General features: G+C 44.8%; 3 protein-coding genes across 7 annotated transcripts; 2 read left to right on the forward strand and 1 right to left on the reverse strand.

Annotated features, from left to right (window-relative positions):
• Positions 1-6,157: 6,157 nt before the first annotated feature.
• LOC147900613 (pentatricopeptide repeat-containing protein At3g13880-like) lies at positions 6,158-9,067 on the forward strand. The gene has a single exon (XM_087375687.1). It carries the CDS (start codon positions 6,158-6,160, stop codon positions 9,065-9,067), a length of 2,910 nt encoding a protein of 969 aa, XP_087231813.1.
• Positions 9,068-13,833: 4,766 nt separating this feature from the next.
• Positions 13,834-169,576, reverse strand: LOC147900614 (uncharacterized). Of its 4 annotated transcripts, XM_087376236.1 has the most exons (16): positions 169,332-169,576; positions 155,722-155,813; positions 152,468-152,573; positions 152,266-152,361; positions 135,375-135,425; positions 100,626-100,744; positions 71,099-71,179; positions 70,932-71,002; positions 70,665-70,768; positions 70,519-70,583; positions 15,614-15,659; positions 15,431-15,496; positions 14,737-14,779; positions 14,597-14,652; positions 14,449-14,506; positions 13,834-14,360 (listed from the first exon to the last, which is right to left on the reverse strand). In XM_087376236.1, exons 1-16 carry the CDS (start codon positions 169,560-169,562, stop codon positions 14,305-14,307), a joined length of 1,341 nt encoding a protein of 446 aa, XP_087232362.1. In that variant the 5' UTR covers positions 169,563-169,576; the 3' UTR covers positions 13,834-14,304. The 4 variants fall into 4 exon arrangements, 3 of the variants coding, with proteins under 3 accessions (XP_087232362.1, XP_087232364.1, XP_087232363.1); XM_087376238.1 differs by lacking the exon at positions 152,266-152,361; XM_087376237.1 differs by lacking the exon at positions 14,449-14,506.
• Positions 169,577-199,812: 30,236 nt separating this feature from the next.
• Positions 199,813-202,223, forward strand: LOC147900615 (uncharacterized). Of its 2 annotated transcripts, none has more exons than XM_087376235.1 (3): positions 199,813-201,840; positions 201,990-202,045; positions 202,118-202,223. In XM_087376235.1, the coding sequence occupies exon 1, from the start codon at positions 199,853-199,855 to the stop codon at positions 201,608-201,610; it is 1,758 nt and encodes a 585-aa protein (XP_087232361.1). In that variant the 5' UTR covers positions 199,813-199,852; the 3' UTR covers positions 201,611-201,840; positions 201,990-202,045; positions 202,118-202,223. The 2 variants fall into 2 exon arrangements, with proteins under 2 accessions (XP_087232361.1, XP_087232360.1); XM_087376234.1 differs by having other exon boundaries at positions 202,142-202,223.
• The last annotated feature ends 77,734 nt before the right edge of the window (positions 202,224-279,957 follow it).

Consider the following 279,957-nt stretch of genomic DNA (forward strand, 5'->3'; position numbering starts at 1 on the left):
GAAACTGGTAAGACTTTTTTATTCGAAGTCCATATGACAAAACAAATGATTGAAGAAGGGTCTTACACACGAATGCCTGATTGAAGTATTGGCTGATGCGCAGCTTATCTTATAAAAGTCCTCTTACGAGGGTCTCTTCTTATAAAGAGATGTTCTTCCATCATAGTGCAGATTCTCTTGCTTAGATCATGATGCTTGAATACGAAGTGAGAGTAACCGTATTACATGTTTGGAAACATGTAAAGCACTCATTTTCCTCTCGGATATGGACTCGTGGATTGTTGGAGGTGACTTCAACAACTAGAGTTTGAGGAGGACAAGCGTCGGGTTGATTCTTAATCCAAGATGCCGGCTTCGAAAAAAAGCACCTGGGAGCAGTTCATTTTCTCGATTTGCGGTCGGGACCCTTGGAGGGAACCGGAGTTCTCTAGGTCTCCTGGCAGTCAGTTTCTCCTTTGGACAATGATGGCAGGATGGTCTACTTGAGAGACTAGACAGATTCTATGTCATAGATTGGGCCATGCATAGGGATGGAGCCACTGGTATTCTAGTAGGGACTACCCTCTCGGATCACTCCCCTATCGCTCTTCACCTAGAGAAACCCCGTCATGGCCTACCGCAAAGAGGGGTCAGCATTCTAGATGCTTTGCTCCTGGAGGAGGTACAACAGAGCATTATAGCTATTTGGCATCAGCCTAAGTCCCCCCCGCAGGGAGGTTGGGCCATGTGGGTGGCTGAGGCAATTAAACGAAGCAGTGAGGAGCTTCGCACCCATGCTATGCACCGCCGTCATAGTCTTCAAGAGAGAGAGAGAGGGATTTGCGGTAGGACTTGGCCTCCATCGAGCGTCTTTGGGAGGAGGATTCAGAGTCGCTTGGAGTGCGCTTGCTTGGAGCTTCAAGATATTGAGGTGAGACGGGCTGAGTACTCCTACCACTCCTCTAGATCTCGGTGGGTATAGCAGGGTGACAAGATGACCAGGCAGTTCTTTCAGGCCATTGGCCCTAGATCAGCTGCTGGCACACAGTTGCAGAGATTGATAGACTCTAGTGTGCAGATGCACTCAGATCCGAAGGAGATCTTAGAGTTGACCTCAGATTTCTATCGACGCTTTGTTCCAGGCCGAGGAGGAGTTCCCATAGATTTTGGCAGCCCAGGATTCAGTTTGGGCACACGTTCCCAAGGTGGTCTCCCAAAGTGTGAGCAGTCAGTTAGATGCTCCTTTTCTCGATGTGGAGCCCTTCGAGCTCTTCCATCCCAGAAGTGCCCTGGGGAGGATAAGCTGTCCCCCGACTTTCTTTAGGTGCTTCTAGGAGTGCATTGATACCCCCCTCCGCTTGGATTTTTAGGAGATCTTCGACTTGGGCTCTCTCCCTTCAGCCCTAATCGTTTGACTTGAGACAGTGGAGACCGATCATTCTCCTTAACACTGCGTACAAGATCTTGGCCAAGGTCTTGAGCTTGTGGCTTTGTCCTCACCTAGTGGACATCATCCATGACACACAAACAGGTTTTTTCCAGGAGAGTAGCATCTTGGACAACATCTTTACCTTCTGGGAGGCACTAGATTGGGCCAGAGAGGAGTCTCAGCCTCTCACGATTTTGCTTTTGGATTTCGAGAAGGTTGATGATAGAGTGGAGTGGTCTTTCTTGGAGGGCACCATGCAAAGGCTTGGCTTCTCGAATCACTGGATTAGGGGCTTCTCAGCCCTCTATACACATGGCTTGAGCCAGATACTTATTGGTGGGTACATGGGGGAGGCCTTTTTGCTTTCCCGCTCGGTTCGACAGGGATGCCCCCTTGACCCTTTCTTATTCCTCTTTGTGGCCGATGCCCTAGCGTATTTTCTGAGGTCTCAGTTGGTGGGACTCACGAGGATGAAGCTCCCAATTTAGTAGGAGGAGAATCTTTTGGAAGCAGAGATTGTAGATGACACAACCCTTTTTGTAGAGGGCTCAGCTCGGACCTTGGATGCTGTTAGGGAGGCCTTGGGACTATATTGTCTAGCTTCAAGCTCCAGTATCAACTGGACCAAATCAATCGTCTTTCTCTAATCGATAGAGGAGGTACAAGAGATCCAGGATTAGGGCTCAACACTAGGCTTCCGGTGGATTCCGCGGGGGCAGACAGAGAGATACCTTGGCTACCAGATTGGCATTGGTATTTTAGCAAAGCAACAGATCTCCCTGGTCCTAGAGATAGTTCTGTACAAGCTTTTGTATTGGAGCTCGATCAAACTGTCTCTTGCAGGAAGGGCCTTGGTGGCTAACCAGGTCCTCCTTCCTACCGCATGGTACATAGCCTCGTACTGGTGTTTTCACAGGGGATGCATGGGATAGTTGAGGCGCTTGGTGCACAATTTCATGTGGGCAGGATCGGATGGCACATGTAACACCCAAGCCAGGGTAGCCTAGTAGACAGTGATCCTGCCCCAGGCCCAGGGAGAATTGGGTATCATTGATATGGAGATGCAGAGTAGAGCCTTGTTGGGCAAGTTGGTAGTGAGGGGCATCCCTGTAGGTATAGAGCCTTGTAATATTCTTCTGCAGCACGGTCTCCTTTAAAACACCCCCTGTACGGGTGGTTAGTGGCAATAGTCACAATATGGCTCTTCTCGGAGTCCCCCCTTACAGGAAAGGGCTCTCCCTAGATGCAGAGTCTCTTTAGAGTTTGGCAATGATTGGCAGGGGGTCTTATCTGGGCTAGTCCTCAATTTTCGCAGAAGTTTGGACGACAGCCTTTGATCTGGCACCCGGAGATCGAGGATCAGGATGGTCGCATGCTGGGACAAAGGTTACACATTGATTAAGCATAATGGGACAACGGCCCAACTCGATCTTTTAGGACATGGGGGAGACTCCCAACTGATGCAAAGGTACGATTAGAGACCCTCTCACATCTTCAAGGTGCGGGGCCCGAGGATAGCAGAGATTGAGGCAGCTATCCCAAAGTCTTGGTGAGTGGGCCTTCAGAGTTTCACACCAGCACAATGGCTGGGTCAGTTCTCACCGATAGCGGTACCTCTTCCGATTCAGCTATGCCCCCTCCCTCCCATTCTCAATCGAGAGCCCGGTTCTACGGTGTGGGTCTAGGTGGACTCTTGCAGTCTCTAATAGATGGAGTTCCGGAGATGAATGTAGCCTTGGATCAGTTAGGGTGGCAGAGGCTCAGAGTAGTGGGCCATCTGGGCAAAGAGTGGTCGATTGACCCCTCGCATCTCAGATCTGCTGGACGCAGCTCACTGGCACTTATGGTTATGGGAGGGTCGTTCCCTCAGTGAGGTACTGTGGGACTTAGGTGAGTAGTTCTAGCCATCCATAGTAGGCCACTCAGAGAGAGTGCAAGAGGTGCCCTTCCTCTCTTATAATACATGCATAGGATGCCACTTGTGCAGTTGGAGGCGATAACCTGGACTCTATCGAGAGAGGCATTAGGCAGCGTAGCAGGTACCTTGGGAGGTGAGATCCATGTTCTAGACACATCTCTACTTCAGCAGTCTCCGACCGCGGAAGATCTACTTTTTCTGGATGATAGCGCATGGAGGTCTTTCTGTTGGCCCTTGGTTGGAGCAGATGCGGGTGGATGGTAGCTACCATAGATGCACGATTGGGTCTTTGCAGACGATCCCCCACTACCTTTGGAGCTGCCCAGCAGCACATAGAATATCGAGGAGCACTTCGGATCGTGGCGAGGCTTCAGGGCACGTAGAGGGACTTCACGTGGGTCATGACTGCTTGGTTGTCAAAGGGTGGCCATGCCTTTCCCATTGACATGGTCTCTCCAATGTATAGGATTGAAGGCTTGTGCATTCATAGCATTGAGTTTCATGAGGCGACCCCTCCTACTAGTCATCAACCTCTTCCTTCGACGGAGGATAGCGTGTGGGAGACAGTAGCCAACATCAGAGCATGGAACATCTGGGTTGCTCGCTGCAACTGGGTTATGGACCAGCACCATGTTCCACCGTCAGCCACCTTGGTAGCCATCTGGCAGGACATCATCTTCACGCTTCGTGCCATTTGGGAGCAAGGCTCTCCAATGTCTCGAGCTACCGTTGCACGGTGGGAACATTTCTGCAAGGCTTGGCCTGCAAGTGTTTTCTAGAACATCACCCCAAGAGGGATCAGATGGTTGTATAGTCTGCCACCCTGGTTGTTAGCCCCTATTACAGAGAATCCCTAAGTAGTGAGCTGGGATCTCTGGCAACAGGATTGTCTTTCTGAGAGCTAGCATTTATTTTTCGTTGATTTTCACGATTGGCACCTTTATGGTATTTGCCAACTTGTATGATCATTTTTTTACAAGCATAAATAGAAGTTCTTTTCTTTGGAATATATATATTTTTATTTATTTATTTATTATAAAGGGGAACACTAAATAGGGTCAAGTCATGTACTAATAAGTTCCTCATCTAGGTTGGTAGACAAAGTTGGCCATCTGGCCAACTTAGTCAAGTGGTTGGTGGTTTACAAACCTCAAGCCAGGGGTATATTATAGATCTAGTTAGATAGCAAATAGGGATGTGAGGGGGCAATCTTGGGAGAGACTTGGCCTCCCACATCTCTAAATAACCTCCTGTTGAACATTACAGATAGTCAATAGAAATCCTCCCTTGAGCCACTAAAGCCCCCATAGAAATAATAACTACCAATAGCTAGACCTAGGCCTAGACCTAGACCTAGATCAAATAGGAAAGGAACCAGATAAGACCTGAACTGGACATATAACTGGACATAAATCTAGACCGATAATGGATCTAGATACAAGATTGTGACTGGATCTAGATTGAGACCCAAATATAAAATAAGACTCCAACCATTATATGATAATGAGAGATTATATCTGAGTTTCATCTATAACACTTGCACAAGAGTGTCTTTGATCTTCATATATGATCGTTTTGTAGGTCCTGTGAGTGCTGCTGCACTTCCCTTAGATACAACTACCCAAAACATTAGATTTTCCTCCAAAAGTTTAGTACTCAATATTTTCACATCATACAATAAACAATAGTAGTTGCATTGGAAATCCTTGTTACATAGTCAATTGGTGAACAATTATGTAGTCAAATACAACATGCCATTCAACTCCTAGGTAAACATCAAAATTAATGATGACAGTCATTAGGGGAGATATGGAGTTAAAAGGCCTCATAAGGAGAATCTTAAGGAATGAGTAATCTCCTTAATTTCAAGGGAAAAATGAATGGTAAGATCAAATATATCAAAGGGATTTTGCAAGTCATGAAGGCATCCGCATGAATTTTAAATTATTCGACTACTATTGGACGACCAAGATGCATCAAGAATAATTCAAATGAAGATTAACAAAAGGGCAAACTTCATCATGTGATTTTTGATCTCTATCAATGAACATTTACAACAAAAAGCAAATGGAAAAGGAGGCAATGTACCTCTACCTAGTGAATGTTTACTAGGCTTTTGCTAAGAGTTTGTTAAAGCAAGAGGGGAAGATCCCTCATAAGGGAGTATAAATAGGCAAAGACTCTCAATGATAACTTAAGGAGGCAAGTTCAAGGAGCCACTTATGCAAATGTATAAGGTTGTCTTTACTCTGCCACCCCACCCGTCTACATAATTAGTTTATGAAGGCTAGTGGGTAGTAAGGCATACACAATGCCATGCTTCAACAGACAAGCCTTTTCATCTACGTGCCAGAAGGTCGTGGGTTCAAGCGCTGCCAATTCCCCACGTGAGGGCTTGGGCAAGGGGTCTTGCACACCCAAGTTTGCATGGACGATGGAATTCTTGCATTTAATATTTTGGGTGCTTGGACGAGCACCGATCAGGTCTAAGAGTGGAGACGATCACTGTTGTGAAATGACAACAAAGACTCGAAATGGATGTTTTTCTTGTCCTTTTGCCAATTACACGTGACTTTATGGAAGGCGAAAGATTCCTTTCTTTCATAATTAAAAGTTTTGTTCCTTAAGATGATTTTTAAAAAAAGTTTTTTATTTACTTTAAAAAAAAGCGTGTTCGAGGAGCGAATCATCTTTCTTGATATATTAGAAAACTTGGCCTAATAGGGGGGCCTGTAGAGAAAGCTCATTTGGGACGTGGGCAGTGGAGACGAGGGTGTGCGCACATCCAACTCCATCATCATCTAATCACAACCTACCACGCGCGGGGTCTCATGTTGGCATCCTCACAAATTTCTACAGGGCTCCAGGCGGAGCCCTTGCGTTATTACGACAGCTCTTTTGGATCCTCTGCGGCTTTTAGAGCTTTCAGTGAATCAGCAGACAATGGATCGTTTAGTAACTCAATCGAGATTATTAACGGTAAGGGCCAGCAAGAAATCCGTAGCTCAACCGACGTAAATTTCCTGCAGAGATGCATGAACAAGAAGAACGATGTGGTCGCAGGACGGGAATCATATTCTGCTGATTTGAGAACTGCTTCGTTTGAGAATTTACTGGAAGCAAAAGAAGTATTTTGTAACGTGTCTGAACCAGATGTATTTTTATGGAGTGCCATTATTTCAGCACATGTCAAACTTGGACACAATGAGAAAGCTCTGGAATTGTACTTTGAAATGGAAAGGTCAGGTGGGGAACCGAATGGGCCAATTTTTGTTGCAGTACTCAACGCATGTTCGAGCGTAGCAGCCTCAGATCAGGGCAAGCGGATTCATACTAATATTATTGGAACTGGCTATGATTCGGACATGTTTGTGTGTAACACCCTCGTTGACATGTATGTCAAATGTGGAAGCCTCCATGACGCTCAAATGGTGTTTGACCGCTTATCCAAGCAAGATGTTGTGACATGGAATGCTTTGATTGGGGGGTACACTGAGCGTGGGCATGGTCAGAAGGCTGTTCAACTTTTCAAGCAAATGCAACAGATGGGCACAGAACCAGACCGAATCACTTTGGTTTTGATCTTGAAAGCATGTTCCAGCATAATAGCCATAGAGCAGGGCAGGCAAGTACATGCCATCACCATTAAAATTGGGTGCCCGATGGGTTTACACGTTGGCAACTCGCTAATTGACTTCTATGCCAAATGTGGGAGCCTCAACGATGCATGCATGGTGTTTGACAGATTACCCAAGCGAGATGTTGTGACTTGGAGTACATTAATTGCAGGATATGTCTTGCATGGGCGTGGTGAGGAGGCTCTTCAACTTTTTGAGCAAATGCAACTGGACGGCATTGAGCCAAACCGAATTACTTTTGTTTCCATTCTGAAAGCGTGTTCACATACAGCAAGCCTAGACCAGGGCAGGCAGCTTCATACCCACATTATTGAAGGTGGATTTGAGATGGGCTTATTTGTTGGCAACACCCTCATCGACATGTACGCTAAATGTGGGAGCCTTGAAAATGCACATATGGTGTTTAACCGATTGCCTAAGCAAGACAATGTCACATGGAGTGTCTTGATTGCAGGATATGCCAATAATGGATCAAGCGAGGAAGCACTACAACTCTTCAAGCAAATGCAAGAGGATGGAATGGAAGCAAACCTGGTGACCTTTGTTTCTATCCTGAAAGCGTGTTCTTATGGAGGATTTCTGGAGCAGGGCAGGCACATTCATGTTCAAATCATTGAAACTGGGCTGGAGTCAGATTTGTTTATTGGCGCCAGTCTTATTGACATGTACAGTAAATGTACGAGCCTTGAGGATGCACGTTTCCTGTTCGACAGATTGCCCAGTCAAGATGTTGTGACATGGAGTGCATTGATTGCAGGGTACATCCACCTGGGACATGGTCAGGAGGCGCTGCAACTGTTTGAGCAAATGGAATTAGAGGGCATGCATCCAGAACCAGTGACACTTACATGCATCCTGAAAGCATGTTGTATCACAGGAGCCCTGGACCAGGGACAGAGAATTCATGCCCAAATTATCAGAAGGGGGTTTGAGTCAGATGTGTTGGTTGGCAATAGCCTTATTGACATGTACACTGGATGCGGGAGCTTAAAATATGCATCTTTGGTATTTCAGAGATTACCACTGCGAGATGTGGCCACATGGAGTACATTGATTACAGCATACACCCGGCATGAGAGTAGCCATGAAGCTCTCCATTTTTTTGACCAAATGCAAAAGGAAGGCATCAAACCCAACCGTGTCACTTTTCTTTGCATGCTGAAAGCATGTTCCAGCATGGCGGCATTAAATCAGGGGTGGAGAATACATGAACACATCATCGAAAGAGGGCTTGAGTTAAATTTGTCAGTGGGCAACACCCTTATTGATATGTATGCCAACTGTGGGAGCTTCCAGGATGCCTTCATGGTGTTTGGAAGACTGCCCAAACGAGATATTGTAACCTGGAATGCCATGATAGCCAGTTGTGCCCAGCATAATAACTGTTTGTCAGCCTTCCAGTACTTTGAAGGCATACAACAAACAGGCTTGAAACCAGATTGTGTGACATATATTTGTCTTCTCTTAGCGTGCAGTCGTGGTGGCTTGATAGATGAAGGTCGTCTACATTTCAAGTCAATGAGAGAGGACCATGGAATTGTACCAACTTTGGAACACTACAACATTATGCTTGACCTCCTTGCCCATGCAAAATCCTGGAATGAGGCAGCAGATTTACTGGAAAGTATCCCGTTCCAAAGTAATATTGTTGGGTGGATTTCTTTACTCAGTTCATGCAGAACACACACCAATGTGGATTTAGGAAAAATATGTTTTGCCCATCTTGTTACCATAGATCACAGCAATGCTGCAGGGTATGTGCTTATGTCACACATCTATGCTCATGCTGGCATGTGTAAGGATGCAGAAAAGCTTGAAGCGCTCAGGAAATATGCAAATTTGTGGAAGAAGCCAGCCAAGGCCTTTGTAGAGGTTGACAACCATGTCCATGATTTTATTGTGGGAGATAAATCACATCCACAAAGTAAGGATATATATGCAAAGCTTAAAGCATTAGACATACAACTGAGGGCTCAAGGATATCATCCTCACTCAAATTTGATTTTGGATTCAGTATCAAATGTGCGGGAATCTACCTCCTGTGGACATTGTGAGAAATTGGCAGTAGCTTTTGGGCTCCACCCAGCACAACTATACGAGTAGCAAAAAACCTTCGAATGTGTGCACACTGCCATATTGCTACTAAGATAATATCAAAGATTGAAAAACGAGAGATTATAGTGGTAGATGCATACTGCCTGCATCATTTTCTCAATGGTTCATGTAGTTGTAAAGATTATTGTTAAATATTCTATAAATGCTTTCATTTTAAGCAAATGAAAAACAATACAACCCTCAGAGTTCTTCACTAGATCTTCAAATCATTGATACAACCTCTTATTGGTTAATACCTCCCAGAAATAGTTGAGTAGCAGTGCCAGTTATCTTGCTATGTTAAGTGATAAAGAGAAAACAACAGTTTTCCCAAGAGGGCCTAGATGACCATAAGAGCATGGACACACTACAGACATCATTTCCACAGGGAATTAATGGAAGAAAACCGAGGCAACCAAAAAACAAACATAGGAGAAATACTAGGGACAACTCAAGCATACTAAAAGTTGACGGTGACTAGTTGCTAGGGCTAGCTATAACCAGGCACTTTTAAAATTCTACTTTTAAAAAAAGATGGCAAGTGGAAGGTTGAAATTTTACTGTCTATACACCTTTCAACACAAGATATAGAAGACTTTGAAAAAATGATATTATCACCGGAGTGGGAACTAGATCCTCCACCTACTCTCAATGTGGATAAGATGGATGGACGACAATCCAAACATATTCCATGCCAAAGAATCCTGCAACTCAATTTAGTATTGCTACCACAATAGGACTCGAGGGAAGAAATCCAAGAGGAGCATGCCACCCAATGCCTTTATAAGTGATATAAATAGTGTGCCTCTTCAAGAATCACAAGCCAACAATGTTGACAACTCCACGGCTCTAGGGTCACAACCCCCCGAGGTAGTCGATAGAGTGAGCAGGAGAAAGCAAGCAAGCCCAAAAAAGAGAGCGACAATTTGTTGAAGCGGTATGAAAATCAAGCAAGCAAAGAAAGAATCTAAGTGTCCCATAAAATAATTGCTTAAAATAGAGTATACTTGTCAGGGCCCTGTGAGGTTTATTTCTTGATGCCAATAGGATGTCTCGAGTAAAGGCTCTTCAAACCAAACATGTGCACATCTTCGTATCGCTGCCCAATCTTCCAGGTGGAATCGTACCATCATGAGAGTTTCCATGTGCTAAAGAGCAGTCCTATCTATCCTTATATGTGTCGTGATGCTTCTAATTGAGACACAGAGCTAACTTTTTTATTGCAGTCACATGTTTTTATAAGTCTCCTGTTGGTCAACCCTAGGACTACAGATGTAAGAAATAATGTAGTATCATCAGTGAGCTAGGGAGCAGATAGAGGCTGGATAGTAGAGACCAATATCTGAGAATTGTGAGATCCATTGAGGCTTCTGTGAGAGTGGTGCAATGCGTAAGCAACCAGAAATAGAAGAAAGAAAGTGACACAATAGAGGCAATGATAACTGTATTACTGCTTCAGGGTTGACATGGCATTTTCAGCCTCAACCCTGGTTATTTGCTAGCTCTTTTTTAGCTTTGATTTCTCTCATGCATTTATTGGCATGATGTACTCCCGCATTGAGCTTGCTCCTGCAGTTTTCTTTCATACTTACTAGAAGTACTTTTTTGCCCCCAAAAAAAAAACTGTATTGCTACAGGAATCATGCTCAGCCCTGAGGGGAAATGTCAGTGAGAAAGAGTACAATGGCTGCTCCAGAAGATGGATTAACACATGCGAGAGGGGGAGCCTTAAATAGGCCTCACCCCTGGAGAACTGGCTGACCAGACTGGCCTATGTATACACAGTAATTGGATAAGTATTGTATTGAAAAAGCCTTCATGTTTAACATTGAGCATTTTAAACCCATTCTTTCATACAGAGTACTAGCCTTATCTGATCACCCATAGAATATTTTTAAAAGAGACTGTTAAATGTTTGTGATAAGAGATTTACCAATACTACCAAACCCTAAAATTATGTGCTTTGTGCTTACGTATAGTGCTTCTAGAATGGGATATATCGCTATGACGTTTTCATTGATTTGATTTTATTATTTTAGGATACTTGATATCGATACAGAGCTAAGTCGAGAGAGAGACACCAGTCTGGTTGGCTGATCTGACCATAGGGTCGGGTCTAGAGGGGTTGACCGTAGCCTGGATCCTCGAAGCAGAATGGCACCTTGAATGGCAAAGAAGGTACCCCCCCATGCTTTGATTTCCCATAGTAGTCTGCATTGAGTTCCAAATGGAGTAATATGGACTGTGGAACACACCATGCCCAATATCCTTGCAGTTAACAGATCACATATAGGAACCTTGAACAATGAACTCCAGAACACACCAGCTCCGTAGTCTTTGCAACCTCCAGCAATGAACTCCTGAACATATTTGGTCCATAACTGTACAAGATTACCTTTCTTTCAGACTTTCAACTGATAGGAGCTGCAATCAGCCTTCTCTCCCACCCACACGCCCAATCTGGTTATGACACGTGGGGGAAGTCTTCTTTACTGCTAGAAACTGGTGCTAGCCACCGTTCCTGGGCAGTCTTTGCTGCTACTGCAGTGGAACTTCCTGACGAGTCAGTAGAGGATTCAGATGACGTGTCTGGGTCCTTAGATTTATCCTTGGACCTACAGTCTTTCGCCAGGTCCCTCTCTTCCTGCACTTGTAGCACCTGCTCCTTGTTTTCTTGTGGGACAACAGAACCATCTCCTCCTCGAGCAAAAGGGAGCATAGTTAATCGAAATCCAACTGATGCGTTGTGATCTGGCACCGCAATGCTTGAGAGACCATATCATATTCGGAGGGGGAGCTTGGTGAGGATGAGCGCTGCCAACTGAAGTGATGTTAGAGCAACACCCATGGATAAAAGCTGGTCATGGATGACCTTAGCCTTCACAAGGAAGGGCTGCATTGTGCTCCTTTGGGGAACTTGAGATTGTAAAGCTGTCCCTGAAGAGGGACAGCTCACATAGCTGAGTCCCTCGCATAGAGATCCTCCAATTTGGACCAGACCTCATATGCATTGGTCAGTGTCTGGACAGCCAGAGAGACCTCCTGTGTGATCGTGCATACCAACACTGAGTGTGTCTTTGAGTCGCGATCTTCCGAATCCTCCAACTCCAGGAGAAAGGCGTTCTGCTGATCTTGTGTCCACTTCTTTCATTCGTAGGGTGTTTGGGTTTCCTTTCGAAACCCTGAATCAGCTCCCAGATCCCCTTGTGAATGAACCAGACCTTGAGTTGTAACCTCCAATGAGCATAATTTGCTCCGCTGAGCTTGTCGTTTCTGCTGTTTTCGCCTCAGATCTCTATGGAAATTTCCGGCCCTGTAAGTTGCTATCACTTCGGGCTGGCTGCTCCAAAACAAGCGCCTGCTTTCTCCTGCCTCCAAGTCACCTAGCTGCAGACTGCTGGCCATGATAAGGTTGACCACCTTTGCTGCACTAGCCTTGGGCAGGATGCCACGTACAACCTTCTGCTGTCCACAAGGATTCCGACCTCTGATCCCTTTCGAAACCCTGAATCAGCTCCCAGATCCCCTTGTGAATGAACCAGACCTTGAATTGTAACCTCCAATGAGCATAATTTGCTCCGCTGAGCTTGTCGTTTCTGCTGTTTTCGCCTCAGATCTCTATGGAAATTGCCGGCCCTGTTAAGTTGCTATCACTTCGGGCTGGCTGCTCCAAAACAAGCGCCTGCTTTCTCCTGCCTCCAAGTCACCTAGCTGCAGGCTGCTGGCCATGATAAGGTTGGCCACCTTTGCTGCACTAGCCTTGGGCAGGATGCCACGTACAACCTTCTGCTGTCCACAAGGATTCCGACCTCTGATCTGGAGCCTTGCTGTCGTACGGCGATGAACACGTTACTTCTGTACACACCTCAATGTGCTTTGGAAGAGCAGGCTGCTCCAAACAGATTCACAAGGCTCAGAACAGTCCCGCAGATCTCCATCACAAATGCCTGAGGGTGTGTCAGCTCCTTGTGCTCCCGGTCCTTAGTTGACCTCAACGTCTGATACCATGTGAGAGTGGTGCAGAGATTGATTATATTCCAGAGAAGATTATTGGATTCACGGAAAAATTATCAGGATTTAAGTCACGGTAGAATACTCCATCAAATGGAAGGGTTTACTAGATGATAAGTCAACCTGGCAGCGTGAAAGTATGGTGCAGGAGTTCCCCTACTTAATGAGCTGATTATGAGCCTTCTATATGCAAACCGGGCTACAGCATGCATAAGTGTAGAGTATTGGCTTTCTAGTGACTGTCTCTACAGCAGAAATACCTATCACCCACGGACCATTTGCAGCAAACTTACATCAGCAGCGATGTTGCAGCATACAATTCTGTTCACAGGCCGAGATAGCATCTTCCTGCTTGGTTGTAATTGTTGTGTCCACTTTGAGGAAAAATTTGTATAAGCATCGAGGGATAGTTTGGTGAGGGCCTTTTTCCACCTATCATTTCGTTATGTTAGTAAACTTACCATAATTATTTCAATTATTTTAAGGATGGGAACAAGAAGACCTCAACCTACAAAATGCTCTTTTTTATGGTATCTCCTTAAAAATGCAGATAGCAATCTTTTACCTTGGACTTTACATTAGATTACTCTTTCCATCTTGGGTAATTGATTTTTTTTTAATATCATATATCTAGTTGGCAGAAAAGAAAAAGCGAGGTTTGTGTTGAGCTAGATGGACTTAGCTCATGATATTAGTTGCAAACATATATGCTCAAATGAGTCTAGATCTTTCTCAATCATATAAATCAGTCAAATTTTGCTAGGGTATACAAGTAAATTAGCCTATCTTGGATTCAGTTCATTGATTGACAGTAATATAGAATTGAAAGAATCTATCTTACAAGCAGCTGTACGTCCAGCTTACTATTTTATGATAAAAAATGAGCTTAACACGCTCAGATTCTATGACTTGTCATGGGCTAGAGGGCTCTTAGCCTGGAAAAGAATGTGATTCTTGCAATAAGCATCCCTGTAGGGATGTCTCCTCATAATTCTGGCACTCACATTAGAATATGGAACTCCAAGAAAAATGCCCAGAGAAGGTAGCTCATTAAGCACATTCACCACTAACAAAAGAGCCAGCATGCACCAGTTGCCACTACTTATTAAATCCAAAACGTTATACTGACCCTAATGCAATTCAACATCCAGGGTATATCAACAGGAACCAGAATCAGACACCTGTGCCATCCCAAAGCAAAGAACTTTTAACCAATAATGAGAATTTGGCTAAGGTCAGGTTTTTGGAGGTGGCCTGATGATGACAATTGGTGTCTGCTCGTCTGCATTTCCTGAAGATGAGAGCACAAACTAGATTTAATGTCTCAAAGCTATTAAAGCTGACTGACTGACTGGAGAAGCATTTCAAACCTTGCTTACCTGAAGGATTTGTAATGAGTGCCTCTTTCAAGTACATACGATCTACTTTTTCAGATGCCTACAATCATTCAAAATTGTCACCAAGCTTACAAAATTTTACATTATTATGTGATATACAAGATTTCTGAGGTAGGAAGGATTGACTCACAGCTAGGATGTCAACTCGCTTCAAATCATTCACATCCACAATCGCTACTCCAATACCTTTGAGAGATTCCTTGGTCAGGTAAGTATCTATTTCCAATCACATAAAAATAAATAAAATCGTGTTTGAAAGGTTTAAAATACCTGTTTTTTGTTGGAGGGAATCAGCAACTGCCTGGGCTTGCAGCTTGACATAACAAGCAATCGAACATCAATAGGTATCTCTGAATTTTAACAAATGTGCTTTACAGATTTAAGATGATCAATTTGGAAACATGCATCCTGAGCTCTAAGTGATCGATTATTAACTTATCATGTAAAGACTTCAAACATCATTCTTGCAGGTTCAACTGATTGCTGTTACATTTCTTTGAAGTTTAAAAGTTTCTCTTAGTTGACTTAGTACTTTTTTAAAGGCCCATAAGGGAATGTTGGTTTTGTAATAAAAGGTCCCAAACTTGTCCCAAATACTACATGGTCGATGGAGACTAGATCAGTAAGTATTAATGAAGGGTTTGACGCTTATTAGGCTATTAAATGTATGACATGAGGTATCTAAATGTATGAAAAGGGGCACCACTAATTAATGCCCCCCTGCTTCTTATTTTTCCTGTATTTGCACCCCTTTTTACACTTTCCTCTCCTCCTTTTCTCCCCTCTCCCCTCCTCCCTTTTAACCCCTCTCCTCCACCCCTTTCACTGATGAGTGAATGGTTTTCTTTTGTCTTTTGATTAAGAAACTTGATATTGTCTCCTAAAGGGGATTTTTCTCTATGTAAATATTCAAATCTTTTCTTGCAATGAGCAAAGGGGACTTTGAACATGGAAAGCCATATACCGGTCCAAGAGTGATGAACTGGTCATAAGGTGGAAGTGTTCCTGTGACATCATCGATTAGTCGAGCCTTCCATAAGGGCAAGTAACACGAGGAAATACCAATGTCAGTTATAAATCTTCTTTTGTATCAATAGGGGCACAAAAAAAATTAAGTAAAAGAGAAAAAATCAGTATGAACATATACCTGCTCACCTGCTAACCGATAGAACATACCTCGAACACCTACAAGTCTGGAAGGTGGATGACAGACCTGATTTATTTGATAAAATCTCTCTCTCTCTCTCTCTCTCTCTCTCTCTCTACGCACGTACATGCAGATGGTTTGAGAGCATGGGGTTCCACATACACAAGTTACCTCCCTTACAATATCGCATTGAGGCCCCCTCCATCCCAGTCACCTACCACGAGGTCAACCGGGTCATCCAAGAGGATCTTTACAGTTACACACATTCAGGACCTGGCTGGCATCGTGCAAGCTCACTGTGAAGCTTAGTTTTTACAAAGGCCATTGCTTGCGGATTTCAGCAGAGGGTTGATCCAGCTCCCCCACTCCTTGATGATATCTATTGGGCAGTCATCGCACCGACTCCGCATTGATCGTGGACGTGTAGAGGGTATACATAGAGAGGGTCGCATTGCACCCTGCGATCATCAGAGGAGCCCTGTATACTATGAGATTTGAGGTCACTATCACTGCCTCTTTAGGAATGGTTTCGGACCTCTATCGAGTCTCTTCTCCTACCCACATCAGAGATGCTTGGCGGCCTTCATCCATGAGGCTGTCTAAGACAGGGAGTGTCTGCTAAAAGCAAATAGGTGAGATCCAAATATATAGCCAGACTACACTCAAAGCATGATCACTGAGTTTTTCCTGCTAGGCAGCACCAATCAGTAGGACTCTTAGAGATGGCGGATGCAACTATCCGAGCCAGAGCTACATCAGACTCGCTAGTGGACTGAGACACAGATCACATTAGGGGACCTTCCCTCCATTCTCACCAAGCCGGAGACATGACCGATAGGAGTGACAATGGCGCTTGTTCACTGCAAGGCCCTAGCCAGGAGAACACAGCAAACCACACGTGCCGACAGCCACCAATGCTCCATCATAGGTTTCATGCCATTAGAACATCCTCCAAATCAGCGACCCCCTCTTAGGGTTGACGTCTCCGCCAGCTCATATCCTCTGCATGAGCTCGGAGAGTCTCTCTCCATGTATCGTGTCATTATGATCATGATTATGAGTTTTCTTCTGTATTCATCATGGGTGTTGATGCCCGCTTAGTGGCTCCACCCCTCAGCTCATTGTATCAGATTCTTTTAGTCTCATAGCCCCTTTGGTCTTCCGAAGACTTCTAATAAACTCTCTCTCCCTCCCTCTCTCTCTCTCTCTCTCTCTCTCTCTCTCCAAGGCACCACTTGAAATGTCCCGATGTAGGCACCACCTGAAATGTCCTCTATGCCAGCCCCACCACTTGTCACTCTCCAGGACAAAGGGGGGTTTGAGAGGAGGAGGAGCTAGCTAACATGAGGACAATGTGGATCAGCGAGGAGAGACACAACGACACTGCCGAGTGAGGGATGAGGAGACCACACACAACACGGGGAGTGACCTAAGCATGCATGATCGAGGTCCAATCCATCTCAGCGCTCCTCAGAGGAGACCGCTAGAGACGAGGTGACACTCTTGACATATCCCATTGGGTGAAGAGGTCGAGGAGACCACCTCCTCCACCATAGCGAGAGAGAAGCTCGATAGATGCAGATCCAGGATAGCCCACCAGAGAATGGCACCGGGTTTCAGATTTTGAGTTTTTCCAGTTTTCAATTTTCTGAGTTTTTGAGTTAGCTTTAGCATAGCACTCAGCAAGGGCACGCTACGCACTTTTCTTCAGCCCACAGAGACTTGTATGAGTTTCTTCTTTTGATGTACTTTGTCCCATAGACCCACAAGGTCTTCCAAGGATGTTAATCTCTCTCTCTCTCTCTCTCTCTCTCTCTCTTTCTCTCTCTCTCTCTCTCACACACACACACACACACATTCTACCGTGACCACTTCTTGAGAGTATCAGAGGATGGGATGATTATGAGTTCCCAATATCTAGAGGACAAACAAGTCTCACACGATTACCATTGGACAGATATGGGTCTCATCTCATTAGCTGAAGATCAAGGGAGGAAGAGCCCTAGGCCTACCTACAGAGGCAGATTATGCACGTTGGCAGGGGTGGAGACAAAGGAGCATTTGCTATGTACTTGCTCAATTTACTATGAGATCCAAGGACGGTACCACTTTCTCTTTCAAGAGGGGCACGGTTTTGGGGATATGAGATATCTTCGCAGCTCACAGGAGGGCCACCATTGCACCTGGCTATGTATTTTGATTTTGAGATTGAGTACTGTTTTTTGAGCTTTGAGTTTAGCACAACACTCAGCAAGGGCCTTGGCGAGCCCTTTGCTGATTGTACGTTGTCTCATAGGCCCGCGAGGCCTTCTCAGGACGGTAATACATCTCTCTCTCTCTCTCTCTCTCTCTCTCTCTCTCTCTTTCCTACTATGATTTTGTACTAGTTGTACTAGGGATTTTTTTGCATTCTTATCATTTAGCACTCAACAAGGGCCTTAGTGTGCCCTTTGCTTCAGCCCACACTGGCTTGTATGGGTTACATATATCTTGTATCTTGTCTCATAGACCCGCTAGGTCTCCTGAAGACGTTAATACAACTCTCTCTCTCTCTCTCTCTCTCTCTCTCCCTCTCCCTCCCGCTCAGCCCCCTCTCCCCTCACCCGCTCAGCCCCCTCTCCCCTCACCCGCTCAGCCCCCTCTCCCCTCACCGCTCAGCCCCCTCCCTCACCCGTTCAGCCGCCTCCCTCACCTGCTCAGCCCCCCCTCTCCCCTCACCGCTCAGCCCCCTCTCCCCGCTCAGTCCCCCCTCCCTCACCCGCTCAGCCTCTCCCTCCCTCACCCGCTCAGCCTCTCTGCCTCAGCCCGCCCCTCACCCGCTCAGCCCCTCCCCCTCCGCCTCAGCCTCTCTCTCTCTCTCCGCCCCTCTGTCTCAGCCTTATCCCCCCAGCCCGCCCGCACAGTCCCTCTCAGCCCCGCAAGCCCACTCCCTCCCTACGCAAGCTTCTGTTGGAAGGGAAGGGGGTTTAAGGAAAGTCTTAAACTCCTCTCCCCCCCCCGCGTGAATAGACCTACAGCAAGTGTCCTTAAAAGTGCAGGAAACAGAAAACAGAGTAAAAAGGGGCAAAAAGAGGCAGTTTTGAGAGCAGAGAATTCAGCAGCTCCACCATGGCCCTCAGAGGCAGTTTTGAGCAGAGAATTCAGCACTTCCAAGAGTAAGGAGATGCCACAAACAAGGAGCTCCACCATGGCCCTCCAAGGAGCAAAAGATAAAAGCATAGGCAGCAGTACAAGAGCCGAAGAGGCAAGTTCTTCTTTACCCTTAACATCTCCTTCCCCACCACCTCCAACGACCTCCCTTGCCTCCACCCCAACCCTTTCCTACCCACCTACTTTACTCAATCCTCCTGTGGCTCCGACCCCATCTCCTTTACTTCCATCTCCCCCATCACTTCCGGTTACCTCCCTTGCCTCAATCCCAACCCTTTCCTACCCACCTCCTCTACTCAATCCTCCTCCTCCCCCTCCTTCAGCTTCACCTCCTCCTCTTGCTCCCGTTCATTCCTCCCTAGCCCTTTCCCTTGCTTATTCCTCCCCTCTCCTAGTCCCTACCCATCCTCTTCCTTCCTCTTCCTCCCCTCCCCTAGTCCCTACCCATCCTCTTCCTTCCTCTTCCTCCCCTCCCCTAGTTCCTACCCATCCTCTTCCTTCCTCTTCCTCCCCTTCCCTATTCCCTACCCAGCCTCTTCCCTCCTCTTCTTCCCCTCCCCTAGTCCCTACCCAGCTTCTTCCCACCTCTCCCCACCGACCCTCCCTTTCAGCCCCTTCCTCCCCTAGTGTAGGCTCTTCTTCGGTCCCTGACTCCCTACCTCCTTCTACCGGATCTCTCTCTTCAAGACCTCCATTTTCTGCACCCCTCCTTTACTCACCTTCTTACCCTCTTACCCCCTCATCCTTGTACCCCCTCTCCCCTTCACCCTCCACAGCGGAAGCAGTCCTGGCAGATAATCTGCACTTGAGAGATTTAGTTATGCAGTGCATGGAGACTTGCAGACTTCAGGGCGCTGCGATTCAGTCTCTCACAGCACAGATACACACACTGACTGATCAGCTATCGACAGTTGAGAGTCATAGACCTGATCAGGACTCCCATATTCGCCAACTTCATACCAGAGATATTGATCGGGACATCCAGTTACGGACACATGCTGAGCGCATAGTGCAGCTGGAGGCACGCATTCAGGAGCATGTTGTGGCATGCGATGATCGCCTCCAGCAGCTGCATGTAGCTCCTCCAGCTAGTGCAGCAGTTCAGGAGAGGTTGGCCACACTGCAGACAGAGGTACAGAAGACCTCAGAGTGGGTGGACGTTGTGCGTAGAGCCCCACAGGCCCAGCAGACCACAGTCTCTGAGACTATTGCCGAGAGTCAGCGGCGAGCTCAGAAGGCCCTCAACATCCACATCCGCGGAGTTGAGCGATCAGATACGAGATCAGCCATGGATCAGGCGACAGATTTCATATCTGGGACACTCGGAGTTCAGGATCATGGCATAGTAGCCGCATATCGAGTGGGCCGGGATCCAGCACGGCACCAGCCACTTATCATCAGATTCAGAGATGCTGAGGCCCGTCTCGCAGTATTACGAAGGAGATCCAGATTGAGGGACCATCCACAGATTCACATGGATGAGGACCTTACAGCTCTTCAGTGGGAGGAGCATAGACGTCTCATTGCACAGAGGGATGTTGCCCGTCGTGAGGGCAAGTGGGCCGTGATCAGAGAGGGCAGACTTTTGATAGGAGCTATGCGATCTAGACCAGCTGGAGCCCACAGTTGACGACACGAGGCCTCTGGGACACGTAGCCTGCCAGATAGCTTGAGTTTCGTAGTTTGGAACTGTAATGGTTCCCTCACAGCTCAGCCTGGCAACTTACAAGAGGCCTTTTTTGATCAGGACATCGTCTTCTTTACAAAGACCCATGAGAGCCCAGAGAGAGGCTTGCCGCAGGTGACAGGGTATGCCTGGGAGTCTGTCTTTCGACAGCAGACTAGACGATCAGGAGGAGTCAGAGGATCTGGCGGTGTGGCAATTCTTTATAGAGAGCATCTCATATCGATACTCACAGTCATGAGGAGAGACCATCGGGCCAGATATCTTTGGGTACGGATCAGGAGACCCCCCCTGAGAGACTTGTTTATTGCAGTATGCTACTTTCCCCCGAGACAGTCTCGTTATGCCTCAGATGGACCAGGATAGTCACCTTTTGAGGATTTGTCAGCTGATGTATTGGAGTACTCACGCCGCGGAGAGGTCATCCTTTTAGGAGACTTCAACGCGAGGACATCAGACAGACAGGCAGAGATTTTGGACTTTACTGAGGATCCAGTCTTAGTTCCAGCTGCCCCAGATGAGAGTTTTCCACGCTTATCTTCAGATAGAGGGGTAGAGGTGACAGATCAGGGACATCGCCTATTGGAGCTTCTCTCATCGCACGGCATGGTCATTTATAATGGACTTCGACAGTGGCCGCATTCATCCACAGCCACATGTTTTCCCTTCGCGGGTGGTGGTACGAGCGTCATTGATTACGTCTTGGGTCCCCCGACTTTAATCCCTTTTGTACATAACCTCACAGTCGACCCTTTTATGCCTTCAGCCGATCATGCACGTCTGCACTTTATTCTTACCCAGATTCCTCATGCCCCCCCTTCTAGACATCATGAGCGTCAGCCATACTATGAGGTTCATTTTGACCACCAGTTTGATGATATTTATAGCCAGCACCTGAGTGGTCTTCTCCGTCCGCACCTTCTCGATGCCCTACCCTCCACACAGGATCGGTGGGACCTTGTACATACCTCCATCATCTCGGCAGCCCACAAGTCCTTCCCCGTCACTTGCCACACATCCAGTCCTCCACCAGTCGGTCTTGTGCCTTGTAATGGATGGTATGATGAGGAGTGTAAAGAACTCCGCAGGAAGCTTCGCCTTGAGACACAGGAGAAGTCTCCCCTCCTCATTGAGACCAAGAAGAGTTACAAGCGTTTGGTGCGACGCAAAAAGTGCCAATTTCTAGCCCGGAATGAGGAGGAGCTGAGAAGTTTACTTTTCAGCTGTGATTCCAAGGAATTCTGGAAGAAATTCCTTCGCTTGAAATCTCAAACTCCTCTTACAGACCCGCAGGTTTGGTTTGCCTATACTTCCACTTTATATGATATTCCAGACCAGCCACAGATCGACTTATCCCATGTGCCTAGACCCACCTCCTCTGCCTTATTCTCATCCAATAGTGTCCGAGCAGCAGCTCATCGTTTGAAGACTGGGAGAGCTAAGGACCATGATGGATTGCAAGCAGAGTATGTAATCCATGGGATTGATGCCTTAGCTACAGTCCTCTCCCGTCTTTTTAACGAGTCCATTTGTACAGGTCTTCCACCTAGTTGGCTAGAAAATACTATAGTACCCATACACAAGTCGGGGGATCCTTTGGAGGCGTCGAACTACAGGACCATTATGATTGGCCATGTCATGGCCAAGATTTATGCGACCATTCTAGAAGGACATATAAATGACCATGCCGAGGCGACAGGCATAAGAGCTAGAGGGCAGGTAGGATTTCGTGCAGAGCACTCGACTCTAGATCATATCTTCACACTCAGGGCTTTGATTGAGGAGGCGAAGTCACGTAAGCAACGGCTCTATTGTTGCTTCGTGGACTTCAGAAAGGCATTTGACACTGTGCCGCGTTTCAGACTCTTCCAGCGACTTCGTGACTTGGGATTCAATGGGGAGATTCAATGGGCGATCATGGCCTTGTATGAGAGAGTCACAGGTAGAGTCAGGACACGGGCGGGGCTGTCGGGGGAAGTACGCAGTACGATAGGGGTGAAGCAGGGGTGTCCTTTGTCTCCGACACTCTTTGGTCTCTATATCGATGAGTTAGAGATGTACATACAGACGATGGGTGGTACAAGTTCTTTACTGGCAGGATCCACGATACCGATTCTCCTCTATGCAGATGACGTGGTTCTTATTTCTTCCTCCCAGCAGGGTTTACAGGCACATCTCCATGCACTCCACAGCTTTTGTCAGGACAGAGGGTTGTCTGTAAACCTTGGGAAGACCAAAGTCATGGTCTTCAACACGTCATACTAGGTTTATAGGAGAGGCGAGTTTTCTTTCACATTTGATGGGCAGGAGGTGGAGCTAGTCAGGGAGTATACATATTTGGGTGCCACATTTAGAGGTCCAGTCTTCACCATGACGCATGCAGCACGAGATAGGATCAATAGAGGGTATGCCGCCTTGGCTCTTCTCGAGAGGCAGTGTGCACAGTCACATTTTCAGCATCCCGACACGAAGTCCTTACTTTTCGATACGCTGGTGAGACCTGCAGTCATGTATGCTAGCCCCTTTTGGGCAGGAGATCTCAGTGTTGCAGATTAGAGACGAGTAGAGAGGTTACAGATAATCATGTTCTCCAGATTGATCAGAGCGAAGCCCACGGTACCGCATCAGATTACGTTCGCAGAGTTCGGAGCTACACCCCTAGCGCTAGATGCAGCATTTCAGTCAGTTACATACTTGCATAGGATCAGGGCGCTCGGAGACTCAGCAGCAGGCAGAGCACGATTACCGTGGCTAGCACTGACATCCTCGCAGATGTTAGCGGAGAGAGGTCATACTTTTTGTTGGTACCACACACTCTCCACATGGCTCACCTCGCTGGGCTTGGATATGGATAGGCTGCCACCATTTCGATACAGCATAGATGCCCCTCGCCTCCCTCTCACTCGACATGAGCTCAGCCAGGTTATCAGGGCAGATTTGTTGCAGCTACACACGTTTCGCACTTGGGTTCATCCCACGGAGCTTCCTACGAAGATGGCCACATATCGTGACCATTTTCTCAGGATTTCAGAGGATGGCTTCATCATATCCCCAGGATATATCGGCGTTCATATGTCGCACTCACTCAGGATTGCCTTGGGCCAGCTCAGGGTATCTTCCCACAGATTAGACGTTGAGGCCGGCAGGATGCGTCGTACAGCTACCGGACATAGACCCAGGCGAGAGACTAGGATATGCCCTTGTTGCACTATGGGGGAGGTGGAGACTGAGGAGCACTTTGTTTGCAGATGCCCTTTATATTATGAGATCCGTGGCAGATTTCACTGTTTATTTGGGCACGGATTTGGACCTCTCTCTCGGATTATGGAGTATGAGGATCAGTATTGCTTAGCGTTGTTCATCAGGGAGATCACCAGATACAGAGAGAGATTCCTCAGAGAGCACCGTCGCATCCCTGCCAGAGACCTGGTTATTCATGAGGAGCAGGACGAGGCGCAGGACCATGAGCACAGAGATAGCCCATCTTGCCAGAGAGCACCGATGGTTCCACCCCGAGGATGTACATATGACATGATCCGGCAGCACCGCAGGATGATCTTACACAGAGGCCGTACCCGTCGCTTTATTTCTAGACGACGGAGGATGATGGCAGATTTTCGGAGGAGATTGCTCCATGGAGACTTGGCACCGCCAGCAGCCCATTTGACACTTGCCCAGATCTTCACACTCATGGCAGGAGGCATGGTCGATGGCCATGACTTCCATCATTTCTTTGGATCACAGACCCCTTAGGAAAGACGATGTTCCTCATATTTCATATTTTACATTTTGTATCTAGGCATTTATGGTATTCATTTTGTATCTAGGATTTTTGTAGCCATTTTTGGCATCTTAGCGGTATTACGATGAGGCCACCTAGTTGGCGCATCGTTGATGATGTATTTTCCTTTCGGATGATTTTGTGTCCCATAGGCCATGTATGGCCTTCCGTGGACCTTTAATAAAATTTCTTTCTTTCTTTCTTTCTCTCTCTCTCCTACTATGTTTTTGTACTAGTTGTACTAGGGGGTTATTTTGCATTCTTATCATTTAGCACTCAGCAAGGGCCTTAGTGTGCCCTTTGCTTCACTCCACAATGGCTTGTATGGGTTACATATATCTTGTATCTTGTCTCATAGACCCGCGAGGTCTCCTGAAGACGTTAATACAACTCTCTCTCTCTCTCTCTCTCTCTCTCTCTCTCTCTCTCTCCATACACACGTGCACAAGTGGATGTGTTGTGCATGTGTTCAACAAGGAACAAGCATTAGGTTATGATAGAACTACTTCAATCTAAGCATATAAATGAAGGCGTAATACCAATTATAGCCATATAGATCACATGTACAAGATCAATAAAAAAAGTAGACATAAAGAACTAAGTTATATTGAGCATCGGGCCTCTTCCTTGGCCATATGGAGAGGACCTGTGGAAACTCTAATCACCTCCATGGATCATAAATCTCTCTCTCCCATCTTCTCTCACCCATCCTACTTGCTGGAACCTTCGGGGATTATATACATCCAACTTGGCAAGCCTTTATTCCACTATTGTGGAGTGGTCTTTGTCCTATGGGATGTTTGATGTCTCCTCATTTGGGGTTCCACCAGCCTAGTCTAAATCACAACACCCACCAAATTTGATACTTATCTAGTAGGTGGTCCTGTTGTTGCTTATCGGTAGCAACGTCGAGCCTTCCCTTTTGATCTAACTCCTAAAGGCATTGTGGCTCCTCCATGAAACTCCTTTCTCGAAGCCTCCACTCCAAAAGGCAAACTTCACATACATCTAAAAACAGGCCACTCAATATGCTATCAATGCTAAAACTTTATCGTCATCGTGGCTATAGGAGCGATTATCTCATAGCGGTCAACACCATCTTCTCAGCAAAGCCTTTAGCAACGATCTTCCTCAACAAAACCTCTAGCAACGAGCCATGCCTTGTCCTATTGCCACACTTATATTTAGCCTTGTAAACCCACTTCTATTTTGACAACACATCAACCAAATCCAACTGCCATTCTTCAAAATGGAATCAAACTCTTCCTCTGTAGTTGCATTCCTTTTTGGATTCGTTTGCTTCCTCCTCAACTTCACTGGTCTAGGCCAAGGTGTATTTCTATTTGGCACCATATATAGCCCAAGAATTGCTCTCATGGCTTGCACATGTCTATATCTTCTCATTTTTTTGACCTGGTGTCGTGTACAATCTCAACTCCTTAGTATTACAAGGTCTTCAATATCATTTTGGTTCCTTTAATATCTGAATCTTCTTCAGATTGGCTGCTTGTTCTTGTCTTTGATTGCCAATTTTGGATGCCTTCAGGGGCGCATCAACCACAACTACCACCTTTGATCCTCTCGCTCTTGAAAAGTAGCATCTCTTTCCGTTAGCCCAACTACGAAAGAATCGAGTTCTGGGGCCAAGTCCTCTCTCACTCGAATGCCAAAGTTGGGCAAGGCATGTAACGAAGGAAATGGGCCTAATGCCACGACACATACTTTTTTTTTTTTTGTGAGAAGAAATCTTTATTTCTATAGAATAATTACATTCATAGCTGCTTCAAAAGCGAAGTAGCTACTACTCAAGAAAAGATCTCAGTATAGGCTGTATACACATCCTGATCAATCAAACGAGTCTGAAAATAATCGTAGAATGATTGTTGCAGAGATCGTTTGAAAAAAAGGAAGGATGAAAATAGTGGATCACCAAAGACTCTATGATTTCTATCCATCCATAAAGTCCATAGGGTCCAATATCGCACCCATACGAAAAATATATCAAAACCCTGTCTCTGGGGATGAAATCCAAACAACCAGAAAAATCTGCCAAAAGTAACAGTAGGAAATCGCTGTCGAAGCCTCTGTCTGATGCCACGACACACACACACACATGCGCACGCACATACATATACATACATACATACATACATATATATATATGTGTGTGTGTGTGTGTGTGTGTGTGTGTGTGTGTGTGTGAGGTATGTAGTGTGTGTGTGTGTGTGTGTGTGTGTGTGTTAATTTTCAAACTGACCTCTCTCACTTGATGCATACTCTGAATGATTTTGGCATAGCTGCTGGACTGCATATTAACTTTCAGAAATCCAATCTTTTAGCATTGAGAGAAGCTGATTGGCATGCACTTCTCTGGCCTGGCCACATCCTCCCTTCCCACACTCTTGTGAGGCATCTAGGATATCCCATTGGCTGGAATATTACCCCTCAACAACAGCTCAAATGGGTGCTTCAAAAGATCAATAAGAAGCTGGAATACTGGCATTTGTCCACTTGGCCTCTACATGTTTGACTTCGGATAGTACAGTCTATCATTATGGCATATGTGCAATTTTATTTGCCTCTTCTTCCCTGGTCTTTTAAGCATTTGGCTTCCTATATGTCCCAGGCTATGGAGATATTTTGGAAAAGCAAATCTCACAAAAAGGCATTGCGACTTCGTCCCATGCAGGCTGTTTGCTCTCCTAAGACTCATGGGGGACTGAATATTCTCAATCTTCAGTTTCATATGCTGGCAAGAAAGAGCACTATGATTGCTGATTTTTTTCAGCAAAAACTTTCAGGGGAAAATTCCTGGTTGTCCTGTCTCTACTGCTTTTATTCATGATTGGAAGAGAATTCTCTCTTACGCTAAATGGACAGGTGCTTCTTCCAATCATGGTAATTATTTTCGCTTGGAAAGTATCCATTGGAGCAAGGTGTTTGAATCGCCTCTCGCTTTACAGGAGCCTATCAAAGCATATAATCTTATGAAACTGGGCATAAGATTTGTTGGAGATGTTGTGGATCATCATGGTTATGTGCTTTCATTCCCACAAGCTTGCAGGACATTCCCCTTGGGTCTGCATCATCGGCCCATTTGGAGAATACTTACAACTATGTTGCAGCCATTTGTTCCTGTTCCTCCACTGTTTGTACAGGACAGATTGCTGGACTGGAATCTGACTTCCTTATCTCCTGCTACCTGTTCGCTCTCAATGCATAATCTGGCCTCCTCGATGGTCTACAGATTTCTTCTTCCACCTCCATGGATTGATAAGCATGCCAACAATCTTTGGAATTTGGATAGGCCTCTATCTTGGTGGCAATCACGACTCAAGAAAATTTGGAAAGCCAAATTGCCATTGAAACAAAGGCTTTTCTTTTGGAGATGTATAGTGGGAGCCTTCTCCATTGGGGTGAAACTGGCAGCACGCCGCATTGCTTCCTCTTCCTGCCCCCGTTGTTCTTATCACCGTGAGACAGTTCCCCATTTGTTATGGTCTTGTCAGCACTCTCGAATATTGATCACTCATGTCTCACTTGCTGCGGCTTCGGTTTCCCTCTATCAGATTTGGGAAACTCTTCTGGATGTTTGGATGCTTCTCATCCCAGATGTCTCCATTCCTCCTTTTCTTTCACTGGACTCGTTTTTGGGTACTCTGGACTATTTGGACACAGAGATTGCATTCTAGGATGGGACAACAGTTTCCTCAGGCATATGTTTTCTTCAGAATGTCCCTCAAGCAATCTTTACATGATAGCTATGCTACGAGGGACTTGGATGCGACTAGCCTTGAAGTGTTTTCTGACTGTTTTTGAGTTCTTCCATTAGGCTCTCTTTGGAGTCTAATATCATGTACATTGATCTCATGTTAATAATATAGTTACTAGTTTCACCAAAAAAAAAAAGTGTGTGTGTGTGTGTGTGTGTATCCTGGTGTGTGTGTGTGTGTGTCAGATCGTCGTTGAGAGAGAGGTGCTGCTGTTCACCCTTGCCAAAGCCCCCGTGCAGTCGTCCTTGCTGACCGTACAATCGTACGGCCGCCGTACGAAAAATACGTTTTTCCGTACAGCCGTACGACCACCTACGCCAACCTCTGTGCAGCTTTGCACGTAGCTCCCGCCTCTCTCCATCGCTGTTTTTTTTCTTTTTGCCTACAGCTTTTCTTCCGTACGTCCGTACATTTCCCCTTGTGTCTCCGTACATTTTTGCTTTCTCCCGTACAGCCACGCCCGTACAGTCTGTCCTTTCCCGTACAGCATCTTCCGGACAGCTCCGCTCCTCTTTTCCGTACAGCCCTGACCGTACCATCGTACAGCCAGGTTTTGTCCGTACAGACCAGTTCCTCTCCGTACAGTCTCGAGTTTTAGCTCTCGTGCTTCTCTGTACCCTCCTGTGACTTGCTTGTTTCTGATTCTCTACTCCTCCGTACAGTCCCTCTTCCCTTGGTCTTCCTTCAACCATGGCTTCAGGTTCGGATGTTAGTACATATGCTCGCAAAGAAAGAACTGCAGAAGCTAAGCGTCGCTCTTCTCAGCCTGCAGCACAAGATGATGAACTTACTATGGAAGCTCAATATGTGTTTGATACCCTCAAGGATGACTTTCAGCAGTCACGACAGGAATGGGGCAAACCAGTTCCAGAGATCACGTACAAATTGAAATTGCCCTCCCTCGTGAATCCTCTCAGGAAATTATCTCAAACTGCGGTTATTATTTTCTTTCCAGGAAGAATCCCAACAGCTAGTGATGTCGCACAGTGGATTAAGTCCATCCTTGGAGGATGTTTTGTAGAGGGAGTATATTTTGCATCTAGAGGCTTTTATGAGGTGCATTTATCGGATGCTTCATACAAGCAGAGGTTACTTGAGCTTTCTCCTCTCTTTTATGGGAAGCAGATGGTTCATGCTATGCCTTGGTCCCCAAACAAGGATTATCAAAGTCTCATACGACATCATTGTCCTGTATGGATTGAGGTTGTTAATTTCCCAGACTATATGCATGAAGAATTGCCTGGCCTGGCTGCTACTTTGGGACAGGTCATTTGTCCTCCACGCCCTATGGGAAACCGCAACAGGTTTTGCATTCTCTGGGACACGGATTCACCTACCCCTCCTATTGCAGTGGAAGTTGAGGAAGTGCAATTGGGAAAAAAGTATTTTGAACTAAAATGGGGAGTGTTTGCAGGAGCTTGTTTTGCCTGCCACAAGTTTGGGCACCTAGCCTCTGAATGCCCAATGGTTCTACATCAGCCCCCTCCCAATGCATTACCTCCCCAGACTCAGGAAAAAAATGAGAATTTGCAAGCTAAGACAGCAAATAGAACTGGAACAAAGAATGCCAAACCAATCAATCAAGTGCAATCATTTGCTGGGAAAGGAAAAGAAAAAGAGAAGATGAAGGAATCTGTGGGAACAGATAGGGATGGCTTTCAACAGCCCAAGAAGGTGGTTGTATTGAAGCAACGCCCCTTTCAATCTCGTCAATGGGATGCCTCTTCTCCCACACCAGAACAAGCTTCCACTTCAGCTCCTGTCCTTCGAAATTGGGTGGGGGTTTTAAAGAAGGGCATCCCCATATGTGATTCTGAAGAAGGGGACAATGTTATATCTTTCATGGACCATGAAGGCATGCAGCCCATGCAGGCAGAGGCTTTGCCTCTCTGATATCTTGTTTTCATATTTATACCTTTCTGTATATATCTCTTTCATGCATCAAACACTTAAGTGCTTTACATACAATGTACAGAGCCTCTGCGATGTCTCAAAGTGGAGGCTTTTCTGGAATTATGTACATAAAATGCAGCCAGATGTTGTTTGTTTGCAAGAGCATAATCAGCACTCTAAGGCTGGGCATCATGATTACTTTGGCGGTTATGACATATATTATGCTGGTACCACTACCTACTCAGGTGTATGCATAATGGTCAGACATGAGCTGGAGCCTCAGTTGGCCTCCAATGACAGCAGTGGCAGATGGATGGTCATACAATGTAATGTCAATGGTGATATTCTTGAGTTTGCATCAGTTTATGCCTCCCAGACCTCTGCCATGAGGGCTTCTTTATGGGATTCTTTAAGCAAATATCCATGGAAATCTAATGCATTTATCTGTGGAGATTTTAACAATTCTCCTCTGCCGAGAGGTAACACCACTTCAAGATCTCATATGCTATCATCGAAAAGGCAGAAATGGGATAGCATGCTTCTTTCTGTGCAGGCTGAAGATTTATGGCTGCTGCTCCAAGGGTCAGTGCCTGGATATACTTTTTATCATAATGCATTTACTACGTACTGGGCAAGGCTTGATAGATGGTATTTGTTTTACCCACAACAATATGCAGATTTTAGCCCTCATCTCCTCATAGATTTCTCATTGGGCTTGTCAGATCATGCCCCATTATGGATGAATCTGCAACTTGGTATGCCACTGGATGATTTGCCACCTCTTTCTAGTAGATTACTGCATGTAAATCAGGCTTATCTCCGACATCAATATTTCCAGCAAATGATCAGACTTGCAATTCATCCCTTGCCTTTGCATGCCCAGGAGGACATGGATTATGCTTGGGACAGTTTCGTCTCTCGTATACAGAATGTCATTAGGGAGTATGGAAACTGGCATATGACTAAATGGAGGAAAGAGGTTAAATGGGCAAAAAGGACAGCACAACAATTGACTGAATTTTCACATTTCAGACCTCTCTCTGAATCAGAAAATGATTCCCTTTCACATGCTCGGATCAAACTGAATGATAATGATCAGAGGAAATTGCACAAATGGCAGATTTGAGCAAGAATGAAGCCTCTCATGGATAAGGGCTGCTCATCAAAAGCCTTCTTCCAGGGCCTGCATGCTACTCAAAAGAAAAACTCATGTCTAAGGGTAAGGAAGATAGATGGCTCTTGGACGCACTCTTTCTCTGATCTCCAAGATGAATGCCAAAATTATTTCCAGCAATTGTTCTCTGCTCCTGGTTCCCCATCAAATCAAGTGACTGATGCAAGGATTGAATTTCTTCAATATGTTTCTGAGATAGTGGAACTAGATGATGCACTTACATTGGAGAGACCTTTTACTGACACAGAACTTGATAATGCATTGTCCCACCTCAGCAAACACACGTCCCCTGGTTGGGATGGTCTTACGGTGGAATTTTATATTTCTTTTTGGGATGATCTGAAAGATGTCCTTTTGCAAATGATCAATGTTGCCTGGCAAGAAAATCACTTGCTGCCCCTTTGGAAGCATGGCATAATCAAACTTGTGCCCAAAAAACATCTGTGTGATCATATGTCAGATTGGAGGCCTATTACTTTGATGCCTGTAGCTTACAAACTCATTGCCAAAATGATTGTGTATAGGCTTCACGGGATATTAAATGCGGGCCTTCATCCTCATCAGTATGGATTTGTGCCGCGAAGACAAATCCATGACAATATCTCAAATGCATTGACTGCAATTGAATATGCTAAGTACTCGCATCAAGATGTGCTCATATTGCAGCTAGACATTCCTAAGGCATTTGACACTGTTCAATGGGATTTTATCTCTCAAATCATGACAAAGTTGGGCTTTGGTCCCAAGATAGCGAATGCCGTTTATTGGCTTTATTCTGGCTCTACTTCTCAGTGCATTCTTGGGGGTCATCTATCTTGGTCATGGACATTGGGGAGATCAGTTAGACAGGGCTGCCCTCTTAGTGCTCTCTTCTATGCTATTGCTACCCATCCCCTCTTGATGTATCTTGATCATCTTACAAACACAGGACAGATCACTGGTCTTAAAATCCCTGGGGCTGCATCTTTTTTGGCACAAGCATACTGATGATTCCTGCTTTATGCCACAAAATTCTCCCCGGGAAGTTCACATGCTTATGACCACCCTATCATTGTATGGATTAGCGGCGGGATTGCATGTCAATTTTAACAAATCTAAATTGCTTCCTCTGAAACAATGTGACTGGCATTCTATTCTCTCGCCAGGTCAGGTGGTGCATTCCAAAGATGTAGTCAGGCATTTGGGATATCCTATAGGATGGCATATCACCAGGAAGCAGCAGCTAAAATGGATCTTCCAAAGACTTCAACATAAATTGGAATTTTGGAAAATTTCTACCTGGCCACTTCATGTCAGGCTCAGAATAGTACAGTCCATTGTAATGTCCTATGTTCAGTTCTTTTTGCCTTTGTTACATTGGTCCCCCAGAGATATTTCAGCTTTTATGTCTCAAGCTATGGAGCTGTTATGGAGGACAAAAAATGCTGTGAAAGCATTGAGACTGATGAAGATGGAAATGGTGTGCTCTCCTAGGATGCATGGTGGACTTAATGTTCTCAATATAAGATATCATGTACTTGCAAGGAAAGCGACTATGCTCCATACTTTTTTCCGTCAACAACAGCCATGGACTTGTATGATAGCATCCATGTGTGTCAACATGAGGACATCGGCATATGGCCATTGGACTACTGATCATTGGGAGGTTGTCATTGGGAGATTTGTAGGGAAGATACCTGGCTGTCCTTTCTCTACTGCTCTGATACTTGACTGGAAACAAGTACTTTCTAAGGTCAAATGGGCTCCCGATAACTGCTCGGGGACAAACTCGATGAGGAAAGAAAGTATTCATTGGAGTGCCATCTTTGACATTCCACTTCATTACAGGAACCTGTTCGGGCATATAATCTCCATGGATTCAGCAATATCCTAATACTCTGTGGCATATCAGGAAGCCCCTTTCATGGTGGCGGAAGAATCTCCGGATATTATGGAAGTGTAAAATGCCTTTGAAACAAAGACTTTTTCTTTGGAGATGCATGACCGGCACTTTGTCAGTGGGAATCACACTTGCCAAACGTCACATTGCACCATCCACATGTTTACGATGTCGAGCTCCTTCAGAGATTGTCCCTCATTTGTTTTGGCACTGCCCGTGTTCTAGGAACCTCCTTGGAAGAATTTCAGATCATCTTCGACTCCGTTTCCCGAGCCACAGATTTGGGAAACATTTTTGGTTATTTGGAAGATATATGAGGTCCTTGTCACATTATTCACTATTTCTCTCATGGGTCAGATTTTGGGCTCTTTGGACAATCTAGAATGAGCATAATTTGGCATACTTGGGTCGCTAGATTCATAAGTCATATGAATCTTTCCGAGCCTCATTGCGGCAATCCTTATATGATGCCTGCCATGAGGGTGACATCCATGCTTCTTGCATAGAGCTTTTCTTTTTATGTTTCTGATCTTTGGGATACTCTCTATTTTGGAGACTTCCCATCTTGTAAATTTATGAGAATATAAATACAGTGGATTTTACTATTAAAAAGAAAGTGTGTGTGTGTGTGTGTGTGTGCGCGCGCGCGTGCGTGCGCATGTGTGTGTGTACCGACTATTGTCCTGGGCCCTAGTAGCGTGTTGTGTGCCTACTTTGAGCAATTTCTATTCAGCAAATTTGAATCGAGTGAAGCATAGAAATATGTATGTATGTATGTGTACACGTGCGTGTGTGTGTGTGTCTGTGTCTGTGTGTGTGGTGTGTGTGTGTGTGTGTGTGTGAGGTGTACCAAAGGAAAGCAACCTTCAACTGATGGCTGGCAAAGCCCAAGAAAAGTTATTTCTACTCGAAGAATTCCACCCCCCCGCACTTGGAATGGTGCATCTTCTAGCGGAAATACCCCAGAGATAAATACAGGAATTGGGATTACATGGGCTGCAGTAACAGCCAGCAGAACACTCTTCCCTGAAGAAGAGGTTGCTGCTTTGCTGTCTACTTCTCAGGCGGCTACTTCTTCTCAGGGGCGAGGCCTCGACCCTGAGATAGAAATGCAAGGCTGACCTCATAAATTTAGCTGCTGTACATAGTTGTTACATTACTATAAATACCTGTATATATGACTGCTCACATCAAATGTTTTACACTCAATGTCCAGGGCATGTGTGACAGTAGGAAATGGAAATCTGTGTGGCTGTACATCAACAGATTTCAGCCTGACATAGTGGCATTACAAGAGCACAACCAACATATTTATGCAGGCAAGACAGGACTACTGTGGATATGATATTTTCTATGCTGGGGAGCACTCTTTCTCAGGGGTTGTCCTTCTGATCAAACATGAGCTTCAACCAGTCATTGCATTAAATGACAACAAAGGCAGATGGCTTGTTCTCCAATGCATTATTAGAGGAGAGGTGTTTGAATTTGCTTCAGTTTATGCACCTCAGTCCTCTAGAGAAAGAACCGCAATTTGGGATGCCATGCAACAATATCCGTGGAGATATCATGCCTACATATGTGGGGATTTCAATAATGCTCCACAACAGGGAGACAACACTTCCAGACATGATCATATGTTATCTCCTGAAAGGCATGCATGGTCTCAACTACTTTTGCATTTGGATCTGGTTGACCTTTGGAAGGAATTGCAGCCTTTGTCACCGGGCTACACTTTTCAACATAATGCTCTTTCCGCTTATCAGGCACGTCTGGATCGATGGTATAGTGTCGCTCCCCAACAAAATGGGGATTTCACATGCAAAATGTGGATTGACTATGCCTTTGTGCATTCAGACCATGCACCGCTATGGCTGCGGTTATCTTTTCATAATATGCCAGATGATAGATTGCCACAAAGGAGACATCTAATCATAAACAATAGTTATTTGCAACATGCTGATTTCAAGGCAATGGAGGTCTTAATATCATTGATATCCAGGTGCACATCCTTGCTCACAAAGGGAAAATGCTGATGCAGTTTATGCACGGTGATCAGCCTTGGGCTGTTATGATTCACTCTCTGTTACAACAAATCAATACTTCTGCCTTTGGTCACTGGCAACCCACTCAGTGGGACTTCTTACTTGGTTGCTTTGATGGTACATTGCATGGTTGCCCTTTGGTCTCCGGTTTGCTTCTTGATTGGAAGCACGTCCTTTCTCACTTGGAATGGCATGGCCGTGATTCTCTTATAGGAAATTCCTTGAGGGCTGAAAGCATTCACTGGCCAAAAGCTTTTCAGCCTCCGCTGGCTTTACAGGAACCTAGACGCTCCTATTTTATTACTTTCAAAGGAATTATATCTGTTGCGGATGTCATTCATGATGATGGAACCATTTTACCTTTTTCTCTCGCAGCCACACGGTATGGCTTGGGATCTCATTATTGTCCTCTACGGCAAAAAATTACTTGTATGCTTTCACCTTTTGTCCCAATTCCTCCTTTGGAACTTCGGGTTAGGCTGGAGGATTGGATTTTGACTTCCCAAGAGTCCTCCTTTCATCCTTTGAGGCTATCTCAAATTACAATGCCTACATATAAAATCATTTTGCCTCAACCTTGGGTTTCAGATAAGGTTAATTCTATTTGGTGAATGCATCGGCCAGCTCAGTGGTGGAGAAAGAGACTAATGCAATTTTTGGCATATAAAGTTCCTCTTCGGCAACACGTCTTTTTTTGGAGAGTTCTCTGGGGGTTTTTCCATCTGGCCAACTGCTGGCACATAGACACATTGCTCCTGATGTATGTCACACATGTTTGGCTTCTCAGGAGACTGTGCTTCATTTGTTTTGGTTTTGCCCGTCCTCCCGTGAGTTTCTGGATTTTCTTCGACAGCAGTTGAGAACGAGATTCCCGACTCCTGCTTTTGGAAAATTCTTCTGGCTCTTTGGTCTTCATCTGCGCACTCAGGAGTTTGATCTTTTCTCTGTTTGGGTTCGTTATTAGGCACTTTGGACTTTGTGGATAAACAGGAATTGTAAAGTCTTTGGTGGTCATCCAACATTTTCTTTGTTTGCTTTCTTCAAGTATTCTCTGCAGCAATCTTTTTTTGATTGCTTGCAGACTCGCTACATCGATCATGATGTATATTTAGCATAAACAGAGATTTTCAGCTGATGTAATTTCTAGCTCCTCGCTTTGAGGTGGCTTTTTTTGTAATATAAACAATCATGGCTTTCACTAAAAAAAAGAGAGAGTGTGTATGTGTGTGTGTGTGTACACAATTGCATACATGTACATATACATACATAGATACATGCATATATATATGCGTACATGTGTGTGTGTGTGTGTGTGTGTGTGTGTGTGGTCTGTGAATTCTCCCCGACAAGTTCACATGCTTATGACCACACTATCATTGTATGGATTGGCAGCGGGATTGCATGTCAATTTTGACAAATCTAAATTGCTTCCCCTGAAACAATGTGACTGGCATTCTATTCTCTGGCCAGGTCAGGTGGTGCATTCCAAAGATGTAGTCAGGCATTTGGGATATCCTATAGGATGGCATATCACTAGGAAGCAGCAGTTAAAATGGATCTTCCAAAGACTTCAACATAAACTGGAATATTGGAAAATTTCTACATGGCCACTCCATGTCAGGCTCAGAATAGTACAGTCCATTGTAATGTCCTATGTCCAGTTCTTTTTGCCTTTGCTGCATTGGTCCCCCAGAGATATTTCAGCCTTTATGTCTCAAGCTATGGAGATGTTATGGAGGACAAAAACAGCTGTGAAAGCATTGAGACTGATGAAGATGCAAATGGTGTGCTCTCCTAGGATGCATGGTGGACTTAATGTTCTCAATATAAGATATCATGTACTTGCAAGGAAGGCGACTATGCTCCATACTTTTTTCCGTTAACAACAGCCATGGACTTGTATGATAGCATCCATGTGTGTCAACATGAGGACATCTGCTTATGGTCATTGGACTATTGATCACTGGGAGGTTGTCATTGGGAGATTTGTAGGAAAGATACCTGGCTGTCCTTTCTCTACTGCTCTGATACTTGACTGGAAAAAAGTACTTTCTAAGGTCAAATGGGCTCCCGATAATTGCTCGGGGACAAACTCAATGAGAAAAGAAAGTATTCATTGGAGTGCCATCTTCCGGCATATAATCTCATGAAATTGGGAATTAGATACATAAATGATGTGGTAGATGATCAGGGCTATGTCTTATCTTTTCCTCAGGCCACTGCTTCCTATGCATTGGGAATGCATCATAGGTCGATATGGAAGAAAATTGCTGATTTGTTCATCGTCTTCTACCTGTTCCTCCTGTGGCTGACACAGACAGGCTTATGGATTGGCAATTGCAACCCTCTGCTACATGCTCTCGTCCTGTTCCTCTGCTTGCCTTGACCTCCATTAAAGCCTACAGGCTTCTTCAGCCTGCTCCATGGATTCAGCAATATGCTAATACTCTGTGGCATATCAGGAAGCCCCTCTCATGGTGGCGGAAGAATCTCCTGATATTATGGAAGTGTAAAATGACTTTGAAACAAAGACTTTCTCTTTGGAGATGCATGACCGGCACATTGTCAGTGGGAATCACACTTGCCAAACGTCACATTGCACCATCCACATGTTTACGATGTCAGGCTCCTTCATAGACTGTCCCTCATTTGCTTTGGCACTGCCCGTGTTCTAGGAACCTCCTCAGGAGAATTTCAGATCATCTTCGGCTCCGTTTCCCGAGTCACAAATTTGGGACACATTTTTTGTTATTTGGCAGATTTATGAGGTCTTTGTCTCAATACTCACTATTTCTCTCATGGGTGAGATATTGGGCTCTTTGGACAATCTGGAGTGAGCATAATTTGGCATACTTGGGTCGGCAGATTCACAAGTCATATGAATCTTTCCGAGCCTCATTGCGGCAATCCTTATATGATGCCAGCCATGAGGGTGATATACATGCTTCTTGCATAGAGCTTTTCTTTTTATGTTTCTGATGTTTGGGATACTCTCCATTTTGGAGACTCCCATATTGTAAATTTATAAGAATATAAATATACTGCACTGGATTTTACTAAAAAAAAAAGTGTGTGTGGTCTGTGTGTGTGTGTGTTGGTGTGTGTGTGGTGAGTTTCTGGTGAGAGGAGGAGACCAGCTTGCAGCCAACATCCTACGTGCCCCTTCTTGCTCCTTTTCTTGATTCCCGCACCAGCCGTCGTGCTCCCACGCTGTGGGTGATTGTCCGAATGTTTTCGCGCCAGCTAGTCCGTACTGTCATGGAAAAAAATTTTGGCCCAGCCGTCTGTACATCCGTCCGTACTGCCAAGGGAAAATTTTTTTGGTCAACCGTCCGTACATTCGTACGGAATTACGTACTATCAAAAATTCAATACAAAATCCGTACTGCCAGAATTTTTCCGTGCAAATTTCTGTACAAAAATCCGTACAGATTCCGTACTGTCAGATTTTTCTGTATAGAAATCCGTACTTTTCGTACAGTCACGTCCATACAGTCAGTTCTTGTCAGTCCGTGCTGTCTGTAGAAAGAGTTCTCAGCCTCTCTCTGTTTTCCTTTTGTCTTTCCCTTTCAGCTTCTCCTTGTTACTCCTTTCTTTTTCCCATGGAAACTGTCAAGACCTACGTGCACAAGAAGCAGAAAAAGAACTCGGGTCAAGATGACTCGATGCATGCTTCTCTTGAGGCTCAACTGGTTTTTGATGTTATGCATGAGGGCTTTGAAGACACACGCCGGGATTGGAAGGACTCTGCTCCCACTGTTGGGCTCATGGTGGAGGTGGACGAAATCGTTGATCCCGTGCGTGAATACGCCAAGCATGCTATTATTATTTTTTTCCCAAGACGCATGCCTGTTGCAGCAGATGTGAAAAATCGGCTCACCAGGACTTTGGGTGGTTTTGTTCGAAAAGTGCATTATGCTGCTTGGGGGTTTTTTGAGGTTATTATGACAGATGAATTGCACAGATAGGTGCTCCTTGAACACTCCCCTTTGTTTTATGGGCAGCAGAGGGTGCATGTTTTGCCCTGGTCGCCCACCAAGGATTATCAGGCTTTAATTCGCGATCGCTGTCCGCTATGGGTAGAAGTGGTTGACTTCCCTCAGTGCTTGGCTTCTCTCTTACCCAAAATTGCAGCATTGTTGGGTAAGGTGGTGTGCCCTCCGCGGCCAAATGGGAACTCCAACCGATTTTGCATTTTGTGGGATACTGATCATCCCACTCCTAACTCCTATTCTGTTACGGTGAATCAGGTGGATATGGGCAGTGCTTTTTACAAGCTCAAGTGGGGCCTGTTTGCAGGTGCATGTTTTGAATGTAAGAAGTTTGGCCACATAGCTTCTCAGTGCCCTCTTGTTATGCACAAAAGGCCTTTGGAAAATATGCCTTCTCAGATGCCTACTAAAGAAATGATGGGTCAGCCCGTTTTCAAACAGAAGGGTGTCAAGCCTCTTACTCCAACTCAGGAAAAAGGCAAGACACCTGTTGTGTCCAATGGGAATGCCTCTCCCTCTATGCCTTCCACCTCTCAGCCCAAAGGGAAAGACAAAACTTTGCAGGAGGTTTCGCAGACTCCCAGGAAAATTGTCGTTGCTAAACGACCTTTACCTTCTCGCACTTGGAATGGTGCATCCTCGACTGGTCGTACTCTTGAAGAAAATTCAAGAGTGGGTGTTACATGGGCAGCTGTGACACCCAGTCAGACTCTCTTTCCCGAAGAAGATATTGTTGGTTTGCTGTCCACTTCTCAACCAGTTGTGATACCTCAGGGCCGGGGTCCGCCGGATCTTGAGGTTGATATGCAGGCCTGATTTTAGTTCTCTCTCTGCTAAACATAATCTATAAATATGCTGTCAAAACTTATATGTTTGACACTTAATGTACAAGGTTTGTGTGATGCTTCTAAATGGAAGACAGTCTGGTGGTATCTCAATCACTTACAGCCAGATGTGGTAGCTTTGCAGGAACATAATCAGCATGTGTATGCTGGACAGCATGGTCATTTTCACGGTTATGAGATTTTCTATGCTGGACAGCATTCCAGTGGTCTTTCTGATCAGGCATGATCTTCATCCCTCTGTGGCCTTCAATGATTCACAAGGCAGATGGATGGTTATGCAATGCATTGTACGGGGTGATATCTTTGAATTTGCATCTCTCTATGCTCCTCAATCCTCCCGTCATCGAGGGATTTGGGAAGATATGCAGAGGTATCCATGGAGGCAGTACGCTTTTCTTTGTGGTGACTTCAACAATGCTCCTCAACCAGGGGATAATACATCTGGCCATACACATATGTTGGCCTCTGAGAGACAAAGCTGGTCTAAATTGTTGCTTGATTTCAATTTTGCTGATCTTTGGACAGCATCTTATCCATTGCTGCCTGGGTTTACTTTCCAACACAATGCTCAATCTACATACAAAGCTAGATTGGACAGGTGGTACAGAGTTGATCCTCAGCACTCTGATACTTTTACTACTACCTTGTCAGTTGATTATGCATTTGTGCATTTTGATCATGCACCTCTATGTTTAAGGATTTCTTTGCATGACATGCCGGATGATAGGCTTCCACACAGAAGGCTCCTCATGGTTAACAATAGCTATTTGGATCATGATCATTTTAAGGCCATGGTGTATGATGCGTGTCAACCTCTTTCACTTCAAAGATACTGATTATGTCTGGAATGTATTTGTGGCTCGTATGCAATCAATTATTCGCGATTATGGCAAAAATTATCTCAAAACATTGAGGGATATGGTTGCTCGGGCAAAATCTACCTGTCAGCAGTATTTGACTGAACTCAGTCATTTTTGTCTTTGTCTCTTGAAGAAAGCACATCTTTATGCCAAGCTAGACATTGCTTGCAAAGCATAGAAAAATTGCCAAATGGGAGACGCGAGCTCGTCAGCGAGCTTTCTTGGATAAAGGTTGCTTGTCAAAGGGTTTTTTTTAAGAGCTTACACCATAAGCGACAAGCAACCGATATTTGTCGTACTCTGCTTTCTGATGGACATTGGACTTGCTCTCGAGCTCAACTTGCTGCAGCTTGTGTCCATCATTTTTCTAGGCAGTTTGGACAGGCTGATCCTCTTTCTCCGGCAGTACTGGCAGCTCAGACTCAATTACTGCAGCATGTTTTCCCTATTGTTTCGCATGCACCTTGAATGCCCTTTCACTGAAACAGAATTGACCACTGCTGTCCGATCATGTGGTAAATGGAAATCTCTGGGATGGGATGGTCTTACAGTGGAATTTTTTATTAAATATTGGGATCTTCTCAAGCCCATTTTGCTGCGTATGATCAACCATGCCTAGGAACAGCAACATATGCTAGTTTCTTGGAAAAAAGGGCTAGTAAAGCTTCTTCCCAAAAAGCAGATTTGTGAATCATTCGCTGGCTAGAGACCCATTACTCTTATGCCTGTCATTTATAAAATCATCACCAAAATGGTGGTTGATCGTATTAAAGGATATTTGCATGATGGTTTACATCCTGCATAATATGGTTTTGTTCCTCGCAGGCATATCACTGATAATATCGCAAATGCTTATGTTGGAATTGAGTATGCCAAGTACACAGAGCAGGATGTTCTTTTACTGCAAGTTGATATTACCAAGGCTTTTGATACTGTTCAATGGGACTTCATCTCTCAGACAATGCATGCTTTGGGATTTGGGCAGAAATTGCAGCATATCATATACTGGCTTTATAGTGACAGTCAAGCTGCTTACATTCTTTCTAGGGATATCTCTGAAGCATGGACTCTTCGTTGTTCGATGCGTCAAGGCTGTCCACTTAGTGCGCTCCTGTATGCTATAGCCACGCACCCCATGGTTCAGTATATGGATCATTTCGTAGCTACGGATAAGCTACATGGTTTGGAAATTCATGACGGTAAACCATTGCTTGCTCAAGCTTATGCAGATGATTCTTTTTTCACTCCCCACAATACAGAGCAGGATCTTTCTGAGCTAATGCAAGCTCTTTCTTTATATGGTTTAGCTACTGGGCTTCATGTAAATTTTCAGAAATCAAAATTGTTGCCTTTGCAGGCTCTCTGGCATATAACCGCTGCTGAAAATCCTCTGAAAAGCTGCTAGGAGGGGCTGATGGAATGGCACTCTCTTTTATGGCCTGGAAAAATCATCCCACCAACTCAATTAGTTCGTCATCTTGGCTATCCTTTGAGTTGGACACTTTCTCCTCGTCAACAATCTGATTGGATTCTCGCAGCTCTCAAGAAAAAGCTCGAGTACTGAAAATTGCAACTTGGCCTCTCCATGTTCGTCTTCGAATTGTGCAATCTATTCTGATGACGTATATTCAATTCTACTTGCCTCTTATTATGTTCAGGAAGGCTGATCTTGCCTCTTTTATGTATGAGGTTCTGGAAATCTTCTGGTGTTCTCACCATGGCAAAAAAAGCTTGCGTTTGCTTCAAGTACAGCAGCTTTGTTCTCCAAAGATGCATGGAGGTCTTAATATTCTCAATATCCATCTGCACATTCTTGCCCATAAGGGGAAACTCATGCTGCAGTTTTTGCAAGATTCTCAACCATGGGCTGCCATGATTTATCATTTACTCTTGCATGTTGAACCTCCAGCTTTTGGTCATTGGCAACTTTCCTAGTGGGAGTTTCTTTTTGGTTCTGTGACTGGCAAAATCCCTGGCTGTCCTTTGGTTTCCCATTTGTTAATGGATTGGAAACATATCCTTTGAACTTTCCCACTTGGATTGGCATGGCAGTGATTCCTTGCAGGGCAACGCTTTCAGAGCTGAAAGTATACATTGGTCTAGAGTGTTCGCCCTTCCTTTGGCTTTGCAAGAGCCTCGACGTTCGTATTTTCTGAGTCTCAAGGGGATTCGTTTGGTTCAGAATGTTGTTGATGATGCTGGATTTCCCCTTACTTTTCCTTTGGCCGCTGCCAAATTTGGCCTTGGAATGCATTATCATCCACTTTGGCATAAGATTACTTTGATGCTCCAACCTTTTCAACCGATTCCTCCATTGCATCTACAGGATCGTCTTCAAGACTGGACACTTTCTTCTGTCGGCTTGTCATGCCGTCCTGTGCAGTTTGCACATATTACTGTCTCTTCTCTTTATAAAGTTCTACTTCCTCCACCATTTATCTCGCAAAAGGCAAATCAGCTTTGGCATCTAAATCGTCCTATGAAAAGGTGGCGGAAATGTTTGAGACAGATTTGGCATTCTAAATTTCCTCTCCGTCAGCAGATTTTCTTGTGGAGAGTTTTGTTGGGTGTTCTTCCTCATGGACAGCTTTTGGCACGACGACATATTGCTTCCTCTATTTGTCGCAGATGTCTGGCTCCGAGAGAGACTATGCCTCGTCTCTTTTGGCATTGTCCTTCCTCTTGTGCTTTCTTGGACTTCCTTGGGCAGATTTTGAGAGCTCAGTTTCCTCATATTGCTTTTGGCAAGTTCTTCTGGCTTTCTGGTGTACATCCACCCAAACAGGAGTTTGATTTCTTTTTTGTTTGGGTTCAGTACTGGGCACTCTGGACTCTCTGGAAGGATCGCAATCATAGGGTCTTTGGTGATCCTGTTTTTTCCAATTTCTCTTTCTTCAGACACTCTTTGCAGCAATCGCTTTTTGATTGCTTGTAATCTCGTGTCTTTGATCATGATGTATATTTGTCCTATAGTGAGATTTTCTCTTGATGTATAATAGCTCTCCCTTTCGGGGATAGCTTTTTTTGTAATATAATAACTCAAAGATTCCACACAAAAAAAAAAAGTATGTGTGGTCTAAGTGTATCTCTATGATGGTGATGAATAGTTTGCTATGACAACATTGTTGCAAGAATTGGTCTGTCGTTCCATCCTTGTTACCCTTTTCCCTTGCTCTTTGCCTAGTAGTGAATGTCTTGTCATCGTCATTGCCCTTGCCTGTCTTCATCTATACTTCTTCAAGGATCAAGGATCAAGGCCGCAGGCTCCTTAGAAATGGCCGCAGGCTCCTTAGAAATGGTTGGGCTGCTCTCCAACTAGTACATAGTATCTTAACAATGATACTAACTCGTAAGCATATGTGTGCGCGCGCGCATGTGTGTTTGTGTTTGTATTGGCTGATCTCTCCTTTCGAGACAGTCTTTCTGTAATATAAAGTTACATGGATTTCACTATATATAAGAGAGAGAGAGAGAGAGAGAGAGAGAGAGAGAGCAACGCCATAGCTGGGCAAGGTCCCCTAATCAGCCCACCATGCCTTGGAAGATTTTTCCCTTGCGCACTCTAAGCTGAAGGCTCAGATTCCCTGTTTTTTGGCTTGTTGGTACCCCAATGGGCTGCCTTTCTGTCCCTTTTCTTCCGACTCTGTCTGGTGTGTGTGTGTGTGTGTGGTGGGTGTGTGTGTAGGAGACAAGAAGAGAGAGAAAGAAAGTTTATTAACAGTATTTGGAAGACCAAAGGGTCTATGAGACTAAAAAAGACCTCATACAATGAGCTGAGGGGTGAAGCCTCTAAACAGGCATCAACACCCATGATGAACATAAGAGAAAAACCATTATCATAGCGATACCAATAAATAGAGAGAGAGAACTCTCTGAACTCATGGAGAGGGTGAGGGCTGGTGGCACTATGATGACAGGCTTCAGAGTGGGCCATGCAGAGTGGCCAGAATCTTGCCATTCTACTATTGGATTTTGAAAAAGCTTATGACAGAGTAGATTGGAGTTTTTTGGAGGGCACCCTTCTACGCTTTGGATTCACTGATGTTTGGATCAAAGGTGTTTCCTCTTTGTACAGATCAGCCCATAGCCAGGTACTTATTGGTGGGGTAAGGGGTGAGAGATTGCAGATTTCGAGATCAGTCCGTCAGGGATGCCCCCTTGCTCCTTTCCTTTTTTTGTTCGTGGCCGAAGCTATGAGTATCTATGTTAGATCTCAAGCTGACATCTTTGGGCTGAGACTTCCCATCAGAAGAGAAGAGGAGCTACTTGACAGTGAGTTGGCTGACGACACAGCGATTTATTTGGATGCCTCTCCACAGACGCTCACTTCTTTCAGGACAGCATTGGATTTATTTTGCTTGGCGGCAGGGGCGCAGATAAATTGGCATAAATCCAATGGCTTTTGGATCAGTGATGAGGACACTCCAGTTTGGGGGCTTGACATAGGGTTCACTTGGGTTCAGAGGGGTGTGCCTATCAGGTATTTGGGCTGCCAGGTCGGCTTGGGTATTTCTACCACGCAGCAGTTTGCTCCCGTGTTGGAGAGCATCAGAAGGAAGCTTCTCTTTTGGAGCTCAGCCAAGCTGGATCTTGCCTCTAGAGTTGTGGTGGTCAACCAGGTCCTCTTGGCCACAGCCTGGTTTATATGTTCATGTTGGTGCCGTTCTAGGGACTGCATCATTCAGCTCAGAAGACCGATCAGGAACTTTCTCTGGAGTGGGCTTGATGGCACAGCAGATGCCTTAGCCAGGGTGGCTTGGGAGACCCTCATCCTCCCTACACAGGATGGGGGTCTCAATATTATTGATCCAGATTTACAGTGCAGAGCTTTACTTTGCAAGATGGTGGTGCGAGGACTTATGCCAGGACAGGAACCGTGGAAGGACTTTCTTATCAGCAGCATACAGAGGTGCACACCTTCCTCAGGAGGAGACTGGATGAGCAGTGTTAGATGGATCTTCACCACAGCACACCTCAGGTCACCTTCGTCCCCTCTCATGGTTGCCATTCTGAAAGCTTGGGCCAGTTTCAGAAGCTCTCGTCGGAGGATTCCTCCTTCCTCCCGGGAAGAGATTGATAGGCAGCCGATCATGTGGAACGACAGTATTTTAGGTGATCTTGGCAGGCCACTGGGTGCCTCACTCTACATGCAGTGGGCCAGGTGGGAGAGGGGACCTGCTTCTTCTTTGGGATCTTGGAAAGCTTTCCGTAGGCTTCCAGAGGAAACCAAATCAAGGTTGACAGGACATCTCAGAGGGAGTGCAGGGAGGATCTTGCAGATTGAGGCAGCCCTTCCAAAGGCTTGGATAGACACAGATGATATGCCACTCACTTCCTCCACTTGGGCAGGTACTTTCTCGAGAGGCGGGGTTCCGCTTCAGGTCTTAGCTTTCCAAGATGCACAGGGGGATGCTTTGGTTTTTAGTGTCCAGGATGGTGGCAGATTGCTCAGGTCCACAGAGGACATCTTGCTTGAGTCTGCTTTTCAGCCTATCAGGGTTGTAGGTCTTTTGATGCAGGGATCAGATTCAGAGTGGTTCTTAGACCCTGACCCCCAGCTACTCTCCACCGGGTCTTGGAGGCTCTGGCTCTATGGAGGAGTTCCCATCAGGTATTTACAGTGGGACCCCGGAGAGTGGGAGTGGATTGACGCGGGGCATCGAGAGAAGAGCATCCCCTTCTTTCGTTACACGGTCAGTAATGCCAGGAGATTTCAGCTCAGTAGTAGAGGTTGGAGACCCTCCAGAGTTCCTCATTGGGAGACTTTTGGTATTACTGCGGATCAGCAGAGGTACTTCTGGAGGAGGCTCTGAAAATCCCACAGGAATAGAAAGATCACTATCTTCTTTTGGCTTTCTATCCATGGAGGGATTGCAGTGAACCTTTGGAGGTCCAGATTCGGAGCCGACCCTACTTGCCCTCGTTGCCTTTCTGCTTCGGAGTCTATTCAGCATTGCTTATGGGATTGCAGACAGGCGAGATTGATTTGGATGGGGATAGCCAGGATCTTCAGTCACTTTGCCCATTCCCCACTTTTTATGACTTGGGGCTCGGTGGCTTGGCTTTCTCTTACAGGACCTCAGGTTTTCTATGAGGGAGTTGACTCCTCTCGGGCCATTTCGGTTCGACGTCATCGGGTTGAGTTCTGTTCTTTGGATGTGGTACCACACCGTCCTTTTACAGCTGTACATGCCTCTATGGATACTTCTTGGGAGATTCTAGCGAGAATAGCAGCCTGGCATATCTGGAGAGCCACATGCACAGAGGCTATGGAGGGTACTCAGGTTCATCCCTCGCACACATTGGCTAGTATCTGGACAGACATCGTACACACTCTGATGGCCGTATGGACGGGTATGCAGGGGGACTCCCGTGCAGCCTCAGCTAGGAGGGCTTCTTTCTTCAGGGAATGGAAGGATTCTCCTTTCTTCTCTCAATCTACTACAGGGTTGAGATGGCACTTTCAGCCTCAGCCTTGGCTTCTTTCCACCTCACTCTGAGGTGTTTTTTTATTTATCCTCATGATTTCATGATGTATTCCGCTTTGAGCTTGCTCTCGCGGGTTTTTGTTCTTACTTAATAGAAGTCTTTTTCATGGGAAAAAAAAAAAAAATGAGTGTTCTAGGTGGTCTAGGTATGGTTTTATAGGCTAGTGAGTCCTAGACATGCCACGTGTCATATTGGGAGATATCCCATAGACATTGTGACTTTCTAGAGTCTAGTGGCACACTATATAGTGTTGTACTTGTCTATTGTCTAAAATATCAGTCAACATCAAGCTCTTTGGTACCATGTGAGTACTTGTCCATTGCTTTCATTTTCTTTCCATTTCATTTCCATTATGCTTGTTATCTTTCCTTTCCATTCCAAGTGTTATCTTGCTTCTCTCCCTACCACTATGATCTTTCATGTGGATCAGAGCCATGTTCCTAGCCCTGCTCTCTCTTTCCCTTTCCCTTCCAAGAGGTTGAGGTGAGGGAGGCCAATGAAGCTACTATACCTCCTCCTCCTTGGAAGGCTGCCCTCTTCTCTCCTTCCTTGAGGCCGCCCATAGAGGCTTGCCCATAGCCCGTGGTTGGAGTAGATGCGAGTGGAGGGGCAATGTCACGACTGCTCTACGGGAGTTCTGGAGACAACCCCTCACTGCTTTTGAGCTGTCGTAGCGTAGTGAAGATCCGGATGGGAGACCGCAAGATTATGACTCGCATGGGTTGCTCGTTGTAGTCTGGTAATAGGTGAGCATCCGATTCCACCCTCGGCTACCTTGGTCGCCATCTGGCAGGATATCATCTACACCTTGCACTCCATCTGGGAGCATGGGACCCGGGCTCTAGGGCGACTGTCGCGAGGCACGCATGTTTCTACAAGGCTTGGCTTGCAGGAGTTTTCTACATATTTGCTCTGCGAGGGATTCACTGGTTGTATAGTAAAGGCACTAGAACACAAGTTAGAGTACGCACCCCATAGGGTATGTTAGAGGAGTTTTGGTGTGATGGAGGTGCCCCTATCGACTACACTCTTTGGGCTCTACATTGACAAGCTGGCTTCTTTTATAGATGCACTTAGAGGGCGGGCTCGGCATTGGTAGAGACACTTGTCACTATTCTACTCTATGCCAATGATGTGGTCCTAATCTCAAACACACCAGCTAATATACAAAGCACCTTGGTAGCTCTAAGGCCCTTTGTGATTGTCAATATTGTCACATCTTACCGATCCCGAGGATGGATATTCATAAGACTCTCCTTCAGCATGAAACTAGCAGCCAAAGCCAAACAGACCAAAGGACATTCTTCACTAGCTAGATTGGAGAGAGTGTTTTCAATTGCGATTATGTATATCTAAACTGTTCTTTTTTACTCCTAAGTCACAATGACAGCACTGTACGGAAGGGATTTCTCAGGGGTGTAGGGATGGGATGGGCTCATTTTGAGAAGTGATGCTCTCACATATGATTCATGGGAAGAGCTGAGCTACACTCCACGTGATATCATACTCATAGAGTTCGCAGCATGATCCCTACACGCAAAAGGGAACAGAGACAGATCTTAGACATGCTCTAGAGACATCATGAATCCAGCCTGGGCTTTGGTCAACAAGTCCACTCATACCTTTGATCGTACATAGCTGATCTTGGGCTGGGTCCGCCTACTCCAAAATGCCCAGCCATCTCGTAGCGGGCTACTTGTGAGAGCAGCCGAGGTGACTGGAGGACAAAGACAGATCTCAAACATGTTCCAAAAGCACCGTAGGCCTCGGGGTCCCTAGCCTCTCTCTCTCTCTCTCTCTCTCTCTCTCTCATAGCCGAGCCACCATAGTGACGGGTTTCGGATTCTGAGTTCCAAGAAAGGATTTACAAAATCTGCCCCATAGGGGAGGAAGAGAATGAGCATTGCGTACTCCCAAAAGGGTAGAGCTCACACACACATCAGAGAATGTTATGGGGACAGCAAAAATAACTTGAAAAATCTGCCAACAAAAAAACTAGCAAGTTACATAAAAGATGTCTTAGAACACAACAATAAGGTACTAGGGCTAGCCCACAAGCTAGTTCATCAGGTACTCACTACATAGCAGGTTTAGTAATTTATTACTTTCACTGACATAAGGGATCACTATTAGTTAATAGTGATCGCCAATTCCATAGATTCTGAAGAGTCTCACGCAGACTTTAATAGAATCATATCATATCCTCTCTTTCCAATTGGTTCACCCGACTGGGCCTCGACTTAGACCGGTTGCCTCCTTTTCAGTACAGCCTCGACGCTCCACCATCTCCCCTCTCCCCCACTGACCAAGAGGTCAACCGGCTCATTCGAGCGGATCTGCTCCAACTCCACACCTGGCGGACATGGTTTCTTCACTCCGAGCTTCCTGTGAAGCTCGACTTCTACCGCCGACACTGCCTCCAGATCTCACAGGAGGGCTTCATCACACCTCCGGGTTACACACAGCTTCATCTACCACATGCGCTCCGGATCTCCCTCGGTCAGTTTAGGGTCTCGTCACACCGATTACGCATCGAGAGCAGAGGGTATCCCACGAGAGGACCGCCTTTGCCCACTTTGCGACTTGCAGGAGATCGAGTCGGAGGAGCACTTTGCTTTCAGATGTCCTATCTATTATGCCATTCGAGGCCGGTACCACTGCCTCTTCCGCGATGGATTCGGCTCCCTCCCACACATGCTGCAGTTCCCGGATCAGCGATGCCTAGCCGCTTTCTTACATGAGATGACTCACCACCGAGATACCTCTCTCCGAGCACAACGACACGAGCAGCGCACACAGCGTGAGGACACCCAGCGGCCTATCACTGACTTCTTCTAGTCACAGGATACCTCTTCTCAGTCTAGCCGACGACGCGGACGTGAGCGAGAGCCAGAGCCACGACAGCTGCGCCAGCGCACAGACTCACACATCCAGGTCCATGACATCTCGTCTCTGCTCTCTGCCCGCCCCACCGGGGTTACCGTTGCCCTCATCCACAGGGCCACCCGCCGCCCTCCGACGACTGAGCTCGACTAGGCCGCATGACGTCAGAGGCCAATCATCTATCGCAGGGTTTTTTCTGACCTCCCATTTGACGGCCCCTCTATGATTGGTCTCTAACGATCACCACCTGCACATGTATACTGTATCTCCCCCCTCTGCCCCATTTTTGGTGCCCCCCCCTTCTTTTCTGTATCATCTGGAGGTAGACACATATTTTTTGTATCAGGACTAGACACGCAGTCCTTCATAACCTCTTTTTTGTTGAAACGGTTGGCTGGCCCGTTTTGAGACCGCCACCGTTATGCTCATTGTATCAGTTATCTTTAGTCTCATAGACCTTCACGGTCTCCCGAAGACTTTAATAAACTTGATGGAAAATAAAAGAGCAATGGGACAAGCTGGTTTCAGACCAAAACACTGTACAGTGGATCACCTAGTCACTCTTCGAGTTTTGATGGAGGAAAGCCGCCTCAAGGGGAAGCCACTCTTCTGTTGTTTCATTGACTTTAAGAAGGCATTTGATACAGTGCCTAGGGATGTGCTATGGGAGAGAATGGAATGCATAGGGGTGCCCGAGGAAATAAGGTTTGCTGTCTTTAGACTTTATGAGAAAGTAAAATGTCAACTAAAATGTAAGGATGGGATGTCACAAGAGTTCTATAGTAATATGGGGGTAAAACAAGGATGTCCGCTCTCACCCACTTTGTTCGGCCTATGCATTGATAGACTTGAGGAGTTGGTGAATGAAGAAGCATGTAAAGATGAGTTATACAGCCCTCATCTAGCAGATCTCGTGATTTGGTTGCTTCTTTACGCAGATGATGTGGTTGTTTTCACTGATAGTGAAAGTAAGATGCAAAAAATGATGGATATCTTCAGCATATTTTGTGCAGAGAGTGGGATGGCTATTAATGTCAACAAAACTAAACTCATGATAGTAAAGACTATACAGCCAAGCAGCCCCCTCCAAATCTTATATAAAGGACAACCCATTGAGACAGTGCACTCATTCAAATACTTGGGTATTGAAATCCCCGCCAATAATAGATGGAACAGCTGTGTGCAACGGAGACTTGATGCATGATGGGCAAAATACTTCCAATTTGAAAATGAGTGCAACAATAGCAATACGAGAAGGTGGCAAGTACGAAATATGATCTTTGGGGCATATGTGATACAGACAGTACTCTACGGAGTAGAGGTATGGGGTGGGAGTATATCTCCATCAACGTGGAATGAGATAGAGAAAATGCAAAAGTCTTTCATTAGGAGGCACCTGGGCATCAAGGCTACTACACCATACTCTTTGTTACTCCTAGAGACAGGATGTATACCCATAGAGCTACATGCTCTGAAGAGAGTACTCAGATACATCACAAAGGTCAAGTGCATGGATAATGAAAGGCTACCAAAGAGAGCATGGAATGAAAGTCAGAAGCTTCAAAAGACAAACAAGGGCAAGATTTTGACATCCGGATGGGCACAGGACCTAAAAAAATGGTTCAAGAAGTGGGAAGTAGAAGAGTATTTAAACTACTCTTCAGAGGAGATTGATGAAGAGGCTTTTCATTATGACCTGCTGAATGCACTACACAGGAAATGGCAAACAGCAGAAAACAAAGATAAATTTGAGTACTATCGCACATATATCAACCCCGAATATTGGTCAATTTATACAGGAAGGGAGACAACAACGCAGAAGTACATATGTACACCTATAGCAGTGCATAAACGGAGGGCTTTAGCCTCACTTCGCACCCGATCACAGCAGCTGCAAATAGAAACAGGGGGATGGAAAAAGATGCCAAGGGAGAGTAGAATATGCCAACTATGTGATCAAGGTATGGTTGAAACAGAAGAACACATGGTAATGATATGCCCTCACTATACACACATTAGGGAAGAGTTCAATCACCTCCTTGAGGGACATAACAAACTGGCTGATTTGCTGCATAAAGGGTCACCTTCAGCTTTAGGAACATTTGTGTATAAGCTCTTCAAGCATAGGAATCCACCTGAATCCTAGAAGGTGGTTTCTCTTTCCACCCTCCCATCTTCGGGAGGAGCTTTCATGTACTTGTGATATTGTATTGCTCAGGTCCCATAGGCCGGTTTTGGTCTTCAGAGGACGATAATATATTCTTCTTCTTCTTCTTCTTCTTCTCTCTCTCTCTCTCTCTCTCTCTCTCTCACACACACACACACACATATAAGAGAGGAGGCCTTTTTGGCCGCCCCATTATCGGATACCATGAACATATTTTGTTCCTACAAGATCATGTGAGAGAGCTAAGGACACAATTGGCAGATGCTATAGCTAGAATCCAGGTTCTTGAAGGACCTAGTAAGCAAGGAGGTAATTGACGAGGTTGTAAATTCTTGCAAGGCTTCCTCACCTACCCCCCAGCCATAGTTGCAATGAAACGCGTTTTTTATTTTTCTAAACGTTTTCAAACGTTGCCAACGTTTGGAAATAAAAAACACGTTTTTTTTGCAGTGGTTTTTGGGGCACAAGGCCCTAAGGTCAATTTTTTGCCCTATTTTTTATCAAAACAGTCAAAGGAGCTGTCGCCATAACGCTTTGTTGGAAAACGCGTTCCCGGGCTCACTTCTAAGTGTATGAACATATTAAATTGCTGAAATGTTTTCCTCTACGTTCCTCAGTGTTCTGGGTGCCATTAGTGCATGAAATCATGCATTTTGGGTCTCAGGAATGTATACTTATATAGTAGGCATATAATTTTTGGTAAAACAGGCACCTGGGGAAAATTTTGAATCGAAACACGTTTGGAAAAATTTCCAAACGTTTCCAAACGTCTGGTAACTATGCCCCTAGCTAGTCTCCACAGGTAAGGATTTGGTTCAAACTGAAATGCAGACAGCCAAGCAGGAGCTCATTGTGGAATTTGGAGCAAAGGCAAACAAAGCTGATATTCAAGAAGAGATTACAGAACATGAAGCTAGACGGGATAATGCATTAAAAATCAGAATTGGGGCACTCCCAGATGGATGGTACAATGACAGTGATACCTTAGCACATGCTAAAGCAGCCATGCCTAACATTCACTGGATAGACGACAAGCCCGATAACTCTGAAGATGATGGTGAAGCTACAACGCTCCGTATTAGTCATCATAAAGGTCATGTTGTTATTACATTTAACTCATGAGATTTAAGACACAAGGTCCTACAACAATCCTACAAGCTGAATGTGACTAAGCTATAGATAGCTAAGGAACTTAACAGGAGCTCAACTGAAGGATAAAGCAATGGAATTAGATAAGGTTAAGGCTGCCAGGAAGGATGGAAAGTGGGCACCATACCATGGAGGAATAGCACTCATTAAGGAATTTAAATTAAAACCAATAGACTCTCAGTCTTAAAATGATGTATGGTCGATTATATATGTTTTTTTTTCAGGATATAATTTAGATACTCTTACTACCTGGAGTTGCTTTATGCACTCTTTGGATTTGCCATATGCCCTCCCTAAGCTGTTGTATTAGATGATTTTTCTATTGTCCCATAGACTTTTTGGTCTCCCATGGACATGAATAGACTCCCTCTCTCTCTCCCCCCCCCCCGCCCCAAGGAGTTGTGTTTCGCACTCCTTGGGAGCTGCACTGTACCCTTCCTAAGTAGATGTACTAGATGGTTTTTTGCTGTCCCATAGAGCAGTTGGCCTCCCATGGACATTAATAGACCCAGGCTGCCAAGGCACGACTCACACGAGGCTAGAGCGCTCTAGCCCGACTAGAGAGACAATGCTTCTAGGCACACTTCCAGGATCCTCCGACGAAGAGCTGGCTCTTCGACACTCTAGTACGGCCGACCGCCATGTATGCAGCGCCCTTCTAGGCGAGTGACATTCCAACAGTAGATTGGAGGAAGTTTGTGAGGCTACAGGTCTCAATGGAATCTAGGATGATACAGAGTAAGCCCTCAGTTCCACATGAGATCATACAGGCAGAGTTTGCCATGACGCCACTATATGTCGATGCTATCTTCCACACAGTGACTTTCATTCACAAGGTATGGGCTCTGCCTCATCGAAGACTACCGAGGGTAGCTTTGGAATCATCCTGACGCCTAGCAGGTGAGGGAACAGCCTGTTGGGGTAAAGGCACATTGCCTACCCTTATATTAAAGAATTAAAGTTAGGACACCTATGACTGTCTTAAGACAGTCATAGGGTAAACCTAATCCTAATAAAACTTAAGTGAGTTTGTGGTGTGGCTCACTCATCACTTCACACCCGCACTATTGTGTCTCTCTCTCACTCTCACTCTCTTGCTCCCTTTCCACCTCACTTCCCCTCCACAACTGGTATCAGAGCCTCCTCTCCCTATCCTACTCTCCCTACTCCACTCCCTAGCCTAACCCCTGTCTACCTGGCCCGCCGTACGGACGTACGTCGTCCGTACATCCGTACGGACGGTCGTCGCAGGGCTGTAGGCAGAAAAGGGCTTTGAGCAACGGCGCGGGCGCATCGAGCAGGCGGCACAGCGAGCAGGCAGGGCCAGGCGGCGCATCGAGCAGGCTGCGCCAGGCAGCGCAGCGAGCAGGCAGGGCCAGGCGGCGCATCGCGCAAGGCAGAGCAGTGAAGCCGCTTGCCATTTCGCAGGGGGTAGCGTAGGCGCAGGCGCAAGCTCGCGCACCGTACATCTGCTTCTTCTGTACGGCGCCGTACAGCCGTACGGTGGCCGTACGTCCGTACAGCTGTACGGACGACGCCGCCACAACCACAGGCAATTACACAGTTTTTTTTTTCTCGATCTGTGTGCAGCAGGGAGGTACATATCCTTGGGATCTGTGTCCAAAGATTTTTTTTTGGGGGAAGCGTGCTGCTGTAAGGACACAAGTACAGCAGGACAGCCGGAGCTTCTATGCTTTTACTGAGTGAAATTCTCAGTTTTGGGTGAAATTATCAAAGGGCTTTTGCCTAGATGTGTTTGCAGTCTATGCCTTGAGGCAGTGTGTAGCCAGGGAGCACACATTTGCTTTATTTCCGCAGTGCATTTAGTGACATTTGTTGCAGGTCACATTCTTTGTACACACTCTGAAAATCTCAGTTGAGCCACGCTTGGTCAGGGCGCATCGAGTTTACTCGGTCCCTAACTGCCCATCGTTGACAGTGCTCAAAAGATTTTCTTCTGGGTGTTTGTACTTTGTGGTTTGTGTTGTTACTGAGTACACAGAGGCAGTCTATGCTTTGCACATTGTCAGGTACAAGAGTCAGAGAGATTTTCATATTGCATGCTACCTCATTGTTGAGGTGTTCTCCACTTGATTCAGGTGTCAGATCAAGGGGCTTTTGCCCAGACTTTGTTTGATTGCACTTGGGTTATCGACAGAGATCTTCAGATGCATTTTCTCCCCTTGGTATAAGGGTGATTGCTTGGGATTTATCCCATTTCCTGTTGCAGGTTTTGTGTGACAGGCTGAAGAGTCATTTACTGTTTTTGGGGTGTCAGTCAAGTATTTTCTGCAATTTGAGACAGTGACATACCTCATCTGAGGTGGGAGAAGTGATCAGTACAGTCAGTACAGCAGTGTTTACAGCAGTCTGAAATGGTTTTGTCAGATAAGTATGCACTGTTAAGCTCTTGTTGAGCAGCAGCAGAAGTGATCAGTACAGTCAGTACAGCAGTGTTTACAGCAGTCTGAAATGGTTTTGTCAGATAAGTATGCACTGTTAAGCTCTTGTTGAGCAGCAGCAGCAGTCTGAAATCACTGTTTTATGCCTTCTTGGAGCTCAGAACAGTTTGTCAGAAGGTACAGTATTTGCAGGGACATTTACTGTTTTGCTGCAGATTTTATGCCTTCTTGGAGCTCAGAACAGTTTGTCAGAAGGTACAGTATTTGCAGGGACATTTACTGTTTTGCTGCAGATTTTACTGACAGTAAAAACAGCACCTTTGAGAGTGCTTCTGGCTCTTGAATAGAGCAGGCTTTTTCTGAGAAATCAGAACCTTTTTTATTCAGTTTTTTTTTACTTCCAGGGAGTCAGGTACTTTCCTCATCTGATATGGCATCAGGAGGAGGTGATTCTTCAATTCTAAACATAAAGAAACTGGAAGGAGCACATAACTATGCATTATGGGCAGAACAGTGCTTGAATGTTCTTCTGTTAAAGAAGATTGCTAAGCCCATAAGGGTAAAGGGTGTCAAGCCATCTGATATGGCAGCTGATGATTGGGAAGAGCTTGATCTGTCTGCGAGGGCAGCTATCATGCTCACAATTTCAGACACTCTTGTGTTCAATGTACAGCTGAAAAGACCTCTTATGATCTATGGCAAAGACTAGAAGAACTGTATGCCCAAAAGAGCTCAGCCAGTAAGGTTTATTGGCTGAAGAAGCTGGTCGATCTTCGCATGAAGGAAGGTACAGCTATGACCTCACACTTGAGTGAGTTCAATGCTATCTTTACACAGCTGATTGCACAGGGGTTGAACCTTGATGAGGAGTTCAAGGCTACTTTCTTGTTGTGTACTCTTCCTGAGAGTTGGGACACTTTCAAGACCACCCTGTCAAACTCAAATGCCACTCTTATTTATGCTGATGTAGAGAGCTCTCTCCTTATGGAGGAGATGAGCAGGAAGAATAATGCGGGCAGCAAGTCTTCAAATGCTTTGCAGGTACAGGATAGAGGCAGGACTCAGCAGAAGGGGAGATCTGCTAGTAAGTCCAAATCCCGCAGTCAGTCCCGTGGCAAAAAGGACATTGAATGCTTTTATTGTGGCAAGAAGGGACATGTGAAGTCGAAGTGCTTCAAGTTCATACGGGATCAGAAAGCCAAGAAGGCTGAAACACAAGATGCAGGAAATGCAAGCAAAGGCAAAGGCAAGGCCAAGATAGTTGAATTGGATGCAGTGAATGTTGCAGCAGAGGACAGTGACAGTGACATACATGATGTTTTATGCTCTTCTGCTGTAATAGCACATGCTTTGGTTATTGATGGCCATGACATGCACACCTGGCTCTTGGATTCAGGTGCCTCTTTTCATGTTACACCTCATAGGGAGTGGTTTACCTCCTACACAGGTACTCATGGAGTTGTTCATCTTGGGAACAACTATGCATGTCAGATTGCAGGGATTGGCAGTATACAGGTAGTACTTCCTGATGGACAGTCATTTATGCTTGATGGTGTTCGCCATGTGCCGGAAATCAAGAAAAATCTGATTAGCACTGGCTTATTGGATGACAATGGTTACCACACCACATTTGGAGATTCCAAATGGGTGATTACTGATGGCCATACTGTAGTGGCTGAGGGTTTTAAGAGTGATACCTTGTACCCTCTTTATGTTTCCAGTGTGGGTAATCATGTTGTTGCCATAACCGAGCTGCCAAAGGTTTCATTGTGGCATAGCCGGTTGGGACACATGTCTGTTAAGGGAATGCAAGAACTGTCACGTTTGGGTTATCTGCCGCCTCTCTCTTTTTCAGATTTGCCTACTTGTGATCATTGTATTTTTGGCAAGCATTCTGTGACTCCTCATAAGAGGAGAACTCCCCAGAATAGAGCACCACTTGATCTAGTGCACACTGATTTGTGTGAGATGCCACAGTTATCACTAGGGGGTGCCAAATATTTTATTACTTTCATTGATGATGCCACACGTAAGGTGTGGGTCTATTTCTTGAAGCATAAGGGAGATGCCCTAAATGCTTTCAAGAGGTTTGTCGCTCAGGTTGAAAATCGGACAGGTCGTAGGCTGAAATGCCTCAGATCCGATAATGGGGGTGAGTATGTGTCACATGCTTTTGTGCAGTTTTGCCAAGCTAAGGGCATCAAACAGGAACTCACAGCCCCTCATAATGCATCTCAAAATGGTGCAAGTGAGCGGATGAATCGAACTGTTCAGGAGAAGGTTCGATGTATGTTGTCTTATGCTGCATTACCCCATGGCTTTTGGGCAGAAGCCGTGCAAACAGCAATTCACATTATTAACAGGTCACCAAATAAGGCTTTGGAGTTGAAAGTGCCAGAGGAGGTGTGGTCTGGCAAGCCACCCTCATATAAGCACTTACGGGTATTTGGCTGCGAGTGCTTTGCTCATGTACGCAAAGATCTACGCACCAAGCTGGATCCAAAGTCTATCAGATGCATCTTTATGGGATATGGTGATGAAGGTGAAATGGGGTACAGGTTATGGGATCCCGTTAAACGGAAGATTATACGCAGCAATGATGTCATCTTTAAAGAAGATAGTGTACACAAGGAACCCGTGCAACCTGTGGAATACAGGAGGGTTATTTATGATGATGTTGGACAGCAAAGAATGCCCATTTATATGCAGCAGCAGCCTGCTGCAGATCACCCTGTTCAAGAGGGTATACAGGCTGAAAATCAGCCAGATAATTTTGCCAATGATGCACCACTGGATGTGCCAACTGATGGGGCTGTAGAACAGCCAGATACAATGGTACAGCCACCTGTTATGCATGAAGAACAGGCTGGACAGCAGCCTAATCCGGAACAGTTTGTTAGGAGGAGCACCCGTGCACAACGGCCTCCTGTCAGGTTTGTTCCAGGAGCCAATAATGTGGCTGATTTTATCATGCTAACAGATTGTGGTGAGCCTTCCAGCTTCAAGGAAGCTATGGGAAGAACAGAGAAAAAGAAGTGGGAGAAAGCCATGCAGTCAGAAATGGACTCTCTACTTCAGAATGATACATGGGACTTGGTGCAGTTACCTGCAGGCAGAAAAGTTTTGCCATGCAAGTGGGTTTACGAAGTCAAAGTGGATTCAAATGCTTTACCTCGGTATAAGGCCCGATTGGTTGCCAAGGGATTTCAGCAGGAGAAGGGCATTGATTTTGATGAGATTTTTTCCCCTGTAGTCAAGATGACTACTTTGAGAGCAGTGTTGGCTCTTGTTGCTCATGCTGACATGGATTTATGTCAGATGGATGTGAAGACAGCTTTTCTTCACGGAGATCTCCATGATGAGATCTATATGAGTCAGCCAGAGGGATATGCTGTTAAAGGGAAAGAGCAGCTTGTGTGTAAGCTCAAAAGGAGCTTGTATGGACTCAAGCAGGCACCAAGAGAATGGTACAAGAAGTTTGATGCATTCATGCAGTCCCAAGGGTATCATAGGTGTGAGACCGATCATTGCTTGTACACCAAACGGGCAAAGGATGGCAGTTTGATGCTACTCATTCTATATGTGGATGACATGCTTATTGCCAGTAAATCTCAGCATGAGATTAGTGCTTTGAAGAAACAACTGCATAAGTCTTTTGACATGAAAGACTTGGGTGATGCAAATCATATTCTTGGCATGCGTATTACTCGTGACAGGTCCAAGGGACTTTTGTTTCTGTCACAGAAAGAGTACATTGACAAAGTACTGCAGAGGTTTAAAATGGAGGGGGGGAAGTCCATTAGTACCCCGTTGCCTCCACATTTAAAACTCAGCAGTAAGGACAGCCCCAGATCAGATGATGATAAGGCTGAAATGGCCAAGGTTCCGTATGCATCTGCAGTTGGATCTTTGATGTATGCCATGGTTGCCACTCGTCCGGATATTGCTTTTGCGGTGGGAGTTATCAGCAGGTATATGGCAAATCCAGGCAAGCGGCATTGGGAAGCAGTGAAAGGTGTCTTGAGGTATCTCAAAGGTACCAAAGACTTGTGCATATGCTATGGTAGGCAGGATGCTTTGGTGCATGGTTTTACAGATTCAGACTATGCAGGGAATGCAGATAACCGGAAGTCTACTACCGGTTATATTTTTACATTTGCAGGAGGTGCTATATCATGGGTGTCTCGGTTGCAGAAATGCGTTGCACTATCAACCACAGAAGCTGAATATGTTGCAGCCACTGAGGCTTGCAAGGAAGCAATATGGCTTACTCGGCTGGTGGGAGATTTGGGCATTACAGGAGATATGCCAGTTCTGCATTGTGATAGTCAGAGTGCTATCATGTTGGCAAAGAATCCGGTCTTTCATCAGAAGACCAAGCACATAGAAGTGAAATATCATTTTATCAGGGAGGTACTGGAAGACAAGCGTCTTGAGCTTGTGAAAGTACATACTGATGATAATCCTGCAGATTTGCTCACTAAGAGCTTGCCTACAGAGCGGTTTGCACATTGCCGCCACATCATGGGATTAGGATGAGACCATTCTTACTTTATGGTCTTGTATACAGTAACTGTATATTGCTGTATTTTTATTCTTTTCTCCCTTTTAGGCACATTGGCCTTTAGGTGGGAGGTTGTTGGGGTAAAGGCACATTGCCTACCCTTATATTAAAGAATTAAAGTTAGGACACCTATGACTGTCTTAAGACAGTCATAGGGTAAACCTAATCCTAATAAAACTTAAGTGAGTTTGTGGTGTGGCTCACTCATCACTTCACACCCGCACTATTGTGTCTCTCTCTCACTCTTACTCTCTTGCTCCCTTTCCACCTCACTTCCCCTCCACACAGCCACCTATTATGCACGCACAGACACATGGCTGACTAGCTATGGCATTCAGATGGACAGACTACCCCCATTTTAGTATAGCATGGATGCCCCTCCTGAGCGACTTCCGTGCGATGAGATTAACCGTCTCATACGGTTAGACCTCCTCCACCTCACCACATCCCAGACTTGGTTGAGGGACCAGCCGCTCCCCACCAAGATGCAATTCTATCGTGATCACTTCCTTAGAGTCTCTCATGACGGTTTCATTATCCGACCTCCTTATCTAGAGGACAGAGGAGTCTCACATGCACTCCGAATTGCCATTGGCCAGATGCGAGTTTCCTCCCATCAGCTTAGGATTGAGGCGGGCCGAGCTACAGGTCTACCCAAAGAACACAGGATCTTCACACTATGCGACATGGATACCGTTGAGACTGAGGAGCACTTCCTATGTAGCTGCCCGGTTTACTATGAGATACGAGAGCGATATCACTGTCTTTATCAGGAGAGGACCAGCTTCGGCCCGCTCTCTCGGTTGATACACTTCTAGGACCAAGTCTGTGTAGGGTTGTACTTGATCGAGATACGCCAACACCGAGAGGCACTACTAAGACAGGCCAGAGCACTATCAGCACCGGACAGACTATAGGATACAGAGCCGGACCCAGCTCAGAGACAGGTTACAAGACTTCTATGCCTTCGAGACGGCTCATGGGCACAGTGGAGTTGAGGATGAGGAGATTGTCGACATGAGAGCAGCCTGGATCAGCAGTCGGTCACACCAGACTCTTCGGACTACTAGAGCGCACACCATTGAGGTTCGTCCCATCACAGCACTACTTGTAGGGGACCGCCAGAGCTAGAGACGAGGGATCACGATCGACATAGCCCAACGGGTACTGAGATCGAAGCAACTGCGACCACCACCTAGACGCGAGACAGCCCGACAGTTACAGATACGCGACATCTTCATGGCCGAGCAGAGAGACCTGACCTGACTTGATCTGGACACTCTGACTATTGATTCAGATTCTGATTTTCTCTATTCTATTCTATTTAGACAGTAGATTAGTACTTGGCAGGGGCTTTAGCTCACCCCCTTGCCCCAGCCCACAGAGGCTTGTATGAGATCTTTTTTATGTTGTATCACTCGATCCCATAGACCCCCGCGAGTTCTTCCGAGGGCGTTAATCTCTCTCTCTCTCTCTCTCTCTCTCTCTCTCTCTCTCTCTCCCCCCCTCCTCTCCTCTATCCCCCCCTCCTCTCCTCTCCCTCCTCTCCCTCTCGCAGCCCCTCACCCCCTCGCAGCCCCTCACCCCCCCTCGCAGCTCCCCTCTCCTCATCGCAGCAGCCCCTCTCCCCCTCGCAGCCCCTCACCCCCCCTCGCAGCTCCCCTCTCCCCCTCGCAGCCCCTCACCCCCCCCTCGCAGCTCCCCTCTCCCCCTCGCAGCCCCTCGCAGCTCACCCCTCCTCCCCCTCGCAGCCCCCTCTCTCCCTCGCAGCCCCCCTCTCCCCCTCGCAGCCCCTCGCAGCTCACCCCTCCCCCCCCTCGCAGCCCCTCACCCCCCCCTCGCAGCTCCCCTCTCCCCCTCGCAGCTCACCCCTCCCCCCCCCGCAGCCCCCCTAGCAGCTCACCCCTCCCCCCCTCGCAGCCCCTCACCCCCCCCTCGCAGCTCACCCCTCCCCCCTCGCAGCCCCTCGCACCCTCGCAGCCCCCCCTCGTAGCCCCTCCCCCCCCTCGCAGCTCCTCGCCCCCCCCTCACAGCTCCTCCCCCCCCCCCCCTCACAGCTCCTCCCCCTCGCAGCGGCTCACCCCGCTCAGACCCTCCCCCTCGCAGCTCAGCCGCTCAGGCCCCCCACCCCGCTCGCCCGCTCATCACGCATTGGCAGCACTCGCCATCTCCTGCTTCTCAATGCCGCCGGTTTCCCGTTTCCCGTAATTAAACATGGCCGACGTCATCGAGCATACTACAGAAGGAGCAACAGCAGCAACATCAATGGCCTCCACGACCGACATGCTGCACTATAGTAGAAGAGGACTTGCATCCTCTTCAAAGGACAGAGCAGTACCCGCACTTGCCGCACTCCCAGTCGCAGGTACACCGGTTTCAGCTCCACTATCTCATCTTCCGCCCAGCGCAGTGCCCGCACTTGCCGCACTCCCAGTCACAGGTACACCGGTTTCAGCCCCATTATCTCATCTTCCACCCATAGCCACCTTGTACCCGCAGTTTTTTTCACCCCTCCCCTCTCAGGTCCCTTCTTCTCCTACCCCTTCTCCAACTTTAGCCTTCCCCTCCTCTCCATCCTCGGTACCCGCTTTCTCTCCCCCTCTCCAGCCTTCTCCCTCATCCCCGCTACCCACCTTACCGGTTTCCCCCCTTTCCCCCCTTTCTCCCTCTCTTTCTCCTTCCATGCCTTGCACTGTTTGTCCTTGCCAACACATCCTACCAGAGCTTCAGCACTTTCAGACCCACCTCCGAGATGCCCTTCAGATGCTTCACAGGAAGGACGAGACTATTGCTCTACTTACAGCTCAGGTTGCATCTCTTACTGATCGAGTGACACAGCAGGACCGGGAGATCTTGTCTATTAGAACAGATCTTCAGGTCTTACAGGCGACCCATAGGACTCTTGCTGGAGAGATTCATGGACACACAGAGCGAGTGCAACAGATCGAGACTCGCGTTCAGCACATAGACACATCTCCCACCACAGCAGTAGCAGCGGTTGAGGAGCGTTTGACCTCCCTTCAGACAGAGGTCCAGAGGGCCACAGAGTGGGTGGATGTCGTCCGCCGTCAGCCATCACAGCCTCAGAGATCGACTGTATCAGCTACATTGGCCGAGTCACAGCAGAGGGCCACAAAGGCCCTCAACATTCGCATTCGTGGTATCTTGCCCTCGGAGACAGAGTCCACGATGACACAGGCTGTGACCTTTGTCTCTCAGACATTGGGAGTACAGGATCATGGCATAGTAGGAGCATATAGAGTCGGGAGAGATCGTACTAGAGAGCAGCCCCTCATTATCAGATTCAGAGATGCCCAGGCACGTCTAGCTGCCCTCAGGAGGAGAGGGACACTCAGAGACCACCCACAGATTTCCATGGACGAGGATCTGACTCAGATACAGGTTGAGGAGCGCAAGGCGCTCATGCCTCAGAGAGACGCAGCCCGAGCTCAGGGCAAGTGGGCAGTGATCAGGGATGGCAGACTCATCACAGGCACCTTGAGGCGTGCTCCCACAGTGCCTAGGGATGACAGACCAGCAGATATGGCCCCACCTCCACCTCCTGCTCCGACCGCCTGACGGGACAGGGCTCATGGGACACACCACCTGTCAGATAGTCTACGCATCGCTGTATGGAACTGCAATGGTTCTTTTACAGCACAGCCAGGCAATCTACGGGGGGCTTTCTTTGGGAGAGATATCATCTTTTTCACAGAGACACACGAGAGTCCAGAGAGACCTTTGCCACGAGTGACAGGATATACATGGAGATCTGCCTTCAGACAGCACACTCGAACATTTGGAGTGAGAGGATCTGGAGGAGTGGCCATTTTGTACAGAGAGCATCTCGATCGGATCATCACAGTGGAGAGAGCGGATTCACATGCCCGATTCTTGTGGGTACGCATCCACCGCAGAGCCTCTCAGCGAGATCTCTTTATTGCAGTTTGCTACTTCCCCCCGGCGCAGTCGTTTTACTCTTCCACTGGACCAGGCCAGTCCATATTTGAGGATCTCTCAGCGGACATTGCAGATTTTTCACATCGCGGAGAAGTCATCCTCTTAGGAGACTTCAACGCGAGGACCTCAAACAGACAGGCCCTCACTTATGACTTCATGGAGGATCCGGTCACACTTCCGGCATCTCACAATGATAGCCTCTGTCGGACTTCATCAGACTGCACAGTACAGCCCACAGATCAGGGACGTCAGTTACTGGAGCTCCTCACCTCGCACAGTATGGTCATTTATAACGGCTTGTCCAGGTGGCCACAGTCTTCCATGCCTACATTCTCTTCTGCTTCTGGGCGTGGCACTAGCGTGATCGACTACATCATAGGTCCCCCGACTCTAGTCCCTTCCATCCATAGCCTTACTGTTAGCCCCTTCATGCCCTCTGCCGACCATGCACTCATCCACTTTACTTTGACTCATGTCTCCCATGACCCACCCCCCCCTCGTCATCACGACCGCCAATCCTATTATGAGGTTCATTTCGACCACCAGTTCGATGATGTATATAGCCAGAACCTCAGCCGCCTACTCCGTCCTCATCTATTAGATGCTCTACCATCCACGCAGGACAGGTGGGAACTTCTACATTCTTCACTCGTTTCTGCCGCCCACATGTCCTTCCCTGCCACGTGTCATTCATCTAGTCCCCCACCGGTTGGTCTTGTTCCTTGCAACGGTTGGTATGACGAGGAGTGTAAGGAACTCCGCAGGAAACTTCACCTTGAGACCAAGGAGAAGTCTCCCCTCCTTACCGAAACCAAGAGAGACTACAAGTGGTTGGTTAGGCGCAAGAAACGCCAATTTCTAGCCCAGAATGAGGAGGAGCTGAGAAGCTTGCTTTTCAGCTGTGACTCCAAGGAATTCTGGAGAAAATTCCTCCGCTCGAAGTCTCAGAGCCCCCTTACAGATCCACGTGTCTGGTCTGCATATACTTCAGCTCTATACGATGTTCCAGATCAGCCAGCCATCGATTTATCCCATTCCCCTAGGCCAGCTTCATCTATTCTTTTCACACCAGAGAGTGTCCGTGCAGCAGTCCACCGATTGAAGAACGGGAGAGCTAAGGATCATGATGGATTGCAAGCGGAGTATGTAACCCATGGGATTGATGCCTTAGATTTTGTTCTTTCCCGTCTCTTCAATGAGTCTGTTTGTACAGGCCTACCACAGTCCTGGTTAGGCAATACCATAGTACCTATCCACAAGTCGGGGGACCCTATGGAGCCGTCGAATTACAGGACCATCATGATCGGCCACGTTATGGCCAAGATCTTTGCATCAGTTTTGGAAAGCCGTATAAATGACCATGCCGAGACGACAGGACTCAGAGCCAGAGGGCAGGCTGGATTTCGTAGGGATCATTCGACACTTGACCACATCCTCACACTTAGGGCACTGGTGGAGGAGGCGAAGTCACGAAGGCAACGGCTTTATTGTTGCTTCGTGGACTTCAGGAAGGCATTTGACACAGTTCCGCGATTCAGATTGTTTCAGAGGATTCGCCAAATGGGCTTTAGTGGAGAGATACAGTGGGCTATCATGGCTTTGTATGAGAGGGTCACTGGTCGGGCTCGGACACGTGAGGGGCTCTCAGAGGAGGTATGCAGCACGATTGGGGTGAAGCAGGGCTGCCCGCTCTCTCCCACTCTCTTTGGATTATATATTGATGAGCTAGAGATGTTTGTACAGATGACAGGTGGTGTGGGCTCTACTCTCTCAGGATCCTCCATTCCTATCCTCCTGTATGCGGACGATGTGGTTCTCATTTCCTCTACTGCTCAGGGCCTCCAGGCACATATTGAGGCACTCCACAGGTTTTGCCAGGACAAGGGGTTGACCGTAAACCTTGGCAAGACCAAGGTTATGGTTTTCAACACCTCTGATCGTATTTACAGCACGGATGAGTTTTACTTCACTTATGACGGACAGCCCATTGAGCTTGTTAGAGAGTACACTTATTTGGGGGCAGTTTTCAGGGGACCGGTCTTCACCATGACATATGCAGCACGAGATAGGATTAGTAAAGGGTATGCTTCGTTGGCTCATCTCGAGCGTCAGTGTTTTCAGTCCCACTTTCAGCATCCCGATACGAAATCCTTGCTTTTTGATACATTGGTGAGACCAGCTGCGATGTATGTAGCTCCTTTCTGGGCAGGAGACCTCGGCGCTGCAGATTGGAGACGAGTAGAGAGGTTACAGATCATCATGTTCTCTCGGCTCATTAGGGCCAAGGCTACAGTTCCGCACGAGATCATGCTAGCAGAGTTTGGAGCTACTCCCCTTGCATTGGATGCAGCGTTTCAGTCGGTCATGTATCTGCACAGGGTCAGGCAGTTTGGAGACTCAGCAGCAGGCAGAGCTCGGTTGCCATGGTTAGCACTTGCATCTTCTATGGAGTTGGCACGATCAGGGACCCGATACTGCTGGTACTTCAGACTCACTAGATGGCTCACATCCCTTGGACTAGACATGGATAGACTGCCTCCGTTCCGATACAGCATAGATGCCCCTCATCTCGAGTTGACTCGCCACGAGCTTAGCCAGGTCACGAGAGCAGACTTGCTGCAGCTTCATACGTATCGCACTTGGATTTATCCCACGCAGCTTCCGGTGAAGATGGCCACATATCGTGACCACTTCCTTCGGATCTCAGAGGATGGATTTGTCATCCCACCAGGCTATACAGGTACCCACATGTCCCACTCACTGAGGATTGCCCTCGGCCAGCTTAGAGTCTCTTCGCATCAGCTCGAGATAGAGGCTGGTAGGATGCGACGCATGGAGGATGGACGGCGACCAGGCCGAGAGACCAGGATCTGCCCTTGTTGCACCATGGGAGAGGTGGAGTCAGAGGAGCACTTCATTTGCAGATGCCCGCTATATTATGAGATCAGAGGTAGATTCCACTGTCTCTTCACGGATGGCTTTGGACCTCTCTCACGAGTGATGGACTACGAGGATCAGCATTGCCTAGCCCTTTATGTCAGGGAGGCCACTATGCTTCGGCGAGACTACCTCAGAGAGCACAGACCGGAGCGTGATAGAGCCCAGCCTCATAGAGCTCAGGCACACGCCATACCAGAGGACAGAGACCAGGAGGAGCACGAGGACGGCAGAGCCCACACAGGACACATGCCTCCACCATGTGGATGTACATATGAGATGGTTTGTAGACGCCGCAGGATCTTGTTACATAGGGGACGTACTCGCCGCTTCATCTCCAGACGATCCAGGATGATGGCAGCATTTCGGAGGAGACTCACTCATGGAGATCTCGCCCAACCAGCCGCTCACCTCACCTTTGCCCAGATTTGTACTCTCATAGCAGGAGGCAGAGTCGATGGACAGGATTTCCAGTATTATTTTGGTTCTCAGACTCCGTGACACCTGGACTTGTATCTTTGCATTGGCATATTGTGCTCATCCCCCCCATTTTGCACCCGGGGGCGGTTTCCTTGCATCTAGTTTACTCTGTATTTAGGCTCAGATTTGACATTATGTACTTTCACTTGCATTATATTGCGTAGCACTTAGATGATATTCGACGATGCCTCTTCTTTGGGGCACGTTGATTTTGTGCTATCTTGTATGCAGAGTTCTTGATGTCCCATGGGCCCATTTTGGCCTCTAGTGGACAATAATACACTTTCTTTCTTTCTTTCTTTCTCTCTCTCTCCGCACCACCTCCGTTAGCCCTCCGTCAACCCGCTCCACCTACGCTAGCTCCCTGTCAGCCCCCGCTAGCCCTCTGTCAACCTCCACCCTCACTCATCCTTTTTCGTAGCAGCAGCAGCGGTTTGAGGAGCAGCTCGCCTTTTTTTCACACAACCCTAGGCTGGGTTGAACCCCTAGCCCAGCTTAGGGGTTAGCTTCAACAAAGGGGTTTTCTCAGATTGATGCAAGCCAATATGGAGTTTCCCAAGACGAAGTTGTTCATCTCTACCCTGACCAGCAAGCCTTTGTACTCCTCCGTTGCAACAACACCTAGCCCCTATGCATTGACATTCAAAAGAAGGATTGGATCGGACCCACAGGAACAAATCTACTACCTACAGCATGAAATTAGAGAGCTCAGGCTTATGGTTGCAGCTCTTGGAAGAAAAGTGAAGGAGATGGAGAGCAAGGACAAGCAAGAGATTATTGCAGAGGTTATGGAAAAATGCAGCACATCCCCATTAACACCAGCACTCGTTTCTACGGTCAAAGAGATGAGCCAAGGAAGAGATGGCTATTGTGGCCAGCAATAAAATTAACAAGAGGCACAGGGTGCCAGGCGCACTACCCTCGAAAAAATAGGTTTTCCTGCTCACATCTCTCAAAAGAGGGAGATGGGGCAAGAAGGGAGAGGAGAGGGAGACAAGGGGCGAGGCGGGACTGAATGGAGGGAGAGAGGGCGGGACTCAAGGTGGAATGAAAACCACATTAGCTACATCGCTCAAAGGGGAACACAAATGCAGGTTTATTTCAATGAAAGGATAGACACAGTCAATATCCTCCGACAGACAAATAAGCAGATAAGGATATCTAATGAGCTCACTCCAACTCAGCTCAAACAAAGGAATAGTGAACTCACCAAAGTCAAGGACGCACGTAAAGCTGGAAAATGGGCAGTCTATCGAGATGGAATAGCATTAATCCGAGATTTCAAATCTAATCCTAAAGACCCTCAGTCTTAAATTGATGTAATGAAGGCCTTCCTGATATAGGACTACAACTTAGAATTGTGCTTTAATAAGCTCGAGCTGAGTTGCCATGTGCACTCCTCAACCCTCTCTGGTTTATCCAGATGATGTAAGGATATATGTGTTTTGCACTTTGTCCCATAAGCCCATGAGGCTTTCTGCGGACGTTAATAGATCTTTCTTTCTTTCTTTCTCTCTCTCTCTCTCTCTCTATCTCTGTAATTTGGCTTCCTTCTTTGGTGCCTACAAGGGACCCTTTCATTAAATCCCTCTCATGGGCATCCATGTACGCGTGTCCTACAAGGGACCCTTTCATTAAATCCCTCTCATGGGCATCCCTTTGCATCTCTTTAATAATGCCTACGCATAGGAATAACCCTAGACCCCACCCCTCTAAGCCCCAATAATGCAAGCACTACCAAGCCCTCACATTTCCCACCTATACCATGGTCTCTTTCCATGACCCCAATATTACAGTTGGCATAATTTCCCATGCAAAATCTACTCTTGAACACCTGCAATGTTTGACATATACCATCCCTCCCCACCCGCTTGAGCCATGGGGAAGCCACCATGTGCCACCAGCCAAAAGTTGAAGATCTTTTGTGGCTGGAGATTGGCACAACGCTACAACCAACATTTGGAGAGAACAGCAATTAGAATTTGCTGCTAAAACCAATGCCTCTCCCACGAGGGAAGTCTAGGAAAAGAGTACCAAGCTCCAGCTGCCTGGTTTGTGCAGGCCAAAACCGATATCCCAAATCCCACCACACCTCACAGAGGACGGCCCTCTTAGATTCGCCACACCTGGCTGTGGGTCAACAGTCTGCCGCCATACCATATTGAAAGAATGGATATCTATGATATCTCCATTACCCTGCACTATAGTGTATAACACAGGCACAGTCTACCAGCCAAGTACAATGATAATAACGGACTCTCAACGAGGACTCAATCTGAGAGAACTATCCTTGCCAGCGTGCTGATGGGGTCCCCGATCGCATTGTGTAATCCCTCCCCTCAAGCCTCTCAGATGGTTGCATTCATCTCCTTAATCCTACATCCTGCTCCTCTCCGGTGTGGCAGGGTACTAAGTCATTCCCAAGACTCAAGGAAATAGGCCGAGCCACTCTCCCATTGTACCCAAATGATATACTTGCTAGCTCTCAATTTGTCACAAATAGCATCATGTAGGACATTAAATTTCGGTAGACTAAATGGTCTTAGTGACTTTTCGTGGAAACGATAATAGTGACATTAGTCATTATAAGCAAAGCAAAGAGTTTCGCCATTCATATCTATAACAAAAGCAACACATTCCCATGATGTGTGTGAGCACTCATAAACCTATAATGTGCATTCTATACACCACATCAGAAAGTAGCAGTCACATCCTACTGATGGGAGGCAAGCTACTGTTTCATTGTAAAAAGTATTTAATAGGCCCTTAGATTATCTGAAGCAAGCAGACAGGTTTCTCACCGTAGAAGTGCAGCAATTATTACTCCAACGACAACTCTTAATTTTCCAGTGACATCAATTAGTGCCTGCACAGAGAACATTCACCGTGATCTGGATTTTGCATCATAGACACCCATTCTGTGCCTTTAATGGACACGAATAAGCACCTGCATACCACAAGCAGTTGCAAGGGATGAGGTTGGATGGAAGCATTGACAAGCCAGTTTTGCAAGCAAAGATGGTACCACAGTACAAGGATGTCGAAAACGTCCTGCAAGAAAGCAACAATACCCATGATATGGGATGTGATAATGCTACAACCTTGTGCACCTATGTAGTAAATATTACAAAAACTGAAAAGTTTAGCGCACTATCTTATCCGCTAAAAGAATATTCTGTCAAGCAATGTTGAATAAAAGACAACTTTGTTTTACCTTGCATGATGGCAAGTGGTGTCTCGCCAATGGCAATAATGTCCCCTGCCTTTGCATGTGGCAAAGCATAGCTGCAAAAAAACAAGTCAAACTCAAGCGTAGCATATTGCACTGTAGGAAATTGGATCTATACAGTAACCTTCTTTAAAAGCTCAAGTTCCGCATACTTATAAAGTATCTCTATTGGATCATCGATGTGACAAAGAAGATGTGTCCTTACTGGAAGAACAGCTCCATCATGTACAACCCTGAAATAGAGATGCCAGCCAATAGATGATTTATTTACGGGTAAATGCTTTAAATCCATGAAGCTTGAATAAATCCCACTTTATCTAGAAAGATTACCCTTGCAGATTGATATTTTTTAAAAGGCAGCAAAATATCCACCACAGGTGAACATTGTAAGAGAGGCACAGTTTGACGCCACAGTGTGACATGAAGATGCATTTCAGTGTAAAACAAATTCTCTAAACTATCACAGAAAGTTTTGTTCGATATCCTTCACCCTACTGAACACTAGGGGAAAGAGATTATGTATGTAAAATCGAAGGCTTGAAAGTGCTTGCCCGTCCCCATCCTTATGTGTGTACTCTACGTCATTGGTCCCAAAGACTGCAGCAAGCCTGCAGAATGTCAGATCCTTTCCCATCTCCCCCTTGCCCTATTTTGTCCTTCCCCTCCAAACACCCCCCCCAGATCTAGAGCCGTCTTTCAGCTCTCCATATGCTTGGGGAGTCCCCATTAGCAAGGCTTTTGAAATAGCAGCATCATCCTTCTGAACATCCTGATCACATTCATGAAACTCCTCGAAAGTATCCACTGAGGAATATTAACCATCCCTTGTCAATACCCTCATCATTTGCCTTCTTCCTCCTCATCCATAAGAGGTTGGGACAATAGTTTACGCTTTTCTTTCTTATCCTTGTCAATACCCTCATCATTTGCCTTCTTTCCCCCTCATCCATAAGAGATTGGGACAATTGCTTACACATTTTTTTCTTTTCCTTGTCAATACCCTCATCATTTGCCTTGAAATTTCACAGTAGTACTATAAATGGTTTTCCCTTGAGCTAAGGAGCTAGCTGAAGGGGACTTGACGCCATGTAAGATTTCTACTCACCACCAAGATTCTTCAAATGCATGGTCAAAAGTTGCTGATTTCTGGAAGTTACTTGATACCTATGGATTTCTCCTTGTAATAATACTTAGGTTCAAACATTTATGCTAGCTGCATGGCTTCATCCAAAGTCTTGGGTCAAGATGCCATCACATCAGAACCAATTACTAGCTCCAACCCATGAATGAACTTGACCATGCTTGCTTTTTTTTTTCCAAAAAAATTAGGCTGGGTTTCCATCTACTAATGGAGGCAAGAGCCTCTGTAGTATCTAAAGAAGAGATCAGAGATTCTTTGTTCTAGCGATCTGTTTTGAGAAGAAGAGTCACTATATCATCAAAGGTAGTCGTGGCAAGCCTAAGTATTTCAAGAGTATGCTCAAAATGAGTGACTCCTTTCCATACTCTTCATGAGGACAGCTATTTTGTCCTTGTCGTCCAGAGAACACTTCAGGCTAGAAAGTTGTTGCACAAGAGATTGCATTTTTGCTAAATGTGCACTTAAGGTATCATTATCATCCATTTTCAATTTATAAAATTGCAACTTCAAGAAAACCTTGCAGTTTGTGATTTTGTTACCAAAAAGATTCTCGATACGCGCCCATACCGCCTTGGCCGTTGATTTGAAGTCGATGTGATGAATCAAAGTATCATCGAGGCAAAGTCCGATGATAGCAATAGCTTTTGAGTTGTGTTGCTTCCATGTCTTGAGTTGTTGAGGATCCGTTGTGGGAGCATCATCCTCAATAGCATTTCATATATTTTCTTTCATGAGCAGCAACTGAACCTTAGTGTTAGACACTACATCTATTCCTACTGCAGATCACGGGAGCAGCGCCAATTCTTTCCTCCCAGCCAACCTTGCTGAAGCACATGAGCTGACAGAAAATTACAGTCCGAAAAACATACGTGAATTTCCATCTCTTCTCTCTCTAGCTTCAACAAGCCCCATCTCCCTAGATGGATCTAGATGCCACATGTCATCATCATAGGGCCTTCCTAATGCAACATTTCACCCCTCTCTTGGGATGCTTTAAAATCCTTTGCACCTAGGCACATTCCTTGCATTAGACCCTTAGCCTTAGATCCAACTAGTCTGGTGCTATCAACCCTCACCTAGGACCTTGACATTAATTCCTTCCCGATCATTTACATGAAGCGCAAACTTACAAACATAGATCCTTTAAGGGAAATGTCGACTGATTCTTCCGAGGTCATGCTACCTCGGCTAGAGCGTAACATTCCTTCCCTCTTCAGACATCAACGTCCTCGATGATAAAATCTGGGAACACTCTCCGCAACTGGTATACGGATTCCCAGGTAGCTTCGGATAGAGGCTGACCATGCCATGCAACCAACACCGTGGGTATCTTACAATTTCGTATTTGCATTGTTCCTCGGTCCAGGATTCTTGTTGGTTTGCGCCTCACATTATCCTCTATCTCCTGAAACAAAACCACACCTTCGATTAGTGAGTCACCTGTATGTAAAAACTTGAAACATGAAAAACTGGGTGCATCTCTTTAAGCGCGAAACATGAAAAACTGGGTGCACCTTACACCCCTGTGGCAATTCCAATTTATAGGCTACCTTGCCTATTCTCTTTAGAATTAACCACGGCTCACAGTATCGAGGGGATAATTTAGCACACTCTCCTGAAGTCAACGACTTTGAGTGCGAAGGAACTCTGAGAAAAACTTTTTCTCCTTTTCCTTAAATACTCTTATAGAGCGGTTTTCATCCGCATACACCTTGGCTCTATCCATTAGCCTGGCGGATATTAGCTCTCGCAAGTGCTAGCATCTCCCGCATCTGAACCACAAAGTTCGCGGCACTAGGCACTTTCTGAGGTACTCCAACTATAGTTGGATTTGTTGGTCTATAACCATAGTTCAGCTCAAACGGACTGAACCCTGTAGAGGAATGTTTTCTATCATTGTAGGCAAACTCCAACAATGGCAACCACTTGTCCCATGTATGTTGCCTCAATGACACATATGCCCTCAGCATATCCTCTAAAGTCTGGTTGACTCTCTCCGTCTGACCATCCGTCTCAGGATGATCCCCACTACTCATTCCCAACTCAGTCCTTATTGTCTCAAATACCGCTGTCCAAAAATGACCGGTAAATCTGACATCTCTGTCTGACACTATGGATCTAAGCAATCCATGCAGACGAAATATATGTCTAATAAACAAATCCACCACTTGCGGGGCACTAACAGACTCTCTAGTCGGAATGAAGTGAGTCATCTTGGTTAGACGATCAACCACCACCAGGATAGAATCATACCCTCCTTGTGTTGTAGGCAGTCCTATAATAAAGTCCATGGAAATGCTCTCCCACTTACTCAGTGGTATTTCCAAGGGCTGTAAAAGTCCGGGAGGCTTCACCCGCTCGGCCTTACTTACCTGACACGAGAAACACCGTGTCACATATTCATGAATATGCTTTTTCATCTTTGGCCAAAAGAAATCTCGCTTCACGAGATCATATGTCTTCTCGACTCCTGGATGTCCCGCACATGGGCTATCATGGCACTGCCGAATGACTCTCTGCTGAGATCCTTCTGACTAGGTACTACAACCTTGCCATTTCTTTTCAGCATACCATCCCTTATGGTATATCTTGCATATGTTTGGCCTTTTCTGGATGCCAGGTCATCCTTTTCGTTTTCCCCGGGTTTTAACATATGAGCCTTAGGCCATAGACTCTGGACAAACTCGTCCACCCTTTGAGTTTCTCTAATCTCGGTCATTAGAGCACTCTCTAATACCGTGAAACTCATATTGTGCATAATGCGTGACAATGCATCAGCAACCTTATCATCTTTTCCTCTTTGGTACCGAATCATCAAATTAAACTCCTACATGAGCTCTGCCCACCTAGCTTGGCGGCCCCTCAAGTCAGGCTGTTTACAAAAAATGTTTCACAGTATCATGATCCACATCCACATAAAACTCTGAACCATACAAATAATGCCTCCATGTTTTCGAAGCATGGATAACAGCATACAACTCCAATTCATGAGTTGGTCAATTCCTTTGAGAGGGAGAAAGCTTCTTGCTTTCAAAGGCTACTGGCCTTCCCTCTTGAAGGAAAACTGCTCCTACTGCAATGCCACTTGCATCGGTTTCCAAGAACAACGGTTTCTGGGGATCAACTATTTTTAACACCGGTCCTGTGACCACAGCTTGTTTTATGGTGTTAAAACTTTCTTCTTGATTCTACCCCCATATAAAAGGTACTTTATCCGAGGTTAGATCAGTCAATGGCGATACTATTTTGGAATATCCTTTGATATGCCTTCTATAAAATTGGACAAATGCCAAGAATGATTGCAAAGCGGTCAGACTTTGAGGGATTGGCCAAGTCAGTATCGCAGCCACTTTCTTTGGATTCATTTCTACCCCCTCTGGAGTAATACGAATCCTAAATATTCAAGCCTAACCATACACGGTATAGTTTTCTTTTTATTTACATAAAGATTGGCTTTCCTAAGTGAGTACTGAACACTATTCTTAAGTGTTCACGATGCTCAGTAATACTTTTACTGAATACTAGAATATCATCAATAAAATGTACTACAAACTTTCTGATATACGGACGTAGTAAATCGTTCATAAGCATGACGAATGTAGCTGGAGCATTGGTAAGTCCAAAGGGCATTACCAAAAACTCATAATGACCGAACCTGCATTTGAAAGCGGTTTTATGCACATCCTCGGCTCTAATCCGGATCTGATGGTAGCCACACTTAAGAAATATCTTGCTGAAAATCACAGCTCCATGTAATGCATCTAGCAGATCATCAATCCGAGCCATCAGATACCTATGCTTAACAGTGATATTATTCAATGCTCTGTAATCTATACAGAGGTAAACGTATCATCCTTTTTCTTCTTTAATATCACTGGCGAAACAAAAGGTGAGAAACTTGGTTGAATCTGCCCCAACTTGAGGTATTCTTCCAGTTGTCTACGCACCTCCGTCTCTTTAATAAAACTCATTCTATAGGGAGGTCTATTTACAGGTTCTACCCCCGGAGTCGGTTCAATTCTATGCTAAACATTCCGCACTGGAGGTAACCCATAAGGTAGTTCATCCCTAAAACATTCAGAGAACTCCTCTGTTATAAGATTAGCCAGCTTGGCCATCTCACCACTTTGCGTAACATCAGTGCTAGCCGAAGAATCATCAACCGGCTCTACCGATGCTGTGCAAAGGAATAAAAACTCTTCTTGAGCTTTTCGGATTTCCATCACGGAAACCAACGGTCCCTGAGGTATATCTTTCTCACCTCACAAGACATAAAGCACATCATTCATCTTGAATTGATCTACGTGCTTTTTTCAATCAATGGCTGGATTCTTCCTAGAATGCCACGCCATACCCAGGGCTATATCTGCATGAGCAAGCTTGGTCATTTCAAAACCAAGCTTCTCAGCATAGTCCTAAATCCGAAGCTCCAACTGGGTAACCCTTTGGTCCCATACTTTAGTTGAACTTCCATCTGCCATCCTGACTATATACGCATAGTCAGATGGACTTGTCTTTAATTTCAGCCTCTTCATGAGCTTGGAGTTAATCACATTGTGAGTTGACGCCAGGTCAAACAACACAATGACATCATGATTGGCTACTTGCCCTTTTATTTAAATTAACTCCGTATCATTAAAGGCTGTATACCCCATTGCTGCGGGCTTAGATAGGATGTTATCAGGTGCACTCGTTACTAGCTTAGCAACAGACACACATAACAAACAAGGTACTAACCTCTGAGAAGATCCCGCTAGCTGAATCTGCATCTCTTCCGCTCTGGGACTTCCCTCCATCTCCACGTCGCATTCTGAGATCACCATCTCAGCCATCCGACGATCTTTGTTACGTGGACAATCCTTCCACTGATGAGGCTGAAGGCAACCAAAACATAAGCCTTCTCTCGGAGTTTCAGCCGGTTTCGCCTGCTTGGCTTGACCACTCGGCTGAGAACCACTCCCTCTACTAATCCATTTCTTCTTAAACCCAGATTTCTTCGGATACCCATACTGGGTTCCGACCTGTGCAAACCCACTTGGCCTGCTGCCCTTGGCATCTTCATAGTTCAGGGCTATGGCTATTGCATCATCTAACGTGTTCGCGTACTTAGCCCGAACTTCCATTTTTATTCGATCATTCAATCCAAATATGAAATCTTTCACTTGGATTGATTGAGGCAAGGGTTCATTAACCTTCATTACACTCTCTCGAAACTTATCAGTGTATTCTGCCACCGATAAATTTCTCTGACGAAGATTCCTATATTGATCCCAAGCTCGGGATGCTTCGTCAGGAGGTAAGAAGTGTTTCCTGAATTCTCTTTTAAACCCCTCCCAGGTAGTGGATGCTATACCATCTTTTTGTTGTTTAATCCACCACCGATCTGCTGCCTCACTAAACATGTGGGTGGCCTCGCGGATCTTCTTGATGTCATTTCTGATTTCACAAATGGCGAACACCTCGTCCCATTTGTGTAACCAGGTCTCAATGACATCAGAACTACGGTCGTTCATCCGACCAGAATACTTTTCTGGCCTGTAATTGGCAATATTTGGTACTTTAGCCTCCCTAGGCTCAACCGTATGGACACTAGACTCCGGTTCCATTGGAGCCTTTCCCTTCTCCTCTCGAGAAGGTCTGGCAGACATACTGTGTATCGCTCTCCTAAGTTCAGACTGCCCTGCATTGGCCTGTAACTGCTGCGTTAATAACTGTTGCAAGGCATCCTCAAGCAATGCAATCCTGCCAGATAAGGTATGAGTTACTGGGCGCAACGCCTGCTGGGTCGGCCGGACTCCTGACTCACTAGGGTCCCTCCTGGAAGCCCCTTCTTCTGCTTCCATTCAGTTCAATGGGTGTTTTGTTTTGTTTTGGGGTTTTTTTTTTTCTCTTTTTTTTTTTTTTTTTAAAACACCGCTAGAAAACTGTATTTACAACTGACACAATTCAGGATACTTGCACTCTGACACAATTTCCTATACTAGGGAATTCCTGCAATCCCACATGCACACTGACTAGGCATTTGACACAAGCATATATCCCAAATAGCGCTTTTCCCTATACTAGGGAAGCTCCTATAAACTAACTCTGACTGAAGCACATAGGCATAATCTCAAGCATAATCTGTCCTTGCTGTAGCATCGAACCCTCATGCAGACTAATTACTAACGAGACCCTCTTCATGCAAGCGGAGCATCAACACAGACTAAGATCGAAAAAAAAACACAGAATTGACGAAGGCCAAAGAAAGCTCCTTGGTCTAATTCTGTCTGAGGGAATCTGTCTCAGCTCCACATTGTTCAAGCCCCTACGCTCCTGCGACAAGTCTGCAACCAAGAGCTTTGCTTGAGCGTCGATCCAGTCTCAGCTTACGAGCTGGCTGCGTGGCGTTGGAGGGCTTTAACCGTAAGTGCGCCAGGGAAGCAGATCAAGAACTATTACGGGCCAACCAGACCCGTAGCCAAATAGCGGGAGATATGACAAAGTGACGAAGCATATTTTTACAGGCTCCCCATAACCTCCGTAATCCTGCCCGCGCGTCGCTCATCCACGAATCATCGAAGGCCTCCCGTCATACAATCATTGGTTCCGTCGTAGACCACGGGCAGCGCCAACCAAATCTGCCCGTCGTGTGGAGGTCACGTACGCCTTTATTCTTCCTCCGTTGGGCGTCACGCGTGGCAAGTCTGGAGCGAACAAGACCCGTCGTATCGATCTAGTCTCAGCTTTTGTCGTCACACCTGCGCTCTGAACTTCGTCGTCGCATATGACGTTAGCAGCGGGTGAATCCCAAAAAGCCGGAAGTGCTTGCCAAAGGTAGCAGTAGAAAATCTAGTTCTCAAACGCTACCAAAAAAGACCCCAAAAATCTCTGGTGTGTGGACAACGCCAAAGAAGATGAGGCACAGATTCCTGTGAAGCCAAACATCGGTGACAGACAATAGGAGAAATGTGTCGAAGAGGAACTTTGGATCTCCAAAGCTGCTGCAATCTCTTCCTCCACCACTTCACTCGGCGATTCATGCGCCAGAGTAGATTTGCCTTATGAGAAGCCCAAGATGGGGGTAAAAGAACCTTATACAAAGAAGATACCATAATATGGGATAATCTCAAAAGACAGGTTGATGATCCTGGGGAATGAAGAGTCCAATCTTGAAGCCTGTCTTGAAGCTCAAGTGGAGATACCGGTAGAAAGGGGTGAAGCATGTGAGCAATGGTTTGCCACAGAGGGCGATAATGCATTTCTAAACCATATTTAGTGGCAGAGGTATGATGATACCATCATCTTGAATGAAATCTGCCACAGAGCGGATCCCTTTGAAACTAATAAAGTAGGAACGTCTAGGTTCCTGTAAAGCCAACGGAGGATCAAAGGCCTTCGACCAATTGTATACTTTCAGCCCTTAAAGAGTTTCCCTGTAAAGAGTCACGGCCATGCCATTCCAAGTGTGAAAGGATATGCTTCCAATCAAATAGAATTTTGGAGACTAAATGACAGCCTTTGATCTTCCCATCAATACTGCCAAGTAAAAGATAGTTGCCAATAACAAAAAGCAGAGGTGGTAATGTGCGAAAGTAAAGAGCGCATCATGGCATCCCAAGGTTGATCATCTTACAGAAATTGCAGCATAATTTTGCCCTTATGAGCAAGGATATGCAACGTTTGACGAGCGGAGACGTTGCATTCAAAGCAATCTCAAACTTTTTCGGCCATGTTTGTAACACCCAAAAGTTTCCATAATGGCTGACATAAAGCATGTAAGGTATTCTCAGACGAACATGTAACGACCAAGTTGCCAGTTTCTAGTATTCCAAAATTTTCTTCAATTTTTGCAAGCACACAATCAATTTGTTGACAACGAGTAATTGTCCAACCCAAAGGATAACCAAGATGACGAACTAACTGAGTAGGCGGAACAATTTCCCCGGAATCTTATCAATATGACTCTAATATGAAAGAGGTTTATGCCTTGTAAGCATCATGCTCTAAGTAGCTATTATTCACAATAAGAAGCCTCCTTTCACACACACACACACACACACACACACAGAGGATAGTGACACAGGTCACACTTACCCTATCCACACCTAAGGACACACTCACTCTACCACTCTAGGACTCACACTAAGACTCGATATCCAACACCCCCCTCCGGAGCTAGGTTGAGTGACTTTGGAAGACAAACATGATGGCAACATCTTGACTATGTATCCCATGCAATCTCAGAGGCTAAAGTCTGAGCATGAATTTAGAGGTTGAATTGAGTACTCTCGTGGCTTAAAGTTCGACATGATCGGAGGCTGAGAGTACCATCCAAACAAAGTATCTCCAAAACAATCCCCCATGCTCCTAAGTAGGTATAAGGAATATTGAGTCTTTTATGAAACAAGTCACACAAAAAACCTACTCAATATATTACATTCATTTCTTGGGGACTACCAAGGCAAAGGACCTTATTTGATACTCACATAGGAAAAGTTCATTTCATGGAATGCAAGGGCAACGCACCCACACACATAAATGTGTAGAAAAAAAGGTAAATCTCCACATATAGTTGTTGCACATACTCTTGCTCTTCAATGAAGTTGCCAATCATGCTGGTGCAGAAGCATTTGTCAATGAAAGAGTAACTGTGGAAGCCTCAAAAAAGGCCTCGCTTCCGTTGGATTTCCTGTATGAAACAACAGGCAAAAGCGATCAGAATAGCTTCCAATTCTTCTCATTGGCTTTCTACTGGTGAGTCTATTCAGCATTGCCTATGGAGGCAAGGATCATTTGGAAGGGGATCGCTAGACATTTGAGCACCTTTATGCGCTCTCCTTTCTTCATACCTGGGTCTTGGTAGCTTGGCTCTCTCTTTTGGGGCCTCAAGTATTTTACAAGAGACATGACTCTTCTTAGGCAGTTTCAATTCGACGACATGTGGCTGAGTCATGTTCTTTGGACGATGTTCCTTGCTCTCTGTACAGACTTGCGCATGCATCTGTGGATACTTCATGGGAGATTCTGGCAAGCATAAGAGCATGGCCTATTTGGAAATCTAGATGTATAGAGGCTTTGGATGGTTCCCAGGTCCACCCAGCTCACACATTGATTAGTATCTAGACAAACACAGTACACACCTTCATAGGCATTTAAGGGACTATCCAGGGAACTTCACGTGAGCAGCCCCTACTAGGAGGAATATCTTCTTGAGGGAGTGGAGCGGCTCCCCTTTCTTCTCGGAAACCCCCATAGGGTTGAGGTAGCACTATCAGCCTCAAGCTTGGTTATTTTTCAGCTCTTTTACTACCGGAGCTTGATTTTATTTTGTTCTTTCATGCACCACATGATGTACTTCTCCCTCGAGTCTTGCTCTTGGAGTTTCATCATACTTCATAGAAGTCCCTTTTCTGCACTAGGGGAAAAAAAGTGTGAATGACTAGATTATTGCTTAGAAGCGGTGACGGTGGCAAGTCTATTGCAGGTAAGGCCAGTAGATTATCAAATTGACAAGAAAATACAGATAACCGCGACCAGAAGTGAAGAGGTAGAGTGAGCCTAGATTCAGTTCAGGACTATGGCGAGACAAGTTTCATGCGACAAGAAGCTCCTTCAAGAAAAAGATCTCCAAGAGAGCTATCCAACTACTACAGCTTCAAATCGTGTGTTTTTTCCATAGTGTTTCTGTTACTCCTCCTATAACCAAACCTTAGAATACTTGAAAATACTTTAGCAATAAAATCACTGCTATTATGACACTTTTGAGCAGTTTGCAACACACAAAACACCTTCTGGAACAAATCGCAATATGGCTCTACTCCCTGGAATAGCTTGTAGAGGATCGTGGGCACCCTCCCCTCTCCCCCTCTCCGTCCCGTCGCCTCTCCGCTCTGCCCCCCCCCTCCCGTAGCCTCTGCGCCACCCCCCCTCCTGTAGCCTCTCCGTCCCGTTACTGCGTATGGGCAGGCTCTTTTGGACCTTGGACGTATACATGATTTGGTCATCTACAATGGACTAGACCGGTGGCCTGCCTCCTCTGGTTTCACATGTTTCCCACGTGGCGGAGGAGCCAGTGTCGTCGACTACATTCTGGGATCTCCTGCTTTAGCCCCACAGATCACTGACTTCCGTACTGCACCCTTACCGCCAGGAGCCGACCACACTTACCTGTTCTTTCATATCCTTGCGCCTCGAGCCCCTCCCAGCCACACCCCGCACTACACTACCTATCATGATATACACTTTGATCATAACCTCTCACCTGATTACTCAGCCCACCTAGCCTCCCTCCTCAGACACATAGACACCATACCCTCTCTAGATCACCGAGCCGCCCTTATCACCCACTCCCTTCACAATGCAGCCCGCCACATTTTTCCTTCCGCTACTCGGTCCACCCGCCCTCCACCCCTTGCAATAGCTGGTATGATGACGAGTGTAAAGCATTACGCCGCACGCTCCGACTCACGACCCAGCGAAACGCTAGGGCCAACCCACATCTCACCAGGGATTATCATCGACTAGTCCGTCGCAAGAAGCTAGCCTTCCTGCGCCAGAATGAGGATACGCTACTGAACATTCTGTTTAGTAGCAACTCCAAGGATTTCTGGAGGAAATTCCTAGAACGCCAATCCCCCTCCCCCCTCACAGACACTCCCCTCTAGCACTCCTACGCACGTACACTCTATGATATCCCTGATCAGCCTCCTCCCGACCTCTCAGCCCCCCCCGCCCCACTTCTTGCACCCTCTTCACAACCCAAGGAGTCACCCATGCAGCGCTTAAGCTTCACAACGGCCGAGCTAAGGATCATGAGGGCCTATGCACAGAGTTTGTTGCCTATGGCATCAAAACTCTAGCCCCCATCCTGGCAACGCTGTTCAATGAAGCTGTCTGCCACGGGTTCCCCAGAGCCTGGACCCTGAACACTATCACACCCATCCACAAAGCAGGAGATCCCATGGATCCAGGGAATTACAGGACCATCATGTTTGGACATGTTATATCCAAGATCTATGCATCAGTGTTAAATGGCAAGGTCAGTGCTCGCGCAGAGATACAGGGGCTCAGGGTATCCGGACAGGCCGGTTTCAGGACGGATCACTCGACTTACGATCACATTTTTACACTTAGAGGGATCATTGAGGAGGCCGGACACAGGAGACAGAGAGTATATTGTTGCTTTGTGGATTTCCGCAAGGCATTCGACACCGTTCCCTGCGCCCGACTCGTCAGACGCCTGCAGGAGTTAGGCTACGACTCGGAGGTTATCTGGGCAATAGTAGCTCTCTATGAGCGGGTGACGGGCCAGGTCAGGATTGGCACTAGCTGGACCCCAGAGATCACGAGCACTATCGGAGTCAAACAAGGATGTCCCTGCTACATCGACGAGCTCAAGACCACCATCAGGACACTCCGAGGTGCAAGCTGCTCTCTTGCGGAGGCTGTCATCCAGATTCTCCTATACGCAGACGATGTAGTACTACTATCCTCTTCTGCTACTGGTCTTCAGCGACACCTGGATGGACTTCAGGTCTTCTGTGATACACATGACTTGAAGGTCAACCTTGGGAAAACCAAGGTGATGATCTTCAACACTTCTAGACCCGCTATGCACCGAGAGCAATTCCTCTTTGCCGGCGACCCTGTTGAGATAGTTGACTCTTACACATACTTGGACGTTGTCTTCTCTTCACGATGCGCCCGGCCATGGAGGCCAGGATCAGCCGAGGCTACGCCGCTCTTATCAGGCTGAAGCGACAGTGCTACCACTCCCACTTCCAAGACCCGCGGACCAAGTCTCTCCTTTTTTATTCTTTGGTCCGCCCAGCAGGCATGTGCGGTAGCCCGTGGTGGGGAGCCGACCTTTCAGACACATAGTGGGCTCGAGTCGAGCGCCTACAGATACTGATGTTTGCTCGAATGACGCAGCAAACCATCGGTACCACACCAGATCATTCTAGCAGAGTTCGGCGCCTCACCCCTACAACTCGATGCGGCTTTCCAGGCTATCACTTATCTACACAGAGTCGGGGATTTCAGCTCCTCCTCCGACGGTCGCCTCCGCCTACCTTGGCTAGCCCTATCCTCCTCTATGGCCTTATCCGTTGATGGGGACCAGCGATGCTAGTATAGTCGTCTTTCCAGTTGGTTCACCCGACTGGGCCTCGACTTAGACTAGTTGCCTCCTTTTCAGTACAGCCTCAACGCTCCACCATCTCCCCTCTCCCCCACTGACCAGGAGGTCAACCGGCTCATTCGAGCGGATCTACTCTAGCTCCACACCTGGCGGACATGGTTTCTTCACCCCGAGCTTCCTGTGAAGCTCGACTTCTACCGCCCACACTGCCTCCAGATCTCACAGGAGGGCTTCATCACACCTCCGGGTTACACACAGCTTCATCTACCACATGCGCTCCGGACCTCCCTCGTTCAGTTTAGGGTTTCATCATACCGATTCCAGATCAAGAGCGGACGCACAGAGGGCATCCCACGAGAGGGCCGCCTTTGCCCACTTTGCGACTTGCAAGAGATCGAGTCGGAGGAGCACTTTGCTTTCAGATGTCCTATCTATTATGCCATTCGAGGCCGGTACCACTACCTCTTCCACGACGGATTCGGCCCCCTCCCACACATGTTGCAGTTGCCGGATCAGTGATGCCTAGCCGCTTTCTTACATGAGATGACTCGCCACCGAGATACCTCTCTCCGAGCACGGCGACACACGCAGCACACACAGCGTGAGGACACCCAGCGGCCCATCACTGATTTCTTCCAGTCACAGGATACCTCTCCTTAGTCTAGCCGACGATGCCGACGTGAGCGAGAGCCAGAGCCACGACAGCTGCGCCAGCGGACAGACTCACACATCCGGGTCCATGACATCCCGTCTCTGCTCTCTGCCCGCCCCACCGCGGTTACCGTTGCCCTCATCCACAGGGCCACGCGCCGCCCCCGACGACCGAGCTCGACTAGGCCGCGTGACGTCAGAGGCCAATCATCTATCGCAGGGTTTTTTCCGGCCTCCCATTTGACGGCCCCTCTATGATTGGTCTCTGACGATCACCACCTGCACATATTTATTGTATCTCCCCCCTCTGCCCCATTTTTGGTGCCCCTCCCCCTTCTTTTTTGTATCATCTGGAGGTAGACACATATTTTTTGTATCAGGACTAGACACACTGTCCTTCATAACCTCTTTTTTGTAGAAACGGTTGGCTGGCCCGTTTTGAGACCGCCACCGTTATGCTCATTGTATCAGTTATCTTTAGTCTCATAGACCTTCACGGTCTCCCGAAGACTTTAATAAACTTTCTTTCTTTCTTTCTTAGACCAAATCGCAGCAGTGCTAGCTCCTTGGAATCAATTCGCAGCAAGTATGGGTGCTTTGGAGTCAATTCGTAGCATCTCTGGGCACCAAGTAGGGAAGGAAACCCTAATCGCAGCAAGTAGATGATCCTCCAAAGGGCTGGGAACTGGACCGCTGCAGCTCCACTCTTTCCGGGCACTTGTACGCGTCAAAGAGTCGAAGATATGATGCTGGAATGAATCGCAACTCAGCCTGGGAGGAGTAGAAGTGAATCGCAGCAATGGAAAGAGGGGTCTGGGAGAGAAAGAATACAAGACACCACACTAGGGCCCAAAAATAAGGGCTGGACCCCCCGAAGGTCTTTATTGCAATAGAATAATCTTTGTACAACTGGCTCATGAAAGAGTATAAGTCTGAGTACAATCTTGAATGAATCTGGGAGGCCAGGGGCCTTTCTTTTATAGACTAGGCCTAACAGAAAGCTAGGGCCTGCTTTCTGAAAGCTACTTTTACAAAAAGCCAAGCTTTTAGAATTTTTCCTTCTAAATCTAGTGCTCTGGAGCTTTTAGGTGCCTTTTAATCTTGTGGGCCCTCCTTTTAATGAGACACCCCCTTGTCTTTACTTTTTGATGATCCTCGGTAAGCCGTCCGTCCCTCACCAAAATTATTCAGGCTGACTTTGGGTCATCCACACTACAGCTTCAGGTTGTCACCTACTTTCACCGGATTAGGGGATACGGGGATTGCACTTTTGGACGCATCACATTACCATGGCTAGCATTGTCCTCTTCTATGGCACTATCAACACAACAGGTGACCAGAGATGCTGTATGCATGCACAAAGAGATGGTTTGAGTGACTCGGGCTCCACATGGATAGACTCCCTCCCTTCCAGTATAGCATTGATGTGCCGTTCTCTCCTCTCTTGTCACACGAGGTCAACCAGGTCATCCACGAGGATCTTTTACAGCTACACACATTTCAAACCTGGTTAGGACCGAACGAGCTTCCAGCGAAGCTCAGCTTCTACAGGGATCATTGTTTACACATCACAGAGGACGGTTTCATTGACCCACCAAGATACATGCAGATTCACTCACCCCACTCACTGAGGATTTCTATTGGGCAATTTTGGGTCTCTTCACATAGACTGCCCATTGAGAGTGACATAGACTGCCCATTGAGAGTGGCAGGGCAGAGGGTCTACCCCGAGAGAGGCGCATATGCACATTATGTGGCACACAGGAGGTCGAGTCGAAGGAGCATTTCATTTTCAGGTGCCCAAGTTACTACTATGAGATATGAGGGTGCTTCTACTACCTCTTCAGAGACAGTTCCGGGGTGTTGTCCCGATTTCTCTCCTATCCAAACCAGAGATGCTTGGTGGCTTTCATCCATGAGGCAGTCAGGCACCGCAAGCGTCTACTTCAATCACAGTCGACCACGGAGTTCTTCTAGCCAGAGCATATGGACTCCCATACTACGAGGCCCCGACATGATCGAGATCCAGATTACACTTGAGGATATCCTCTCTGTTCAGAGTCGGGGCTCGACCGACAGGGGTCACTGTAGCCCTTGTTAGGCGCAGAGATATGACCAAGAGATGACACAGGACCACACCCACAAGCAGCCGACAACACTATCGCCGACTTCATGCTTCCACTGTCTCATCCGCCTGGATGACCTGATGATGATGATAATGATGATGAAACCGATGTGTAGTCGATCACTCTAACATGACTATGTTGTACTCAGCACTAGCTTTTTGCATTTTGCATTGGTGTGGATGTTCATTTAGTAGCTCCACCCTCACAGTTTATTTGTATCAAGATTCTCACAGTCTCATAGACCCATCGGTCTTCCGAAGACTTTAATAAACTTTCTTTCTTTCTTTCTTGTTGCAAGAAGGTGACATCATCATCCAAGTATGTCTTAGTCCCCTTCAACGCTTCCCTCATGCTCATCAAGGTAGACCTATCCGCTAGTGTCCGGAATTTTACTATCATAGGTCTCGTTGATGCATCATCCTTTCCCACTCTCCAAGCTGCCTTGAAGGTAAGATTGATGTCCATCCTATGATCAGTGCTTTGGCATCCGCCGCCTGCCATCGCAGTGTCCCCAATTGCTAGGTCTCTAACGAGGAAGTTTAGAGCTATAATGTTTCTTCTCTTCTCTTCTCTTCTTCTAAGGCATCTGAAATAAATTATTTCTTTGTCAGGGCTGTTGTGCCCTTACTGACCACCTCCTTCAATTCAGCCTTTCCTTCATTTTTTTTGCTTGGAGAACTCATCATGTTTCCCTTGTATTGTCATTCATTGTCTTCATTGATTTTGGCAACCATCATTGTTGTTGGTCTTGGCATCAACCATACGAGGCATCTCCTCTCGCATCTTACGAAGTTGGATCCCCATTTGTATGTGCATTTCAGATTTCCATTTGTTCATTTCCTCTTCCAATGAGGCACGCATAACCTGCATGAATGCATCAATGTCCATCTCTTTACCACCCCCACTCAACCCAATTTGATAGACCTCCTAGTGCACGTACCATCCCTTTGACTCATATAGACTCATGACCCTCCAGATCATGATCTCTGGGAGCTGCAGCTCCTCTAATCTCTTCAACGATAGCCCTCAAGGTGAATGTGGTCCAGGGTGGAATGCTATCTCCGAAAACCTACCTATCCAAGAGCCCGTTGCCCGTGACCCTCTATGTGATTGCTAATCTCCCTCTCTAGTACCAACCCATATATCTTAGCGAGAGTGTGGCCAATCAAAGGAGGGAAGCCATGGCATACGGCATGGTTGAATAGATGTGATAGGATCGGGGTCAAAACCTCATGTCCATGTGCAAAGTGCTCAATGCGTAGTCTCTCATGATCCAATGATCTCCGGTTATGAAACCAAAGAAGAGTAGCCCGTACATTCTATGCAGTAAACAAGTGACAAGTAGTGGTCTGGGCATAGAGGACATATCAGGTGGTGCATGACCCAAGACATCATAGAGAGAGCATGCATATGTATGCCAGACTACTAGATCTATGATGGGGATGGACGACTTCCCCTCCGACAAGAGCCCCCATCCCGTGGTAGGATCTCGTCCACGAAAGGATCCGATCACCTCATCCATCTTGTGTATGAGTAAAGCCCGCTTCTTACGCCATGTCAATCACCGTGAGATCCGTTGTGCCTCTGGTGAAGTCAAATGCCCCACTGCTTGCTCACGTGTGAGGTGGTCTCTCATCTCTCTGCACTCATCGTCAAACCAAGGGTTCTGGGGCATCTTCCCATCTTGGACACATGCACATCGAGTCGTGGGAAAGGATTTGCTGGCAACATCCTGTATCACTGAGACAAGGGTATATGATGCATGTGCAAGGTCCATGCCCTATCCAAGTAGGATTGGGAGCTCAGAAGCCACGTGGCTCACATACACCGGGTCAAGAGCACGGTCAAAATGGATCTGAACACGGGTGGGTGGCGGAGGGGCTCTCCTCATGGATGGCATGGCGGCCAACATACGGAAGGCAAGGTATGAGTGCTCTGCCTCGAGTGGAGGAGGCACAATAAAATCGTGTATCCGTGGGGCAAAGGCTAGTAGACCCAACAGATAGTCCATTGAGCTTTTCCCCCCACCATGTGGGAAACAAGTGAGCCCACCAGATGATGGCCATCTCCGGAGCCCACTATATATGATCAAGTCATGGATAGCCCCTAACTCGAGTAAATGCCTCCCATATGCTGTCACTGGGATTGCCTCACGATCACCAGCTCTGCTGCATCCATCTCCGGTACTATGAGGGAATCCTCATCAAAATCTAGCAGGCCAACCTGCCTGTTCCAAGTGCGTGCATTGAAGTCACCAAGCAGGAGAGTGTCCCCTATCTAGAAAGCTCTGTGATGTCATCATGGATGGTCTCATATGGGCTGTACCCGTCAGTGGTGACTTCTCGTGCATAGGATGATGTGTCTGGGGGAAAGTAACACACTACAATGAAAATCGGAGTGCATCTGGTAGTTGAACTCGCATCCACATGTGTCGTGTGTGTTCCTCTCTCTGGATCACAGATATGAGTGGTCTCAAATGTGCTCTGAAAAAGGACAGCCACACCTCCTGAACCCCGTACCCCACTGTCTCCTCTCATCTCCTTCCTATGGGCTGATTCCCAAATATATCCCGTCTCCTTCCTATGGGCTGATTCCCAAATATATCCGTCACTGTCGGCAGCCCTCTTTTCGGGCTTTCATGGGTCTTGGTGTAGAAGATCATGTCTCTGTCAAGAGAGAGAGAGAGAGAGAGAGAGAGAGAGAGAGAGAGAGGACAAGGGGGGGGGGGAGGCAACGAAGAGAGAGAGACAAAGATGTATTAACGTCTACAGGAGGCCTCGCGGGCCTATGAGACAAAAGTACAAAACCAAAAGCAACTCATACAAGCCGTTGTGAGCTGAAGCAAAGGGCTCACTAAGGCCCTTGCTCGAAACTTGAATGCTAAACTAGTAAGCAAAATAGAAGAGTAGCACAAAAGCATAAGAGTATCAGGTGCTCAGAGCTATAACTCCTAGTACATGCCCAAGCTCCATATATCCAGGTACCCTGGTGGCTCTCTGATGGGATGTTAGGAGCTCTCGTATTTGCCTCTGCCGAGTTGTCTCTCGATCCGGTGGAGGGCGTGGTCTCCGCGGTCTCTGTATGCGGTGGGCTACGTCAAGGGTGACACCTCATCTCTGGCGGTCTCCTCTGAGGAGGGGTGAAATAGACCAGACCTCGATCGTGCGTGCGCTGGTCACTCTCCGTGTAGCATGTGGAGTGTGTGCCTCTCGTCCGGCAACATCATGGTAGAGGCTCTCACTCCTGATCCATGATGCTCTCATCTCATCAAGCTCCTCTCCCTCATCCACCCCGGCAGCTGACTCAGATGCATAGAAATCTGTAACATGTTTCTATGCTCTCTCAATCTCGGGGACCTGTGGAGACACACTTTTTTTTTTGGTGAGAAGAATATTTTATTGCTGTGAAATAATTACATTCATAGGTACTCCAAAAGCGGAGTAACTACTACTCAATCGAAAATCTCAATATAAACCATATATACATCATGGTCAATCAAACGAGTCAAAAAGCAATCATAAAACGATTGCCGCAGAGATTGTTTGAAAAAAACAAAAGATGGAAAAGTAGGATCACCAAAGACTATGATTTCTATCCCACCATAGAGTCCAAAGTACCCAGTAGTGCACCCAAACAAAAAATAAATCAAAACCATGTCTAGCTGGATAAAAACCAAATAACCAGAAGAACCTGCCAAAAGTAACAGTAGGAAATCTCGCTCGAAGCCCCAGATGAATGAGAGCGAGAAAATCACAAGTATGTGGACAATGCCAGAAAATGTGAGGCACAGATTCAGCAGAATGCAGACATCCGTGGCAAACAACCGAGGCAATATGTCTGCGCGAGTAACTGCCTAGATGGAAAAATGCCAAGTAGGACTCATTAGAGGAAAACTTGTTGCCAAAGGAGACGCAGCCGCTTTCTCCACCACTTTGATGGGCGATCCATATGCCAAACAGAATTGGCTCTGTCAGAAACCCAAGACGAAGGTAACAACACTTTATATAGAGAAGGCACTGTGATATGTGACAGTTTCAAAGGACGCGCTGAAGAAGAGGAAGAATGGAGAGTCCAATCCTCAAGCCTATCCTGAAGTTCCAAACGAGATACCGGCAAGAAAGGTTGAAGCATTTCTGAAATTTTGTGCCATAAAGGACGATAATGAGCTCCCAAACCATACTTGCTAGCAGCCGCAGAAAAAGATAAAAGAGTGCCATCATCCTGAAGTACATCCGCCACAGAAGCAATACCTTTGAAAGATATAAAATAAGAACGCCTCGGTTCTTGTATAGCCAAAGGAGGGTGGAATACTCTGGACCAATAAATATTCTCAGCCCTGAAGGAATTTCCCAACAAAGAATCCTTTCCAAGTGGGATAAAATACGCCACAGAAGCAATACCTTTGAAAGATATAAAATAAGAACGCCTGGGTTCTTGTATAGCCAAAGGAGGATGGAATTTACCAATAAATATTCTCAGCCCTCAAGGAATTTCCCAACAAAGAATCCCTGCCATTCCATTCCAAGTGGGATAAAATATGCTTCCAATCAAGAAGCAAATGAGAGACAAAAGGACAACCTCTGATCTTGCCTTGAATAGAGCCAAGTAGAAAATCCCATTGTGTAGGCTGCCAATGCCCAAAAGCAGAAGTATCAATATGCAACATAAGAGAGCGGATCATGAAAGCCCAAGGCTGATCCCCTTGCATAAGCTCCAACATCAATTTCCCCCTGTGAGCAAGTATATACACTTGAATATTGAGTATGTTCAAACCCCCGTGCATCTTTGGAGAATAAAGACGATGCATAGAGAGTAATCTGAGACCTTTCTTGCCATTTTTGGAATGCCAGAAAATCTCCATGATAGCAGACATAAAGGAAGCCAGATCTGCCTTAGTAAACATAATGAGGGGCAGATAGAATTGTATGTATGCTATCAAAATGGATTGCGTTATTCGCAAACGAACATGTAATGGCCAAGTTGTAAGCTTCCAATATTCAAGTTTTTTCCTCAGCTTTGTGAGCACCCAATCAATTTATTGAGAACGAGTGAGCTCCCAACCTAGAGGATAGCCAAGATGTCGAATCAATTGAGAAGGTGGAACAATTTCCCCAGACCACAAAAGACTATGCCAATCTTTAGCATGCAACGGCAAGAGTTTGGATTTCTGAAATTCAAATGAAAACCAACAGCCAAGCCATATGTGGAAAGAGCCTGCATAATCAAGGAGAGATCGCTCTGAGTATTTTTCGGGGTAAAGAAAGAATCATCAGCATATGCTTGAGCGATCATGCTGCGACTGCCAGGAATTTCCAATCCATGCAACAAGCCAGTGTCCAAAAGGTGATCCATATATTGAAGCATTGAATGAGTGGCTATGGCAAATAGTAAAGCACTAAGGGGACAGCCTTCCCGAACAGAACAACCAAGAGTCCAAGTTGTAGAAATATCCCCTGAAAGTATGCAAGCAGCTTTACTATCTTGATATAGCCAATTGATAACTTGCTGCATTTTTTTGCCAAATCCCAAGGCCTGCATTGTTTGTGAAATAAAGTCCCACTGAACAATGTCAAAAGCTTTGGCAATATCAACTTGCAATAGCAAAACATCGTGCTGCATATATTTGGCATATTCTATTCCAACATAGGCATTAGCAATGTTGTCGGTAATATGCCTACAAGGCTCAAAATCATATTGTGCAGGATGCAACCCATCATGCAAATAGCCTTTTATCCGATCAACAATCATTTTGATAGTAAATTTGTAAATAACTTGCATAAGCGTGATAGGTCTCCAATCAGCCAAAGATTCACAGATTTGCTTTTTTGAAAGGAGTTTAACAAGACCTCTCTTCCATGTGTCTCGCATTTTCTAATTTTGCCAAGCAGACTTCACCATATGCAGCAAAGTATGCTTCAAAAGAGGCCAATATTCTTAAAAAAACTCAACTGTAAGGCCATCCCATCCTGGAAATTTCCCTCAACCACAGGATTTGATTGCATTTAACAATTTCCTTTCCGTAAAAGGTTCCTCCAATTCCAAAGCCTAAGTAGTGGAGATAATAGGAGAAACGGTTGTAAAAGCAAATTTCTTACAGACAAAACCTGCTGTGAAGGAGGATCTGCATAACCAAACTGCTGAGAGAAATGATGTACACAAACAGAAGCAAGCTATGACCGTGATGTAGTCCATGAACCATTAGGCATAAGCACCCTGCAAATGTTTGTGTTTAATCTCTTCTGATGCAAGCTTTTAAAAAATTGTTTGGAAGAACAGCCTTTATCTATGAAAGCTCTTTGTCTTGCTCTGATCTCCCATTTGGCAAGTTTCCTATGATCATTAATTTGGAGACAATGTTTAGCTTGGCATAGTGTTGTTTGCTCATGCAAGAACAAAGGACGGACCTGTGGAGACACACACACACAAATGATATGATATGATATGATTGTATTACAGTCCTTTTGAGACCCTCAAGATCTATGGGACTGGTGACCATTATTAAATTAATTAGTGGTCCATTACAACCATTGAAATAAAAAGTCTCCCAAATCTTTCTACATTGTGAATATTTGCTGGGCTATTTTCTGTGCTAGTCCGAGAATTTTGCTGCGATGTTCCAAGATTTCTTGTAAGTAGCTTCCAAACTTGTGGGCTGGCTGTTCCAATAGATTCTTCAGATTACAACTATTGTTGCCATGGTTCTCCCTTACGTGTGCGTCTTCTACCTCCCCTGTAGGGCGGATTTTGCATATCCTCTCCTCCCTTGGGATCTTGGGTCGTATCCATCTACCCTTCTCCACTTTTAGATCATGTGAGCTGGTCCTTATTTTTCATATTAAATTCCTTTTGAATGTTGAGATGTCCTCCCCAAGATATTTATGCCTTTCTATACTCAAAGGGTAAATATGAAGATGGCAATTTCAGTGCCAAACAGGGTTACCTTTATGTGACCATCATTTATACGATCTCCTACTCACTTGCACTATATGCTTTGGTCCTGTTTTATGTCGCCTGCAAAGACCTGCTTAGGCCTTTTAAGCCAGTACCCAAGTTTATCATAATCAAATCAGTTGTCTTTCTTACATACTGGCAGGTATGATGTTCTGTTTATGGTGGTAGATTCTAAAAAGTTTAAATAGTCAAATATTGCAGAATGCAATGGTATAACCACCCTGGTCGTTTTGTGAGTGTCGGTAAAAATGGCACCAATGTTTCAAACAGTTTATGATTAGTATTGTTGCTGACAGGGGGTGCTCGTGTTTTTGGCTGCAAAATCTGGCATCATAAAGACTGCAAATGATGCGGCAGATGTGCAGAATTTTGTAATCTGTATCTGGATCGTGCCATATTTTCTGTATTATTTTCAGCGTCACTAGGTTCCTGATTTCACATGATTCTTCAAGTATATCAGCCGCCTTTATCCCCCCATCTTTGTACCAGCCCGTGGTCTTAGTGGCTTCCATTGCTTTATGTGGTATCCGGTGTGCATCCATCCTCCTAACCTTGTTGAGGTATCCCAGATAATGGCATAGCCCTTCACCTTCAAATGGTATATACCTGTTTCAGCTAAGAAGATGGGATGCGGTGTCTGCGTCTAACTCTCAACTGGCCTACAATAAAGCATTTATGCACTGTTTCTATCCTTTTCCAATAAGCCCTGGAGAGCCCGGGCGCCCAGGCTGGACAAACCACTGTTTGCACAAGCATGGTGTATAAAAATTTCCTCATCTCCCAATTCCACAAATGTGCCTCTCTGCATTTTTATTACGATGCTTTTAAACCTCCCAGAATCCTACATACCACACATGCATTCCACTTGTAATTATCTATAAAATCCAGTCCTAGATATTTGTATGAAGTAACTACTTCCACAGTCTCTCCTTAAATGTGAAATTTATCTGTTTATTCGAGACCCAATCACCATTACTTTGGTTTTTGCTATGTTGACCTGCATTTTTGAATATTGGCAGAAATTATATAAGGCATCCAAGTGTTCCTGCATATCACTCTTATCTTTTGCAAAGAAGACCACCTCATCCACATAAATGAGCAACAACACTGCTTAGCTAGCCACTTGGGCTCCTCCTTTGCTGTTTTTTGTCATCCAATCTTCCAACTCGTCTATGAAGAGACCAAAGAGAGTTGGTGAGAAGGGGCATCCTTGCTTGACCCCTATATCGCTGCTTATGATGACCTTTCCTTTGGAATTGGAGCCATCTATGAGTGGTTCTGCTAGCTCAGCTAGTACTTTCTTGTAGAGTCTATATGTGGCTTCTCTGAGTTCCAGGGGGACTTGGGGCCCTTCTAGTCTCTCCCATAGTTCTTTGTGTGGTACTGTGTCGAATGCTTTCTTGAAGTCTACAAAACAGCATGGCCCCTTTTCTATGTTTTGCTCCCTCAGTTTCTGCTCTTGCTCAAGCATGGTTCCATATAATTTGGCCATCAGGCTGTTCACCATGATGATCCTATAGTTTTTTGCAATCTTACTATCCCCTCCCTTGTGGATTAGTACAATTCTACTTAGTTGCCATTCTATGGCAAAACCTTCTTCGAGAGCCTTATTCATGATCAAGGTAAGCATCCTCTTTGTCTTTGTCCTGCCCCCTTTAAGCATTTCAGCCACCAAACCTTGGGTGTCTGGAGCCTTTCCATTTGCTAGTTTTTGCAACCCACTTTCCACATCATCTTCCATTATGGCATCGTACGCTGCTTTGACAAAAAGATCGTGTGTAACCTTTTCCTTCCTTCTCTTTCATATAATTCTTTAACAAATTGTATCATGTCTCCCCATGATGCATTCCTCTCCTGTTGTTTGTTGCCATGTAGCTCCTGGAGAAACTTTCTAGGGTTTTGTTTGACATCCTCGAACTCTCAAGTTGTTTGCTCTTGAATTAGTCTATTTTTTTCCCTCCCACCTTTTGTTTGTAGACTTTAGCTTTATCCCCCTTCTCGTTCGTATTGGCTGCTTTCCATGCTTTTTTTGCTGTCTTGCAGTCGTGGTCGTACCAGTGATTGCATGGCTCCTTCCCTTGCTCTTTGTGAAGCATTCCTGGGCTGTTTTCTGCAGAATTTCTGTCATACAATTATTTATGTCTTGGCATGTGTAAGGCATTTGACATTGCGCTATCTCTGTCTCTAATTTCTGTTTGTAAATGTGAGCCTTTTTATAATCTATTCTTAATCTGGTATGTGCTTTAGTTTCCTGTTTCTCTGCATCATACTTAATCCCTTTGAGTCCCTTTGAGTTCCAAGATAGATTAGCTTGGACTCATAAAGAGAATCTTGAGATAGTGCAAAGTGCTTGATTGTTATTACTTCAAATGAACCTCCCTTTTATAGGAGTGGGTACTTACATCCATATGCATGCACATGTGGGATATCTCCTCCATGCCATGTGGCAGCTTGCCCTTTACTCATACCTTTGCTCTACATGTGCTCATGGCACCACAACTCTCAATTGGTGCCATGATCCTTTGGCTACTGCAAGGTGGTCAGATGTGAGTTACAAGATCAAATCATCCCCTGGGTGCTTACATGGCTACTCTCAGGTGGTCAGATTTGATTACAAGAATATAGGCTAAAGGTGGAAAGGCTTTTGCTTCTCAATACATGCTGTTCTTGTCATTCTTCTCATGGCTTGATAATGACTCCACGTAGTTGACCTGCTGGTTCTTCAATCTGCAATTTTCTTCCTTGTGTCCCAACTTCTTGCAATGGTGACACTTTGGTTTATTCTTCAATCTGCAGTCACTTTGATAGTGACCCATCCTTCCGCAATGGTAGCACTTCGTTGATGTTTTACTAAACAATGCTTGTTCTTCATTATAGCTGTTGCGTGTCGATGTCGATGTCGATGCCTTCAACTCTCTTTCTTTTTCAAGAAGAGAGGATACACATTCCTCAAACTTTGGATCTAGCAAATTCTTCAAAGTGGTTGCCAATGCACTGTACTCTGCAGACATGCTTTTAAGGAGAATTGCAAGTGCATCTTTTTCCCAATTACTTAACGACAGCCTTATCTGCCATGTGGCATTTCCACGTGGCCTAAGGTTATCAAACCTTTGGCTTCTGGACTTGGCTTCCGGATAGCTGCACAGAGATGGTGTCGCGACAGAACGGCGACAGAGCGCAGACGTCAGAGGTGTCTTCCTCGAAGCATTTCGGAGTCGGGCTATGGAGAAGCCTGCTAGCTGTGAGGACGGATGCTATGAGGCGACCATGAGACGTTGAAGACCATCTAAGCCGCTGAGAGTCGCTGGTAGAGGAGCCTTCGTCACTGGCTCCATCTTCAGGAACTCATTGGAGGCGCAGAGCTTTGGAGCTAGCCCGTGGGTTTTGTAGAGCTGCCCGTTGCAGTGCTGGAGCGCTGCGTGATGCGCAGGAGGTCTCTGGTCGCCCGTTAGCTAGGACTTGAAGAGGCAGTCGGGCGTGGTATAGGAGGTTGGCATGACTGGAGTTCATTGCTGTCGAAGCAGGAGAGAGGTTGCAAAAGGCAGCTGAGCGTAGGAGAAGCCGGTTGATGCGGTTGTTCTGTTGTAGGCTGGTTGCCTTGGAGCCACCAGCCGCCCAGAGAGAGGCTTGTGGGTATTGCCTCAACGTGTCACTGTGGGTTGTGCTACGTCTTGAGGAGCCGGTACTCTCTCTTGCATGGCCTCAAACTATAGCAGGGAGCCGTCGTGGAGGGTGACGTTGTAGAGAGGAGCCTTGTTGAGATGAGCTAGTGACCTTTGTGCTTGCAGGAGGTACCTCATGGGTTGTAGGCTCTAAAGATCTCTATCTCTCTCTCTCTTTGGAAGAAAAGAAGACACACACACACTTTTTTTTAGTGAAATCTTTGATTGATTATATTATATGAGTAGCAACCTCAAAATAAGGTGCTATAATTACATCAACTGAAAATTTCAGTATATGCCAGAAAGACCTCATGATCTATGCAACGGGTCTACAAGCAATCAAAGAAAAGAACGCCTAAAACAGCCAAATAGAGAGAAAGTAGAATCACCAAATACTTTACAATTCCTAAATGTCCATAAAGCCCATAGTGCCTAGTAGCAAACCCACACACACACACACTTTTTTTTAGTGAAATCTTTGATTGATTATATTATATGAGTAGCAACCTCAAAATAAGGTGCTACAATTACATCAACTGAAAATTTCAGTATATGCCAGAAAGACCTCATGATCTATGCAGCGGGTCTGCAAGCAATCAAAGAAAAGAATGCCTAAAACAGCCAAACAGAGAGAAAGTAGAATCACCAAAGACTTTACAATTCCTATGTGTCCATAAAGTCCATAGTGCCCAGTAGCGAACCCAAACGAAGAAAACATGAAACTCCAGTCTAGATGGATGAAACCCAAATAGCCAGAAGAACTTCCAAAACAGAATAGATGGGAATCTCGCTCGCAGGCGCTGTCGAAGCAGATCAAAAAACTCACGAGAGCACGGACAATGCCAAAACAAGTGAGGCACAGTCTCCGAAGAAGCAAAACATCTGTGGCAAAGTACAAGAGCAATGTGTCGATGAGCTAATAGCTGTCCAGATGGAAACTCTCCCAAAAGAACTCGCCAAAAGAAAACCTGTTGCCGAAGCGGTACTTTATAGGCCCAAAGTTGCTGTGATCTTTTCCTCCACCACTTGGCTGGGCGATGCATTCGCCAAATAGAATCACCTCTCTCTGAAACCCAAGGTTGAGACAAATGGATTTTATACAATGCAGGTACAGTAATTTGAGATAGCCTCAACGGACGAGAAGAGGGCCCTCGAGAAGTCAAAGTCCAATCTTCCAACCGGCGGTCCTGGAGTTCCAAAGGAGGAATCGGAACAAAAGGCGAAAGCATAGAAGTAATTTGTCGCCACAAAGGACGATAATGAGAGCCCAATCCATATGTAGTGGCCTGCTAGAGAAAAGGGGAGCACACTACCAGCATCATCTATAACATCAGCAACCGAGGTGATGCCTTTAAACAAGACAAAATAGGAACATCGAGGTTCCCTATAAAGCCAAGGGAGGCTGAAAGACATTCGACCAGTGAATGCTTTCAGCTCTCAAAGAATTCCCAAGCAAAGATTGCCGTCCATTCCATTCCAGATGAGAAAGAACATGCTTCCAGTCAAGAAGCAAGCGGGAGACAAAAGGGCAGCCAAGCAAAGTGCCATCAGTGCAGCAAAAAAAAAAATCCCAGTGATCGAGTTGCCAATGACCACACACACACACAGAGGATAGTGACACATCCCACACACACACACACACACACACACACAGAGGATAGCGACACATCACACTTATCCCATTCACACCTAAGGACACTTCAAACCACACAAGTGAGGGACACTCACTCTACCACTCTAGGACTCACGCTAAGACTCCAATATCGAACACAAGCAAGAGCATTTTTCTTATTATACCACAGGAAAACATATAGAGGTACATTACCACATAATTCCATTCTCACCAAATAAACATTCTTCCAAGGATAAGGCCATTATTTGGCAGACATTGTTGATACTCAAGTTCAACTAGGGATTGCAAGGCCACTGATAGAGCCTACAGATATTAGTGATAATATCTTTGATAAAGCTGTGATGGTCCATCTTTGAGGTTCCAGTTTGAGATGATAGAGAGGCACTTTTAAATACCATACAATAAGGAGACACACTTACAATTCCCCCTCTCGTTTTATGAAACTACTTGTACATTACATGTTGTCTCACCCTTTTCCCGGAAAATTAAAAAACAAGGCCCTCCAACTCTTAGCCATCTTCTTGGACTTCACTTCTAGTCTCCACGTTTCATTCTACATCAAGATTGTTAGCAATATAATTTTCTATTGATTCATTTCAGTAAACAAGTCAACTTTCAAGGAATATATATCTACTTCTTTCGCCATGTGACAAAATCCTTCCAAATATTATCCAAATCGCCACCTGTATGCATTAGATCACTCTCTCAATTTCTTTCACTGAAGACGTCCATTGCTCCTCAGCCTATGGCAGTCATAAAAGACCACCCCTTCAAAGCATCTAATGTCCTGCTCAACCTTTTGAGCCTTCAAACATTATCCACTGGAGAAGTGGCTCAACCTTCACAATTCCCTACATTGTGATGGCTAACCCATAAATATAACTAGGCCCCTTGTTATACAGCAGAATTATCAGATCATAGCATCTGCTGTTTTCTGAACTGACCCTCCACCACATTCATTTGAATGTGACTGGGGCAATGCTGACCTGGCTAACAGACCCAGATCTTAAAGCCAGGAGATTGAATATGGCTGAGGGAAGACTGACCTGGCTAGCAGAAACAGATCCTAAAGCCACAATACTGTACATTATCAGATGGAGGCATTCCTACATGCAAGTCATTTATCCTAGCAAGTCTTGCATCCATAACCGTCTCAAGTCAAATTGGACACAGTCTAGGAGATTGATCATTGAATACTTGGGTTACAACAGACCCAGAAAGAATTTGCTACATTTTGAAACCTTGGATATACGATCTTGATTTCGTCTCATTAGACACGTCTTTGCGCACTGTATGGGCAGTGATTCTTGAGCTCCAGAAGTGTTTCTGATTTTATATACAAAGGGATTGCCTGTTTCCTTTGTGTTCAAAGATAAAAACATCAGAGTACTTACTGCTGCCACAAAGTGTTTTGAGACCCTTTAGGGTACTGCAAAGGCAAAATCACATGCTGTACATCAGCAGAGCGGCCATGGGGTCCATATGTGACAAACTTTATCTCTACCTGCAAAGCCTGAAAACATCCCAAGAGTAACAATGAATTGAGGCCTACACACTTTGGGTCAGAAGCAAGCCAGTCATTAAAAAACAGAACACCGATATTTTTCAGAACTCTTAAAGACATGGCCATGCCTAAGCCAAACATGTATTGATGTCTTAGATAGCTCCCCAAAATTAGACATCACATACTGAAGCATGTTGAGAATGTTAAATGTATCAATCTTACTGAGAAAGTGTATATATTATAAAGACAGTATCAATGTATTAGGTGCAATAGATTGTAACGAACATACAGTTTTGAATTGTAGTGAAATACATATGAATTTATGTTAAACATATAAACTTTTTTGAGTCTTGTTATCTATAATTGTGAGCATAGAACTTGACGTTTATCTCTTGTGTAGCCCTTGCGTATTGTAACGGTGGTATCAAGCATTTAGATGGGAATGAGTTACTGAATTGTGAGCTATTCGTCCATCATATGTGTGCCATCAATTTCATAAGTGTAACAATAGTCGTGCGCAATTCTGCTTGATGAAGCTGAGCATGTGCATCAGCTTATCAAGCCACGCATGGGCATAAGCTTCATAAGCTAGGCTTGGGCATCCACATCATAAGCCAGCTGTGGGCATGAACGTAGTATATGATAAAGCATAAGGGGAAAGTATCAAGTGGAAGGGAAATGTTGATTGAAACCTCGATCGCAGCTGTTGATTTGTGTGAACCTAACAACATGGGCCTTGGGTGTTAAATTGTACAAACCAAGTGCTACTTGTTTGTTGCTTGGAAATGATCGTCCAACACCCAAATACTGGATCGATGGTTGTCTTTGTGGGTCTACCTATGTTGGTAAGACCATATGTTATTCTAGTTTGTTGTGTATCCACTGGTACATGCTCAAGCAAAAGTGATTTGCAAGTTTCCTTCCTTTTTTGTAAGTTTTGTCTTGCTATAGTTATGAGACTTATCTAGAGTTGGATTGAGTGGTGTGCGTCAAGAGGCTCTTTGATATGGGCATTAATTGATCAAAATTTGTCATTAAATTTGACAAAATTCTTAATTGAATTTGGAAAAGCTTAGTTTTCAAAATACAGATAGTTTGAATTTATCGAGGCAGGGAGAGCCACATGCACGCCTAGGGAGCAAAGGATATGCAGGCTATGCACATCAGCAGAGGTAGAGACAGAGGAGCACTCCCTATGCGCTTGCCCAGTATACTATGAGATCCAAGGATGGTACTACTATCTCTTTTAGGAGGGACAGTTTTGGGCAACTCTCTTGGCTGATCCACTTTCATGACCAGGTTTACATTGCCTCTATTTGATGGAGATGCGGCAACCAAGAGAGACTTTCTTACATAGATCAGGCAGCAAGAGGTGGCAGTGCCACAGCAGGTTGACCATACACAACATGTTACAGACTTTTCTGGTTTTGAGTCAGCTCCAGGACATAGTGGAGTAGAGGAGGAGGAGATAGCCTACATGAGTACAGCATGGATCAGTGGGAAGATTCTATGAACTCCACAAGGGGAGTGGAACTAAAGCTCCTGCGAATGCTCCCAGCCCCCCCCCCCTCCCGTCTACCTCACTCGTGCCGCGCGACCCCCTCCCCCCTTACCTTCCTCCCCCTCCTCCGCCTCTCGCCGCGCTGCCACCGCGCCACCCTCCCTCCACCCCTCCTTCCTTCCCCGCCTCCGCCTCGCGCTGCGCTGCCACACCCCCGCCTCCCTTCCTCTTCCTCCCCCTTCCCCACCTCTGCGCCGTGCTGCCCACCCCCCCCTCTCCTCCTTCCTCTCCTCCTTCCTTCCCCGCCTCCGCCTCGCGCTGCGCTGCCACACCCCCACCTCTCCTCCTTCCCCTTCCCCGCCTTCGCGCCGCGCTGCCACCCCCTCCCTCCTCCTTTCCTTCCCCTCGCTCGCCATTCTCTCTCCCCGCTGCCGTCTCTCCTCCCCCCGCTTCCTCTTGACCTCCATCCCTCCTTCTTTCCTTCCCCTCCTCCGCCTCCATTCCGCCCTCCCTCGCCTTTGCCGTTTCTTTCCCCCCGCCTTTTGGAGCTTTCGCAGTTTGTCGGTGCGGTATGGCGGCCGTAAGCCCGGAACCGGTGGCCCAGACGGAACCCCCCCTCCTTCAGCCTACCGCATAACACTGACAGAGCATCAGGTCTCCTTGGTGAAGCAGGCTGCCAATGACTTTTCCCAGACTTCCGTTTATGGAAGAGTCATTGGCTACGCCCCTTCACGAGCAGACATCAGGAACTGGCTGCGGTCCACCCTATACCTTGAGGACAGCCACATTGAGGAGGTCGCACTCATGGGACGTGGTATCTTCTGGCTCAAGCTCTCCTCGGCACAGGCTACGAGTGATATGGTCAGACGGTCCCCTACTTCTGTGAGTGGGAAGATCATCCTTATGGTCCCATGGTATAGGGGTTTCAATGTAGCGGACTTCGATGCCCGCTTCCGCATCCCCCGCCATCCAGTTACCCTCATCTTCCCAAGCCTCGCAACAGAGCTTCGCCCAATCATCAAGGACTTGGGGGCGCACTTTGGCTGGCTCATACACGACACCTTCGTTGATGCGGCAGCAGCCCAAGGGGTGCCATGCGTCAAAGTGGCAGTCCTAGGTCCGTAGAGTATCCCCTCGGAATTCGAGATTGAGACAGACACAGGTGTGGTGACGCAGCGCATGGTCACTGGTCGCCCAGATCAGTGTCTGAGATGCCACGACTTCGGGCACCAGGCGCGCTCTTGCCCTCGCTTCACGAGGACAGAAGTTAGAACCTCCGATGGCCCCCAGCCAGGCAACTCAGGATCCCCCCCGCCAGGCATCGACAACCCCTCCAGAAGGGGAAGGCTGGACTGAGGTCAAAAGGAAACGGGAAGGAAACAAAACAATAACCAAAAAGCCCCCTCTCCAGCAAGAGACCCCTGAGGTCACCAGTCAGCAGCAGCCCGATAAGGGGAAGGAGAAAGGGAAGGAGAAGGTCAGCCAGCCTCCTCCTCATCCTTCACCCCACCCCCCCCTTCCTCCTCCCCCCTTCTCCTCGGTTCCCCTACCTCCCCCCCCTCCGGGATCCCCCCCGGCACCTTTGGTTTCAGCCCTCCCCTCTCCCTCGAGCATGATCCAGCGGGGACCCCCCCTCCTTCTGCGGAACCGAAGCTAGCACAGACCTCCGCCGCGCCTACCCCCTGGCCCGGTGGAGGGGAGAGGCCTTTCCCCGCAGACGGCCAGCACCACCCCAGTTCTTCCGACGACCAGCGCCCTGCTTTCTGGTTCTGACTCCTCATCTTCGTCCCCCCACCCAAGGGCAACTCCTAGAGCTCTACCTTTGGAGTTCTACCGAGCAGGACCTTGGGATTACTTGGATGCAGCTGGTATTGGCTCCTTCCCTGCATGCCTAGACATCAGCATCTTCTTCCTCCAAAAGGAGGCGGAGAATAAGGTGTCCGTCCTCGCCCCCCATGATGGTCCTAGCTATTCCTTCACTATCACTAGTGACGGGAATGAGCAATGGACGAATGAAAATGTTTGGGAGACGATTCGTGATCAGTCCCAGGAGCAGATACAGGATTGGATTGGTAGCAGAGCAGCGGAGCTTCTTCAGCAGCAGTGGAAGGAGAGTGACGTTCGTCTGAGATGGCGCCACAGCGCCAAACGGTTCCGCCTTTTGGTCATCATTTGACCGCCTCTGGAGTGGATCTACGCGGAAGGGCTCCGCCCTTGGAGGACCTCAGAGGTAGCGGGCTTCTACAGTATTTCCCTGGCGAAGCCTTCGAGTTGGTTAGAGAGAGCTTACCACCATGGGACGAAGGGCCTTTCCCCTCTACTGAACGTTTTAGAGGATGGGTCCGATGATCCAGCCTCACCTTCGAAACCTTCACAGAAGCGCCTTCGTCTGCACACCGGACATCCTCCGACCACCTCGACATCAACCACAAGCAGACAGCTATTTGTGGCCCACCTCTCCTCTTCATGAGTATACGCATTATCTCTTGGAACGTCAACGAGTTCCACTCATCAGGAACCCGCGGCCCCAGGAAGATGGTGCTCAGACAAGAGCTCCAGTCAGCTTTGGTGGGAAGGGTAGATATGCTCCTATTACAGGAACACAAGCTTTCGGCTTCTCAGACCAGTAAGTGTGGGAAGGTCCTCACAGGGCGCTCCCACACCTACTAGGAACCTTCGATTGGCGAGCAGGGGAGGAGCGGAGGTGTCCGTACCTCCATCGACGCTTCTCTAGTTCAGCATGTGTGTGGTTTTGGCACCTTGATTCCAGGACGAGCGCTTTGGGTGGGCTTGAATATTGAGGGATCCCGCATCGGCATCCTCAATATCTATGCCCCGACCGACCTTAGACGGAGAGCCGCTTTCTGGAGCTTTCTGACAGACTTATTGCCAGAGATGGATTCTTGGATTGTAGGAGGGGATTTCAATAACCTTGAGGCTCTAGAGGATCAGCAGGGACGGGGCCCAGAGTTCCTCGGTATAGCTCAGGCGGAGCAGGCGGCCTTTTTATTATGATTTCCATGGAACCAGGTCCCGGTGCAATAGTCGGAATCGGGCTAGTAGTGATAGGTGTATTCCTGTATGTCTCCGCAAAGAGGGAACCTAATGTATCAATGGGACTCTTTCTTGTTCGTTGTGGGAGGTCGGGACAGTTGGAGAGAGCCTTCCTTTTGCAGATGGGCAGGGAGCTTGGACTTCTCTTGGGGTTACAGGAGAGAGGGAGGCAGACTTTTGGAGCGGTTGGACCATTTCTATGTCAATGATTGGGCGATAGGCAGAGGTGGAGAGTCAGGGGTGGTTCCAAGGACGACCCTCTCTGACCATGCCCCAGTCATCCTAGTCATGGACTCAGCCTCTCATTCCTTACCTCCCCCTTCGTGCCGGATCCCAGACTCCATCTACTCCAGAGCAGTGGTTCGCAGCACGATAGTGGACCTGTGGGAGCAAAATTGGGACCCCATGGGGGATATGGCAGCTCAGGTAGCTCAGGTTCTCGTCGAGTCTAGCCTCATATGTCAGCAGGAGGCGACTCTGGTCAGGTAGCAGTGGTGGGCGAAGGAGAGGGGCCTCAGACGAGACCTTGCCTCGATACAGCGGATGCAGCAGTCTTCCCCAGGCTCCGAGGAGCTCAGACGACAGGAAGTTAGAGCCCGAGCCATGTTAGAGGAGATCACCCAGAGACGCTCAGAGTTCTCGTTCCACGCTTCCAAGTCCTTTTGGGCTAGAAAAGGCGACAAGATGAGCAGAGAGTTCTTCAAGACTCATGGCCAGAGGTCAGCAGGGGAACAGCTCCGATCTCTTAGGGCGCAGGATGGTAGTGTCAGGACAGATCCAGACGAGGTCAGGGACTTGGCGACAGATTTCTATAGATCCCTGTTCCAACAGGAGCCCCCTGACCCTCGTGCCCGCCGTTGCAGGGAGGAGGTGTGGAGGTATACGCCGACACTCATGCAGCCTAGCATGAGTGACGCCCTTCTCGCCCCGTTCACCGTGTCAGAGATGCAGGATGCTGTGAGCGATATTGATGGGCAGAAATGCCATGGGCTCTCTAGAGCTTTCTTCACCACCTTTTGGGAGCAGATCCACCAGCCCCTGCTCGCAGCCTCCCAGCATATCGTTTCCAGTGGACAGATGCCAGAGAGCCTTGCGACAGGCTTGATTTGCCTCATCCCCAGAGGGGGGGACCGTCAGGAGATCAGACAATGGCGCCCTATCACCCTCCTTCCGACTGCCTATAAAATCCCCGCCAAGATGATCAGTAGCCGCATCCGACCCCTGCTACATGACTTGATCCACGACACCCAGACTAGTTTTGTCCAGAATCGCAGCATTTTGGACAACACCTTCACGTTCTCAGAGGCGACGGAGTGGGCCCAGCATAGTGACCAGCACCTAGCCATACTCCTTCTTGACTTTGAGAAGGCGTATGATAGGGTAGACTGGTCCTTCTTGGAGGGCACACTTTCTCAGTTCGGTTTCCGGGACGAGTGGATTAGAGGTATTGCTAGCCTCTACAGATCGGCCTCCGACCGGGTTATCATCAGTGGCAGGAAGGGGGAGAGATTCACCCTCGAGCGCTCGGTACGTCAGGGCTGCCTGCTTGCGCCCTACCTCTTTCTCTTTTTTGCGGAGGCCATGACTCACTTCCTACGAGCCCGTACCACTGGTCTTCGAGGGATGCGCCTCCCTATCAGGGACGATGCAGAACTTTTGGACTCCGAGTATGCAGACGACACGGCCCTGTACGTGCAGGATGATATTGAGTCACTGGAGCGAGTGAGACTGTCTCTAGAGGTTTTCTGCCTAGCCGCTGGGGCGAAAATCAACAGGCATAAGTCAATTGGTTTTCTTACGGATCCAGGAGCCAGCTCATAGTGGGGTATTTTCCTGGGGTTTTGCTGGATCCCTAGAGGGCAGACGACACGTTACCTGGGATTCCGGGTAGGGATGGATACCACGCCGGCTCAGCAATTCCTACTGGTCCTAGCTTCCATACGACGGAAGCTAGCCTTCTGGAGCACGGCTCGGCTATCTCTGGCAGGCAGGGCCCTTGTGGTCAATCAGGTCCTTCTAGCCACCGCTTGGTATGTGGCGTCCTGCTGGTGCTTCTCGAGATCGTGCATAGCCCAGCTGAGGAGACTGGTGCGAAACTTTCTGTGGTCTGGCTCAGACGGTTCCGGCACCACCAGAGCCCGGGTCGCCTGGCAGACGGTCATTCTCCCCCAGGCAGAGGGCGGTCTTGGCATCATAGATCCAGAACTTCAAAGTCAGGCATTACTTGGCAAGTTAGTCATCCGCGGCCTGACCCCAAGAGGGCAGACGTGGAAGCTCTTGCTTCAGCATGGTCTCAGTGTGTGTATCCCCCAGAGAGGGGGTGATTGGCAGCCTTCTATCCGGTGGATTTTCACTTCAGCCCCGCTGACTCAGCCCCGCTCCCCCTTCCTCCGCAGCCTCTTCTCGGTCTGGAGGAAGCTGCGGCACAGCCTCTCCCAAGTTCCCCCCAGCTGCCGAGAGGAGATAGACAGACAGCCCCTGATTTGGAGCAGCCAGGTGACAGATGATACAGGTCGCCAGCTTGGAGAGAGATCCCATATCCCCTGGGCGCTCTGGGCGCGTGGGCCTGTGCGCTCGCTCCGGGTTTGGAGGGACGTCTATAGCCAGTTGGGCCCAGACGAGCTGGCAACAGCAGTAGGTACGGCACGTGGGATCCAGGCTCGGCGTGATGCTGCCATTCCTGCAGGTTGGAGGATTCCCAAGATCACCAGACAGCTCCTCCCAGGAGATGAGAGGTGGCTAGGGCAGTTCACACCCCGCAGCATTCCTTTGGTGGTTGCAGGCCTTTTCTCGGACTCCTCGATTCATTTCTTCTCCGTCGCCGATGGTAGCCGTCTCCAGAGCAGAGAGGCTCTGATCGACCCCCAGCTTCCCTGGCAGCGCCTTTGCATCGTAGGGCTGCAAGGGAAAGCGTGGCATATGGACCCCCTGGGTGGTTGTGCAGGACCAGGACTGGAGACTCTGGATATGGGAGGGCCGCTCCTTGACAGAGTTGGAGTGGGACCCAGGGGAGTGGCGCTGACCACCACTGGAGACCTCAGAGAACCCTACCCCCTTCTTCTCATATAGCGCGCGCACCGGTAGGCATGCTTTTGGGGCTCTCCAACGCAGGCTACCTACCCAGGCACATAGCTGGTATGCCCAAGGGATATCTCTGGTCTTTCTTCGTACATTCTAGAAGACTCTTTGGGCAAGCTGGCGGCCAAGGAAGATCTCTTACTTTCTTTGGATGGTGGTCCATAAGGGGCTACCAGTGGGGAGATGGCTGAGGCACATGGGGCAGGAGGGGCATTGCCAGATGTGTTTTCAGGAGGAGGAATCCCTGAAGCGCTGCCTTTGGAGCTGTTCGCATGCTCAGACAGTGTGGAAGGGAGTCATGGGGATCTTAGCGAGGGCTGCACCCGAGCTAGGACCGGTCACTTGGGGAGTCGTTTGCTAGTGCAGCACCGAGGTGGGACACCACTTGGCTTACGAGTTCTCTCGGCAGGATCCAGTTTTCTTCATCATGCAGGCCACCTGGGCATACATGGAAAGCTTCCCCTGGCATCTGACAGAGACAGATGCAGGAGCGATGACTCGGCACCCGGTTTGGGAGATCAAAGGAAGTATTGTAGGCTGGCATATCTGGACTTCCTGATGCGCACAAACCCTAGGAGATCAGGCTTCTTCTGCTACCCAGACCCTAGCAGACATCTGGAGCACGATCATTCACACGCTCAAGGGTCAGTAGGATCAGATTCAGGGGGACTCCCGGGCAGGGAAGGAGAAGAGACGGCGCTTGCTTCGCGACTAGGACCATCAAGAGCTTTTCTTCTAGCACTCTGCTCAGAGTCCTCAGTGGCATTACTCGCCCCCACCGTGGCTGTTTGTCCACACTCAGATGATTATGCCCTGAGAGGCTTGTAATTTTTTATATTTTGTTACCACGGGCTGTATCCGTTTTGTGATTACAGCCCGCTGGCCTTTAGGTCTTCTTGTACTCTCGTTTTCAAGCAATATTACTAGCACTACTTTTTGCGAAAAAAAAATGGATCAGTGGGAAGAGATGGCACAGAGCGGTGGAGCCAAGGACACAGAGACCATACACGATGCAGAGGTTGACTAGAACACGCATGATCGAGGTCCATCCCATCCAAACTCCACTCAAAGGGGACCATCCGAGCCAAGGCGTCACTCTTGATATGGCCCACTGGATACAAAGCTCACAGAGACCACACCCCCCACCACAACGAGAGACGGCACGACAAACACAGATACGAGATATCTTCGCATCCCACAAGAGAGCCAGCATGGCATTTGGCTATGTATTTTGAGTACTAGTTTTGAGTTCTAGCTTTGAGTACTAGTTTTTTAGTTTTGAGTTCTCGCAGCATAGCACTCAACAAGGGCCTTAGCGAGCCCTTTGCTTCAGCCCACAGTGGCTTGTATGAGGTACTCTTGCATTGTACTTTTGTCTCATAGGCCTGCGAGGCCTCCCAAAGACAGTAATACAGGGATACTATGGGATCCGGGATTATTCGGAATAAGCCCTTTGCCCCCCATCAGATCGTGCTTGCCATGACACCACTTCAAATTGATGCCATCTTCCAGACAGTCACTTATCTTCATCGGGTTTGGGCCTTACCTAGATGGAGACTACCGAGTTTGGCACTAGAGTCATCTATACGACTAATTGGGAGTGGGGTTAGGATGGCCTGATATGCACACATATCTAGATGGTTGCGAGTCAAGGTATTCAAATGGACAGTCTCCCCTCTGCCCCCCTTTCGTAAAGCTTGGATGCACCTGATCCCTTGGTCCCACATGATGAGATCAACCCTATCATATGGTTGGACCTACTCCAACTCTAGACGTCACGAACTTGGGGGGGGACCAGGAGTTCCCCACCAAGATCCAATTCTACCGCAACCACTTTTTGAGGGTGTCAGGGGATGAATTGATTATCAGACCCCAATATTCTACCATGACCACTTTTTGAGAATGTCAGGGGATGAATTGATTATCAGACCCCCAATATCTTGAGTGACAGTGGCACTTGTTAGACGAGAAGATTCCTCTCAAAGGCTACAAAGGAGGGAGGGACCCAAACAGTCTCGACATGCTAATCAGCAGCAGCCATCACTAATTTCCTTCCTAGACAACTCCAGCCCTCACCAAATCCAAAGCATTTGTCAAACGATATCATCTTGTCTATCCCCACTCGACGGGTGGAGTTAGTCCCATAGACAGCATACATAGGTCTCGGATGGCCAGTGGCATCCCATCATTGCCATTGATATTTTGGATTCTCTCTTTGCGATTTCCAGACACTAGTCTTCAATATGGGTGCCCAGCAGGATATACATCCAGGATTGAGCTGCTGCTGCTCCCCGACTCCCTTGCTGCCCCCTCTCAACCTTTTCCTGCCTCCCTCCCCGCCCCTCTCTCCTCCCTCCCTTCAGCCCCCTCCCTGCCTCACCTCTCCCTTCTCCCTCGGCCCTTCCTTGCCTCCCTACCCCCGGCCCCTCAGCCCCCTTCCCCCGCCTTCTTTCCCTGCCCCCTTCCCCCGCCCCTCAGCCCCCTCCCCCACCCCCTACCCCGCACCCTCAGCCCCCTTCCCCTGCCCCCTCATCCTCTACCCCCACCCCCTATCTCCTACCCCGCCTCCCTACCCCGTCTCCCTCATCTCCTCTCCCGCCTCTTCAGCCCCTCTGTCTCACCCCTCCCTTCCTCCCTCAGCCCCTCTCCTTTCATCCCTCCCCCCCCCTTCCTAGCCTCCCTCTGCCTTCACCCTCTCTCTCAGACTCTCCTCTACCTTCTCCCTCTTCTCTATCCTAGCAGCCTTTTTAGTCGGATGGAGCTCAATAGTGTTCGAGTCGGCCTTTCCACCCCGATTGACAATGGCTCTGCCTTCAGCCAATCCTCGCCCGCTTCCACCAGCCACGAAAACCATCACATTCTCAAAAGACAAGCTGTAGCAGCTCAAAAAGATACAGAGCAAGAGAGCTCGACATCGCTCTCTGCTCGCATCCATGGGTCCCACCCTTCCAAGTTACAAGCCAAGGACTGGATGCTCGCCGATCTACCTGGAGACCTTGCAAGGCAACTCACAGATGTTCGTTTGGTCGAGGTTTCTTTCACGTTGTTTTTTATTCCCCAGATGCAGCAGGTACATTGAGCTCCAGGAGGATTTTCTTGACACCCTTCTCGTTGGGTTTTGACCCCGTGGAGGAGGATGGCCGGACGTTTTCACTCTTCCTTAGATTCCCCGGCCTCCCTCAGGTGTACCATCGACTCTTATCTTGCATTGAAGCTGCTTTCGGGATGGTCACCGAGATCCCCCCCCTTCCTGGGATGCCTTCTTCAACAACAGAAGCAGTCAAGTCGAACGGGGCACCACATGTTAGGGTCATTGTCTCTGACCCTAACATCACAGATGATCACATTATGCTCCAGCGTCCAGATGGCTCATTCTTCAGGCAGAGAGTCGAGATTGCTGGGAGACAGGATTAGTGTAGGATTTACAGGACTCCTGGGCACTTTGCCAGAGATTGCCCAAGGAAGAGAAAAAAGAAAATGCCTAAAAGGTCCAAATGTGTAGCACCTCATAGCACCACCTCAGCTGGACCTACTCCACGTTCTACCGCACATCCTACCACTTCTCGCACTGCTGGACCTTCCACCTCTTGCCCAGGACCGCCGTCGGCTACAGCCTCTCGTCCACAACCTTCGTTTACAACACGAACGGGACCTCCAGCACGTTCTGTTCCACTCGTCCCCTATTGGGTGCCAGTCAGAGTTGTTGAGCCAGTTCCACCTATCAGGAGGCTACTGATGGCGCCATCGACCCTCCCTTACAAGTAGTAGATATTCATGTTTTAATTCCTTGTGCTAATAAGGTTACTCATGTCCCTTCAAATCCTCATGTGAAGGAGCTTTCTCCTATGGAGCAAGCCGTTGCTGAAAATCGTGCCTTACTCCAGGCTAATGCTACTCTTTTGGCCGAGATCCATCAGTAGCAGCAGCCCCCTTTCTCTCTTGTTCCTACTTCTTCACCTCTTGACAGAGGCAAGGGGATTATCGCTTCTACTCTTTCATCCGCCGCAGGGATCCTGACTTCCCTCCTCTTGATAGGAGGAATTTTTCCTAGGAGAGGGATATCTCCGCTACCAGGTCGGGTAGGGTTTTTCATCCGACCTCTTCCTCTCGCCGATGAGGATTGTCAATTGGAACGTTCAGGATTGCCGTAGTAAGCTGATTTGTAACCAACTTCATCTAGGTGTTATTGGGGGCCCCATTGATGTTCTCATGATTCAGGAACACAATCTGGATGTCAAGGATTGTGCCAAGTTGGGTAAGCTTCTCTCAGGGCATACTTTTCTTGTCACCCGCCTTGGGCACCAAGGGAGGTACTTGCATTTCTGTTTCTTCTTCGATGCTACCCTTGGTGATTGGACATGAGATCATAGTTCCCTCCAGAGCTTAGTGGATCATTCTTTTGATTGGTGGGCGTAAGGTTGGTTTCTTAAACCTTTATGCCTCCAATTCAAGAGGGAACACGGTCCTTTAATAGAAGGAGCTACTTTCTTGGTCTTGCATTGCAGAGTCTTGGATCATTGGGGGTGATTTCAACATGGTTTAAATGCCCACAGACAAAAGAGGAGCTAGGGGAGGTGGTATCCATTCCCTAGACAGAGAAGCCTGGGATGTCTTCCTTTTTCGGTATAGTGGTAGAGATGTATGGCATGATGATGCTTGCCACACTCAACCATAGTCAATCCTATTTTCTTGGTCGAACAAGAGGTTGCAGATGCCTATCACACACGGATTCACAAATTTTATGTGGATGATTGAGCTCTAGACAGAGGTGGGAAAGTATGCATTACACCTTGGGTGTCCACTTCAGATCACTTTCCAATTGTTCTGTTTCGGATCCTCATGTGAGGAGTCGCTATGTCAGTATCAAGATTCCTGATTTCTTCTGCGCAGAGGAGGGTCTCTCAGAGGCAGTGTTGCAGACTTGGGTATCTCACATGCACGAAGGGCAGCTTTCCCCGTCACATATAGCTGCAGCCCTATAAGATATTAGTGACTTTTATCATTCAGTTGCTCGTATCAGGAGAGGTGAGATCCTCAGTCGAGAGATAGGTATCCGCCAGCAGTTGGCTGCTCTTCAAAGGAAAGAGTAGAAGAGGCCTACAGATGCTTGGTTTTAGGAGCGCCTTGCTGCACCAAGGACTGAGCAACAGTCAATGTTAGATCAGAGAGCAAAGTATGCCTTTCATGCCAGAGAGTCATTTTGGTCTAGACGGAAGGTAGGATCAACAAACAATACTTCTCTACTCTTGGGCCCAAACATAGTAAGGAGAGTATTTCACAGCTTGTTGACTCAGACAGAGTTTTACAGACACATCCAGATGCCGTCTTGCAGGTAGCCATAGATTTTGATGCCTCCCTTCTTACAGCAAATCCTGACACACAAGCCAGAGATGATGCTGGAGTTGTTATTTGGCAACACTTACCTATGTTGGTGACTGGACATATGATAGTCTCACTTGATGCACCATTCACCAACAAAGAGTTCAGAACTGCTCTCTCTGCTCTTCACAAGGGCAAGTGCCCTGGTTCAGATGAGCTTACACCCTCTTTCTTTATTTCATTTTGGGATCAGATTGGGGATCACATTACCTCAGCCTTGCAGGGTGTTTGGGACTCAGGTGAGATGCCAAACTCACTTACGGAGGGCCTGTTATACAGAGATCATGCAGGACCAGCTATGTCCAGTCACTTAGTGAGGGAATGACATGGTCACAAGGATGACACAAGTCATGGCAATGACATGGTCATAGGATGACACAAGTCATGGAGAAGACATGGTCACCGGGATGGCATAGTCACATGGGGACATAGTCATCAGGAGGACATATCACCCAAGCATGTGGTCATACGTAAAGGGTCTTCATGTCACACAGTCACGCTCTGCCAACCTCTGCAGACCTGACTCATTGGTGGCATAGATGTGTCATCTGGCGATGCCTTGTCAGCAGATATAGGGTGGCTGCAGGCGGTGCACATGGAGTAGTTACAACGCACCGACTCGACGCAAGCTGGCCGTTGTAGGAGATATGAAGAGACTCAATGGCGGGATAGCTAAGGATGAGGGGACAGCCAATAGGAGAGGGAGGAGATTTCCCATTCGGAAGGCGAGGGTGAAGAGGGGAGGTGAGGGGGATGGGGATGGGGATTCATTCAGCATTGTATGGGGATTGAGAGTGAGAAGGAGAGAGGCTAGAGCTACAAGCTCGCCTGTTGCATTGTTATGGTGTATTGCTACTGTGGATGAGTGATCTCTAATCTCTGTTTTGGAGAGACTAGTGTATGAGGATCCCTTCATTCTATGATACGCACTTGCTCGCGTCATGCTCTTGTCTACCGCTTTCTCCATCATCTGTTATTAGTGTCGTTCCTTCTTATCTCCTTTCTGGGTTTGTTCTTCCTGTTCTAGCACTCAGCACTCCATAGCACCTTTGACGAGTGTTGTGTCATAGGTTCATGCATCACGTAGTGTAGTGCAGCTGAGGTAGAGTTGTGTCATAGGTCTACGCATCACCCACTTCACGCTTCTCACATCAGTGGCCTTATGCCTTCGGTAACACCTCTAGAAGTGAGCGGACCTTCCCCTCAGACAATTTATGGCGATCACTGTGGGACACTGCTGGTGTTGAGTAGCAAGAGTGAAGTGACATTTGAGGGTCCTAGAAGAGAGTGGTCTTATGCCAAGTAGTTCTGATACCCTTGAAGGAGCTAGTGAGAGAACTAGGAGGTACTTGAGGAGAGTGGAGAGAAGACTTCCTGCCGACCAGACTCGACAGAAAAAGCATTATGTGAGACGGAAGTTGGTGAAGTCCTCAGGACGAGCACAAAGGTGTCCTCTACGTTGCAAATACCATTATCTATGTCCTTTCCTACCACTTATCCATCATACATGGCTTCGACCCCATCCTTCTCTTTCCCAACTTCCCTTGCATCCTCTTTGACCGCATGTTTCCTATGTCCTCACCATCTACTTTTGCAACAGTAGCACCTGCGACATATGCAGTACCATCTATTTCCTCTATGGCTACATCAGTAGTGAGTTCACCACCAATGTGGTCCTTTGCACTGGGTATCGCCTCATCAGCCTCTCCACCATATGTCTCCATGGTACCCACAATTAGTACTGTTCCATCGGAAGGCCCTTCATCTATTCCACCCGTTTCAGCCTCTGGGGTGGGGATGGTGGTTCTTAATCCTGCAGAAAAAGCTCGACTTCTTGAGTTACTCAATAAGGTCCACGTGAAGACTCAGAAGTTCAAAGGTCACCTTCATGAGGATGCGGAAGCTCATGTGAGGGAATTTCTCACAGCATGCAAAGCTAAAGTCATGGAGAACGAGCATGCCTTCCTACACATCTTTCCGTCGTCATTGGAGGATGCAGTTGATGTATGGTATAGTCAATTTCCCCCTGACCATTTTCAAACTTGGACATCTCTAAAGGAGGAATTCTTACGGACTTTCAAATTGGAGAAGTTCGAACATATGATTGTCCAAGAGTTGTCCACTGACACTATGAAGCCTGGGGAAAGCATCTCTGAGATGTACACAAGGATGAGGATCTTGGCTGCCAAGATGTCTATACCACTTAATGATGTTGTCATGAAAGGGTGGTTTTTGAAAGCATTGCCTCCCACCATTGCTATGAGGCTGGTTGACAAACTCCCTGAACATGCCTCACTACAAGATTTCTTGAGGGAGGTAGTGAAAATGGAACGGTCACAGTTAAGTTTTGCCTCATTGCCGACTTCAATCACCCAGCCCCTGAGAGAGGAGAGGGACCATTGGCATGGCAACAACTCAAGAAGGAATTCAAAGAAATCAAAGAAGGTCTGAAAGACAGAACAAGGATGGATGGACAATCATTCTCTGAGGCCCAAATCAGAAGTGGTCTTTGGTGTACAGAATGCAAGGGTTCTGGCCATGGTCAGTGGGAGTGTCCCTCTAAGCACAAGGTACCTACTTCTACCTCCTTTTGTACATTTTGTGAAATCCATGGACATGATGCTTCCAAGTGTAGGTACCTCAAAGGGTTAAGGAAGCTTCTACCAGAGTATTCTTCAGGGGAACCCTTAGTGGCTGCAATCAACAGAGCTACACCGGTAGCTTCTAGCCTAGCACTTGTACCTCTTGCTTCTAGAAAAGCATTTGAGCCACCTTCTCCTCCTATCATTCCACCCCCATTGCTTCCTAATCCCCCTTTGCTTCAAGCCCCTGCACCCAATCCGGTTGGGACACCATACTTTTATCCTCAGCCCTATTATGCACCGTACCAACCACCTACTCCCAGAGGTCGGTATGGACAGTACTATCAACGAGGTCAACGAGGTGGTTTTCGAGGAGTCCGGGGAGGCCTAGTAGAGGGACCAACCTTAGAAGACCTATCATGTGTTATCGATGCGGAGAGTAAGGCCACTACCAAGATGATTGTCCACAGCCGTTTGGAGAACCCTCTTGCACACAGTGCAACACAAATGATTACTACAGTAGAGAATGTCCCAATACCAGAGGTGAACCAGCATCCCAAGTCAACATGGCTGATGTGATAGTGGCGGGGGAGGGCGACACACCTGGTGCAGTGTTGGGAGCTCTGACAATGTCACAAACAAAGGATGGCGATTGTATGCACGACTCTGTCTCAACACCATCGGCCTCGTCACCGACCAGTATCAACTCCGTCCTTGGCGATGCATCTTCTCCGAAGTCACCCCGTCCTTCCAGGTTAAGGTCACCTCCTCCCTCCAGGGTGGACAGTGGGCTAAGGAATACATCTCCCTCGTCCTCTCCTATTAGTTGGTCGGAAAAACCACCAAAGTCCTCACACCCATCAAGACCCATCAATAGCTCCAAAAGTGACCGACTTTCAGGTGACCAATCTATGCCTTCTAGATATCAGGCGGTGGTCAAGAGCATCATCAATGATCTTCAAACTAGTAGTTCCAAGGAGGAGGGAAGCACCCCTCAGTTTCCTTTCTAGAAGTTCAGAACAGTGCAGTTCGCAAAGGAGGTGACAACCCTAGGACAGAACAAGGGTACAGAGGAGCAACCAGGATCTTCCAATCTCCTCCAAGAAAGAGGGCCATTGAGACATGGTATGGCACAAGACAAAGAGAAGCAGGTGATAGAAGAGACACTACATGAGTCACAGGTTGGACATTTGAGACATGATGCGGCACACGACAAAGGGAATCAAGTGCTAGAAGAGACATCACATGAGTCAATAGCTAGACATTCACATTTGCACCCTCTACCTCGCGTGAGCTTTGACCCTCGGACAGAAGCTAGGAGAATGAGGTTACAAAAGGCAACTACCCAGCCCTACTCCTTGATCCAAGACTTGATGGAATTCCTACGTCAACTTTGTTTGTTGTCCCCACAAATCAAGGACCAAACCATTGCATTCCTAAACCACATGCCACAGGGTCGACACAAGGGACCTGTACAACGCAGGCCCGCACTAGAGACCGGCGGACCAGATCAGGACAGAGATCACTGCTCGGCTTATGCTGCCCTAACATGTGAACAAAGTCCTGGGCTCACTATGGATATTAATGGTGTGGAGATGAAGGATGTCTTCTTGGATGGGGGTGCAGCCATGAACATCATGCCCAAAGGTACACTACAACAACTAGGTTTAAAGTTGACTAGTGACGTCTCTTTCCAAGTCCGCATGGCTGATCAACGCAAAGTGAAGCCTAAGGGGGCAGTCAAGGGTGTTAACATGAAGATTGGCCGTGTGACATTCTTGTCCAACTTCATTGTTTTGGACATGACCGAGGATGAACAAACCTACCCTTTACTTCTTGGTCGACCATGGTTGCGGTCAGCAAAGGCCATTCAAGATTGGTCCACAGATGAAGTTCAGTTGCCCTTAGGATCCACATCCTTGGAAATAGATATGGTCACTGGAAAAGCACGGCACCGACCCATTGAACTAGGTGAAGAGGATTTTGAAGAGCAAGTTGGAATGGAAGAGGATCTTTGGGCTCTTGGGGACTGGCCCATTGCAGATGACCAAGAAGGAGGAGAGGAAGCACAAATGGTGGAGGGTTCTGAAAGCTTGACCTGCTTGTTGGATCATGTTGACCAAGATGAGGATGAAGCTGTTATCTTAGATTGGATGGGCGCCTTGGGCTCCTTGTCTGTTAACATGGTGGAACTCAGTTCTCCAGATCATGATGACCAACCTCCCAGTGAGAGGCACCAGCAAGCAACAAGCAGTAAGCAACAAGCAGCAAGCCCTACTACATCTTGTCCTCAATGCCACGCAGCAGTTGAGTCAATTCAACATTGCCTCTGGGAGTGCAGACAGGCGAGGATGATCCAGAAGGGTGTTGCTAGGACTTTTAGCATATTTCATAGAGCACCCTTCTTTATGACTTGGGGATCAGTGGCATGGTTATCTCTTACTGGCCCTCATGTGTTTTTAGAGGGACATGATTCAGACTCAACATTCATTATACAACGACACTCTGTGAAGTCTTGTTCTCTCTAGGAGGTTCCCTTCACTCCTTTCAGAGCTGCTCATGCCATGGTAGACACATCATGGGAGATTCTGGCTAGCATTGCAGCTTGGCATATGTGGAGAGCCATATGTAGGAGGCAATGGAGGGTTCTCAAGTTCACCCCTCCCAATCTATGGCTAGTATATGAACGGATACTATACACACCTTGGTGGCCATCTGGGAGAGCATGCAAGGATCCTCCAAAGTAGCTACTGCCAGGAGACGTACTTTTTTCAGAGTTTGGAGAGGATCTTCTTTCTTCTCTGAGTCTCCTTTAAGGTTGAGATGGCACTTTCGACCTCCACCTTGGATTTTTGTTAGCTCCTTTTGAGATGGTTTTTTTCTCATGCATGACATGATGTACTCCCGCATTTGAGCTTGCTCTTGTCGTTTTCATTCATACTTAATGAAGTATTCTTTTTGAAAAAAAAAAAGATGGGTGTCAATTTTCAATAGCCCCATCCCTTCATTTTCATTGTATCAAGTTTCTTCCAGTCTCATAGACCCTTCGGTCTTTCATAGACGTTGATAAACTCTCTCTCTCTCTCTCTCTCTCTCTCTCTCTCTCTCTCTCTCTCTCTTCGCTCAGCCCCCTCCCCCTCCCTCGTCGTTCAGCCCCCTCCCTCGTCGCTCAGCCTCCCCCTCCCTCATCGCTCGCAGCCCGCCCCTCACCGTCGCTCAGCCCCCTCCCTCGTCACTCAGCCTCCCCCTCCCTCGTCGCTCGCAGCCTCCCCCTCACCGCCGCTCAGCTCCCCCCTCCCTCGTCGCTCGCAGCCTCCCCCTCTCCGTCGCTCGCAGCCTCCCCCTCTCCGTCGCTCAGCCCCCTCCCCCTCTCCGCCCCTCCCCCCTCCCCGTCACTCGCAGCCCCCCTCCCCCCGTCGCTCAGCCCCCCCTCCCCGTCGCTCGCAGCCCCCCCCCTCTCAGTCACTCAGCCCCCCCCCTCCCCGTCGTTCTCCCTGCCGCCGAGCCCCACCAGGTACTCCAGACACGGTAGCAGACTCCCTCCCCAAATAGGGAGACATGGTCTATGAGACTCAAACTCAGCACACAGTACCCTTGGCATGCACCGTATGGAACTGTAATGGTACCCTATGGTCTGACCCTCGAAACTTCTCAGAGTCATACACTGCACGCGACATCGTTTTCTATACAGAGACACATGAGAGCCCCGAGCGCCCTCTCCCCTTGTCCGGTCCTATTACCTGAGATGGACACAGAGGACTTGGGCTTCCCCCGCTCCTCGGCTGACAGTCGCGCTCCCGTTACTGGGTATGGGCAGGCTCTTTTGGACCTTGGACGTATACATGATCTGGTCATCTACAATGGACTAGATCGGTGGCCTGCCTCCTCTGGTTTCACATGTTTCCCACATGGCGGAGGAGCCAGTGTCATCGACTATATTCTGGGATCTCCTGCTTTAGCCCCACAGATCACTGACTTTCGCACTGCACCCTTACCCCCAGGAGCCGATCACACTTACCTTTTCTTTCATATACTTGTGTCCCGAGCCCCTCCCAGCCACACCCCGCACTACACTACCTATCATGATATACACTTCGATCATAACCTCTCACCTGATTACTCAGCCCACCTAGCCTCCCTCCTCAGACACATAGGCACCATACCCTCTCTAGATCACCGAGCCACCCTTATCACCCACTCCCTTCACAATGCAGCCCGCCACATCTTTCCTTCCACTACTCGGTCCACCCGCCCTCCACCCGCTGGCTCCACCCCTTGCAACAGATGGTATGATGACGAGTGCAAAGCATTACGCCGCACACTCCGACTCACGACCCAGCAAAACGCTAGGGCCAACCCACGTCTCACCGGGGATTATCGTCGACTAGTCCGTCGCAAGAAACTAGCCTTCCTGCGCCAGAATGAGGATATGCTACTGAACATTCTGTTTAGTAGCAACTCCAAGGATTTCTGGAGGAAATTCCTAGAACGCCAATCCCCCTCCCCCCTCACGGACACTTCCCTCTGGCACACCTACGCACGCACACTCTATGATATCCCTGATCAGCCTCCTCCCGACCTCTAAGCCACCCCCCGGCCCAATTCTTGTATCCTCTTCACAACCCAGGGAGTCACCCACGAGCGCATAAGCTTCATAACGGTCGAGCTAAGGATCATGAGGGCCTATGCACAGAGTTTGTTGCCTATGGCATCAAAACTCTAGCCCCCATCCTGGCAACGCTGTTCAATGAAGCTGTCTGCCATGGGTTCCCCAGAGCCTAGACCCTGAACACTATCACACCCATCCACAAAGCAGGAGATCCCATGGATCCAGGGAATTACAGGACCATCATGGTTGGACATGTTATGTCCAAGATCTATGCATCAGTGTTAGATGGCGAGGTCAGTGCTCGCGCAGAGATACAGGGGCTCAGGGCATCCGGACAGGCCGGCTTCAGGACGGATCACTCGACTTACGATCATATCTTTACACTTAGAGGGATCATTGAGGAGGCCAGACACAGGAGACAGAGAGTATATTGTTGCTTTGTGGATTTCCGCAAGGCATTCCACACCGTTCCCCGTGCCCGACTCATCAGACGTCTGCAGGAGTTAGGCTACGACTGGGCGATTATCTGGGCAGTAGTAGCTCTCTATGAGCGGGTGACGGGGCAGGTCAGGATTGGCACCAGCTGGACCCCAGAGATCACGAGCACTATCGGAGTCAAACAAGGATGTCCCTTGTCACCGACTCTATTTGGCCTCTACATGGACGAGCTCGAGACCACCATCAGGACACTCGGAGGTGCAGGCTGCTCTCTTGCGGAGACTGCCATCCAGATTCTCCTATACGCAGACGATGTAGTACTACTATCCTCTTCTGCTACTGGTCTTCAACGACACTTGGATGGACTTCAGGTCTTCTGTGATACACATGACTTGAAGGTCAACCTTGGAAAACCAAGGTGATGATCTTCAACACTTCCAGACCCGCTATGCACCGAGAGTAGTTCCTCTTCGCCGGCGACCCTGTTGAGATAGTTGACTCCTACACATACTTGGGCGTTGTCTTCTCAGGCCCGATCTTCACGATGCGCCCGGCCATGCAGGCCAGGATCAGTCGGGGATACGCGCGCCTCACCCCTACAGCTTGATGCGGCTTTTCAGGCTATCACCTACCTCCACAGAGTCAGGGATTTTGGCTCCTCCGCTGACGGTCGCCTCCGCCTACCTTGGTTAGCCCTATTCTCCTCTATGGCCTTATCCGTTGATGGGGACCAGCGATGCTGGTATAGTCGTCTTTCCAGTTGATTCACCCGACTAGGCCTCGACTTAGACCGGTTGCCTCCTTTTCAGTACAGCCTCGACGCTCCACCATCTCCTCTCTCCCCCACTGACCAGGAGGTCAACCGGCTCATTTGGGCGGATCTGCTCCAGCTCCACACCTGGCGGACATGGTTTCTTCACTCCGAGCTTCCTGTGAAGCTCGACTTCTACCGCCGACACTGCCTCCAGATCTCACAGGAGGGCTTAATCACACCTCCGGGTTACACACAACTTCATCTACCACATGCGCTCCGGATCTCCCTCGGTCAGTTTAGGGTCTCGTCACACCAATTACAGATCGAGAGTGGACGCGCAGAGGGTATCCCACGAGAGAACCGCCTTTGCCCACTTTGCGACTTACAAGAGATCGAGTCGGAGGAGCATTTTGCTTTCAGATGTCCTATCTATTATGCCATTCGAGGCCGATACCACTGCCTCTTCTGCAACGGATTCGGCTCCCTCCCACACATGCTGCAATTCCCGGATCAGCGGTGCCTAGCCGCTTTCTTACATGAGATGACCCGCCACCGAGATACTTCTCTCCGAGCACGGCGACACGAGCAGCACACACAGCGTGAGGATACCCAGCGGCCTATCACTGACTTCTTTCAGTCACAGGATACCTCTTCTCAGTCTAGCCGACGACGCGGACATGAGCGAGAGCCAGAGCCACGACAGCTGCGTCAGCGGACAGACTCACACATCCAGGTCCATGACATCTCGTCTCTGCTCTCGGCCCGCCCCACTGGGGTTACCGTTGCCCTCATCCACAGGGCCACCCGCTGCCCCCGACGACCGAGCTCGACTAGGCCGCGTGACGTCAGAGGCCAATCATCTATCGCACGGTTTTTTCCGACTTCCCATTTGACAGCCCCTCTATGATTGGTCTCTGACGATCACCACCTGCACATGTATACTGTATCTCCCCCCTCTGCCCCATTTTTGGTGCCCCCCCCCTTCTTCTTCTTTGTATCATCTGGAGGTACACATATTTTTTGTATCAGGACTAGACACATAGTCCTTCATAACCTCTTTTTTGTAGAAACGGTTGGTTGGCCCGTTTTGAGACCACCACCGTTCTTTAGTCTGATAGACCTTCACGGTCTCCCGAAGACTTTAATAAACTTTCTTTCTTTCTTTCTTTTCTCTCTCTAGATAATAATAAACTCTGTCTAGAACCCGCCTCCCTCTCAATCCCCCAAGCTCCTCCACCATCTCTCCCAGCTCTCTACCATCACTCCTAGCCATCGGGGAGACATGGGCATCGATCCCCAAGGAGCAATGCTCCAACATGACCAGATCTCAAGTCGTTCATAGCTTGCTGGGCTAGGTCAAATTCTATGTGCGTTTTGCAACAACAAACATTCCTGTCTTGAGTCTCTTGCTGTACTAGGGCTAACAATGCTCAAAGCTCCTCTGCCAAATTAAAATGTTAGGATTCTGATCCATAAACTTGAGATTCAGCTCCTTCTGCTGACCCAACATGTAAGCCCCCGTTTTGCACTACTATGAGGAAAACAAAACAAAACTCAGTACATGCAAAAGCGTGGTCTAATTAGGCTAATCAACCTACGAGAAAACAAAATAATTTCAACCCCCGGGTTGGTTTAATACAGTCACGTATAATGAATCTAATAAATAAACTAATTAAACTACTAGCAAAACAAAACAATTTCAACCACCGCTCTGGTTTCGGACAATCAAATTTCAACCACCAGGCTGGTTTAGGACACGATCACAATTTCAACCACCAAGCTGGTTTAGGACTGTATGAAGGAGATTTCTAAAATGCAGGACACTGACATTGAGAACTTGCAGAAAATATTAGGGGAAAGGAAACTACAAATGGGGATTCAGCTAGGTAAGATGCGGAAGAGATGACACGAATGGTAGATGCCAAGACCAGCCATCATGCACCACTGATAAAGGAGTTGAAAACTCAAGTTGCCAACCTCAAATAAGAAAATGAAATACTAAAGAGTCACCCTCAGCTTGAAGAAGGAGAGATTCAGCCACTGTTTAATGAGAAGCTTAACACACTCAAAACGAAGAATGAGAATCTCAAGGAAGAGAGCGCTTCCCTACAGGTCACGATACAAGGAAAAAACGATGAGTCCTCCCAACAAATAAACATAGGGAAGGAAGAAATGAACGAATGGGAAGAGGCAGTCAGGAAGGGCACATCAGCCCCCAAAAAAAAGATTTATCTCTAATACCCTAGAGGAGAAGAGAAGAAACATTAAAGCCTTAAATGTCCTCGTCAGAGGCTTAGTAGTGGGAGATACTGCGATGGTAGATGCCAAAACATTGATCACTATGGGTGTCAATCTCACCTTTGAGGCAGCTTGGAGAGTGGGTAATTGATGAGACCCATGGTAGTGACAGATCTACCTTCATGAGTATGAGGGAAGCCCTAAGGGTGACAAGGACATATCTAGATGATGACCTCACGCTCTTGTAGCAAGAGCATCAACAAGAAGGGATGGTCCGAGTGATGGCAACGAGGAAGGAGGGAAAATGTGATGCATACAGAGATGGTTAAGTAATCATATAAGAGAAGGCAGAAAGGGAAGAGAGAGATCCAAACAGCACATGGACGGTGTCGGGCCTGCGATGACAGATTGAATATGGCTGTTTAGAAGTGTAATGGCACCTTTCGGTATGATCCGGGGGTTTCTCAGAGACCTACACAAACAGAGATGTCATTTTCTACACCGAGATGCATGAGACTCCAGAGAGGGGACTACCCATTGTGACTGGGTACACATAGGAGTCGGTTCACAGGATGGAGATGAGGAGAGATATTGGGAAACGAGGGTCTAGGGGTGTAGCTGTCCTCTTCAGATCACACCTGAGACCACTCATATCTGTGATGCGGATGCATGGCATATATAGATACGAATTCAGCCACAAGCATTCGATTCATTTTCATTGCAGTTTGCTACTTTCCCCTGGACACATCACCTTATGTGCATGAGGTCACCATGGATGAGACAATACATGAGGTCACCCCTAGACAGCCCACATGAGACGGTACATGGTGATTTTTAGGCAGGGGAGACCCTCCTTCTAGGTGACTTCAACGCACGTACAGGGAGCAGACAGGTCGGTTTGCTTGACTTCGGGTCTGATCCCCTCAAAGTACCAAAGATAGATCCAGCAAAGCTTGGGATAGTAGTGACTCAAAAGATGCACCACAAGTCACTGGATATGGCTGACTCCTACTGGAGATGGGAGCAGTGCATGACTTGATCATATATAACGATCTTCATAGATGGTCGTCATATGGAGTGCTCACCTGTTTCCCACATGGAGGGGGAATGAGTACAGTGGATTACCTAATGGGCTACCCAGCCTTTGTGTCATCTGTACATGACCTTGTTGTCCCTCTCCCCCCCACTAAGCGCTGATCAGTCCTGATGTCTGTCATTCAGCATCTCGACCACCACACCAGCCACTGCAAGACAGGACTTGCCATCACCCACCCATGTTCAGATACACTTCGATCATGCCTTAGATGCAATTTATATGAGCCATTTGTCCTGTGCGCTACCGACCTCCCTTGATGACAATGTAGACCCCGCCCATGCCTCAGACATTCTAGTATCAGTGGTTCAGGATGCAGCCCATCACATCTGTCCCCATTGTGAGAGATTGCGGAGAGAGAGAGAGAGAGCAAGAGAGTGAGAGCTTGAGAGCTGAGTTGCAATAGAAGAGTGTAAAAGAGTACAACTCAAAGAGTGAGAGATAAGGTTTTGTCCTAGTGACAAAACCTTAGTAGTCACTGACCATAGTTAGTGAACTAACTGCGGTTAGGGGGAAAAACCTCTTAAAGAGGGAAAAAGTGCCCCTAACTAGCTTATTAAATTACATTGGTCACTACTGAATTATATCTATAATTCTAACACCCCCCTGCAGTGCCAATGTCATGTACAAGGCTGATCAATCAAGGCACTGCGAAATGCCTCAAACTTTTCACGTGGTAGTGCTTTGGTGAAAATATCTGCAACGTTGTCATGTGTGGACACAAAGATCATACTGATCTCTCCTGCATGCAACTTCTCTCTGACGTAGTGATAGTGAACCTCAATGTGCTTCGTGCGAGCATGAAACACCGGATTCTTTGCCACTGCAATGGCACTCTGACTATCAGTGAGAATTCGAGAAGGACCCTCCAAAGACAGATGAAGATCAGCAAATAGACGTCGCAGCCAGACACATTCAACTGTTGCTGTGAAAGCTGCCCTGTACTCAGCTTCACATGATGAGGTAGCCACTGTAGATTGTTTCTTGCTTAGCCAGGAAATGCAAGATTTACCCAAAAAGAAACAATTGCCACTAGTGGACTGCCTAGTGTCATAATCACCAGCCTAATCTGAATCACTATAGGAATGCATCTGCAAGTCAGCCCTCCTGGGAAATAGCAAGCCAAAAGACTTCATGCCCTGCAAATAACGGAAGATGCGCTTAACTGCCTGCCAATGCATAGTTTTTGGGCTGTGCATGTACCTGCTCATCTGAGATACTGCAAACTGAATATCAAGTCTAGTGTTGCAGAGATATATGAGGCATCCACCAACAGACCTTCAAGCCAGAATTTGTGAGGCATGTGTTTGCTTTTCAGCATACATCTGTCCATCTCCATAAGAGTTCTATTTTTCCTCTCAGCTTTGCCATTTTGCTGAGGGGTCAGCCTCACTGTGAGCTGATGCACAATACCCTTGCCTTTCAGAAAAGCATCAAAATTTGCAGACAAGTATTCCCCACCTCTATCTGTGCGCAATGTCTGTATCTTGAGTCCAGATTCATTTTCAACCATGGCTGAAAAGTGTTTAAACACCATGAACACTTTTGATTTGCGCTTCAGCCCAAAGACCCAAGTGAAATTGGAGTAATCATCAATAAAAGTAACAAAGTAGAGATGACCACCCAATGATGGAGTCCTCATGGGACCACAGACATCACTGTGTATAAGCTGTAATTTGCGGACAGCTTTAACTGAACCATCCTTTTTGAAGGGGAATCTATGCATCTTGCCTAAAATGCACCCTTCACAGGCATGTGGAGGAGGTATCTCAAGAGGTGGCAATGCATCAACCATAGAATGCTTCTGAAGTGTCATCAAGCTGTTGTAATGCATGTGGCCATATCGTGCATGCCATAATTCTGCATTCTGCATGGCAGCAGTAAGGGTAGAAACTGCAAGAGCATGGGCTGCTCTTTTCTCAAAAAGATCAAGCTGAAAAAGCCCACGCAGCAGAGTACCAGATAATCTTAAGGCATAATCATCTTTCCTGTCTCGGACAGCACATTTGTCATCCTCAAAGATGACCTGAAATCCAACTCTTTTAAGAGTGGACACTAAAAGAAGATTTTTGGTGATACCAGGCACATATAAGACATCTGAAAGTTTGAAAATTGAGCCATCAATGGCAGTAAGCTCAACAACCCCTGTGCCACGTACTGAATATGATGAGTTATTGGCACAAGTGACTTTCTTACCAACGGGAGGTGGATGCAAGGAAGTAAAAAGACACTTCCTAGAAGTGATGTGCTTGGATGCACCGCTGTCAAAATACCAAGTGTTCAGTGTTTCATTGACACTGAAAGCAGATGCATCCGTAGAAGAGTCATAACTGCAAGTCAAAAATACATATGTATCATCATTACAAGTGGCTGTACTATCCCGAGCATCTGGAGCAGCCAGCCTAGAATCTGAAATGCAAGATCAAAAGGCATAATCCTATCCAACAAAGTTGGCTGCAGCATCTCCACTGTCAGATGCATGAGGAGCTGAATCTGAAACAGCCATACCGGAGCTGTTTTTCTTCTCTTTTGCAAGCCTTTTCCTGCATTCTGCAATGTGATGACCTGGCTTTTTGCAGTAGTGACAAAAACCCTTCTTCTTGGGCTTACTTGCATCATTTTTAGCGTTTTGTGAAGGCTGTCCTGACCCACTGGAAGGCTGATTTACTGATGTCTTTGCCTGTCCCTTTGTTTTTTATTTAAACTTTGAGAGCATAGCTTGTTCACCTGCACGTGAAGCCAAGTTTTTCCTGGTCTGCTCTTCCTGAAGCAGAAGTCCTATCAACTCATGAAAAGTGAGAGGATTTGCACCCCCCCTCAATGATAAGTTCAGCAAGGTATGAAAGCTGAGATAAGTCTCAGGAAGAGAATTCAGAGTGGTTGTAATCATCTCTGAATCAGGAATAATCTCATCTATGTTTAATAATTGCTCTCTGAGATCCTGTAGCTTTGTGAGGTGGACTGACATGGAGTCACCCTCTTCCATATGTGTATTACTTAACTCTCTTTTCAAGAAAGATACCCTTGCATCATTCCGGGCTGCATATATGCTTTCTAAAATATCCCACGCTGCCTTCGAGGTCTTACACGACCAGATATGCGGAATGATAAATATTTTCACTGAAAGAGAGATGCATGACAAAGCTAAGGCATCCCGTGAATCCCATCTCTTCTGCTCTGGAGTAGTGGCTATAGCTGCACCAACAACTTGTTCTGCAGCTACACCCTGTGCACGACCTCTTCCACCTCCTTGCTAAGGAGGGGTATTAGGTGCCATACCTGCTGGTCGGATCTCACCCCCATTCACATAATCCCATAAATTGCGAGAAACCAGAATATTGTGTACCATAAAACTCCAGAGGGAGTAGTTGGTACCATCCAACTTGTCTTTCTGTGAAAGACCACCGAACTGGAAGTCATTCTGATTTTGCTGGGCCATATCTGAGAAAGAGATTTAAGCACATACAAAACTGAATTCCCTTACTGGGAATGAAATGCACAACTCCCAAAAAACACAGCCAAGCACTGGCTGTAAATGCAACTCAGATTTCTGTACTTGCACTATCAGAAATCTGTCCAAGCATCAAAAACTCTCCAGAATCTGCCAAAAGTGCTGCAAAACACTTCAAGAAAGGCAATATGAACTAAAAACTCCAGAAATTGCTCTCCCAACACAAAAGCCCCAAAATAGGCCTGAAATTGCAACCGGAAAGGGGCAAATTGATCAAAAGCCCCAAATGTTGCAAGAATTGCGCTCTGTCTGCAAAAGCCCCAAATTTCACTGTGAAATTGCAGTGTAATTACAAAATCCCCAAATTTCTTCAAGAAATTGTACTGCAAAACTGAAAGCCCCAAATTTCGAGCTTGAAATTGCAACCAGAAAGGGGCAGAAGTACAGAAAGCCCCAAATTTTGCAATTTCAGCAGAAAGCCCCAAATTTTTTGCTAAACCTCTGAATCTGCCTGCAATGTCTGCTTCACAAGCAACAATGAACCCGAAAATACCCAAATGACTGCAAATGTTTGCACAAATACCACCAGATCTACTGGTACGGTGACTGTACGACAGAGTACTGATTAGAATGTACGGATGTACAACAGAGTACGCATCAACGGGTACAGTTGTACGGAGGAACAAAGTACGGATCAGCGGGTACGGTTATACGGTGCAGAAACGTATGAGGACCTGTACGGAAGCAGGGACGACGACCTGCTGTACGGCTTGTACGCGCAGGTACGGACGGTGACAACGAACCGTACGGATGGTGACAATGAACCGTGCGCGCAGGTACGAAACTATACGGCGAACCGTACCGCCTGGCGACGGACTGTACGGCACTTATACGGACGACGAGTTGTACAATGACCACGCAGGTACTGAAGGTACGGACGCAACAGGAGCAGTACGGCATGGTACGGTACGACAAGGTACTGAAGGTACGAAAGGTAGCAGCAGGAGCGTGGGCTGTAGGCTGGAGCTGAACGGGGAAGAAGCAGGGAGCAGAATCAATTGCTCTAATACCAAATGTGAGAGATTGCGGAGAGAGAGAGAGCAAGAGAGTGAGAGCTTGAGAGCTGAAAGCTTGAGAGCTGAGTTGCAATAGAAGAGTGTAAAAGAGTACAACTCAAAGAGTGAGAGATAAGGTTTTGTCCTAGTGACAAAACCTTAGTAGTCACCTAGCTGGGAAGATGCCCCATAACCCATGGTGATGACGAGTGCCAAGAGATGAGATCTCACCGCATATGCGAGCGGGCTTTTAGGCACCTTACAACACTTTAGGCGCATCGCATATCACGTTGCTTGACAAATTGTAAGAGACGGCTTTTCATCTTGCACAGGATGGATGACATGATCAGATCTTTTAGAGGAGGGGATCCCACTATTGCATGGAGGGCCTTAGCGAGCCCTTTGCCTCAACCCACGGTGGCTTGTATGGGTTTCCTTTTTCTTTTTTGTTCTTTCGAGGCCTCTCGAAGATGGTAATCTCTCTCTCTCTCTCTCTCTCTCTCTCTCTCTCTCTCACAGAGAGTTCCTAGCACATCTAACTCAATATTGTCCTTGAGGCCTACAAACACAGAGACCAGCATACAAGCATAGATACAAGCATAGAGCAGAGCACATGAGGAACTGAGTGAGTCCAGTTAGAGCACGATCACGGATTTTTTCTCAGTAGACCCAAACCAACGATAGCATGGGACCAAGGTGCAGGAAAGAGCCAGAGTGCACAATTCAACAAACCCGAACACTCACATGAGGAGCATAGACATATCCTCTCTCTTCGACATGGGGAGACAAACGACTGGGGTGACGATAGCACTTGTCACACAACGCGCCACATCACGGAGAGTACAGAGGAGGAGGGATGGACCTGGATAGGCCAAGTGTCAACAGCAATCTATCACTTACTTTCCTCCTTGACATCAGCCCTCACCGATCTCGAGCCACTATCAAACAAGCTCCTCTTGTCTCACCTCAGGCAGCCGTCCGATGGAGTTGGTCCCACAAATAGCACACAATTCCAGCCACTCGAATGCACGGCTGACTGGTTGGTAGGTCGCTAGGGGATTCTCCTTGGTGTTTTTTCGTCATTTTGGGTGTCTTGCACCGATAGCGCGATGTATTACATTTTTTTCTCGTCAGACTTGGGTAAGGGTGCTCATTTGGTGGCCCCACCCTTAGCTTTCATGTATCCGATGTTTTTTTCAGTCTCATAGACCCTTCGGTCTTTTGTAGACGTTAATAGACTCTCTCTCTCTCTCTCTCTCTCTCTCTCTCTCTCTCTCTCTCTCTCTCTCGTAGGTCTGTAGTAGGTCATAGCAGGTCTGGCGTTGGCTTGGCATAGGCCTGGCATAGGTCTATTGTAGGTCGTTGCATGTCTGGTGAAACCACCCTCAACAACGTAAAGGGTGGTAGGATCCACTTAATTACAACATACACAGTAAATAGACAAGTAAATATGCACCACAAAACAAATCACAGGGGAGCTAGAGAGCTCCTACTCAGAAACAAGAACACCGATTGGCCCCAAATATTGGCACCCCTTGCAGTATTTATTTAACATTCATTTGAAGCCAAGCGGCTGATTACAAAGGTCTCTGGAAAGCTGCACCACAGGCAAACCAACGCCCGCAGACTCCCCGTCCAGCCCACCCTGTAATTTCCTGCTCAACTTCAAACGGCGAACAACATCCAATCACTAGACAATCCTGTATCCTCAGCCAACCAAAGTATGCAACAAAGACCCCAATAGCATCGCCTGTCTGACCCACACCTACAATTGCACAACCAAGTGCCCAACCAGCCAAACACGGCTGAACAACTGCAAGGCAGCCCCCTCAACAACTTAACTCTGGTAATCAAACAACCAAACACTTCCCAGCGGGTTGCCTCAATCTATAGCCTCCCTGGCCACTCCCCAACAGCATAAATCAACCTTTCTTCGCGAGGAAAGAAACCCAAACGCAATAACTAGCCAGCAACCAATCAAGGAATGGCAAAAGCGGGCAAAGACAAGCCTTCTTCTACCCGGAATCCACAGAAGAAAGGTCACCTAGGCTGGAAAACCCTAGATCCTGTGGAGATAAGCTGATTCCACCCTGGCACAGCCTAGAAGCAGCCTGAAATAGAACACCCACGCCTAGAAAGATACCAAAACCAACCACAACACCCAGAAAGCTCTAGAAAATCAGGTTGAAATCTCCTACAAAGACTAAAAGCCTTGAAAAGCAAGTCGCAGTTCACCCGGAGCAGCCTGATCAAGTCCAAAACTCCTGAAACAGCCCTAGAACCAATCGCACTGGAAGAGCCCAAAAGCAAATCGCAAATTGGAACAAACACCCTGGCAGAAATCACCACTTGCAACAAGCTCCTGGATCAATTGCAATTTGCTCTGGCAGGCCTTGGATCACTCGGAGCTGGCCCCTGGGTCAAAACGAATTTCCCTGGCAGGCCCTAGATCACCTGAAGCTGGCACCTGGGTAAAAACGAATTTCCCTAGCAGGCTTTGGATCACTTGAAATTGGCCCCTAGGTAAAAACAAATTTCCCTGGTAGGCTTTGGATCACCTAAAGCTAGCCCCTAGGTAAAAACAAATTTCCTTGACAGTCTCTGGATCACCTAAAATTGGGCCTTGGGTAAAAACGAATTTCCCTGGCAGGCTCTGGAACACCTGAAACTGATGATCTGGCTCCTCTCGAACTCATTTGGCCAACTACCTCTTAAAGAAGGGCTCCCTTCCCCCTTTTAAAGCCCTAGGCTCCAAAAAGTAGTGTTTTTTAATTGCACCACTCTTTTGGCCCCCCTGTTGTATACTTTGGCCCTAGGAATGAATTGCCTAGTAACTGGGCGCATATTTACTATTTCCAAGGGCCCACTAGGAATTTTAATTCCCCAAGTCCCGCTCCATGGCCGGACCCTCACGCCCCAGAGGCTCAAGGAAGTCACGCGCAAATTACGGGAGTCGCAAATCAAAAGTCCCATAATTTCACGTCCTCATGATAGAGCCCCCTCTTGAAAGAAGGCAAACGTCCTCGATTGCCTGCAAAAGAAAACCAAGTGGAAACACTATAATGTTTGTTAGGCAAAAGACAAGCAAACATTCCACATACATGCATACATGCATACACAAACAATATGCTCCTCACGATGTCCGATCCACCTCACATATGGTTATCCCTAAGGACCCACTGCCAGTGGTACATCATGAGCATATGCAAACACTTAATGCATGCACATAGATACTCAGACTGTACTTCGTAGGGATAGTTCATGCATGCTTTACCCACCTATGGCCATCTCTTCAGACCCACACTAGTGGTACATCATGAACCTGTGAAGTACCTAAGATATCAAATCCAAATCTGAGTGGACAGCCAACCATGCCGCCAACAGATCACCAACAATGCATATACGATTTGTAGAGCTACAAATAACAAATTCATATAGCATTGCAAACCAAGCGACTAGTACACCCACTGTGACTAGTACACCACGTACATCGCGGCCAATGATGCACAACATAGACCACTTCCAGGAATTGCGCATCTAGAACCAAGGTCTAAGGGAATCCATTCTCTTTTTGTCGAAACCAAGTACCACATGACAAAAAAGAGCATTCCCATCTTGTCGCATCCTCATGACAAGAATAACATGCATACCTCATGGCAAAAATAGCATTCTTATTTTTGTCGAAACCTCATGACAAAAATAGTAATCTCATTTTGTCGAAACCTCATGACAAAAGAGCATCCAAAAGTAGCAGGGAAAACACCATCCTACAAACCGTATACATCATCCAAAATCGGGTGCCAAAAAGAGTGGTAGACTCTGCCATACAAAATTCTTTTTACAAGTACCTATATACCGTGGTAAAACAAAACCAGCCATAAACTACCCGTTGTGGAATCAGGAACTCTTGCCCTTCGGAACATTCCGTGGCTCATCCGTGTCACTAGCCGGCTCCTTCCTTTTACAGTTGGGACAATCTCTAGACCGATGTCCCTCCTCTTTGCAAATAAAACATTTGCCAGCTTCATATAAAGCGCGTCGTTCCTCTGAGACAAACGATTACGTTCATCCTTTTGAGGATTAGCTTTTCTATCAGACTTATCCCCACGAGATCCATTCTTAGATTCTTGCTTCTGTCCACCTTTGAATCTAGAAGTCCTCCCCTACATCAAAGCATATGCCGTGCTAGCATTCTTGATAAGCTGAGACACATTGGAGACTTGAGTCTTCGTGCAGTAGTCTCTCAAGTCCTTAGGCAGCCCACAACAATATTTTCTTAGCCTGCTTAGTAAAAGGAACAAGCCGGTAGGAACTAACGGGCAACAAAGCCGCCCAAAACTTGATGTTATACTCCTCTAAATTGCGGCAATTAATGAAATTCAGCTCATGCCAAGCAATCATGATATCCACTTCAAAAGTCGTGGTAAGCCACGCAGCCGAAAACACCTGCTTGAAACCTACCCATGTGTTTGGTGCAGTGTTTTGCATAAGCATAGTGGTCCACCACTGAAGTGCATTCTCCTTTAGAAAACTTGCAGCCCGGCATACTTTGGATGACTCTGTGAAATTCCCTCCTGTGTAGGTTGCATCGAACTGCTGCAAAAAGGTCAAGGCCTTAAGTTTGTCATGCACCCCACTAAATGTCTCAAATTTTACGACTACACCTGCCTCTTTAAAGTCCTTCAACTTCCCTTAAGGTGCCAAATTGTCATAAACAAGTGCCTGGGCAAAAGGCACAACAGCACTCACTCTATCCCCCACACTACCAGCATTAGGAAAAGCCATACTATTCAGACCAGCACCCAAACCGAGGGGAGGCGTCACCCTTGACATAGCTCATCAGATCCAGAGATCGAGGAGACCACGCCCTCCGCCACCACGGGAGACATCCCGACAGATGCAGATACGTGAGCTCTTTGCATCTCATCAGAGAGCCACCATGGAGCCTGGATACGTGGAGCTGGTTCATGCACTTGGGACTTTAGCTCTGAGCACTTGATATTTTCATGCCAACCTCATGCTATTTTGCTAATTTTTTGCTATTTTGTACTAGTATAGCATTTTAGTACTCAGCAAGGGCCTTAGTGAGCCCTTTGCCCTAGCCCACAGCGGTCTGTATGAGTTACTTGATTCCGTACTTTGTCCCAGAGGCCCGCGAGGCCTCTTGCGGACGTTAATATATCTTTCTTTCTTTCTTTCTTCTCCATGCCAAAAACATTACAACTCTATGTCAGCACGATACTATAGCGTTAAACAATGTTGCCTCCTCTTTGGGCCTAATTTTCAAAGCATATAAACAAGGATTAGTATCATCAAGTTATCCTACACACAATTCTGACTAAATCAGCTTGAGAACTGAGCTCCTTATTCATTTATTCTCACAAGTCATGTCAACCGAAATATATACCTGCAGTTTGGCCAGCGATCCTTCATTGTCTGATTTGATATTTACTATCACCTACAATCACAAACAAGTTGAAATCAAGAAGAATATAAAATATGTTTTATCATATTTATAATCATGTTTACTGCACATACATGAAGCCTTTATTTCAGAATTTGACAAAATATATCATTGACAGTGCTGCATACATGCATAATCATTTGTGTATTGATTGTATAGAAGAGGATATGTAGAATATGCATTTAATTCAATTTCCCTGCAGTGCCAAGTGTATGCCATGATACCTGTACAATGTGTATCTAATATACCAGAGAGGATATGCAAGGTGAGCCTTGATTGATGCAAGATGACAAGGATAAACCACCAGGTAAACAAGGAGCAGCACAGCCTTTTATTTACCAACCTAGGGATTAAAAACTTAGAAGGCAGGCCACTAGAGCGTGGAGCACCCAGCTTTGCTGATACTAAAAGGGATTGAGGAGCAATTTGCTGTTTCTTTATCTGCCTTCAGCAGGTGCACTCATCAACTGGAATTTGGGTCAATGATGCAGATACGCCAGGTTGGGGGATTCAGCTTGGTTTTAGATGGATAGACAGGGGTACACTATCGGATATTTGGGATGCAAGGTAGATGTTGATGTGACCCCTACCCAACAATTTCTTCCCGTTTTGGAGAACATCAAGGGGACTTTCCTCTATTGAAGCTCCACTACTTAGCCTCCAGAGCCCTCATGGTGAACCAAGTTTTACAAGATTCTGCATGGTAAGTCACTCCTTTTGTTGCTTCTCATCCTCGTGCATTGGTCAGCTTATGATATCGATACAGAACTATCTTTGGTCCACATCTGATGGCACACATGACCCAATCATCTTAACTAGACATGAGGGGTGAAAAGCCTTGCTAGGTAAGTTGGTCATCAAAGGACTCCTCGGCTTGCAAAGACTTCTTCAATCAGCCAATTCAGGGCTGCAGTCCCCACTGAGGCAGCGATTGGCTCTTGAGCACAAGATGGATCTTCACAAATGCCCATATTAGACTTTTCCCTTCTTGGGTTATCAGAAGAGCTACCTTCACTGAAGTGGCACACCATCACCCAAGCCTTACGGGGCACTCGCAAATGCACCTTACAAATTGACACAGCTATCCCTCTTGATTGGCTTTAGGTTATCTGTAGAGGCAAGCGAGTCCTTTATGCAGTTGAGGGTTGGAGACTACTCAGATTGACAAAGCCAGGGCAGATCGTGAATGCTATTCTCAACACAATCAAAGTTGTTGGCATAGTGAGGGGCAATGGTGCATAAATCCTCACCCCTCTCTTGACTCGGGTTATCCATGGTGCATCTAGCTCTATGGTGCCCTCCTCAACACCTACCTTGGGACCCATGAGAGAGAGAAAGTTTATTAACATCTCCAAAAGGCCGAAGGGTCTATGAGATTTTTGAAAACAAGATACAATAAAAGCTAAGCGGTGGGGCCACTAAAAACGGGTCCCCATACCCCAAGGTTGGTGTGTGGAACAAGACAATAAATAAATACACCGCAATATTGCTGCGAGAGGGAAACCCGGAAGATAGAGGACGGTGATGGTGACATGTGTCCTTCGCAATCTAGGCTCCCTCTCCTTCCTCTCAGACCCGATTATAGATGCCTTCTCTCGACCTTTTGTCTCACTCAATGCTCACTTCGCCACATGCGACACTCATAGAGAATCCCTCGTTCCTCATGCATGATGTGACAGTGGCTGCGCCTCTTCGACCTTCTGTTGGAAAGGAATACAAAGGTCCTGACTTCACTGATCTCGCTTCCTTCCCTCCACTAGTCGACAACTTCCCCTCTCCACCTCAGTAGAATGTTGGAGACAGCGGAAGTAGAGAAATCTAGGCAGCTCCTTCTGGTTCCCAAGGAGGAACCGCTGAGCGAGGTAGCACCTTTACCTTCTCAGGCCGGGGAGGAAGCGGGTTGGGCAAGTCAGCAGGTCATGGTGCTTTCTACTTCGGAGCACCGACTTCTCGCCACTCTGGACAAGCCACAGCACCCAGCTCCTCGTACGCGGGGGCTCTCCAGCAAAATAGAGGGGGCTTCTTCTCAGCTCCCGTCAGAGAACGAAAAAACCTTCTGGCAGCTCCCGGACAAGAGGAAGTACACGAAGCAAAGCACGGGACCCAGACCAAAGCTGTGAAGCCGTCCCAAGAAAATGGTCCGTCGTCCTCCAAGAACACCCACAGAGACAAATCCTACGTCCCCTTCTTCGATAGCACAGTGACTGGAGTCCGAGCACCTGAAGCTCCACGAGACTTTCAAGAGCCGAGCTCAACAGGCCTTCCAGGAGAGAGGACAACTACTGCATCAGGTAAAGCTGTTTTTGCACAGGTTGATGAAGATCTTCTTGAAGAATCTGTCGAATGGCTTGAATCACGTGCACTCATCGGGTACCTGCATGGTCCGCATCCCTTTTCTTGAGAACTGGTTTCGAACCAACTGGAGTAGAGAGGTTACTTGGTCACCAATATCCGCTTCCTAAGATGAGGGTACTTCATTTTTCTCTTTGAAAAAGTTGAGTATGCTTCGAGAGTCCTTCTGCATGGACTCTAGACAGTGCGCAATCAGCCACACGTACTATTCTCCCGGTCTGGGTAGAGCTTCCTGACCTTCCTTTCTCGCTATGTAATCAAGCTGCTTCAATATGCAGCAGCTTAGGTGAGGTAGTCAGTGTCGAAAGAGAGCAGTTCATTAATCCCAGGGTGAACCCTCAAGTGTGCGTGCAGCTAGATCTAGCTAAAGAGTTACCTGAAACCATTGTAATCCTCAATCGCAGGGGTGGAGTGATCAGAGAGCAAAAAGTTCTGTACAAGAACTTGCCAAATTCATGTTTTCTCTGTGGACTGTCTAACCATACAGTTAAGAACTATCCCTTGAAGCGAACCAAGCCCAAAGGGAACACAAAACCTCCTCAGGTTCCCGCAGCCCGAACCCAAGCTTACTCCTGACATCCCAGTGAAAAATGCTTTCGAGGCGTTATCAGAGACGGTTCCTGAACCCAACCTCCAGCTCATTCCCAAGCCTGAACCGGGAGAGGAATGTGCCAAGGATTTTGAGGATGAAGTTAACAAGCGTGATGATATGTTAACAGAGAACCTGGATGACTCGGAGGAAGATCTTCCTCTTCCTCCTCAAGCGGATAAAGATATACTGGTCAAATGTAAACCTACGGTCACGGGACACAGCAAGAGGAGGCTTTCGACAGCCAAAGGTCCTTCTGCGCATACAAGTAGCCCAAACCCCAGGGCCAAAAAGGGGCAGAAAAAGCATGTTAAGTAAAGCCATTTCGTTCCTGTTCTGAACATTCGTGGTCTCACTGACCCCAACAGGGCAGGTATCTTGGCCACTTGGCTGAAAGGAAAATCTCTTTCTCCTACCTTTCTGGCTCTACAAGAGGTTAAAACTACAGGAGACACTCTAGTCGCATGACTCAGATGTATTGATAAGAGGAGAACTTGGTATGCCACCTCCCACGAAGATGGTAGAGGAGGGTGCGCTATTGGAATTTTGTCACACTATTCCCAGAGCGTTCTTGATGTTGTGGTTGATAGATGGATCTTGATGAAATGCCTTCTCAAAGGAATCAAGTTCTCGCTAGTGTCAGTCTATGCCCCCACAAGTTGTCGTGAGAGAAGCACTACTTGGCAGTCCTTATCAGATCTATGTGACGAGGCTGTTTTGATAGGAGATTTTAACATGGTTGAAAGAAGCACGGACAGATGGTAAAGGCACCACTATAAGAGGATATGAGCTCTAATCATGGAGTGAACTTAAAGATTTTCTTTTCTTGGCTGACATGAATTGTGCAGGGGACCTAACATGGTCCAACAGGCAGATAGGGAAGTTAAGGAGAGAAGCAAGGCTTGACAAAGCCCATCTCTCTCAGAATCTCCTACAATCCACCTCTAACTCCAAAATCATTGTCTATTCCACCCTTTCAATTTCAGATCACAAGCCACTTTTGGTTCAGTGCGACTTTGGGTCAAGAAGTAGAGCCTCATCTTGGTTTAAGGCTGACCCCAGCCTTTTCCAGCTAGGAACTGTGCAAAACAAAGTGAAGGAACTGTGGACTGCCCCCAGACTCATTGATGAATCAGCTGCAGACTTTTGGCTACAGAACGTTCTTAAAACAGAGGAAATACTAAAGCAGGCTAGAAAGCACAAAGATAAAGTCCACCATAAGAGGCTAGATGCTGTCCAAAAGAGACTCGATGTCCTTGAAGCTCATGCGCGCAGGGATAGTCAAGCTCAGATTAGAGTGAACTTGCTAGGCTAGAACTCATAAATATTCTTCAGCTAGACTATACACCAAAAGATGGTAGGCAGGTAAACTTGGTAGACCCACCAAGGAAACTTTCAAGATCATTCGCAGGAAAAGAGCTGTTGAGGAAATTCCTCTTCTCGAAGTCAATACAAACAGTTGGGCACAGTCTGACATTGAAAACAATGACTTTATCTGTGAACATTTTAAGAACCTGCTGTCAAATACTATGCAGTCAGATAAAGAAGTGGTACGAGCAAGAAACAGATGCCAGGCTGCAAGACAAGGAGTGATCACAAGTCTAGATCATCAGAGTTTGGAGGTCCCTCTTACACTGAGAGAGCTCAAGGAAGCGGTGCTTGTCATGAAGGACGGTAAGACCCTGGGAGAGGACAGTCTGCCGGTTGAGTTTTACAAAGTCTTTTGGGATTGGGTAGGCCCCAGGCTCCTAGAGGTGTGGCAGGAAAGTGTTTCTACTTCGTGTCTTCCTGAACATCTGAACAGTGGAATAATCAAGCTGATTCCCAGGGAAGGAAGAAAGGACTTGATTAAAAATTGGAGACCTCTAGCTATGCTTAACTACAGCTACAAAATCTTCGCCAAAGCGTTAGCCCTAAGGATTCAACACAAGATGGACAGATGGATTATGCAGGAACATAAGGGTTTGATAAAAGGGAGGCACCTCCTGGAGGCTACTGTAAATATCTGGGAAGGCTGTGAACATGCACCAATCAAGATGCACTCTTTGTCACCAAGATTAGCACTTTGGGATGGAAACACCAATCAGACAAAGAGTGCATCTTGTTGGGCACGATTGAACAAACTGATTTCCAAATGCAGATCTTTCCTGTGGCGGAACAAACAGGATCCCCAAAGTTAGATGGAGTTTTTGTACCACACCCAAGAGTGAAGGAGGAGTGGGGGTAGTGGACATCAAACAGGTGGCGGCGAAACTGGCTGCAATGTGGATTCTCAAAGTACTCCTAAGCCCTAAGCTTGATTGGGCTTCGCTTCTTGCATGGAATTTCAAGCACATCCAACCTGTCAAAGCCAAGGGGTGGAAAAGATACCCAATCCTTTCTACTGTTTTTTGCCCCGAACCCTGCTCAACAAAGGGAAGTGCCTTATGGAAATCTCTTTGGACAGCTCAAGTCAATCAAATCTCAACTTCTGTTCTCCGGGAAAGGATCCTTTATGCGTCTGGATTCCATATGGACTTCCGCAATACACAGAAACGCTTTACAACAAGGGCCTCCAATCTTGGGGCTGTGGCACAGTGACAACTCAGATGGAAAAGTTTGCTAGAGATCAGAAGAGAATTCAGACTCACCAATCAAGATGCACTCTTTGTCACCAAGATTAGCACTTTGGGATGGAAACATACAGTGGAAGGGAGGCGGGGTTCTTAATTACACCTTTAATTGGATCCTCTCCCCCCACCTGCTTCCTGTGCCTACCCCCTTCGATGATATAGGAGACATGATCCCCATTCTAAATGCTCGTTGGAACTCCGCTCGATGCTGGAAGCGGAGATTCCTCCTGTTTATTTGGTCAAAAGCTATCCCGGAGAAGATGTCAACCCTGCTCTGGCTCATCATGCATAAGGCGGTATGGACCAATGTAAGGGGGCTGTGATGGCAAATGTCAATGATGTCCAGGATCCCAAGAGGATGTTTTTCATCAACCATTGGTCCCACGTGATGTGGGGCCAAGGGCTTTTGGTGGATCAGTCGAGCAAGAAGTGGAACCTAAAGTCTCTCTATGTAGGACCAATCTGTCTCCGATAAGTCTGTCCTCGAAATAGACTACCATACATCCCAACTAGATAGACAAGCGAATCAAATAGGAGAAACTTGGTACAAGGGTTCTGAAAATGCGAGTGAAAGCATTGATGCTCGAGTCTAGCTAATGTAGCATACCCTCAGTTCAAACAAGTATACCCTCAGCTCAAACGAGTCACATCATGAGGATCATGCCCGAGAAGAGAACCCCCAGACATGTATACGATGCAACAATCTTTGGTTTTCCCAACTTGACCTTCTCCCCATAGGGCACCATCCTTCTTCAACTACAGAGTCAAAAATGCTAGAAAAGCCCAAATTCAAAGCTTCCAATGCTCAGAGAGTACATTGGGGACCATTGGCATTACACTATAATACACATGCAAACTCATTTTCAGGAGACGACTCTAGAGATCCAATTAGAAGAGAGAATTTCAATTTCTTTTGGCTCTTCCAGCACGGAGGACTCCCAACACCTAGAGTAGGCCTTGTAGCATGGAGCACTCTCGATCAACACCTAGTGATAGGCCTTTGGTGCCGATCCCAGATGCCCATGATGGCTCACGGCATTACAGTCCATTTAGTATTGCCCTTGGGATTGCAGAGAGGCCCAGAGGACCTAGCAGAGCAAGTGCACAATGCTTGTAAGTCCTCAAGTGTTCTAAGGAGGAGCAAATTCGGACAAGGTACACATAGAAGTCGGTTCACAGGATGGAGATGAGGAGAGATATTGGGAAATGAGGGTCTGGGGGTGTAGCTGTCCTCTTCAGATCACACCTGAGACCACTCATATCTATGATGCGGATGCATGGCATATATAGGACTACGACCAGGGAGTTAGTGGAGCATCGTCATCAACGTGTTGGCATTGGGCCTGGATGTGTCGGTGAGAGAAGGTGTTGGAATGGTCACCTCCCCATCTGTAAGCCCCCATATGAGGAGAACATTGGGGAGGTGGACCTAGGGATGTATAGACTGCCACATGGGCAGCACATGAGCTGTCATGTGGACAGCACAAGAGACCTTGTGCAGGAGAGATGGTGGGGCATGTAGCCCTGGATCTGACCTGGCAAGACAGAACTTCACAACAGGTGTACGGGCTGGAACAGGCCCCAAATAGAGGCGCACAGAAGGCGCTGACATCAGCAAGCGTACGGAGCAGTGTACAAGGCTGTGCAGACCCCATCAGATAGTACAGGCAGAGTTTGCCATGACCCCTCTCCAGGTTGATGCCATTTTTCAGACAGTGGCATTCCTCCACAAAGTTTGGGACCTACCTCGCGAGAGCCTTTCGAGACTGGCACTAGAGTCTTCCATACGACTAGCAGAGAGGGGGGTCGGTACAGCATGGTATGCACGCATCACCGCATGGTTTGCCAATCACGGCATTCAGATGGATCGGCTTCCCCCGTTTCAATATAGCATGGATGCACCGCCCGAGTTGATCCCACGAGATGAGATTAACCACATCATACGGTTAGATCTCCTTCAACTCCACACATCTCACACTTTTGGGGGGGGGACCAAGAGTTTCCCACCAAGACCCAACTCTACTATGACCATTTCCTGAGAGTATCGGAGGATGGGCTCATCATCAGACCTCAATATCTCGAGGACAAAGGAGTCTCACATGCGTTGAGGATTGCCATCGGACAAATGCGGATCTCGTCCCATCAGCTGAGGATCGAGGCAGGGAAAACTACAGGCATACCCAGAGAGCAGCGGACTTGTAGGTTGTGCACGATGGGGGCAGTCGAGACAGAGGAGCACTTTCTATGTGTCTGTCAGCCTACTATGAGATCTGAGAGCGCTACCACTGCCTTTTTCAAGAGGGGCACAGCTTTGGCCCACTCTCACGACTGATCCACTTCAAAGGCCAGGTTTTATTGAGCTCTACCTAATGGAGATGCGACGACACAGAGAGACGCTACTGCAACATATCAGAGAGCTGTAGGATGGAACCACCGCACCACAGGGTATTGAGGTAGACTAAGCGCAAAGACATGTCACGGATTTCTATGCATTTGACTCAGCTCCAGGGCACTCTGGGGTAGAGGAGGAGGAGCTAGCCGACATGAGATATGTATGGATCGGTGGAGAGAGCCGACAGAGCACTGCTGGACGAGGGACTCAGAGAACGTACACGACGCGACAGGCGACCAGAGCACACACGATCGAGGTTCGACCTATTTCAGCTCTCCTCAAGGGAGATCAATCGAGGCGAGGTGTCACCCTTGACATAGCCCATCGGATCCAGAGATCGAGGAGACCACGCCCTCCACCACCACGGGAGACAGCCCGACAGATGCAAATACGTGAGCTCTTTGCATCTCATCAGAGAGCCACCATGGAGCCTAGATATGTGGAGCCAGTTCATGCACTTGGGACTCTAGCTCTGAGCACTTGATATTTTCATGCCACCCTCATACTATTTTGCTACTTTTTTGCTATTTTGTACAGTATAGCATGTTAGTACTCAACAAGGCCCTTAGTGAGCCCTTTGCCCCGGCCCACAGTGGTCTATATGAGTTACTTGATTTCGTACTTTGTCCCATAGGCCCGCGAGGCCTTTTGCGGACGTTAATCTCTCTCTCTCTCTCTCTCTCTCTCTCTCTCTCTCTATATATATATATATATATATATAGGATAGGAGGATTGGACACTTATTCCATTCAAAGGTTGATTATACTGTCAGATTAGAGGCAGGTGGTGATGTTCATAACATGCCTTTACACATAATATGGATGTCTGTATTCTGACAGTACTGGGGATATTGCAATATTTTGTGTGGCAGTTTGCTTCATTGTCAGGATGAATCTTAAGAGGTTTTATAATTTTGCTAGGCTTGTACCTAGAGAAATCGTAGGTATAATCCAGGTTGGTTGTGAGGAATCCTATATTTTTATGAGAGAATAAGTGCTGACCCAGTTTTTGTTTGCCAGTTATGACTGCTGTCTCCAGATTTTGCTGCCCTAATCTGTTTTTCCATAAGCTAATTCTTAGCAGTTTAAGATACTCTTCATCTGTATAGGAGGAAAGTAATGTTATGAGTGGACATTGACACTAGGAAGTTTGCTTTTATATAGAACTGCTGATTAAGAAATTTCTCCTCTCTTAATACAGATGCAGATTACCAGACAGTTGGACTTAGATAGAATTGCTTTGACACTAGGAATGTTCCTTTTATATAAAACTGCTAATTACGGAATTTCTCCTCTCTTTCCTTGGAAAAATAGAATAATGATAGGTGTGAATTACCAAAGAATTGGACTTAGATTATAAGCTGAAGCTCTATGAGCAGTTGACAGCCATGTGTCTCTACCTAAGACAAGCCTGTGCTTGATCAAAGCCAACATTTGTTGTATGCCATTGTGTCTTGCACAAGGGATGTCATGACACTCAAAAATGACTTTTTCCTCATGTCTTGAACATCTTGCAGCAAACTTCCCCCTCTCGGAACAAGAGACCATTCTGAACAGAGTACCAATCTTGAATTTCTTTTACCACGAACCATTCGCACACATCAATAAAATGGGGTGGCTGAGAGTAAAAATTGAACAATTTAGACTGTACCAAGGCAATGCTTAAAGATTGAAATGTGCTCAACTACTTTTGGTCTGAAGCTGTAAATACAGCTGTAATTTTACTCAATACAGAAACAACAAAAGCTGTCACTGGAATGCACCCCAGGAGGCTTTTACAGGCAGAAAGCCAAGTGTAAACATCCCAAGTTTTTTGGCTGCACTGCTTATGCACGTATTCCAAATGAGAAGAGGAGAAGTTAGATACAAAATCTGTAGAGTGCATTTTTGTTGGATACGCAGAAGAGAAAAAAGCATAGAGCTTATATGATATGCAGACCAGAAAGCTCATAATCAGCACAATTTAGAATGTACCAAGGCATTGCTTAAAGATTGAAATGTGCCCAAATATTTTTGGTCTGAAGCTGTAAATACAGCTGTAATTTTACTCAATACAGAAACAACAAAAGCTGTCACTGGAATACACCCCAGGCGGCTTTTACAGGCAGAAAGCCAAGTGTAAACATCCCAAGATTTTTGGCTGCACTGCTTATGCACGTATTCCAAATGAGAAGAGGAGAAGTTAAAGTTAAAAATCAGCAAACCGCATTTTTGTTGGATATGCAGAAGATATAGGTTATATGATACGCAGACCAGAAAGCTCATAATCAGCACAGATATGTTCTTTGAATCTGATGACACTTAAACTGGATGACGGGAAAAACAGCAGCCATTCACTCTTGAAATTGAAGAAGAGGATAAACCTAAGGTTCAATTGGAACAATAACCAGATGACAGGCAAGCAGGCTGAAAAAAGATAAACGAGTTTTTTGATAAGGATAAGCAAAAGGTGGTTGAGGAATAAAGTCCCCCTGCTACTCCAGAGAAAAGCTTGCCAGATGGAGCACGGATCTAATAAAAGGTTCAGAGATACAAGAACCCCATTAGAAGGACCTAGAAGGTCACAAAGGGTGACAAAGCTGATTGAGAAACTCAAGCTTCTATAATGCAGCATTTGTGGGAGAGATGCAGAAGGAACATGCTTCATTGGTCGGGTCATGCAGGCTGACTAGGTCAGCTGTTTTGCATCCCCTACACCTACCCCGACTAGGTCACCTGTTTGCAGCCCCTACCCCTACCCTATAAACAGGGCTCTCTTGGACCTGACCCGACCCGGGTTGGGTCAATCAGGCTGACTGGGTGGCTGTCTGCAGGCCCTACCCCACCCTACAAACACGGCTCTCTTGGACCCAACCTGACCTAGGTCGGGTAACCCAGCCTGACTTGGGTCAGATCAAGCAGGCCAACTGGGTCAGTTTTCTGCAGCCTCTACCCCCGCCCTATAAATAGGCCTCTCTTGCCATGTTTGGAGTGTTCCATTTTACCGTGACACACTCCTCTATTTGGGATTGTTTTTCACTCTCTCTCTCTCAGCCTCAGCGGAGGGGCTGCAGAGACACTTGGAGGCCCTAGAGGTGTTTTGTAGAGAGAGAGACTTGACAATCAACCTTGAAAAGACCAAGGTTATGGTCTTCAACACCTCACATGCAGTAACCCGATGACCCAGCTTCACTTATCGAGCCGAGCCAATGGAGATAGTGCAGTCCTAAACGTATTTGGGAGCAGTCTTCACATGACCCCTTTTCACTATGACACATGCATCCAAGGCACCACTCACGTGGGGACAGAGTGCTCTGGCCCGATTGGAGAGACAATGTTTCCAGACACACTTTCAGGATCCACCAACGACGTGCTGGCTTTTTTATACGCTAGTGCGACCAACTACCATGTATGCAGCACCCTTCTGGGGATGTGATCTACCGATAGCAGTGTGGAAGAGATTTCAGCGGCTACAAGTGACCATGGGATCTAGGATGATTCATAGCAAGCCCTCAGTCCCGCATGAGAGTATTGGCAGAGTTCGCCATGACGCCACTACAAATCTTTCAGACAGTGACTTTCATCCATAGAGTCTGGGACTTACCTCATTGGAGACTGGCTCTAGAGTCATCCAAGCGACTAGCTGAGGGTGGGGCGGACACATGGTATGCACGTATATCCATATGGTTTGCCAAACACGGGATTCAGATGGACAGCCTCCCCCCCTTTAGTATAATTTGGATGCACCCCCTGAGTCGATCCCGCAAGATGAGATTAACCGTATCATACGGTTATACCTTCTCCAGCTTCACACGTCTCGGGCTTGGGGGGGAGATCGCAGGAGCTCCCCATCAAGACACAGTTCTACCATGACCATTTCCTAAATGTCTCAAAGGAGGGAGCCATCGTTAGACCCCTATATCTCGAGAACAGAAGAGTCTCACATGCATTGAGGATCGTCATTGGGCAGATGCGGGTTTAATCCCATCAGCTAAGGATTGAGATAAGGAGAGCAGCACGTATACCTAGAGAGCAGCGGACCTGCACGCTATGCACTGGGAGTGGTTGAGACAGAGGAATACTTTATTTGCACCTGCCTAGCCTACTACGAGATCTGAGGATGATACCACTGTCTCTATCAAGATGGGAGTGGCTTCAATCCACTATCACGATTGATCCACTTCCATGACCAGGTCTGCATTGGGCTCTATCTGCTTGAGATGCTGTCACAGGGGCGTGAAATTCTAAGTACTTTAATGTACTACAAGACCGTGACAACTTTGGTTTTAAAAGTCCAAGCGTGGGCTTAATAATGTGTAATTAAACACGCCATGGTGCCTAGCACATAAGCGTAATTAATCCCTAGGCCCAAAGGCATTCCAAGGAATTAAAAGAGTGGTTGTTGGGAAATGATGACGTGGCATTTTTAATGGACCCCCTAGAGGGCCATGTACCTTCAATGGCCCTCCTAGAGTTCCAAGTGGCTCTAGTGCCTTCTACATGCTCCTTTGCCATTCCTCGACCTTCCCGGGCTTTCTAAACTTCACATGTGTGGTTTTCTCTCTCATCTTCTCCCTTTGTTGAGATTTTGGACTGGTTTTTCAGCCTCCTTCAGCTGAATTCCGTTTTTCTTCATAACTCCTCACCCGTTTGGATTCCTCGACTTCCATTTGGCCCGATGGCTTCCCCTCTGCCTCCCCCTTCGCAGTAATATGTTTTTCCCTCCGTGCGTTTGGTAGAACGGGCAGAGCTGAGCACTTCTTTTGCTGGTCGAATTTGCAAAAGTGGCTTTTTCTAAACCTTTTTGTTCTGTTGAATTTCGAGTGCTCCCACGTGCTGGTTGACTGGTTTTTCTCAGTTTTGGATGACTTTCTGGCGATGAAACTTCTCCAAAACCTTCTCAATGCATTCCTCTCTGAAGTACGCTTCTTTTGAGCCCAAGAACTCCCACTTCTTCGCGACAGAAGTGCTTCCTTTCGCATTTTTCAGTGGAATTCTTGCTGGTCGGCTCTTGTAAATGCTCTTTCTTCATGCCTTTGCACTCCTCTTTGGCTGAGAATGCAATTGGGCATTGGCTACTATGTCTTCTTGGCGATTGAGGAATTGGTTCCAGTTTTCAGGGCTTGGTGAGTTGTGATTTTGCTGCTGCAATTTCTTTTTGCCATAAGCTATTGGTTGGCCTCGTGTGCCGCCTCTTTCTTGGTTCACAGGTGCCCAGGCAGTGCTACATGAATCATTCTTTGGTTGGGTACTTTGCTGATTTTATTTTGGAGCTTTGAAAAGCTTCATGAATGCTATCTGGAAACCACTCACTCAAAGAGAGTGCAGATGGGGTGCAGTGTGATTGCATATGGACAGCCAATGGAATTGCACTCGAAAAAGAGAATGCCTTTGGATTGAGCCTATGGCTTAAGTGCACTTATGTGATGGTGTTCTATGCTTGAAAGCCTTGCGAAGGCTCAATGAATTGGGGCTGCGTGCTCAGTTGCAGGGAAGGTCTCCCAGATGCAACTTGTAATCATTTCACTGTGAAATATAAAGAAATACCGAAAGGGGTGCCACGGTGTTTGGGGCCAATCGGATGCACTTGTCTATGTTTGTTGAGCATGGGCAATCTAGCCCCCATCCCTTTTTCAGTGGTTTTGTTTGTGAACAAATGGGTAAATGCCAAATGGTGATCATGCAATGGTTAATGGTTGTGATATATGCTTTGTGAGCTGTAAATAAGTGCTGAAGTGATTAGAGGTTTAGTTCCACTGCCCTCTGAGTGATTAGAGCCTGGTTTCAGATGTGCTGACACAGGGAGACCCTGCTACGACAGATCAGAGAGCAGCAGGAGGCGATCACACCACAGGATGCAAAGGCTGACCACATATAGCGGCACATCACAGATTTCTATGCATTCGAGTCAACTCCAGGATTCAGTGGAGTGGAGGAGGAGCTAGTTGCTATGCGGGCAGTCTAGATTACCGAGAGAGGATTGTAGAGTCTAGATTACCGAGAGAGGATTGCAAAGGCCATCCACGACACTGAGAGCGCCCAAAGCACACTCGATTGAGGTTCGCCCTATCGCAGCTTTCCTCATAGGAGACTGCCCGAGATGAGGGATCACTCTGAATATAGCTCAGCACGTTCAAAGATCGAGGAGACCACGCCCCCCCCTTTGACACCGCAACACGAGACAACTAGACAGACTCAGATTCGAGACATTTTCACCGCTCATAGATGAGCCACCACAGTGCCGGGTTTCGATTTCTGAGTTTCCGGTTCCGGTTCCAGTTCTCAGCCTACTCCAGATAGTAGATAGCACATGATATGATATATATTTTTGTACTTGTTTTTGCTTGAGCCATTGAGCTCTATTTATTTCAGCACAGTACTTAGCAAAGGGTCTTAGCGCGCCCTTTGCCTCAGCCCTTTGTGGCCTGTATGAGTTTTTCCCTTTTGGTGTCACTTTGTGCCATAGGCCCGCGAGGCTTCCCGTAGACGTTAATCTCTCTCTCTCTCTCTCTCTCTCTCTCTCTCTCTCTCTCATATGCTTTCGCAATGTGCAACGTTAACATCGTATCAGATCATCAGGTCATCTAGAAGCCTAGGCTTGGACCTGGAGAGTGTGGGGCTGACACAATCTACCACGGGAAGGAGTGACGCAAACCAAAGGTTGCTGGTTGCTGAATCTAGGATATTGTCGCAGGCCATATCTGACCTATCCTTGATTACACACCCTTAATTGCATCACGCATGGATGAAACCATCACCCATGTCTTGATTTTGTGGTGATTGCACAATATAGTGTAGCATGGACAGCTCAAGGAGAACGTGAACCATTGTCGAGGGCGTGGCTAGTACCGACACAAGCGACTACTTGGAGAAGGGTGTTTCTTTCAGCACAAGTGTGTGAGGACTGGTGGATCCATGGCACCCCCATGTACGAGCGCGAAGTACAAAGTCAACAGATCCAACTATGCTCATTGGAAGCTGAACATGAAGATCTAGTTCAATCGCAAAGGCCTCTCGAAAATCGATCAGGGGTACGAGTGGAAGCCCAAATGTCCAAAGAACTCGATCCATTGGGACACTGACCGGGAGAAGCTTTCCTTGAGGAACTGCAAGAATGGGAGGAGCGTGACTCCAAGGCACATTCCAGACCATTACGAAGGAAGTCTCCTCAGCATTACAAACCTTGACTAGTGCCTCCGAAGTGCAGTCTAAGTTGGAGGATCTCTATGCCCGGGATTCGTCTATGCAAGTTGTCACTTTGCAGGGTCGGCTCTACAGACTTGAATTCCCTATAGGTAGCTTGATGCAGCCGTTCTTAATGAAGGCCAAGGTCATCCATGACCAGCTATAGGCAATGGGTGTCTAAGTTGGAGGATCTCTATGCCCGGGATTCGTCTATGCAAGTTGTCACTTTGCAGGGTCGGCTCTACAGACTTGAATTCCCTATAGGTAGCTTGATGCAGCCGTTCTTAATGAAGGCCAAGGTCATCCATGACCAGCTATAGGCAATGGGTGCTTCCTTACCCTCTCTTCAGTTGGCTGCACTTATCCTCACAAAGCTTTCATCAGAGTATTATATGGTTTGTCAACTTTTGCGGTGCCAGGTCATGACATCTCAATTGGACTTTGATAACCTCTACTCTTCTCTCATGAAGGAGGAATCTGTTCTCCTGTCCCCCCGGTAAGCTGCAGGTGTCTCTTAATGGTGATCAGGCACTCTCGACAGTGTAGAAGAAAGGACGAACCCGGTGCTATTCTTGTGGAAAGAGAGGTCACCTGGGCAAGGATTGTGAGTCTAAGGCCAAGAGCGAATCTAAGATTGCATTTCCATCAGCTTTCTTCTTCAGACTTTTGCACACTATGAGCTGTGAAGAGGTTGTTAGAATTAACAGCATCTCATATGTGGAGAGTGAGAGCCTTTTGTGGGTGTGCCCGCCCCGGAAAGGAGTAGGTCACTCAGTTAGTTTGGGGGGCTTAGAGGGCTGGTTAAAGGCATGTTTCAGGCTAATTTTCTGACAGCTGGCTGGGGCTAACCAGACCAGCATTTTGGCTGACCAAAGTCAGGTCAGCCGACCTGACCTGGGTCGGGTCAAGCATGCTGACTGGATTACGTGTCTGCAGCCCCTACCCCCACCCTATAAATAGGGCTCTCTTGAAACCCGACGTGTTGGGTCAGTCAAGCAGGGTGATTGGGTCGGCTGTCTGCAGCCCGTACTCCCACCCTATAAACAGGGTTCTCTTGCCACATTTGAAGTGTTCCATTCCACCCTGACACACCCCTCTGTTTGGGACTGTTTTCCATGCTGTCAATGAGGGGGATGGAAAAAGATGCCAAGGGAGAGTAGAATATGCCAACTATGTGATCAAGGTATGGTTGAAACAGAAGAACACATGGTAATGATATGCCCTCACTATACACACATTAGGGAAGAGTTCAATCACCTCCTTGAGGGACATAACAAACTGGCTGATTTGCTGCATAAAGGGTCACCTTCAGCTTTAGGAACATTTGTGTATAAGCTCTTCAAGCATAGGAATCCACCTGAATCCTAGAAGGTGGTTTCTCTTTCCACCCTCCCATCTTCGGGAGGAGCTTTCATGTACTTGTGATATTGTATTGCTCAGGTCCCATAGGCCAGTTTTGGTCTTCAGAGGACGATAATATATTCTTCTTCTTCTTCTTCTTCTCTCTCTCTCTCTCTCATGCTTCCGCAATGTGCAATGTTAACATTATCGTCACTATGTTTGCATTATCTTCCGTGCAACAGGTCAAGTTCAAATGATTACATGGCAAACAATTATCTAATACTAATAACATGCGTTTAAAATACAAAGGGCCAGCATATGCAGAAAATTTTAATGATTCAAAAAGTTGAAGAGAATAAACGCCACAAGGTCAGACGTTTCCAACCTCTATGTGTGTGTGTTCTCCAGCACGAGTAATATAAGCAGGCCAATACCCATCCTTCCTAGATGCAGGCTTTCCTCCCGGATGTTTTGATTGAATCTAATGGTTATAAACAACTAACAGAAATACAATGAGCATCACTTCAGCATAGCAGATAACAATCCACAGATTGATTTTAATTCAAAAGGGACACAAAGGATTCCACCTGTATCGTTGTAGCAACCTGATCCAACAAACCATCTGCAAGTAAGACTGTTCTTCCATCCACCTCCGTAATAAATATTTCATTACGTCTCGTCACATTGGAAAACCTGCAATAGCACAGTGTTCTAAATCATAAAAGTTCGTACAGAAGTAGTAACTGTGGGGTCCTCCATCATTCAAAATTCAAAAGTGTTTTTAACGCAAAACAATCTGCCCCACAAATATTCTCCCCATAACAAATCTAACTTCTTGATAATTCAGATGAAGAGGAGGCGGCACAGAATTCTGCTGATCCCTTTTCTGAGTAAACAACAAAGAGTAAGAGAGAAGGCTGTTGTCTGCAGCGGTAGCTTCTTGCACACTCACAAGCTTCATGACTCAGAAACCTCCAGCTTCTACAAACAAATGGAATGTGGCTCTAAAAACACACAACTTGTTTCTAAGAATAAGTAGCCTTGGGGCTGGAAACTCGTGGTGCCACTAAAGGTTGGAAATGTAAGTGGTTAGCAAATCTCCAAAGGTCGAGAAACTGAATCAATTGAAGAATCTTTACAAGTTCAGCCCCAAGCGTGAGGACTAGATCAAACCATGACCTAGCATTCAGCAAGCCTCCTACACGCCCTGGCACATGATGATTCTACAAGGAGACTTTCCTGACTATTAAAATAATAGATCCAACATTGACCAATGTTTCATTATAGCATCCCTTGCGACTATACCCCTTGGTTGTGTTTATCAAGCTAATTGAATAAGTACATGAGTAAACGTCCCTTACATTCTCTAGGTAATAATTGCATCTATTGAACAGCTAGACTCATTCACCACCCATGGTTTAAACCTATGGTTCCTTGCCCCTAGCCTATTCCCAATGTGTAACTGTAGGCCATTCTATGGGCTATCCATAGGTGCCACGCATTCCTTGGTATGTGCCTTGTAGGCCTAGTTAGGGGCAGTTAAGACACTTGGTACAGTTAGCACATGTACCAGTCAGTACAGTTAGTACCATTAGAACACCCTGTCCTAGGGTTTCATCATATAGGGTGTACTTTGTACTCATTTCTCTATTGCAGAAATTCATTACAGCAGCTCGTCTTTGTCTTCATTGCTTCACCATTTGAGCTTCCATTGCTTACCCTAGACTACAGTGGTATCAGAGCAGACTAGGGTCCTTCCCCTCAGCCATTGGCTGCCTCCCCGAGCTCAAGCCCTCGCATTTGGAGCTGTTTGGCAGCCAATGGCTCATAAATGCTCACACGTGTGACTTGCTTCCGTACAGGTCTGATTCAGTGCTACTGCAGCATAGCCGCCTGTCATAGGTGCTTCATTGGGGCCCTGGTTCACATTTCAGAGCATTTAATACCCTGGTGCTACAGTACGGACAGCCGCCAACCACATGTGTGACCTGTACGGAGCATTTAAGGCAGCCGCCTTACTGTACGGACTTGTTGCTGCAGTGCGGAACTGTACGGAGCACCCCTCGGTATCTGTTGCAGTCTTTTGGAGCACCCGAAGAAGCCACCTTGCACATTTTGGAGCTTCTTGCTGCATTTGGGACCCCTATCTCAACCGACTTGGTGTTTTGAAGCTTGCTGCTGCCCTTTGGAGACCTCTCCTTACGCCCTTTTGCTCTCATTTAATGTTCCTTTACCTCGGGCTGCAAGATTATCTTCTCACGTTGATGTTGCTCAGAGCTCCCATTTTGAGGCCTTCTCCTGCTGGCCTTTGCTTGTGGGAACTTCCACTTGAGGTCTTGACAATTGTGGAGCCATATACTCTTGTTGTAATTCCATTTTCCAGCTTCTTTTGGTACCTTTCATTGCATGCGTTTTGCAGCAGGTACACCTTGTGACAGCCACACATTTGCAATGGGAAAGGTTTGTGCAGTAATTTGCCTTTGGATTTGGGAGATTGCACTCCTCTCATTTACATTGTCAGTTGGTGCTTTTGCCTTGCATTTTTGCATTATGGCTGGCAATAAGGATGATTTGTTTGGGATGCTTGGGTATGAGGACAAACTTGATGGCACAAATTACCCCATGTGGGCTTATATGATGGGGCATGTCTTGGTTGCCAAGAATCTTTGGAATATTGTTACAGGCACTAAGGTAAGACCCACTAGACCTCCTACTTCTAGTACATCTGGTACTGCCTCAGGCTCATCTGGTGATGGGTCTAATGCTACTTCTGGTGCAGTTGCCACTTCCACTACAGGTACTTTGCCTCCTACTCAAGAGCAGATTCAGTGGGATGGACATGGTGCCAAAGCACATGCCTTCATTGCTCTTTCAATGACAAGGGTTATTATCCCTCATATCCGTTCATGCAAGACAGCTAAGCAAGCACGGGATCAGCTTGCCTCCTTATATCAAGCGCGGAATGAGGCTAGGGTTGCCTATCTCCGCAAGCAGTTGAAGGATTTAAAGCTTGAAGAGGGTGGTAATGTGGATGCCTATCTTACCAGTGTGAACGATTTGAAAGAGCAGTTGGCACATATTGATGAGGTCCTCCCCGATTCTCAGCTTGTATCCATGACACTTGATGGATTGCCTAATTCCTACTAGGGCTTTGCTACTACTTTGTGGTTTGTAGCCATGGGCAATGCCAACCATTACTCCTTTGACCGGCTGGTTGCCCTTTATTACAGGAGGAACAAAGCCGTTTTAATAGAATGCTTCTATGGCTAGTGATCAAGCCTTTGCTGCACAGCATTGAAAACAGGGGCAAAGGGAAAGTTTCAACCCTCATCACATGCTAGTGAGTGCAAAAAGCGCATTGCATCTGCATGGACGTGGTTCTAGTACTTGACCAGTTAAAGGAGAGACCTACTTCCTAGCAGACTGAAAAGTACTTTTTTATAGCATCTTTTTCAGCAGAGTTTCCACACTTACTTTGTGCATGGCCTGATACTTACAAGCAAACGCTTGCATCTCAAGCTGTATAAAGAAACGTGGGCCCAAAAAAATGTCACTAGTTTCCTAAAATTATAGCATGACACATCTATGTACGTTCTAATATAGAACACTTTCGCCCCTAAAGCCATGCCAAAGTTTTGTTCTGTTTGTACATATGTCACGACTTCCTAAACTAATGCCCCCGCCCCTCCCTCCCAAAGAAAAGCAAAGGCTTTGGAAAAACTATTTTTAGCAAACATTTGAAATCGTTTTCCAAATGAAGATACAACAGTTGACGCATGTACAATAATCAATAGCAGTAAAATTAATGTCAAATAAATAACTTAAGCCACAAAAAGCATACTGCATTATCCCTCGAAGCTCATAATGGGTGTTTTCTTCCACATTCCAAGTCCAACTTCCACGTGTCAACAAAATGCCACTCACAGGCTTCTCCTGCAATTATACCAACATAACAAGCAAGAGGAAATATTACCCAGCCTAACAAGAAATATTGCTTGGCCTATCACCTAGCAGTCTCATGTCTCAATACAAACCTACACACGCTATACTCATAAACCAGAGCATATTGTAAATTCATGTCACAAAAAATAGTACAACCCAATTGCCGTTTACATGCCATCCTGGAAAGCCCAGGAACCATTAAAAAAAGATTACATCCAGGAACAACTAGTTTTCTTCATCAAAGAGTTCCTCATAGTATTCTCTTCAAAGTTCCTATAATGCCATCAATCTTGCAAGCTAAGCTAAACTGACACACTTTGTCATAATGAAGAAGTACAATGAGCTCTTGGCTCATTAGCTGAATGCTACTACGATCACATTAACTGCACACCAGTAGAACAGATTAAGATGTTACACTAAAAGCCAATTACATGCGACCGATATGTGCCCCCATTTATGCACTAAATAAACCTATGCTTCTAGTTGGAGCACAAACAATAACAATGAAGCAGAAAATAAGTCTGCAAACACCACTCCTCTGACAGATGTAGGCATGAAACAAAATTTCACATTTCAAGCACAGGCCATATGAAATTAGAAATGTTTGAAAAAAATGTTGCACCAGCTTCACATCATTCCATCTGCCCCTGCTTCCCTACCTCCATCTCCCTCATCCCCTCAGCCCTCAGTCTCTCTCCCTCCCTCACCTGCTCTGCATTACTCTAGGAGATCTTCTTCTCAGGAGGGAGCTGTTTCCGCAACTAGGTTGGGTAAGGTGTTTCATGCTACTTCCTCCCCGGATGAAGATTGTTAGTGTTGGCGATTTTGGCTTGGTGTGCTAAACCTTGTAGGGGTCATTCTATCCTAAGGTTGAAGGGTGGTAGATCTACAATGCCACATGGCAATTTACCATGCAGCTCACTACGTGATCTTCTAGACAAGCAAGGCTCTTTCCTAGCAGTTCGAGATCATTTGATTCTTCCTTGAGAGTCGCCTGAAGCTGTCCCCGGAATTCATGTGAAGCTACGTGACCTTTGGAGGTTGCCTGATGATACGCGGCTTCTAGAACATTCATGATAGGTCATTGTTAGAATTATAGATATAATTCAGCAGTGACCAATGTAATTTAATAAGCTAGTTAGGGGCACTTTTCCCTCTTTAAGAGGTTTTTCCCCCTAACCGCAGTTAGTCCACTAACTATGGTTAGTGACTACTAAGGTTTTGTCAGTAGGACAAAACCTTATCTCACTCCTTCAGTTGTATCTCTCTTACTCTCATCTATTTGCAACTAAGCTTTCAGCTCTCACTCTCTCCTGCTTCTTGCTCTCATTTGCTCTCTCTCTCCCATTCTCACATTTGGTATCAGAGCAGATCGTGCTCTTGGACCTGCTCCCTGCTCCCGGACTCTAGCTCCCGCGAGCTCCCTTTGCTGGCCGTACCCTCTGTCTGCTGCAGTCTCGTCATCCCGTACAGTGTTGTACTACAGTCCGTGTGCCGTACATTCCGTACAGGTCCGTACGGCCCTGCTACTCCAGTCCATACTCTACTGCATCTCGCCCTTACAAACCTGCATTCAACCGTACAGATCTGCTCGAGCTCCACGATCTGCAGATCCATACTGCGCCGTACTATTTCCGCCATCCGTACATTTCCATACGATTTCGCTCAGTCCGGCTCGGTCCGTACTGCAGATCTACCGTACCTGCTCGTACCTGTTGCTTCCGTACTGCGCGACCGTACTTCTCAACCCGTACTGCATTTCGACGGTACAACCGTACAGCCCACTCCGTTCGTACTGCATTGTACCTGCTCGTCCGTACATCCGTACCTGCAAGTTCCGTACTGCACACCTGCATCAACCGCCGCACTGTATTTCGTACAGCCGTACTGCAGGTGTACGGATTCCGTACAGGATTCATTAAGCAGAGTTTCAAGCTCAAAATTTGGGGCTTTCAGTTTTGTAGTACAATTTCTTGCAAAAATTTGAGGATTTTGTGATTACACTGCAATTTCGCAGTGAAATTTGGGGCTTTTGCTGACAGAGCGCAATTCTTGCAACATTTGGGGCTTTTGTTCAATTTGCCCCTTTCTGGTTGCAATTTCAGGTCTATTTTGGGGCTTTTGTGTTGGAGAAGCAATTTTGGAGATTTCACACTACCTTTCTTGAAGTGTTTTGCAGCACTTTTGGCAGATTCTGGAGAGTTTTTGATGCTTGGACAGATTTCTGACATTGCAAGTGCAGAAATCGGAGTTGCATTTACAGCCAATGCTTGGCTGTGTTTTTTGAGAGTTGTGCATTTCATTCCCAGTAAGGGAATTCAGTTTTGTATCTGCTAAAATCTCTTTCTCAGATATGGCCCAGCAAAATCAGAATGATTTCCCGTTCGGTGGTCTTTCACAAGAAGACAAGTTGGATGGTACCAACTACTCCCTATGGAGTTTTATGGTCTGATTTCTCGCAATTTATGGGATTATGTGAATGGGGATGAGATCCGACCAGCAGGTATGGCACCTAATACCCCTCCCCAGCAAGGAGGTGGAAGAGGTCGTGCACAGGGTGCAGTTGCAGGACAGGTTGTTGGTGCAGCTGTAGCCACCACTCCATAACAAAAGAGATGGGATTCACGGGATGTCTTAGCTTTGTCATGCATCTCTCTTTCAGTGAAAAGATTTATCATTCCACATATCCAGTCGTGTAAGACCTCGAAGGCAGCGTGGGATATCTTAGAAAGCATGTATGCAGCCGGGAATGATGCAAGGGTATCTTTCTTGAAAAGAGAGTTAAGTAATACACATATGGAAGAGGGTGACTCCATGTCAGTCCACCTCACAAAGCTACAGGATCTCAGAGAGCAATTATTGAACATTGATGAGATTATTCCTGATTCAGAGATGATTACCACCACTCTGAATTCTCTTCCTGAGACTTATCTCAGCTTTCATACCTCGCTGAACTTATCATTGAGGGGGGGTGCAAATCCTTGCACCCCTCTCACTTTTCATGAGTTGATAGGACTTCTGCTTCAGGAAGAGCAGACCAGGAAAAACTTGGCTTCACGTGCAGGTGAACAAGCTATGCTCTCAAAGTTTAAATAAAAAACAAAGGGACAGGCAAAGACATCAGTAAATCAGCCTTCCAGTGGGTCAGGACAGCCTTCACAAAACGCTAAAAATGATGCAAGTAAGCCCAAGAAGAAGGGTTTTTGTCACTACTGCAAAAAGCCAGGTCATCACATTGCAGAATGCAAGAAAAGGCTTGCAAAAGAGAAGAAAAACAGCTCCGGTATGGCTGTTTCAGATTCAGCTCCTCATGCATCTGACAGTGGGGATGCTACAGCCAACTTTGTTGGACAGGATTATGCCTTCTTATCTTGCATTTCAGATTCTAGGCTGGCTGCTCCAGATGCTCGGGATAGTACAGCCACTTGTAATGATGATACATATGCCTTTTTGACTTGCAGTTATGATCCTTCCACGGATGCATCAGCTTTCAGTGTCAATGAAACACTGAATACTTGGTATTTTGACAGCGGTGCCTCCAAGCATATCCCTTCTAGGAAGTGTCTCTTCACTTCCTTGCATCCACCTCCCGTTGGTAAGAAAGTCACTTGTGCCAACAACTCGTCATATTCAGTACGTGGTACAAGAGAAGTTGAGCTTACCGCCATTGATGGCTCAGTTTTCAGACTTTCAGATGTCTTGTATGTGCCTGGTATCACCAAGAATCTCCTTTCAGTGTCCACTCTTAACAGGGCTGGATTTCAGGTCAACTTTGAGGATGACAACTGTGCTGTCCGAGACAGAGAAAATGATTATGCCTTGAGATTATCTGGTACTCTGCTGCGTGGGCTTTTTCAGCTTGATCTTTTTGAGAAAAGAGCAGCCCATGCTCTTGCAGTTTCTACTCCTACTGCTGCCATGCAGAATGCAGAGTTATGGCATGCCAGATATGGCCACATGCATTACAACAGCTTGATGACACTTCAGAAGCACTCTATGGTTGATGCATTGCCACCTCTTGAGATACCTCCTCCACATGCCTGTGAAGGGTGCATTTTAGGCAAGATGCACAGATTCCCCTTCAAAAAGGATGGTTCAGTTAAAGCTGTCCGCAAATTACAGCTTATACACAGTGATGTCTGTGGTCCCATGAGGACTCCATCATTTGGTCATCTCTACTTTGTTACTTTTATTGATGATTACTCCAATTTCACTTGGGTCTTTGGGCTGAAGCGCAAATCAAAAGTGTTCATGATGTTTAAACACTTTTCAGCCATGGTTGAAAATGAATCTGGACTCAAGATACAGACATTGCGCACAGATAGAGGTGGGGAATACTTGTCTGCAAATTTTGATGCTTTCCTGAAAGGCAAGGGTATTGTGCATCAGCTCACAGTGAGGCTGACCCCTCAGCAAAATGGCAAAGCTGAGAGGAAAAATAGAACTCTTATGGAGATGGACAAATGTATGCTGAAAAGCAAACACATGCCTCACAAATTCTGGCTTGAAGGTCTAATGTGTGTCAACTACATCTTAAATCGGTCTCCCACTAAGGCTTTAAAAACAAAAACTCCCTATAAGTCTCGAATGGGAGAAAGCCTTCAGTGGATCATTTCCGTGTCTTTGGATGCCTTGCATATGCTCATGTGCCACTTGAATTTCGGCATAAGTTGTCAAATAAGGCAATTAAGTGCATATTTGTTGGGTACAGTGCAGAAAGCAAGGGGTACCGTCTCTACAATCTTGCTACACGCAAGATCATTGTCAGTAGAGATGTGATATTTGCATAAAATTCGGCTCACTCAGGCTGAATTTCATATGCCTTCTTCTTCAGCGGATGTTTTTGAGGGGTTGCTACCCATTGCCTTGGGTTCCCCTGCTGATATTTCTGATGCAAATCAGAATTTACAGCCACCTCCCAATGCTCCAGTTCAGCCACAGGATGTCTTGCCACCTCCACAGGCAGTGGAACAAGTGGTTCAGCAAGAAATTGCAGACATACATGCAGCAAAAACAGTCCCAAACTGGCTGTTACAGACTCTCAGGGAGAGTAAGATTGATGCTCCATTACCTGGTAGGACTCGCAGTGCAGTAAGGCACATGGAAGGTGCTAATTCAGTGGAATCAGCATATGCAGGTACTCTTCTCGATGAGGAGGAGCCTGCAACATTCGAAGAACCAAAGGACAATGTGCATTGGATGAATGCCATGCACGATGAATTGCAGTCCATTCAAAAAAATCAAACTTGGGATGTCGTAGACTTGCCACTAGGTAAACATGCCATTGGTACACGATGGGTTTTCAAGGTGAAACGGAAGCCAGATGGCTCCATTGACAGATACAAGGCAAGGCTGGTTGCCAAAGGCTATGCTCAGAAAAAGGGCATAGATTATGAGGAGACTTTTGCTCCTACATCCCGGATGACCACCATCCGATCTGTTATTGCAATGGCTGCACATTTTGAGTGGAATGTTCATCAGTTGGACATTAAAACAGCCTTCCTAATGGAGGCTTGTTGAAAGAGGTTTATGTCAAACAACCTCCAGGCTTTGAAATTTCAAGAAATGCACTTCAGGTATGCAAGCTGAATAAAGCTTTGTATGGGCTGAAACAGGCCCCTCGTGCATGGTATGCCAAGATTCATGCCTTTTTGACCAGCAAGGGGCTGCACAATAGTCCTACTGAGAGCACCCTCTACATCAAGAAGGATGGGGGGGAAATTTTAGTCATCATTCTTTATGTCGATGACTTGCTGCTCACAGGGTCCAATGAAGATAATATTGCAGATTTCAAAGCTGATTTGCAGACCAACTTTGACATGTCAGATTTGGGGCTGCTTCACTTTTATTTGGGGATCCAGTTCTCTCAAGAGAGACGTAGCACTGTTATGTCTCAGTCCAAGTATGTGCAGAAACTCTTGGACAGATTTAACATGCATGATTGTAAGCCCATAGCCACTCCCATGGAGCCGGGGCTGAAACTCACAATGCATGATGCAAGAGAATCAGTTGATGCCACATTTTACAGTCAGGCTGTTGGATGCCTCATTTATCTCTGCAACACTAGACCTGATATTCAGTTTGCAGTATCTCAGGTGAGCAGGTATATGCACAACCCAAAAACTATGCATTGGCAGGCAATTAAGCGCATCTTCCGTTATTTGCAGGGCACGAAGTCTTTTGGCTTGTTATTTCAAAGGGGGGGTGACTTGCAGATGCATGCCTATAGTGATTCAGATTGGGTTGGTGATTATGACACTAGGCAGTCCACTAGTGGCAATTGTTTCTTTTTTGGTAAAGCTTGCATTTCTTGGCTGAGCAAGAAACAATCTACAGTGGCTACCTCATCATGTGAAGCTGAGTACAGGGCAGCTTTCACAGCAACAATTGAATGTGTCTGGCTGCGTCATCTATTTGCTGATCTTCATCTGTCATTCGAGGGTCCTTCTCCAATTCTCACTGATAGTCAGAGTGCCATTGCAGTGGCAAAGAATCCACTGTTTCATGCTCGCACGAAGCACATTGAGGTTCACTATCACTACGTCAGAGAGAAGTTGCATGCAGGAGAGATCGGTATGATCTTTTTGTCCACACATGACGATGTTGCAGATATTTTCACCAAAGCACTTCCACGTGAAAAGTTTGAGGCATTTCGCAGTGCCCTGAACTTATATCCGTTTGGTGATTAATCATCCTTGTACATGACATTGGCATTGCAGGGGGGTGTTAGAATTATAGATATAATTCAGCAGTGACCAATGTAATTTAATAAGCTAGTTAGGGGCACTTTTCCCTCTTTAAGAGGTTTTTCCCCCTAACCGCAGTTAGTCCACTAACTATGGTTAGTGACTACTAAGGTTTTGTCACTAGGACAAAACCTTATCTCACTCCTTCAGTTGTATCTCTCTTACTCTCATCTATTTGCAACTAAGCTTTCAGCTCTCACTCTCTCCTGCTTCTTGCTCTCATTTGCTCTCTCTCTCCCATTCTCACAGTCATATGTGCTGGAATGATCATTTTGGTGTCTCAGAGTTGCTAGCAGTTGCTTCACCATCAACTCATAAGGTGGTTTCACTCTATAATGGTTACTAATGGTGCTATCAGTAGGATGCATGTGTCGCCCTACTTCTGGAGCCTGTGTGGTAATTCAGAGCTGCATGTGTGGCAGCAATCTTGATCATCATACTGGTGGTTTCACTCTATAATGGTTACTATTGGTGCTATCAGTAGGATGCATGTGTCGCCCTACTTCTAAAGCCCGTGTGGCATTACTTTTGTGTGGTAATTCAGAGCTGCATGTGTGGCAGCAATCTTGATCATCAGACTGTCTGTCAGTCTCATATGGTGGAGACTTTATCATTTTATGCAGTGGAGTCTCAGTGTTTGGCGTCAGGAGTCTTTGTGGCTCTATCCTTAACCTGTTGCAAGTCTTGTAAGTCGCAACAAGCCTTGTTGGGTTGAGAAACAAGTCTCTGAGTCTTTTCTATAATATACATTTGAATTTTGTGTGAACTTACCTTCTCGGATCATTTTCTTGGTTTCATATTTTACGTGAGTAATTGATCTCGAGAGTGATCACTTGCAATCCCTGATAACCAACAATTGGTATCAAAGCAATTGGTGAGGTCCTGCAAATTGTCAAGAAGTTTCTGAGCAATCTGTAGTGAGTCAGAATGGACATGGCCGAAAACCCCCAAGTTGGGTTTACCAAAACCCTCTGTCGTAAACTTTGATGGAAGGAACTTTCCTTCCTGGCAACTTTTCGTTCGACTTCTCTTTATGGAGAAGGGACTCTCGGGGGTTGTCTCAGGGTCAGAGAGACCCTGAGAAGTGACCTGCAAGCAATCAAGGCCTCGAGAAAATGAATGCATGGGACTTAAATAAGAAAGACCTAGATCTTCTAGGAAGGGACTCTAGGAGTATCTCAAAGACAGCAGCTCAAAATTGGAGCATCCTAGAGACTTTGTTCGGCTCGAGAGTTCGAAATTCAAAGTTTATGCTTGAACAGGAGCTTTTTGCACTCCAAATGGGAGATAGAGACTCTCTGGGGACACGTCTTAACAGGATGGAGGCAATATTGAAGCAACTTCAAGCACATCGGGTTCATGATGTCATTGCTATGCTCCTTAGTGACGAGAGAAGAGTGGAGATGAGTACAACAGGAACAGGAGAGCAAGCATACATCATCAAAGGACAGAGGAAAAGCAAAGGCAATGGAAAAAAGACCTTGACGATCTGTGACTACTGTGGCCGTGAAGAACATGAAGAAAAATATCGCTATAAGAAAGATGTTGACAACAAGAACAAGTAGGGAAGAGATGCCTCTAGCAGCTCAAAAGCTTGCATAGTTGATGAAGAGCAGGAACTTCATTTTGCAGGATTGGTTCAGCATGAATCACCACCAATTATTGATGTTGACGCAGACTATGTTTTCTAAGTCCAAATTAATCTCGGGTTCCTGTTGGAATAGAGCTGGTCACCTCCCCACCTGCGAACCCCCAAATAAAGAGAGCAAAGGGGGGGTGAACCATTGGGTACAAGGCTGCCACATGGGCAGGATCTAGACTGCATGTGGGCTGCACACTCACAACAAAGGCAGCACAACAGAAGTCAAGTACCTGGCCACATGAACAGTATGGAACTGCCAGCATCAGTACATGAGGGCTGGAGGTTGATGTCAGCATCCTGGAAGCCTGCAAAGGATGTACGCAGGGTTGACGCAGATGTACAGAAGTGAACGGAGCAGGGTACGGGACTGGTTGGGGCTGCAGCATGGAATCCATGGGCAGAGAATGCCCTGAATAGAGGTGGAACCAGCAGAGGCAAAAGGCGGCTGAAAGGAGGCATAGGGCCTGAAAACAGGCCTCTAATGGAGGCAAACCAGTAGTGCAATGCCACATGTCAAGTCAGGGGTGGAGGGGCCAGCAAATGGGCTGGTAAGCCCCCCTAACCAGGTCGGCCAGTAGGCTGCCTGGGTTGGCTGAAGGCAGACCCCTGGATCGGCCAAAACGACCTGGGGGGTCAGCTGTTTTGGGTAGGGCTTCAGCACTATTAAAGGGGGCACTAGGGGGCTCCATTCTTATCACTTGAAGCAGCCCTCAAACAGCAGATAGCAGCAGCAATTAGGGCATCCTTGGGCGTTATCCAAGAGGTAAAGGAGACCCAGAAAGAGGCTGCAGACTAAGCTCGAGGTACTGCCCACCTAGGCTGGCTTTCCAGACAGCAAGGTGGAAGGAATCTTTGGACAAAGACTCTACATAAGCTCAGAGGAGCACACGGGGTCAGAGATCTAGAGGTGCCACGCAATAGTAGGAGAACATTTTGGTAAGATTGGAGGACCACGGTTTAGTGTGACTCCGCATTCCTTTTGTATTGTGTCCAGTTTGTGGACGAACGGAAATATATAAGTATTACTTCTATATTTGTCTTGGATGCACTGTCTATTCTGGCTTGCACACACATCTATGATTGTGAAGAACGCCTCCTTGACCTAGGATCTCCCAACCCGCATAGCAGAGATGCCACCTCCCAAAACCCGTCGCCCGTCATCTTCAGCCCACACAAAAGCATCGCCCTTCTCTCTCATAGTACGTTTTCCTTTCCTTCAATCCACCCGACAGCTCTCCTTTGCCCGCAGAGTTCCCAGCCAAGCGAAGTAGAGACGCTCCACCATCATCAGACCCCCCGTCTCCATAGTAGCCTCACCTTGTAGAGAACATTCCACACCAGCAGCAGTCCATCTCTCCAGCAGCCTCCCCCCAACCGTGTTCCCATCCCCCTCCTCTGAGATCCTCTCTGTAAAGTACTCTCACCCACGGCATCCTTCTAGCCTCTTTCTGCGAGCTGCATCTCCATGTATATGACTCGGTCGTCAATCCAAAAGCTCCCCTTACCTTTCACGTAACCACGCTTGCATGCATGGCTTGCCTTCTTTCAAAAATAGCCACGTCATCCCATGCTTTTTACTACTCTTCCACCCTTCCTTTAAAATTAATACCAAGGCAATTAAATGCCCGATCCATACACTTTGTGCACACTAATGCACACCACAAGCACTTAGTATCTAATTGCCCACCGACTATCCACATATAAGCCCAATCCCAACACACGGTGGATTTACAAGACACCCACAACAAAAAAACTATTGCCCTCATACACATATGACTCGGGACAATCACAAAGAGCACATGTCATCCCGTAACAAAACATCGTCGCACATTGGATACCATGCTGTCTGGTGCACCCATACTATAAAAAACCGCACCCACCACACACTATACCGCTCCCTGGTCACTCCAAGCACATCTCATGTACAACACACCGTATTTACATTTTTTGTCACACAATGGACATCTCTCCTTCGCAACAATTTCACCCAGTGTTGGAGAGTATCAAGAGAAACTCCTTTTCTAAAGCTCATCCAAACTTGACCTTGCTTCCAAGGTGCCAGTGGTCAACCAAAAATTGTTGGCCACGGCATGGTTTGTTTGCTCTTATTGGTGCCATTCTAGAGACTACATCATTCAACTCAAAAGGCCAATAAAGATTTTTCTTTGGAATGGTCTAGATGGTTTAGCACACACCAGAGCCAGAGTGGCTCGGGAGACTTTGATCCTACCCTCATGGGAAGGAGGCCTCGATATAATAAATCCATACTTGCAGAGCAAAGCTTTAGTATGCAAGACTGTGGTTAGAGGACTCTTGCCAGGACATGACCCTTAGAAGGATTTTTCAATTAGATGCATACAGTCCTCCTCTCCTTCTACAAGTGGAGATTGGATGAATAGTACCAAGTGGCCACAACCACCTCAAAGATTCCTCCTCCCTTCTTATAGCTGCTATCCCAAAAGCTTGGGCCAGCTTCAAGAGTACTCTTCGGGAAGTTCCCCCTTCCTCTTTGGAAAAGATTGATAGATAGCCTATCATATGGAATGACAGTATACTTGATGAGCACGGCAGCCTACTTCGTACTTCTCACTATATGCAGTGGCCTAGATAGGAGAGAGGTCATGCTTCCTTTGCGAGTTCTTAGAAGGTATTCAAAAGGCTTCCAAATGATCGCAGACTCCAATTAGCAAGTCACCTCAGAGGGAGTGCAAGGAGAATCTAGCAGATTGATGCAGCCATGCCCTTGGATTGGGTTCTTACAAGTGACAAGCCACTCTCTCGAGCTACTTAGCTAGGGGCCTTTACAAGATTAGGGACCCCACTTCAGCTCATAGGATTTCGAGAATCAAACGGGGATGGTCTTTGATGTCGATTCAGAGGGCACGTTGTCTAGGTCTACAAAATGTATACTTGCGCATTTTCGATTTCAGCCTGTCAAGGTTTTACGCTATGTGGAGCTTGGCTTCAGGATGGTATCTAGACCCTAGCCCAAATCACATTCCCTTGGATTGAGCTTTGGCTCTGTGGAGGTGTTCCCATAAAGTATTTGCAGCGGGATCCCGGGGAGTGAGAATAGTTTGATGCAAGGCACCAAGAGAAGAGCCTCCCCTTCTTTTGATACATGGTCAGTAATGCAACGAAGTTTCAATTTGACCTTAGAGGCCGAAGGCCCACCAAAACCTCATTGGAAGGATTTTCAGATTTCTGCTAATTTGCTGAAATCCTTTTGGAAGAGACTCTGAAAATCCCTCAAAAACAAAAGAATCACTCTTTTTTTTTAGCTTTTTGTTTATGGAGGGATTGCACGTCCATGTTTGGGGCAAATTCCACATGTATTCATTGCCTTTTTGTTAAGGAGTCTATTCAGCATTGTTTATGGAACTACAGACAGGTGAGGATCATCTAGAAGGGGATTGCTAGATTTTTTAGCACCTTTATGCATTCTCCTTCTTTTATGACCTAGGGCTAGATAGCTTGGCTCTCTCTTTCGGGGCCTCAGGTGTTTTACGAGAGACAGGACTCTTCTTGGGCTCTTTCGGTTCGATGTTGAGTCATGCTCACTGGATGATGTTCCTAGCACTCCATATAGGTCCTTGCATGCCTTTGTGGATACTTCATGGGAGATTCTGGTGACAATTGCAGAGACTTTACATTGTAATGGACAAATAGCAGACTTTGATGGACAAACAATGTAAGTCAAATGATATCAGCGTGGCATATTTAGAGAGCCAGATGCATCGAGGCCTTGGATAGTTCCCAGGTCCACCCCGCACACACATTGGCCACTATTTGGACAGATACGATACACACCTTGGTGGCCATTTGAGGAAGTATGAAGGGGTCTTCACAGGTGGCCTCCACCAAGAGGACTGTTTTTTTCAATGAGTGGAATGGCTCCTTGTTCTTCTCGAAGCCTCCCACAAGATTGAGATGGCACTTTCAGCCTCAACTGGGATTTTACAGGAGTTTGATTTTGCCCTATTAGAGTATTAGTGTTTTCATGCCTCACATGATGTACTTCTCCCTTTAATAGAATTCTTTTCTTTGAAAAAACAAATTACCAATGTTTGGAAAGTAAAAACAACAAAAGGAGAGCATGAGACCCCCAACCTATGCCTAGGTAGCGGAATGACTGTCTTGACTTGAATCATCAGCTCATTATTCATGGATATTTAATACTTGCTTTTGTGTTTGTCATTGTATCCGGTTTTTTCAGTCTATTAGATCCTTCACTCTTTTGAAGACTTTAATAAACTTTCTTCCTTCCTTTCTTTCTTCCTTCTTTCGGCATGTAGGTCTTCATTAGGAAGAGAAGCAGCAACGAATGTCCAGCCCATTAAAGCTCAAGTAGAGCACACAAGCTGACAGAGATTGACGGTGCCAAAGTGGAGGTAGATGACAGTTTTGAGGTGTCAAGGATCCATATTTAGGCAATATCTTATCTGCTAGATGTGGCACACTGAGCACACTTTTTATATTAGATTTTGTCCATTTGTTTGGGGCAATCTTTAGTACATGATCTACTGCCATGCACTATTCCAAGATCTGTCTATGTATGCATCTCTCTATATTCGCTTGTATACACGTTAAGGAAAGGAGTAGGATTTGAATCAGCACTGTGTGATTTTTGGGCAAACCTTTACACAATCTTTTGCTTCTTCATTCTACTACTTGTTTATACTATGGTATACGACTTAGTAGGTAGTCCCTGCTACACATGATAGAGTTTATGGTTTTCAACCTTGTGACTGTTATGAGATTGAAACTACACACTGTGTTGTGTTTTTAGAGGATGAGTTTGTGTTCTTTATTTTATTACTTGTGTTGACATCAAAGAAAGGTCTAAAGAGTAAGTGATATCCTTAGGAACTGTATTCTGCTGCAAGGGGAGCTAGGGCTTTGCTGCCCTATTTTCTTAAACAACTTAAGGAAGGAGTCCCAACTAGGGGCCTGCAGCTGGCCACGTAGGGTCCACCTAGGTGTCAGCTGAAAAGAGGGTGGGTCTGCTATCCAGGTCGGCCCCGGTACAAATGATAATGGGCCCCTTGATCTGTGTCGTCCAGATCTGCAAGTTGGACCCTACTTCAGTTCTGAATCGGCAGGGGTAAGTTGAGAGACTACCTGCATGGAGAGAAGACGCGACCTTTCTTGCGCCAACCACGAAGTGTTTTGCGAAACATATGTGCACTTCTGCACGCTATCTCTAGGTCTTCCGGCTGGTGTGATATCATTATCACTCACATGGACGGTGCAAACGACGGGACATGAAGTGGAATAAAAGGTCAGGCATGAGTGAGCCAAACTGTTTGAGGAGGCTAGAAGGCGCGAGGAGGGAAAATTGAGGCCGATCATTGTATCGTCACTGGACTTATCATATTCAGCTTTGGTGCTTTATAAACAAGGTGGCAAAACCACTATGGCCGATGTAAACCTAACAATTAAAAACAACTACAGGCCACTATGGCCTCCAAGGCTTTGGCCTAGTGGTTTCAGATTGTTGGGCTATCAGTGCTTAGGTTATGGGTTCAAGTCTTGGTAGTTGGGGCATGGAGTCTTAGCTTGTGGTCGAGTGTGTGTGTGTGTGGTGCCACACCCGTGGACCCATTGCCCACCAGTCCAGGGCAGGGTGCCCCTTGATAAGACCACGGGTGCGTGAGTGTGGGGTGGGTGTATATATATAACTTTTTAACATGATAGGTTGAAAAACAAAGGAAAACAAACCATCGGACCAATTTAGCAAAAAAAAATCCTAAAATTTCCATAGACCCTTGCAAGTCCAATAAAGTATAATTCGAAGATGCAGAGTAGAGCCCTCTTGGGCAAGTTGGTTGTGTGCGGCCTCACCCCAGGTGCAGAGCCTTGGAAGCTCCTCTTACAACCAGGGCTTCTCAGGAACACTCCATGCACTAGGGGCAGTGGCAACATTCACACAAATGGATCTTCTCAGAGGCCCCCCTTACGGGGAAGGGTTCCCCCTTTATGAGGAGCCTCCATAGGGTCTGGCTGAGATTAGCAAGAGGCCTCATTCGTGCTCAGCCCAATGCAGAGAGGAGTTCGAGCGTCAGCCCCTTATTTGGCACCCGAAGATCACAGATCAGGATGGACGTATGCTCGAGCAACAGACTCACATTGGTTGGGCACAGTGGGACAGTGGACCGATCAACTCCTTTTGCAGATGGAGCAGATTACCGATGGAGGCAGAGGCGAGGCTTAGCGCCTTAGCACATTCGCGAGGGGCAGGGCAGTGGATGATAGAGATTGACCTAGCCATCCCTAAGTCCTAGTGAGAGGGACTTCGCGTGTTTCTCGGATTGGTGTCCCCTTGAGGATGATGATGCAGTGAGGCAGCACGTAGCCTGGTCTTTTTCGTGTAGGACCTGGAGGCCTACTCCAGGCACTCACTTTGAGAGACCCATAGATGGATGGGAGTCTGGATGGGATTCATTGGCAAATGATCAGAGTGGTGAGACGTTTGGGGAAGGAGTGGCACATTGATCCTCCTAGTATCCCAGAGCAGGTTGCCCCCAAATGGCGCCTCTAGCTTTGGGAGGGTAGGCCCTTGAGGGAGGTCCAATGGGTATCGGGAGAGTGGTTCTAGCCCTCCAGGGGCGGCCTTGCCAGCAGGTGGACGAGATGCCCTTCTTTTCCAACACCACACGAATTGGTAGGAGGCTTCAGATGGACTCTTTGACTTGGACCCCTTTGAGGGAGAGGCATTGGGTGGCCTAGAGAGTGCCCCAAGAGGTCCGTTCCAGGTTTTGGACACGATTATGGTCCAGCTTGCGATTGAGGAAGATCTCCTACTTCTTCTAGGTTGGCTGCCCACGGAGGCTTTCCCATCAGTTCGTGGTTGGAGCAGATGCACGTGGAGGGGCAGTGTCATTATTGCTCTGCTAGTATTCTAGAGACGATCCCTCGCTACCTCTGGAGCTGTCGTATCACAGCGAGGATTTGGACGAGAGCCCTCAGGGTAACGACCCGTATGCAGAGCCTTCAAAGGGACTACACGTGGGGAATGGTGGCCTGGTTGATTGAGGGAGGACACACGTTTCGGATTGATGAGGTCTCCCCGGCTTACCGAATACAGGGTCAGAGCATTCAAAGGATAGAGCTCCATGAGGCAGTCCCTCATGATAGCCTCATTCCTCATTCTCCTTGGGAGGACAGCATATGGGAGGTAGTAGCCAGTATCATGCATGGAACATTTGGGTTGCTCACTGCAGTCTGGTGATGGGTGAGCATCCAGCTCCGCTTAACTACCTCGGTCACCATCTGACATGATATCATCTACACCCTCCGCTCCACCTGGGAGCGTGGGACCCCTGGCTCTAGGGCAATTATCACGAGGCGCGCTCCATTTTGCAAGGCTTGGCCTGCATGAGTTTTTTACATCTTCACTCTGTGATGGATTAACTAGTTGTATAGCCCCCCCACTTGGCAATTAGCCACAATACCAAAGATCCCCTAGGCAATGAGTGGGTTTCTCTATAACAGGTTAGTTTTCCTTTCAGCCTTTTTTTAGTTTTTTCCAGACTCAGCACCTCCAGGGCTGCTGTTTTGTATGAAGTCTTTCAAGCATTAATAGAAGGTTATTTTCTTTGCCCAAAAAAAAAAAAAAACTATAGATGGGGTGGACCAATGAATAATTTTTGCAAAATACATTACCCCCCCTTTGCCTAGCAGCTCTGGACAAGGCAAGAGGAGCTTTCTCAACTCCAAGTAAACCTTCTACACATGATCAAGCAGTTAAAAAGAAGTATGAAAATCAAACTATGGTTACAGGACACATAAAAGGTGAAGGAGAAGTCTAATAACCAATGAAACTTATGAAAAATAAGAGTTTGGTACCAAGTCCTTTCATCTTAAGCACAATAACATAGAGCACAAGTAAAATACTTATGAATTATCTCACTTAAGCATTGATGGTGGAAAAGACTCAATGAATAGAAAAGGATAAATATATATCCGAGCTTACTACTCCTAAGGTAGGAGAAGAGAAATTACAATAGCATATAGGACAATCGTAGACAAGATAGAAGACATATAGACGTCTAGAAGTTGTAAATGTCGTTATTAAATGTATGTAAGGTAATAAAGCAAGCAAGAAGTGGAAGGAAAGCAAGGGGAATGAGGGAAGAAGGATCTCATGTCAAAATTTGACTCATGATTTCCTCTATGCCTTTGTTCCACCCTCAAGAAGCTTAAAATTGAGGCCAACAAAACATTAGGCCAAGAAAAATATACAAAGCTAAGTACAAATTTTTTATAATAAACATAGCCAATGACACATGCAATAGGATGAAGATTGAGGAGGACACTCGATAAGATGACCAAGGGTGACCTAAATTAGACATCATACACCTTTGATAATCTAAAGACAGCATGCTTGCTCACGGTCAAAATTCATGGAGCTACCAAGAACTCAATGTAGATTACCAACAAGGCCCATGCAATGCTACAAAGGAGGAAGAGGCCAAGAAAGAATTGTTTGCTTGCCACCTTTGGCAAGCTGGCTTGAAGCTAGTTCAAAGCATGTGAAAGAAGAAGCATATATGCCAGTGCTACAACAGTGGATTTACCCCAATAGTCTTTTAGACTTGAATCCATAAGAGACACCATACCCTTCATCTTCCACCTCTCACCATTATCAACCCCACAACACCGGCCTTGCACTCTTATTAGCTAAGTATTTGCCTTCATTTCAATACCTATCCTATAGCAGCATGAGATCCTCAAATAAATCATATTACCAACTTGAACTCCCCCCTTCAATGTACAAAACATATGCATAAAGGAGCTTTTGCTACTTTTATGCATATGCATTGTACATTGAAGAGTTGTTTTCTTGCCACCTTTATGAAGCCTTGAGGCTAGTTCAAAGTATGTGAAAGAAGCATATATGTTGGTGCTACAATAGTGGATTCACCCAAATAGCCTTTTAGACTCGAATCCCTAAGAAACAAACCATACCCTTTGTCTTCCACCTCTCACCATTATCAACCACAACACGGGCCTTGCACTCTTATTAGCCAAGTATTTGCCTTCATTCTAATACCTATCCTATAGCAACTTGAGATCCTCAAATAAATCATATTACCAACTTGAACTCCCCTCTTCCATGTACAATGCATATGCATAAAGGAGGTTTTGCCTCACCTCCTAAAGCCTAGCAGAAATCCCAACCCTTTACACCCCTTTACACTCTATACCTACTTCTAACCCTAGAAATTGCTCCATTACGAAGATTTGAATAAAATATGACTATAGCACATTCATTGGTTTTCCTGACCTCTCAAGTATTGAGTCATAAGTCTTAAAACACTTTTCTATTGATGCAATATGTGAAACATTGTGCTTTTAGTTGGTCAAAGCTTTGAATATCATGAGTGGAATCCGACTACTTTATGTCCAACTGAAGCTGATATAGACAAAGCATATACTCATTCAACCAACTTAATTGGAAATACAATGTTTTCTATTTTTAAAAAGTAAGCCGATTTTAGCAAAAGTAAATTGTTTGAATTTACATTGTTATTGCACTAACCTATAAAAATTTAAATGACAACATATAAAAGACATACAAAGCTCCTTGCAACACCTCCATTGATATCATTGCATTGTCTCTAATGCCTGAATATAGTTGTAATTAACCTAGCATGAAATGGAATTTTTGTAACATCCCTCTTGTTTGGGTTACAATTACTTCTCAAATTTGGTACTCTTTGATCCTTAGTTGCTATGAAAGATGAAGAAAAAGAATCTGTGTTTTACTCAAGTGGTTTCTGCTTTCTTTTATTCCTCTTTGTCACCTTTGGTGGGTAGTCTTCAATGTTTGGCACATTCGTTATTACTGTCTAAGTATCACATCCACCTAATTGGCCCATAATTAAGCCACAACCTAAGGTTCTTAACTACATAATGGTAACTGTTTGTATTTTACTTATTTCGTCACCTCTAATCCTAAAGTAGTATTTTTGCCTAAATAAAGTCCTTTTTTATGGATTTGGTATATTTGACATTTTCCATGAATAACATTAAGGAATCCATACACTATGGTCTGATTTATCAATTTTAGGATTTGTATAGTTGGCTCGAGATACTAACCCCTTCCAGATTGGTCTGATTACCTCTATTGCTTTGTTGAGCCATCATTCCTTAGGGCCTTCTAGATCGGTATGAGTACCCATATCACTTTGCGATTGTGTGTTTGATTATACGAAGTGCTGGGGTCTAGAAAATCCTTTTTAATTGCTCAAGCATGCATTGAGCATCAACACTTAGATGATTCTTGAATTTTAACAAATATTTGACATATAATTTATTGCTTGTGTAGAAATTTTCCAATGATCCACAATACATTCAAGTTCAAGTATTTCCTCTCGATCAACTATGAGTGGAGCCTTCTCATAAATGAATCGTTCAAGTAGAGGTTCTTTGAGTTAAACTGATATGGAATGCATTATGGATTTTGCAATAGTATGTTAATTTCAATGTATAAGAACTTTGAATGGTTCAAAGAATTGTGGAGCCATCTTTAGAGCACATCACTTTTCAACGGCCTTTAAAAGGACAATAATCACCTTCTTAAAATATATATATTTTCTTTCCTTTGTAGCTTGAACCTTTCTTTTGAGTAAGGTTAATAGTAACTTTAACTTATGGATATTATCATAATTATTAGTGAATCCATTGTCTACCTCAACTCTATAGGTCAATCTAGTAATAGGTATAGGTAAAACCCTCCCATATCTTTTTTCAAATGTTGCTCTTTCTAATTGCCAGTATATAGACATTTGCAACTCATTTCTTCTTCCCTTTTGGAAAATCTATTGTTGCACCTAGAACATTAGTCATTGTCTTCTTGGAATCTTCATTGCTTTATTCAAAGCATTCCTCTTTTTATTAAAAAAGCTAATCTTTCAATTTAGACAAATGGTTTACCACCAAACTTCTTATTTTTGTGAAACGGTATAGACTTTTTTGGACGTTTATTATCTTCTAGAATACCAAGTCCAACTTTAGGCTAGACAAATGGTTTACCACCAAACTTCTAATTTTTGTATAAAAATATAGACTTTTTTAAACCTTTGCCCTCTTTTGGAATACCCTTTTCATAATTCATTATTAGTGAAATGGCAGAGCTGCACAGGTGTGGATGGGGCATGTTAATTTATGCTCTAATTTATGACTTAGCTAGCTACAAATTTTCTAGTTTGATCCTTCTCATTGAGGTTTTCTTATTTTTTGTAACTATAGCAATGTTTATTAGAATCAATCAGTGTCAATCGAAACTATTTTTTTCTGAAATTGGTCCTATCTCTCTCTTAAATTTTATAAAATGGTGCCATTATTGCCTAGCCCTAACCTTAAAATATGATGGTAAAATTTCCCTTTTTATTAGTTTTTGAAATGGATTCTAGGTTGCTAGTTGTCTTTTATTGTTTCTAGTCATGTGTCACCAAAGAATAGCACTTTCTACCAAATGGTTGGTAGTGCATTTGATCTTATCATTATCATAGAATTTCTCCCTCAAAAAGCAATCATTTAGCTAATCAACCCATGAAAGTATTATATGTGAATGTTTCTTCCGATCAAAAATTTGAAGGATAAATTTTTTTCGGCTAATTTGTTCCATTTATAGAGCTTTGTGTCTTTAGTGTAGGTTTTACATTTATAAAGAAATGATCCGCATGTGTGAAAGTGTATGATGCTCTTTCTCTTCTTATTATTGATTTCCTTTGTACATTTTCCCTATGTTCTCGCTCTTGTACTAAATATGTGTGAAGTGAATCTAATCGTTCTTGGAAAATGGGTGGTTGTGGATTATCCCTCATAATGATAAAATAAAGGGAAAATAATGGAATGGATGTAATGAGTTATATCTAAATGTGTAATTATTTTACTACCAAGAGATATATGTTATTTATTTATTTTATAGTTATATTTAGATCTCTCTCTCTCTTTCTCTCTCTCTCTCTCTCTCTCTCTCTCTCTCTCTCTCTCTCTATCTATCTATCTATCTATCTATCTATCTATCTATCTATATATATATATATATATATATATATATATATGTATGTATGTATGTATGTATGTATGTATGTATGTATGTATGTATGTATGTATGTATGTATGTATGTATGTATGTATGTATGTATGTATGTATGTAGCACTAAAGAGGGAGAATTTTACATTTAGCTTCCATCACATCCACTTGCTTTTGCAATTATGTTCTTCCAAACTATGCTTGGTTGCTTTGTGGCTCCAAAGTTGTTGAAATCTAGGATTCTACTAACACCAAGACTAAATTTGAAAGCTCCAACCAAAGGACAAAGTGGGTTTCCAACTGAAAGGCAAAGGGAGATCTCGAGCAAAGGACCTAGCTGCTAGATGATGCTCCCACTGAATATGGCATGTTGGAGAGAGCGGTCGAATGACTAGGCAAAGCAATGAGCACCACAAACTTGCCTGTTACCTCGTCTTTTGGGCATCATTTAAGAAATATGTGAATATGCAGCACAAAAGACAAAAGAGGGTACCCGATGTTGTTGGGACAGCCATGGACCATGGTTAAAGACAGCTAAAGCACTTTATGAATGGGGGTAGAGACCCTAGCAATAACCCAAGAAGGAAATGAAGTGTGAATATCCATGTCTAAAGGCACAATTAAATAGGAATGCAAGCTCAAATGTCTAAAGGTAGAGGAAGACTACACCTCTAACATTGAAGAAAAGCTACTCACGATGAATATTGCTTTGGTCGCAATGATTGATGCCCTACAAGTAGAAAATGGGTGCACAAAGTTGAAGAGCCACATATGCTTTTTGAAGGGCTTTATTACAGACAAAGAAGGACCATAAAGTCCTAGAACAATCAGTAAGACAAATCATCCAAATCAAGGGTAGTAATGAAAGAAATCAACATGTGGACAAGTGAGCACTCAAAGATGATCCAAATAAATAAAGAGCTTCCCATCAAATTTCTCAACGTTGACAAAGTGTTCTTTTAGGGGTATAGAGATGCATTAACCTAGGAATACATGAACTTAAAAGGGATTCTTCCAAGCTCCATCCAACATTAAACCCCACTCATTTTGGACGCAAAGTGCATTTGACAAGAAAGATACCGAATGAAGCCCACTATGCAACTTGATGAAGGATGGGAGACTAAGTGATTAAAGCAAGGTTTATGTGGATCAGGGCTATAGTGATTAGGTATTTCCAATCATTATCATGCCCAATAAAAATGACAAACTATGGCTTTGCATCGACTATCAAAAGTTAAAGGAGCAAACCAATTCCCATTACCATTCATGGACACATTCCTTGACAAGGTAGCAAGACAAAAAATGTAACCATTCATGGATGGATATAGCGGGTACAAACCAAATCAACGTGGTTAAAGAGGACCATGAGAAGTTGTAATTTCTCACTCACGGGGGGCATACTTTACAAAGTGATGCCATTTGCATTGAAGAATGGATGATGAGTTTGTTTCCATCTTCTTGGATGGTTTCTCTCTCTATAACACCAAGCAAGCACACTTGGAATGTCTCCAAAAGGTATTCAAAAAATGTAGTAAAATAAGAATTGTCTTTTATCCTTACAAGTTCTTTTTAGCTTCTCATGTGTGTTGCTAAGTCACATAATTTTTGGTGAAGGCATCATGATAGAAAAATAAAAAATAAATGCCATACAAATGATGATAAAGCCGAACAACATCAAGCAAGTGTGCTCGCTCATGGGCTATCTTAGCTTCTATATGTTGAGAAACCATGCTCTGATGCCATGACAAGATATGAAGAGGGGAGAGGAGAAGAGTGGAGATGAGAAGAGAGGGCACAGCTAGAGCACACCACAAATGATTAACTGCACAGTTGAAAATGTAGAATATATATAAACCTTTTAGGGTTAGGATTATGGCATCTACTCTGTTTCTTGTGTCTTTGTCTTTGGGGGTATTCTTCTCTCTAGGAATCCATTCCATTATGAGAGGAAAAAGTGTTACTTGGTGACATCACATTGCAGCATTGTGATAGCAAAAAGAATTTTACAAACATCTTTACCAAACCACTCAGTAAAGAGCTTTTCAAGAAGCACCGACAAGCTCTTGGTTTGATGCAGAGGAAGGACATTTCCATTAAAGCGGTGTGATGGAATGTAATGCTCAGTCCATCTTCGATTCCCCAGAATCATCATCTTGAGGGAAGGCCTACTTCATGATGTTGATCTCGAGGGAAGGTGTTGAGAAACCATGCGCAATATCATGTGATCATATCTGCATAGCACTAACCCAATAGAGTGCTATAAAGGAAAGGGTTAGATGCCATAACCCTTACCCTAAAAGGGTGTCAAAGTGAGGGATCAAGGGGGATCAAAACACCACAAGAGAGACATAGGATAGCAAACACTCAATCTATTGCAAAACGTGTGTACTCAACAATACATGATAGGCTTCTTATATAGAGAGAGCCTTTAGAATAGTCAAACCATGTGGGATCCTCTCATCCACATCTCTCCTTGTGGATATCCTCAATCCACATCTTCACATCTTGTAGTCCACATCTTAGGGTGGCTACTTTAATTCTTTCCTATACCATACCTTAGCCTTTAATTATGTGCTCATGGCACCACAACTCTCAACAAAGGGTTTGTATATATTCTAGATTTTCAACTAAATCTAGTGTATAGTTAGTCATTGTGGTGTGCTCTCTAGCTGTGCCCCCTCTCCTCATCTCCACTCTTCTCCTCTCCCCTCTTCATATTTTGTCACTATATACATTTCATAAGGAAGTTAATAGGTATTATCAAGTTGCTTCATCATTTGATAAGGGTTGATGCAACTTTCAAGTAGAGCAATGAATGTGACGAAGCATTTAAGACCTTGCAAGCAATGTAATCAAGGCACCAATCTAAGGAAGGCTGATGGGAATACAATCTTCCATGTGCATTTTGATGCATTAGGGATAACAATTGGGTCCATTCTAGTTGAGCCCAAAGGGGACTAAGATTTTCCCATTTTTTACTATGTGAGTTAAATGTTTTTTATCATCAAAATGAACTACTTATGAGAAGCCCTAGGGATGGTGTACAATGATCAAAACTTTTGGCTTTATGACCTTGATAGGCCTTTTAATTTAATGTAGACCATCAAGCACTCTTGTACATCATCAAGAAGATCACCATGGCGTGCTTGATTTATTGGATACTCTTGCTCCAAGAGTTTGAAGTCGATATCATGCACAAGGCTGGTTCATCACATTGTGGGGCCAAATTTCTTATCTCGAACCGAAGATGAGAAATCCCCTGAGGGGTTCATCTCCTAGGTGTGAACCTATTTGCTATGCCCATGTTCAAAGAAAAGCATGAAGAGATCATTTGGTATTTCTTGACCGATGAGTTCTCCAAATCAATAAGCAAGGAAAAATGGCACCCAATTGCACTAAAGTCCTAGAAGTATTCACTCATTGGTAGCTATTTGTATTGAAAGGGGGAGACATGGTCCTTTGACGATGTGTTTTTCTACACGAAAGGCAAATTGTCATGGAAGAAGCCCATCAAGGTGTAGGTGGTGGACACTTCTCCACCAAGGTAATGGTAAGAAATATTCTCAGTGTAGGGCTATGGTGGAGCACCATTATGCTAATGTATCAAAGCACTATAAGCCATGCAATGTGTGCCGATGAATGGGGAGCCAATCTTCTAAAACCAAATGTCCTTTTGCAGTCAACCAATCCATGGGAGTCTTTTTAGAAATAGGATTGGACTTTGTGGGTCTATTCCATGTGGTGACACATCCAACAAGGAATCGAAACATAATGGTAGCAATTGACTAAGTCACAAGTGGGCCAAAGCAAAAGACCTCATATAAAACACATGCCACATTACAACAAGGTTCTTGTATGGGAACATGATTTATGGATTTGGGTGTCCCATTGACATCGTGGTTGACCAAGGGGTGCACTTCATCAATTCAATTATTGCCATAATGTCAAAGGAGTTTAACATGTAGCATAAGAGGTGCACAACTTACTATCCAAGAATAAATGGTCATGCCAAGTCAACAAACAAAGTGCTCAAAACGATCCTCCACAAGATGGTGAATGACAACCAAAAGACTAAGATCACAGGCTACATAATGAACTTTGGGAATACCAAACTAAAGTTAGGGTCACAATGATGTACACTCCATTCCAACTTGCTTTTGGTCTTGAAGCAATGGTATTGTTAGAATTGCTTGTGTTGAGTCTGCATGTGGCAATATAGCACATAAATGGCCAAGAACAAGGAAAAAAAAAAGGATGACATGTTCAAGGTCAATGAAGTTAGCAGCCTAGACATGAGGCCTAATCCAATAGAATGGCATGACTACCATATCAATAAGAAAGTATCAAGAGATAGTCATACCCTACAATTCCCATTGGGAGCAATGAAGCAAAACCTAAAACAATGGAAATGGGTCAAACCCTATAGAATCAAAATATGCTTTGACACATTGACTGGACATTTGGAAGATCTTGAAGGGAACAAATTGCCAAAGTGAACCAATGGAATGAACATCAAAGAGTTTTGGCCACAATCCAAATTCATTCAGGCAAAGTTCATGGTCAAAGCACCAGAAGAACAACAGGCACCAACACCAAATCAAAGAAGGGTGAAGAAAGACCCAAGACAATCGCAATAGCTATAGTTTTATGGTGGATAGCCTATATTATGTAATGTGATTATTAATGGTACCCATGATATAATATCTATTGATATATGTAGTTCTATAATAATTAATGGTATCAATGATGTAATATCTCTTGATATATCTCTACCCTTACCAATGATTCTCATTTTAAATACTGACATGCAATCTCAATATTTAGGTGATAGAGAGAGAGATCCAAAATAAAAAACTACATTTCTCGCTTGTTGAGTTTCCTTCCTCCCAAGATACATGTAATATAGAACTCTCCAAGAGGAAAGACCAATGGTAGTCTTGGGAGTTATCCTGGGGTGCCAACTCCCTTTATTGAGAATGCCTATCAAAATGTTGAGTATGATATGAATTTAACAATAAGCCACGGGTAGAAATTAGTAAGGGCATTTATTAAACTATATTAAAACATAGCACATAAGAAATCACTAGGCTAATAACAAAAGATAGTACATAACAAATCACTGGGCTACTTTAGGACAATCACATTAACCTGGTGGGATATAACTTTCATGCATGCAAAGAACATCAAGTAAACTATATTTTGCACAATACATGTAAAAGATATTACAATTTCTTTTTGATAGCTAAATGGTGCCAGCAAGACATATATGGCTTGTTCGGATCCCTAAAGGGGACCCCTCAAAGGCTATATGACTTTGGCCCTATGTGAAACATAGTACATGATGCAAATATTAAGATTGCTTCTTCTTCTTCAATGCTCCTTTACAAACACTCAGGCCTAAATTTTGGCTAGTACCCAACCAAGCATACCCACACAACAAAATCAATGCCAAGAACAACCAACTCCCAATAAATGCATATGCGAAAAAGACAATTGTACCAAAAGACCCATCGACAGAATCTAGAGGATTTTGAGTGAATCTATAGATTTTAACAAACAAGACTATTCTCATGTTACCAAACACAAAGGCTTGGTTAGAGTGGTGACACATGGCAACGCCATCTCTTCTTATCTACCACATCATTTAGGAGCCGGCATAGTGCCATGTCAGCACAACTAGCCACTACCATGTCAGTGCAGTTGGCTAGTGCCATGCCATCCATCTTATCTACCATGTCATCTAGAAACCATGTTATCACAACAACTGATCATCCACCACATCATCATGACACATCATCTCTGACATGTTAGCTTAGCCACATCATCATTGTGACTCAGCGCTACCACATCAATAGTGTCACATCAACTGGAGTCACTAAGCTTCCATGTTAGCATTGCCAAGTGGCACACATAGTGCCAACCAAGCACACTTACCTCCTCATTGGCACACTATGCACTTTACATGTGCACCACTTGACAACTCATCACAATTCATCCCAATTCATCCATTTTATCCCCTCCACCTTGATCAAGTCATATCTCTTGATCCAGGAAGAATTTGAGGGTGCTTCAAAAAGGAAAATCAATTAGTTTTTTAGCTCTACATGCTTGTTTCCTCACATGTAGCACTTGCATCACATAGCTTTTAGCCTTAGCAACAAATCCACTTCTTTCACACATTGAAGCCTCTTCATCGATGCATTTGACCGTGCACCTAAAAGGAACAAAAGAAAAAGAAACTATTTCTTTCTTTTCATCGCTTTACAACTAGTATAGCATAGATTAACTTTGTACCCCCTCCTATTTCATTTTTTACATTCCACAACGTCAAGCCCTTATACTAATCCTTGTGTATCAATGGATCAAATGATTGACAATGCAACAAGAAATGCAAGGATGTATGCAAACTTCACCCATATACATGCATGCATAACACAGATATACACATCTGCCATGTGCACATATGCACCTGCACAGCATAAACTTGTAGATAATTCAATTTATAGTCAAAACATTCTTCATTTTCTAGATGGTGCTTATATAGTTGGTTCACTACAAATGAATGTGTGTCTCTATTTGAACTTCACTATGTTGAATTTTTGTAACATACACCCATGTTTTCTACAAAAGATATACTAATGTTATAGTATTGTTCTAACTCTAGGTGGACCTTTGTGAATGAGAGGAGGCTAGCCTTTGAGCTAATTATGAATCCTTGAATAGAAGGAATATATTATCGGTAGTTTTTTCTCTAGAGAAATATGATTGGTAGTTTAGAGACTACACAGGCAATTAATACTAGTAATTTGATATGTTTTTTACCAAAACCTTTTATCACAATAAAAAACCCTTATCATGGTATGTTTCTTTGACAACTAATACTAGTGACATGATATGTTGCCAATTGAAATGTTTTATCACAACCAAAATTTATATGAAATAATAAATATTTAAAATGGTTGTTCTAACTCTAGGTGGACCATGTATATTATCTATTATTAAGGTCCTAGATATTCCTTATACTTTCTTTTAGGGGTGAGGTAATTGAGTAAATAGGTTGAAATTTTGATGTGTAGACTTAAAGTTTTTTTTAGGGCTGAGGTAATTGAGTAGATAGCTTGGAATTTTGATGTGTAGACTTAAACTTCCCAAGGACCTTTGGAAAGAATTTGCTTGCAATATTTCTAATCCCACAACCTTATTCCATAAGTATTGTTTTTGCAAATCCTCTTAGGTATCTTACAAAATCAAGATTGAAAATCAAACTATGAAAAACATAGTTGTTTCAACGATTGGGCTGGTTGGAAAAGCAATTTGGGATACCAACTAGTAGCAATGGCATGGTTTCAATGCATAAACTTGGCCAATTTCCAAGATCTCTCTTGGATGTGATTCTACAATCAAGATTTGGTTGTTGATGCCATCAATCCATATGTCTAGATGGTGCTGATGATGTTCCACATAGAAAGAAAAACAATGACAATCATCAAGGAGCTATTGCAACATCATTGAGCTACTAAAACCAAAGGAGGATATCATTGACCCTCCCATGGACAATGCAAGGAGCTCCTCACTAACATGGCATGGCTTCCTAGACAAGGATATGTTTTGGGCAAGGCACAAAATCTTGATGCCAATAATCTCTTTTTGTTTGATCGAGATGATGCTTTGCGTTGGCCTTAAATTTTGTAAGATCAAGGCCCTACAAAGTATCATACCCATTAGACATAAACACCTAGGTTAGAAGTACCCAATGCATATTTTTTGACCACTCATGTAGGATACGTGGTGTGGAATAGGGAAATATGCATGCCTGACAATGCACCAAAAAGCAACCACCCCACCAAAGACCCATCTAGACGAAATACATTCCAAAATGAGTGAAGTGTAAACAAAGCACATAGCGCACCAACGAGCTAACGATAGGCAAAACTGAAGGAATGCAGTGAAGGGCAGAAGAAACAGATAGGGAACAAGCAATCCATGAAGCTCAATTCCAGACATGGCTCATAGAGCAAGTCACAAGGATTTGGTCCATGGTGAATTCATCTCTATTATTTGGGCTACTATTTTTATTTTTGGACTTAGCCCAAAATAGATAGTCATTTGGCATTTGCAAATGCAACAGTTTGGGTATGAGGATGCCATCAATGTTTTTGTATGCTTGGAAGAGGCATAAAAGTACCATATTGATGTGTAGCACTTATGTGAAACAGGAACATGACTAGCCTAGGCTACATCACATGCATATGCATAAGTGTGTGATCCTTAGATGAAAAGTGTTCACTTTCATCGGCCTTCCTTTTATGAGACATAAGACCACTAAACATCATTGTGCTAGTTTCCCTTAGATTTGAAAGCTATGTACTCTATATAGGCATCATGGCACCATAGGGGCACCATCTAGAATATTCTTAAGAACATGATATTCTTGTGATCTACCTTCAAAAGCAAAGCCATCTCAATGCTCCACCATGTGCATCTTCTACATGGGATCCCTTACTTTCACAAATTTGGTTTTCTTTATTTTCTTTCTTTTGTGATACAATTTGTGGGACCATATATTTCCCTTGAGATATTACATTGATGATGTGTTTGCTTTACAACCTTTGAATACTTAACAATCCAAGTATTGCCATCCATGTCTAGAAAATCTCTATTCATTCCATCTCCAAATTTTGCTCCTCAAATATGCATGTTAGGGTGCTACCTTGTGTTACGTAATCATAGTGTTGACCTAAAAAACAAGAAGCTATTATGCATTATTGCCACACTTGTAGTCAACAAGTTGCTATTCCAACCATGTTACATAATGGGTATCGGCATGCTAAAGTATTAAAGCATCCTTGGGGTTATTGAGTGTGGTATGTACAACGTGTCATTACCACCATCATTGTCTTGTTGATTGCAAGAAAATTCAGCATGTTTCCCTTTCTTTATCTATCCCTTTATTTCATTTTCATTGTACAAGTGTTCCCTACCCATGCAAGGCATTGAGTGCTACCAATTGATTGCATCAAACATTTAGGGTAACTCTCATGCATAGGCTAGAAAGGCAAGTGATATGTATAAGCTTTGATTGGATCAAAGCTTTAGGGTAACTTCATGAATAGGATATAAAGGAAAGTTATATAGCACTAATGCATGTCTCATATCATGTAGCCCATATCCATGATGGCAGCCTATAGAAGATAGCATCTTAGCAATTTGTATGTCCATAAAATGAACATTTAGGGTTCAACAATTACAATAAATATTTATACCATGCAAAAACTTTATACCAACTAACCCTAGATTAAGATTGGGGAGTCACATCAAGATGTTCCTTGAAAATCAGAGGAGGGCTTTTGGCCTTCATTACAATGCATATATCATTCTTAGGATAAATTATGACCCGCTCCTAATATGGTAGGTCATTACTCGAGGGTACAAGGGGGTTTCCCATGGTCATACTTTGACTATATTTGTTTGTGAGGTCCTATTCCTGTGTGTCTACCTCATTTATAGATTCATGTGGTACTACTGTGGCCTTTACCATAAACGATGTCCATAGAAGACTTGCAATCTTTAGGCACCCATATCAAGCTATTGCCCCGGTAAAATCCTTGAGCTTCTAGCTATTTCTTAGGGATCCACTGGGAGTGGTACCTCCATTGGCCTTTTGTTTCCTTGCATCGATCAAGAACCAATCTTCTACCATTACATAGCTTAAACCTTTGTGGATGTAGGGCTAGAATGACAAGGCAAACATGCCTTCTTACTTTGTCCATGCATGGGCTCAAAGATTGAAGCCAGGGTCGTGACCTTTGGAAGCCAATAGAAGTTCTTTGACTTGAGTGGTCAAGACATTGTGAGGATCGATGAAGTTGTAGTAAAGCCATTCCCCTTTTTTCCTATGGCTACCAGTACCTTGGGACTGGTAACTATAGTGGATGAGGAAGCTTCTATTGGGGACATTGGAGTCTTGGATTGCCTATTGACTTTTTGTACTTCAAGGAGGGTTGTACTCTCAGCAGTCCCATGATTGATTGTGATGATTGAGGTGCAACCGTCGTTGGTAAGAGTTGCAGTGTGTTCCATCCAATCAATCTGGCAATTAATTGCCCAACGCCATGTCCTTCCCAAGATAACCTGTTCATCCATAGCACCTACTAGCATAACATAGAATCTACTCGCCACGTGATGGTTATTAATTGATAAAGGAATTTCAATACAACCTATAGCGGGTGAGATTTTTCCATTTATTGCTCTTACCATGATAGGTGTAGGTTCAAGGGTTACCTCGAATGTTAGGAATCGGGTGCACATCTCGTATGAAATCAGGTTATGGCTGGCACTTGGGTTGATGAAGGCTTTGGTGGAGCATTTCGTTTCCTTGCACAACTAAGAATTTTTCGGCACTCTTGCAGGAGCTATGGTAAGATCTTCCATTGTGTTTAACCCTTTCACGGACGCTTTACAAATAGTTATGAGCCTTACATTTCTCACTTTGGTTTGGCACTCCTTAGCTTCATTTATCGCATGTTGCTTCATTCAAGCAACTTCTTTTTTGAGCTCCTTTTCTCGGTGGATTGTTAGATATCAATGCTCCACTCTCATGTAACTATGCGGGAACCAACTAACTCTATTTATAAGCCCCCCCATATGAGGAGAAGGCATTTGAGTAGCTCAGTTGTCCGGTAGGTCCTAGTTTGGACACCAGATGGGGGCCATGTGTTGCCTGATGGCTGGACAGCTTTAGATAGAGTTGGCACACTACCAACTAGGCTACATGAAGTGCGGGAAGGAATCCCATGACTGACCACATTGAGGGTAGACAGAGCATTTCTCGGGGCAGCCCACTCTCGGGCTGCGGGGCCCGTTTAGAGCCCCAGATGATCTCGGATGGGCCGAACGATAACCATAGGTTAGTTGCTCTATTCTGTGCCATGGTTCTACGAGGGTAATAGGGTGTGGACTTCCGATGCATAATGAGGAACTCACTCATTAAGATATGAATCGTGTCATTTATGAAGTGTGCCCTCTGTCACTCATAATTTATAGTGGAAGTCCAAAGCAGGATATTATTTTCTCATATAAGAACTTGGCGATTGTTTGCACATCTACTTTCCATGTGGCGTTGGCCTCTGCCCACTTAGTGAAGTAGTATGTGGCCACTATGATGTAACCGGCCTGGGTCCCTTTTGTGGCTGGAATAATTGGACCTGTAAAAGGGTTGGTCTGAGAGAACACCGGTCAAGGGCATATAATCTTGGCTGTGAGGTATGGAGACTCGCTGGCAAGGATCATCAGGTTTGATGAATTCGGTTGCATGTATGAAGAGTGTTGGCCACCATAATCCAACTTGTAATACCTTACAGGCCGCGAGCTCTCCCCCAAAGTGGCCGACTGCAATACCTAAATGAGCTTCATCTCAAGAATTTCTATGAACTTGTCTTCTCAGGTGCAGCATGCATAATGCCATCTTTCCCCAACCGATAAAGTTGTCCGGTTATTAGTTGGCATGGGGATGCATCCTTCATCAATTTCCTAGCTGTATCTTAGCAGCACATCTAAGAGATCATCTTCAACTCCTATTCTTGGTTCTCTATTGGGGATTCACGACATATGGTCGGCCATGAAATGCATGCGTCCTTTCCTGACAACCATGGTGAAATTGAATTCTAAAAGGATGAGCATCCACCGTGTGATGCATCAAGTCATGTATGGTTTGTTGATGAGATAAAGGAGAGCTTGGTAATCCACGAAGAAGACAAACTTGTTTTCTAACAAGTAGTGCCTAAACTTTTTGATTGCATACACCATGGTAAGTCCTTTCATGTTTAGATGTAGTGTAGTTCATCTTCGTTCAATTGGTGACTAGCAAAGTATATTGGATAGTCCAAATTGAACTCTCTGGTGGCTGTGCCAACATGCACCCTATCGCAAATTTTGAAGCATCAATATGGACATGGAAAATGAAATTCCAATTGAGTGCTTGCAGAATTAAAGCTGATGCCAAGACTAACTTAAGGGTCTCATAGGATAGTTGGCATTCTTTTGTCCAATGAAATACGATCAACAATTTGTACAAAGGGCGGGCAATCTCAACATAATTGTAAATAAACTTGCGGTGATAGCCCATGTTCCCCATGAACCATTGTACACCCTTTGCATTAGTGGGTGGGGTAATTCTAGGATAAGCTTAATCTTATTAGAATCCATGGAAATTCCATTCTTGCCACTTGGACAATATGTGATCGAGTATAACCCCGTGTTTTACCCAAAACTAGCACTTCAAGGGGTTGAGGGAGATTTGGTAGAGACGACATCTTTCAAATATGAGTATTAGATACTTGAGATGATCATTCCATTTGGAATGAACGCACAAGTCATCAAAAAAACCTCTAAAAATCTCTCATATATTCTTTGAAGCCCGTGATCATCAACCTTTGGAATTTTGTGGGAGCATTAGCGAGCCCACAGAGCATTACCCTTGATGTGTAGACTCCTCCATGGTGAATAGTCTTATGCCAATCCTGTAGACTCCCCATTCCATGGGGAATGTAGCCTTATGCTGATACCCTTGACTATACCTTGAGAACCCATCTAACAAGCTCTAAGCCTCTTTTCCTATGACTCTGTCCAGGACATGCTCCGTGAAAGGCAGTAGCGGGTAATGGTCTTTGCAAGTCGCGGTGTGTATGCTCATTCTCATAAATGAACCCTGCATCGATCTGTTTATGTATCTCTTCTTAGACGATCATCACATACTTTGGGCTCATCAGATAGGGTTGACCTAATGTCATCAATCATAGGGATGGTATGCTGCACAACTTCTGGTGGCACGCCCTTCATGTCTATATATTTTTAGGCAAAACAGTCGTGAAACTCATGTAGCAAAGCAAGCAAGGCTTGTTCTTGCTCAAAAGTCAAATCATCAGCTATGTAAACTAGTTTAGGGTCTTCTCTTTTGTTAGACCTCTTTGACCTTAGCAGGAGGACCATCATACCCTATTGGTCTCCTTGTTTAGCTGACCTTTTAGCTTGACCTAGGAGTATCTTGCGGTCCTATACCGTGTAAGCTTTTAAGTGCTTTGCGACTTGTCACATATTAGTCTCTTTTTCCTCCCCATCCTCTATGATTTTCAGGGCAGGTTGCTTCTCTCAGGAATAAGCCTTGGTAGCCTTGGATTTTGAGGCCTTGTTTTTGCAGGGTAATTTCTCTTCTGTAAGAGGATTAATCTCGATAGAAGGAGCTTCCTTACCCTTAAGGGATCCAAGGGGTGCCTTAATTCTATTCAATCTTTCTCCCTAGTTTGATGAGAACTCATGGTGTGATGTAATAGCACCCACATATCCGTCTTCACTTTTTGCACTCCTTGATCTTCAACTAGTGCCCTCGAGACTCTTATCATATTTAGGGGAGCCACCATTCTTGGCCCCTTGGAATCGTAAGCTGCCATTTTGGTTCCTATCTTCTTGACCGCGTCTATGGTCACTAGGACATGCATACAATTTTGGGAGAATTTAGGCTTTGGCAACAAAGTATACCAGTGCTCATCCCGGTCCTCACCCATGTCCTTTTTGTTACAGGCTTGGAGCACATTAATGGGGCCAATTCTCTGAGTAGTATTGCCTTAGCCACAAATAGAATGCCGGTCATGGGGTGTGCCTTCCAGGTCTGTAGGTTGACCCTTACAATTTGTCTTCATGGGGTGTGCCTTCCAGGTCTGTAGGTTGATCCTTACAATTTGTCTATCCTTGCACTTATAAATTCTATTAGAGGCCCATTCGTGTACTAGGCTTACGGCTCACATAAAAGGTCTTCCTGGGATTACATCATAGCCATCTAGCTACTTGTGGAAGTCCATCACCACAAACCAAACCTGGTAGGTGAGTCCAAAGGTTTTGATCTTTATGTCCTTTAGGACTCCTAGTGGATCAAGTTGGTGCTTTTCATTTGGGGATTTCCCCATTTTGCGTAGCACTACTTCATGACAATGATGATGCCCACTCTGCCATCCAATATTTCCATGGCCTTCTTGTTTGGGTAGAAGATTGGAATTACAGCATTCGTGTCATCACTCTCGAAGTACTAGCCCAACTTTTTGATTGGTATCTTTAGCACATTTGGGTCTTCAACGAGGGCTTTGACTACCTTGGGTGTCCCTTCTTTTGGGGTGACCATTTGTCCATTCATCCAATCAGAGAGGTTTCTATAAAGGATAGTCTAGCAGGGCTACTATGGGCATTTTTACCTCTATGGACAAGAATACGGCAAGCCTAGCCACATCCCAAGGTTGGCCAATCGGTTCTTGACCCTCAAACTATGGTTCTTCAAACCTATAAAAGGACAGAAGATCCTCGTTTATAGCCTATTGCTAACTAGGGTCTCTAAACATCTTATATCATAGGAGAGACTTTTGCGATGATGTGCTATTCACATCTATCTTATCCAAGGTAGGCAGGGGCTTTAAAGCTCCTTTTGGGGCTTGATGGTTGGGATGGATGGTGCCCATATTCTTAATAGTCCTGAGCCATTGCTCGAATCTATCCTAACATTCTCAGGCTAACTGTTGTGCCTCTGTAAGGTGTTGTTTCTCTGTGGTTGGATCAAGGTATTCATTTTGGCCCACTGGCCTTACACCTCGTCTATGAGTATGTACTTCACTTGCAGTCTCTTAATTCAAGCCGCTCTTGATGACGACTTGACCTGATCCTTTTCCTACCTTAATTGCACTTGCACGGCATTTACCCTTAGAGTGAGAGGTGGTTGCTCTTTCCCTATTAGCTTGTTTGTGGATCTCCTTACTCATGGCTTTAGCTCGGGCCCTCATGATCACATTCAATGATACTTAGGATACCTGTCCTCTCTCGATACTCCGCAGGTTAATGCTACCTTTTGGGTTAGGGAGTTCCCCTCATGGGACAATCCTTTTAAAGATGATCCACCCCAAAACCAGAACACAAGGGAGTGTTCGAAGTGGTTACGGTTGGCCCAAGTCCGTGTTGGTCATCCTTGTATGGGAAATCGTTAAGAAAGTAAGGTCCTTGGCATTTATAGTAGGCTATGGTTTGGTTGGCAACTGCCTTATAAGGACACTCACTGGCATGGTACGGACCCTAGCAAGTGTAGCATTGGATAGCCAGACTGCAATTCATGGTGTTCATGTCCCTAGCTCCTTGCATTGCGGGAGCCATCCAATACACCAGAATAAATTGTTCATCTTGCATGACATAGTGATTGATCTAACTGGTTTGATACGCAAGACTTTCATAAGGAGAAGGATCAGGTGCCGGTAAGGCATAGTCAGGGTCCTCCCACTTGCTTAGTGGCTCTTTAATGATAACCTAGTTTATGGGGGTAATCCATGGTGGAAAGGGTTATAGACCTAGAACTGGTAGTGGCAATGGTAGGTTTTGAGCCCATAATGTTTTGAGCCCATAATGGCCCTTGGTTGTCTAGAGGGGATCCTTGTATGGCCAATTGACCTTAATTATTTTGATTGGGTGGTGCAGTTAGAGACAGTGGTTGCCTCTGCTGGGGGCATCGATTTGGGATATCGGCATTGTGAAGTATCATGGTTTCCCCATCTAGCATAAGGGCACAATAGAGCACTGACCTTGCCTGTAGGCAAGGGCACTCATTCGTAGGGTGGTTGCCCATACATATTCCTGAAAATAGGTGCAGATTGCTAGGGCCTTCCCTGCTGAGCCCACCTTGAGGTGTTGGGCTTCTCTTCGACTACTCGATTTAGCAAATCCTTGGACATCTCATCTATATTCATGCCGTTAGCCACATGATTGGCATCCTTGGCCTCGACCATGCTAATTACCTTGCCCATATGAGACACTACAAAAGGAGCAATAGGTGACTTCTTAGGTTGTGGCTTATCCTTCATATTGTCGTCCAAGAGCATGGCAGTCTTGCTGTACAGCTCGTAGGATGTGGGATTTAGGGTGAACAAATGATCATGCAACTTGCATCCCTTAATCCAATGGGGAATCGAGGCAAAAGCCATGCATCACACATCCTCTCATGCAATTCACATCAAAAATTTAGATGTTTGATCCTAGCGATGCGTACCCAAAGAGTTTCACACTCCTTTTGCTTAACCTCATACAACTGGTTGATCGGACTCCATTTTGGGCTAGTGGGAGCGAATCCCACTATAAAGGCCTTCTTTAATGTTTCCCGGTTGATACTTTCCTCAACTCCTAAGGATCTGTACCATTGGCCTTGCTTGCCATCAAGGCTCAGCCTAAATGCATTCACTTTATCTAGGTCACCAATATCTCCAAAGGTCTTATAGATCTGCTCGAACTTTTTGACGTGGGAGGATCTCCTTCCCCTAAGAACTTGGTGATAAGCTTATAGATCATGACTGGGTGACTTCGTGAAGCATTAGTGTCTCTTGCCATGTCCATTTGTGGCACAAACCCCTTTCCTAGTGCTTGCACTAGGACCCTCATTGCCTCATCAGTGAGTATTGTCTATGGCATAGTCAGAGGTGCTTGATGGACTGGCACGGTACCATAGTTGGGTGGTCCTTGGGGTGGATTATAGTAGTTCATCGACCAAATAGGATTTGTATTTGCTAGTCCTAGCCCCATGGGACTTGGAGCTAGCATGCGTGGTGGGCTCGGGTCTATTGGCCTAACTGGTATGGGCCTTCGTATGGATACATTTACATGAGGTACATGCCTATAAGATGGGGCCATGGGAAGGGAGCACCTTCTAGAGCTCCTCCCCAAGTTGTATATAGATTAGGACGAGGGCCCATTGAATGTGGTAAGGTGTTATCCCCAAAGTCCATTTGATTATTCCTCTATCCATCGGGACTAGGTGGCCAGGCCCTAGGTACCTAGGGTTTCATAAGTTCTTGTGAAGGATGGTTCACCCTCATAGAATTGAACATGCGGCCCTGTAGGTTCCTCAACTGAGGCATGCATGGGATTGCTTTGAGCATTATCAGATATGAAAGTTGGCAGTGGGTTTTGCTATTCCTCAGCCACTCTAGTTTGCGTGGTGAATTGATTGACTTGGTCGAGGTCGGACAAGCTGAACCATCCCATAAGATTGGAGAATGACTCCCTCAAATGCGAGGCTATAGTGGAAGGGGTGGGGGATTGGGGCCTTATAGAGCTAGAATTGGGAGCCATGGAGGCCCCATGATTTGGGTTCAGGTTTTTTTGCATTTCAACGTCAAAGCTTATGGCATCTTTTGAGCTTGAAGACTCCGTGTGCATAGGACCATGTACCAAATATGAACTTAAGGTCAAGATCCTAGACGGAACTAACAATGCGACGTCATATGGGCCGGTTAGGGCATTGTTTGAAGTGCTATCCTTTGGCTCAGGTTCAATGCCTATCACCTCCCAGACCTTAGGTGCATGTGTCACCCCCTCAACCTGGCTGCCCAGTCAAAATCAGTCTCTCTGTCTTTCTGGCCCTTAAAGCAGCAACCTCGTAGTGTTAGCCTTAAAGCAGCAACTCAAGGAGTCAATGCATTGTTAGTTATTGCATTATCCTTATAGCAATAGCCATCGCATTAGTAATATAGCAGCAACTCTTAATGCGACTGGCCCTTAAAGAAGTGGATGCTTAACACAACTGTTAATTAAATCAACGAATGATATAATGGCGATGGTAAAGCAACGGCTTCTTAATGCAATGGGTCAAATATAGCACACTGCTAACGCATTGGGTTATGTGACTCTTTGTTAACCTTAAAGCGAAGGGTTGACCTCTGAAGTGATAGTTGTGAATTCATTAAATGCCACATGGTGTTAGGTGAGGTAGGTATGGGTGGGTGGCCAATTGGAAATCCACGTGTCACTCGCTACGTTATAAAGCAACAATGATTGTATGAGTCATTGCATTATCCTTAAAGTAGCGACTCACAGTCTGGCTATGTTGCCAACTAGTATTTGGTGCTCTTTGAGGATTTTTGGGTTTTGTGCAAGGTTTGTGAGTACAAATGGATGCTATGCTACCTATTCTATGTATTGAAACCAAAAAAGCACAAAAACAACCACTTGAAAGCATCAAACAGGGATTTTTGAGGGGGGTGACTGAGAACTCACTCTTACTCCAACTCAATTTGATCCAAACTCATTTTTTAGTATTGTTGAGTAAGATTTAACACCACAAAGACTTTAGCAATCACCCGCACTAACTATTCCTACAGCATGACAACAAAAATACTAAAAAACATGCTCAAATGCATGAAAAACACTCTATGGGAACAAGTGATAATTTCCACTTTTCCTACTCCAAATCCACACTTTACTCCTTTTATCCCAGCCTAGACTTGACTAATAACACTTCTAGTTAGGCTAGAAGCATTGTGCAATGGGTGGATAACGATAGAGAGCTTGTGCAATACGAAAGCATAGCTCGAACTCCCTAACAATGGCACCAAAAATTGTGTAGTCTTTGGCAGTGACCCACGTGTCACAGGGATCTTGGAAAGAATTCCGTTGAAGCCTCTACTCCCAAGCAACTCCTTAGAAGCTTTGCATGCACAAGCCTCCCACTTGTGTCACCCAAGCTACAACCACTTGGGCTCATATGGCTCTAAGGCAACTGTCATATGCTAAACCTCACGCTCTCTCCTACATCTCTGCTTGCTATTATAGTACATGAACTGTTAACTGTTGTGGTAGTTAACATGGATCCAATCGACCAAAAATTCAGCTGCCCAATTAGGAAGAGCATCCAAACTAACACTTAAAGCAAATACTACATACCGAAGGTGAAGCAAGGCAATACAAATATAGAACTTGAAAAAGGTTCCTGATATTCTCCTTGGATTCCAACGCAAACGCAACTAAATCATCCACAAACATTTGTACACAAAATTGTATTCCAGATGGCAAGGAGACCCCTTTAATGACCTTGAGAGTAAGCTTGTCTAGCCCAATCAAAGGCATGGTGCATATTGCAAAGAGGAGGGGCACTAGAGGGCACCCCTACCTTATAGACTGTTGAATCTCCCAACAACCCCACCATTTAAGCATGAAATTGTAGATGCCTTGCCAAACAACGCCCACACCACCTTAATCAGGAATGACCCAAAACCCACATGCTCCAGCACCCTAGAGATAAACTCCCATGAAATTCAATCATATGCTATGTAAAAGTCAAATTCAAATAGCATACACTTTTGACCAGAGGTGCAGGCATAATCCAAGATCGATGACACATTCAAAATATTTTCCATGATGTCTCGACATTTGATGAAGCCATTTCTTTCCATGTCCACCAAATAGATACAAATACCCTGAATCCTTAAAGAAATTGCCTTAGCTAAGAATTTGTATGAAATATTTAGCATTGTGATTGGTCTCAAATCATTGACTTTTAATCTGGTTTGCCTCTTAGTAAAAATTTTAATCAACCCAACATTTACATCTTCTGAAAGCGAATCCTCTTCGACTGCCTTATTGGCCATGTTTACCAGATCTAATTTCATAATGTCCCAAAAATGCAAGTAAAACTCCAGAGTAAAACCATTCGGCTTTGGGGATTTATCCTTTTTCCTTTGGGTCAAAGCATCCTACAACCCTGACACTGTGAAAGGTCTTGAAATTCTTAATCTATCTTTTATAGATACTCTTGCCTTAATCGAGGACAACACTTGTACTAGGGTCTCTCTCCAGGCATCATCAACTCTATGGGGGGTATTCACAATTGCAGCTGGTTTTGATTTGAACACACCAGCAACATGCCAAAAATTGGTTACCAAATTTTCATCCTCATCTTACACTCGGTCTATGGACTTGCGCATATATTTTCTCTTAGCTGACTAAAAGAACATCTTGGTTTGCTGTGAACTCCCTTGATCTAGTCACCTGCTGCTTGACTTTCTCTTCAGACACACACACACACACACACACACACACACACACACACACACACACACACACACACACGCATGCACACACACACACATGCACACACACATGCATGCACACACACACACACACACACACACACACACACACACACACACACACACACACACACCCCTCTACTACTATCCATAGTAGAAGACTATGCTAACTGTTACTTTGTCCTATGGCCTTAGCAAATCACCAAGCACAAATAATACATTTATGTTTGACTGGCACTGAATAGGTTGAATATAACTTGGTACTAATCCTTAATGAAGAGGTTGTGGCATGCTAATAAAAGATTTGTCAAATGGTCAATACCACTTGGAGTGCCATATCATGGGTGAGTTGCTATGTACAACTCAAGTGGGTGTGGATGATGCAGAGTGATTTCTAGATAACATTGACCACACCATTAGAGAGTAGGTGCTTGGACCAGATAATAAGATTCCTATGATGTATTCCTCCATGCTCTTTCATTTCAAGGAATGGGGTGTGGCTCACAATAGCTTGTTAAGAGGAGTGTTAGAGAATAAGGGTCAACTTCCCATTTGTAACCCCCCAAATGAGGAAAGCATGGGGGAGCGACACCTATAGCATGGTAGAGAGGATGCCACATGGGCATTGCATAGGCTACCATCTGGATAGTATCACAAAGACTATAAATTTCCCTTGGGCATGGAATGAATAGTTTGCGTGCTGCCTATGACGTGTGTCTACAATGAAGCCCCCATGCATAATGCTAGCCACATCACCATTTGAATCCTTTCCTTGACTTCCTTTGATGATACTTTCATGTGCATATGTTTCATCTTGCATGTATGCACTCTCTTTTTGCTATGTGTGTATATGATTTTCAAGAGCTGCTCAACAACATTATCGCTATGCCCATATCCCCATAGCATCATCTTGTCCAATGAATTGCTCTTCAAAACTATCATGACAACCAATCGTACTTTCCTATCCTCTATCTGCATCATATAGGTTGTCGTTCCAAAAATATTTCTTTCACTTTTAGCACTCCCATGAGATGCCCCTACTTTCCATATGACTAACAAGTATACAAGGTGAGACTCCCAAACAGTCTCTTTTATGTGGAGGACATACATTGATGAATACTCATCTTTTTCTTAAAAAACTTTGTCTCAAATTTTTCATTCTTATAGGTATCAAAAGCTAGCACATTCCAATCCTTACCTTGTTGGTCAACATTTCTATCATAAAGTTGCCCATCATTGCTTGGCTCATATGCTCTCTTTTCACCAACTAGGCCTGCTTCGTTGCCACCTTTATTTTGGCTTGTTCCATACCCTACATATAAGTGTTTCTTATATTAGTATAAGTATTTCTACATATAAGTATTTATCCTATTAGTATTTCTATTAATTTTCCTATATATAAGTATCTCTCCTATCAGTATGTGTGCACACATGTAAATGAGCCACAATTTTGCCTATAAAACCCTCCAAACATGTATACTAGGCCTATAAAGCCCTCTTATGGCTACATCATTTATGATTATGTTGAAGGCTAGCAACAGCCCCTTGTTGCTCTCCAATGGAAAATCCAATCTCTTTTATAGACTGCAACAGGAGTTGCCACAACAGACCCACAAGAACCTATTTCTAAAAAGGGGACAATCCCACAAGAACTTGTACTCAAGGGGAAGGACGAGGCTTGCTGGGTTCCAAAATGCCCTTCATCACACTCAACCGCAACCTCAACTTTGGTATCGGCAACAAACACGATAGATCCACAAGACCCTGTCCCTAAAAAGGTGATAGACCCACAAGAACCTACCATTGTTTCTGCACCACAAACATCTGAGGAACGTGCCAATTCCCTTGCAAGCACCGTTGGAAGTCAATGAATTCCTCAAGTTTATGTTGAGCTTCAAGCAATTGTACACTCAGTTGAAGAATGCACTCAACTGAAGCAATTCGACACCAACAAACTCACGACACCACTTCTCTAGGCTTCATGAATGCTATGATAGGTGCACTGACACCTGAAGGGATGCCACGTACTCTGAGTCTTAAAGTTTCTAGTCCATTGTTCGTGCACTCGGTCCAGATGAGAATAGAAAGTTGACAATGTAGGTGAAAATAGGGTATGGTCAAGTTCACATCGTCCTCCGGTGAAGATGAGTCCTTGCCATTCTCCACTCCGTACGGGCAATCCGCCTCCACTAGGTGACTAGGGTCCATGTGCTCACTTGCACTGCGTTCACCAACTCACTCACCCACTAGCACATGGCCAAAGTCACATCGTAATACTTTCAATTTTCATTGCCGAATTGCCCACATCTCTTCACATGCAATTGTACACACTTAGGTGATGTCAAAGATAGTTGGTCAGTCACTCAAATTCCTCAACATGGCCCACAAAATTGAGTCGTTGCTATAAGGAGTAATGTAGCACGATTGATAACGCGATGAGACTAACTCAGTCTTATACAACGAACACGATGACTCATAAATCGCTGCTATAATAATGCTTACCCGTTGCTATACTACTGCCCCTATCGCTTTATTGCTAATTACTCGGCTTCTAATGTAGCGATACGCTATCCTGCCAATGCCAACCAATGCGATAATAATGCCTACCCACAGCTTTACTACATGTCCACTACCTCCTCACACTCCATCAATGCCCACCACGACCTCTTTTCCATAGAAGAACTCACCAACGAAGCATCTTCCGCTTTCCCCCGTTTTGCCATGCTCTCTTCTTCCTACACTATCTCTGGTATGCTTCCCCACCAGATGGAATAGGATCCCTCTACACAACAAACCACCCATGAGCCAGTGTCTTTGGCCCAGTAGTTCACCACCCGCACGCTTCGTAAATGACTAAACTGGATACCGCGAACGTACATAATTTCTCCAAACACGCTGCAAGGTTCTCACCCCTTGGATAGGATTGGCTCGAGCAACTCCAGGGGTGGTTGTCCATTCCCAGTTTAGATGCAACGCAGAAGACTATAAGTTGTACTACCACAATGCCGCAGCCTACTAGGCTCTCCACGACCTGGAAGTAGTACCATTCCTCTAGGCAGTTGGGCTACAAATGGTTGCAGTAGATTTCCCTGCCACCTTAATCTCCGCCAAGCAGTGGAGTTTATTGACACGTACAATTAGGCTACAAGCACTATCAGCTGGGATACATGTAGAGGGGGAGTATCATTACTACCAATTCATGGTAGATAGAGTTCGATGGGCATTCAATCTCCCTGACCTCTCCCAACCATTTGCTAAGCTACAAACCATGGAGAAGAGATCGGCCACGGTTGTCAATTACAACACCAAGGTGCACAGGGGTGGCGTCCTTATCAACCTCATCCAGAATGAGGCACTGGCCAAAGCAACTTTGGTCGTCACCTTGCTTACCCAAATCCAGCTTATGGAGTATCATAGTGTGGTGTTGCCCAATTTCCTAGCCCGACTTCAGAAGCTTGAAGAAACAAATTGAGCGAAGAAGAACTTGCCCCAAAGAGTTCGGCCCTTTGCCACATGTCGATCTACAATAGGCCTGTCGCTCACCTCCCGCTTCGAGGAATAAAATAATGGGCACTTTCCAGCCGGGAATCCCCTCCCCGGGACCATTCCCCATTGCAGACATGGATAATTCCAAATGGTCCATCCCTGTAGAAGTGTACGATCGTTGCTAAGTAATGAATGCTTTGAGGAAACGGCAGTCGTCACCCTCATGCTTCATGTGTGCAGGAAGAGCTGCAGCAGGAGCTCCATTGGCAAGGCCCCGAAGAGCATTGGTTCCTGGAGTTGTGGGCATTCCTCACCAGGCACCTTTCCCGAACGCTCTCCTCCTCCATGGCTGCTTTAGTAGCTGTAGCCGTAAAGCCCGCCGCTTTCCCTTCCAAGCCGTCTGCTCCATGATAGAAAAGGAAGGTCGATGGACCCCTCGCCTTGAATCAGCACTTGCGCCCGTTGTGCCTTTTCTGAAACCCATCACGCTCTTTCGAATGCTCAAGCTGCAGACCGATGCCCGCTTGGCCTGGAGTCTTTTTCACTGGGCTGCCCAGCAAACCAATTTTGTCCATAACAGATACACCTACTGTGCGCTTATAGAGATTCTAGGCCGTGCTAAGGAGTTTCAGCTCATATGGCGGCTTCTTCTCGCTATGAGAGAGAATGGGACTGTCGTGACCGCAGTTCCATTCACGACTCTTATAAACAGTTATGGTAGGGCTGGCATGATGGAAGAAGCAGAAGAAGCCTTTCATTCAATGGAAGACTTCGATTGCAGGCCTGACGTCTACACTTATAATGCTTTCTTAAACATTCTGCTGAAAGCGCACAATGTCAGGAAAGCATTGGCCCTAATAGCGGCAATGATCCAAAATGGGTGCGTCCCTGATTCTGCATATTACACCACGTTGATCACTGGTCTGAGTGCAAACGGCGAACTAGATGAGGCGGCAAAGTATTTGGATGAGATGATGAGCACGGGCTGTGCACTCCATGTGTGGACGTATAACGCGTTGATACATAGTTTTTTAAGAGCTGGGCGACAAGAGAGAGCTTTTGGAACATTGAAACAAATGCTGATCAAGGGATGCACACCAGATGCAGTAACCTACAATACTCTCATTGATTGGTTTTGTAAGGAGGGCCGAGTAGATGATGCTTTGGACTCATTCAGGCGGATGAGAAGTACTGGGTGTTCACCTACTACAGTAACACATAATACGTTGATTGACGGTCTCTTCAAGGCAGGCAGAGCCGACATAGCCCTCTCCTCAATTCAATCAATGACTGCTGAAGGATACCATCCAGACACAGTGACTTATACTTCATGGATCAAGTGGTTATGTGATGAGGGTGAAATTGACCAGGCTTTGAAATTGCTGGATGAGATGACAAGGGGGAACGAGTGTGATGCTGATGTCAAGACATACACTGTAATAATCAAGGGACTCTTCAAGGCTGGGAAGGCTCATTTGGTTATTCCTATTTTCACAAAAATGATGGAAAAAGGATGTACTCCTGATGCAGTGGTGTTGAATTCTTTTACAAAAGGATTTTGCAAGGAGAGCAAAACGGATGAGCTTTTATGGCTTCTAAAGCAGATGAAAGCCAGGGGATTTTATCCTGACACAACTACTCTGTTGGCAATGATGAATAGTCTCCTGGAAGTTGGCAGAGCTGGTAAACATGCTTTTATGTCACAGGCGATAGTCGAAAATGGATCCAATATGCATCTGATGACAAACAGTTCAACTATTCAGAACCTCTGCAGAGAGGGCAAGGTTGATGAGGCTATCAGTGTTTGGGATGAGATAAGAACACAGGAGTGTGGTCTTGACTTTGAAACATACAATACCATGATTATCAGCCTTTTAATGGCAAATAGAGCAGAGAAAGCTTTTTTAATATTTACAGAAATGCTAGAAAGAAATGCTATTTGTAGTCTAGCAACGGTCAACATGGCTTTAGAAGGAAATCAAAGCTGAGAGGACTATTATTGTGGAGGAGCACACTTGATCTATATGAATTGCATTTGCATGATGTGAGTGCAAACTTGAGGCTTGCTTATGTGGGGGATCTATTTGGGGTCGCTGTAAAGTTGGAAGGGCTATGTACACAGATCAAACAAGTGCTTTGAAAACAGGCTGCCTGGCCATGTTTGAAACTGCAAGTTAATTTTCAACGGTGTTGCTTTATCAGCATCCAGGAGTAGTAGGTGGGTTCGCTAGCTCTTAGCTGCATGGTGCCCTGAATAGAGGGGTGGTTATCACTTTGGTTGCAATGCCTTTTGACAAATGAGTGCTTGTTGCTTGTCTAGGATTGTAAGAGATTAGCGCGTTGATTTTTTGCTTTCTGACTCTGCAGCACGATGCATAATTTGGAGGCCTCAGCTTATGAAATACAGGACAATTTGTGACAAGGTAGCCCTCTACTCAATAGCTAGCGTTGATTCTTTACCCTTTCATCTACTTCAAAGTAGGGCTGCTGTAAAGAGGTAGTGTTGGGCCCAATTGCAGGAATCTGGACAAGAACATTAATTGCTGACTGATCGTTTGTGGAAGTATGTTCGCAGAGGAAGCTGTAATTGAATTTGATGGTACATTCCTTTCCTCTATATAATGTCGTCATCACATGGCAGAGAGAGAGAGAGAGAGAGAGAGAGAGAGAGAGAGAGAGAGAGAGAGATTAACGTCCTCGGAAGGCCTCACGGGCCTATGGGACAAAGTACATCAGCCTTTGTGGGCTGAAGCAAAGGGTGCGCTAGGGCCCTTGCTGCGTGCTATGCTAAGCTAAAGAGCTCAAGAGCTCAAACTAAAAACTGACACTCAAAATCTGAAACCCGGTGCCGTGGTGGCTCTCCGGTGGGCTACAAAGATGTCTTGGATTTGCATCTATCGAGCTTTCTCTCGCTGTGGCAAAGGACATGGTCTCCTTGACGTGTGTATCCGATGGGCTATGTCAAGAGGGATGCCTCGTGATTGGCAGTCTCCTCTGAGGAGAGCTGAGATAGACTGGACCTCTATTGTGCATGCTCTGGTGACTCTTTGTGTCGTGTGTGGTCTTTGCATCTCTGGCTCAGAAGTGCCGCGTCGTCTCTCCCCGCTGCCCTCATGTCAGCTAGCTCCTCCTCCACCCCACTATGTCCTGGAGCTGACTCAAATGCATAAAATCCGAGACATGTCGCTGTGCTCGGTCTACCTTAGTCTTCTATGGCGCGGTCATCTCCTATTGCTGTCTGATCTATCTCAACAGTCTCTCTATACCGTCACATCTCAATCAGTCAGAGCCCAACACAAACTTGGTCATGGAAGTGGATCAATTGTGAGTGGACCAAAGCCATGCCCCTCTTGGAAGAGGCAGTGATATCGTTCCGGGACCTCATAGTAGGCTGGGCAGGCATACAAGAAGTGCTCCTCTGTCTTGACCTCCCCCAGCTTGCATAACCTACAGATCTGCTGCTCTCTGGGTGTGCCTGCAGCTCTCCTTGCTTGAATTGTCTGCTGATGGGATGAGACCTGCATCTGCCTAATGGCAATCCTCATTGTATGTGAGACTCCTCTGTTCTCTAGGTACTGGGGTTTGATGATGAGTCCATCCTCCGATACTCTCAAGAAGTGGTCGTGCCTCGTATCAAAATATAGGGCAAAGCAAAACAAACTTAAGCCCAAGTTGAATCTTTAAAGCAGCAGTAAATGGAGTACATGAAGCAACAAGTGAAGCCTTTCTTTGAAGCATCGAGGACGGGAGGTAGAATCTGATATCTCATGGAATTAGCTAGTCACCAGAATTCGACAAGTCTCTCGTAGATGTATGTATGATGGTCCATGAGAATTGGAATGCAAACTTAACTCATGAAAGTAGGAGCAAGATTCCAATTTTTTTGAAGTTTGAGAGAACACATTTTGCTCTTGCAGTGTACATTTATTGTCTTCATTGACTAAAAATTAATTCACATCCTAACCACTAAATTGTTTCCTTTGAGCACGTTAAAAGGTTTGGATAATGCAACTCATTGAAAAGCACCATTTTTCATGAAGAGTAACGAAGGCCCTGTTGGGATAACTATGGTCAATGGCTTGCTCTATGGTGCATGTGTGCATCTAGGGGAGTCACATGTGTGTGTGTGTTGTAGAGGCAGATCTAGTGCTATGATGTGTCTAGTGTGTGACCTAAGTGATGATGTAAGCCAAAGGCCCCCACATGGGAGGTTCCTTTGATATAGGCCAGTCCCACTAATGTAGGGGCTGATTGCCACTGATATAGGGGAGGTACCTATACCATCCTCTCTATAAAATGGAGGTCATTCCTTCATTCTAATACATGGGTTTTGCCTCACTTGTGCTCTCACTCTTTGTGCCATGATGCATCTCTTCTACCCCACACTCCTCTACATTTGGTATTAGAGCTGGTAGGCTTTGTAGAACTCATTTTGGTAGTGCCACCTCATCATCTTCTCCAACACCTCCTTTTGAGCTTTCTTCCTCCTTCCTTCTTAGAATTTGCTTAGCTTTGTTCTCCCCATTCCTTGCGACTTTTGCCAAGTCCTTCCAGCTGGAGTTTCTATACTATGGGGCGCTCCCCTAGCCCAGAGCATTCTCCCAGAGATGGTGTCTTCCACCCGCGTTGATCCAAGCAAGCTGAAACGTCAAATTCGCCTTTTTGCTCAACCATTGCCTGAGCCCTTCTAGCACAAGTTGGTCCATGCCTAGCACCTGCTGTTGATGAATTTTGAAGGCCAATGCTTGCTGGAGCAAGGAGAAATTAGAGAAAAGACAGTCAAAGAAGGTGCAACTCTCCCAGACAAAAAGGCGCACTATTTCAGCAATGCTCTGTGGTGAACTTACTTGGGTATTCAAGCTTTAGTTTTGCACAGAAAGCCCTCTCAAACTCTTCTTCAATTGTGTGAATTGTGCCCTCCAAGTTGAGCTTGTAAGAAACTCACTGTGGCCACCTGTGAGCCCCCGATTTGAGGGGACAAGGGGCAGTGAGAGGTAGGGGGATGGGAGAGAGTGACTCAGGCCAGAAACAGAGGCAGAAAGAGGTGACCAGCACACGGGCTGGTCTGAAGGATCGGAGAGAAGAGAGAGAGAGTGCAGGTAGCAAGAAGTCGTAGTAGAACAGCCGTCACGTCAAAGTCTTAGATAGATAAAAAACACACAAGTACAAAGTACTTGTACCTAGACCTAGGACTAAGTGTCCTAGGTGTCACATAGGACTAAGTGTCCTATGTGGCCTAAAAGGCACTAACACTATCATTGCCTACACTTATGCCTACAAGGCACATACCATGGCCTATAGGGCATCACTAGAACCACTAGAAGATGGCCTACAGACCCCCCTCCATGGGATGGGGGCTGAAGTACTCTGGAAACGTCTCATAATACCTGGTAGTTTTTGGTCATGGTGGCACATGTTCATCCAAAAGGATATAGCCACCTATGAATGTACAAGGAATGTCAAATCATGTAACAAAGGGAACCAAGTGTAAAGCCTATCGGAAGACTTCGAACTTGGGACGAGGAAGTGCCTTTGTAAACATATCTGCGATGTTGTCCTCTGTGGGAAGATAGGACAACTCTATGTCTCCTGCTGACAACTGCTCCCGAACATAATGATAGTGAACTTCAATATGCTTGGTACGCGCATGAAACACTGGGTTACGCGCAAAGGCCAAAGCACTTTGGCTGTCAGTGTAGACAATAGTGGAGGATGTCTGGCAAATACCAAGATCTGTAAGTAATTGTCGAAGCCAAACACACTCTACTGTAGCAGTGAAAGCTGCCCTGTACTCAGCCTCACAGCTAGACGTGGCAACTGTCGGTTGCTTCTTGTTGAGCCAAGAAATACATGAATTGCCAAGCAAAAAACAATTGCCAGTATGTGACACTCTGGTGTCGGAACATCCTGCCCAGTCACTATTCGTGTAAGCATGCATGGTAAGTGAACCCTGATCACCATAGAAGAGGGCTAAATCCTAAGTGCCTCTGAGATATCTGAAGACTCTCTTCACTGCCTGCCAATGCTGTGAGCTGGGCATGTGCATGAATCTGCTGAGCTGAGATACTGCATACTGCAAGTCAGGTCCGGTGTGACATAAATAAATAAGGCATCCAACAGCCTACTGATAAAGAGTGATATCACATGGTGGGCTCCCATCATGAGCTGAGAATTTGACGCCAGGGTCCACTGGAGTAGAGATTGGCTTGCAATCCTCAGACTGAAAACGATCAAGGAGCTGTCCAATATACTTGGACTGAGACATCATGATACCCCCCTCAACATGAGCAAACTGAATGCCCAAATAATAATGGAGCCGTCCCATGTCTGACATGTCAAAAGTTTGCTGCAAATCAGCCTTGAAAGCCGCAATTTGCTGAGTATCTGGGCCCGTGATGAGCATATCATCCACATATAAAATCAGCACTAAAAAATCAGATCCACTCCCACGGACATAAAGAGTGGGTTCTGTGGGACTATTCTGAAAACCAAGGGATAGTAAGTGTGCATGAATTTTGGCATACCATGCCCTGGGTGCCTGCTTCAAACCATAAAGGGCTTTTCTAAGCTGGCATACCTTATTTTCAGAATTAACAACCTCAAAGCCAGGAGGTTGTGTGAAATAGGCTTCTTCCTGCAGATCCCCATGAAGAAAAGCGGTCTTGATGTCAAGTTGGTGCACTTGCCAATGATGATGGGCTGCAATGGCAATGACACATCGAATGGTAGTAATCCTAGAGGTGGGAGCAAATGTCTCCTCAAAGTCAATGCCTTGTTGTTGGGCATACCCTTTTGCAACAAGACGGGCTTTGTATCGATCTATGCTGCCATCAGATTTCCTTTTTAATTTGTAGACCCACCGCGTTCCAATAGCATGCTTGCCAGGTGGGAGATCTACTAATTCCCATGTGTCATTTTTGGCAATAGATTGTAACTCAGCTTTCATTGCATCCATCCACTCTTTGCTGTCAGAAGCATCTTTATGGCACAAAGGCTCTTCATTGCAAGCTGTAGCAAGGACTCAAGAAAGTGACCATGCTGTCTATTCCCTGATCTTGTCCGGGTAGCAAAAGGCTGATCTTGTTTGCTGTCCCTCAATGTATCAAGAATCTCCCAGGAAGTGTGTGTGTGGGGGTGACATGGGCATGCAGCTGCTTCACGACAGTAGCTGCTACCATGGCACGAGAGGTGGAGACGCAGCAGAGGTTGGAGGGCCTGCGATATGAGAGGCTGAGGCGCCCGCGACAGGGGCTGAGGCACCGTGATAGGAGGTTAATGCGCCCGTGACAGGAGTGAGGTGCCACGAGCAGGTAGGTAGGTGGGCGGAGAGGGAGGGAGCTGGCAGGGAGGGCGCTGGTGAAGAGGGAGGGAGGGGGCTCGTGGAGAGGGAGGGAGAGGGCTGGCGGGAAGGGAGGGATGGGGTTGGCAGAGAGGGAGAGGGAGACCTGTGCTGTCTATTGACAACTCTTTCTTCAATGACTGCATCATGAGTAGTGGGATCATTTTGTGCCGGAAGAGAAACCTGCAAATCAACATGAGGTTGTGGCTGATTATTGCTTAGTGGAGGGCCTGCAGGAGGCTCATGTTGTTGCTCAAAATCCTCTTCTGATGATGGCAGAGGTAACCAAGATTCAAAGGCATCAAACATGTCAACATCTGGCTTTGCTTTGCAGTCGACAAGAGGAGAAGCTGTATGTTCAGCAAAGATCACATCTCTACTAACAATAATCTTCCCATTATTTGGTTGATATAACCGATACCCTCTGCTCTCTTGGCTGTAACCAATAAATATGCATTTGATTGCCTTGTCATCAAGCTTGTCTCAGCTGAGATGGTACATGGACATATGCAAGAGACCCAAAAACTCTCATGTGTGAAAGTGAAGGCTTCCTGCCTTTCCATGCTTCATAAGGTGTAATAGTCTTCAATGCCCGTGTAGGTGATCTATTCAGCACATAGTTGGCACACATTACTGCATCAAGCCAAAATTTATTGGGCAAAGACTTGGCCTTAAGCATGCATCTGGCCATCTCCATTGTGGACCTGTTTTTCCTTTCAGAAACATGATTCTGCTGAGGAGTATAAGGAGTAGTGCATGAGTGAATAATGCCCCGTGAGGACAGAAATGCATCAAACTCCTCTGACATATACTCACTCCCCCTATCTATGTTGAGGGTGACAAGCTTGCTTCCTGATTCATTCTCAACCATATTCAGCCATCTCTGAAAGCATAAGAAAACTTCAGATTTGGCCTTTAAAGGATATATCCAGCAATACCTTGTGAAATCATCAATGAGAGTCATGAAATACTTGTATCCTCCAATGGCATTTGTCCTCATTGGGCCACAGACATCATTGTGTACTAGCTGCAATTTCCTTTGTGAGAGTTTTGGACAATTCTTTTGAAAAGGAAATCGATGCATCTTACCCAAAAGACAACCCTCACACACATGTTTGGAAACTGTGTGAGTCTGAGGTACATCATTTGCCATCTGCTGTGAATGTAGCTTTGCAAGAGCTCTATAATTGAGATGACCCATTCTTTCATGCCAAAGATGAGTTTCAGCAAGTTGTGAATTTGAAATAGCCAATGCTTCAATAGAAAGTGCAGCTGGATGATGATCAAGGTGATAAAGCCCTTTTTGCAAAGTGCCAGTGAGAACTATGGCATTGTCATCATGAAGATCATATACTAGGCATCTGTAGCCATCAAAAATTACTCTGAAACCTGAAGTAGCAATCGCTGAAATTGAAATCAAGTTGACTTCAATTCCAGGCACAAAAAGAACATTTGTCAGAGTGACAGGATGGCTGGAAATGGATGTGAGCTGCACATCTCCAACTCCTTTTACAGCATATGAAGCATTATTAGCACATGTAACAGTCCCCCCTCGAGGTGCTTCAGCTAGAGAATGAAACAACTGTCTGCAAGATGTGACATGCTTGGAAGCACCACTATCAAAGTACCAGGACTGAGCATCATTAGCAGTAAAGAGTGCATCAGCTTTGGATGGATCAAATGAGCAATGGACAGCCCATTCCCAATCATCTTGAAGAGCATGTGCATGTGAAGCATCTGTTGGCTCATGGGATTCAATAGCATGTGAGGCATTAACTGTCAATCCTGCTTTCTTTTTCTCCGAAGCAATGCGCTTCCTGCATTCTGAAATGTCATGTTCAGGCTTATAGTTGCATCTTTTCTTCTTTGCCTTATCTGCTGTATTTTTAGATGCATGGGAGGAATTGCAGCTGCTATGCGCAGATTTTGGCTTGCCCATAGGCTTGGAAGCCTTGCCTCTTCCTGTCTGCTGTGAAGCAAATGCGTGATCAGGAATAATGGCTTGTCTGTTAGCTCTACTTTGCTCTTCCTGCAAAAGCAAAGTAACTAGCTGATCAAAAGAATAGTGGTCTGGATTATCCATGGCCACTAATCGAAGGGTTGTAGTAAACCCTTGATATGTATTTGGCAGTCCATTCAATGTGGTACTGACAAGCTGTGAATTTGGCACCACCTCATCAATGTTGGCAAGCTGTTCCATGAGATCCTTGACCTTTGTCAGGTATGCATCCATAGACTCACCTTCATTCATACTGACTTCTTGTAATTGCCTTCTCAAATATGCAACACGAGCTTCATTGCGAATCTGATAGAGAGAAGCCAATTTATCCCAAGCATCCTTTGCTGTCCTGCAAGACCGGATGTGTGGAATAATGATTCTCTAGCATGATAAAGCAATGCATGAATGTGTATTTGCATCTCTTGCATCCCATCTTGACTGTTCTTGAGTTGGAAGAGCAGCAGCAGGAGTGCTAGAGGAAGAGGCATCAGGAGGAGTACCCCCTGCAGAAGGACCAGCAGTAGAGGCAACCACTGTAGCATTGGCTGGCCTCAGATCAGCCCCAGAAACAATATTCCACAAATGCTTTGCAACAAGAATATGTTTCATGAGATAAGACCACATCGGATAGTTGGTGCCATCCAACTTATCATCTTCACGAAGAACTCCAAATAAATCTTGATTGTTCCCAGCCATAGCAAATGTGATACCCTGAAAAAGACCTGAAAACCCAAAAGCCTCAAGGCTATCACTGCAAAAAGCTGGCTGTCCCAAAAATGACAGCAAATATCTGCAAATTTCAGACCCAAATCAAAGGGCAAATGCAGATCTGAACCAAATGTGACTGTGACAGGCAATGTTGAATTTATTGAGGGCAAATAGGCCAAAAAGAGGCAAATGCAGAAAAGCCCCAAATTTTGCTGAGATTTTGCAAATGTGACCCAATTTATTGCAATCTAACTCAATGTCCTGCAAAAGTGACTCAATGTTCTGTAAAATGACTCAATGTCCTGCAAATGTGACTCAATGTACTGCAATAAAAAATAAATTGCAGACGAAATCCCGAATCTCTCCTGAAGGTATTGAAAGTCCCAAATTTTGCCAAAGTCTTGCAAGAGACTTCACACGTGCAACACCTGTACGGCAGTCTCGAGAGAAGTACCAGCTGTACGGACAGCTCAAGTACAGTGTACAGCTGTACAGTCAGCTCAAGTACAGCTGTACGGTGAGCTCAAGTACGGCTGCACGGCTGTAGGTGTATGGTTGTACGGCGTACGGGAATATGAAGTACTACAGATGTACGGATGCTCCCACGTGCAGGTACGATGATGTACGTGTACGGCGACATGCAGGTACAGCGATGCAGTACGGCGATGTACGTGAACACGTACAGGGTGTACGGTGCAGGTACTGTATGCAGTACAGAACAGGTGAAGCTGGACGCTTGAATCTACAGCACCAAAAAATGGCGACTGATAGACCTCGAAAAAACTGCAGCAGCTGAAGATGTGTCGACCAGCAGGGCAGCAGACTCCCAAAGAGCAATGGAGGACTCCAGGGCTGAGGAGAGCTAGAAGACGAGCAAAACCTGCTCTGATACAACTGAAGGATCGGAGAGAAGACATAGAGAGTGCAGGTAGCAAGAAGTCGTAGTAGAACAGCCGTCGCGTCAAAGTCTTAGATAGATAAAAAACACACAAGTACAAAGTACATGTACCTAGACCTAGGACTAAGTGTCCTAGGTGTCACATAGGACTAAGTGTCCTATGTGGCCTAAAAGGCACTAACACTACAAGTGCCTACACTTTTGCCTACAAGGCACATACCATGGCCTATAGGGCATCACTAGAACCACTAGAAGATGGCCTACATGGTCGCTGCCTGCAACAGCAAGAATATAAGGGCCTTAGGCCTCACTTGGAGGCTTTACATCCCATATCCCATTTTCCACTAAGCTCCAGCATTTCTTGTCACATGTCCTAGTCTTGCTGTCCAATAATCTCATAGAACATCCCAGATATTTGCAATAATAATCTCTAATCACCCCTTCCTAGACAGATTTCTATGAATATTTTTACTCAGCTCCCCTCTTCTTGCTACATATCCAACTCTCACTGTCCAAGAATCTGGTAGATCATTCTAGGATTTGACTGGAGAAAGACAGAAATCCACAACGACAGGGGCGGATGAAGCAAATACCTGAATTGACTTGCTAGCACATTTCTACAATGATTTCTCTGTCTTTACAACTAAATACAATATGGACTGAGTCCATGCAAGGAGAGTACAGCCATGGATAGGGGTGGCTGAAGCAACATATACAAATTTGCAATAAAACGCGATATGGACAGTTTAAAATGCCTAACAACTCGAAATCGCGTTTTCCTGCGAATACCTGGATTGACATGCTGGTGCATTCCTACAGTGATTTATCTGTCCTTACAACAAAATACAATATGGATTGAGTTTATGCAAGGAGAGTCCAGCCATGGACAACTTAGAAAGACACAAAACCAGAATAACAGGGGTGGATGAAGCAACAGTTCAATATTTGCAACAAAACGCGATTTCGGCTGTTTGAAATTCCTAAAGTTTTCTCCTTGCATTTTCCTGCAAATTCATGAGGCAGCATGCTTGAACATGCCTTCAGTCATTTCAATGTGTTTGCAAGTTCATGTAGGATGGATTGAGTCTATGAAAGGCAAGAAGAGTGCACAGACTGAAGGAGGAACCCATAGATAAAGTTTTATCCTTAAATGCAATTGTCACACATTAAGATCTGCAAACATTGCTAAATCTATAGACATGATCAATCTCTCATTCAACCAGCCCAATTCAAAAGTCTTCCCGCTTGTGGTTGTAGTGGAAATACCTTAGGAATGCCTATAATCTTTATCCTAATATCCAAGGTACATCACATCCTACAGCCATGTGTGTTATACTATTAAACAAGAAGATCAGGATATAAAGAGTCCTACACACTTGGAAGCTATATGTGGGTGTGCTGTGCTGCTGATGAGTACCCTGTGCTGGGGATGAACCTGTGCTGCTGGTCAGGGTGCTGATGGTGCAGAGTACGGAGGTAGGGAGGCAAGGGAGCTGAGACGGGAGGGCCGACATAGGAGAGATTAAACAGGAGAGAAAAGATTAGTGCAAAATACAAACAAGGCAGCTGCTAAATCCCACACGTGTGGAATGGAGTCGTTTTTTCACACGTGTGGGTGGGACCCAGATCTCTTGGAATTTGAAACTTGGCACATGTGAAAGGGACACTTTTCGCCTTGGAACTTGTGCCATTCATGATTTCATAATCAGTTCCACAACCACTCTTCCCTCCCTTGCCTCCCAATCTTTCATCCTTGCCAGCACCCTCCCATCATCCTTTTCCTTCCCTCTCAGATCCCTTCCTACCCAGCACACTCCATCCAGATTGCAACCTGCCTAAAGTCTACTACCACTACCAGATCTCCAGGTTACCAAGGTTGCAGTTCAAGTTTGGGAAAGAGCAGGAGATTCACCAGTGCAACTCCAACAGCATGGAAAAGGAAAAGAAAGGTCAGAATTCTAGATTCTTTTCAATGTTTTTTGACATATATTTCTTCCATCCATAGAATTCTTGATGTCTAAATATCTTCACTCAGCTCCACCCTTCTTGTTACATATTCAATTTATACTATCCAAGAATCTAGTAGATCACCCTAGAATTTGATTGGAGATGGATATGAATAGAACTTAGAAGTTTGCAACAAAATGCGAGGAGAGTGCTTTACCCATCTCTAGATAGCCCATATCACATTTTATTGCAAATTCTTGTTCTCGACACATTCCTCATGAAAAGATTCACTCAGCTCCAGCCTTTCTCTTGCATATCAACTCATACTGTCCAGGAATCTGTGAGATGATCCTAGCATTTGATTTGACATGGATATCAACAGAACTGAAAAATTTGCAACAAAATGCGAGGAGAGTGCTTGACATTTTCCAAATGGTCCTACATCGCGTTTTCCTGCAAATTCCTGTGTCTCTTTTGGTTCTCACTTCTTCCTCATTGTTTTGCTATCTTTGGCCCTGTGGAATTCTTCCTTGATGATGAGAAATGTTTTTGCTTTGGAACAGTTGACTCTCAGGCCCCTCCTTTCAAGAGGAAGCTGGACTTTTCTGCTGCTATAATTAGACCACAGCAATCACCAGGTGAGTCATGAGAGCTCATGAAGGGAATTATTTGGTGATATCCTATGCATTCCCTGATTGCATATGTCAGCATATAGAATTCAATGTATATAAATTTTGGAACAGGCAAAAGGAAGAGATTGGAGCAGAATGCTGAGTCTTCCATCTCAAAACAAAAGGAACCAGAAGAGGACAGATCTCCAGATTTGCTCCTATTTGAGTTTCTTCACAAATGCAAGGCTCAGAGGAACTTCCACATATACCATAGTATTTTCAACATGGAGTTCACTATGAGCTCTGTACTGGAGCATCACAAAGATTTTCTTTCAAACCATTGGGATACCTTCAAACAACTGACAGAGGCAGAAAGAATTGTGGAAGGTGAAAAGGTTTTTGTGCATATAACTCATATTGTCTCCATTGACAGGATGAGGTACCATGTGAATAGAAGATTTGACAGCCTGCCTAATCAATATAAATTCAACTGTAACTTGCACACCAGAAAGTATAGAGTGCTTGAGGAAACCATGGCATTCCTTATGTACATTGCAGGACTCTCTGGATGAACAAGGGCAGGAGGCTGAAGAAGAAGACACATCTGAAGCAGAGGAACAGCAACTATGCAGTGCTCATGCTTCCAGGTGTCTTGATTGGTGGAAAAGATTATGTTTTCCTCCATGATATAGAGTGTCTGTTCAATTTGAGGGAGGACTATGCCATTTCCGTTATTGCCCAGGCTTCAAGGCTTGACAAGGAGGTTGGCATAGAGGATGACCATTCACTACTGGCTTTGGAAACAACTTTTGATCCTGCAGAGGTCCTTACTATTTGTTTCAAAAAGGCTGAAAAGTTCCAAGAGCCAGATGAAGCTGCCTTCCAGCTCACACAGGAAGCTATGAATCTCTCAGAACTATACACGAAAAAGCTTAAAGAAGAGGCTGGACTGGAGGGGAGAGGAATAAATCTTTGGAAAGATGAACTGCTTGTTGCTGATGAAAATGAGAAGGTACGATCTTGTTACTTCAAATCAAATACTTTATCTTCTGCTTAAATGTTTTGTAGGTTGTGTATTGTCTCACTCCAATCTTTTAATATGTGGCAGCTACAAATTGAGGATGACACATTCCTCCAGAGAACAAATGGAAGCAGGCCGGCTGGATTTGGCAAACTGTCAAGCCTAGCTCATTATATTCATGATCTAGGCAATGCTAAGATCTTGATTTACCATAGGCAGTTGAGCAACAATGGAGAAGCCATTGTTTACTTCTTAAAATGTTTGTCTAGTGTTTTAGGTGGACATGATCTTTCATGGCAAAAGGAAAAGATCATTTTGATAGAGAGGTTGTCTGCCATAGATATATTTGGGGATTATGTGAATAAGCAGGCCTCTAGGGCCTCTTACTTTTTGTCTTACACTTCTTATGCATTAGCATGTGGTGTTAATTGAGTTTGAAAACATGTGGACATAACACCAATAAGTTACTAACTGCTATTCATGTTTACTTGTCCATTTATGGTTTCTAAATATCTTCGATTCCCTTCATTGTCTATGTCTCTCTGCTGCCATTGAATTGTCCAGAGTTTGTCTTCGTCTTTGCTTTTGGGCTAGAAGAAAAGCAAGCTTGACTTTGGAGCTAGCAACTTTTCTTTTAGCATGCAGCCTCTGTAGTATGCCTCGGTAAAACCATTGGAAGACTTCCTTCAGACTATTTGCCTTTTGACTCTCTCCATAGTATTGTGTGTCTGAAAAATGCAGTGAGACTTCTCCATGCCTTGGGTAGACCAAATTGCTAGGCATCCATACTTTTTGACAAAATAGGGAAGGTGGTTGTAGATGATATGCTGTAAGACATAAGAATGCATAGTAAGTAATAAAAAAAAAGAGGATCACACTTAAGTAAAAGAAGAAGACAGAACCTTACCATGTAGTGAGTTATATTGCAGGCTGTCCACGCGTCTTTCATTGACTTCCCAAAATGTTTAATTGCCTCTTCAAAGTTCTTGTAATCACTCTTTGTCCATGTTACTTTGTCACAGAACATGAAGAGTTGATCAAGAGACCTCCACACCTCTGCCTTCACATTTCGTGCTTCCCCATCTGCCTCATGATCTTTCACGGCATTGTGGACTTGCTTCCATATTCCATAATTAATCTTTGAAACTGTTCTACCTTGCCTTACTTGCTTACTGTGTTTGGGTCGAGACAAGAATCTTCTTGCCTTAACACCACCAATAGAGGGCTTAATTGGTACCTCCTTGCCATTGATAGGCTTTTTAAAATCCTTTGTGATTTGAACATCTCCTCCATGCAGACCTATATCGGATAACACTTTTTCCAATGCTTGAAGAGCATCCTTTCTATTTTTTTCGGGACGGAGTTTCCAAGCAAATCCAATATACAAAAATACCAATTTCTCAATAATTCGACATAGACCATGCAATGTGCAGATGTGAACATTTCATAGTGGAATGTCTAGAATGGCCTTGAAGTCAGGGTAAACTTTATCTCTATTAGGTGCTCTCTTCCACCATTTGGAATCCATTACTTGAGCTGATTCTTTGCAGTAAAGACAAGGAGACTTTGAGTTGCCTCCTTTACTAACGTTATACATGCACTTAAGTGTTTTAAGATCCCCTGCCATGTGCCACTCTACTTGAAAATCACCTTTTCCTGCAACATGGAGATTCTCGCCTTGCACTTGTCTTTTGATTATTCTTGGTATTTCCGTGTGGTGAAACACCCAATCTAGTGTTTCATGGTCTTTTGTCTTCACCTGCCAGATTATAGAAAACAAAAGTCTTACTATAACAGATTTGAAAACAATGACCAAAATCAAGTACGAAACAAAAAATGATCATACCTGGAACAGAGCCTAACCACCATATGTGTTTCTCCGACTGCACACTAAAATACTTCGAACTCGCTTCAGTCAATGATGTATCAAGTGCTCCATTCATCAATGTAATAGTAACCCTTTCCATTTTCTTTTCCTTTACAACCTCACACTCATCCAGTTTGATAACAAATTTCAAAATGCCTTTGCACTCCTCAAATGTTATTCCATAAAACTCGACCATTCTTCTTTGAAGTTGTTGTAGATCTACAAATATATTGTTCCAAGGGTCATACACAATGGTTCCTTTACCACCATGAAATATTTCTTCAATATGGATATATTGCCCAATAAACTCATCTATACTTTCATTCAAATGACCTCTTATCCTCCACACGGTTGCTGGATTTGGCAGTAAAACTCGTTTAATTCTTTGATCTTTCAAAGTTGAGGATATCGCATGGAAAATCGAACTATATCCCTTCCTGCTAACTCCACTAACATCAAGAGCCTCTTGGATTGTAGTGCCATCAACTTGATTATTGGATACAAAGTCCTCTACAACATTGCGTTTGACTGTTTTGTATTTTTTTTCCTCAATCAAACCTTTTGCTACACCACAAGAAAGCAATCCTTTCATTTGTTTAACAGGAAGAAGGTTCGGATCCATATTTTCTTTTGCAGGCCCCAATAATTTCCTATAGTAATAACACAATATGCCTATATCATTCAACACCTCCATTCTTGTTTTGCGGTAATGGACGAAATAGATATAGTCATTTGAGAGCCTTTTTGAGTATACAAAATGATAAATTTCAATCTAACCTTGCTTCCTGAATTCTTTGCTTGCATCCACCAGTCCCAGCCTTCAAATTTGCAATGTTTTTAGTCTTCCTGCTTCGTAGTCTGTCTCCAAGCATGGTTCTCTTCTTTCTTGCTCTTGTCAACTCTTTTTTACTCTTTGAATGCTCCTCAATTTCATTCTGCAACTGCTGCTCCAATTTTGCACGAATGGCTATCTCCTGCATCCTGGCCCCCTTTTCTTGTAGGTACATCATTTTATACGTTTCTGCAAATGTAGACTGCGCTGAAATATAACCAAGAAGTCCATTTTGTCCATCGCCGACAAACCTCAGTAATGTGGTGGGATTGACAAATGGAGGTGTAGAGTTTTTTACTTGACATTTTGGATATATGCTTCCATCGCACCATAAGTCAATATGTTGAAGCCCTTCTCTTCTCATAGTTTCCCGCTGTTGAGCATTCAGCACCATATCCTTTCGTCTTTTTTGTGCTGGAGCATATTGTTCTTCTAAGTCGATGTGAAGATGGTGTAATCGCTTCTTCTGAGATAGTGACTCACTAGTATCGGCCATTTTTTGTGCTTCTGAGGTTGCGAAGTTTGCTTGTCAATCTCATAGTCGTTTTGTAACATGAATCGTGGAAGTGTGGCGGTATCCATGTAAATATTTTGAAAACGTGCAATCACCAAGTTCAGTGATGGATTCTTTATGAGAGGCGTGCACACGTCGGCAAAAGAGATGCGGAATCTTCGGGTAACAAAAAAAAAACTAAGGAGATATTTAATGCAAAATCGTGTTAGTTAGACAAAAGATTATCTTATTCCTTTCTGAACTGACAGTTCTGTAGTCCTTACTGACAGTTCTGAGCCACGTTTCCGTATTTTACTATTTTTGAGGTCTTTTAGGAGAGAAATAAATCAAAAAATAGTGAATTTCTTATAGGGCCCCAAAATGAGCTCCCTTTTTCCCTAATGAACACGAAGCCCTTCCCTCAAGCTATGGAAGGACCTAGGTCCTTCCGTTCGGGCCGAGCCTGCAGCATGGAGCCCTTCCCTCAAGCTATGGAAGGACCCAGCCTTCTGTTCAAACCGAGCTTGCAGCATGGATCCCTTGCCTCGAGCTATGGAAAGATCCGCCGACCCAGCCTTCCGTTTAGACTGAGCTTGTAGCATGGATCCCTTGCCTCGAGCTATGGAAGGATCTTTCCATAGCTCGAGGCAAGGGATCCATGCTGCAAGCTCAGTCTGAACAGAAGGCTGGGTCCTTCCATAGCTTGAGGGAAGGGCTCCGTGCTGCAGGCTCGATCTGAACGTAAGGACCTAGGTCCTTCCATAGCTTGAGGGAAGAGCTCCGTGCTGCAGGCTTGGTCCGAATGGAAGGCTGGGTCCTTCCATAGCCGAGGGAAGGGCTCCGTGTTGCAGGCTCGGATTGAACGGAGACCCTTCCTCGAGAGCCCACATGGTAGATCCTACAAGTTACAGAAGCTGGCCCTGTGCTCTAAGAGATTGACACAGGCCTTCTCGTGAAGAGACAACTCATTATAACTTGGAGTTGATGGTCGCCACAACCAGGTGTCATCATCTCCATCGCCAAGTTGCTCATAGAAGAGGTCCACGGGATCCGTGTAAAAGAAAGGAAGAGAGAAAAGAACAAGGTAAAGGATGGGAATGCAAGAGAGTAAAGGGATCTTTAGCGTTTTTGGCCGTAAGGCCTCTCTTAGGAAGCGAAATTCGCTGATTTTTAAAAAATATTTCTAGTTTGCTTTTGAGGCTTTTTTGGTAAGAAAATAACATACTTGGAAAACTATTCGTTGGGCTTGCACTTTAGGCCGGTGGCACATCTACCCAAAAATGGCATGCTAAATCCCATTTGGTTTGAAGAAAGGAAGCCGGGCTGTACTGCATCTATTAACAATTAATAGAAATTAATATTTTAACTGTTAATGTGGCTTGTACAATGCGTCTGGCTAGATGCGTGTTGTCTAGTCCTTGCAGCGTTGGTGAGAGCCAAACATGGATGCTCTCCAATGGACGAAGATAAGGAGAGCATATGAGAAGAAACGAATGCGCACAAAGAGGAAACGGAACCTGCAGCCAAGAGAAGGAGTGAGTCTGGTGAAGGGAGTGTAGCTGAAGTTGGCGTGGGAGGCACTGGAGTTCATGCACTGTCATCCCCACATCCTTGAGCCTAGAGGCGAATCCTTAACTGATGTCAGGAATATTGGCGAGAGACATTGCAAAAGCTAGGATTCGGAGAAGGTATATTTCAAGGTCCTCATATTTAATGCAAAAGTAGCGAGCCACCCAAGCAGATGGACGTTGCTTCCTGGTTCAATGACATGGTACGCGGATCGTCCAGCAGCACCAGCGGAGCCAGCTCACCACCATCGGCAACCACACAACGGGAGAGAAGAAGCAGAGGAAGCCAGCAGACCCTCGAGGCACACATGATTGAACAAGAACGGCTAGAAGAAAAACAGAGGGAGAAGGAACAACAAGAACAAGAGTAGCGCCAAAAGAAGTAGCAAGAGAAGGAACAACGGGAGAGGGAGAAACATTAATGGGAAAGAAGAAGCAAGGAGGCCAGGACAAGGCAAGACAAGAGCAAGGACCTCCCCAGGACCAACCGGGTCCTTCATCCTCCCAGCCCCTCGAACCCTCCCGCAGGAGTTCCTTCGAGACACTTTTAAAGCAATGGTGTACTGCTCCTCAGAAAAGTACTCGTCCATGCCCACACATCAGGACGCTATGCAGAGTCAATCGGACGAGGCCTTGCGGCATGAAATGCAATATATGGACGCTTTAGGCAAGATGACTCAATATGCCGCAAGAATCCTCTCCCAAACGACCGAGCTAGCACAGAAGCAAGCACGAGATGCAGCCCGGCTTCAACAACGACTGACGGTTGAAGTGAACACGCGAAGGTTGGTTGAAGCGGCTGGAGAAGTTGCTCTTAAGGAGGCCCAAGAGTTCCAAGCCCGGATTGCCAATCTAGAGGCCGGATGCGACCAATGAAAGATTCCCGCAACTCCAACAATAGGCAGTGCAACAGCACAGGCGAGCTCGAGATGGCAAGGCCCACGAACGAAAATCAATCCCTCCAATTCAACCACCTCCACGATATCATCAACCAACAAAAAGTTCTTATTATCCGTCTCCAAGAACAGAGTCAAGTGCAAGCATCAAGCCAATCACCGGAGTTTGAAGACAATAGGCACAAGGCGGAGAATTCCAGGCTTCTTTCTGCATATTCCATTGAACTTGCACTGCACCATTAACCAATCACACTATCTTTTGCACACCATCACCGCTTCCTACCACATTAACTTAGCCATTGCCCTAACCTCCGCCGCCGGCTTCCACCTTGTTCTTCGCCGCTCCCCGCAGTCCCTCCACCCCACAATTGTCATGTCGTATTTCTACGAGGACGTTGTCCTGGAATACGATGAAGACATTTTGGATTTGTCGCTCCACCCTAATGTATATAATTTCTATGGGAATCAGAAACGCCTCCCTCTGTCCCCCCCAGGACACCCTCCTCGAACTTACGTAAGAGGCAGAATTTTGTTATCATCTGCTCCTCCCTTACAACCACGCAATCTACCATCCCCACAATAACATCTACCACTAGTTGTAGCAGATGCCTCTTAGAGTTTGAGGATCTCCATGTAGCATATCCACCCCGCCTCGATGACTTCAACGCCAGCCTCCCCCACGCCATATTTGACTTCAACCACCCCCGTCCACCGTCTAATCCGTCTAAACTAGATCGCCCAAAACCCTCCTCTGGGGCTGGTCCCTCCTCATCCCAACCCTCTAACCCTTCCCCACAATCTTCCTCCGCACCCTCTCATCCCTCCTCATCCACACAACGCACCGCACAAGCACTCCTGGATGCACAAACCCTGGATGCTCTGCCCGATGCCAAGGACCTCCCAGCTCGCATCTTTAGTCTTCTCCGGCTGTTGCTTGGTGCAAACCCACCACTTGAAGATGCGCCCACGGCAACTGAAGACAAAAATAACTTTCCTGCGGGCGACGACGATCAAGTTCAAGAAGAACCCCAAGACGAAGGGCTTTATTGGGCCAAGCTCCTTGAGCCCTTTCAAGAAACACCAAACGAGGAGATGCTTCACCACTGGTGGTGCCAAAGCGAAGGCACTCCTCGAAGTCTGCCCCCTCACAAAACTTATAGAAAAGCAATTCTGGACATGGCGGCAGGAACATCCCTCAATGGAGCGAGCTGGGTACTAGGAGCTGGATCCCTGCTCCCCACTGATGACCAACGTCGGACTGCAGCCACCTTGGCACATCCTCTTTTTGCAGGACCCACAATTTTTACGTAGGTCGGGCACGCTGCATTCACCCAACCCATTTTCCAATGAAACGGCGATGGCTTTGGAGCCAGTTCGCCGAACGACAAAAGGAGAATCCAAACCTCTTGTACAATTTTCCTATGTTTATTTTCCCCAAGTCCACTCGATGGCCGCGCTCGTGGCACAGATGGCGGACTTCAACGATAGCTTACTCTCTCTCCCCCATGCGCTTCCTTTTATTGTGCCTTTGTGTTGCCATTCCCTTTCCCTTCCCCTCTCCCCTCTCCTTCCCCTTCTATTTCCCTCTCCCTTCCCCTCTCATGGCTTTGCATTGTAGCATCAAGGCCAGCATATGCGAGCCACACAACCAGCTAGGCAATGAACGAGCTGATCATGGCTAGCATAGAGAGCCTCACAGCCGATTTGTGTCAACAATATTTAGATAATGTAATTATATTTCATAAGTATTTACTTGTTTAATTACTATCTTACTAATATCATATAACATAAATTTATCTCAACTATGAACAAGCTAATCAATACTGACATAGCGAGTCTCGCAGTCGGCTTAGTCGAATATATCTTCTATTTCAAAATCTTCCTACTTCTATATATTTTTCTATTCTAATACATTTTAATGATTACAAAATACATGTCCATATTCTACTATCAACCTTCAAAATAACAAAATATTAAAATAACTAGCACTTTATCAATTTGCACTAATAACTTACTAATATCTACTTGCATCTATGTGTGAGTTGATCAAAGCCGACGAATGTGAGCTTCACAACCAACATAAGATGCTTTTCACAAGGATATAATAAAACTCACATAATACGTGTGATGTGAAGCTATATTAATCCTTGTGGATTTTGTTTGTTTTGTCTTTTTTCGTGTTCACGAGAATCACGCAAGCTCGCACATTCTTGAGAAAGCATAAAGTACCATGGCTGCTTGTAGGGTGTATATACCAATATGTACCGCATGGTAACATAGACATACCACAAGGTATTCAAACTAATACCACACGATGAAGTCTTGATACTGTGCGGTAAAAACATTATCATGCGGTATATTTGTAATACCACACAGTAACCATGTTCTGCTAGTGTGCCACGTGGCTATTTTAAAACAGTATGTTTTTGTTTAAAAAACATTTTAACATTTTAAAATGGAATCCTTGTCAATGTCTGAAGGGTATCCATAGAATGTAACTAAAAAGAGGCTAGTTGTGTACATCTTAATCAAGTTGGTGATGCGGAGATTTTTAGGGAGTCGATGGAGAACTCAAAAATTGGCACAAGTGCATGAATCTCAACTCTTATGGAGTGAATTTTACTATCATCTTGTAGGAGATAGCAGACAGGATGGGGATGACATTAATATTATAAGGTCTAAAATTTGGATTAGTGACAGGTATGGCAATGATTAAGGTGTTGATGGTGAAGTGATGAGGGTGTTGGAACAAGGGAGTAGATGAGAATAGATTAGTGGGGAGCATGGAGAAAAGTAGACAAATAGCCTGGGGCACACTTAAATAGCGTCCTCCATGTTGATGACACTCTACTTAATCATCCAAATAAATACTCATTCGAACCATCAATTAATCACATGATGGGCCACCATGGTGACTGGAAATGAATTACATTTAACTACACATATGCAAGCCCAACGATGCTGTCTAGATAATCATGAGCCACCTTCATCAAAATTTGAGCTGCTAATTACAAGACTAGTGAAACAAACATGGGTGATGATGCTTAAATTTTTTGCACACATCTAGGCTACATAAAATTCAAGCTGCCTATAGTTTTTCAAAATTCCAATTAATCACATATTGCTTGCCATCATAGTGGAAGCTTTTAATCTGCTCATTATATAGTGAGAGAGACTCAAGAATAGAGACTGAGATCTAAGAGCAAAGAGAGAGATCTGAGGTTGTGATTGATGCTAGGCTACCTCTCATCAATAATTAACTATAGTCTACTTAATCACATGCGAGATCAATGGTTCCATACAAATAATTATGAGCATGCAAGCCTAGTGGTGCCATCCAAATAATCATGAACATGCAAGCCCGATGGTGCATCGTGAACCACCTTCAATTAATCAAAATTCAAGGTGCCAATTACACCACCACCCAAATAATCATGAGCTACCTTTAAAATTAATCAAAATTGAGTAGCCAATTAATTACACATGCCTTACATCAACCACCATGGTGATTTCTGCATCAACCATTGTGCTGGTGTGATCCTCACTATACTTAGGCACTCAATACCTCTTCCTTACTCTTTCATTGTATATAGACCTCCACCATTCCATTTCCTTACTCCTTCACTATAATTAGGCCTCCACTAATCCACCTTCAATTAATCAAATTCAAGGTGTCAACCACACCATCATCCAAATAATCATGGCCACCTTGGATTAATCAAAATTCGAGACACTAGTTAATTACACATGCTTGACTTCAACCCTCGCAATGGTGCTTGCATCAACCACCATGGTGTTGTGGCCCTAACTATACTTAGGCACTCAATACCTCTTCCTTACTCCTTCACTATACTATTCCATTTCCTTACTCCTTCACTATATTCAGGCCTCCACTATTTCATTTCCATTGGACCTCACTATACTTAAGCCTCCACTATTCCATTTCCTTACTCCGCTGCCATTTCCAACTTGAACTTCTTCATTGTTTTTTCTAGAGCTTACTCCTTTACCATTTTTGACTCCCTTCACTGTTTCCTCTCGACCTTTCTCCCTTGTACTCTTTCTACAACTTCTATCCCCTCTCACAATGGATTTCCTTGGACACACCAAGCTCCAAGACATGTCACCCTGCTCCTTCCCTTCTACATAGTCTGAGAGCTCCTCACACAATCTTTCCTCCCCCAATCTTGAAATACTGACATATGAGATCTCCTCACACAATCTTCAAAAGCCCAATTTGGGTTCTCTGGTCAACTTCACCAAGTTGATAGATGAAGTGAATATGAAGGAGGGATACAGTGTCTGTTAAAGTTAGAATATTAACATTGATGAAAGCATGATTGAAAAGATGCTACACATGCATGAAATTTGCAAGAACGATTCTTGGAGAAGCCATGGAAGAGAAATTATATTTTAGCTTTATACCCTAATGCTCGAATTAGTGCAAATTGTGGAGTCAAGTCTTTGAGCTTGTCAAAAGATGTTTAAGATGTGTTGAAAAAGACAAGGCACTTCTTTCCTGACATGAGAAGAACCCCAAAGTACTCACATCAAGCAGTAGTAGAGGAATTGAGCAAATGTATGGTCTCTTTCTCAAGGGTGATCTCTAAGAGCGTCATGACTGACTTGAAGGATTATAGGGATGGAAAATCCACATTATCATCTGAGTTAATTGGAGTTCTAGTGCACCTGATGGGAACTAACCTCAAATCCATTTTGGAGCAATACCATAAGAAGATGGTTTTTCTACATGAGAAAGCTATTGATGCAACAAAGAGAGTGCTATCTAAGTGAATCCTCAGGGAGGGTGTAGAACCCAAGATAGAGTAGGTAGGAGCAAAGTCCTTATAGGCATGAGAGCAAGCTGAGGCCACTGAAAAAATGATAGAGATGGAAAGGAATAAAAGAGAAGAAGTAGAGAAGTGCATCAAGCAACTACATTAGTAGCTTGAAGATGTTAGAATGGATGTGGACAACATAGAGCAAGAGTAAGAAAGGATGAGATAACTTCTTGAAGATTAGATAATGAAAAGGGGGGGTCTTTACAAACGTCTCTGCAACATGCGTAACGCATTGAACGATGATAAAGACAAAATGATAGAGGAACTACAAGGGAGAATAAAAAATCCAGAGTAATGATGCGGGAGTTGCGAGAGAGCTTCAAGGCCAGGAAGGATGCAGATTAAGTAGAGAGCAAAAAGGATGTAGATCGGGTAGAGAGCAACCATGGTGGAGAATACAATAAGATTGTACAATATTGGAAAGATATGCACAATGGCCTAAACTAAATTATAATAGGGTTGTGCATGAGCTTGCAATGGCTTTTGAAAGTTTTGAAAAGTAGTCCTTCATCCTAACTGAAATCCAACCTAGAGTGGGTGTCTTGGAGTAGGCCTACACAGATGTTGCTAAGTGATTTCATCCTTTATTCTGACTGAAATCCAACATAGAGTGGATGTCTTGGAAGGGGCCTGTGCACAGATGCTACTAAATAATTTCATAAGCTTCAATGATAGCTAGTTGAATCAAATAATGCTATTGCATAATGCCCACATCCTCAATATGAGGTATGAAGGAATTAAAAAATAGCTTGCTCTTGTATAGGTTTAGACTATGGTATTGACAGTAGGCAAAAGTTAAATCATATGACTACCCTCTTAAGATGTTGCAGGGTCAGATGTGCTTTGTCTATCGTGGAACATCATAGGTGAGTGCATGATCCAATGGCCTGATCGCAACCACCCTTTGCATGTGTTTGGCTTTAGGGTGTTTGTGGATGCAACCTCAAGATGCAGAGTTGTCTTTTGCTATTGCCCAAGTCATGGGTAGATCAAATGTGTCTGCCTGTTGTAGCTATCTAATGTAAGAAAGTGGATGCTGAAAATGCATTCACCGTTTGGGATGGACATTCAAAAAGAAGGGACCTTGAAGGCAAGAACCAGCCCTCTGAAGGAAATGAACTTGAAGGGAAGAACATCAAGCTCTTAAGCCTCAAAGAAGGAAAGAAGCCTAAAGGAAATATCTAGTCCCTTGAAGGAACGAAACAAGAAAGTCCAATCCTCCCATTAGGGAGTAGATGTAGCTTAAAGAGCCAAAGTAGCCTAGTGAAGGGAGCTCAAAGTAGAAAGTAAAATGTGGAACCATCTCCCTAAAGGAATGGAGCGAGAAGGGTTGATCCTCCCGTCAGAGAGCTAAAAGGCCTCAAGGCGACGGGACATAGCTATGAGATGTATTTATTTAATTATTAGTGGTCTTAAAAACACTCTTTTATTATTGCCAAAATTCTTGAAAGCTTGTAGCAATGATATCACAAGCTTCCTCTCTACAAGCTATTTTAGGATTGTAACCACAATGTATGAGGTGTGTCTATTCAATTATTACTGAAACCACTATTTAATTTTTGCAAGAGTTCTTAAAAGTTTGTAGCAATGCAATTACAAGTTTCCTTTATACAAGTTATTTTAGGATCGCAACTAGCATAGTGGTAGTACATCAAGTTTCATTTATACAAGATGTTTTAGGATAGCAACAAGCATGGTGGGAGTACAAGATAAGTACGGTGGTAGTACATGATAAGTGGTCACTTGCTTGGTGGTTGGTTGCACATGGTAAATCATCTAGGATTAACTGCCATGAGTGTGGTGGTCCCCTTTAATTATTATAAGATGAATGCCATACCATTCATTTGTTTAAAATTTGTGGTTAGCAACTTGGTGGTTGTTACTAAAATAGGCGTGGTGGTTGTATAAGCTGATTGTAAATACACCCTCCATTTTTAAGGTAATAAGTGGAATACATTTGCCTTGGTTTGGGCTTAACTACAACCAACGCAATGAGATACATTATCTTGTACTGTCTTAGTCATCGCCCGCTACTCCTAAACACCCCATGATGTACTCATGTGTGTCTAGATCCATTTTGAATTCGCCCTTGTTTTGTCCAAGCATAGCTTGCAACTAAAACTTAATAACTCTTACTAGATGAGGGTACACAAATGAGACACAAATGTTTGTGGAATCTAATGTAATAGACTATTCTTGTGGCCTCTTTTGGATGTTATTTTGTACCAAATACCTCCAACTTCTACATCTTACTTCTCAAAGGTTGTTATCAATTGATCCTCACATGCTTCCTCAACCTTGTGATTGGGTTTGGTACATGGCAACACAAAGTATGGGTCATCTTCCTTGTTCTCCCCACCAGATGCAGCGAGACGACAATTACAAAGTTATACCTCTCTTCCAGACTCTTCTAGAGCATCATTGAGGTCATTGAAACACTCCCCAAATTGTGGTGCATCATTGTTTGTCTCTCCATCTTCATGTAGAGGGAAAACTTAAACTCACTCTCATGGGTTTCCAAGTAATAAGTGGAATACATTTCCCTTGGTATAATACAACCAGTGCAATGAGAATAAATTTTCTTGTACTATCTTAGTCATTCTCCACCATTTTCATACACTCCATGATGTGCTCATGGGTGTCTAAATCCATCTTTGAAGATAATATTGCCCTTTCCCTTCTTTTGTCTAGGCACAGCTTGCAACTAGAACTTAATAGCTCTCCCTAGATGAGAGTACATAAATGTTTGTAGACTGATCTTATGTAACTGAATGTAATTGTGGCCTCTCTTGGATGTTTTTTTGTACCACATAGCTTTAACTACTGCATCCCACTTGTCATAGGTTGTTTCCCCCATTGATCCTCAAATGATCAACCTTGTGCTTGGGTTTGCCACATTGCAACACAAAGTTTGGGTCATCTTCTTCGTTCTCCCCAGAGGCAATGAGACAACTACAAAGCTATCCTTGTCTTCTAGGCAATTAGTGAGGTATCAAAACACTCCCCAAATTGTGGTAAGTCATTTTTTGTCTGTCCATTGTTTGTAACTTTGGCATCTCTATCTTCATGTAGAGGGAAAATTTGAAGTGGATCCCATCCCTTCACATGTTGCAATGTCCTCACAATTGCCGTGTCCCCTAATGCACACACTTCAGAAACAAGAAAGTCCTCTTGTTTTGAGTTGGTGGTTGTTTGAAAGCCCCATATGTTGTGCAAACAATGAGTTCTTTTAATGGCCTCACAATCGTGTCCTCTTCTCCTTTGTACTTCATTCACACACTTCATGGAACACTCTACACACTATACTATTTCTAACTTATTGTATGTGATTGGTCCCTATGGGGAGGTTGGCCATGTTATAGCATCATGGGCATCATTGAGCTTTTCTTGAGGGAATGTTAATTGAGGTCTAAATAGAGCTCACTTAATAACAACACCGTATCCATCATGTTGCCCCTTGCCATGGCTAGACCCAAAGAAATTCCACATCATGTTTAGATTTGTTAAGCATTTAAACCTTGAGACAAAGTAGAATCCACGGGCTAATTTAAATTGAGAGGAAGAACCATTTGACCACACCCAATGTTGTTTCATATTTTCTTGTACATGGGTTCATCTTTTTTTAGCCATTCCCAATGCAATAGAAAAGCATATAAGGTGTCGTGTTCCCATCTAAAATGTAAAAATGGTATGTGCATTGCATTGACCTAGACTCCCATGGGTCAGCAAGTAGATTGGCATTAGTAATAGAAGAGTTAAGAAAATGATTGTATGTGATATGCATTAGAATTGTTATCTTCTTGTTGTAATAGTGAGCACTTTGTATTTCATCTTGTTCTTGAAATGAGTAATTTTTGCAAAATCTATGGCAGAGACAACAATGTCATGGGGAAAATTGGCAAGGCTGGCCATGAAATTGTGAAGCACATATTTTGGGATGGATTGAACCACGTGATCTATAAGCTTCCTTGACTCTTATAAGAAAGTAGCCATATCTTTTTATCTGATCCTTCAATATTAACATGTCTAAATCTCCTCCATTTTAGAGCAATAGGGTTGTCTTCCCTCGTTGCATTTCGACATGCATCAAATTTTCTCTTCTTCGGCTTCAAACTAAAATTCTTGCATGTGCCACAAATGCATTCAGTGTCGTGTCACCCCTTTGGCCAAACCAATGGCTACCACAAAGACATTAGGCTACCAAATATGGCCTCCATTGTAAACATGACAAGGATCCAAGTGGCCTACACATTATGCATTTATCTGCAAGACATGGGCACCTATCTCCATGGAGCAATGCTCGAACATGATCATATCTTAAGTCATTCAAAGCTTGCCAAGCTAGGTTAAAGTCTATGTGTTTTCTGCAACAACACGCATTTCCATCTTTGAGTTTCCTAATGTATCAAGGCTGACAATGCTCAAAGATTCTTTTCCCAGTCAAAATGTCAGGGTTTTGAGCCATAAACTTGAGATATAACTTTATCCTCTCACCTGACATGTGAAACAATTATTAAACAATAACGAAACAATTATTAAACTTTTTGAAACAAAATAAATTCAACCACTGCGCTAGTTTATGAGAGTCACATAACTGGTGTCTAATCTAAACTAGCTCAATGATATATTGTTGCTTGAGCCACAGGGCTAGTTTAGGACAATCACATTGACTCCAAGCTAGCCCATGGATGACTAAACTAGCCTAAAAGGTAAGCAACTTAACTATTTTAACTATCGGTGAAACACAACGAATTTCAACCATTGAGCTAGTAGTCATCAATTAGACATTAATAAAACTCAATTTAGGACAATTGCATTAACGAGCAAGTGTATATTAATGTTCCAATCATCAAGCTGGTTTTGGACGATCACATTAAGTCCAATCCAGCCCATGTATGACTTGGACCAGCCCAATAATTTCATCCATGTCGATGTGGGATTCATGCTATGGCTATTGACGGAGGGGAGGGAGGGGGAAAGAGAGAGAAAGGGAGGGGGTAAGAGAGAGAGAGAGAGGGAAAGGAATGGGAAAGGAAAGGAGAGGGGGAAGGGAAGGGAAGGGAAGGGTAAGTGAAGGAAGGGGGAAGGGAGGGGGAAGAGAAGGAAGATGGAAAAGTAGGGGAGGGGAGGGGCAAGTGAAGAAAGGGGGAAGAGAAGGGGAGGGGAGGGTGAGGAAGGGGGAAGGGGAGAGGAGGGGGAGGGAAGGAAGGGCAGGGGAGGGGTAAAGGAGGGGTGAGAAAGGGAGAAGAAGGGGGATGTGGATGAGAGGGGAAGGGGGAGGTGAGGAAGGAAAGGGGAGGAAGAGGGGAGGGGAGGGGAGGGGAGGGGAAAGGGGAAAGGGGGGGATTTGCAACTGCATCCATGGCCATGTGAGAGGGGAGAGGAGGGGAGGGGAATGGATGGGGATGGGGAGAAAAGGTAGAGAGAGAGAGAGAGAGAGAGAGAGAGAGAGAGGGGGGGGGGGGGGCACAACCGCACACTCCCCCTCCCCCTCCATAAGGTAATGGGTTTTTTATCTTGACAGTGTCCATATTAGCGTTAAAAAAAGCATCAAAAATTATGTTAAAAAAATTCCCTATAGAAACCTTATGTATTGAAAATTATCTTTGTGCTTGGTTCACTGCTGGGAAAAAAAATGGAAATGTCCATTCTTGACCATGCAAATGGGATGCGATGGCCATGATACTTTAAATAGGCCTTAAACCAAGTTGGTTTAAGGCCCATGCAAAGTATCATGTCCATCGCATCCCACCATGCAAATGGGATGCGATGGCCATGATACTTTGCATGGGCCTTAAAATAGGCGAGTTTAAGCCCCATAAAGTATGATGGCCATTGCGTCCCATTTTCATGCCCCTAAGACCTTTGAGGCATTTTTTTGTACCCATGATGCATGGGCAAAAAAATGGAAATGTCCATTCTTGACCATGGGATGCGATGGCCATGATACTCTGCATGGGCCTTAAATTAGGTGAGTTTAAGTCCCATGTAGAGTATGATGGCCATCGCATCCCATTTGCATGCCCCTAAGACCTTTGAGGCTTTTTTGTGTACCATCATGGAGGATGCATTGGCAAAAAATTTGAAATGTCCATTCTTGACCATGCAAATGGATCGAGAGGCATTGAAGAGGAGGATGCACTGAAAAAGGATGAAATTATGCAAGAAATGATAAACACCTACTTTGATGATCCTTCACCCCAAGATGAAAGAGATGAAGATCTCGAAGAGAACGAGGAGGACAACATGATTCCTAAAGAGGAAAGCTTGCGACGTGAAGTAAGCACCATCTTATATGAAGGGGCAAGCAAATCTCATCTTGTAATAATTCTTCTGATCTTAAATTTACAAGCAACCTATGGATGGTCGGACACTAGTGTCTCGTCCCTATTTCTGTAAGAGTTTTGATGTACTTCACATAGAGTTTCACTGCATGTACTTCCAATTTAATGCTTCAATTCATTGAATGGATCGATGTCTTAGGTCACTTCAAATACTACTCCCAAAAGGAAACACAATTATTGACTCAAGATATGATGTAAAGAAAATTTCTACATCATTAGGGATGGATTACAAGTCAATTCATGCATGTCCCAATGATTGCATCCTTTACAAAGGAGCATGCAAGAAGATTACAACTTGTTCCTAATGTGGTGCATCTCGATAACGACAAGACAAACAAGACAAAGGGTTCTGTGACACATGCCCATCTTAGCATGCATCTCACATCTATTTCATTGTGGATCATTAGCTGGACTTATGGATTGGCATGCTTGTAACCTCTCCACGGATGGAACCTTAAGGATCCCTATAGATGGCAAGGCTTGGAGGTAGGTAGATAAGAAGTGTCTAAAGTTTGGGCTTGAGCCTCGGTATTTGCATCTTGGATTGGCTATGGATAGTGTTAACCCATTTGGACATCAATCCACATCATGGCCAATGTGGCTAGTAGTTGTCACAATCTACAACATTTCTCCTTAGATGACCATAAAGAAGGGACATTTGATGCTGGCACTCATTGTGCCAGCCAAGCACAAAGTGAAGAACATGGATGTGTATCTAGCCCCCTTGGTAGACAAGTTGCAACTTTTATGGAGCGGCATGCAAGTTTATGACATTTCAAAGCCTTTAGGCCAACACCATTTTCATGTGAAAGGCATTCTAATGTAGACCATGCACGATTATCTTGGATTACATGATTGCTTAGGTACAAAATTTAATTCACCATTGGCTCCCAACTCATCAAAATTGGTAGTGTGATTGATTGTGTTCTTCTTTCACTTCTCGAGACTAATTTATTTTGTTCCATAATTTTATTAGGTCTCCAAGTGTCTGGATACTTTGCATGTCCATATTGTGGAGACAGTTTGTGCAGTTGGCACACAAATGATCTAAACAAGGTGGTATATGAGAAGCACATGCTGTTTCTTCCTATGGACCATCCATATCAAGTCTATTCATCTTTGGGGGAGGTTGAACTAGCCCCTATTCCTCTAGTCTCATGACTCATGAGATCCGATGATTGGGAGCAACTTTGGCATGATCCAAAAGTCAAAACACCTCCACGAAGCATACAACGTCTTTCCATATTTTACTCTTCCTTATTGGAGGCATCATAAAGTGACATATCTACTAGTGGACCCAATGTACATATTCAAAAATTGAGAGTGCTCTCAACGGAAGCAAGAACGGAAGAAGGAGAGAGAGAGAGAGAGAGAGGGAGACAGAGAGCCACACAAGTTTTGGTGGGTGCAGAACCACCCTAATCTTCTTTTTCATTCATTTATATATGTGTTTGAGTATTGTACATAACCGGGGTAAAGGCACATTGACCTTTAACCCCCACAACCTCCCACTTAAAGGACAATGTGCCTTTAAGGGAGAACAACCAGTGAGCATACTATCCAATGCCCATCAATACGCGACAATACTCAAACCGCTGACTAGGTAGACTCTTCGTCAGCATATCTGCAGGGTTATCATGTGTATGAACCTTGACAAGCTCTATGCGCTTGTCCTCAAGTACCTCCCTGATGAAATGGTACCTGACCTCAATGTGTTTGGTCTTTGCATGAAAGACCGGATTCCGTGCTAGTTGAATAGCACTCATGGAATCACTATGCAATGTCGGTACACCTGTATGAATCCCCAAATCTCCCACTAGCCGATCAAGCCATATAGCCTCCTTGCAACCCTCTGTGGCTGCAACATACTCAGCCTCTGTGGTAGACAAAGCAACGCACTTCTGTGTGCGAGACATCCACGACACTGCACCACCTGCAAAGGTGAACACATAACCAGAAGTGGATCTCCTACTATCCACATGCCCTGCATAGTCTGAATCTGTGTACCCAAGTACATGCATGTCTCCTTTACCAAAGCAGATGCACATCTCCTTGGTACCATTCATGTACCTCATGATGCACTTAACTACCTCCCAATGCCTCTTTCCTGGATTAGCCATATACCGGCTAACAACTCCCACTACAAATGCAATGTCTGGTCTAGTAGCTATCATAGCATACATAAGACTCCCAACTGTTGATGCATAAGGAACCTTGGCCATCATGGCCCTCTCCTCATCTGATTTGGGACTATCTGTATGACTCACTTTCACATATGGAGGCAATGGAGTACTCACTGCCCCCCCTCCATATTGAAACGCTGCAATACTTTTGTAACATACTCTTTTTGTGAAAGCCAAAGGAGTTTCCTACTCCGATCACGCGTGATGCACATACCAAGAATATGACTTGCAAGTCCCAAATCCTTCATATCAAAGGCCTCATGTAACTTGGCCTTTAATGCATCTAGCTCATAAGTATTCTTGCTAGCCAATAGCATATCATCCACATATAGTGCCAAGATTATCAGGCTATTATCCTTAGCCCTTTTAGTGTAGAGGCAGTGATCAATTTCACTCCTTCTAAAACCCTGGGACCGAATGAAAGCATCAAACTTCTGATACCATTCTCTCGGTGCTTGCTTAAGACCACCTGCAAAGGTGAACACATAACCAGAAGTGGATCTCCTACTATCCACATGCCCTGCATAGTCTGAATCTGTGTACCCAAGTACACGCATGTCTCCTTTACCAAAGCAGATGCACATCTCCTTGGTACCCTTCATGTACCTCATGATGCACTTAACTGCCTCCCAATGCCTCTTTCCTGGATTAGCCATATACCGGCTAACAACTCCCACTGCAAATGCAATGTCTGGTCTAGTAGCTATCATAGCATACATAAGACTCCCAACTGCTGATGCATAAGGAACCTTGGCCATCATGGCCCTCTCCTCATCTGATTTGGGACTATCTGTATGACTCAGTTTCACATATGGAGGCAATGGAGTACTCACTGCCTTCCCCCCCTCCATATTGAAACGCTGCAATACTTTTGTAACATACTCTTTTTGTGAAAGCCAAAGGAGTTTCCTACTCCGATCACGCATGATGCGCATACCAAGAATATGACTTGCAAGTCCCAAATCCTTCATATCAAAGGCCTCATACAACTTGGCCTTTAATGCATCTAGCTCATAAGTATTCTTGCTAGCCAATAGCATATCATCCACATATAGTGCCAAGATTATCACGATATTATCCTTAGCCCTTTTAGTGTAGAGGCAGTGATCAATTTCACTCCTTCTAAAACCCTGGGACCGAATGAAAGCATCAAACTTCTGATGCCATTCTCTAGGTGCTTGCTTAAGACCATAGAGACTCTTCTTCAGTTTGTAAACTAAATGCTCTTTGCCCTTTTCTTCAAAGCCTTCCGGCTGCACCATGTAAATTTCCTCATGCAAATCCCCATGCAAGAAAGCTGTCTTGACATCCATTTGCATAAGCTCCATATCCTCTATTGCCACTAGTCCAAGCATGCATCTAAGTGTGGTCATCTTCACAACCGGAGAGAATATCTCATCAAAGTCCACACCCTTCTCTTGCTTGAATCCTTTAGCAACGAAATGGGCCTTGTACCTAGGCACATCATCACCTGTGACCTTCATTTTGTAGACCCATTTACATGGCAATGCTTTCTTTCCATGTGGCAAAGAAACCAAGTCCCAAGTCTTATTCTTCATAAGTGAACTCATCTCTGATTGCATAGCATACTCCCACTTGCGTTGATCCTCATGCATCATAGCCTCTCTATAGCAAGAAGGCTCCCCGCAATCAGTAAGCATCACATAGTCTACCCCTGGAACAAACCTATCAGGCGGTCTAGACACTCTAGATGATCTTCTCAAGGGTATTTCAGCTTGCTGTCCCACCTGCATATCAGCCACATTTGGCTCATCATTTCCACCAATAGATGATCCATCATCTACCCTTGATTATTGTATACCTGTAGGAGTACTTGGTGGTACCATTTCTTGCACATTTGGTGCATGGACAGCTTGCTGTCTATCAACATATGTAGGTGGATTCACATCCTGGAAAGTGATTCTCCTCATTTCCACATCCCTCATGGGTGCCTTATGCATCTTCTTCTCATTGAAGACCACATCATGGCTGCGTATGATCTTCTTTGCTTCTGGATCCCAGAGACGATAGCCCATCTCTCCACTTTCACCATAACCCAGAAAGATGCATTTCCTAGACTTAGGATCTAGCTTCTTTCGAAGCTCTTTTGGCACATGTGCATATGCCTCACACCCAAATATACGCAAATGAGAGTAAGAGGGCTTCTTGCCACTCCATGCCTCTTCAGGAATACCACCATGAGACCACCATCCAAACTCTTACTAGGTGATCTATTGATCACATGCACTGCAGTCTTCATTGCCTCAGCCCAAAAACCACCAGAAAGACTTGCATTGGAAAGCATGCATTGCAACCTTTCTTGAATGGTACGGTTCATCTTTTCTCTGCAACTGGATTTTGCTCTGGAGTACGAGGGGATGTGAGCTCCCTCTTAATCCCACGTGTATCACAGAAATGCTGAAAGTCATGAGAGAGATACTCTCCACCATTATCAGTCCGTAGGCATTTAAGCGTTCTACCTGACTGATTCTCAACCAAGGCCAGCCATTTCTGAAATACCTGGAACACATCACTCTTCCGAGCTATAGCATAAGCCCACACTTTCCTAGTTGCATCATCAATGAATGTCACATAGTATTCAGCCCCGCCTAATGACCGTGTAGGCATGGGACCACATACGTCTGAATGCACCAAATCAAGCATTTCAAACTCTTTCTTTCCCCTTCTTTTATGGCTGATTTAGTCTGCTTCCCATAGAGACAGTGCTCACAAAATTCAAAATCAAAGAAACTCAAATGCGGTACATAACCCAAATGGCATAAGAGTTTCATTCCATTCTGGCTCATGTGCCCTAACCTGCAATGCCACAAAGAAGTGCTTGGCTTCTCGGTTATTGCAACAACATGATTAAATACCCCTGATACATGTAAGGGATACAAAGTCCCACACTTGGTACCCCTGGCCAAAAGCATAGAGCCCTTCTGAATTTTCCAACTCTGAAAGCCAAAAGTGGTGTGAAAACCAGCATCATCTAGCTGACCCACTGAAATAAGACTCTTGGTCAGCTTAGGCACATGTCTCACATGTTTCAAAACAAATGTAGACCCATTTGCAAAAGAAAACTTTATGTCACCTACTCCCACTATGTCACATGCATAGTCATTTCCAAGATGCACACAACCTGTCTTTCCACTGTCATACGTCGAGAACCATTCCCTATGGGGAGTAACATGGAATGAAGCACCAGAATCCAAAATCCAATCCTGGGAACATGCATCATCTGAAGTGGCAAGCAACTCTGCAGATAAACTAGACATGAAGAGAACGTCATTGTCACTATCATGTGTGACTGCATTGATCTCCTCGATCTTCACTTTTCCTTTGTCCTCCCTTGGACTCTCTTCCTTTTGATTTGCACCCCAATTTGCATTCTTTTTCTTATCCTTTTGCTCTCTTTTCAGCTTGTAGCAATCCTTTTTCATATGGCCCTTCTTGCCACAATGGTAACACTCAATGTTCCGTGCCCTGGATTTGCTACGAGACTTCCCTCTTTCTTGGGACTTCCCCCTGAACTGTGATCTGCCCCTTTGCACATTTAAGGCTGCATCCTGCTTGGTGCCATCCATAGACTTCCGTCTAATCTTCTCGGCCAACAAGCTACCCACAACATCATTAAATTTCAGTACTCCACCAAGTGCAGAGTTACTGACAGCTGTACGGAAGGTATCCCATGAGGATGGCAATGAACATAAGAGAAATATTGCCTTAGTCTCCGCATCAAAATTCATTTTTTGAGCCTGAAGCTGGCTGAAAATAATATTGAATTCATTCAAGTGAGAAGCAATGGAGACCCCTTCCTTCATCTGCAGCTCAAACAACCTCTTCATGAGGTAAACTTTATTAGAGGCAGTTTCCTTCTCATAAGTGGCACACAGTTTCTTTCACAAATCTTCCATAGTCTGCTCATTTACTACTGTGAAATAAACTGACTCTGCAAGATGAAGTCTAATAGTAGACTTTGCTAATGCATCCAACTCATTCCAATCATCCTCAAACATATTTGCAGGCTTAGCTTCAATCCCTGCTAAGGGTTTAATCTGCTTCTTTTGAATAAGCACATCCCTTATTTGTTCTTTCCACAAAGAAAAGTTTATCCCATCAAACTTTTTAATGCTGAAAAACTCCTTTTCAGGCATGGAAGAGGATGCCATGATGCAAATGAAACAAAATCCCAAATGCTAGTCCCTGCAAGAGAGAATCACACCAAATACCAGGTGCACCCAAATGTGTGTGCCACAATAGACTGAAATATCACAAAAAAAAACTCAAAGCTCAAAGCATCAAAAGATGCATATGACTCATGTGCATATACTATGCATCCATATGAGCAAATCTGGCCCAAAAAAAATGCCAATAAGTGCCAAATGACTCAAGCATAAACACCGTTCACTGGCATATGCATCAATTATATCTCATCCAAGAGAGCATAGCACTATCAGTGCATCACCAACAATGTGTCAAAGCTGTCCCTCAGCATAAAATAGCATCCATGTGCAAAGCGTCCATAAAAAATAGCATCCCACAAGGCAATTTGGGCCTATCAGCGCATCCAACAAGGACCGCAATGCATCCAAATGGCCTATAAATCATCCATTGCAACCCAATGCATACAACGAATGAGCGCACACTGCTCAAACTGCAACCAGAGTGATTTGCATAAGGTATGCTCAAGAAATCATAGTCCCACGGTAATGAGCGCTACTGAAAATAGAACCTGAGATGCTTCAAAACATGGGCGCCATTGCATAATCGGACTCAGCAAGAAAATCTACAAATATCTCTCTTCTGCCAGAACTCCAAAATCCCAACCGATGAGTGAGAAATGGGAGTCAACACTTATCCACTGCCATGTGGCATAAATCTAAGGTTTCAAAACCTTAGTATGAAAAACGTTTTTTGAAACAGAGCTGTTTGTAAACTCCACCGGAGTGCGAATGATGAGCAACATAGAAGTTTTAGGACCTCTTGAGTCCACCGGAACTGATAGATCTGCAAATGGTTGCTCCAAACTTGAGTTCCAACACCCGGGCAAAAAACGCAGGAACTAACACAGTGACTCAGAAATCCAATGAAATGATCCCAGATTCAAGAATAAAGGTGTTTCCAGGCTCCTGAAGTAATGTGGACACCAAAAGCAAGCAATAGTTGCCTCTACAAGTCAATACGGAGTCTCTGTCATCGAACGGAACAGGGAAAAGCTCAAAAAACGACTTTTTCTTTGAAACCACTTAACAGGCTCTCAAAAACCACTTCGCAAAGCCAAAGTGACTTTTCCAAAGGTTTCTCCAAAGTCTCTGCACACTCGGATGCAAGTAAAGTCACCCACAAAGCTTCCCACAGAGCTTCTCCTTCCTCCCACAGAGCTGCTAAGCTTCCAAGCATTCACGCACGCTCAGCTAGATCACCCGGGCTCTGATACCAGTTGAGAGTGCTCTCAATGGAAGCAAGAATGGAAGAAGGAGAGAGAGAGAGAGAGAGGGAGATAGAGAGCCACACAAGTTTTGGTGGGTGCAGAACCATCTTCTTTTTCATTCATTTATATATGTGTTTGAGTATTGTACATAACCGGGGTAAAGGCACACTGACCTTTAACCCCCACAAAAATGTCTCAAAAAGTTTGTGAAAACATACGATTAGGGATAGAGATACTCCAAAAGCATAAGAGGACTTGAAACTGATGAAAATCAAAAGACCCTTTTGGCCAAAACAAAACTATGCTGGTAAGGTGATTTTACCAAAGGCACCATGGGTGTTGACAAAAGCAGAAGAGGCTTGGGTGAAGAGTGTTATCGCAGGTATGAAAACCCCAACCGAGTACATACATAACTTAAAGGTGCCTTGAGCTCGAAAGGAAAACTAAGTGGTCTAAAGTCGCATGATAGGCACAAAATGATATAGGTAACCTTATTTCCCTACACTGGATTTGGAAACATTTTTGAACTCTCGTTTCAATTTTTCTAACATGACATGATTGGTACTATAGTATGTTCTGCCAATTGCTTTGCGAGGATGCAGTACTAAAGATGCATCAAACACCATCAATAAGCTCGGTCTATTTGTGAGTATGTCAAAGGGTTTGCTAGTGCATCTAATTTCCCTTGTTATTGCAAAGGTTAGTTATATTGTGTACCAATAAATAAATGCAGGATGATATCATCAAAAGAAATCAAGAAATCATCCATTTCAAAATTGAGAATTATCACCATCAAATCCATATTTTTGATTAAAAAGGCATTTCCAACAAGTATCATGGACATCCAATTGCATCTACTTGTGCACTTGGCCGATGAAGTGGCATATGCAGGCACTTTATATAGCCGATGGATGTTTTTCTTGGAATGGTCTATGAAGGTGTTGAAAGGGTATGTAATACAAAAAGCTAGACTAGAGGGAAGCATGGTAGAAGGATGGATGGTGCAAGAGTCAATGTTTTACAGTATGGAGTTTCTTGTACAATCATGTAGATATGCCTCGACTTTGGGATGATAGCAATGACCCATGGGTTGTAGGAGATCAGATCGGCTAAGGGAAGGGGACGGAAAGGAAAATGAGTGTCTCTTTGCGACTCAAAGTGAACACCTTTTGTCTTTACAATTGTGGCGAAATGGATCAAATGATATGAAGAAGAAAGAGCAAAAAGGGAGGAGGATAGAAAAGCGTGGCGAAGGGCCAATAGAGGTAAGAAGTATCCCCCAGAATTAGTAGAATTTCTTGCTAAATGCACCATTGATTGGTTAGAAGGCACTCTTGAAGATGCTAGTTGAAGAGGGGAGATTGTGACACATATGGAGGAGGAATTTGCATGGGGTTGTGATCTAAAGGTATATAATCATGGTGCTTTTATTTACATTCATTTATAAACTTTTTGTATCTTTTGCTAAGGAGAATCCATTACCTTTAATTACAATATTGTTCGTTCGATGCAATATGGGGCCTGGGCATATGGTAATCACTACAGAGTAGAGAAGATTAATGTAAACCATAACACATTTGATCAAGGAGTCATGGCCAACTTTTCGCAAGACAGTAGAGCTAGTGCAAGGGATACAAATCTCATCGTAGGAGAAATGGATTATGTTGGAACCATTCAAGATATTTTGCAATTGAAATTTAAAAAATTTCAAGTATTTATTTTTGATGTGAAATGGTTCAAAGTCATCTGCAGAGGTGCTCAAGCTATAGTAAAAAAGGATTCAAGTGGGTTTTTTATCCATTGATGCAACAAACATTTGGGATGACCTTACTGAAACATTCATGCTACCCACACACTGCGAGCAAGTAAGCACTTTTCTTATATGGACATCATTTTTCCTTCCACTTCATTAAAGTTTACATGAATGTATCATTGATTTTTGTCTTAGGTGGTCTTTCAGCCTGATCGAGTGGACAACCAATGGTGGTTTGTGATTCAAGTTGCATCGAGAAACCGACATGTCTTTCAAGATGTGGAAAAGTTTACATGAATGTATCATTGATTTTTGTCTTAGGTGGTCTTTCAGCCTGATCGAGTGGACAACCAGTGGTGGTTTGTGATTCAAGTTGCACCTAGAAACCGACATGTCTTTCAAGATGTGGAAAAAGGAAATGAAATGGAAGATCAAGAAATAGATGGGTTGGAAGCTAGCACTTCCGATAACCCTTTTACTAGAGTTTTGGAATGTGAAGATAGCTTGAGTTCCTCATAGGGTTTCTCGGACACTAATTTTTGGGACCTCGATCTACACTCTAAAGATATGCGAGACTTGGCCATGGATGATTGAGAGAATGAGAATCATACTCACGATGAGGATACCAATATATTTTTTGGTGAATGTATTTCATTATTGGAAGGTGTCAGATTAAAATCACCATGTTAATGTGCCTGACATTTTTTGACACTTTTTTCGATGCTGTGTATCTTTCCAGAAAGCTTACCGATGCTTTTATCAACGCTTTATTCTAGAACTTGATGCTTATATGGACGTTTCGCTACCCCTTTGCTTATATCGACAGACGTCATTTTCAATACAAAATAAAGGGAAAAACATCGATGAACAATGTAAAAAAAGAGCCTAATAGTAGAAGTGAGCAATTTGTTAGAACTGCCTTGTAGCAACACTATACAAATACTTTTGTTTTAAAAAAGTGTACCGCACCATTTTTTTCAAAGTGGGCCCCTTCTATTTTGGTTCTCTCTCTCTCTCTCTCTCTCTCTCACACACACACACACACACACACACATACACACACACACACACACACACACGCACACGCACACGCACACGCACACGCACACGCACACGCACACGCACACGCACACGCACACGCACACGCACACGCACATGTGCACGTGTACATGCATGCACATGCACATGCATATGCACACGCACATGCACACGTGCACACACACACACACACACACATTCCCAGCCCCCCCCCCCTGCTCCGGAATCAAAGAGAAATGGGAAATAAGGGAGGAACCTCATTGGGTTAATCCACATTGGGAATGGTTACATTAAATAGAAACATACTACTGAGAAAATATGGAATCATGTTTTTGAAAAAACTTGACTTGCATATGAAAAGTGAAGGAAGGCCATATAGACCCATAAGGGAGGACAAAAAATAGAGGGTCGTATAGACCAATGACTAAGGAGCCATGGCATGGCCTTACCCATATCCCTGAAAATACAATAAGGGAAGAAAATAAACGACCCAACTATGCCTAGCATACGGTCTAGAGCTAAACAACAAGTGATTGGAGGGAGAATGATAATGAGCACACTCCCCCACCACTAGGTACGACATTACACACAAGGACGCAGGAGCACTCAAAGCTGGCTTTGGCGTGACTCAGGTACACAAGACCTCGAGCCCAAGCATGGAACTGAAGGGACATTAAACACGCCCCTAACGTTCACTTCCCACTCTTTGAGGCATGCAGGCTCAAACTAAGGAGTGAGGAATCCAAATGAAGGTTGAGCGTGGCCCCCAAGAAGGGCGCCTGGAAGGCAAATGACTCAAGCAAGCGAGGTGGCAGAGCACTACACTCGAGGCTTCTGCAAGTAATCAAGAGGGGACAGCTCAGGAGAAGAAGGAACCTAAGCATCTGACACCTCGATTGCACCAATCCACCAAGAACCTGAGCACCACACACGACCTTACAGGAGATGGACAATACACAGGTTACAAATCCTCCCCCCCCCTCACTATATTTCTTATGACTAGTGTCACGCTCCCTTGTTCCAGCTCTGAATGGTTTGAGTGCTTGGGAAAGCACATGGAAGATGGAATGGAGTTAGAAACAAACGGGCTTAGAGAAGTCGTGACCTCCCTCTGCGATATGGATCCAACCTGAGCCTCGTAGGCTTTTGGGACGCCCCCAACATGCCATAGTGCTCATGTAGATCTATTCAGCACTATGCCATGTTTGCACTTTGCAGGTAGTGCACATGTCGCCTGTCTTGCTAGTTGTCTGAGCTGTTGCTACAACACATGAACGACATGGAGGTACTTGCAGATTGCTCCGTTGCTGGAGTAGCGGGACGACTCGTTATACCAAGCAAGGATAGCACCCAGGTGCTCCACCCATACGCTGGAGCACACTAGCTGGTATTCAAATCTATGAACACGAAGAACTTAATGGCTCGTAGACTGCGTGGCCAGTGTTAGAACTTCCATGCTCATAGCATATGAGCGCTTCGCTGGTCGCATGGCTCTACAACTTCACTTTGAAGGTTGCCAATAGACAAGAGCGAGTTCTGGTTCGTTGGGTACTGCAGCCCAAGGCGTTAAACCATCGACATACGTTTGGACATACGTTTGGAGAGACTGCTCTAAGTAACTATCTAGAATATTTACCACCTGGGATAGACTTTGCAGGCTAGATCTGAATGCTGATGAGCTTCTCGTCCTGCGTTAGTTGTTGGATTACAAGTTCCTTTACGTGTAGTTCAGGTCTGCTTGCGAACTACTGCGTGTATGAGATTTTATACTGATTGGCAGAGTCTGGGTTAGCTATGGAAGAAACCCACCATTTAATTGTGATCATTCCATAGGACGTAACTGCTAAGCAAAATCGAAAGTTCAGGATCGCCGAGAGAGGCAAAGTTGCCATGGATTGATCTTCAGCTTGCACTTGTACCCTGACTTGCATTCCCCTTCGATATGCACGTGAGATAAACTTGGAATCCTGTTACGAGCGGATTACTTCACCAGTATTATACAAAATACTGCATGGACGACTAAAATACTGCTCGTACTTGAAAATATTTGTTATGATTGCATGACATATGAGGATACACATATGGAACAGTCCACGACTCCATAGGTAGCCTAGGTGGAAATAATGCTAGAGCTTGCATGCTTGGAGGTCATGAACCATCCTCATGACTGTTCCTTGGTCGTTTTTCCTAAAAAAGGACTTCATTTCATGATAGGCGACTGTAAATACCTTATAGCATGCTTTGAAATACCATTTCTGAAGTCTAGGAACAGGATAGACAGTAGATATTCCAAAAATCAAGGCTAGAAGTCTACAGATATGGCCTGTATGGAGATATGAAGCTCTTAGTGGGATTTTTAAACTAACGATACATATAAATGATCTTAAAATAGCATGGTATCACAAAGCCATTACACTTATTGGAAAAGCAGATGTCAAACTGCAAAGATCTTTTGTCCCCTTCTAAAAATTGAAGTGCTCTCTAGGAGATTGCTAACTAATATTGTTGAGTAGTTCCCTAAGTCAACTTGTTTTTACTATTTCAAACTACATACTAATGATATGCTTTATTAATGCAAACCTATTGTGAGAACTCCTAGGTATATTTATCTTTGGGTTAATGAAAAAATTAAAGCGAGAAGACTTACTCTAGTATTTTTGAAAAGCAATATTTATTAGACCACTAGCCTAGTTACATTAGTTGGGAGTGACATTTACACTAGCAGCACATGATATCTTACAATTTTTTGAAATTTTAGATTCAACATTGAGTTTGGTGCATTTTTTCTGACTAAGCATGAGACCCGTGATGGCATCATTCTTTGGCTACACTCTCCCGATTCAACATAAATGTACATACCATATGGCCCCTGAAGTTCTTTACAAGGAGGGATATGAGGGCCCTTGCTATTAGCATCTACACCTTGGAATAATGATCCTTATTGTCCCTAAAAGTTATCTTCCATGTTTCGTCATAATCAAAATGTTGGGGTTGATAAGGATAACAATTGTGGTGGGGCCATGAAGAGTACAGTCCCACAATGCATTGTATTCATGTTCTAACATGCTGTGCTTGTGGATGGATGTGGGTGAGTCCAGCTACCTATCTTAGCTTTTTGGTTGAAAAGAAGGGAGGATATTTTGCAGTATTCCTCAATGCAGGAATGGTTATTATATATAGCCGGTTACTTATTCCACCTTTTGACACCTTTTGGAAACTTTTTGGGAGGCTCCTTGCTAGTTGTACCTGAGAAAAGGGTGAACTATTTACTGTAATGCATATATTGCACAAGTAGGACAGGAATATCAAATACCCTTAAATATACCTTGAGCTAATCAAACTAGCAATTTTGTTTGAAAACTTCAGAAAGGAAACACTATTTGTATTTTGCAGCATTCATTTGATATGCAGCTTGATTGGGACAATGTTAATATAATATGATGAGCTTAGAGTTGAGAATCTATTTGTACATGTGTGGGTATATTTTATATAAAAATGCACGCTGCAGCAATAAATTACATTAATTGCATGGGACTAAAGGCACACGGAAGGGAAGGGAAGTTTTTTAATTAGGAGCCAGAAGGTTGTATTAAGGGAGAAATAGATTTTACTGTTCTAATAGGCAACACACACTGTGACAAGCTCATCAAGATGACAAAGATCCTAACTTGATGGGTTTGTTTCTCTCTCTCCGCTAGGCATCTACCTGGTTCACAAACCTCACCAAGTTTGGTTATGAGGATCCACTACCAGCCCTTTCTCAAGCATGCCGAGCTATCATGACCATGTTCCATCAGAGGGTCCATGAGACCATTTTTGGTTTGGACTTGTAGGAATTAAAAGAACACCCAGATTCAGGAAGGCTACTGATAATGTAATTATCTTTCAATGACTAGTGCAAAGTCTTGGTCCTCAACAAAGGGAAAATAGAAGAGGCAATAACTCTCATCAAGCAACTCCAAGTATTATTAGACCGGATCATTCATGAAGATAACAAAGCCCTCCTGGACTTTGTGGAGTCATCTCCAAATACTATGAGGAACCTCTTTCTCGATTTCAACCTGACCCCCCTGATCAACCCCGTTTTTGTTGAAAACATGGGCCTAAAGTGTTTTATCCCCCCACAGAATCTGCAATCTCCTCCCCAGCATAGCTTCTACACTATGGAGGGGTTATCTCAAGACGACCAAGAGATGATCTTTTTAGAGTTGATGGTGACCCTTGTGACAAACACTAGGAAAAGTTCTTGCCCCACCTACACAAACCCATTCTTCCCACCCAGTGTATTGGAAGCAGAACTTATGGAACATGATAACAAAGTATGGGACCTGTGTGATATGAATCTCTTGGCCCCATTCCACATTGACACTTGGCTATTTCTCACGGATCAGATATAGTCTACCAAGAGTATTAAATCAGAAGCAAGACAAGTGGCTCAAAATTTTGATATCCCAATTGTGTATAGCCATGCATTGGCCAGCTTCTTCCCCATGGCTATGTTTGCATTAGGCAGATGCCCATCCCCAATGGGAGTCTTTAGCAAATGCAAGAGTAGGTTTAATGAAGCAAATAGGAGAACCCCCAAATATGTCAATGAAAGAACGAATTGTGGGTAGACCATATATTAAATGCAAATACAACAAGGAAAGAACGAATTGTAAAGCCCAACCGCTCTGGTTTGACCATGCCATTTGGTTCATTGTTAATAACTTGGTTACTTTTTTCCTGGTAGACCACTGAAAGCAGCTTGCAACTCATTCCTATGATTTATGAAGACCCCTGATATGGTATTGTTTGGAAGAGCCTCCATTACATTTATGTATATGAGAGAATTGATGCTTACAATGGTACAGAGTTTGGACAAGAGCCCTTCCCTACCATTGCTCCCAGATCCATCCCCAGGAATCTGTTCATATGCTCTTCATATGGGGAAAGAATTGTAAGGGGACATGATACCACCAGCCATAGAGCAACCAGCCCTTCAAAATGAGGCAGATTTCAGTCACGAGGTGGGGTGGGCTACAAGAGAGCCATGAATTCACAACCAGTACCCCGAAGTAGATTGAATGGTAAAACAGTGCAGAAAGCTCAATCCACTTGGAGATAGGAGAATCTCAGGTAAGGCCGCCTGTCAAAGATTATGAGAGGTGGCAGAACTATGTCCTTTACACAAGATGTCAATGTGAAACTACCAGTGAAGCACCTCCTCTATGATGAGAAAGATTGATGTTTTGCAGGTATACAGCCTCCCCCCAAAGAGCTTTGTCCACCTCCCTCATGGGGAATTTACTTTAATCACTTGCCGCTTGAATGATAAAAAAGGATTCATAACATTGGACTTTGATAATCCCCTTCTTGATTATTTTTCCGTAAAGAAACTGCTTTTTGGATTTTATTTGGATTACAATTTGCCAATGGCTAGTGTGTTTATAATGGAAGTGTCTATTAGCTGGTCCTTTAAAGATAACTTGGGAGCAAAGCTAATGAAACCATGGCCATACTTTAGAGATAAAGGGAACGTATCACGCCACTGCCTTGAACCCGACATGGCTGGGTTTATCAACAAGAATTGGAACCATGTAGTAACACTGGATACATCCCTAATTAAGAATTAACAACTTTGCAATGAAGTGCAGAAAGGCGTGAACCATATCCTAAGGGAGAACATACGAGTGGAGGGCACACTACATACATTGATGCAAGCTTGGTTCCAAGTATTAGGCTTGGTTGCCTAGAGATGGCCATTACTATTGTGCCCCAGAAAACGGGGTGGCAGTTATAAGCAGATTTGACAAGCTCGAGGAGCTTAGCTACAAGGTATACCGATACATCTGGTAGAATGGGAACATACCAAAATCCTTTGCGGAAAAAGTTATCTTATCACAAATAATGCCTATCCCTACATGAAAAGTGGGAATTTCAATGCCTTCATACAGATTGAGAAGCTGATGAAGAAATTTGAAGGGAGCGGGTTTGATAGGAGGAGTCGGGGGCTGATACTTGAGTTCCTAAAAAATGACTTCCCTAGAAGTTCCTTGAACATTCGAGCGATAACCTAATGGGTAATCAAGCATCTTTTACCCCTAGTACCCCTTAAGACATTCACTATATAAAACCTTGTGTGGGGCAATGGTCCATCCTAGGCCGGGTGGACAACTGCCCACAAAAGAGGGATCTAGGGGGCTAATAAGAGAGACCCTAGAGAGCTCTACGAGGTACAATACCCCCAAGCTACCATAGACCATTGGATTATTGTACATGCAGGTAGATGCTTGAGAGGACATGACCACTATTGGTGCATAGAGAGGACATGACCGGTGCTATGCACCGTCCTTGCCTAGCTAGGACCATAAGCACAAGCTGCGCCACAAAAAACACATGGAGGGTAATATCGACCTAAATATCTCCATGGGCAATGAGAAGCACACATGATATGCACCCCAAAAGTTATGTAAGCATATTCATGAGAGAACTAGAAATATGATGGTAGACACTTATACATGTATTGAAAAGAAAAGAAACCCCAATAGATGAATTGGATAATAAATTAAGCATTTGTTGATATCGAGCTAGGGGTAAAAAACTCCCTTGGAAATCTAGAATATTGGGGGTCCACACTTATGGTTTTATTTATTAAGGAAAAAGCTCGAAAAGAAATAACCCCCCTGTTTTATTATATATATAGAAAAAAGGGGGTAATGAGGTATTGATATACATTGGGTTAAGCGCCAGAAGGGATACTTCGATATGCCTGGGAGAGGCTTTGAATACCCACGGCATTGAGCCCCCCGCCATCACGACGGAGAAGGACTCGTACGAGCGATGGTGCATGGTGGTAATGCGAAGGAGCTCCCCATCAAAGGGAGAAGAGGAGAGGCTCACCCACCGTGGCTTCACTGACTTTGAAAGGACCCTGAACCCTTCTACCCCGTGCCCTTAGAGACCTCGAGACCCGAGCTGACGGAAAGACTCAAGAGTATCCGAGGCGCCCCTCCAAAGGGAGGAACTGAGACCGAGACCGGCTCACAAAACGAGGGAGACCAGAGGGACGCAGAAGCTGCACAAGAGGGATAGCTTGGAAATACACATGCCACCAACCCTGTGCAAAGATGGAGTCTATCCAAGTCAGTTAATTAAAGCACTGGAGCTACTGCGACCGCCTTGACGTGCACCAATGGGAACGCCTAGGTGCGAGCTATTTGTGCAGAAAAAGGCCCATCCTGAATACTATATCACACGAGGAGGAGGCCCTGAGTGACGGTTAACGGGGCCGAATGCTCAAGCGGAGCATTTGCGAAAGTTGAGGGCCTAGACCAGCCCGATGAAGCAGCATAGACTGGAGCTTAGGAGGAACCTCCTACTTCCTGCATGCAAGGAAGCACTATGAGCATGCTCAGATGCCACTGCCTTAGAGCCCCATCGCAGCGCTCGATTAGGTAACCCCCCATGAGATCGACCATTAGTATACGTTTATACTAGAACATAAAGTTACAGGACGGAATGACTTTTTCGACCAGATAATGTTAGAAGCAAGGATATCTGAACGATCACACCAGTGATGCACCTCTGCCAGAGGTGCTTCATACCATAACATGTAGAATGAGCCACAAAGAGACCCTTATCAATGATCTTGTGAGCCCGTTAGGAACTCGATGTATCGGACTGGGAGCACGAGCTCCTCTCGTGTAGCAAAGCACGAAGAAGTCTGAGCCCGAAAGGCCAGAGCAAAATCTGAACCAAGCTTGACCCAGGCTTGTATCAGTACTACACTGTTGCAGTGAATGCATGCATGGGGATCTCTCTTCTGAGATGGAGGATAGATGACGGAAGCATGCACTGGCCCATGTTATATTCCTCCGCTTGCAAGCAAATTATATGTAGACTCCACGAATGATAGCCTTCACGGAGTTATACGTACGCCACGGCTCCACGAAGTACTCAATGGAGTCCAAGGAGATGACAAGGGAAGCATAGGGAAGAACCAACTAGCTGGGAAACATGCTATTACTGGTTTCACTGGTTTCGGTGCACACTTAGTGGAGAATCCAAGGGAAGCATAGGGAAGAACCAGCCAGCTCGGAAACATGCTAGTACTGGTTTTGGTGCACACCCAGTGGAGAATCTATGGATACATAATGGATCGGACATCTCCACGCTCTCTGGGCTCACAATGGCCTTCCGATTTAACATGATAAGAACTAGGGAAAGCATAGGCTACACTTGCGCTGTGAGGATGCATTTGCCGGGGTTCCTCGCTTCCAAAACTATTCTTTTTGGCTGGGGATTATAGGCATAGAAAGGAAGCATGCATATTATCGCCCGGCGGTTGGAAGAAGCCACACATGAGCCCTACCTATAGCAATGCAGCGACATGGTAATAACTAGGATGCTGGATCGCGGGATACGCCTTATCTCTAGCCATGCTCATGAAATGCTTACTCAGTTTACCCATACAGGGAGCTCATGCGATTGGAGAGCTAGACCTTTGCGTATACATGGTAACTAGGTCACGCATAATGAGCATTCCCATACCCCCTGATTAACGAGTATTGTAGAGAATGATCCTTTGTAAAATCTGACTCGGTTGATGGATTAGTGCTATTGGTATAGCTGAAGATATCCATCAGTTCGATGTGCTAGAACTACGTATGGACATCCCCTAAACTGCACCTCCTCTTGCTCTCATCAGACTCCCTAGCGTCTATGTCCATATGCGGGATTATAGAAGCCCTTTTCAACGATGAGGGGAAGTGTGTAATATGGCATCCCGCCGTGATTTGAGTAAGGAAGAGTTGAAACACTTATACACTGCATATGTCCTAACCCCCTCGATTTATTTAGAGAAATACCAAAGGAAAGGGACTTTTGGGCACGATTGTAATACTTGTAGCTAAGTGATTTTTCCTCACTTAAAGTATCTCAAAGCAATATGGATGGAAATGGAACTAATGACTAGAGAAAAGTGCTGTGATGTTTTTCGAAACTTCTTGGCCCTATGACATTTCTTGGTCTTATTGAACTATGAAGGATTACTTTTGATAAAATCTTTTAAAATTTTGTGAAAGATATATGATTTAATGGCACTTTATGCTAGACTTGCAAGGGCTAACATTGGTATGAGCGTAATACATGTTCTCTGAAAATATGATGATTGGAATTAAAGAGAGACCCTCTTGATCTCTAAGTATTGTCATCATTAGTGTCTCCTACTTAGTCAAAGGATGGGCTTGACATGGATAACAACTGTGTCTGGGCCTTGTAGCCTACAGTCCCACATTGCATTGTACTCATGTACTAACATGCTGTGCTTGTGGATGGATGCAGGTGAGTCCAGCTGCCTAGCTCAACATTTTTGATAGCAAGAAAGGGGGATGATGACATACATGACAGCAACATTGCCTGAGTATACGAGATTTTTTCCTCAGTACAGGAAGAGTTTTTATGGATAGCCAGTTGCTTTTTTAACTTTTTGATGCCTTTTATCAACTTTTTGGGAGGCCCCATGCTAATTGTAATTAGTAGATGGGTGGATTATCTGCTGTGATATATATGTTGCAAAAATAGGACAAGAATAGCAGACATCCTTGATTAGGCCTTGAGCAAATCAAGCTACAATCATGCTTGGAAATTTTGAACAAGACACATAATTTGTTTCTTGCAGTATCCATTTGCTATATGCCTTGATTGGAATAATTTTAAGATAATATGACAAACTCAAAAATGGGATTTTCTTTGTGCATAGGCTGATATCTATATGAATGGATAAATGTGATGAAAGTATGCTGTAGTAGAGTATGCATCAATTGCATAACACTGGTATTGTATGAGAGGAAAAAGGAGGTTTTATAATTGGGAACTAGAGGGTTGTAATGAGGGAGGATTAGATTGCACTATTCTATTAGGCAACACACACCGTGACAGACTTGTCGGGATGACAAATATCCTAACTTGATGGGTTTTTTTCTATCTCCCCCAGGCACCTACTTGCTTCATGGACCTTACCAAGGTTGGTTATGAGGATCCACTACCAGCCCCCTCTCAAGCATGCCAAGCTATCATGTCCATGCTCCATTAGAGGGTCCATGAGACCATTATTTGTTTGAATCTATAGGAATTGAAAGAGTACCTAGATTCAGGAAGACTACTAGTAATGCAATTATCCTTCAATGACTGGTGCAAAGTCTTGGTCCTCAGCAAAGGGAAGGTGGATGAAGCAATAATCCTCATCAAGCAACTCCAAGTATCACTAGACCAGATCATCCATGAAGATAACAAAGCCCACCTGGATTTTGTCGAATCATCCCCAAATATCATGAGGAACCTATTCCTCAACTTCAATTTGACCCCTCAAGTCAACCCAGTTTCTATAGAGAATATGGGCCTGAAGTGCTTCATCCCCTCGCAGAGTTTACATTCTCCCCCCCAACATAGTTTCTGCAATATGGAAGGGTTATCTTGGGATGACCAAGAAAAGATCTTTTCGAATTTGATGGTGACCCCAGTGACAAGCACTAGAAAGAGTTCCTGCCTTACTTATACGAACCCATTCTTCCCACCTAGGATGTTGGAGGCGAAACTTATGGCTCATGATAACAAAGTATGGGACTTGCATGACATGAATCTCTTAGCCCCATTCCACATTGACACCTGGTTGTTTCTCACTGATTTGATACAGCCCACTAAGAGTATTAAATCAGAAGCAACACAAGGGGCCCAAAATTTTGATATCCCAATTGTATATAGCCATGCGTTGGCCAGTTTCTTCCCCACGGCTTTATTTGCATCTGGCAGGTGTCCGTCCCCAGTGGGGGTCTTTGGCAGATGCAAGAGTAGGATTAATGAGATTGAAAAGAGGACCCCCAAGTATGTCAATGCCACTTTCAATGTGGGCAGTCCATATATTAAATGCAGATGCAACGAGGAGAGAATGGACTGTAAAGCCCAACCGCTTTGGTTGGACCATGCCATCTGGTTCATTGTGAAAGCAGCCTTTAACTCATTCCTACTGTTTGTGAAAACCCCTGATATGGTATTGTTTGGGAAAGCCTCCATTACATTCATGTATATGAGGGAACTGATGCTTACAGCAATAGTATGGAATTTGGAGAGGAGCCCTTCCATGCCATTGCTTCCACGGCTTTATTTGCATCTGGCAGGTGTCCGTCCCCAGTGGGGGTCTTTGGCAGATGCAAGAGTAGGATTAATGAGATTGAAAAGAGGACCCCCAAGTATGTCAATGCCACTTTCAATGTGGGCAGTCCATATATTAAATGCAGATGCAACGAGGAGAGAATGGACTGTAAAGCCCAACCGCTTTGGTTTGACCATGCCATCTGGTTCATTGTGAAAGCAGCCTTTAACTCATTCCTACTGTTTGTGAAAACCCCTGATATGGTATTGTTTGGGAAAGCCTCCATTACATTCATGTATATGAGGGAACTGATGCTTACAGCAATAGTATGGAATTTGGAGAGGAGCCCTTCCATGCCATTGCTTCCAAACCCATCCCCAGGAATTTGTTCATACGGGGAGAAAATTTTAAGGGGTTATGATACCACAACCATAGAGCAACCAGCTCCTCGAAACGGGGCAGATTCCAATCATGAGGGGGATCGAGCTATGGAAGAGCCAGGAATGCACAACCAGTCCAGTCATGCACCCGAGGCATATTGAATGGCATAACAGTGCAAAGAGCTCAATCCACTTGGATATGGGAGATTCTCAAGTAAGGCCCTCAAAAATCATGAGAGGTGGCAAAACAATGTCCTTTACACAAGATACCAGTGTGAAACTGCCAGTGAGGCACGTCCTCTATGACGAGAAGGATTGATGTTTTGCAAGTACACAGCCTTCCCACAAAGAGTTTTGTCCACCTCCCTCATGGAGAAGTTACTTTATTCACTCACCGCTTGAAAGATAATAAAGGATTCATGACATTGGAATTTGATAATCCCCTTGACTAATTTTCTATAAAGAAACTACTTTCTGGATTCTATTTGGATTACGATTTACCAATAGCTAGTGCATTTATAATGGAAGCGTCTATGAGCTAGTCCTTAAAACACAGCTTGGGAGCAAAGCTAATGAAACCATGGCTATACTTTAGGGACAAAGGAAACACATCATGCCACTGCCTTGAGCCCGGCATGACCGGGCTTATCAACAAAAAGTGGAACCATGTAGTAACACTGTATACAGCCATAATTAAGAATGAACAACTTCACAATGAGGTGCAAAAGGGTCTACACCATATCCCAAGGGAGAAAGCACAGGTGGAGGGCACATTGCATACACCAATGCAGGCTTGGTTCCAGATAATAAATGTAGCTAATAAACAGGTATTGGACAGCCTACGGGGGCTAACAAAACCCTTTGAAACATTTGCAAGAAATTTCTTGGAACACTTGATTACCACTAAACCCCATATTAGAGGGGACCCCTTAACCTTCTCTTACTCTCATGAGATACAGAAGGAGATAGACCATATCCCAAGGGAGAAAGCACAGGTGGAGGGCACATTGCATACACTAATGTAGGCCTAGTTCTAGATAATAAACTTAGCTAATAAACAGGTAATGGACAGCCTATGGGGCTAACAAAACCCTTTGAAACATTTGCAAGAAATTTCTTAGAACACTTGATAACCACTAAAGCCCATATCAGAGGGGACCCCTTAACCTTCTCTTACTCTCATGAGATATAGAAGGAGATAGACCATATTACATCCAATATCTTGGTTACCTCCATGGATAAATCAGCATCCACATCGGCATTCATATGCACGGAGCTTGCCTTCTCCCTAGCATATGAGAGGCTACACAGCTCGGACTTTATTCGGGTCGAGCATGGGGGCTCCCTTGACCAACTGGCCAGGAGCATCTTATCCTTTCATATATGTCCACTTATTGAGAAGCACTCACTACCCTACCTAATGTGCACATACAAAGCACACAAAATCTCCTAATGATCCTTTTGCCCTTGCAAGATGGACTGGGAAGCCTGGAGGGTGGCCAACTGTGTCTGAAGATCTGTGAATTTTTCCTCCATGGATGAACGCTTCTTTTCCAATTCAGCCACTCTAGATTCTGATTTTTCCTTGGCAATCTCGGAGGAAGACAACGACTCCTTTAACTATGTGATCTCCTGGTGCCCATGCATGTGTTTTCTCAGAAATAGCCGTGTTTATATCATCATCACTACATGCATGCCTGGAACCCCTTATGGTTGCTAGTGCAAACCTACAAGAAGCAATCATGGATGACCTGGGAGTCCCCTCTAAAACCTTTTGGATAGTCAAATCAATCTATGACACAAAGATAAACTTGCCGGATTCCATAACATGTGTATTCACAGTCAATATTGGCAAGCACTTTAAGAACATCCCCTTACAAGGGGAAATAGGCCTCATACATGTGATGGAGCAGGTGATTTCATTAGCCTTCTCATGCTTACAAAAAGAATTCATTGTTCCTCAGAAATGGAAGGTGGCAAAATGGCATGAAAAGAGACCACCATGCACCCCCTCAACTTCGAAACAAGAGCTGATTGAGATGAACACATGGCTCCTTTGCAATATGCACCTGTCACTAGGAGGGGAAACCTATAGACAGGTTTCTAGCATCCCCATGGGGTTTTCCTGCTCCCCACTCTGGTGCAACCTTTACCTCTTCTGGTTCGAATACAGTTTCACCATCCATGAGACTTTGGCACCTAAAGCAGGGGGAAGCCCTGAAAAACTTCAAGCATGCAGCAAGGTACATGGATGATATCCTCTTAAACACCTATTTCATTAATTTTGGACTTTTTCTATTGTTTTTGGATGAAGCCCAAAAATCCTTCCCAAATGAAAAGTTTACTTTGTGAAAATATCCTTCCCAAATCAAAATTTTACTTTCTAAAGATATTCTTCCCAAATCAAAAGTTCACTTTGTGGCACTATCATATTCACATAAAAATCTTGTTTTTTCAATCTATACTTTTGCACCAACATGCAAGAATTTGAAATAATCCTATTTTAGAAATTCTAGCTATACCTAAGTTATTTGTTAATTTAATTATTTTTAATATTTTTCCTTGACATGATAAATTTATAAATCCATGACACTTTGTGGCACTATCATATTCACATAAAAATCTTGTTTTTTCAATCAATACTTTTGCACCAACATGCAAGAATTTGAAATAATCCTATTTTAAAAATTCTAGCTATACCTAAGTTATTTGTTAATTTAATTATTTTTAATATTTTTCCTTGACATGATAAATTTATAAATCCATGACACTTTGTGGCACTATCATATTCACATAAAAATCTTGTTTTTTCAATCTATACTTTTGCACCAACATGCAAGAATTTGAAATAATCCTATTTTAGAAATTCTAGCTATACTTAAGTTATTTGTTAATTTAATTATTTTTAATATTTTTCCTTGACATGATAAATTTATAAATCCATGAAAGGAGACTTAAATATATCATGTAAATAACATTGTCACTCACAATATGCACAAAATTTTTAAAACTTTTAATAAATAGAAAAAAGACATGATGCCATAAGACCCAAGTTTTGTATTGAACCAAAGAATTATAATAGCAATTATAGCTATCATTATATGTTTACATTGAGAGACGTTGCTCTCAGCTGGAGTCTTTGTATAAAATGATATAGATTGAACATATGTTTACAATTTAAATTGTTGCTCTTAAAGAGCCTCGATTAGTGCCATCTGCATAATTTGACTCCCCATTGTCTTATTGCTCAATGTGACAGTCCCTTGCCAGGTGCCATCTGCATTAACTCCCACTTGTCTTGCCAAGCCTTGCCCCTTGGGTACATTGACTCCCCATTGTCTTATTGCTCAACGTGACAGTCCCTTGCCAGGTGCCATCTGCATTAATTCCCTATTTTCTTGCCAAGCCTTGACCCTTGGGTGACATCCAGTGCATATTTTGACTCTCATTTGACATAGGAGGTGATGACTCTGATTATAATTGTCAATTGGCTTCTTGCCTAGTACCCAAATAAAATCCTTCAATGGACTTCAATACAAAGCTTTAATCATGGACATTCTTCATTTGCGCTGTCTCCTTCTACTTCCTCCATGGTGAGCATCCTTAAAAATTCGTGTATATGCAAAATACACGAATTTTTATTTTTCCTTCTACCTCATATCCCATGTGCTTATTGATTTCTTTGCCCTTGAATGCCAAGACAATATGATTGTCTCCATCAAAACTTGTGAGACTGCTTCATCATTTGCGACCCACTCCTTCATTATACAATTAGTATACAATGTGTTGTTATCCATATTCTCCTTCCTGCCCTTTGGCTCATACCATACCGCTGTAAATGTTGTAGCTCTCCCTTGATCATCTCTTTGCACATCAACTACTTTTGCAACCCAAAACTTCACATTCTCATATTCATCATCTGATGGCTGAACCATAACAAAACAATCGACCTCTATATCTACTTGTGGCATAAACTCTCTCTTCTTCAGTCCAGAATATGGACGTGGGAGTAATGATACAAATTCATTTTCAAAGACTGGAGCTGGGCGCAGATCGTTATGAACATTTGGCCAAAACATATTGCATTCTTCCTTGACATCCTTTGAGCCTCGCATTCTCTCAAGGTCCTTTATTAATTTTCGTGTCTTGTTAATTATAGTTTTAATCCTTCTATTTCACTGTTAGACCTCTCATTGAATTCTTGTATAGGAGCCCATGTTGGATACCTTTCCTTGCTGGGAATTGAAGTTAAGAGACTGTAAGGTTCTTCAGGTTCCCATTTTGTATCATGAGAATATTGTTGCCATTGCATTACAGGTCTTTCATATTAAAAAAAAAGACGAAAGTAGTGTGGATTGGTATGACCTGTCAATGCATCACCACCCATTTATATGAAAGGTAGAATGAAGCTCTTCCAATTATACATTCTTTCGAGCCTCTCACATACTGTACTTTCCTTATGACCACCAACTTGCCTGCCACATCTTCTTACCGACCTCATTGAAGATTCAATGAGCAACTAGCATGGAGTAGAATGCAAACATGAGTACATTCTTATTTTCTCGCCAGCAATTATCAGCTTGTATTCTCAAAGTCGGTGGTAGGTGACCTTTTTCTACATGTACATTGCAAATTGCCTTCATAATAGATCTTACAAGTTGATTGCTATAATGTAGATGCAAGGAATCAATCCATATATCTGCACAGAACTTAATTCCATGCACTAACACTCCACATAGATGTGTCTTGAGAAAGTGCTTTCCTTGTAATTTAGGTGGAGTGGCAACAAAACGAGGCAATGTTGTTGTATTCTGATCCATGCCATCTATAATAAGCTTAGCACATGTAGTCATCGGGATGCGAAATAGCTTGCTCCTTCCAAAATGCATATTTTTGTCTCGAATGTTGAATAAGGTCATGATGAGATTTTTGATTTTTTTTGTATAATTCCCTTTGATTTGGACATGTTGCACTCTCAATCGCTCGCTTTAAATCATCACAAACATTGCAATTTGACATTTTTTGCCTCCTTGGGATTTTAACATATCCAAAGTTCTTCTTCCAAAGAGTATACAAAGTATGAGAAGAAGCTATGGCATCCCCTCTTTGCCTTTGCTTTTCTGCAATAGAGTCAAATACTTTGAGCTTTGTCAAGCCTATTGGAAGGTGCATTTCAATGATCGTGTCACCGTTAGGGAGTTTGGTAGATATATGGGGTTGAGGTAAAGCATTTTCATGTATGAAGTCTTGCAAAATTGATGCTGCCCTGACAGTTGAGATTCTTGATTTGGACCTTCCTCTATTACCGTGAATGCTAAATTTGTTGCCGCCCTTTGCCTTGGTGACTAAATCCGAATATGTACCATGGGATAATCCAGTATTATTGTGATATGCCTTATTGCAAATCTTTTTTCCATTTATGAGAGGTTTCACCTTTTGTCTTAAACTTAGCCTTTTATTGCCATTTTGAAGAAAGCAAGAGAGACTTGTGAGAAGGTATTCATTTCTTTCGCTTCCTCTTCTTTGCCACATGTCTCCTTTACATTCCCTGATGTCTGCAAGATCAATGAAGCACATACATCTTTGCTTGCAACATAGATATCCCAATGCATTTAACATGTTCTCCTCCTTCATTATTCTCTTCCTCTTTAGTTGCTTTTGTGGATCTGCCTGGATTTGCTTTCTCTTCATGCATATGTATGACCGTTTTTGTTCCTTGTTTGTGCACTTGTTATCTGTATTTATGCACTTCTTCTCCTCACATTTGTTTGTAACCAAGCATCCATGATTGGTCGTTGCATCCTTGGCCATATCACAATCAAAGTTAAATATTGAATAATCCTTTGTTGATCTCATCCTCGTTTTTAACATACTCTTAGGGCCATTCAATGAATTCAATATTCTACGAGAGTATTGAGAACCTTGAAACTCTTCCACTCCTGAGAGAACATCGCTCATTGGGACATCTTGCATGGCTTTCACAAATCCACAACCTTGATTGACACCAGGTTTGTTAATATGCATGAACTCATCCACACTTGACAAGACATCACTATTGAAACCTTTGCCCTTCTCACTGTGCAAGAATTCATTCACCCCAGATAAGGCTTCGCTTCTTAAATCATTTTGTTTCTCGAAACCAATGAACTCATCCACTCCAGACAAAATGTCACTTCTATAATTGAGTACATTGAAATCATCCACATTTGAAGTGATAGAGCCTGGCACATGGGCATGCTTTTTAGGTCCTTTGATATTGTAATATACCTTGTTTTTAGCATTGAAAACCACGTGCCTCTTTCTCATGTTTAAAAATTGCATGCTCCATCCCATATTCTTGCCTACTATAAGGATGTTATGTTATCAACCATACCATCATCAGTGGCTTTTAGAATCCTCATCTGAGCAAATGACCATTGCTCCACTTGTTCAAATCCCAATACTTCATCTTCTGCTACATTCTTATTTGCAAATGATCTCATTTGTAAAATGTCCCCTATAGTAAAATCCAAGGTGGTGTACTTTGTATTCTTGATAATGTTTGTTGCATAAGTCTCATCTTTGTCCCATGCTATAAATGATTTGTTGGATGTATTGTAGGGCATAACATCTCCAAGTGTTTCCATATCTCCACATTTATACTTTAGCTCAACATGTGCGCTAAGAATTTTTGATACAATAACTGCCACCTTATCTTCGCCAAGTCTTCGAAAGTGGCAAACTGAATTGGGATCACTATCATCAATTGTAGCAAATGCAACTACTTCTCTTTTGCTACATAAAATCACATCCATCCTTGGAACAAAATCTATAGCCATCTCCTTTGTGAGAGTCCTTTTTGCCAACAAGCTGCAGTAGCAACAATTACATAAATATTAGTCTCTTTTTAATAATCTACTCATTTATTATAATTTTTAATTAGTACTTAATTTATTGGTGGGAGAAGTTATCCGATCAAGTACTCATCAGATGGACATGCCACTTTGCATGCAACTCAATAACACCTACGTTGAGGTGCGTGCAAAGTATTGTGCCCATTGTCTATTCTTTGCATTGTATATCACACATTAAATACCATTTGTGCCTCAGTGTCATACACAACCATAAAAAACACGATACTAGGTGTGTTATTCAAACAAGTACTTATCGGATGGGGGCTCCACTTTGCATGCAAGTCAGATAAGCTTTGCATGGTCGATCACACATTATACACCGTTTTCCCCCTAATGATATGCACATCCGTAAAAAAACACGCCCTTAGGTGTGTTATCTGACCAAGTACTTCTCGGATGGGTGTGCCTCTTTGAAAACAAGTCAATACCACCGAGGTTAAGGCGTAGGAAAAGTATTGTGCCCATCCGATATGCTTTGCATGGTCGATCGAGCATTAAATACCATTTTTGCCTTAGTGTCATGCACATCTGTAAAAAAACACACTGCTAGTTATGTTATCCGATCAAGTACTTATGGGATGGGCATGCCACTTTGCATGTAAGTCAATTCCACCTAGCTTAAGGTGTTTGCAAAGTATTGTACCCATTGGATATGCTTTGCATTGTCGATCAAGCATAAAACACCATTTTTGCATTAGTGTCATGCACAACCATAAAAAAACACGGTCTTAGGTGTGTTATTCAAACAAGTACTTCTTAGATGGGGGCTCCACTTTGCATGCAAGTCCGTTTCAACTAGGTTGAGGTGCCTGCAAAGTATTGTGACCATCAGATATGCTTTGCATGGTCAATCACGCATTATACACCATTTTCCCCTAGTGATATGCACATCCGTAAAAAAACACGCCCTTAGGTGTGTTATTCAACCAAGTACTTATCTGATGGGTGTGCCTCTTTGAGAACATGTCAATACCACCTAGGTTGAGGTATAGGAAAAGTATTGTGACCATCGGATATCCTTTGCATTGCCGATTGAGCATTAAATACCATTTTTGCTCGTGTCATGCACATTCGTAAAAAAACACACTGCTAGGTATGTTATCCGATCAAGTACTTATGGGATGGGCGCACCACTTTGCATGTAAGTGAATTCCACCTAGTTGAAGGTGTGTGCAAAGTATTGTGCCCATCGGATATGCTTTGCATTGTCAATCAAGCATAAAACACCATTTTTTCCTTAGTGTCATGCACATCCGTAAAAAAACACGCTGCTAGGTATGTTATTTGATCAAGTACTTATGGGATGGGCACTCCACTTTGCACGCAAGTCCGTTTCAACTAGATTGAGGTGCGTGCAAAGTAGTGTGACCATCGGATATGCTTTGCATGGTTGATCACGCATTATCCACCGTTTTTGCCGTAGTGATATGCACATCCGTGAAAAAACACACCCTTAGGTATGGTATCTAACCAAGTACTTATCGGATGGGTGTGCCTCTTTGAAAACATTTCAATACCACCTAGGTTGAGGTGTAGGAAAAGTCTTGTGCCCATCGGATATCCTTTGCATGGTCGATCGAGCATTAAATACTATTTTTGCTCTAGTGTCATGCACATCCATAAAAAAACACGCTGCTAGGTATGTTATCCGATCAAGTACTTATGGGATGGGTGCGCCACTTAGCATGTAAGTCAATTCCACCTAGTTGATGGTGTGTGCAAAGTATTGTGCCCATCAGATATGCTTTGCATTGTCGATCAAGCATAAAATACCGTTTTTGCCTTAGTGTAATGCAGAACCAGTCCTAGGCATGTTATTCAAACAAGAACTTATTGGATGGGGGCTCCACTTTGCACGCAAGTATCTTTCAACTAGGTTGAGGTGCATGCAAAGTATTGTGACCATTGGATATGCTTTGCATGGTCGATCACGCATTATACACCGTTTTTTCCCTAGTGATATGCACATCCATAAAAAAACATGCCCTTAGGTGTGTTATCTGACTAAGTACTTATCGGATGGGTGTGCCTGTTTGAAAACATGTCAATACCACCTAGGTTGAGGGGTAGGAAAAGTATTGTGCCCATCGGATATGCTTTGCATGGTCGATCGACCATTAAATACCATTTTTGCCTTAGTGTCATGCACATCCGTAAAAAAACATGCTGCTAGGTATGTTATCCGATCAAGTACTTATGGGATGGGCATGGCACTTTGCATGTAAGTCAATTCCACCTAGTTTAAGGTGTGTGCAAAGTATTATGCCCATCGGATATGCTTTGCATTGTCGATGAAGCATAAAACTCCATTTTTGCTCTAGTGTAATGCACAACCATAAAAAAACACGATCCTAGGTGTGTTATTCAAATAAATACTTATCGGATGGGAGCTCCACTTTGCACACAAGTATCTTTCAACTAGGTTGAGGTGCATGCAAAGTATTATAACCATTGGATGTGCTTTGCATGGTCAATCACACACTATACACCGTTTTTCCCCTAGTGATATGCACATCTGCAAAAAAACACGCCCTTAGGTGTGTTATCTGACCAAGTACTTATTGGATGGGTGCGCCTCTTTGAAAACAAGTAAATACCACCAAGGTTAAGGTATAGGAAAAGTATTGTGCCCATCAGATATGCTTTGCGTGGTCGATCGAGCATTAAATACCACTTTTGCCTTAATGTCATGCACATCCGAAAAAAACACGCTGCTAGGTATGTTATCCAATCAAGTACTTATGGGATGGGCATGCCACTTTGCATGTAAGTCAATTCCACCTAGTTTAAGGTGTGTGCAAAGTATTTTACTCATTGGATATGCTTTTCATTGTCGATCAAGCGTAAAACACCATTTTTGCCTTAGTGTCATGCACAACCATAAAAAAACACGGTCCTAGGTGTATTATTCAAACAAGTACTTCTCAGATGGGGTCTCCACTTTGCATGCAAGTCTATTTCAACTAGTTTGAGGTGTGTGCAAAGTATTGTGACCATCGGATATGCTTTACATGGTCGATCACGCATTATACACCGTTTTTTTCCTAGTGATATGCACATCTGTAAAAAAAACATGCCCTTAGGTGTTATCCAACCAAGTACTTATTTGATCGGTGTGCCTCTTTGAGAACATGTCAATACCACCAAGGTTGAGGCATAGGAAAAGTATTGTTCCCATCGGATATCCTTTGCATTGTCGATTGAGCATTAAATACCATTTTTGCTCTAGTGTCATGCACATCCGTTAAAAAACACGCTGCTAGGTATGTTATACGATCAAGTACTTATGGGATGGGCACGCCACTTTGCATGTAAGTTGATTCCACATAGTTGAAGGTGTGTGCAAAGTATTGTGCCCATTGGATATGCTTTGCATTATTTATCAAGCATAAAACACCGTTTTTGCCTTAGTGTCATGCACAACCATAAAAAAACACGGTCCTAGGTGTGTTATTCAAACAAGTACTTCTCAGATGGGGGCTCCACTTTGCACGCAAGTCTTTTTCAACTAGGTTGAGGTGCGTGCAAAGTATTGTGACCATCGGATATGCTTTGCATGGTCGATCATGCATTATCCACTGTTTTTCCCGTAGTGATATGCACATCCGTAAAAAAACATGCCCTTAGGTATGTTATTTGACCAAGTATTTATCGGATGGGTGTGCCTCTTTGAGAACATTTCAATACCACCTAGGTTGAGGCATAGGAAAATTGTTGTGCCCATTGGATATCCTTTGCATGGTCGATCGAGCATTAAATACTATTTTTGCTCTAGTGTCTTGCACATCCGTAAAAAAACATGCTGCTAGGTATGTTATCCGATCAAGTACTTATGGGATGGGCACGCCACTTTGCATGTAAGTCAATTACACCTAGTTGAAGGTGTGTGCAAAGTATTGTGCCCATTGGATATGCTTTGCATTGTCGATCAAGCATAAAACACCGTTTTTGCCTGAGTGTCATGCACAATCATAAAAAAACACGGTCCTAGGTGTGTTATTCAAACAAGTACTTATCGGATGGGTGCTCCACTTTGCAGGCAAGTCTATTTTAACTAGGTTGAGGTGCGTGCAAAGTATTGTCACCATCGGATATGCTTTGCATGGTCGATCACGCATTATACAACGTTTTTCCAGTAGTGATATGCACATCCGCAAAAAAACATGCCCTTAGGTATGTTATCTGATCAAGTACTTATCGGATGGGTGTGCCTATTTGAGAACATTTCAATACCACCTAGGTTAAGGCATAGGAAAAGCATTGTGCCCATCAGATATGCTTTGCGTGGTCGATCGAGCATTAAATACCATTTTTGCCTTAGTATCATGCACATCCATTAAAAAACACGCTGCTAGGTGTCTTATCCGATCAAGTACTTATGCAATGGGAATGCCACTTTGCTTGTAAGTTAATTCCACTTAGTTGAAGGTGTGTGCAAAGTATTATGCCCATCTCATATGCTTTGCAATGTCAATCAACCATAAAACACCGTTTTTGCCTTAGTGTCATGCACAACCATAAAAAAACACGGTCCTAGGTGTGTTATTCAAACAAGTACTTATCGTATGGGGGCTCCACTTTGCACACAAGTCTGTTTCAACTAGGTTGAGGTGCATGCAAAGTATTGTTACCATCGGATATGATTTGCATGGTCGATCATGCATTATACAATGTTTTTCAGGTAGTGATATGCACATCCGCAAAAAAACATGCCCTTAGGTATGTTATTTGACCAAGTACTTATCGGATGGGTGTGCCTCTTTGAGAACATTTCAATACCACCTAGGTTAAGGCATAGGAAAAGTATTGTGCCCATCGGATATGCTTTGCATGGTCGATCGAGCATTAAATTCCATTTTTGCCTTAGTGTCATGCACATCCGTAAAAAAACATGTTGCTAGGTATGTTATCCGATCAAGTACTTATGCGATGGGAATGCCACTTTGCAAGTAAGTCAATTCCACCTAGTTGAAGGTGTGTGCAAAGTATTGTGCCATCGGATATGCTTTGTATTGTTGATCAAGAATAAAACACCGTTTTTGCCTTAGTGTCATGCACAACCATAAAAAACACGGTCCTAGGTGTGTTATTCAAACAAGTACTTATCGGATGGGGGCTCCACTTTGCATGCAAGTTTGTTTCAACTAGGTTGAGGTGTGTGCAAAGTATTTTCACCATCGGATATGCTTTACATGGTTGATCACGCATTATACAATGTTTTTCCTGTAATGATATGCACATCTGCAAAAAAACATGCCCTTAGGTATGTTGTCTGACCAAGTACTTATCTCATGATTTTGTAGAGCCGTACAAAACCGTGTGTATATGTTGGATTCCCTCCTTTCTCCTATACTTAGCGATAGTAGAAAGACGATAGCCGATGTTTGTAAATGGTTACAGCCTTTACATTTACATGGCATGCGAGTCCTATTTATGGCATATCACGAGATGTAAGTATCATGGCAACCTTTATTTTCATCTTATACTGGCAACATTGTGTTAAATAATAATGGTTCTTAATTATTCGTGTAGGGAACATTGGAGTCTGGTGGTTTGGGACCTTGAAGACAACTATTGTTGGTTTGTCAACTCGATTGCAGGCTTTCATGGCTCAGTGCAAACGTAAGTATTCTATTAATCTGTTGTTACTTCTATATTATGTACCTTATGTAATAGACACACTAAGATTTTTTAATATGTCATGATGAGCAGGTCGGTTGAGAAGTTGGTATCTGCTATCAGAGAAATAGGACAGTACAAAGACTCGCTAGACTTCCAAAAGCGTTTAGTAGTAGAGCAGGAAGATGGGCATAGTTGTGGGTGGAGAGTTGCCTATAACTGCATGTTGATTTTCAAAGAAATTTTCTCACTTAAGCCATAGGTCTCATCGGAAGACTCTTTGGAGCTCAAATATTCAGAGGAGGACATACAATTGTTTAGGGCTGAAATCATTCGAGACCTAATTGCTGCCATTAGAATACAACGTGCAACTGAAGCAATATTAGAGCTTGCATTTCTAGGACATATGTTCTCTCTAATGACTTAATAGTCAAGTGATGGAAATTTAATTCCATAGATACTTATGTGTTTTCTAAAGTAACTGTAATAGACAAGAAATGAAACTACAGTTCCACAAAGACTTTTTAGTTCTCTAATATAAAGTTGTAATAGACAAGAGAGACAAAGATGAGATCTTCTAGGCTGAGCTAATGGAAGGTGTTTTTTAACACCATATGGCTTTGAGTTATATGATCTATGTGTCATGCTTTTTTTAAAATGTACTCTAGTTTTATTAACATGTCACTCCATTTTTTCTAATTTGATTTTTAAAAATCTTACTTTTTGTCTCTTTTAACAATGTGATGTCCTCTTTTTTTAATGTACTCTAGTTTTAATAACATGTCACGTCATTTTTTCTAATTTAATTTTTTAAAATCTTACTTTTTGACTCAAAGTTTTGTTTTATAAGAGCCTCTTTTTTTAAAATACTTTATCCAAAATTATCTCACAAAACGAATTTGGACAGTGCACCAGTCCAAAATTAATGAAATAGGTGTTCTTAGTTAATGTACCAAATCCAAGATGCTTCCTTGACCCAATAGAGGGGAGGGACCTTGAGAACCCATATTGGGTCTATGCTCTAGATTTCTTGGAGATCAAGGAGACCACAAAAGCATACTCCCTTGACATATGGAATGAACCCCTAGGATCAAAGGCTTCCTTCTTAAACATGGCCATTACCATCGTGCATCCAGAAAATAGGATAGCAATTACAAGCAGATTTGAAAAGCTCGAGGAGCTTAACTACAGGGTATGCTAATACATCTGGCATAATGCAAACAGACCAAAGTCCTTTGTGGAAAAAGTTATCTTATCACAAGTAATGGCCATACTCTACACAGAGAGTGGCAACTTTAGTGCCTTCATACAGATTGAGAAGCTGATGAAGAAATTTGAAGGGAACGGGTTCAATCGGAGAAGGAGTCGGGGGTTGATACTCAAGTTCCTAAAGAATAACTTCTCGAGGAGTTCCCTAAACATTCAAATGATAACCCAATGGATGAGTAAGCACCTTCTAACCTTGATACCCCTTTAAAAATACACTATCTATAACCTTATGTGGGGCAGTGGTCCATCCCAATCCATGAGGATGGTGGACAGTTGCCCACACATGGATTGTGGAACCTGGACCGTTGTGGGATTGCGGCTTGGCGGGATACACACACATACATACACTGAGCATACACTTTTCTCCCTCCCCTTGCTCCGAAACTGAAAGGGAAAAGCGGGATCTAGGGGGCCAATAGGAGAGACCCTAGAGAGCTCTACGAGGTACAATACCCCCGAGCTACCATAGACCCTTGGATTATCATACATATAGGTAGATGCTTGAGAGGACATGACCACTACGGTGCTATGCACCGTTCTTGCCCAGCTAGGACCATAAGCACAAGCTATGCCACAATAAACTATGGAGGATAATATCAACCTAAATATCTGCACAAGCAATGAGAAGCACACATGATATGCACCCCAAAAGTTATGTGAGAATATTCATGAGAGAATTAGAAATATGCTCCTAGACACGTATACATGTATTGAAAAGAAACCCCAATCGCTGAATTGGATAATAAATTAAGCATTTGCTGATATCCGGCTAGGGGGTAAAAACTCCCTTGGAAATCTAGAATATTGGGGGTCCACACTTATGGTTTTATTTATTAAGGAAAAAGCCCGAAAAGAATTACCCCCCCCATGTTTTATTATATATATAGAAAAAAGGGGGTAATGAGGTATTGATATGCATTGGGCTAAGACCCAGAAGGGATACTTCGATATGCATGGGAGGAGCTTTGAATGCCCATGGCATTGAGCCCCCTGCCATCACGATGGAGAAGGACTTGTATGAGCGATGGTGCATGGTGGAGGGCATGCTCACTTAATGCAAAGGAGCACCCCGCCAAAGGGCGAATAGAGGCTTGCCCACCGTGGCTTCATTGCCTTCGAAAGGACCCTGAACCCTTCTACCCCGCGCCCTCAGAGACCACGACACCCGAGCTGACAGAAAGAGTATCCGAGGCACCCTTCTAAAGGGAGGAACTGAGATCGAGACAGGCTCACAAAATGAGGGAGATGGAGCTGCACAAGAGGGACAACTTGGAGAAACTCACGCATGCCACTAACCCTGTGCAAAGATGGAGTCCATCCAGGTCAGTTAATTAAAGAACTGGCACTACTACCACCGCCTTGACGTGCACCAATGGGAACCTCTGGGTGCGAGCTATTTGCATAGAAAAAGGCCCATCAAGAATACTTATCACACGACGAGGAGGGCTTGAGTGAGGGTTAATGGCCGAATGCTCAAGCGGAGCATTAGGAAGATGTGGAGGAGGAGAGGGACAACAAGTCCAACACTCTCCTTGTGAAAGTTGAGGGCCTTGACTAGCCCGATGAAGCGGCACAGACTAGAGCTTAGGAGGAACCTCCTACTCCTTGCATGCATGGAAGCACTACGAGCATGCTCGGTGGACACCATTGCCTTACAGCCCCATCGCAGTGCTCGATTAGGTACCCCCTCACATGATCAACCATTAGTATACATTTATACTAGAACAAAAAGTTATGGGATGGAATGACTTTTGCGATTAGATAATGTTAGGAGCAAGGGTATCTGAACGATCACACCAGTGATGGCAGCTGTACTAGAGGTGCTTCATACCATAGCACATAGAATGAGCCACAAAGAGACCCTTATCAATGATCTTGTGAGCTCATTAGGAACTCGATGTATCAGATTGGGAGCTTGAGCTCCTCCCCGTGTAGCAAAGCACGAAGAAGTCTGAGACCGAAAGGCCAAAGCAAAATTTAATCCTAGCTTGACCCACCCTAGTATCAGTACTACGCTATTGTAGTGAATGCCTACATGGGGATCTCTCTTCTGAGATGGAGGATAGACGATGGAAGCACACGCTGGCCCATGTTATATTCATCTGCTTGCAAGCGAGTGATAGGTAGACTCCATGAATGATAGCCTTCATGGAGTTATACGTACACCACAAACGATAGCCTCCACGGAGTACTCAATGGAGTCTAAGGAGATGACAAGGGAACCATAAGGAAGAACCGACCAGGTCGAAAACATGCTAGTACTAGTTTCGGTGCACACCCACAGTGGAGAATCTATGGATACATAATGGATCGGACATCTCCACATTCTCTAGGCTTGCAATGCCCTTCCGCTTTAACATGACAAGAACTAGGAATAGCATAGGCTACACTTGTGCTAGAGGATGTATTTTTCGAGGTTCCTCACATCCAAAACTATTATTTCTGACCAGGGATTATAGGCACAGTAAGGAAGCATGCATATTATCACCCGACAGCTGGAAGAAGCCAGACCTGAGCCCTACCTGTAGCAATGTAGTGACATGGTAATAACTAGGGTGCTGGATCGCGGGATACGCCTTATCTCTAGCCATGCTCATGAAATGCTGATAGTACTCGGTTTAGCCATACGGGGAGCTCATGCGATTGGAGAGCTAGACCTTTGCATATACATGGTAACTGACCAGAGAAATGTGGTGTGATGTTTTTTGAAACTTCTTGGCCCTATGACATTTCTTGGTCTTATTGAACTATCAAGGATTACTTTTGAAAAAATCTTTTAAAATTTTGTGAAAGATATATGATTTAATGGCACTTTATGCTAGACTTGCAAGGGCTAACACTGATATGAGCATAATACATGTTCTCTGAAAATATGATGACTGGAATTAGTCATATACCTTATGACTCTGAGGACCTTGGAACCAGAAAAAGGGTTGGCTTAGCCTTGAAGCTGGCAGTCCCACATTGCATTGTACTCATGTACTAAAATGCTATGCTTATGGATGGATGCAGGTGAATCCAGTAGCCTGGCTCAACATTTCAGATAACAAGAAAGGGGGATGATGACACACATGACAACAACATTGGCTAAGTATACGAGATTTTTTCCTAAATACACAAACTGTTTTTATGGATAGCCAATTGCTTTTTCCACTTTTTGATGCCTTTTATCAACTTTTTGGGAGGCCCCATGCTAATTATAATTAGTAAATGGGTGGATTATCTGCTGTGATACATACATTACAAAAACAGGTCAAAAATATCAGACATCCTTGATTATGCCTTGAGCAAATCAAGCTATCTATCATGTATGGAAAATTTGAACAAGACACATAATTTGTTTCTTGCAGTATCCATTTGCTATACGCCTTGATTGGAATAATTTTAAGATAATATGAAAAACTCAAAAATGGGATTTTCTCTGTGCATAGGCAGATATATGAATGGATAAATGTGATTAAAGTATGCTGCAACAGAGTATGCATCAATTGCATAAGACTAATATTGCATGGGAGGAAAAAGGAAGTTTTATAATTGGGAACTAGAGGGTTGTAATGAGGGAGGATTAGATTTCACTGTTGTATTAGGCAACACACACACACACACACACACTTTTCCCCCCCTTGCTCCGGAATTGAAGGGAAATGGGAAATAAGGGAGGAAACCTACTGTATTAATCCACATTGGGAATGGTTACATTAAACAGAAACATACTTCTTAGAAAATTTGGAGTCATGTTTTGATAAAAACTAACTCGCATATGAAAAGTGAACGAAGGCCATATAGACCCATGAGGGAGGACAAAAAATCGAGGGTCATATAGACCCATGACCAAGGAGCCATGGCATGGCCTTACCCATATCCCTGAAAATACAATAAGGGAAGAAAATAAACAACCCAACTACACTGAGCATAGGGTCTAGAGCTAAACAACAAGTGATTGGAGGGAGAATGATAATGAGCACACTCCCCCACCACTAGGTTCTTCATTACACACAAGGAGCACTCAAAGCTGGCTTTGGCATGACTGAGGTACACAGGGCCTCGAGCTTAGAACCCAAAGCATGGAACTGAAGGGACATTAAACAGGCCCCTAATGTTCATTTCCACTCTCTGAGGCATGCAAGCTTAAACTAAGCAGTGAGGAATCCAAAGCAAGGCTCAGCGTGGCCCCCAAAAACGGAGCCTCAAAGGCAAATGGCTCAAGCAAGCGAGGTGGTGGAGCACTACACTCGAGGCTTCTACAAGTAATCAAGAGGGGACGGCTCAGGAGAAGAAGGAACCTGAGCATTTGACGCCTCAACTACACCAATCCACCAAGAATCTGAGCACCAGACATGACCCTACAAGAGATGGACAATACACAGGTCACAAATCCCCCTCCCCATTCACTACATTTCTTATGACCAGCTTCGCGCTCCCTTGTTCCAGCTCTCAATGGTCTGAGTGCTTGGGAAAGCACATGGAAGAGGGAATGGAGTTAGAAACAAATGGGCTAAGAGAAGTCGTGACCTCCGTCTACGATATGGAATGTGAGCCTCGTAGGCTTTTGGGATGTCCCCAACATAGCCTTGGATAGAGCAAGCTCACGTAGATCTATTAAGCACTATGCCATGTTTGCGGGTAGTGTGCATGTCGCCTAGACTCTCAACTAGTCGTCTAAGCTGTTGGTACAACACATGAACGACATGGAGGTACTTGCAAATTGCTCCATCGCTAGAGTAGCAGGATGACCCATTATACCAAGCAAGGATAGCACCCAGCACAGTACATTGTATTCATGTTCTAACATGCTATGCTTGTGGATGGATGTAGGTGAGTCCAGCTACCTATCTCAGCTTTTTGGTTGAAAAGAAGGGAGGATAATGGCACACTTACGAGTAGGATTGTTTCACTGTGCAGTATTCCTCAATGTAGGAATGGTTATTCTATATAGCTGGTTACTTATTCCACCTTTTGGAAACTTTTTGGGAGGCTCCTTGCTAGTTGTACCTGAGAAAAGGGTGAACTATTTACTATAATGCATATATTGCACAAGGAGGACAGGAATATCAGATACCCTTGAATATACCTTGAGCTAATCAAACTAGCAATTTTGTTTGAAAACTTCATAAAGGAAACATTATTTGTATTTTGCAGCATTCATTTGATATGCAGCTTGACTGGGACAGTGTTAATATAATATGATGAGCTCAAAGTTGAGAATCTATTTGTACATGTGTGGGTATATTTATATAAAAATGCATGCTGCAGCATAAATTACAATAATTACATGGGACTGAAGGCACACGGAAGGGAAGGGCAGTTTTTTAATTAGGAGCCAGAAGGTTGTATTAAGGGAGAAATAGATTTTACTGTTCTAATAGGCAACACACACACACACATTAGATAATTTAGCTCTCTCTCTCTCTCACACACACACACACACACACACACACACACACACACACATACAATTTATTATTTATTTTTTGCAATGTTTTGCATACACTACCCCATACATGTGTCCCACTACTTATTATTTATTTTTTGCACCCTTTTTTCATAAATTTTATGGGTTACACACATACTCCTTCCCCTACCCTCGATTTAATTAATTAATTATTTATTTTATTGTTAAATTCCTTGACTTAAACTAAGAATCTTAATTGTATTAGTAAATAAAAATACCCCTCTTCCCTATTACTTATTTATTTGCACTATATATATTTGTTTTGATTAGTGAGTAATTGCTTCCTAACTCTCTATAACTAAAACCCCCTCTTTCTTTTTACCTTCACTTGCCATTAATAAACACTGAACCCCCCAGTTCCCCTTGTACTTACACTTCTTTTTTTTTAAAATTCATTTTTCCTGTCTGGGAATTGTTTAAATTTATTTATTATTATTAATTAGGTACTTTAATTTCCCCCCCAGCTTTTAATTTCTTTTAGCTAACCCCTAACCGATTCTAACTAATTTTCTTACATTTTCCCCCCTTTCTAACTAATTCTCCTACCTAATGTACCCCCTTGTCTTATTTACTTCCAATTATGTACCTAATGTATACCCCCTTTCTAACTAAGTCTTCTACCTAATGTACCCCCTTGTCTTATTTACTTCCAATTATTCTACTCCTCTATGGCTCTCTTAAAACTCGGGGCCAAACCCCCCCCACCACACTCTCATTTTAATTAACTAACTAAGTTGTAGGTGACCACCTTACCCCTTTTTTCATTGTCCCTAACCACCCTTCCTTTCTAAATAGCCACTACCACCGCCCTCCCTTGAATCGATCACTACGTGCCCACGTAGTATTATGTGCCCTCATGAGCTGACCATTTTTTCAAGCTATCTTCTTCTTCTTCGTATGTGCCTCCTCTTCATAGCAACACTTGCAAACTCCTTCTTCGTCTCATGCGTCTTCTCAGGACCTTTCTCCCCTCGCTATCCTTTGGGCAGCCTTTCATGGAAGGTAGCCACCAATAACTCTTCATGGCGGGTCGCCACCTACAGATCATGAAGACAGGTCACCTTCTATGTGCTTCTTCTACGCTTTATCTTTTTCATAGAGACAACACTTCCTCCACGATTGGCGATCTGTAGTTGGCGTTCCTTTGATTCTTCTCCCCTTACAACATGCTCCTACTCCCTAGCTCTTCTTTCGATCTTCACCTTTCGACTCTCTCTGGTGAACCAATTTCTTGGGCTCATGGCTTCTTCCATGGTAAGTAGGCCCTGACCTCAGAGCCTAGACTACCTGACGGATTCAACCTTGTTGTACTGATTCTTTGCTTAAGTTTGCAAAGTCAATATAAAGAATAATGCTATTGTCATTCCTCTTGTTTTCCGTAACATATTTTTGGATTAGGATATTGTTGAAAGTTACTTCAATTTAGTTTTCTTAAAGAATTTCAATCCATTTCTCATATGCATCTTTTTTCAAATTATCCAAATGATTGAATTCATTGTGTGGTTCATTTATTGATGGGATTATTAAATCTAAACACACACATACACACACACATATACACACACTTTGCAAATTGATTTGCATTTGCAAGTGGTTGCATTATAGCATTCAAACTTTCCAACGGCTCTACCCATGGGCTTCTATCCTAGGTGTTGCAAGTTAATTATCCAATCATCTTGACAATCGTTTGTGTTTGTCTAGTAGATTTTAAGACAGGGCTCACGAGTACTTCTAGGCACTTGTTTTTGTATGTACAAGTGTAATCCTTACCTCAAAATGCTTCAATTAGTGAGGTAATGTGCGTCTCGAGACAGAGGATCTAAAAAGAATTTGGTTGAATGGCGAGCTCGGCTACATTGACGTCAAAGGTAAAGCGGAAACCTTGTTGTTGATAGTTATCAATGATGCCAAGATCACTGGGGAACTTTGCAAAAGCAAAGCAAGAGACGCCAATGTTGTCAATGGGTATCAGCATATTGCTGGCAAGAACTTTGAAGTCTACTCCGTTGTGGAGCTGGAAGGTGAGTGTCGGAACGGTGACGTTGGTGGAGAGGGACGCTGCCTTAAAGTAGGTATCAAACAAAGTATCTGAGGAGCCTGACCTTATGATGGGAAGAAGTGCGGTCGTATCCCTGAAAGTGTTGCGAACTAGCATATAGTATGAAGGCAAAAAATGAGTGATGACAGTCTGTCGAGAGCGTTCCTCCATCTATCTAAGCGGTGGGAGCTTGTTTGGGGATTGGTAGAGGAAACTTTTGGTCGTCTACGGAGCTTTCGGAGCGAAATTCCATGTAACCTACAACATTAGGCGACAGAATGCTTGGCAAACAGTAAGAGAAAACTCCAGCGAAGGCCAACCGTGTCTGCAAAGCGAACGAGGACCTTGCCCGAGTCCCAAAATTCCATCCACACTGCAAAAATGCACTTGAGTGTCGTAGCTACATCTGAATGCGAAGCTCTCTACCAATCTGTTTTCGATCCTCAGCGTGTCCAACGCCAAGTCCCCCGAGTTGTAAGAGCTATCGCCATACAATATCTTATACTGGCAAATGTCGGACAAACAACCTGCGTAGTTACTCACAAAACTCAGGTGTTGGCAATGCGGTGAAGTGTAAATAGCCCGCTTGTAGGTCGAAGAGTTTGGAAAGATTGAAGCTGCGGGGGTTATGAAATCTACATGAGCCACGCGGACAAGGTCGATATTTATCGTTGCCGATATTTATGATGAGCATCGCTTCCTTTAGGGGAGTGCCAAATTCCACACTCAAGACGTAGTCCCCGGTTCCAAACTGTTACCCGACTTCACTGGCGCTCTGTCTCCATCAGTTGGATCCTCAGAGAGAGTCGAGCTTGTATTCGTGAAGATGGAATTGAGACAGCTCGCACATTGAGCATCTCTTACGCGATATCGAGCATCAGTTCCAAGCTGGTGATCGGTGACTCATCTCGAGTCTGCAAGCCGGCAAGAGCCCACAGCCTATGCCGAACCGTGGCATGATCTGGCATCGGAAGCTCATTCATGTTGAGTTCAAACTGATGATATATGTAGATGCCCAAAGCAACAGAAGGACTGATGCCAATCACTAGGACCGCAATTAGAAAGCAGTAAATGATATGTGGGTGGAGTCAGGATGCATTGCGAGCAAAGAATTTCGAGGAGGTCGGTAGCATCAAGAATTGCAAGAGTAGGATGTCGAAGCATCATACACGAGCAGGTTGGCAATGATGAGCAGGTTGGTGAGGATGGAATCACCATCGCCATAGCCAAGCCTCGAAGGTCTCAGCCGCCGCCCCGCTGGTGGCTGGCTGGCTGGCTGAAGACGATGACCTCTTCCAAAGACCCTTCTTAGGGCCTTAGCACATGGATGGGGCTAGCATGGGTTTAGGATGGGATTATTTTTGTCATCATTACTCCCATCCTACACCAAGTGGTCTAGGATGGGTAAATTAATCTCATGCAATGTCATCAAATCATTTTATAATTTACTTATATTTGCTTTAAGAAAATTCCAAATTTTACTTACTTTTTATTTTCCCTTTCAAGTCTCTATAAGATGTTATGGTAAATTTCATAATTTTACTTTTATTTGAAAGTAAAATTATAAGATATGGAAAATTTCATAATTTTACTTTTATTTGCTTTGAAAACTTTTGAGAGAGTTTTTTTTTCTTCAATATTTTCTTTTAAAAACTTACAAAATTAAATTAGTTTTAAGAAGATTTTCTTGCTTTAATTTACTTTTTGGAGAGCTTGATCTTTTTAAAATTTTGTATCCAAAATTATTTATAAAAGTCAATTTGGAGAGTGCACAAGTCTAAATTAGTGAAATACATGTTCTCAGTAAAGCCGACACACTGGTGTTTGACTAACCATATATTGCTTGCAAATTTAAAATCGAAGCAAGCCCATAGTTTTGACATCAAAGCACCATCATACAAGGGTGTTGATCGTCGCAACTCCTGCATGATACTTTTGGGCTTGGACGTCACGTGTACATGTGATGTCCTGCATCTAAAAATCTCATCCATCATGTCATCCATACCCACACTTTGAAATTATGGAAAGCAAACCTAATTAGGGACATCAAAAAAGCCATCGTCCTGCTTGAAGCGATCTATGCATCTCTCCATCACTACATGGAGCTTGTCTAAATATCCTTGTTTGTGTGCCCAATTCAGGTGCAAGTATGAGAGCATTTTGTGGTCTCTATCCCTCTGCATCTTGTATAGTCGGTTTGAACTAGTATATAATGCTAGTTTGTACAATTTGCATGCAACCACGAAATTGAGCACCATCGACTTATCAATGAACGCGTACTGCATCCTTGACACCTCCTCTAGTGAATAGAGTGCAAGTTTAATGAGTTAATCCCTCTAGCTGTGTACAACGGTGAATTTTTCAGACCTACGTCTCACGAGTATCGCTCGTAGCAGACCACCTACGATCCAACTTGGATATTTGGAATCACTTGATCAGAATTGTCAAGGATGCTGGCGGGGACAAACAAAATCTTGTGCAGAAAACCAAACCCAGTGAGTCGGATTGAAAGCTATCGTGGCGAGCCATGGAGAGGAATATTTGGAGTAAAAGTATGCGAAGGAATCTAGCTGGTAGGGAGTAGGGTCAATAGATTCCAAGCGGTAGTCGCCGACGACTAAAAACCAAGGAACCCACAGCTAGATTCAGTCACATTGACAAGAGAGCCTGCACACGCAAAGTATGCTCTGTGTGCAAGTTGTAGACTGGATTGCAGATGACTGTAGCTAATGGAATAAGGCAGATGCGGGTACCGCTCGAGAGCTGAAGAAAACTGATCTCAAAATTCAGAAACAAACCTTCAATGGTAACCGAGGAAACTCACATGTAAATCCCACGATTCCCACCCAAAGGAAACTAGGAAGATCGGAAAATATTGCATTGAGGCCACGTCCGACAAATTCCCAGAACTTAAGAAAACAACGAGACGTTGCGATCTCGATGTCGCTCTTGGTGCCACCTCCAAGTTACCTATGCATCAACCAATGTAACAGTCCAAAACTAGTGACGACGGGAACACAGGGTGACAGGGGACATGGGACTTCAGCTCCTGCTAAATATGGCCCTAAAATGGTGTCAGGCAAGCCACGCACTTTGAAGCACATAGCTACGAAATGGACATATTTGACTATTTCCAACGACGTTGCAACTTTGACAGCGTTATACCCTTGAAATTTCAAAGCTCAAAGCCTAGTGCCGTGATCTTAACACTTGGAGTGACTTCTCACTTCAATGTCTATGTCCTAGCATGGCTGGTCTATGACGGGGTCTAAAGGTGAGATCTTAAAATGACTTTAACTTCAAGAAATAAAGTTTCAAGACCCCCTCCAAGGCAGGTATGGCTAGGCATGGCTCTATGCTTCCGGCTAGATAAGCAACCATGTGATGTTGATCGAGGGGCAAAGCTGTCGCATAAAAAATCGCTGCCCAAGCCCTCTGTCCCCTCCCCCCAAAAAACACACAGACACATTCACTCTCTTTCTCTCTCTTTTCCTTTCACTATCTCCCTCATACACACACACACAGGCATTAAAACCTCTCTCTCTCTCTCTCTCTCTCTCTCTCTCTCTCTCTCTCTCCACTTGACACACACACGTGTATACAAAAACTTGAGCATGTGTGTGCGTAATTTTGTCCATGTAATATGAGTGTATGCGTGTGTCTATTTGTGTGTACGTGTATTTATATGTGTGCATGTGTGTGCTTGTACATATATGCATGCACGTATTTACATGTGTCAACTCTATTTCAAACTTATCCATTTGTGACTTACATGTGTCAACTCTGATAGAAGTCTACTAACCCCTCCCCTAAGCATGACCCCCCCATGGACTCTAACCTTGAGCCGAACCCCTCTATGCACTTTGTCCTCATGCCTCACCCCTCCCCCTATTCCTCTCTTCACCCTTCCTCTAGCACCTTGCCATCATGCTCAATGGCTTCACGGTCTATTCTCTCCTCCAATCCTTCCGTTCTGCCACCACTATTTGGCCTTAAAATTACTGCAAGTATCAATTCTCCAAAGTAGATCTATATATATTCATAAAAGAAAGGCTGAAATAGAAGAAATTCACCTCTACAGATGACATTGAGACTTTGATGAATTTTGGCTTCTAGGTCGCTCTATTGTGAAAAATGGCACTGCGGGTACATGCCTTTAGCATCACTGACTATGTTGTAGTGGATAGCTACAATTGATGGCAGATGCGACCGATCAACCAAAGTTGGGCAAGCCAAGGAGAGTTTGTACAAAGAGTTCCATGTGGCATTTCCCTTGAGTGCCATATGGCACCTAAAAAATAATGAGATATAGAGGGGGAGGGGCAAAAAGAATTCGCATCAGAATCAGCAGATGAAGCGAGTTCATCCACTTTGATCCCATTGCAACTATTTTTGTGCTAGCTGGACAAATCGCGTTTTTGTGCAAATCCCCCATTCTGAGAAATTTTGCCCTTTTTTGGGCATCCAAGCATCGGTTTTCGGTGTCTCCAAGGTCGATTTGAGGGTTTTGGCCCACTCCGGACGTGCTGGCAATGTCAGAATCATCAAATGCTACACATAAAATCAAGGATTTTATATATGCATTTATTGTGAAGCCTGAGTACTAGACTGGCATTTTTGCAGTAAGTATCCGTATTTTATGGCATTCCCCATATTTTGAATGCAACAAAAATAAGCAAATAGTGAATTTCTTAGAGGGCCCCAAAATGAGTTCCCTTCTTTCCTAATGTCTTGTAGGTAAGACATGGAACCAGATAGGCATCATGAGATCACTAATTTCTGAGTTGAGTGTCACATACCCGAGATCCTGTATCTAGTTACCCTTAATCGCCCATACTTTTATTCGCACTTCAGGGTTAAGAGGACATGGGTTAGCCGCTTCAAAAGATCTTGTGACATGAAGTTGTGGCTCGCCCCTGGATCAGTCAATGCATTTCCTACACATACCATCTTTCCCTATACCTAAAAAGACAAAGCCATCCTAGCCAGATCTACCGTTATTTCATATGTATCATTCTCTATTTTGAGAGTGGCCTTTAGGATGACATTTGTCTATGTTGTCTATTCTTTGCATTCCTAGCCCAGGCTCATGAGGGGAGAAATGAAGTCTCAAAAGGGCTTCGTAAGCAATGGATGAAGAAATGGATTAGGCCTAATGAAAGGGCCATGCTAGGGTCCAAAGGAGTCCTAACCCCCCCTACCTAGGTGGGTTAATCCCATAAGTGACACCACCTCTTACACTTAAGCGAGGGCCACCATATTCAAATTTTGAATTCCCTCTCTCCCCTCCCTCCTTCCTCCTCCTCCCTCCATCCCTCCCTCCCCTATCCCTCTTCCTCTTCCCTCCCTCCCTCCTCCTAGTCCCTCCCTCCCTCCTTCCTCCCTCATAATTCCTCAACTCTAGCATGACACTCCAGACTCTAACAGCAAATTCTTCTCCAATAGTTGTGCTTGGATTCAATCAGCAATGAGATTCTATTCTATTAATTTCAACATTTTATTTTATCTACCGCTCTACCCTTATAGGGAAGACTCTTCGTCCCTCTCCCATAATCTATCAAATTCCTTCTTGGGAATCTTGTTGAGTGTGATAGCAACAACCGCACATCAAAGCTAGATGACCTAATGGTATAAGTAATTATCTACACCAACGACATCATGTAGCTATAGCATGAGAAGGAAATAATGACCTCTACAACTTGACAACCTAAAAGCAGGAAAATGAGAGACAGTTGTACGCCACTCTCTTGTTCTCTTCTCTACCTGTTACAAATCATATCA

The sequence above is a fragment of the Dipteris shenzhenensis genome, chromosome 6 (genome assembly GCF_047967505.1).
Source record: "Dipteris shenzhenensis isolate YYH24624 ecotype China chromosome 6, Dip_SZ_1.0, whole genome shotgun sequence".
Taxonomy (NCBI): domain Eukaryota; kingdom Viridiplantae; phylum Streptophyta; class Polypodiopsida; order Gleicheniales; family Dipteridaceae; genus Dipteris; species Dipteris shenzhenensis.

Coding starts and splice junctions, on each gene's coding strand:
- LOC147900615 (XM_087376235.1), top strand. CDS start 199,853: ATGTGTGCAGGAAGAGCTGCAGCAGGAGCTCCATTGGCAAGGCCCCGA.
- LOC147900613 (XM_087375687.1), top strand. CDS start 6,158: ATGTTGGCATCCTCACAAATTTCTACAGGGCTCCAGGCGGAGCCCTTG.
- LOC147900614 (XM_087376236.1), bottom strand. CDS start 169,562: ATGATCGGCCTCAATTTTCCCTCCTCGCGCCTTCTAGCCTCCTCAAAC. Junction 70,584..70,664: donor CAACTGCTTGTGGTATGCAG/GTGCTTATTCGT, acceptor TTCTCTGTGCAG/GCACTAATTGATGTCACTGG. Junction 15,497..15,613: donor ATCGGTTAGCAGGTGAGCAG/GTATATGTTCAT, acceptor CCCTTATGGAAG/GCTCGACTAATCGATGATGT.